Raw genomic sequence first — 252786 nt, forward strand, 5'->3', positions numbered from 1 at the left:
GGAATGATGCTAAAGCTGAAACTCCAGTAACTTTGGCCACCTGATGCGAAGAGCTGACTCATTGGAAAAGACTCTGATGCTGGGAGGGATTGGGGGCAGGAGGAGAAGGGGACGACAGAGGATGAGATGGCTGGATGGCATCACGGACTCGATGGACGTGAGTTTGAGTGAACTCCAGGAGTTGGTGATGGATAGGGAGGCCTGGCGTGCTGCGATTCATGGGGTCACGAAGAGTCGGACACGACTGAGCAACTGAACTGAACAATGAAAAGTACCTCCTTCCCTGAGGTTTCTGTAGACAGCTTATGGACGGATGGGGTATACTGTGCATTTATACAAAAGGGGATCTATTCTATTCTTGCTTTTTCTTTCAGCTGAGTTCCTTGGCATTCACCTCATTCCAGAACGCTCAGCTCTGTCTGGTCTGTTTTTAAGGGGGTACATAAGACACTTTCATATTTTGTAGTTGTGTGTTAGTCACTCAGTCAGACTCTTTGTGACCCCATGTACTGTAGCCCACCAGGTCCTCTGTCTCTGAAATTCCCCAGACAAGAATACTGGAGTCGGTTGCCATTTCTTTCTCCGGAGAATCTTCCAGACCCAGGGACTGAGCCAGCATCTCCGGTGCTGCAAGTGGTCTCCTGCATTGCAGACAGATTTTCTACCAGCTGAGCCACCAGGGAAGCTCTGTTTTGTAGGAGTAGAGCTGTTTTTCCCTTGCCCCTCACCAGTGGTAGGCATGTAGGGGGTTCCCACTCTTCCTCAAAGCCTTCCTCATGTGGTCATAGCCACCGTGCTGTGTACATGCCACAGCCTGCGTATCTACAAGTGGACTTGCTGAGTCAGTTGCAATTTTAATTTCAACAGATACTACCAAATTGCTAGGGGCCTCTCAGATCACCTCTCACATTCCCTGGAGAAAGAAATGGTACCCCACTCCAGTATTCTTGCCTGGAAAATCCCATGGACAGAGGAGCCTGGTAGGCTATACTCCATAGGGTAGCAAAGAGTGGGACACGACTGAGTGACTTCAGTTTCTCAGATCTCAGGACCTAGTTGGCTTTAGGCTTTGCCGGAGGCAAAGGAGTGCCTGGGGACATGAGCAGTGACTGAGGAATGAAGCAGCCATGCTGCCCTCATTCACCAGGCAGGTGAGGATCCAGGAAGCAGGCTACTAAAAATGAAGTTCGTTGGTTTATTCATCAACAGATAGACATCAGGTGTGTGCTGAGTGGCACGCATTGTTCTGGGCACCACCGAGCAAGACATACAAGATCCAAGATGTTTATTTTTTGTAATTTCTTTAAGCACAATGTAGGGACATGAGACCAAGAGTTATGGAATGCTGGAGCTTTCCTACCTGCTGATAAGATATTGAAAGGGAACCTTGGACTGCCTGGTCACCATCTAACTCACTCCTGCCACTCCAGCAAGGCCTGCCTTCTCCACGAAGCCAGATACCATCCTCCTGTACTTTCTGCCGGGCTACCTTCACTCTGCACATTCTCACTGCTTGTTGTTCCAGCTTGAACTTCTATGTTGAAACATCATCTCTTTTGCTAGGGAGGCACGAAAGACGTGGCCCTTTGAAACTGCCTGACTAGGCTCCACCACTCACTGGCGTGTGAACTTGCATGGGCCAGTTCCCCTCTCTGAGCTCCAATTCCCTCATTTATAAAAGAAGAATATCTGCTAAATAGAGAGGTTTTTAAGAATTAAATTAAATGGTGAGGTGCTTAGCAGGAAGTCTCAGTAAAAGTGAACTGAATTTCTGGGCAATTCTTTTGCATCTGCAAAACCATGGCACATGGCAAGGCCTGGTACTCCGGTGTGACGGAACAGGGGTCCGTGGAGGATGGAGAAAGATGAATGAAATCCGGTGCATGAATGCTTAATCATGTCCAACTCTTTGCAACCATGTGGACTATAGCCCGCCAGGCTCCTTTGTCCACAGGATTTTCCAGGCAAGAGTACTGAGTGGGCTGCCATTTCCTCCTCCAGGGGATCTTCCTAACCCAGGGATCAAACCCATGACTCTTGTGTCTCCTGCATTGGCAGGTGGACCCTTTACCACTGAGCCACCTGGGAAGTCCAAAATCCAGTGAAATCCAGTGAAAGGTGACTAATAACCTCTGAAAACCCTAAGCCCCAAGAACACTGACCTATCTCTCAGTTCCTCCTACACCCGTGTTCTCTGTTTCGGTTCTCAGTGGTTGCCATCTTTCTCCATCTGGGAGAGATGCCTCAAACCTCATCCCCACTTCCTGGCCTGGTTAACTGACACATTCTCAGACCTCAACCGAAAGGGCCCTTCTTCTAGGAGCCCTTTCCTGTCCTGAGCCCAGGCCAGTCCCCCGTTCTCATAGTCATTCTTACTTAATCTGGCCACACCTAGCACACACTATGGTCATTGTTCAAGATCCCCTTTCCCAAAAAGAGAATCAACCTTTGGGGCACAGGGCTGTTTCTGCCGGGCTTAACAGCGGGCCCCCAGTAGGGTTACAGGTATCTGAACTGGTGAATGAATGGCTATGAATGAAATCATCAGGGCTTCAACTACAGATAAATCCAAATAACCACAAACCCCAGCCAAACCACCTTTACTCAGCACTTGCCCCATTCTGTTCCGTCATGTGGGTGAGAGTTACAGGCCCATGTCTGAAGGCCAGCTGCCAACTATCTGGCAACTTTGGTGAAGCAAGAAGGAACTTCTTCTCAGCCTGGCAGAATTTCCATGTGCGGCAGCAGACAGTACAGGAGAGCACCTCAGAGCCGTGGGAGAAGTAAAAAGGCAAAGACCAAAAATTAGACCTTGTTTTTGGGACTGGTCTGCCAGTTGTAGAGTCGCTGACTTTCTCTTTTAGAAACACACTGCTTGAAACGTGGTCGTGGCCTGAACACACTGATCGATTCAGGCTGGACGTCAGACAGACTTGGGTTCAAGTCTTAGGTGTGGCCGCTCATTAGAGCTCTCTGAAAAAAGTGTTTCCACAAGCAAGCCCCACAGGAAGTCCTATTGCTCCTGGCTCCACTTCATTGACTCTAGATCCTGGAGTCATGTCTCTCAGCTATAGGATATGCATGCGAGAGCTTGGGACCAAACACGCCAGCATCCCTGTCAGCAGTGTGCAGACAGGTAGACCAGTCATATGCTATCTGTCAGGAAACTGGGTCAAAACCAGAAGAGATACTTTGAATTTTCATCATAAGGCTGCCAGTCACGCACGGGGTCAGGGATGTCTCGATACCGTGGGTTAAAAGGCAAGTGCACAGACAGGTACAAAGGGAACAAGGTGGGCCAGGGCCTGAAAAGGGAGGACTGGCATCTGGTTGGGAAGGGGAGGGGAGGGAAAGGCAACTGAAGGTGACCTGGCTTTTAACTAGAAATTTCAGCTGTCCCGTCTTCATAATTTTAAAAACCCTGTAAGACATGGTAGACAACCCAATCGTGATCTCAGAACCACCAGCCTAGTTTCTCTTCTATTCTTATCTTCAACAGCTGTCATCTGTTATTTTTTTTTTTTAAAAAAGGAATTGTCTGCCCCGACTCTCCAAGCCCATTCATCCTCATCTCCACAGACATGGCCTTGAATTCACACTTGACCCAGAAGCCAGTGTAATTTGACATTTCTTAAAAGCCAAAGAAGACAGATGTTGACATGATTCGGCAGCATTCTCTCCCTGAATTACTGACCAAATCTTTCAGTAAACAATGTGCTTCTCCTGCTCCTAAAGATCTGCCCACAAGATACCTCTTTTTATTGGGCTTCATCTTTCTGAGCTTCAGAGATAATGCCTTTTATTCCCCAGTTGAAGGTTTGTGGCAACTCTGTGTCGGGCAAGTCCATTGGCACCATTGTTCCAATAGCATTTGCTCACTTCGTGTCTCTGTGTCACACTTTGCTGATTCTCATAGGATTTCAAACTTTTTTGTTATTACGATATTTGTTACGGTGATCATCTCTGATGTTACTGTTGTTTTGGGGTGTTAAGAACCAGGCCCATATAAGATGGCAAAATTAATAAATGTGTGTCTTGATGGTTCCACTGAACAGGTGTTCCCTATTTCTGTCTCTTTCTTTGGACTTTTCTATTCCCCAAGACACAATATTGAAATTAGGCAGGTAAATAACCCTACAGTGGCCTCTTAAGTATTCACATGAAAGGAGAAGTTGCATGTCTATCATTTTAAGTCAAAACCCAGGAATGATTAAGATTAGTGAGGAAGATGTGTTGAAAGCCAAGACAGCCCGAAAGGTAGGCCTCTTGTGCCAGTTTTCAAGTTGTGAATGCAAAGAAAAAGTTCTTAAAATGAAAAGTGCTATTTCAATGAACACATGAATTGATAAGAAAACAAAGCAGCCTTACTGCTAATTGGAGAATGTTGCTTCTTTTTTTTTTTAATCAAAGCAGCCTTACTGCTAATTGGAGAATGTTGCTTTTTTTTTTTAAATTGACTATGTGGCTTTCAGGATCTTAGTTCCCCGACCAGGGATCAAACTCGGGTCCCCCCTGCAGTGGAAGTGCAGAGTCCAAACCACTAAACCACCAGGGAATTCCCTGGAGAAAGTTGGGAGTGGTCTGGATAGATCAGCCACATCCCCTTAAGCCAAAACCTAATCCAGAGCAAGGCCTTAACTCTATAATTCTGTGAAGGATGACAGAGGTGAGGAAGCTGCAGAAGAAAACTTCGAAGCTAGTGGAGATTGGTTCATGCGGTTTAAGGAAGGAAGCCATCTCCATGATATATGAATTGATGTAGAAGTTGTAGCCAATTATGTAGAAGATATGGCTAAGGTAACGGGTGACGGTGGCTACACTAACCAGACACTCAGTGTGGACAGAACAGCCTTTTGCTGGAGGAAGATGCCACCTCAGACTTTCATAGCCAGAGAGGCCAGTGCCTGGCTTCAGATCTTCCAAAGGACGGCTTCTCTCATTAGGGGTTCATGCAGCTGGTGACCTGAAGTTGAAGCCAGAGTTCACTGACCATTCTAGAAATCCTAGGACCCCTAAGAACTGTGTTACATCTACTCAGCCTGTGCTCCGTAAGTGGGCCGCAAAGTCTGGACAACAGCACATTTGTTTACAACACGGTTTACTGAATATTTTAAACCCACTGTTCAGGCGTGCTACCCAAGAAGAAAAAGATGTCTTTCAAAATATTACTGCTCATTGATAATTCACATGGTCACTAGCTGGCATGGAGGAAGCTACTGTTAGTATTCGTAGCAGAGAGTTCACCAAATAACTACAGGTTGGTTATTTCTTAGCCTCCCTAGCAGGTTGGCTCCTGGGACTGACACGCATAAATGAGCTGAAAACAACTGTTACATATTATTTCAGGACCAAAGCATAGAGCTGCCTGTTTGCTAACTTTTTTCCTCCCTTGTCTCAGGGATCATGGAAACCATGTGCTAAAATGATAGAGCCACGAAGTGGAAGTAATCTCGATCACTGGTCACCATATGGAGGACAGCTGCCTGGTCCCCCAACCTGTATCAGTTATAAAAAATAAATCTTTGTTGTATTAAGCCATCGAGACTTCAGAGAACATCCAATCCATACCATTAAGAGCTATTATTAGACTTATAATCAAGGATGAAAAGCAAATTTTAGAAAATTTTAGAAAATACTTGAGTGCCTCCAATGTCCCAGGAATCATGTGGTACATTCAGTAATTCTGCTGTTAAGTGGTTGTCAGCTGGGTGGTTTTGGCCCCCAGGGGACATCTGACAATGTCTGGAGGTATGTTTGGTCATTGTACTGAAGGGGTACTACAGGTCAAGGACACTGCTGAACACCCCAATAGTTAAGTGTACTAAAAGTAACTCTCCCACAGCCGAGATCTTCTGAGATAGTCGCTATTAACCACCCGCATATAACCACCAGTCATACGCTCTGCGTATGGAAATACAGGCGTGTTTAGCTTTTCATGCTCAATGAGAACCACACACTGTTCCGCATGTGTCTTGAGGTTCACTCGACATCAAAACCAACATATCTGCCTGTTTTTGAGGTTGAAGAACCTACTAGATGCTAATCTCTCAAGTCACACCTCCAAAGGGAAATTTATTTTTGGTCACACTTCACAGCTGGCACGTGGGACCTTAGTCCCCTGACCAGGAATCAAAGCCACACCACCTGCATCAGAAGTGTGGGATCTTAACCGCTGGACCACCAAGTAAGTTCCCAAAAGGAAATTTTTAAAAATGTTACTCCTGGCCCCTCCCCCAGAGACCAGTTCCACTGCCTGGGAGGGGCCGCCACACCATATTTGCTGGGTACAGTCAAGGTTGACAACCAAGATTGCCAAACAGTCTCTTGGCCTCCAGACCCCATGGGGCTCTCTCCACCCGGAACATGTCCAATCTCCCTCCTTCTGTCCCCTCACTCACAAGCATTTAAACCTGCCATCACCTTCCTCAAACCATCAGCCACTGGAAACCCCTTTCCTCTCTCCCTTTACAGTCAAGTGTTTTTCTGCTCACTTTACATTCAGTTCTTCAGTCTCTTTAGGTTCCTGTCCCTCAGTTCACGCACCAAGCTCTGTTCGTGTCTGATCTTGTGAGCCTAAAATATACCCCTTTTGCTTGCTATGTTAGTGACATTCAGCTGGTTAACTGGAAGGTTAAGAGTCAAGCAGTCAGGTAAATACAACCCTACAGATTCAGAGTGAAGACACTGGTGGACACCAAGTTGAAGATACTGGGTCTTAACTAGTGAACACACGACGTTCCTCCTTGGTAGTCCTCCAGTTTGGGAAATCTGTATCTGCAGTTAGGTAGAGGCTTAGAGTTGCTCTCCTTAACCATACCAGGAGTAAAGCCCTAACAGATCCAGGTACCGTTTGGGACACATTAGTTAGGGTGGAGACACTTATCAGATGTCAAAGCAAAGCATCAAATAAGCAATCTGAGAATTCTGAGTTCAGAGGAGGTAAGTTGGAGATATAAATTTGGGTCTTCGATACAGATGATATTAAAGCCATGGAATGTAGATGGTCTCAACAAGGAAATGGGTGTAGAGACATCCAAGAGCAAGACTTCAGGAAAATGGGAGGAATCAGCAAGAGACTGGAAAGCAAGGCATCACACTGCTGCAAAACGGAGGCAGAGAAAATGGCTCGAGAAGGACCGTGTCCCGTGACAATCAAGGTCAGGCAGGCAGAGGAGGGGGCCCCGGTCTGGTCAGCACTGCTCACCTGACAAGCAGTCACTGGAATGCTTGAACACTAAAAAATAGGAAAGCTCATACAGAAAGTTCTTATGAGGAACTCTATGAAAACGGACCAACGACTGGAGACGGAAGTGCCCAGAGAACAAACCATCCGGAGTAAACAAAAATAACACAGTTCTAAAAGGTCATCTAATTCTCCTGTAGCTTCAGGATTGTTTCCACCTACCAGAAATTATCTTGCCCATCAAAGACTATCAGCTTATAGTGGGGTGGTGGTGGTGGTGTAGTCACTAAGTTGTGTCCGACTATTGTGACTGTAGCCCACCAAGCTCCTCTGTCCAGGGGATTCTCCAGGCAAGAATACTGGACTGGGTTGCCATTAGCATCTCCATTACAGTGGGTTGGGGGCATTTAATTCTTGAGTGCTAGTGTGAAGTTACCTTAGGTTCCACACTAAGCATTTAGCCCACCTGTAAGGAAATATAAGGCTGCCCCAGGAAAGGGGGCTTTTAAGAAAAAGCAAACTTCAGACTTACTAGTTGATTGCTATTTTTCAAAACAGCTGCTGGATGAAATCACCAGTGATTTCCTTCCTGCTAAGGTGCATACCATGAATATTTTCTCAGTATGCACGCAACTGTGTGTGTGATACATGTACTAATCTAACTTCCTTAGTGAAATTCCGCAGAACATCTGGGTCAAAGCACATTTTGCATTATCAAAGAGGATGCAGCTGAGAGGAGGAAAACGCACGACAGTCTTTACTTTTAAATGATTAGCAGTACAGTATCAATACACAAGTAGTAACGTGTAACAAGTTGGTGAATTCTACCATCTAGTAAGTGTGAATAAGAAACTAAGAGCAGCCCAACACTAGGACCCACTGTTCTAACCCTTAGTTGGAAAGGACTATTTTAAGGCTGGCTGCTGTTTCACATGGGTTACAAATAACTATTTACTACTTTTTCATAGATAAAGCCCCTGACCTTCAAGAAAGATTTTGGGAAAAAAATGTTTTAATCCCTTTCTTTCTTAAGAAAATTGGGTTTTAAAAAACTATCTAAGAAAGAAAAAGTCAATGTTGATAATATGCTGCTTGAGTGAAAAGGCATAGAAAACAGACAACATATATCCATTAAATTTCTAAGAAATATGAGGTAAAAAGATACATATCTTTGGATAAGCTCCAAGCCTGTACAAAGAATCTACGTTGGCGATTCTGCAAAAAGTGAAGGGACCTACTATATAATATACAGAAATAATTTAATGCCTTTTCATAAGATATAACTCAAGCCTTGCTAAATGAAGCCTCATGTTCCATGAAGGCATTCAAAACGCCAATCCACGGAATAGGCACTTTTCTTCTGCCTCTATCCATTTATGCGGTAGTTCTCATGGATTTCTGGACGGATGTCGCACACAAAGGCCAACAGGTTATCCAAGACTTCATCCCTGTTCTGCCGGAAGAAGGTCTGAAGGATGGTCATCTTCTCCTGGGTGTCCTTCTCTACTTCAGTGCTGCAGCTACCATGGGATCCCAGAGCCTGGATTCAGGGAATGACAACAGAGGGAACATCAGGATGAACATTTAATAAGCAGCTTTCTGACTTTTAATAAGCAGCTTTCTGACAACCCAGACAGCGTACTAAAAAACAGAGATATTAATTTGCCAACAAAGGTCCATCTAGTCAAACCTATGGTTTTTCCAACAGTCACCTATAGACTTGAGAGTTGGACTATAAAGAAAGCTGAGCACCAAAGAATTGATGCTTTTGAACTGTGGTATTGGAGAAGACTCTTGAGAGTCCCTTGGACTGCAAGGAGATCCAACCAGTCCTTCCTAAAGGAGATCAGTCCTGGGTGTTCATTGGAAGGACTGATGTTGAAGCTGAAACTCCAATACTTTGGCCACTTGATGTGAAGAACTGACTCACTGGAAAAGACCCTGATGCTGGCAAAGACTGAAGGTGGGAAGGGAAGGGGACAACAGAGGATGAGACGGTTGGATGGCATCACCGACTCAATGGACGAGTTTGAGCAAGCTCTGGGAGTTGCTGACGGACAGAGAAGCCTGGCATGCTGCAGTTCATGGGGTCGCAAAGAGTCGGACACGACTGAGCAACTGAACTGACTGACTTCAGACTTTTGAAGAAACCCAGTTTCATCATGAATATAAATAATCAGCAGCAGGAAATGTAACATTGTGACCAAAGAGCATGTGAGAAGTCAGCATTCCCAGAAGTCAGCGTTCCCACGATTTGTGGGAGCAGAAGCTGATACAGTCACTTGGGTGGCTGACTTTTCAACATTGAACAAAAGGTAAACAAACTGCACAGCACTTCCATTCCTGGGAAATTATCCCAGAGAGGGACACAGCCACATCTCTCTAGAGTCTAATGTGCAGCCTTAACCAGAGACTGGAATGAACCTGAAGACCCAACAACTGAGGCCTGGTGGTTAGTAGTATCTCCTAGTGCAGTTTTAAAACGGAGAGATATGTGGTATTTAAAAAAAAACAAAACAAAACAAAAACTCTTAAAAAGTAACACTCAGTTCAGTTCAGTCACTCAGTTGTGTCCAATTCTTTGCGACCCCATGAACCGCACCAAGTCAGGCCTCCCTGTCCATCACCAACTCCCGCAGTCCACCCAAATTCATGTCCATTGAGTCGGTGATGCCATCTCATCCTCTGTCGTCCCCTTCTCCTGCCCTCAATCTTTCCCAGCATCAGGGTCTTTTCCAATGAGTCAGCTCTTCGCATCAGGTGGCCAAAGTACTGGGAGTTTCAGCTTCAGCGTCAGTCCTTCCAATGAACACCCAGGACTGATCTCCTTTAGGATGGACTGGTTGGACCTCCCTGCAGTCCAAGGGACTCTCAAGAGTCTTCTGCAACACCACAGTTCAAAAGCATCAATTCTTCCAGTGCTCAGCTTTCTTTACAGTCCAACTCTCACACCCATACATTACTACTGGAAAAACCATAGCCTTGACTGGATGAACCTTTGTTGACAAAGTAATGTCTCTGTTTTTTAACACCAGGGAGATGCAATTTAGGAGGAATATACAGCTTTACTCTGACTAGTTAATGTTTTAGCACTTCAGCAGTGGATTCACCAGTATTATGAACACATGCCATCTGTTCATTTAAATATAAACATTCTAGAAGAATACACAAGAAACTATTAACAGTGGTTATCTCTGAGGACTGCAGGTCTGAGTGAGAGGGGAACTATCCTCTCACTGTTGCTGTTTTATTGCTTGAAATTTTGGTGCACAGATGTTTTATCTCTTCAGTTTCTATTTACAATTTCACACAGTGATATATAAACTTTCATTTACTGTCTTCTCATTGTTAACTGTTGCAGCTACTTTATCAGAATGTGACCCATCAGGTTCTTAAGGCATCACTTTTTTTGTGCCTGACCCTTTCTAACACCTAAGCTGCTGTCACCTCATTACATATGTTAATAATTATATTCCTTCACTCAAAAAGGTTCAAGTGAACAGGCAGAGAGTCAAACCTAGGGCTCTTCATACTATCACTGTTCATATTGTAGGAATATCTTGGAGCATTTCTTAATGGTTGGCTCAGCTGCTTACCCATATTTTAAACGTCCATAATCCTTTCTTGGGGTGGGGGGGGGAGTCGGAAAAATCCACTACCTCTATTCTATTCTAGAGTATGTCAACTATACGGCAAGCCCCAGAAGTCGCAAAAGTGAAGCAGTTACAATGGAATACCGCTAGAAAAACTCAGATCTCATGCATGAGACCATCTATATAAGCAATGGCAGCATCAATGCAAAAATAGGACAAGATGGCCACCCTTATTTCTACACTGTCTTGTGGGCAGTCTGACAATTTACACCACCAATTCATGAGTAAGAGACCCAGACCCATTTTAAGTTTCAACAGCAGTCAGTGCCCAGTGCCAAGATGAACGAAACTTTGGCTACTTACTGAGAGAGAGGCATGACCCTTTAATCACTGGAGTTGGACCTGGGAGGATGTGTACCTGGATCTAGTAGGCCACAATGTAGAACTTGAGAATGAAGCCCATAAAGGCAGAGATGGAAGTAGCCCTGAAGGCATTATTTAAGCTCATAGCTCAAAACGGACTCAGTCTTTACCTGGGTTTCCAATCATGTAGGTTGACAAATCCCACTTTGCTTAAACCAGCTTGAGCTGCTTTCTATTACCTGTATCCAGAAGTCCAAATGGAGGTTTTTTCCCCTCTATAAAGCCTCTTCCATCCTTTACCTTTTCCCGAATTTCCTCTGCTTCCTCTGTGCTTTCTGTGATCTGTTTTTGTACCATTATTATATACATCACATGCATCGTGGTCTACCCTCTACTGGTAAGTTACTGTCTATACTAAACTAAAGCAGGGCTCCATAGAATTCATGTTTATGACCACTGCAGTCCTCTTCAGTTGTCTATTTGCGTGACTTGTGTTTTATTACTGAGTGTCCCTGACCACCAGACTGTAAGCTAAGGACCATGTCTATTTCTGTTCACAGCTGATCCTCTGCATCTGGCACACATTCACCGTTTAAAGATATTTAATATTATCTATATTTAATATATATTAAATCACATATATCTCCATAAAGTTATCTATATTTAATATCTAATTATAGCTATTAAAATTTCATTATTTATCTAAGTGAAGACTAGAATTCAAATGTTAAAAACTAATCATCCTGAGGGATTCAGCCTAAGCATCCAATAACCCAGTTTTCAAATTTTTACCAGAATCAGAATCACTGAGCTATGCTGACTATTTTGGGAGCCTGAGAGGAAGGAAGCCTCAGGAAACTAAGGCAATAATGAAAATTCACTGGACTCACCGCAGCTTCCTTGGCCTTGAACTCCTTCTCCCTCTGCAGGCGGTACTGTTCAATTTCAGCCTGGGCTTCTTCTTTGGCCTGCTTCAGCCTCCGGTTCTTTCCTGTTTTCAAAGGAAGTGGTTAAGAGACAAGCAGAAGAGGAAGCAGAGACTGAGATGGTAAATTCTAACCATAAACAGTGACAAAAGTTTGATGATACAGTCTCAACAGACACGTGGAGGGAAGAGGGAGAAAGGGAATTGAGAGCTAACCAATAGTACAGGTTCCTACCTCCTGTACTTGACTAGACTGTACTTCACTGGGAAGTGACTCGATAAAAAGGACCACCTTCTATACTAACAGACTGTAAAAATTATGCGAAACACTTTGGAATGTGTCAGAATATTTTCTCAACCTCAACTACTAAGAATCAACATAAAATGGGCGACATAAGCCATCTGGGGAATTCTCTCCCTGAGAAGTAAAACACTTAAGTATGCTGCTGATTCTAATCGGAGCTCAGCTAGCTTACCGAGGTGGCTAACATGCTCCCAGAGGATATCAACGTAAACTGTAACTAATGAAACGGATGATGTAATATTGGAAACTAATATCCATGCCTGTGCACAAGGAAATAAGGAAACTGGTTCTGAGAAGAAATTCTTCTCAGATGTGGAGCACTGGACCTAAGACTGTACAAGCATGTTAAGTGAGGAAACACAGAAGCTCTGGTTTCTGGAAGAGCATAGTTTTTATGAAAATGGACCTCAAGATCAGTAAGTTTCTCTGTCCAAATTTCTCAGATACACAAATTGGGGGGTGGGGTGGGAGGTCCTAGGCAATCAATCTGAACACTTATTTAATTCAGAGTGAAAGACATTCTGCATCTTAAAAGCAAGCTGTTGGGAGGGCAGCCTAAGAGGGAGGGAATATATGTATACTTCTAGCTGACTCATGCTGTTGTACAGCAGAAACCAACACAACACTGTAAAACAATTATCCTCCAATTAAAATTTTAAAAAGAATTAAAAAATAAAAGAAAACTTATAATTCATTGCATATCAACTGCCCAAATCCCACACAGTCCATGTAGATGAATGAAACTGAATTTAACCGTCCACCTCCTGATCTTGCCTGGGAAATCCCATGGACAGAGGGGCCTAGCAGGCTGCAGTCCGTGGGGTTGCAAAGAGTCAAACACCACTTGGAGACTAAACAACAATAGCAACAACTCCTGATTAACAACAGAATTTTGGACTGGTGATAACCCCAGGACATTAATACTAAAGGAGGCTAGTCTAAAACAACGAAAAGGAGTATTTCCCTAGGTATGTATTTTCTCCAGTACTATTTACGGCCCACCACTTAGGGTCTGCTCCAGCTGACCTCTACCCCAGTACTCCACATGCCATCCTCATCAGCTATACATTCAAGGCCAACAAAGCCAAGATTATTTCCCGAACCAACAAATTTTAACTTGGCCTGAATATTGCACAGTAGCCCCACATTTTCACAATACCACTTGCAATCACTCCCAGCTCCCATGGCTCCCCGAGTTAATTACTTAAGGTTAACCATTCTCTTGCTACTGTTGTTCAGGCACTCAGTCTCATCTGACTCTTTGCAACTCCATGGACTGCAGCACACCAGTCCTTCACCATCTCCTGGAGTTTGCTCAAATTTGTGTTCATTGGATCAATGATGCCATCTATCATCTCATCCTCTGTCCTCTCGTTCTCCTCCTGCCTTCAAGCTTTCCTGGCATCAGGGTCTTTTCCAATGAGTCAGTTCTTCACATCAGGTGGCCCAAGTATTGGAGCTTCAGCATCAGTCTTTCCAATGAGTAACAGGGTTAATTTCCTCTACGATTGACTGGTTTGATCTTCATGCTGTCCAAGCGACTCTCAAGAGTCTTCTCCAGCACCACAGTTCAAAGGCATCAATTTTTCGGCATTCAGCCTTCTTTATGGTCCAACTCTCACATCCATACATGACTACTGGAAAAAACCAGTAGACATGACTAGACAAACTGACTAAACTGACTAGACAAAGTAATCTCTGCTTTTTAATACACTGTCTAGGTTTCTCATTGCTTTTCCTCCAAGGAGCAAGTGTCTTTTACTTTCATGAAAGCAGTCACTGACCACAGTGATTCTGGAGCCCAAGAAAATAAAAAGTCTGTCACTGTTTCCATCGTTTTCCCATCTATTTGCCATGAAGAGATGGATCTGGAATCCGCGATCCTAGTTTTTTGAATGCTGAGTTTTAAGTGAGCTTTTTCACTCTCCTCTTTCACCTTCATCAAGAGGCTCTTTAATTCCTGTTCACTTTCTGCCATAAGGGTGGTGCCATCTGCATATCTGAGGTTACTGATATTTCTCCCAGCAATCTTGATTCCAGCTTGTGATTCATCCAGCCCAGCATTTCACGTGATGTACTCACATGTAATTTAAATAAGCAGGGTGACAATATACAGCCTCAATGTATCCCTTTCCCAATTTTGAACCAGTCTGTTGTCCCATGTCCAGTTCTAACTGTTGAAGATCCAGTTTTCCCTACAGCCAGTCCCTCCCATCAGGAAGCTTGCACAAGCCTCTTATCCTCATCCATCAGAGGGCAGACAGAATGAAAACCACAATCACAGAAAACCATTCTCTGCCTGTCAGCAAACATCTTCAAAATTCAATTCTGACTTGCTTCTCAGAAAACCAAAAAGTATTTGAGCAGGAAATAATTTCTTTTAAGTCCATTTGTTTGTTTGTTTGTTTTTGAGGGCCTTACATGTACAGGCCAGCATTGCTGTTTCACTCCAATGACACAATGATTTCATGAAAAATTGGGCTGGACCACTGTACTGCATCATGTACTGTCTCTTTCCAATTCCTAACTGGGCGTGTCAACCATGACTACAGATCAAGAAAGGCAATAACTTTTTCAAATTGTAGGTCTTAATAATTCTATTCCTAACTACTGCAAATCCTGAGATATATATTAGACATAAATTTAAATCCTTCAAAACAAATTCTTTCCATCATTATGTAACAGCTACCGGAGATATACAAGTCCCTGCACCAGGTCTGACAGGAAAAAGGAAGGTGTAAATCACAACCCCTACCTCCAAAGCACTCGATCATTTTTAACCATATGCCAAGTAACTGTTCCTGCACTTTCCCCAAATATTCTCACACATTTCCCAACAGATACAACTTCTGTTGCTGATGATCCATCATAAGACACACTCTGAGAAGTCATTCTGGAAATACTCATCAAGAGTATGATGAGAATACTCCATGAGGAACACAGAACTTTCCAGTAACCAGAGCAAGAACAGAAAATTTCTTCCTATCTCCAGCCCCCCTCAAAAAAAGCTATTTCAATAAAATACAAAGTGTCATATGACCCCTAACTGAGAAAGTACCAGAGCCAGGCTTGAGTACAAAGAGTGTAAATCTTATGATTGGAAAAAAAAAAGAAAGAAAATCAAGAGAATACTGAAATTACCAGTTTTTGGTATTTTTACCCCAGCTATGTTGTGTCCCAGGGTATGGTCATATCATTTTTCTCTGGGTCCCAACTTTCCCTGGGTAAAATAGGAATAGAAACATCTATCTCACCATATAGGAAACTGAATAAATAAAGTTTAATTAGACACAGTTCCTGTTCTCCAGGAGCTTATACTAGTAAGTGGGCCATATGAAGAAACAGGTTACTGCACTGTGAGGACAGAAATAGGCACTTGGGGAGGAGGTCTAACCTAGTCTGAGGGGTAAAGACCAAGTTAGGGCAAGTTTCCTGGAATAACTATTACCTAAATTTTAAGATCTGAAGGAAGACTATGTGTGTGAGAATAAGGAGAGTAAAGTAGGAAAAGGCTTTTCCAATCAGGAACCAACTGTGCAAAGGCTTGAAGGTGATATAAACCAACGTGTCTTTGGGCAATACCTAAGAGATTAGAGAAAACAGAGCCTGATTCAAAAGCACCTCCTACACCCTCTTAAGGAATTTAGGCTTTATTCTGCAGACACTAAAGGTCTGGTGACTACAGGAGGAAATCAGAGTGGCAACTGAGATATATGACTCTGACTACACTGAGAAGAATGAACTGGAGAGGAGGAAGTCTCCCACTCAACAATTAGATTCGATCCTCCTATTAAGTTCTTTAGTAACTTCTCATTTCTCAACTCTAGCCCTCCTCTCACCCTCAATTAATCTACCCAATAGCTGCTTCTTTCACTGGGGCTTTGAAAACTTCAATAAGAAACCACAAATGAACGGCGTACTGCGTTTGGCACGTATTAAGGAATTAACGAACTAGGCTGCTACGGGCATCTCAGAAAACTTGGCGTCCTGGACTAAGATGCTGGCTGCAGGGATGGAGACAAGTGAACAATAACGCCTTGCCAAGTGACTAAACATGGCGAATGAGGGAGGGTCTGAGACGTGGCGAAGAGGACCGTTTCCAGGCTGGGTAACACGGTAAACGATGGAGACAATAACTTCCGTTTGGACAGTCCATTTTATTCGCCTCTCAGGCCCTAAGAAGGTCGTCCATCTATTACTGATTCCACACCCTATCTATTAGCCCACATCGCAGCTCTCAGGCGACCTCCAAGACTTCCAGAGGCTCGGATCCGGAGAGCTGCGAGTCACACAAGCATCCCCGACTGTAACCATCCCCCTCCCCCGTCTGGTCCACAGTTTTTCGGTCCTAACCCACCTACCACCCCTCGCGGCCTAGCCGCAATCCCTGGACTCGCGCCACGCTGGGCTGCCTCAATCCCAAACTCACGCTTGCGGGCCTCGGACACCTTCTCGGCGGCCCGTTTCTCCGCCTGGAGCAGCTGCTGGATGCCCTGCGACTGACTGGCCATGGCTATGGCGACGGCGCCAGCGGCGGCGACTCCGAGGCGGCAGACAGCGGCCTACCTCAGCCAAATCGCCCCCTCGGGTCAGCTGATCCAGACGCGCACGATCTGCGCTTGCGCCTGTAGCCCCGCCCACCGTCACGTGACCTCCGTCACGCCGCGTCAGCTGACTGCGCTGCGGGCCCTGCGACTCGGGGCGGGGCAAGAGGCGGGGAGGAGGCGGGAGAGTGGAGCGGCTTGACTGGGCCTGCGCAGCATCTGTCTTCCTGTCTCAAGAGCAAGTTTCGGCCTGGCATTTGTCTGGTTCTATCTTTGTGGTGGTTCTGTCACGTCGTTATTGCAGTAATCTCCCCCTTCCCTTTACAATAAACTTACATTGAGATCCAGAGAGGAAGGGCCAGGTCAAATCACTTTCTCTTATTCTGCACACTGCTCTACTCCGCGTTTCTGAAACTTTCCTTGGCCCTCAGAATGTATTAGGAAGCAGGTTAAACTTCTTACCCGGGATCTTGGGTTGGAATCTGATTTGGGATAGGGAGACTTGAGGGTCAAGTGTGCCACTAATCCGTGTGGTTTGAGGAGAGATGCGTTCCCTCTCCGAAGCTGAGTTCAGGAAAGGATTGGAGCGTTTTCTGTAAATATTTGATGAAGGCGTGCTGCAAACCGAGACCACGTTTGTACTGAGGCTACTGAGGAGAGCGAGACACAAGGTGCCTGGTGGAGTTTCCAGATGATGGACAAAAACAGAGTAGGTCAACTAAATAGAAAATTACAAAGTGTGGTAAAGTAATGAACAACATAGGTTGTTCTGAGAAGGAGTAAGGAGAGGGAGTTAATGAGGTGTCTGAAGATGCTTCCAAAGAAGTGACATTTAAAATGAGATCAGAAGAATGAGAAGCTAGCCAGGAAAGAAGAGTGGGGATGGTGCGGGTGGAGGGTGATTAAAGAAAAAGACCCACATATGTGGATTTGCAGGGAACGACAAAGACATCTCCCACCACAAATAGGGAGATAGGAAGCCAGGAGTTGAGTTTATGATATGACAGTGTCCTAAATGCTTGACAACTCCTTATGGTAAATTAGAAGTAGTGTTATTAACCCCATTTTGTTGTTGACCAACCTGCAGTTCAGGGAGGTTAAGTAAATTGCCCAAAGGCAAACCCCTGTTAACTGTCAGGTAGGGTGTTTGAGGGTTATCCCAGATGCCACTAACGGTAAAGAATCTGCCTGCCATTGCAGGAGCTGTAAGAGATGTGGTTCAATTCTTGGGTGGAGAAGATCCCTTGCAGAAGGAAATGGTAACCCATTCCAGTATTCTTGCCGATAAAATCCCATGGAAAAAGTAATCTGGTGGGCTACAGTCTATGGGGTCTCAAAGACTCAGACATGACTGAGGACAAGGGTGTTTGAATCTACCAGGTCTACCGAGTGGAACATCTGACCCATTGTGCCCTTCTATGAGAATGTTATGGGCTGTAGCAAAGACCAGGTGATGCACCAAGAACATAAGACTTATGTCAAAACTTTTAGATAAAAGTATCTCTCTACTTCAAAGGAGCTGAATTCCTACCTCATAACAGTTTCATGTGATAAATTTCAGTTCAGTCACTCAGTTGTGTCTGACTCTTTGAGACTCCATGGACTGCAGAACACCAGGCTTCCCTGTCCATCACCAACTCCCAGAGCCTACACAAACTCATGTCCATGAAGTCGATGATGCCATCAAACCATCTCATCCTCTGTCATCCCCTTCTCCTCCTGCCTTCAGTCTTTCCCAGCATCAGGGTCTTTTCCAATGAGTCAGTTCTTTGCATCAGGTGGCCAAAGTATTGGAGCTTCAGCTTCAGCATCAGTCCTTCCAATGAATATTCAGGACTGATCTCCTTTCAGTTCAGACGCTCAGTTGTATCCAGCTCTTTGCAACCCCATGAATTGCAGCACGCCAGGCCTCCCTGTCCATCATCAACTCCTGGAGTTCAATCAGACTCACGTCCATCGAGTCAGTGATGCCATCCAGCCATCTCATCCTCTGTCGTCCCCTTCTCCTCCTGCCCCCAATCCCTCCCAGAATCAGAGTCTTTTCCAATGAGTCAACTCTTCGCATGAGGTGGCCAGAGTACTGGAGTTTCAGCTTTAGCATCATTCCTTCCAAAGAAATCCCAGGGCTGATCTCCTTCAGAATGGACTGGTTGGATCTCCTTGCAGTCCAAGGGACTTTCAAGAGTCTTCTTCAACACCACGGTTCAAAAGCATCAATTCTTCAGCGCTCAGCTATGTTCACAGTCCAACTCTCACATCCATACATGACCACTGGAAAACCATAGCCTTGACTAGACAGACCTTTGTTCGCAAAGTAATGTCTCTGCTTTTCAATATGCTGTCTAGGTTGGTCATAGCTTTTCTTCCAAGGAGTAAGCGTCTTTTAATTTCATGGCTGCAGTCACCATCTCCAGTGATTTTGGAGCCCCGAAAAACAAAGTCTGACACTGTTTCCACTGTTTCCCCATCTATTTCCCATGAAGTGATGGGACCAGATGCCATGATCTTTGTTTTCTGAATGTTGAGCTTTAAGCCAACTTTTTCACTCTCCTCTTTCACTTTCATCAAGAGTCTTTTTAGTTCCTCTTCACTTTCTGCCATAAGGGTGGTGTCATCTGCATATCTGAGGTTATTGATATTTCTCCCAGCAATCTTGATTCCAGCTTGTGCTTCTTCCAGCCCAGCGTGTCTCATGATGTACTCTGCATAGAAGTTAAATAATCAGGGTGATAATATACAGCTTTGACATACTCCTTTTCCTATTTGGAACCAGTCTGTTGTTCCATGTCCAGTTCTAACTGTTGCTTCCTGACCTGCATACAGATTTCCCAAGAGGCAGGTCAGGTGGTCTGGTATTCCCAACTCTTTCAGAATTTTCCACAGTTCATTGTGGTCCACACAGGCAAAGGTGGACTGGTTTGATCTCCTTGCAGTCCAAGGGACTCTCAAGAGTCTTCTCCAACACCACAGTTCAAAATTTAAAAAATAAAAAACTAAAATTAAAAAAAATAAATAAATAAACAGAGGCTTAAGATCAATGAAAAAAATAAAGACTGAAGAACAAAAAAAAAAAAAAAAAGCATCAGTTCTTCAGTTCTCAGCTTTCTTTATGGTCCAACTCTCACATCCATACATGACTACTGGAAAAAACATAGCTTTGACTAGACGGACATTTGTTGGCAAAGTAATGTCTCTGCTTTTTAATATGCTGTCTAGGTTGGTCATAGCTTTTCTTCCAAGGAGCGAGCATCTTTTAATTTCATGACTGCAATCACCATCTGCAGTGATTTTGGAGCAGTGATAAGTTTAGAAGGGTAGAATTAAAAGAGCTGGAGATATATATCAGTCAGTTCAGTCGCTCAGTCCTGTGTATATATGTGTGTGTATATATATAATCTCCCAAACAATAATGCAGAAAGGCTCATGCACTCTAATGTTTATAGCAGCATTATTTACCATTGCCACATGTGGAAACAACCTAAATGCCCACCACCAGATAAATGGATAAAGAAGATGTCTTTTATGTATGCAAGGAAATACTACTCAGCCATAAAAAAGAATGAAATCTTGCTATTGGCAGTAACTTGGGTGGACTTGGAAAGCATGGTGCTTTAGTGAAATAAATCATAGGGGAAAAGACAAATCTTGTATGGCATTGTATGTGCAATCTAGAATATACAACAAACTAGTAAAAATAACAAAAGAGAAAGAAAAAGACTCTCAGATATAGAGAAAAGACTGGGGGGTAAGGTAGGGGTAGGGAATGAAGAGGCACAAACTACAATGTATAAAATAAATAATTATAAGGATATATTATACAACATAGGGAATATAGCTAATGCTTTATAATAACTATAAATCTAGTCTAACCTTTAAAAATTGTTGAATCACTCTGTTGTATAACTGAAACATATAATATTGTATGTGAACTGTATCTCAATTAAAAATTAAAATAAATATAAATAAGAGATATTAGTAGCCCCAAAGTGGAAACGAGTCCAGTGCCCATCATCTGATGAGTGGATAACAGAATGTGTCCTTTCTTGACAATGAGTATTATTTGGTCATTAAAGGGAATGTGGTAATTGTACATGGTTTAGGATGAGTGGACCTTGGTAACCTCATGCTAAGTGATAGAAACTAGACACAAAATACCGCATATTGTAAGTTCCACTTATATGAAATATTCAAATTAGACAAATCTATAGAGATAGTGAGTAGTTTGTGGTGTGTTGCAGACACAGAAAATTTCCTCTAACCTTTCAAGTTCTTCTGAGAATTAAATTGACATGAGAGAAATTAACAGGAGAAAATCAAACAAAGCTTAATACACATAAAATAGAGAGATACAAAGAGACAGTAATTCACCAAAGTGTTTGAAATCTCACCTTAAACACTATCTTCAGCTGAAAACAATAGAGGATATTACTGGTAGGGGTTTGGGGCTTTCAAGGAGGAAGGCAATTAACATAAGATGGAAGAGCAAATGTTTGGTGAATAAATGTTTGCTGGGCCATGCAGGGTCAATGGGACTTAGAGTGGACTCCAGTCTCTAAGAATCTCCCCATCACACTTAGCCCATATTCTTTGCAGACATCTCTGGGGATAGCTCTACTACCGTAAGAGGCCTTCTGTCTAAATTCTTCAGGCAGTTAAGGGAAAGGTCAGCGTTTCCTCCTGTGTCTTTTTTGGGCCTTGACTATTTTCAGTTCAAAATAGTCTGCATGCTAAAGAGACATTTTGGGGTGGCAAGTTTTGCCTCCCTACATTACCACCCTTGAAGCCTCTTTTAAGAAGTTTCACAGTCCAGGACTTCACTAGCAGTCCAGTGGTTAAGGATCTGTGCTTCCACTGCAGGGAGCGTAGGTTCAGTCCCAGGTCTGGGAACTAAGACCCCGCATGCCGTGTGGTGTGGCAAAAAAAGAAAAGTTTCGCAGTCCAGAAGCTGAGTTGGTAGAGACTGTTCCATCTCACTAAGCCAGTTCCTTTAGTCTTGACACTAAGTCAGTGCAGTTAAGTTCATTTCATGAGGCCGTGATGCAGGAGGGTAATCAAAGTTAGGTTTATAAAGTGTAAGCAGTACATTTCTAGGGAGACAAAAGAAAAATAAAGATAAATGATTGGAGCAAATTATAAACCTATTGTCTTAGTCCTGAGAAATGCCAGTCAAGAAGACTTCTAGATGTCAGGGTCTAAGCATCTTTTGCAGTTTAAAATCTCTCTTATGATGTCATCAGCTGTTCTGGTAAACTGAGTGTCTCATGCAGTAACAGGCACGAAGGTCGTCTAAATATGAGCTGATGGATATGATTATAAGTTTATCACTTTTTGTTTGAAATATTTTTCTCCCTACCTAATCTCCTAGAATTTGGAAACTCTTGCTTGTTCCTTGGAAGAAAAGCTATGACCAACCTAGACAGCTTATTAAAAAGCAGAGACATTACTTTGCCAACAAAGGTCCCTCTAGTCAAAGCTATGTTTTTTCCAGTAGTCATGTATGGATGTGAGAGTTGGACTATAAAGAAAGCTGAGCACTGAAGAATTGATGCTTTTGAACTGTAGTGTTGGAGAAGATTCTTGAGAGTCCCTTGGACTGCAAGGAGATCCAACCAGCCCATCCTAAAGGAGATCAGTCCTGAATATTCATTGGAAGGACTGATGCTGAAGCTGAAACTCCAGTACTTTCGCCACCTGATGCGAAGAACTGACTCATTGGAAAAGACCCTGATGCTGGGAAAGGTTGACGGCGGGAGGAGAAGGGGACAACAGAGGATGAGATGCTTTGATAGCATCATCGACTCGATGGATATGAGTTTGAATAAACTCTGGGAGTTGTTGATGGACAGGAAAGCCTGGCATGCTGCAGTCCATGGGATCACAAAGAGTCAAACACAACTGAATGACTGAACTGAACTGAGGGAATATTCTTATTTTCAGGTGATATTGTTACTTGCATAAATTCACTAAGAATCTGTTCTTAGAATACAATTGCAAACATTGGTTATATTACCAGGGCTTTGCCTGGAATGTCATATTTGAGATAGACATGCATAGACTCATATATGATCAGACAGCTTAATGGAAAGAATCCCTTAACGTTCCTCTCAGCTTTTAATTGTCTTGTTAATAAATTTAATATTTTTTTACTAGCCTCTGTAAGACCCATGAGAGGAAGCAAAGATATCAATCGGACTCCATCCAAGGCTTCCCAAACTGCTATTGTTGTTATGCTTAAAGTTAGCTGTTATATTGTATCAACCTTTAAATTTGATTTTTTTACAGGTACCAATGAGACAGCTTTTTATGGTGAGAGCTGTCTAAAAACCTTGCCAGTGTTTCAATTTAAAGGATCCATCTTCTGGCCATTGACAAGTCATATCTTAAGAGCAACACAGTTAAGCTGCAAGAGGCATCTGCATAAGAGAAGGCAAAGGATGCTATCTTCACAAGGTCCAGAAAGGTCCAACAACAGTTTTAAAAGTGAAGACCTGTATTGCATCACTAATAAAGCAACAAAGGTTCAGATGACAGAGGCCCCTTAGGGGCTGGGGCCCCTTATGACAAACTTCCCTGAGAGATGGCACAGCTTGACAAAGGGACTGCTAGGAATCCCAGTCTATTTGACTGGCTGCCAAACACACACCAGTGTGTGTGCCTTCCAGATGGCAGAGACCAGAGAGAATCTTCCAACGGGTTTGCAAGCCAAGCTCTCAAAACACAGAGCAAGGCAAAAGGAAAACCTAATCAGACCAATGGGTTTCCTCCTTTTATAACAAAGAACACAAAAGACAGACACAAAGAGAAACAGGGATCATCTCTGAGAAGAAAAGAAGAAACAAGCTGAGAGCACTCCATCGAATTTCAAGAGTTGCTGAGTCCAAGGAACCCTACAAATATTTCCACCTGATAACCTGATTTTAGGAAAGAGGAAAACTCTTGCCATTCTTGTTTCCAACAGATCCTAATGGCAGCGATCCAGGAGACTGACAGACTCGGTAAGGATTCTCACCTTCTGCCATGTTTTGTCAGCTTTCCCAGGATCTCTTCACTGCAGCAGCTTTGGGGCGAATCGTGTCCAGTCGCTAAAGCTGCATCCCATCCTCACTGCCAACTGTTAAGGAGGAAGAAAATTTCCTCTCCCCTTCTAGATTCTTATGGCTGGTCTAAGAATGCAATTACCATGAGATAAATTAGCAGGAGAAAATCAAGCAAAACTTAATAACATGTGTGCATGAAGAGACCCAGGAACACTAACTCACCAAAATAGCTGAAACTCTCACCTTAAATACCATCTTCAGCTGAAGCAAAAGACAATGTTGTGGGTAGAGGTTCGGGACTTCAAAGGGGGAGGAAGGCAATTGACACAGAGATAGAAAAGCAAACGTTTGGTAAAAAAAAAAAAAAAAAAAAAAGTGTTTGCTGGGCCATGAAAGGTCAGTGGGACACAGAGTGGACTCTGGTCTTTTAAGAATTTCTCCCGATACCTATCCATATTCTTTGTAGGCCCTCTCTTTAGATTCTTCAAGCAGTTAGGAGGAAGGTCAAAATTTCTTCCTAAGTCTTTTAGGTCTTGATTATTTTCAGTTCAGAAGAATCTGCCTGCTAAAGAGACATTTTGGGGTGGCAAGTTTTGCTCCCCTACAGTGACTAACGGAGCTGGGAGAAGACGGAATTAAGAGTGCTGACTGCCGTGGGTTTTCTTTTGGGGATGATGGAAATGTTCTGAAATTAGGTGGGGTGGCGGTTGCATACTCTTGTGAATATACTTAAAACACCAAAGTGTATATTTTAAAAGGGCAAATGGTACAGTATGTGAATTATGTCACAATAAAGTTGTTATGAAAAAAGATGGTAGATGTGAAAATTTATACAGTTTCTAGTCTATAGAAAGTGCCAGAAAAAACAGAAGCTGTTGTTTTTAGCTGGCTAGGGGTAATTGTTTGAATTACAAATCCAGTTCTCCACTTAACAAAAGCCTTCACATGGGGGTTTCTCAAACAGCCAGCTTCCTCAAAGCATCTAAATATCTACAAATTCCAGAATTTTTTTTTCCCCTCACAGCATTTCAAAAGTTTATTGTGTAAAAAGAGAAACAGCAGACAATCTGTCTTCTGAAGTGTTCAGCTGGGTTTGGATTTTTCTGGTTATCTGAGTGGGTGTTTGTTGTCAGAACTTGGGTACTCTGAGGAGATGTCCCTCAGTAACGAGGAAATGAACAATTTCCCTCCAAAGGGAGGCTTCCAGTCTTGAGCCAGCAGGCCAGAGCAAAGATTAGCAAAGTCATCTGAAGGGTACAGCGTGGGTCCCAGGCCTTGCTTCCCTGATGAGGGAATGTGATAGCCAGCCGAGGAGAAAAATGTGCCCATTCTGAGCTTGAGGAGGATTTACATCCTGCTACTGTGTGAAAGTTGTGTAAGTCTGAATTATGCCGAATTGGTTCACAATGCTTTTCAGGTCTACTGTATCCTTCTACTTCTCTGAACATTCATCCTATTAATTTCTGAGAGTCTGATATTGAAACTCCAACTAAAAATCTTAATTTAACTACATAAAACAAATTATTGTAAAATATAGTGGAACTATATGGACCTTTGTTCTATATTTCCCAAGTCTCCTGTAAATGTGTTGTCATACTTTCACAACTTAAAAAATAAAAACAAAAGTTTAAAAAGAAAAAAGAATGTGCCTATTCTGAGGTGGAGTTGTTCAGACACAAGCCTGAAGCAAGGTGAAGGAATCATACCGAACTTTCCAGGCCCTGGGTCAACAATAACTAAGGGAAATAGGGTCCTTCAATGGTTGGTCTAAGGAAACTGACCAAGGTTCAAACTCCAGCCCTGTCATTTACTTGCTGGGTGATCATCAGTAAAATTATCAAACTTCTGTGAGCTCAGTTTGTTCGTATGACATTAATAATAGTATAATAGGATTATAATGAGGATTCAATTAGTTAATAAATATAATTAGTTTAGCAGGTACTCACTGCTCATAAGAATGTAGCTATCTGTTCTGATTATACATGGAAGCATGGAAGATACAGTTGTTTAATACTTTTTACATATTCTAGAAAAAGCTGGCTTAAAATTCAACATTCCAAAAAAACTAAGATCATGGCATCCAGAGCCATCATTTCATGGCAAATAGAAGGGGAAAAGTGAAAACAGTGACAGATTTTATTTTCTTGGGTTCCAAAATCACTGTAAATGATAACTTCAGCCACAAAATAAAATAAGCTTACTCCTTGGAAGAGAAGTTATGACAAACCTAGACAGCATATTAAAAAGCAGTGACATCACTTTGCCAAGAAAGGTCCATATAGTCAAAGCTATGGTTTTTCCAGTAATCATGTACAGATGTGAGAGTTGGACCATAAAGAAGGCTGAGTGCCAAATAATTGGTGCTTTTGAACTGTGGTGTTGGAAAAGACTCTTGAGAGTCCCTTGGACTACAAGGAGATCCAACCAGTCCATCCTAAAGGAAATCAGTCCTGAATATTCATGGGAAGGACTGATGCTGAAGCTGAAACTCCAATACTTTGGCCACCTGATGCAAAGAACTGACTCATTGGAAAAGACCTTGATGCTAGGAAAGACTGAAGGCAGGAGGAGAAGGGGATGACAGGATGAGATGGTTGGATGGCATCATTAACTCAATGGACATGATTTGGAGCAAACTCAGGAAGATGATAAAGAGCAGGGAAGCCTGCCACATTGCAGTCCATGGGTTCATAAAGAGTCAGACACGACTTAGTGACTGAACAACAGCAACATATTTAGAAGACATTCAAATGAAGGTAAGTAGTTTCAAATTGATTGTTAAACTTCTTGTAGTTGAGGATTTTTAACAAAGAAACCTGATCTGACTATCGAGGCGGTATATAGCCTCCTTGAGGTGTCAGTGCTAGCCTGTGGTTGAAGGCAGGGGATGTTAGCTTTGGAGGAAAAGGGCACAACTTGAGCCAGAAGAGCTCTACAGCAAGAGAGAGCATCGAATATTCCAGAAAGAGCAGCAAGGCTGGAGTGTCCGGGGTGGGGGTGTCGGGTAGCGGGTCTATAGTGAGGCCAGATCGGTGGGGCCTGGAGGCGTTAAGGGCTTGACCTTCATCTTAAAAGCTTTTCTTCCAAGGAGCAAGAGTCTTTTAATTTCATGGCTGCAGACACCATCTGCAGTGATTTGGATAAACACTTCCTAATCAGCTGGTTGAGACTTCTGATTGCAGAACAATTCCAACTCTACATCACGCCACCTATGACTTACCTACTTCTTCCTATAAAAGTCTAAGGTAAAGCCACTCTGCCAAGGTGATCTTCCTGACCCAGAGATCGAACCTGTGTCACCTGTATTGCCAGGTGGATGCAAACTACTATATACAGAATGAATGAACAACAAGGTCCTACTGTACAGCATGGGCTTCCGTAGTGGCTCAGACAGTAAAGAATTCAATTGCAATGCAGGAGACTTGGGTTCAATCCCTGGGTCAGGAAGATCCCCTGGAGAAGGAAATGGCACCCCACTCCAGTATTCTTGCCTGGAGAATCCCATGGACAGAGGATACTGGCAGTCCATGGGGTTGCAAAGAGCCAGACACGAATGAGCAACTAACACACTGTAGAGCACAGAGAACTAGATTCAATATCCTGCGGTTAAACCATAATGGAAAGAATATAAAAATAGAATGCATATAGTATATAACTGAGTCATTTGCTGTAACAGCAGAGATTGGCACGATAGTGTCAATTACAATAAAAGTATATTATTGTCTCTGTTATCTTAGCCTCAGTTTTCCCTTCTGTAAAATGAAAACAACAGTGCTACCCTGCAGGAATTCGAGAGGAATGGGCTCATGCGTGAAATGTTATGAAATCTGCTATTATTACAGATTATGTTGGAAAAACAGTTTGGTCTTCTCAAAGGAGTGGGAGGCATTGTCTATGAGAAGCATCTAAATCACACTCAGTGTCTGCCACCCTCTTTGTTCTCTTCTGAACCAGGTGTCCAGGGGCAGAGCCTTGCAGAAAGGTCACCATGCTTTTGCTTCTGTGTCCCTGCCACTCTGGTGTGGCAGAAGCTCTTGCTGTCCTTCCCAATTCCCTGGGGTCTTTTTTTTTTTTTCTTAAATTTTTGGCCATACCCTATGGCTTGCGGGACCTTAGTTCCTCTACCAGGTATCAAAGTCACACCCCTGCATTGGAAGGTAAAAACTTAACCACTGGACTACCAGGGAAGTGCCCCTGTAGCCTTTTAATGGACTCCAGCACATTTCCAGCTGCCAGTATCTGCTTTTCTCAGCCTAAAGGCTTCCCCCACCCTCCAGAATTGAGGAAGGTTGTTCTTTCCAGGTACAGATCTAGCTGAAAATGACAGCGGCACTCCCAAGAAGCAGCCCTCAACAGGTGACTCAGAGAGCTCGTGTATAAATACCTCTGTTCCCCCCGATTTCAGGTGAGGAAAACCTGAGGCGTATATTTTGTGCTGGGTTTTTCTCGGGGAATTTACTCTACTCTTTCCTGGTTTAATAACACGCCACCCTTTTCTTGGGTCACTTCTGTACTCTCCTACCACTCTGCCCTGCACCTTCGACATAAACTCTTGTGCTTAAGTGCATGCTTCAGGGTCTGCGTCCCAGAGAACCTGCACTCACCACCAGGCTCAACTGGTTAGACAAGGATTGAACCTTGATCTAAGACAGTCACCCTTGGAGGGCCAGAACGCCACTCTGCGTAATTATGATTAAGTGAAGCAAGCTGATTCTTTTTCTCACGGAGCAGAGAAGAAAGAAACTAAAGTAGGAAAAAGGAGAACAGCAAAAATGGGCTGAATCCTGGCGCCCTCTCTGATGTGCTTCCTTGGGCATGTGTGAGTGTCTGTGAGGTTTTGTTTGTTTATTTTTTTTTTATTTTTTTTTTTTGCACCATGTGGCTTGCAGGATCTCAGTTCCCCGACCAGATATTGAACTGTAGTCCACGGCAGTGAAAGCCCAGAATCCTAACCAAAGGCCACCAGGAAACTCCTTCTGTGCGGTTTTATAACAGCTTACACCAGTGAGTGAATCTAAACACAGTTTTTAAAAGTTCAATTTGCAGAGTCTTCAGGGCCAGATAGACTTGAGTTCAGATCAGGTCTGTGTGTTGTTGTTTAGCTGCCAAGTCGTGTCCAACTCTTTGTGACCCCGTGAATTGCAGCAGACCAGGCTTCTCTGTCTCTCACCATCTCCCAGAGTTTGCCCAAGTTCATGTCCAGTGAATTGGTGATGCCATCCAACCATCTGAGGTCTGTGTGGTCTTTAGCAAATATAGCTTGGGGCCTCTGAGTCTCCATTTCCTCCATTCTAAATGGGAAAAGATAAGCCACCTCATAGGAATTTTTTTTTTCCTCATAGGAATTTTAAGGATGAAATAAAGAAATATATGTTAGGCAACCTGGGACGTAGTTTGTGATCAGCAAACGTAGCTCCGTCCCATACCTGAGGTCGTCTACAGGTACTGGCATCTACAAATAGATCCTGTCTTTTGGTCACCATGGAGACCTAGACAAGCTCATAAATTTCCTCTAATGAAGCTGAGATATTTTCATTTTCCCTTGCTGTGCTAGTCTGTGTCTTGCATAGATTAAAAACTCCCAGAGGAGTCACATTTTAGAGTATGTGGTCTGACCATTTGTAATCCACATCATCTACGCTAATATGGGCAAAAATAAACAGGAAAAATCAATAAGGTTCAATTCAATCTTCCCTGAGCCCTAAGGTGCCTCTCTATATTGGGCAGCTTAGGGACCAGCTTAGGGAACTGAGAGGGGAAGACTGAGAACAGCTGTTGGTTGACTTTGGGAGGTCAAGAGTAGCCTCCAGTCAGTTGGTGTAATTTCTCAAATTACAAGTAAGTAATTTGAGGTCTTACCAAGTAAGACCTCCTGCTTCACTGACTCTCACTCCACCTTCACTTCGGGTTTGTAATTCATTTTGATTCCTCCTGAGGACCTGATCTTACCAGGTCCTAAGCTAAGCATGAGAGTCTCAGATAACAATCTGGACCAGGATCTGCCCGGAGGAACTTAACCGTCAGCAACCTCCTTTTCCTTCTTTGTGAAATGAAGGCATTAGAGGAAGTGATTTTTAAAATCCCTTCTATGTTGAAATGGTATGCTTTTTCAGAATGAGAGGTTAACTCTAGGAGCAAACCCTGAGAAGAAAGGCTTTGCTTGGAGATAAAGATAAGGATGGGAGATGATTGAAATGTCATGAATTTTTGCAAACACTTCACAGTGTTACCAAAACATGAACCCAGCATCTTTCGTTCCATGGATCTAAAAGGATTATGATGTAACTGGGGACCTGCCATGTGGATAAGCTCTTGAGATTCAGGCTGTCTGGACCAGACATCTATAGTCACTTCTGCTTTAACACTTGTTTTGAAGGTGGAATTTGTCAGAGAACCACTTGAGGATAATGCAAATTTTTATTTCATCCACAAGAATCTTTAGGTGAAAGCAGAAAACTGCCACCTTCTGACCTAAATTCGTAGTGAGAAATAAAAAACAAATCTGGACTGAAGCAAGGAGAGACTTCATTTGAACAGTTAATTGCAAGGAGAGGAAGGGGCAAGGCACAGCTGTAGTATGGAGGAACATCCACCATGAGGTCTGCAGTTTAGGCAAGAAGTTTTCTTCAGTGTGTGTTAGTCACTCAGTTGTGTCCAAATCACTGTGACCCCTGGACTCCCGCCAGGCTCCTCTGTCCATGGGATTCTCCAGGCAAGAATACTAGAATGGGTTGCCATTTCCTTTTCCAGGGATCGAACCCAGGTCTCCTGCATTGCAGGCAGATTCTTTACCATCTGAGCCATCAGGGAAGCCCCTCTATGGAGCAAAGTAATCAAGGCCAGAAGGAACTGGCCGTGGAGAGAAGGATGAAACAGACAGAGTAACTTGGAGAATGTCAGCAGACTCTCAGGAGGTTGCTAAGGAGGGCTGGATGCTGGTTCAGGTCCACGGTGGGCCAAGTTCAGGGGCCTCAGGGAAGGAGAGAGCCTTAAACCAAAGTTTGGCTGACAAGAATTCTGTTCTGATTGTTAAGTTGCTTGAATCATGTTCGACTCTTTGTAACCCTATGGAATGTAGCCCGCCAGGCTGCTCTGTCCATGAAATTCTCCAGGCAAGAATGCTGGAGTCAGTTGCCATTTCCTCCTCCAGGGGATCTTCCTGACCCAGAAATCTGACTTACTTCTCTTATGTCTCCTGCATTGGCAGGCGGGTTCTTACCACTAGCACCACCTGGGAAGCCCTTTGTTCTGATTGGGACAACACAATTCAGCTACTCCTTTACAAGGCCAGGAATGGGAATTTGGAGGGTCTGTGTATGGCTTTGTCTCGGGTTAATAAGGATGGTCATCCAGAACCTTATCTCATTTATGCAAGAAGAATGGCTTTAGGCGTGTTTCCGGAACACAGAAAGGTAAGGGGGGTTCTTTAGCCATCGCTGTTTTCCAGGATGATAAGACTCCAGTTAAACTCAGCATTGTCACTAGACATATGCAAACACGCGCGCGTGCGCACACACACACACACACACAGACAGACAGCCACGGCTTCCTCGGGTCTCTACATGCGTTACGGGGCACACCTACCCCCATCTGATGTCATGACTATCTCATAGATTTCAGATAACCCTCTCCCACCACACCACACAACCCTCCCTGACTTCCACAAGCAAACTTCAGTTCTCTCAAGGAAAGATGCCACATTTATCCTGGTAGTTATATGTTTCTTAGCTTCCCGGGTGGCTCAGTGGTAAAGAATCCGCCTGCCAATGCAGGAAATGCAGGTTCAGTCTCTGGGTTGGGGAGATCCCCTGAAGGAGGAAAGGGCAACCCACTCCAGTATTCTTGCTTGGGAAATCCTATGGATGGAGGAGCCTGGTGGGCTATAGTTCATGGGTTGAAAAGGGTCAGACATGACCTACTGCTGAACATACATGTCTGTGTTTCTTAACCGTTTAATATGTTCAAGAATATGGCACTATCTTTATTAGGTTCCTACCTTAAAAAAAAACCGCGTCCCTGAAAATATTTTCCAGGGTTGTGCCCTTAGCCATTTCCCCCATTACAAGCCCTGTGGTTTCTAATTGCGTGGTTGACATAGCACAGTGATTCTCGGGAGCTCATAATATAATCATGGGATAGCAGAGCTGACTGTACTCTCTGTATTGCTGAGACAATGAGGAGCCTCTTTGGAGAGAAAGTACGTGAGCAATGGCCCAGCACCAGCCCAGGATCACCGGTCTCTGTGGCGTGTATTCTGCATGTCTGTGCTCCGTGTCTAGCACAGGGCGGCGTGTCCAGCACAGGGCTACCCAGCAGAGGCAGGAAGCAGGGCTTGGATCCAGAGCTTGCTCTGCCTGCCAAACACTCGTGGCTCTGTCTGCTCAGAGGGAGCTCCTGTACTTGCACAGGAAAGAGGAGGAGAGGAGTTTTAATTGCATTTGAAATTGGAGTGAGTTAATTAAATGAACAATATTGTATCTTACACCCCAAAATGAGATTCTACTAATAACCTAAAAAGTCCTTCCAAAGTCTCCTAGAAAAAGACACTGTATTGAATACTCATAGCCCAAGGCCCTTGGCCAGGAGCTCTGATTGCCCCGGGCCCCACCCAGGCTGCTCTGAGGGCTCAAAGGATCCAACATGCCTGCACTTTCAGAGTCTGGTGTGCCATGCAGAGCTTTGACTCACAGTGAAAATACTGGGTTGGCTAAAATGTTCTTTTAGTTTTTGTCCATAGGTTGTTACAGAAAAGCCCAAATGAGCTTTTTGGCCAACCCAATAAAATGAAGAGTTCCAAAGAATAGCAAGAAGAGATAAGAAAGCCTTCCTCAAAGACTAGAGATCTCTTCAAGAAAATTGGAGTTACCAAGGAAACATTTCATGCAAAGACGGGCTCGACAGAGGACAGAAATGGTATGGGCCTAACAGAAGCAGAAGATATTAAGAAGAGATGGCAAGAATACACAGAAGAACTGTACAAAAAAGATCTTCACAACCAAGATAATCACGATGGTGTGATTACTCACTTAGAGCCAGACATCTTGGAATGTGAGGTCAAGTGGGCCTTAGGAAGCATCACTACGAACAAAGCTAGTGGAGGTGATGGAATTCCAGTTGAGCTATTTCAAATCCTGAAAGATGATGCTGTGAAAGTGCTGCACTCAATATGCCAGCAAATTTGGAAAACTCAGCAGTGGCCACAGGACCGGAAAAGGTCAGTTTTCATTCCAATCCCAAAGAAAGGCAATGCCAAAGAATGCTCAATCTACCACACAATTGCACGCATCTTACATGCTAGTAAAGTAATGCTCAAAATTCTCTAAGCCAGACTTCAGCAATATGTGAACCGTGAACTTCCAGATGTTCAAGCTGGTTTTAGAAAAGGCAGAGGAACCAGAGATCAAATTGCCAACATCTTCTGGATCATGGAAAAGCAAGAGAGTTCCAGAAAAACATCTATTTCTTCTTTATTGACTATGCCAAAGCCTTTGACTGTGTGGATGACAATAAACTGTGGAAAATTCTGAAAGAGATGGGAATATCAGACCACCTAACCTGCCTCTTGAGAAACCTATATGCAGGTCAGGAAGCAACAGTTCGAACTGGACATGGAACAACAGACTGTTTCCAAATAGGAAATGGAGTATGTCAAGGCTGTATATTGTCACCCTGCTTATTTAACTTATATGCAGAGTACATCATAAGAAATGCTGGGCTGGAAGAAACACAAGCTGGAATCAAGATTGCTGGGAGAAATATCAATTACCTCAGATATGCAGATGCTGGTGCTCCTGCTGCTAAGTCACTTCAGTCGTGTCTGCCTCTGTGCGACCCCATAGACGGCAGCCCACTAGGCTCCTCTGTCCCTGGGATTCTCCAGGCAAGAATACTGGAGTGGGTTACCATTTCCTTCTCCAACGCATGAAAGTGAAAAGTGAAAGTGAAGTCGCTTAGTCTTGCTCGACTCTTAGCGACCCCATGGACTGTAGCCTATCTGACTCTTCTGTCCATGGGATTTTCCAGGCAAGAGTACTGGAGTGGGTTGCCATTGCCTTCTCCCTATGCAGATGACACCACCCTTATGGCAGAAAATGAAGAGGAACTAAAAGCCTCTTCATGAAAGTGAGAGTGGAGAGTGAAAAAGTTGGCTTAAAGCTCAACATTCAGAAAATGAAGATCATGGCATCTGGTCCCATCATTTCACGGGAAATAGATGGGGAAACAGTGGAAACAGTGTCAGACTTTATTTTTAGGCACTCCAAAATCACTGCAGATGGTGACTGCAGCCATGAAATTAAAAGATGCTTACTCCTTAGAAGGAAAGTTATGACCAACCTAGACAGCATATTGTAAAGCAGAGACATTACTTTGCCAACAAAGGTCTGTCTAGTCAAGACTATGGTTTTTCCAGTGGTTATGTATGGATGTGAGAGTTGGACTATGAACAAAGCTGAGTGCCGAAGAATTGATGCTTTTGAACCATGGTGTTAGAGAAGACTCTTGAGAGTCCCTTGGTCTGCAAGAAGATTCAACCAGTCCATTCTTTTTAGAGATCAGTCCTGGGTGTTCTTTGGAAGGAATGATGCTAAAGCTGAAACTCCAGTACTTTGGTCAACTCATGCGAAGAGCTGACTCATTGGAAAAGACTCTGATGCTGGGAGGGATTGGGGGCAGGAGGAGAAGGGGATGACAGAGGATGAGATGGCTGGATGGCATCACCGACTCAATGAACATGAGTTTGAGTGAACTCCGGGAGTTGGTGATGGACAGGGAGGCCTGGCGTGCTGTGATTCATGGGGTCACAAAGAGTCGGACACGACTGAGCAACTGAAATGAACTGAACTGAACTGAATAAAATGAAAGGTTCTCACCAAAACGGTATAATGGGACCACTACTCAGTAGAAGCTTCCCCCTGATAGCTCAGTGGATAAAGAATCCTCCTGCAAAGCAGGAGACACAGAAGATGTGGGTTTGATTCCTGAGTTGGGAAGATCCCCTGAAGGAGGAAGAGGCTACCCACTCCAGTGTTCTTGCCTGGAGAATTTGATGGATGGAGAAGCATGGCAGACTACAGTCCAAAGGGTAGCAAAGAGTCAGAGATGACTGAGCAACTGAAGATCAAAACCAAAGCTCAATAGGAAAAGGGCAGGGGAAGAAGAGGTAGGTGCTAGCAGAAGCATCGACCAGAGAATGGAAGCTAGTTCTGTACTAAGGTAGCCACACATCCCAGTGTACTCAGGACAGTCTTGGTTAATGTGCCCCGTGCCCCCTTTATTTTCAAAAAGACCTGCTCACCCTATTTATATTCTAAAAGTTGAGACTCCTTATAAATATTTGGTTAAATAACCTGTGGTATAATAAAAATATGCATTTGGTCTCTGTTCCTGATTCCTGACACCGTGATGCTAGGTTCTAAAACGCTTGGAATTTCCTAAGATATAGGAATGTCTTTTATTATTTGTAATGAGCTTATGAGCTCACGCTCATGAGGTTCCTCTTGGTGGGCCCTTAGATGACTTAGGATGGAGACTAGTTCTCAGAGGAACGAATCCTGTGACTACAGGACTGGAATTTTCAGTCTCACTTCATTTCAGGGGAAGGGAGAGGGGCTGCCAGTTGAGTTCAATCACCAATGGACAACGATTTATCAATCATGCCTACACAGTGAAACATCCATTAAAACCTAAAATAGGGGGTTTGGGGGATCTTCTCAGTTGGTGAACATATCTATGTGCTAAGAGAGTGGCTCATCCCATCTCCATGGGGAGAGAGGCAACTGCACTCTGGACTCTTCTCCTCTCTTATCCACCTTTTCATCTGGCACTAGTCATTTCAACCTCATCCAAAAAACGAGAAAGAAGAAGCAATCCTTTTTGACTTGACCCAAAGCTGCCACCTGCTTCGAGTCTTCCTTAATCCGCTCTTTCACCTCCAACTAGAGTAGATCACTTCCTTCTCTGAGCCCTGGTGGTTGACCAGGTTCATACGCCTACTGAAGACCCCGATTGTTCGCTTGCATCAGGAATGTTTTCTGTTAAAACTCATCCAGTCGTACCTTAAATTAAGTACACACTGATTATCTCACTTCATAAGAAGACTCAGAGTCTGAGGATCCAGGTCTGAGGCCAGTCAGAGGTGCAATGAGATCCTTCAGGAGCCCAGTCTTTTTTTACCTTTTTGTTCCTCCTTCATAAACTGTTAGTTTTTTTTCTTCATTTTCACTCTTGTCATCTTGAAGTCACAAGATGGTCATAGCAATTAGGCAGAAATCCTCATACCAACCTCCCAAAGCAATTTTAAAAAATTCTATGTGTATTCTTTTAATGAAAATTAGTTGATTTACAATGTACAGAAATGTGGATCAGTTTTATACACACACACACACGTCTCTTTGACCAGTACTGGGGCCAGGAATACTCACATAGAGGGATGGGGTTGCCAGGGCTGCCTAAGACAAGCCATGACTCTTCCTAGGGCTGGAAGAGGGATCTCTGCCCTTACAACATCCCAGGGGAAGGGATGGAGGGTGGAGAATGGAGAATGGCTTCTGGGCTTTGAAGCCAGCCAACTCTGACCATCTGTTTCCCCTTGACCATCACTTCCTCAGTGTCTCTGCGTCTCCGATACCTGGGCCCTTCTTGCAAACACTGCAAGGGACAGCCCTCCTCTCCCCCAGTCCCAGGAATGCTCAAAGTCCCTCCAGGGAGCTGGAGAGCACTTGATATGTGTTTTATGAATAAGTGACCAAAAAAAAAAAAAGAAGAAAAGATTTGGTTTTATGAAGAGAAGGGAGGGAGAATTTGGAAGAAATGTGTTCCATAGACTTACTGAACATTAGAGTCTGTAGATAAGGAATTCTTTGCCAGAGCCCATGACTGAGTGTCTGGGATTCCATGAATCCCTAAAACTCTAGGGAATGTTTGAATAAATATGTATATGAATCTTGGGTACGGAGTGTTCTGTGGTTTGTATTGCATCTTGAAAGTTCCTGAAACCCCCCCCCCCCCCCCCCAAAGGCTTAGAAGCTCCACTGCGAATGGCCTGAAACAACTCTTCAATTACCAGAGGGCAAACCAGAAGCTAGAGTCCTATGGTGAATTATAACCTAATCGATCAAGTGCCCAGGGCACTGGATTCCTAGGACGTATCTCTGGATGATCACCTTCTCCATCTGTTCTATTTTTAGGAAGCCAGAGCAAAGGTGTCATTATTCTACCTCCCAGCCAGCCTGGAATGTCTGCCCTGCTGACTCACTAACATCCTCCTCTGAACAATGGTCTGTGGGCTCCATTACTCATGCTTGCTGACACACTGGCCTGGAAAGAGCCGATTCTAAGTGGTTGTGTGGCTTTATGGAGTACTAGGGGTAGCAGCTTAAGGAAGGAGGAGGGATGGAGGTAGAGTGGCATATCCACCATATAGAGCCACCCCAGGCTGGAAGAGGAAAGTTTACTTATAGATGCTGGTGAGATGCCTGTTAAACTCCAAGCAGCTTCTGCAGAGCCCAAAGCTTATTCTTGGGAGTGAGGAGCTGAGAGAAGCCCCTCTCCTCCCCTGCCTCAGTGGGCAGCTTCAGCTGCTGAGTCTGCTCTGGAGGCTGAGTGTGCTAATCAGAGGATAGCATGTCTGTGTGCTCAGTTGCTCAGTGGTGTCCAACTCTTTGCGACTCCATGGACTGTAAGCTGCCAGGTTCCTCTGTCCATGGGATTTTCCTGGCAAGAACACTGGAGTGGGTTGCCATTTCTTCCTCCAGGGGATCTTCCAGACCCAGGGATCGAACCCGCGTCTCCTGCATCTCCTGCATTGGCAGGTGGATTCCTTAACCTCTGAAACACCTGGGAAGCCCAATCAGGGGATATCACCCCATCCATAATTCAGTGTGGGAAACCGGGCCCAGCAGAGCTTTCTATGCTCAGCTTCCCTGGTTTGTACCCTGGTTAATCCGTAGACTTGCTGTGTGATCTTGGGAAATTCAATTGGCCTTTCTGGTTCTTATTTGGAAGTTACAGGGTTGCACTATATCAATGGTCTCTACTATTGCTCCCAACAGCATTTGATCTCACAAAAGTTACTCTGGGAGGGTTCCCATGAGGGACCTTAAAGGCTGGAAGAAGAGGCCCCCCAGAACGGAAACAGATGGACGCTGGCCTCTGGACATCTCATACCTACGATTCTGCATCAAGGCTGCCCTTTCGAATCAGATACCCTGGTAAATATCAGGATAGCTCCCAGACCTACTGGCTCAGAATCTCGCAGGGAATGGGGACTGGAACAGGCAGTTTCAGAAAGCTCCCCAGGAAATTCTGAAGCAGCAGGTGTTGGAGATCCAAGATCTGAGCCAACCCATCATGTTGCTTAATATTTGTTTGTGTGTGTGTGTGTGTGTGTGTGTGTGGGCTTAGTCGCTCAGTTGTGTTGGACTCTTTGTGACCGTTTGGACTGCAGCCCATCAGACTCTTCAGTCCATGGTGTTTTTCGGGCAAGAATACTGGATTTCTTTATTATTGGCTACACCAGGTCTTAGTTGCAGCATGTGGGATCTCCCATCTTTGTTCAGGCATGCAAATTCTTAGTTGTGGCACATGGGATCCTAGTTCCCTGATCAGGGATCGAACCTGGGCCCTCTGCATTGGGACCATGGAGTCTTAGCCACTGGGCTACCAGGGAAGTCCCCCATTGCACTGCTAACTACTTCCTTCCCAGCTGCTGTACTGCCCACGTGGGAGACACCAATTTCAGGAGGCAGCCCCCATTTCAAAGGGAAAGAAAAAGCCTTCTGAAGCCAGGAATCTCTGAAAATAATAGGGTCCAGACCTCAGCGAATCTGAGGGCAGCGAATCTGAGGGCAGCGAATCTCGGGCAGCCAGCTGCTCAGCTGGGTGGGGCTGGGGGCATTCTGCTCACACACATCTGTTGCACTGCCAGTCTCCTCTGAGAAACATCACTTTCAGAGCCACGAGTCTACTAAGATCCTAAGTGGAAATGTCAGTATCATTCAGCTGGTGACAGACACAATACCAAGAACAGTGTACTTATCATCGCTGGAGAAAAACACTGAATGGGTTTTTGAATAACCACCAAATGGCTCACAGAGTGCATGGGAATTCATTATCAGACTTGGCCCCGCTCCTCTCCGATGTGCCCTTGGCACCATTGGTTTCTGAAATTTGCATTCCTAGATGGAAGATGGGGATGTAGATAGCCGGTGGCTGAGATGGGGTAGGGAAGGGAAGCATTCAGACATGTGCCTGGTGGTGGTTGCCTAGGGAAAACACCGATAGTGGCTGGAATTCTTTAGTTACAATGACAGATTCTATGTGGTTTAAGAAAAAAAGGAAACTTATTACCATCTACGGAAGAGCCCAGAGTTATATCTGATTCAGTGTCATAAGGAACCTTTCTTTAGCTTCTGGTTCTGCTTTCATCTTATGGGGGCTTCAGTCCTGGCCAGATCTTCCCATTGTGGTAGCAGAGGTGGTCCCCAATGGCTCCAGGCCACCAGCTTAGCCACAGCAGGGAAAGAATTCCTCTTTGTCTGAAAGCTGCAGCCAAAGTCTGAGGGTAGGCTTTCATTGGCAGGGGTGTCATCTGGATTCCCAGAGCAGAGCAAAGCACAGCAGCCAGGCCTGGAGGCAAAAGGCAAGGTCAGCAACCCCCACCCCACAAACCATGTGAACTGACAGGATGACAATGGCATTTAAGGGAAAACTAGGGTGCTGCTGTTGGAAGAAGGGGGACCAGATGCTGGGGAGGAACCCAGGAGCTCTTCCTAGTCGCCACGTGCACGCTAAACCCGTTCAGTCCTGTCCCCACAGCAGGAATGAAAAGTGCTTGCCCTGCCTATGTCGTACTCGCTTCTACCATAGGTTTCTCTAGGTGATTATTTCTTTACCTGCTCATATGCTTAAAGGGTACAGTTAGGATCCTTATCATCTGGACACTAGCATCTTAAAGCCTACTATATAGTAGGTGCTTAATAAATCTGAGTGGAATGATGTAACTAGCACAGAAGTGGGATTAGAGAATCCTGAGTTTGGGTCTTGATTTCTGTCCCTAACTTGTATGTTAAATGAGCAATGCCTTCTTCCCTTTGGGCCTCTTTCTAATATACTAGATGAGGGGTCTGCAAACTTTGTCCATTGAGGGCCAGACAGTAAATACTTTAGGCTTCTAGAGCCATGGGTCTCTGTCACAAATACTCAGCTCTGCAGCAGCAGCATGAAAGGGGACAGAAAATCTGTGAACCAAGTGGGCATTGCTGTGTTTCAGTAACATTTTATACAAAAACAAGTGATGCCACAAGGTAGCTAGAATAGTCAAATTCATAGAGTCAGAAACTACACTGATAGATGCCAGGGGCTGGGGTGGGGGGCGTGGAATGTGGGGGATGAGGAGTTAGTATTTAATGGGGACCGAGTTTCAGTTTAGGAAGGTGAAGAATTCAGGAGATGGATGAAGGTGAGAGCTGCAGGACAATGTGAATGTACTTTGTACCACTGACCTGTACAGTTAACTACGGTTAAAACAGTCTGTCTTATGTGATTTTTACCATAATAAAAAAAAATTTTTTAATGCACGATGGCCCAAATTTGGCAGTGTAGCCAGTGTTTGCCGCTCCTCTAGTGGACGGCCATTCCCTTTATCTATTGCTGTGTGACAGGTCACTCTCAGAACTGTAGCAGCCTAAAACCACAGGAAGAAGTTATTTTGCTTGTGAATATGCAATTTAAGAGACCTGTCATATTTGGCTTATCTCTGCTTCATCCAGGCAATGTCAGTGGGGGAAGCATAACTGAAATGGAATGATCTGCTTTCAAGATATTTCACTCACCTGGTGGGCAAGCTGGTGCTCACCATCAGCTGGGAACTCATCTGGGGCTGCCAGCAAGAGGCTTGATCCTTTTTTCCCCCAGTTTTATTGACATATAATTGACATAGAGCCTTGCATAAATTTAAGGTGTAGAGCATAATGGTTGACTTATAGATGTCCTACAGAGAAGGAAATGGCAACCCACTCCAGTATTCTTGCCTGGGAAATACCATGGACAGAGGAGCCTGGGGGACTACAGTCCATGGGGTCTCAAAGAGTCAGACATAGAGACTTAACAAAAAAACAACATAGATATCATGAAATGATTACTGCAATAAGATTAATTATTATAACATCTGTCATCTCACACAGATATCTTTTTTGAAAAGAGAAAAGAAGAGGAAAGAAAATGATGCGTCTTCATGTGGACTTTTGCACAGGGCTGCTTGTGCTTCCCCGCAGTATGGGAGGCAGCTGTGTTCTAAGAGCATGTATTCCAACAGGTGAGAAGTGGAAACTGCCAGTGTCTCAAGATCTGAGTCTAAAAATCGGGACAAGGCAACATCCACCCTCTGCTATTATTGGTCAAGCAGTCACAGAGCCCGCTCAGATTCAAGCAGAGGAGACAAAGTTTCCACCTCGCAATAGCAAATGTCAAAGAATTTGCAGCCACATACAGCCTATCGCAATGACCTCCAAGGGCTCTGCTAGTTCAGATGTCTCCTGGTTCAAAGACTCAACAGTCTGGCCTTGGATTCCAGGAGCAATTGTCTAATTCCTTAAACTGACCCTGTAAGAGAGCCTCAGGTAACCTGTATCTGAATCCCTCAGATCCCTCGACCTTTATAGTGTCCTACAATTTCTCCCTTTCTCTGTGCCCACCATCACCACGTAGAGCAGCCTGAATGTCACAGTGGCCTCTGACCCAGTCTCTTGGCTCCCATTCTATCCACATATGCTTCCGAAGTCACCCTCCGAAACAGCTCTCTAACGCTCCCTAGGCAAAACCGTCAGTGACTGCCCGCTGCCAAGTTGGCTCCACTTTCTTTCTGACTTTGTTTTTGTTTTCTTTTTCTTTCTGACTTTGGAATACTTCTTTCAGGCTGAAAAGGAATGTCGTCTGTCTGAAATGTTTAATTATCTCTCCTATCTCTCTTACAATGAAATGTAACCAAGGCATTTAGGGCCAGCCTCCAAAAGCCCCTTGATGCTTTTCCTAATTCTTAGACTCTCAGTTCAGTTCCGTTCAGTCGCTCAGTCATGTCCGACTCTTTGTGACCCCATGGACTGCAGCCCGCCAGGCCTCCCTGTCCATCACCAACTCCCAGAGTTTACTCAAAGTCATGTCCATTGAGTCAGTGATGCCATCCAACCAGCTCATCCTCTGTCGTCCCTTTCTCTTCCTGCCTTCAATCTTTCCCAGCATCAGGGTCTTTTCAAATGACTCAGTTCTTAGCATCAAGTGGCTTAGACCCCAATTGTATGGCTTTTATTACCTGGTGGGAAGCTTAGATGTTCTCCTATGCGCTTTTCTTATCCCTGGACTATATACAGGGACCATAATTTTATTTTTTATTTTATTATTGGAGTATCATTGTGTTACAATGTTGTGTTCGTTTCTGCTGTGAACAAAGTGAATCAGCTGTGTGTATACATATACCCCTTCCCTCTTGACCTCCCTTCCTGCCCCCACATCCCACCCCTCTGGGTCATCGCAGAGCACGAAGCTGAGCTCCCTGTGGTATACAGCAGCTTCCCACTAGCTACTGACTTTGCACACGACAGTGTATGTGGCAGTGCCACTCTCCCAGTTCATCCCAGCTGCCCTTTCCCACTCTGCGTCCACGTGTCCGTTCTCTATGTCCACATCTCTATTCCTGCCTTCAGGGGCCATAACTTATGGTCCCACCATGGCTTGGTCTCTTGGCTTCCAAGAGAGTGCTTGGAAAGAGCCTGGTGAATAGAAACCAACAGAAATATGAACTTCTGCCTCCTCCTCACCCCTCTGTCTTGCTTCCACAGTATGAGCAATCCTAGGAACTAAGACTGCAACTTCCCTGGCTTAGGAGTCTTCCTCTTGTGTCTCTTGATTGTGATTCCAGGCTATTAGCAAAAGCAGCTAATCTTTCCAGGAAAGGCTTATGCATGTAAACAGGGTCCAACTTCAGCTTATCCCAGAGGAAATTGAGGAATTGCCCGCCCCATTAGAAATCAAGTTTCCTTCTTGACTTGGTTTGTTTCCCCAGATAACTGGATTTTTGCTTCTAGTCTGTGCCTTAGCATTTATACATAACTCTGACCTGGTCCCTTCCCAGCCCAGAACACTTCAGTGGCAACCCGTGTTCCTTGGAATCACATTTAAGCTTCTCGTCCTGATGTCCAGGGAACTTCATAATCTGGCTCTTGCATACTTGTCCAGCTCCATTGCTGTCAAGTCTGTCTCCATAAACAAGCATTCCCGTATCCCATTGTATCATGTCACTCTGAAGCACTTGAAATCTCTGAAAAGATCAGACCTCTTCAATGCCTTGGGCCCTTTGTCCGTGCTCTTTCCTCTTCCAGGAATGTCCTCTTTGCTGTATCTAATTGAGTCTCGGCTCTAATGTCACCACCTCCATGAAGCCTTCCCTCATTTCCTTCCTCCTCTCCCAACTGGGTTAGCATGCCCTTACACTGCTCCTGTGGACCTTAGTGCTTCTCTTGGCCACAGCAACCATTATACTGGGCTGATGGCACTTAAACAAAAATGTCTGTCCCCCTCTAGACTATGGTCTTTCAGAGGGCAGAGATTTGAGCTTTTTTTCTCTTATAATACCAATGCCTGGCACAGAAAATGTTTATTGGATGGATAAATGGCTTGCTCATTACTTTGTAGACAATTTTGAAAAGCAGAATAATAAATCTTAAAAGTCAAATAACACACTGGGGAAAAACAGTTGTTTTATATATGATAAATAGTTAATATATCTATATTACAAAGATCTTTTATGAACCAATAAGGAAAACTTAACCTCCAAAGAGCATGAGGCTAAAAACATGAACATAAAATAAACACAAATGGCCAATAAACATTTGGGGGAAAAAAAGTCCAATAAAGCCTTACACATTAAGCGCTATACCGTTTTCATGTTTCATATTGGTAAATGTGAAAAATGGCAATACTTGGTTTTAATGAGGTTGAAAGAAAAGGAAGACTCTCTTCCACTGCTGGCAGAATATTCCCAAGCTCTTTTTTTTTTCTTTTTTTTAATGTACCATGTGTTTAGTCGTGTCTGACTCTTTGCAGCCCCATGGACTGTAGCCTGCCAGGCTCCTCTGTCCATGGAATTTTCCAGGCAAGAATATTAGAGTGGGTTAATAAAGTCTTTATTAAATTTGTTACAATATAGCTTCTGTTTTATGTTGTAGTTTTTTGGGCTTGGAGGCGTGTGGGGTCTTAGTTGCTTGCCCAGGGATCAAACCCATATCCCCTGCATTGGGAGGAGAAGTCTTCATCACTGAACTGCCAGCGAAGTCCCTCCTGAGCTCGTATTTTGACAATATGTTCTAAAACTCTTCTAAATGTGCAGGCTCTGTTAACCAACTATTCCACTTCTAGAATTTTTATTCCAAGGAATTAAACAGTAAGACACACACATCTTCACATAGAGCTCCCATTAGTTTCTCATGACTTTTTGACTGATCTCTCTACCTCTAAGAACAGACCAATACTACAGTCATGGGGCTGATAGTGTCTAACCACTAATTTAGGGACAAGAGCAGAAAAATCCTCTAGTTGGGTAGTGGTTTGATTATTGGTTACTAGCCAGTGGGAAGCCTTTAGTAAGTTCTGTAATAAGACTGATCAGGATTTATGCAGGGTCCACAAATTCATCACCTGCTGTTCTTGTTGAAAGACGTCCAATGATTACTTGAAAGATCAGTTTGGGAGGGGAATTCTGGGCTTGGCAACTGGAAAGGAAAGTATTTATTGAGCACCTTCTGTGTGCCAAGAAGTTACTTCTATGATCTCATTTTATCTCTTGATGGGTAGCCAGCATTATCTCTAGTTTACTCATGGGAAAAAAAAATACAGTGTAAGGAGGAAAATAACAATACGTACCAGGTATGCCCCACTCTAAAACCCATTGATTTTCCACTGGAGCATGGTAGATGAGCTCTTTATGACTTAGCACTCGAATGTGCCACTGGTTGTGTAAGCAAAGAAGGCTAAACACACTCATTCTGGTTGTTCTTCATTAAACTGCATTGAGTGAAATATTGTACAACACCCACATTCAGTAGCCTCGGATCTTTTCTTGGGTACATAATAACAACCTATCATTCAATTGGAAGGAAAATAATCTGATTCTGAGCAGGACAGAGTGGAATGGGCTCCTGAATGGATTCTCACTCAGGGCAATTTCCTTTCAGTGACTACTCAATCAGGCTACCCAGACATGTTGGAATGATTGACTTGGAACAGAGTGCCCTGTCCTGGCAGCATGGAAGTTCCTCTGAAATGATCCTTTTTTTTTTTTTTTTACACATGCCATAAAATCAGCAGATAAAGGCTGATGCATTTGCATCACATCATAAGAAAAGAATGATTATCTTGATAATGCCTCTGTGCCTTCCCCAGAGCCACATGCATTGGTGTCTAGGGCCTGGACTGGGCTCTATGAAACAGGTTGGGCAGCAGCAGGAAAGACCAAAAGCACATCAGACCACTTAGAAGTGACTCACTAGGTCTTGTTTGTTTTATTGTTGTTATTGTTTGGGGGAGATTGGTTCAGTTCTCAAACTTTAAAAAAATATATGTATTTTTAAAAACGTCTATTTACTTTATCTTTGATTGCACTGAGTCTTTGTTGCTGCACATGGACTTTTTTCTGGCTGTGGCTTCTCGTTGCAGTGGCTTCCCTTGCTGTGGAGCACAGGCTCTAGGGCGAAGGCTTCAGCAGTCGTGGCTCATGGGCTCAGTAATCTCAGCTCGCCGGCTCTGGAGCACTAGCTCAGTAGTTGTGGCACATGGCTTAGTTGCTCGGTAGCACATGGGATCTTTCCAAATCAGGGACTGAACCCATGTCCCCTGCATTGGCAGGCAGATTCTTATCCACTGTACCACCAGGGAAGTCCTCCAGTTTTTTTTAGAAATTGGATTTGGTTTGTTAGAGGTTCAACAAACACATGCAATTCATTTGGTTTTTATTTGTTTAGATTTGTTTTTAAGTTCAAATACCTGCTTTGAAGGTAAGGTGAAATATAAAATCATACAGGGATATGAACACAGCAATATGGCCAAGGAGTATAACTTTGCTGCTGCTAAGTCGCTTCAGTCGTGTCTGACTCCATGCGACCCCACAGACAGCAGCCCACCAGGCTCCTCCATCCCTGGAATTCTCCTGGCAAGAACACTGGAGTGGGTTGCCATTTTCTTCTCCAAGTATAACTTTAACCATCCATAATAAAATTTAAATTGTACACTCATATCAGCTGCCTCATTTTATCCTCTTGTATTCTTGTCTATCATCATTCTACAGATGGGGAGTTTATCGTAAAAAGTAGTTAACTGACTTGTGGTTTGTCCAATATCATATCCAGTGGTTCTCAGTCTTCTTGAGTGAGAAGATTCCTTTGAATACCAGAGTTTGGAGCAGGTCACTTGGCAGGACTTTAAGACATACTAAGATAAAGCGGTGGGGAGGGTGTGGTCTTCCCAGGCGGTACTAGTTTTAAAGAACACCCCTGCCAATGCAGGAGACATAAGAGACACGGGTTTGATCCCTGCATTGGGAAGATCCCCTGGAGGAGGGCATGGCAACCCACTCCAGTATTCTTGCCTGGCGAATCCCCATGGAGAGAGAAGCCTGGTGTGCTGCAGTCCACAGGACTCGTCATCGCACGGAGTAGGACACGAATGCAGCGACTTAGCACGCACACACGCAAGATGAAGGGAGCAGTAATCGTGGCACAATGGCAGCCAGAGTCAGAGAACGTTTTAAAGCATCATTAAGGGAGGCAGGTACCACACTGTATTCTGAAAGGAATCATACCCGAAGCTAGTCCCCTCACCAAGTAAACGTCTTTAGCGCTCTGACCCCACCCCTCACATATTCTAGTCCAACACAGTAGTCGTTGTTTACACGTGACTACTGAGCATCTGAAATGTGGTCGTTCTGAACTGAGATGCACTGTCATTGAAAAATACACATATGATTTGAAAATTTAGTATGAAAGAGAGAATGTAAAATATGTCAAAATTAATTTTTTCTATTGACTCCATGTTAAGATAACAATCTGGGTATATACATTGGGTTAAATGTATCACTAAAATTAATTTCATCTGTTTGTCTTCATGTCTTTTAATGTGGCCACTAGAAAAGATAAAATTATGTATGCAGTTAGCATTATCTTTCCATTGGACCAAGCTGCTCTGGAGACCAAGTTTCCTCACGTTCCAGAAAATGTACAGCACCGCGTCAGAGCTGGCTTGATGTTGCTTCTTACTTTTTAACAGGACAGGGCAAGGAACATAGTTCCTGAAAGTGGTACCTGATTCAAGACAGATCCTGGTCAAGGGAAGTGGTCAGAATCTTTACCTGCCAAAGAGGTACGGCCATGAATCAATAGCATAGACCCAGGATATATCATCCCAACCTCTTTCCAGTTTGAAAATCATTCTTTACCTGATGAACTTTCCTCCCCGCCCCCCCCCCCCCACCCCACCCCCCTTTTAGGGGAATTTGCATTGTTTCCAATTTTGCCCACAGAATGCAAGCTTAATTACACATTTTACATGACGACATTTGTAGTTCATAAAATTCAGATGTACATAAGATGTGTCCTTGGAGGGGTGAGGCTTGCCCTGCTCTGCCCTGCCTATCGTAACCACTCAACATTACATCCAACAGACAATACGCAATGGTATCTTTTCTTAGTTATTACAAATATTTTTAATGTAATGATTAAAGCTTTGCATTACACATGCAGAGACAGTCTGGTGTTGAGAAATGCTGAATTAGTCAGGAACAGGGAAGAGGATAGAAGACAGGCAGACATTTTTCTTTAACCCCTAATCTCATATATAAACAGTACTGGTGTTTTAAGTGTGAGCTTAGCACCCTTGTTATTCAGAGACCACCAGCTAAGGAGGGGACCTCAGAAGTTTTCGGGACTGGACCCATTCTGTGCAGGGGCTCCTTAGTGTAATTCTGGATAGGAGCCGTTCACTGGAAATCCCCACTTGGAACAGAAAGCTCTCTCCCATTCCAAGAGCTTCTCCGGTGACTTGGCAAGTAAAGAATCCGCCTTCCAATGCAGGAGACACAAGAGACACGGGTTTGGTCCTTGGATTGAGAAGATCCCCTTGAGAAGGAAACAGCAACCCACTCCGGTAGTCTTGCCTGGAAAATTCCCATGGACAGAGGAGGCGGGCAGTCCATGGGGCCACAAAGAGTCGGACACGACTGAGCGCGTGCGCGGGCATGCACTGCAGGAACCAGGTGATTAGAGGTCTTCCTTTTACTGTTTGGTTTTGTTTCTTTTTGTTCTTAACACTGACTATATAAGTTGAAGCTTATACTGAAAAACGTGGCCGGATGTTCACTCTGCCCTGACCTAAATAAGATCTAGGATTTAAAGCAAACTCCCTCCCATAACAAGGATGACTTTCAGGGCAAGCTTAGCTACTTATGTTTTTCTATGCCTTGTAACCAATTTTACCATCCGTTGCCTCATTTTAGAAAAAAAGAAAAGGGGAGTGAGAAAACAGAGCTTACTGAGCTGTTGTAAAGACACAAGAGAGGAGAAAGGATTCTCTTGATGCTAAGTGCTGCATACATGCTGGTCTATTTGTCTCGATTCAGAGTGCCTGTTTCTTTAAAACAGGCAGGGGCGGCTTTCCAAGTGCCCAGCAAGCTCTTGCTTTCACAAAGATGCATTGGCAATTACTCAGAGTCTGTTCTCTTCTAGGCATTTACAAATTGATTTGTTCCCATGTTTTCAGGTGGAGAAAGTAAGCAGCTGAGTAATGATCCACGGGTGAGGACTAGGAGTCCATGGGGGGGCTTTGTATCTGCAGGAAGAGGCATAGAGTGAGGAGGAGGCGACCCAGAGTCTCAGGAGAGCACAGAGGCTGTGTGTATGGTGTCTATAGACGTCAAACACCAGAAACAGAGGATGGGACACAGAGAGCACTTGATTTGGACTAAAACAGACAGGGGGCTAACTTCCAGATCTGTCAGTTACCAGCTGTGTGACCCTGGAGAAGTCATATCATTTCTGAGTCTTACTCTTTCATCTATAAAATGGGAATAATATTATCTACCTTGAGGTATAAAGTAGTGTTTAAGTGTTTAGCATCTGGAGCCAGACTGCAATTCATTAGCTGTATGGCCTTTGTAAACCTGTTTTGTAAAATAGATTTATGAAGGCATGATTGACATAAAATAAACTGCATATGTTCAAAGCATGCAATTTTACAAGTTGCAACACAGGTGAACACGTGTGAAACCATCACCACCACCAAGATAGTGAACATATCCTCCACCTCTGGATGTTCCCTTCTGCCCTACCCACCCTCCCAGTTGTCCTCATTCCCAGAAAACCACTGACCTGATTTCTGTCACAATAGATTGACGTGCATTTTCTCTGTTTCCTTTTGGATAGTTTCTACTGCTAGTCTTTAAGTTCACTAATTTGGGGTCAGGTTTAATTGATTTTTCTCCCTATTTTACTGCTTGTGCATGTGTGCGTGCTAAGTCACTTCAGTCGTGTCCGACTCTTTGAGACCCTATCAAGAGACCCGACTCTTGAGACTGTAGCCCACCAGGCTCCACTGTCCATGGGATTCTCCAGGCAAGAATACTGGAGTGGGTTGCCCTGCTCTCCTTCAGAGGATCCTCCCGACCCAGGGATCGAACTCCCGTTTCTTACGTCTCCTGCATTTGCAGATAGGTTATTTACCACTACCTCCACCTGGGTAGCCCACCTAGTCACTTTTTACTGAATGCCAGACATTGTAAATTTTACCATGCTGTATACTGGACATTGTTTTATTAAACAAGCGAATTTGAATCGTGACCATTTTAATTTAGTACACTTGAAATCAGAAATCCAAAAGTGCATAACTTTTAAACTTTGTACACATTTAGCCCATCCACTTAGCATTTTATCTGGCCAGGTCACAGTTACTTACTGCTAAAAAATATTTTGAGCTGTTTTTCTGAGATGTGGTTCAGTTACTTGGCAGCAGTTTCATGCTTTCGTGGCTTTACTCTGTATTTTATTAAGCATGACCAGAGAAATATTTAGTCTAGTGTTAATTTTCTTGACTAATGAGGCAATCCCCCTTTTAGGCTTCTTGCTGATGCTTCACGTATTATGAGAGGTTTCCGCTCTGGCTGCTCCCAATGCTGTGTGCACACTCAGTAACATTCCCTCTAGTTCTTTCGGGTTACTCTTCCCTCGGTCTTGGTGATTTGCACACACACAGGCGTGTGTCAGTAAGCGGAATACTTGTGAGTGACCCTGTGCCGACAGCCAGAGCTCTCTCTGTCAGCTCTCTTCCCTCTGGTACTCTGCCCTGCAAGCGCAAGCCACCTTGACTTTCTCAAACTCCCAGGTCTGCATCCTCAACTCAAGGAGCCTACTGGGCTTGACCTGACTCTCCCATCAGCACTGTAGACTGGGAACTTTCTCCAGGTAGAAAGCTGGAGGGTGGGTGAGACACTTCATTCGTTTCCCATCTCTCAGGGATCACTGTCCTTTGCTGAAAATGAAAGTATTAGTTGCTCAGTTGTGTCTAATTCTGCGAGCCCATGGACTGTAGCCTGCCAGACTCCTCTGTCCATGGAATTTTCCAGGCAAGAACATTGGAGTGGAAAGCCATTCCCTTCTCCAGGGGGGTCTTCCTGACCCAGGAATCAATCCAGAGTCTCCTGCACTGCAGGTGGATTCTTTACCGTCTGAGCCACCAGGGAGGCCCCTTTACTGAGAGTGTTGTTTGGTTTCTCAGTTATTCAAGGAGGAAAGTACATCTGATACCTGTTTCTCCAGTTTGGCCAGAAGCAGAAGCCAGGAAAATTTTTTAAAACTCTCTAAGACTCCATTTCCTTACCTATAAAATGCAAATGAAAATAGTGGCGATGTCACAGAGCTTTGCAACATTTAATTGTTGCAACAATTAAATGCTTTAACACTTGAATCTAACACCTGGTAATTGCTCAATAAGTGGAAGTTATCATTTTTGTTTTAATTGTTATTGCTGTCATACTATTATTGTTATTATTATCTATGGATGCGTTTCTGGGATCTGTAAACCTCCTGAATTTTCAGTTCCAAACACAGTCCCTGACACTTCCGAGGTATTAAATATTTGTACCTTTGCTGCTCTATCCCAGACCTCTGCAGTAGATAGCTACTGAGCCTCCTACTTTGGAGCAGGCCAAGAATGACCTTTGAGATCTTTAACAGCCATCATTTCTATGCCTCAGAGATCTAATTGATATTCTCATGGAGCAAATTAGCATTTGCAGCAAACATATTTCACTCCAGATTTATTATGCCCCCTAAGTTAATGTAACAAGGGTATTCAGAAGAGCAAACCAGGGTTTAATTCATATGAGTCTGGAGGTCAGTCTCTGAGTTAGTGAGAGGAATTCAGGGCAGGAAAGAAAAAGCTTATTCTGATCCTTCCCAGGCTAGTCGTATGGGCAAATAAGATAGAGAACTCAGCTCTTTAAAAAAGGAGATGAGACTCTGTGCTCCTAATGCAGGGGGCCTGGGTTCAATCCCTGATCAGGGAATTATATCCCACATTCTGCAATGAAGATGGAAGATCCCACATGCCACAACTAAGACCCAGCACAGCTAAATAAATATTTAAAACAAAGGAAAAAAAGAGAGAAACCTATTTGGGATATGCAGTGGAAATGAAGTAAATAGTGGCTCAGCTCTTCAATCTCCTTAATTTCCAGCTCCTAACCTTCAGACATCTTCCGTCAGTGTTGATGCGGGTGCTGTCAAATGCAATATTTATAACTCGTTATGGACCAGACATCTGCCTGCATCCTTCAGGAGGCCTGAGGAAAGCCAGTTTTGAGGCAAGACACAAATGAGTCACCTGAACAAGTAGGATGTATTCTATGACAGCCTCAGACAGCCCTCAGTTCAGTCTTCTGTAAGACTCCTCCCACCTGGTTCAGTCATCTGAATAGGGTCTGTTCCCCACTGTCTCATCCTGCCCTAGTGGTACAGAGACTTATGCTTCAAGGGCTTATAATGCCCCACACAATTTCTTTAGAAGCAGGAGCCCTTGTCTTGCTTTATATTGTTTAAGAAAAGTCATTTTGTCATTAAGAACTAAAATTCTTATGCTCTAATCAGCAGTGACCACTAGTACAATGGTTTTGCATAATGGTATCTGCGGTTCGTTAATAAAAAGTCATTTTCCCTATTTTCATCTCTGAAAGCAAGATAATCAGAAACAGAATTTTCACAATTATCTGTAAAAAGGGGTTAAGTATGGTTCTGAGGGCTGTTTTAGGGTTGATAGGGTACAAAAGAATCCATGATATTCAGGGAGCATGTCTGTACTTAAACTTGGGCCATCACTGGGAACCTGCATTGATACCTTTACTCAACAGTTAGAAAGAAAAGGTCTAAGATAACCTCATAGTCTCAGATGGCTGTAGTTCAATAGGAATATAAAACAGGGACGAAAATTATTGAAACTCATTGTAGAAAATACTTCATGTTAAAAAGTTGGATGGCATAGTGGTTAAGATTTTGAACTTTAGAGTCAGGCTTGTTTTGACCTTGACTGACTGTGTGTCTTGGGCAAGTCATTTGATTATCTGAGGCATTTTATTCCTCATTTGTTTCCTGTTTTTTAAAATGGAGAGAGAGCAGTTGTGTGACTCAAACAAGGTAAGTAACGTACTTAGTACATCACTCCAAGTCAGCTATTACTATTCATTGTTTTTTTTTTTTCCTTTCCAGTCCAGAGGAAAGGATCTTAGATGGTTCCCCATAAGCAGTAGCAGCTATTTGGTGGTTCCCTGGACCTGGGAGAAAGTAGAAGCTGTAGCATTCTACTTCTGCTCCCTGTTGGCGCAAGCTTTCAAAAAACTCAAATATTTCTGCTCCCTGTTGGCCCAAGGTTTCAAAAAACCTCAAATATTTCTGCTCATCATTGGCCCAAGGGTTCAAAAAAAACTCAAATTATTTTAAAATATTTTAAGAATAATTTTATTTCCTTTATTTTTGGCTGCACCAGGTCTTTGTTGCTGCACTGGGTCTTCATCGCTACACGTGGGCTTTCATTGCAGCGAGTGGGGGCTACTCTTTGCTCCAGTTTTTAGACTTCTCATCGTGGTGGCTTCTCTTGGTTGTGGAGCGCAGGCTCTAGGCACTCGGGCCTAGTTGCCCTGCGGCATGTGGACTCTTCCCAGGCCAGGGGTCGAACCTGTGTCCCCTGCATTGGCAGGCAGATTCTCATCCACTGAGCCACCAGGGAAGTCTTCCTCCACTGCTTTTCTTTAGTCTGTGTTCCTTGACAATCATATAAACCCCAGGAGTTTGAATTCCCACCCAAGATGCTAAGATTTTGCATTTCTGGACGATGCAGTTTGTCTCAGACAAATTATTCCCCTCTCTATGGTTGCAAACTTGTTTATAAGTGGCATCATCCTCTCAGGGATTGATGCCAAAAGCCTTGTTGACATCCTTGATATTTCCTTTTCCTCCTTTCCTTTACCTGGCATCATCTGCCATTCTGCCCATCCCCTCCTTCCGATCTTGTACAGTCAAGTCTTATCTGCTGTTTCCTGAATTCAACACAGCCATGACCCCTTGCAGATCACTGTCAGCTTTCACCTGATGGGCTGCAGCAGAGCCGCTCCACATCCCCCCCTGCCCCCTGCTCCACCTCCATCCTGAGCCCCCTGCTTCTGCCTTGTCCACTGTCAACTCAATCTCTACTCTGCAGAGAGGATGATTGACATCCGGCTACAACCAGGTTCTGGCATGTTCTGGTCCAAGAGATGTAAGCAGAAGTCTATGGAGTGGTGTTTCTAGGGAAGCCGTGATTTTCTTGATTAAAAAGGGATGGCTTCAAGAGGTACACATCACCTTTTTCTCTTCCCTGTTTTTGTCTGACACACAGATTGATGACTGGAGAAGGAGGAATCATCTTGATACCAGGGGGATGAATGTTATAAATCAATTTAGTGAAGCAGGAAGCTACAAAAAGCCTGTTTTTCTTGATGACTTCCTGGAGCAGGAGTGGTAACCTAGGACTGTCAAACTCCAGACTTCCATTCCTACACAAGGAAGATAAATCTCTATTAGGTTAAGTAATTGAATCTTGGTTTCTGTTACTGAAGTTAGATTCAGTCTTAACTGATAGACTCTCCCATCAACTACAGAAGCAGTTTGTAAACTTCAGTAAGTGTCCAAACCAGTGCGGTTCTTGACACAAATTCACAGTGGGGACTTCACCCAATGGACTCTCTCCTAAGTAGATCTGCAGTGGGGCCTTGGGACCAGTATTATATAAAAGCACCCCAGACGCTCCCAGGAGCTCCTATTATAGATATTCCGTGTAAGAGAATTAGAGAAATACCAAATTCTAAAAATTACGATTGGTTAAGGTGAAAGGTGAAAGATGAAGTCGCTCAGTCGTGTCCGACTCTTTGTAACCCCGCGGACTGTAGCCTACCAGGCTCTTCCGTCCATGGGATTCTCCAGGCAAGAATACTGGAGTGGGTTGCCATGTCCTTCTCCATATGATTGGTTAAGGAAACATGCAAATTCTGAATTTATGAGGGATTTTGTGAGTTGGCCTCTGCCACTTCTCCAGTGCCATCTCTGGCCACTCACTACCTGTTGCTTACCATTCGGTGACTTGACTTGTGCTGTTTCCATTTCTATGAAGCTCTTCCCACCTTTCTGGACCTGGATCCTTCCCAGCCCCCAAGATGCAGCTCAGTCATGCTCTCACCCTGGAAACCCTTCCATGAACCCTCAGGCTGTGCTTGTTGTCAGTCATTGAGGAGCCCTTGAAAAGTTCTGGATGGAGATAAAGTTCTGGATCCGTTCCCACTTCTTTGGTTTGAACAGAGGTGGGAGGATGGGGAAGAAGATTTGGGAAGAATTTTTAAATTTTTTGGTTTTAGTTTCAGTTCTCTTTTTATGGGCTTCCCTGGTGGCTCAGATGGGAAAGAATCTGCCTGCAATGCAGGAGACCTGGGTTCAGTCTCTGGGTTGGGAAGATCTCCTGGAGAAGGGAATGGCTACCCCCTCCAGTACTCTTGCCTGGAGAATTCCGTGGACAGAGGAGCCTGGCAGGCTATAGTCCATAGAGTCGCATAGAGTCGGACATGACTGAGCAACTAACCCTTTTACTTTCCTCCTTTTATAACAATTTCTAGAGTTTGGGATCTGAGGCCAGAGCTGAAAGTCCACCGCAGAACTTGACTAATTTTAGTGGGCTGTTTTCCCTTTTCACTTTTCATTTACATTTCAAGAGTTAGCACCAACACCAGGCATAATAGAAACAATCAAATAGGCCCCATGGAAACCAGGAACATCTAATTAAATCTCTACATTTTCAGGTCTAGCTCTCAAGGGATGAAAATAACATTGTCTAGTTGGATATTTTATGGAGTTCATTCAGTCATTCAACCAAGCGTTTATTCACTTATTCACTTCCTGGCTCTACACTGGCAAGATTCTCTTGGTTACAAGTAAAAGAAACACAACTCAAGCTGTCTTCAGCCAGAGAAAAGGAATTCATTGGCTCACGTACCTGGAAAGTCCAAGAGTTCAACTGGCTTCCCACACTTATGTCCCCAAGTGTCTGTCTTCTTCCTCCTCTTTCTCTCCTTTCCTTTTCACCTTCTCCCACCTCTCATCTTCCCCTCTAGCCAGGTCCTCTCCTTAGAGCAAGTAAAAGAGGCTCCAGGAGCCATAAGTAAACATCTTAGCAGCTTAGTAATCCAGGGAAGAGACTGTCTGTTGCTCACCCCAGCTGAAAAATCCCAAGGAAAACTCCGATGTGGTTCCTGTTACATGTGCTTGCCTAAAACCAATTTATGTAGCCGGAAGTTTGGAACAGTCTGATTAGTTTGGCCTGGGACACAGGGCCATGTTGGAGAGTAGGAGTGGTCAAGTTCAGCCCCATCTAATCTCGAGGAATGTGTACAGTATATTGAAGAGACATAGCAAACAGATCCTACCATTTAACCCTTCCACGCATCCATCCATCCATCTACCCTTCCATCCAGCTATCCATCATCTGTCCACTTTTCTATCTAACAAGCATTTAGTTAAAGCTTTTTCTATGCTTGGCACTGTACAGGCACTCATGTATAGATCACCTATCATATAGCTAAAAGGCAGGATCAGGGCTTGGTCCGAACTAGGTACTGAATATGTGTTTGAGTGAATTAATAGATGACCCTGTCTTAAGTCTGGGTCAATAGAACAATGAGGATGTCCCTGACAAAAAGTGAGAGTGTGGATAGGAAAAGGGGTTCTAGAGTGAAGGGGCTGTGCTGGGCAGATGTCTCGAGTGTCTCATGTTGCCCCAGAGCTGTTGGTGCCACCACTGACCCCCTGGCAGCAAGATAGCCAAGTAAAGATGGGAATTATCTGCCGCTTAGCACTGCCAGCCTCACAGGCTGGGGACTCAGGCAATTATTCTGAGCTATCAGATGAATAAATATTTAGGAATGAGAGTCACCAGGGAGATGTGATGGGATTTAAACAGTGATGCTGGGCTGCTTTGGCGGGGCCTAGTAATGAGCAGGATGGAGAAATTGGGAGAACAAGAGGCCAGCATCCAGGACACTAAGCAGCCAGTGACAGCATTCCTTGTTCCCTTCCCCTCCCTCAGGGGAATCTCCCAGGGAAAGGAAGGATACCCTAACCCGCTCTCTTTGGGGCTGTTATGTCCGCAGCATTTGGATCATGTCACTGGGCCCTCTGTGCTTCCACCAGTGATGGGAAATGCCCTGATCTTTGCTGTAAAAATGTCCACTCCCCCCCCCCACCCTCATGCTTGCCACTTAGCTTTAAATAGACACTAGCTCCATGCAGTCCACACACTGAGTCACGTAGGAGCTCAGAGGTGGTTGAAGGACAGGATTTTTATGAGCATTCTCAACTTATAGTGCATTCATTCATTTCCTCAACTGTTAATTCACTCATAAATGATCTCCTTCTTTCATTCATTCATTCATTCAACAAACATAGGCAAGCCACATGGTTAATTACCTGCCCAGATCCCTTCTTGCTGTTTCTGTGCCCATTCCCTCTCCTTAGTTGTGCATTCTCTTCCAACAGCAAACATCTGTGGCTCTTTTGGGGAATTTACATCCTGGAAAGCCCCAGAGTGATTTTACCAATGATTGTGGAGTGCAGGATTCAGAAAGTCCCAGACTGCTGGCCTCTAACCAGGAAAAGTGAAAGCGGCTCAATCGCGACTATATGGATAGTCGTGTCCACTATACAGTCCATGGAATTCTCCAGGTCAGAATACTGGAGTGGGTAGCCTTCCCCTTCTCCAGGGGATCTTTCCAACCCAGAGATCGAATCCAGATCTCCCACAGTGCAGGTGGATTCTTTACCAGCTGAGCCACAAGGGAAACCTCTAATCAAGAAAACAGGTACAATTTACACTCTAGGGTCCCCCAAAGGATCAGGCTGAAGCTGCCCTCTGAGGGATTTTGTCTGAAGTTGTATTTGGGCCCAGAGGGCTGGGACTAGGGTGAAGCAAGTGAGGCAATGGGGTGCAAAATTTACGAGGACATTTATTCCCAGGTTCATGCACAAACCTCCGTGTGTTTGGCACCCTGGGGGCCTCACTAGGCTCCCCCAGCCCTGCAGCCTGCTTGCTGGCCTTCCTCCTCTTTCCTATCTCCTTCCCCTACTCTTTTACGGGGTTCTCCTGGCAGTTCTTCCAGAACTACCCACGTGCCCACAAATCTTCATCTCAAGGTCTGTTTATGGGAGATCTGATCGATGTCAACTGAGTAAGTGCCTCTTGTTGGAAACTGTCATGTGAACACAGAAAGGATTAAGACATATCCTCTACCTTTTAAGAGCTTACAGTCTGGTGGGACTACATAGGTCTGGGCCCTCTGTCTGCAAATAACCATGCTCCCTCTGGGTGTAGTTCGGGCAACAGAGCGGCTACCCAAGTGCTCAACTGACCCGCCCCAACTGCCTTGTTCCTCAAAGCTACCCAAGACTGCCACTTTGAGGAGAATCCACAACACATGGAAAATTAAGAGGAGTTTTAAAAATAATTGGCTTTGCAGACATTACTTTGCCGACAAAGGGATGTCTAGTCAATGCTATGATTTTCCCAGTAGTCATGTATGAATGCGAGAGTTGGACTATAAAGAAAGCTGAGCACCAAAGTGTTGACGCTTCTGAACTGTGGTTTGGAGGAGACTCTTGAGAGTCCCTTGAACGGCAAGGAGATCCAACCAGTCCATCCTAAAGGAGATCAGTCCTGAATATTCATTGGAAGGACTGATGCTGAAGCTGAAACTTCAATACTTTGGCCACCTGATGTGAATAACTGACTCATTGGAAAAGACCCTGATGCTGGAAAAGTTTGAAGACAGGAGGAAAAGGGGGTGACAGAGGATGAGCTGGTTTGATGGCATCATCAACTTGATAGACATGAGTTTGAGCAAGCTCCGGGAGTTAGTGATGGACAGGGAGGCCTAGGGTACTGCAGTTCATAGGGTCACACAGAGATGGACTCGACTGAACCACAGAACTGAACAGTTAATTGCGGAAGACACCATGGATTTGCATGCCGTAAAGACAAAGGGATTTGTTCTTAATTACCTTACAGTATTTGCATCTGAGGTTTAGTACAATCCCACCTGCAGGAAAGACATTTGTCCCTTGTCACCTCGGGGCCTCACTGTAGGTGAGGTATGAGGCCAGGGTGCTCTGAAGCGTTCCGAAAAGAAATCATGGAGCCTATAAAGGGATTTTGCACTTGGAGTATGTCCCAGAGACCTGCTCCCACAGCACACACATGTGTTAAACAGATTCCCCCTAAATCCATGTCTACCTGGAACTTCAGAATGTGACTTTACATGGAAATAGTTCCTTTAAAAAAATTATTTATGGCTGCGTGGTTCTTCATTGCTTTGTGTGGGCTTTTTTGAACTGCAGTGAGCAGTGGCTGCTCTTGGTTGCAACATGCAAGCTCTTCGTTGCGGTGGCTTCTCTCGTGGAGCAGGGGCTCCAGGCACGCAGGCTTCAGTAGTGGACATGTAGTCTGAGCAAGAAATACACACACACGTTTGTGCTGTGACCCAACAAGTTTACTGAGGTTAGTGTTTTGGATGGGGCACAATCTAACTTATCTTGATTAATACAGAAGCCATTAAGTCTCATTGTCTTCCAGCTGGAACTATATCCAGAGGATTGTTGCACCGTGCTGATGGTCAGAGAGCTGCACCCAGAGCAAGACACATCCCCTAGCTGCTTTACAAATACTCCAGAGTCCGGATAGATCTTTCTGTGTTTCACACTGGGTGAAAAAGAAAAACCTGTGACTTACGTATTAATATTTTAATTGTATAAATAAAATAGTTTCATAGTTCTATAAAAAGTTTTATAGATAGGAAAAAGACAAACCTCTTTGTAGAAAAACGACCTAAGGTATACATGAAAAAATGCTCAATTTTACCAGTAATTAAAAAACAGCAACCCAACACATAATTTTGTATGTGATGAAGGAGAAATAAATTAGATAAATTAGGATTAATATACACACACTACTGTATATAAAATAGGTAACCAACAAGGACTTATTGCCTGGCACAGGGAACTATACTGAATATCTTAGAAAAGAGTCTGAGAGGCTCATTTGTATGTGTGTACAGGTATGTGCGTGTCTGTTTAATCGAATCCGTTTGCTGTACACTTGAAACAAATGCAGCATTGTAAATTCACTATACTTCAATTAAAAAAAAGAAATCATGTAAAATGAAAAACCAGAAGGTCTTAACCCCTAGTATTCAGAATGTGATCTTATTTGGAAATAAGGTCTTTGCAGTTGTAGGCCGTTAAGGTCACAATGGTGCAGGGAGGTTCCTAATCCAATATGATGGGTGTCCTTACAATAAGACGGCCATGTGAAGACAGAGACAGAGGGAGAAAGCCCCTTGATGAGGAGGGCAGAGACTGGAGTTAGGCAGTAAAGTCAAGGAACACCAGAGATTACCAGCAAACCAGCAGAAGCTAGGAAAAGCAGGAAGGATTCCCCTGCAGTTTTCAGAAGGAGCGTGGTCCTGCCAACACCTTGATTTTGGACATTAGCCTCCAGAACCAGAAGACAATAAGCTTCTGGTATTTTCAGTCACATGGTTTGTGGTAAGAACAACCCTAGGAGACTAAGAAAACCACTTTTCACTTTTCACACTGGAGGAGAGTAAGGTCCCCAGGGTTTAGTAGACTGTTCCCGAGGGGCGAGGAATAGGCACTCTTATGCACTGCTGATGGGAGACTGTGCTTGGACAGGTTTTTTGATGAATAAATTGATAAAGTGTATCAATTTAACAGCCTTAAAATACACATATAATTTTTGATCCAGCAGGTATATTTCTACAAATTTATCTGGAGAACTAAGAAAATAAAAAGATGATTACAGCTACACTGATAATAGGGGAAGTTATAAAATAATCTATATGTACAAAATAAGTGATTACTTAAATAAATCATAGTATATTCTATGCATTCATTAATATAAAATAATATAATATACTGCCCCAGAAAAGGATTTATAACATTGTAGGAATGCTAGAGAAATTTAAATGATGAAGTACGTATATAGGATGATACTGTTTTTTGTAGGGAAAGACATATATATTTACACATATACATGTGCAAAGAAAAATGTCTTCAGGGTTTAGTAAAGTACTTGGCAGTTAGTGGGCGTGTGTGCTAAGTCACTTCAGTCGTGTCCGACTCTGTGCGACCCTATGGACTACAGCCTGCCAGCTTCCTCTGTCCACAGGATTCTCCAGGTGAGAATACTGGACTGGCTTACCCCTTCCTTCTCCAGGGGATCTTCCCAACCCAGGGATTGAACCCACATCTCTTACACGCCCTGCATTGGCAGGTGGGTTCTTTATCACTAGCGCCACCTGGGAAGCCCATGGCAATTAGTAGATACCCAATAACCACTTACTGAATAAATTAATGAATCATGAATAAGAGTTATAAACTAAAAAAAAAGGGTTATAAACTAAAATGTTGACACTAGTTTTCTGTAGGTGGTGAAACTATGGGTGATCTTTTTCTTAAATGCACTTTTATTGTTTTTAAATTATACCTATTCTCTCATTTTTACATAATAAGCATGTGTTACATCTATACTAAGAGAAAAAGAAAGAAAAAAAAACAAACCCTTGGGTGTCTATTTCCATTCTGCTATCAATTTAATTTTTAAAATCATAACTTCCCTCTTCCCCTCACCCTGCCTCTGGCCCCAGCAAGAAGTGAGGGTTGGTTCGATGACCTCCACGCCCTTTCGGTGGTCTGGTGAAGGAGTCGGGTGTGAAAGGCTCTGTAGAACAGGGAACAGGAATGCAACAGAACTGGGAACAGAAAGATCCCTCAGGAGCTCAGTAAAAGCACGTGGGTGAGGGAACTTCTGATTGTAAATCCTGCTGGGGCCTCACAGACCACTATCAGAGGCACGTCAGAGCTGCCCAAACACTGTCAGCTTAACTGGGCCTGAAGTCACATCACACCTGAATCCTGGTTTGTAAAAAGCCAGCAGAGAAACCAAACAAACAAGAATAGCAAAAAGGAACTAAAAGTTAAACCAATAGAGGTTAGCTTCAGTTCAGTTCAGTTCAGTTCAGTCGCTCAGTCATGTCCGACTCTTTGCGACCCCATGAATCGCAGCACGCCAGGCCTCCCTGTCCATCACCATCTCCCGGAGTTCACTCAGACTCATGTGCCTCGAGTCAGTGATGCCATCCAGCCATCTCATCCTCTGTCGTCCCCTTCTCCTCCTGCCCCCAATCCCTCCCAGCATCAGAGTCTTTTCCAATGAGTCAACTCTTTGCATGAGGTGGCCAAAGTACTGGAGTTTCAGCTTGAGCATCATTCCTTCCAAAGAAATCCCAGGGCTGATCTCCTTCAGAATGGACTGGTTGGATCTCCTTGCAGTCCAAGGGACTCTCAAGAGTCTTCTCCAACACCACAGTTCAAAAGCATCAATTCTTCGGCGCTCAGCCTTCTTCACAGTCCAACTCTCACATCCATACGTGACCACAGGAAAAACCATAGCCTTGACTAGACCGACCTTAGTTGGCAAAGTAATGTCTCTGCTTTTGAATAGGCTATCTAGGTTGGTCATAACTTTTCTTCCAAGGAGTAAGCGTCTTTTAATTTCATGGCTGCAGTCACCATCTCCAGTGATTCTGGAGCCCAATAAAATAAAGTCTGACACTGTTTCCCCATCTATTTCCCATGAAGTGATGGGACCAGATGCCACGATCTTCGTTTTCTGAATGTTGAGCTTTAAGCCAACTTTTTCACTCTCCTCTTTCACTTTCATCAAGAGGCTTTTTAGTTCCTCTTCACTTTCTGCCATAAGGGTGGTGTCATCTGCATATCTGAGGTGATTGATATTTCTCCCGGCAATCTTGATTCCAGCTTGTGTTTCTTCCAGTCCAGTGTTTCTCATGATGTACTTACTCTGCATAGAAGTTAAATAAGCAGGGTGACAAGATACAGCCTTGACTTACTCCTTTTCCTATTTGGAACCAGTCTGTTGTTCCATGTCCATTTCTAACTGTTGCTTCCTGACCTGCATACAGATTTCTCAAGAGGCAGGTCAGGTGGTCTGGTATTCCCATCTCTTTTAGAAGAACCCAAAGACTGACTCCCGAGAGCTATAAATCTCTCTAAGGCTTACTGCAGCCACTATGGGGGGGAAAAAAAAAAAAACCCTAGTAGTTCTTCAAATGGTTAAACATGGAGCTTCCATAACACCCAGGAGCTCTACTCCTAAAAGATAAAAGAAATGAAAATGTATATTCACACAAAACCCTGTACCTGAATGTTCCAAACAGCACCATTCATAATAGCCAAAAGGTGGAAACAATCCAAATGTACCTCAATGGATGCGTGGATAAACAAAACATAGTCTGTCCATACAATGGAAACTTGCTCTGTGATGACCTAGGGCAGTGGGATGGGGTGGGGGTGGGAGGGAGTTTCAAGAGAGGGGGATAGATGTATACTTAGGGCAGAAACCAACACAACTTTGTAAAACAATTATCCTGTAATTAAAAAATAAAGTAAATATATAAAATGGATAACCAACAAGGACCTACTGTATAATAGAGCACAGGGAACTCTGCTCAATGTTATTTGGCAGCCTGGATAGGAGGGGTGTTTTGGGGAGAATGGATACAAGGATATATACGGCTGAGTCACTTTGCTTCCCTCCTGAAATTATCACAATATGGTTAAATTGACTATACCCCACTATAAAATAAAAAGTTTTAAACAAAATTTTAAAAAGGAATGCAGTACTACTATATGCTGTCACATGGAGGAGCCCTGAAAACTTTGTGCTAAGTGAGAGAAGCCAGTCACAAAGCGCTCCATATTGTTTGGTGGTTTTTATATGAAATGTCTAGAATAAGCACATCTCGAGAGAAAGTAGATCGGTGGTTGCCTAGGGATCAGGGGGATAGTGGACCAGAAGGTCTGGGGACCAAAGGGTATGGAGTTTCCTTTTTAGGGTGGTTGGATATGTTCTAAAACTGATTGTGGTGATGTTTTCACAATTCTAGGACTATATTCTAAACTGTTGAATTGTTTAAATGGGTATATTGTATGGCACATGAATAATACTTTAATAAAGCTGTTGCTAAAGTAAGAAAGAAAAAGAATAAAACCTCTAAGGCTGCCTTTCCCCAAATTAGTTCAGTTCAGTTCAGTTGCTCAGTCACGTCCGATTTTTTGGGACCCCATGAGCTGCAGCACGCCAGGCCTCCCTGTCCAACACCAACTCCCAGAGCCCACCCAGACTCATGTCCATTGAGTCAGTGATGCCATCCAACCATCTCATCCTCTGTCGTCCCCTTCTCCTCCTGCCCTCAATCTTTCCCAACATCAGGGTCTTTTCAAATGAGTCAGCTCTTCGCATCAGGTAGCCAAAGTCCTGGAGTTTTGGCTTCAACATCAGTCCTTCCAATGAACACCCAGGACTGATCTCTTTTAGAATGAACTGGTTGGATCTCCTTGCAGTCCAACCAAGGGACTCTCAAGAGTCTTCCCCAAACTAGTTTATCAGTTTATCCTTTAGGCAAGTGTGATGGCAGCTCCCATTTCTTAAGGGCACCCCTATAACAGGCAAGCGTGTTGATCATGCATGGAGCTGGAGGGCAAGAGACATGTTGCCCAGTTACTCCTTTTGCCCCAGCCAACAGTCAGCAGGTATGTGAGCAAAGCCACCCTAGTTCTTCCAGCAGCCAATCCTGCTAATGACGGAGCCCAGCAGAGATCAGGTATGCTGAACCAGACCAGAAGAACTGCCCAGCTGACCCACAGAGGTATGAGCTAAATAAATGCTGTCTAAGGGTAGTTTGTTATGCAGCAGAAACTGACACGCTTTTCATACAAAAGTTCGAGATCCTTCGGAGAATGTATCAAGCTGTGCAGCTGCTGGGTTACAGCTTGGGCATGTCTTCAAGCCTATTAGAGACTGCCAAGTAGTTTTCCACAGTAGCTGTGCCAATTTACACTCCCACCAGCCCTGTAGGTGGTACCTCTTGTACCATCCCCTTGTTAATACTCAGTAATGTCAGATATTTTGATTTTTGCCAATCTGATAGGTGTGAAATAATGTCTTATTGTTTTAATCTGCAATTTCCTGCTCACAAATGAGCTGGAACGTCTTCCCTGACATTTATTGGTTGGATGGGGTTTCTACATTTTTCCACCTGCTATGGAAAAGATCCCCACTCATTCCTTAAGACACATGAAGTAAGGCTTCAATTCCGGAGTACCCTCTCCAAGCAACTCTCTTCCACTCCCTTCTCCCTTAAGCTTCAGCTCAGGCACTCTCTCTAAGAAGCCTTTCCTGACTTCCAGCCCCTCCATTGGATCAGGCTCTTCTGTGCCAGGCTCGGCTCCTTCTCTCTGAGCACCCACCTCACTGCAGTGTAACTACCTCCCCTCCTTCAGCAGAGGTCAGGGAACCAGGGAATCAGTGTTCTCTCCAGGACCTGCCCTCTCAGCTCAGCGCGGAGCCCTGGGTGGGCTCTGTCCCAAACAGCTCTCCATGGGGAGGGCTCAAACAGGCAAATTTGAATGAACCTCACAAACCCTGAGACCATATCTTAACCTTTGTTTGTTGTCTTGATGGTTTAAAGAGGGGTTGCAAGTTCATCACCTCACTTTGACTTAGCAATACTAATATTGCTAAATAAATTAATTGTTCTTATGTTTGTGGCATTTAATGAAGACTAGCCGTGTGAGGGGCACTGGGCTTAGCATATTACACTCATTATATGACTGAATTCTCAGAGACCACATGAAGAAGACAGGTACAATGTTTATCCCATTTTATAGGCCCAGAAAATGAGGCTCTCAGAGGTCGCTGAATCTGGATTTAATCCAAGGTCAGTCTGACTCTACAGCCTGTGTTTTGCTTAGTCGTAGAGCCATATTGCATCATGAACCTGAGATCAAGAAGCACAAAAAAGTTATCCCTGGAAACCTTCCATGAGTTTCCAAAGCTCACCCTTCATTGTCCCCTCATCCCGTTTAAGCTGAGGGAGGTGGGATTGATCATCCTTAGTTTACTCCCACTGTGAAAACTGAAGTGATTCAGTCACTTGCCCCTGGTTGCACGGTGAAGTGATGGGGAAGCTAGGACTCAAGATGGGCATCCCGGATCTGGATCTTCAGTGCTTGGGACCTGTCCACCACTACATCTTTGCAAAGGGTCCCGGTGAAGACCCAGGTGAGGGTCCAGGCACCACAGCACTGGAATCACCCGGGAGCCTGTGAGAAGCTTAGAACGCCAGGTCCCATCTCGGATCTCCATCTGAGGTCTACATTGTAACAGGTGCCTGGGAGATTCCCGCGTGTGTGTGTGAGAAGCCCTGCCCAACCAGGCTGCTTGAATTTGAGTCCCTCTGCCACCTGTCTGAGGGAAGGACCCTGAGCAAGTCATCATACTCTTTCAACTTCGGAGGCCCATCCCTAAAACGGGGAGAGTCAAATACTGTAACACTTGAAACACAGCTACTTTAAACAATTGTGATTAACCACGGGCATCCGTCTCCCAGATCTGCTGTAACAGATGACCGCAGTGACAATGACAGATGAGTGGCTTAAGAGGACATCGATGTATTCTTTCCCAGGCTGGAGGCCAGAAGCCCCAGATCAAGCCGTTGACTGGGTGGGCTCCTGCTAGATGCTCTGAGAGAGGATCCATTCCATCCTGTCTCCCAGCTCTGGTGGCTGCTGGTGACCCGCGGTGTTCTTGGCTGCTGGCAGCTTACATTCAGCCTCTGCTTTAGTCCCCATTGGGCCTCCTTTTGTGTCCCTGTGTGTCAAGTCTCCCTCTTTTCTCTCTTATTAGGACACCAGTCATTAGATTTAGGGCTCACCTTCAGGTTGATCTCATCTCAGGATTTTTGGAGAAGGCAATGGCACCCCACTCCAGTGTTCTTGCCTGGAAAATCTCAGGGACAGCAGAGCCTGGTGGGCTGCCGTCTATGGGGTCGCACAGAGTCAGACACGACTGAAGCGACTTAGCAGCAGCAGCCGGATCTTTAACTTTGTGTGTTAGTCACTCAGTCATGTCTGACTCTCTGCAGCCCCATGGACTGTAGCCCACCAGGTACCTCTGTCCGTGGGATTTTCCAGGCAAGAGTATTGGAGTGGGTTGTCATCTCCTTCTCTAGGGAATCTTCCTGACCCAGGGCTTAAACTTGCGTCTTTTGTGTCTCCTGCTTTGGCAGCTGGATTCTTACACTGGAAAGTGAAAGTGAAGTCGCTTAGTCATGTCCAGCTCTTTGCGACCCCAGGGATTGTAACCTATAAGGCTCCTTCGACCATGAGATTCTCCAGGCAAGAATGCTGGAGTGGGTTACCATTTCCTTCAAAGACCCTTATTCCAAATAAGGTCGTATTCTGAAGTTCTGGGTACACATAAATTTGTGGATGGGGGGACACCATTCAACCCACCGCAACTTGTTATGTGTAGATGAATTGCCAAAATAGTCCCAGTTGTTCCCGTCCCTGGATCCGCGCCCCTTGCAACATAGACAGGCCTTGTGACTTGCTTTGCCACAGAATGTGGTAGACATGTGCTTCTGTTCTCTCCCTCTTGGATTGCTGTCTCCAACATAAGAGTCAGGTCAAGTTAGCTGACTGGAGGATGAGCAGTCCACATTGCGGAGAGAAGAGGCATCTTGGCTGGGGTCAGTACAGCCAGCCAGACCCTAGCTGATGGGCCAGCTGGCCAGAGATGTGTATGCGAGCCTAGCCAAAAGCAGGCAAGCAGGCTGAGATCAGCAGAACCACTCAGCCGAGGCCCCATGAGTGTTTATTACTGCATGCCACTGAAACTCTGTGGCTGTTTGTTATGCAATATTATCGCGGCAATTGATAATTGTTACATGACATATAAATTTTACAAGGAAAACAGTATAACAGCAAGTTTCAGCCCAGTAGTTGTAATCTCAATAGATGATTCAAACCTCCCTACTATGCAAATTTCAGGAGAACAAAGACTTTCTCTATTTTATTTCCACCACATTCCCTCTTCTTAGAATAATGCATGGTACTTAGCATTCCTTACATGGATGGACAAAATCCAGGCTCTGTCTCTTGAAGGTTTAGATTCCTGGCCTCAGTTTTCTTGTCCTTAAACAGGGATAATGCAGAAAGATGGGATAGCTGACTTGAGTTTTAAATGAAGAAAGCAACATAATGTACCGATACGGAGTAAGCTCCAAAGAGAAGGAAGCATTATTTGGAATGCATGCGTGCATGTGTGTGTGCTCAGTTGCTCAGCTGTGTCTGACTCTTTGTGACTCCATGGACTGTGTCCCGCCAGACTCCTCTGTCCATGGAATTCTCCAGGCAAGAATACTGGAGTGGGTTGCTATTTCCTACTCCAGGGGATGTTTCTGACCCAAGGATAAAACTCGAGTCTCCTTTGTCTCCTGCATTGGCAGGCAATTTCTTTACCACTGAGCCACCCAGGAAGCCCATTATTTGGAACAGGGAAGTCTTAATCTTTGGGGGTCACGGACCGCAGAATTTAGAGAAACAAAACATTAATACCCACACGCAGAAAAATATGTGCACAGTTCCAAGGATTTAACAGATGCACTGAAGCACCAGCCCGAGGTTAACAGCCCATAGTTTAGAAGTATTTATAAATTATTTGGCTTCCCTGGTGTCTCAGCTGGTAAAGAATCTGCCTGCAATGCGGAAGACCTGAGTTCCATCCCTGGGTTGGGAAGATCACCTGGAGAAGGGAAAGGCTACCCACTCCAGTATTCTGACCTAGAGAATTCCATGGACTGTATAGTTCATGGGGGTCACAAAGAGTCAGACATGACTGAGTGACTTTCAGAAATTATCGGTTGTCTTTTTTATTATGTCCACTATCAGTTCAGTTCAGTTGCTCAGTCATGTCTAACTCTTTGCGATGCCGTGAACAGCAGCATGCCAGGTCTCCCTGTCCATCACCAACTCCTGGAGTCTACCCAAATCCATGTCCATCGAGTCAATGATGCCATCCAACCATCTCATCCTCTGTCATCCCCTTCTCCTGCCCTCAATCTTTCCCAGCATCAGGGTCTTTTCCAATGAGTCAGCTCTTTACATCAGGTGGCCAAAGTATTGCAGTTTCAGCTTCAACATCAGTCCTTCCAATGAACACCCAGGACTGATCTCCTTTAGGATGGACTGGTTGGATCTCCTTGCAGTCCAAGGGACCCTCAAGAGTCTTCTCCAACACCACAGTTCAAAAGCATCAATTCTTCGGCACTCAGCTTTCTCCACAGTCCAACTCTCACATCCATATATGACTACTGGAAAAACCATAGCCTTGACTAGACGGACCTTTGTTGGCAAAGTAATGTCTCTGCTTTTTAATATGCTATCTAGGTTGGTCATAATTTTCCTTCCAAGGAGTACCTAATAAATACTCCATAAGGAGGTGTTGCTGAATGAGTTAGTTTTAAAAATTGATCAACTCTCCTGAAATTTTTTAGTCAATGACCATCTCAGCCCGTGAGAAGGTCTTCCAGGCCCATCACCTGTAAGGAAGGAGGAATGACCTTGGCTTACTCTGACAAGCAAAATCAATAGCACAGAGCCTTCTCAATGAGACCAGCAGAGCCACCCCGAGCCACAGTCTCTCTAGGCCACCCTGCCCAACCTCCTTACAATTCAGTAAAAAACTCCTTCCCTCCAACTCCCAAATCAGGACAAAGTGATTCTGAGATGTAACTGCAATCTCCTGCTACACTGCCTTTTAATTAGGCATCAAAAAGCCCTGGAGATCATACTGCTCCCTTGTAATGGTGTGTTCCAGAAAATGACTGCCATCAAGTTAAATTAAAGAAAGGTTATTCAACTGATCCGTTAGGCATATCTCAGTGGTGGTGGGATAGCATCACGGACTGTCTGGCTATTACTGTTATTTACAGAGGGAGGCATGAACACACATCCTTCTGAAAGATTATTGATGAGACTAATTCTCATGGAATAGTTAGGAGAGGCTGAGAAATCATGCCTGAAATTGGAAGATAAGGGTTTTCACCAATCAGAGGTAGAGGAAGAAGTAGCTAACATGAGTTAAGAATATACTCTTGTGTGCTGAAATGTGTACCCCCAAATTCATACACTGATGTCTTAACCCCAGGAGGTAACTAACGTAACTTCAGAACATGACTATATTTGGAGACAAGGTCATTGTAGAAGTGAATAAGTTAAGAGGGGATCTTTAGGGTAATCCTGAATCTAATATGCTTTGTGTCCTTGCAAGAAGAGGAAATCAACCTTGAATATTCATTGGAAGGACTGATGCTAAAGCTGAAGCTCCAATACTTTGGCCACCTGATGCGAAGCGCCGACTCACTGGAAAAGACGATGCTGATAAAGACTGAAGGCAAAAGGAGAAGAGGGTGGCAGAGGGTGAAACAATTATGGTTAGATAGCATACCAACTCAATGGACACAAATCTGAGCAAACTCCGGGAGATAGCGAAGGACAGGGGAGCCTGGAGTGCTGCAGTTCATGAAGTCGCAAAGAATCTGACATGGCTTCGCAACTGAACAACAAGAAGAGGAAATCTGAATAGAGACACGCTGATAGACATAGAGGGACGACAATGTGAAGATACAGGGAGAAAATAGCTGTCTACAAGCGACAGAGAGAGACCACAGAAGAAGCAACGCTGCTGACATCTTGATTTCAGACATCTAACCTCTAAAATTGTAGGAAAAGAAAGTTCTGCTGTTTAAGCTGCTCAGCCTGTGGCATTCTGTTATGGCAGCCCCAGCAAACTAATACACGTCTCATACAGCAGATGAGTGCCCGACAAATATGATTACATTGAATCCTCATTGCATTCTTTACTATCTGCATTGAATGGACAAGGAAACAGACCAGAGAGGTTAGTCACTTGCTCAAGATCTTCTCAGCAGGCGAGTGGCAGAACCAGGATTTGAATCCAGCCCAGTCCGACTTTGCTGCCTGCCACCCACTGCTGCATAAAATTTTGAGATGGGGAGACAAGGCAGGCACTAGCCTGCATGAATTTTAAAAGTCCCTTCCAAGGTAAACAGTCTATGGTTTGGTGCGCAGACATATTTTTAGCCAGCTCCACTGTCTATCATACTCTTGAAAGAGTGCCACCTTCGCTGAGAATTCTTTATGAAATACAAGTGCTGCTATAAATCTTCGAGAGCTGTTGGAGAAGATATGGGATGCTCCTCTAGGAAGAATCAGAATCTGCACCTGCAAATTGATGGCTCTCTATTGCTTTCAGGATATTGTCAAAATCGCCACACTTAGCCTTCCCTGTTTGTCATGATTCGCCTCTGCCCACCCTGTCTCCAGCCAAATCTCTGGCCACATGCTTGCTGAACCCAGCTATACAGAACTTCCTTGTCGTTTCCTGAACAGTCTGCGCTCTTTCCTGTCTCCGTGTCTTTTTTCATGCTGTTCCTTCTTAGAGTGTCCTTCCCAGGATGCCTACCTGGTGACCCCTTACTCATTCTCCCAGTGTCGCCCGTCACGTCTCCCCTCTTTCAGGAAGCCTTCTTGACTTCACCTGGAAGAATCAGGGCTTCTCCTCTGGGCACTTGCTACACTTTACCCATTTTCTTTGTGACAGACACCTGCTAAGGTGACTCCCACAGTGAGTTACACCCTTTCACATTCCTCACCCCATCGCTATGCTCGGAAACAGTGACTGGCTTCTAACCAACAATATATGGCGAAAGTGACAGGGAATCATTCCCCTGATTAGGTTACCTTTTATGACAAAGATAACGGTTTGGCAGTCCTAAGATCACCTGCCACTGTAAAAGCCTCGATTTTAGTCTAGACTCTATCCTAGCCTTAGTGGGCTAGAGACAGAGATTTCTCTGCTAGCTTTGCAGATGTCAGCTGCCCTAGTGGGCCACATGGCAAAGGAACTGTGACTGATATCTAGAATCAGAGCGCAATCCCCAGCCAACAGTTAGCAAAAAGGTGGGGCCTTTTCAGTTGCACGGTCACAAAAAATAAACTCTGTCATCAGCTGAGTGAGTTTGGAAGTGGCTCCTTCCCTAATCAAGACTTCGAATGAGAACGCAACCCTGACAACACCTTGGTTGCGGTCTTTCGAGATCCTGAGCAGAGGAACCAGCTAAACCAGACTCCTGATCCGTGGAAACTGTGAGATAATAAATGTGTATTGTTTAAACTCCCAAGTTTGTTATAATTTGTTACATGTTGCTGATCCTAAGTCACTTCAGTCGTGTCCGACTCTGTATGACGCCATAGACGGCAGCCCACCAGGCTTCTCTGTCCCTGAGATTCTCCAGGCAAGAATACTGGAGTGGGCTGCCATTTCCTTCTCCAGTGCATGCATGCATGCTAAGTCACTTCAGTCGAGCAATAGATAATAGCTAATACTCTATTATCACACATGGCCAGTGTTGTTCTTTATGTATTATTCGCAAGTAGATGGGAGCCATGAAAGCAAGGATTAGAGCTCAGCTCTTTCAGCCCTACACAGTGCTTGGCACATAGTAGGTACCTGATATATGTTTGTTGAATGAATGAATAAGTGTGATCTTTAAGGATCCACTTTATTTTTAAAACATCACTATAATTCTGGGATGTTGGAATTCCATGTACTGTTACCTTCATAGAAGGTCAATAAGAATATCAAATTTCCAAAAAAACAAAGAAGAATGCAGAGAGGAAGCATTCTTCTGTAACAGTTACAGATTCTCTGACACAATGTGCCAAGCAGTTGGGTGCACTGGGCCCTGTAAATGTAATAATGATGTCTGTCGAGTGTCTTTGAAGATGGTCAAAGTCAAAGGCAAAAATCACAGAACTTGCTGAAAGGCAGCTAAGACCATTAGCTGCTATTTGAAACCTGGAGGCAAGGTGACATTATGAGCCTCAAATCAGTCAGAGGAAGAGTCATCAGTCAGTCATGGAGACAGAATTCTAAACCTAAATCTGCTCAGATCCTCCAGAAAACTCTTCAAGTCTCCCCCTTGTCCTTGTTTTCCCCTCCCTTTCTCTTCTTCTGCCCTAGAAAGAAAACCACAATTCTTAGAACTAGAAAAGCCTGCTGATCCCTGCCTACAAGCTCCTCATTGTGCAGATGGAAAGACTGAGGCACGGAGAGAAAGGATTTGATCAACAAGGTACAGAGGGTCCTAAGAATAGTGTTCTGTTTCAGAATTCCCAGAAGACTGAGAAGTTAGAAACACAGGAAGCAAAAAGTTTCCTTGAGGAACAGGGAGGAACTGAGGCAGTTAACCAGAAATTCAAAGCACCTAGCTTTCAAAAAACAAAAAGCTTTAGGAGATCAATACAGATAAGGCAAGCTAAGGAGTTACTTTCTCAAAGCAACTCTTTTAGCAGCCCCAAACTGCCCTGGTCCCAGGCACCAAGCTATCTGCTTTACATGCATTATCTCCACCAGCCTTCCAACTATTCCTTTTTTTCTTTTTAAGCTGTTTTTATGGCTCTTTCTTTATTTTTTAATAAATGAAGAAACTGAGGCTCCTAGAGGTGGCGTGATTCCTCCAGGGTTGCATAAGCAGGAATAACTGAACTCAGTCTGTCTGCAGGACTGAGCCTTCTCTGTAATGCCAACAGAAGCTACAGAGAAGGGGCTGCCAGCTGGGGAATCTGGTGGGGCCCTCATGCCAGGGCTCATCACGCTCCTCCTCCAGCCACCTAATAGTACATTTAGTGCACGAAACACAGCAGCTCTCGACTGTCTCCTCCAGGAGGGCAGGAACCATGGTGATCTTGTTCCTACTGGATCTCCCAGAACAGTTCCCTGGGAGAACAGAGGACGAGCCAAGAACAGTTTCTTGAATGATGAATGAATGGACAGAGTGAAGGCATGAACTGGATGCTCCAGTTAACACGAGATGTGTACATAGCAAGGATGTTTTTGCTGGGGGCTCCTCCAATCTGAACCAAGCTGATGTTTGGAGTGAGTGTCCCTGTGTTAACCAATATATAATCCTCTGATTAAAGAAGCTCTTCCAGACCTCATAGCAATCGGATTACACACAGCACTCCTGATGAGGTCACTTCCACTGTTCTGTCTCTTTCCAGCCGACAGATCAGCTCCCTGCCGTTTATTATTGCCATCACAGTTCTCTGTTTCCCCAAAGCTGTGTGAGAAAAGTGAGTCTCAATTTCATCTGCCTTAATACGAAGTACAGTGAGAGTAGGTAGTGGGCTAGCATGGTGGGTGGCTAACTGCACAGACCTTGGGGAAACCACTTCATAGCTCAGACACTCAGTTTTCCTCATCTGTTAAGTGGGGACAATAATATTATCCGTTTCACAGAATCCGTCGTGAGGATTGAAAGAAATGCTTGTAAAGGGCTTAACTCTCTGGAAGCACTCAGTAAATTTTCCTTTTAGTTACAAATGAGAAAGCCTGGGACAGACGGCTCTAGCTGCCACTGGGACTGTGGACAAGACAATGACCTTCTCTGACTTTAGTCGTCCTATCTGTAACCAACGGCGGCAGAGGGAGAGAGCTAAGGATGCATTCAACAGTAATTACTGAGCACCTCCCACGTGCTTGTCCTTTAGCTGAGCACTGCACACAGAGGTAAAGGAGCTTTGGTCCTATTCTTGAGAGCCTCCTGTGAGGTAAGAGCTTTAACCAAGATGCATGCCAAGCCTTGTGGGAGTCTCTATCATATGCCAGGCAGGGTGGAAAGTACTTTGCATACCTGAGTTCCATCGATATTCATTATAACACTGATGGCTGTGTCACTGACCCCATTTTACAGGAAAGGGCACCCAGGTGCAAAAGCCCTCCAATGACTTGCCCAAGGTCACACAGGTAACAAATATCAGAGATGAGCTTTGAACCTGGAGATCAGCTTTGTGCTCTAATGCCTTTCCAGCACAAGCATCCCATGATTCTCTGTTACCATGAGACAGACTCTGGAGATTATATCCAGGCTAAGATAAAGACTTATATCTCTTTTCTTTTCCTGATGCTTTTGTTCTTTCTCTGTTTCTCACCTCTCTCTTATCTCCTGGCACTTCCACCAACATTGTCTGTATTATCTACCAGTCACAGAGGTGAGTCTGTCCCTTTTCTCTGCTGATTCCACACTCACTGCAGGGAAGAGACAGGCTGTGGTCTTGGAGCAGAACTCATAACTTGGGTTGCTACTCTCCTTTTCTTACGGATCCCAGAGCTGGGAGAGGCTCCCTAGGACACCCTGAACTGAATGGCTTTGAATATCCTCCTTCTGTGTCCAGGCTGAGAGCCCCGGGGGTCCCCCAAACCTCTCCATCTCCATCTGTCTGAATGATACTTTTTAAAAATATTTATTTATTTATTTATGTTTGGCTGTATTGGGTCTTTGTTGCTTTGCACGGGCTTTCTCTAGATGCGGCAGGCAAGCAGGGGTTACTTTGCATCCTGGTGCCCAGAATTCTCATCGCATAGCTTCTCCTGTTGCAGAGCGCTGGCTCTAGAATGCAGGCTCAGTAGTTGTGGCAGAGGTTTAGTTGCTCCGGGGCGCGTGGAATCCTCCCGAACCAGAGATTGAACCCATGTCCCCTGCATTGGCAGGTGGATTCTTATTTGCTGCGCCACCAGGGAAGTCTTCTCAAGGATATCTTTTCATCAACTCCCCACTTATTCTTTCCACCACAAAATGTCAGCTTACCAACCAAGAATCATTATTACGTGCCTTATTTTTAACTTCTGACATTCCCAGCCCTACTTTCAAGAAGATGCGGTCTTTATGCCATTCCCATTGGGGGCCTTTTAGCATCTTTGAACCAAACAGGTGACAGGCTGCATGGCACAGTGATTGAGTAAGAACCCTAGAGCCAAATAGCCTGGGTTCAAATCCCAACTCTTTCATTAGCTACCTCTGTAACCTTGGGGATAGCTATGTCCCTATGTCTCAGTTTTCTGTCTGTTTTACAAGGATGATGGCGGTATGTTTTGTTTTTTACAGAATAATTGGGAGATTCAGTGAGTTAAAATGTTTACAAGCGTTTAAAACAGTGTCTGGCACTCAATAAACATTTGCTCTATTTTTTATATGTCCCTTGGGAAATGCATCTCAAATGAAATTAATCTCTACTGACTTCTAAGGATATATTCCAGTAGATAAGAGGGAAGGCGGGGGGAAGCGCCAAATGACTGTAAAATAGAAAAAGAATTTTAAAAATTGCTATTGAGAAGAGGAGAAACTGACAATGTCAGGCCTCCCTATGCACTACGTCCTGTTTTCACTTACCGCACAGGATGTGGTATTTACAGCTGCCCTCAGGAGAGACAGGGAAGGGTTAGAAACTTCATTTTGCAATTGATCAGGGAAGCCATTTGCCATGGGTCACTCAACTAGCAAAGGGACATCATGAAGTTGAAATCACGTTTTCTGCCCAATATTTAGGGTGCAATTGAATATGTTGTCTCTCGGTTAAAACAAACACATGAGAAATAAACAACCAAAAATTCAGTTCCGCACAAACAACTTCTCAGTTGAAGACAATTCAGCCTTCTTCCCTCTGCCTTTTCAACCACACCAGTGTGTCCGAGTTTCCAGGAACATCCCCAGGAGAAGGCCAGTGATTTGCCAGAGTTGGGGAATGACAGTGGACTATACAAAAAGGTGCTTTGGTGAAGACAGCCAAAGGACACCTGCAGCGGATACCGGAAAATTTTATTTTCCTTCTGAAGAGGGCAGTATGCAACCAAGGCCAGGTCTGCTCAAGTACTCAGGATTTCCTTCCAGGTCTTCAAGGCCGGAGGCTGGGCAGCCCTCAGGAGCCCAGGCATCTTGGGTTTCCAAGAGCTTATTTTTGAACGACAAACACATCTTCAGACATGAAATAGGATTCTTGAGGTTTGAACACAGTTACACACTGCCTTGTATCCGAGAGTACACAGTACAAACTGATACGAAGGAGGTTTTGCAAGATGGATGGAAGAAGACCCAGTGAATTCTTTTTCCATGTCCTTGAACTTGTCTGCCCCCACCCCCAAATCAGCCTCTATGACGAAGCAATAGCCCAGCATCCCAGATGGGTTTCTGATGTTTGCAGAAGGTGTTGCTTTTCCTACTCAAACGTGTGTGCAACGGTAGTTTGTGCTGCCTAAAGCAAAATACCTTCTTGCAAATATCCTTTGCACAGAAATAAAATGTTGGGAATGGGGATCTTAGCTCCTGGGATGCATTTATCAAGCCAATCACAGTAATTATAATTAGAACACAAACTAAGTGAAAGCCTAGCATGAAATACATTTGCAGAGAACCTGAACTGCATACAATTAAGCCCTGCTTGGTGGCATTTTGAGGTTTGCCATTAATATATTTTAGGGATGAGCGACATTGATTTTTTAAAAAATATCTTTGGCTAGTTACATCAAAGTCTTCAATGAGAAAGAAGAAAGCACATCATGAACTGCTCTAACAGAGCTGTCAGATGGATGTCCAAGGTAGCTTAACTGGCTGTTTAAGACACCCTGTTCGGCTTCCCTGCTGGCTTGGTGGTAAAGAATCTGCCTGCCAATGCAGGGGATATGGGCTCAATCCCTAGAGAAGATCCCACATGCCGCAGAGCAATTAAACCTGTGTGCCACAACTACTAAGTCAGAACTCTAGAACCCATGAGCGGAAACTACTGAAGACCGCACGCCGAGAGCCTGTGATCTGCAGCGAGAGAAACCGCTGCACTGACAAGACTGCGCGCCGCAACTGGAGGGTACCCCCTGCCCTCCGCAGCCGAAGGAGGACTCGCGCAGCAGCAAAGACCCAGCGCAGCCAGACACAAAGAAACACAGAAATCTTTCAACAGAAACCCTTGCACATACGGTCTCTGGGTGTTAATTTAATCGAGGCCTGTTCTAAGGAAATAAAGAAGAGAATTGGCAATTTGAAAGGAATAATGTATAAAGAAAGCTGAACGCCAAAGAATTGACACTTTTGAACTGTGGTGTTGGAGAAGACTCTTGAGAGTCCCTTGGACTGCAAGGAGATCCAACCAGTCCATCCTAAAAGAGATCAGTCCTGGGTGTTCATTGGAAGGACTGATGCTGAAACTCCAATACTTTGGACACCTGATGTGAACTGACTCATTGGAAAAGACCCTGATGCTGGGAAAGATTGAAGGCGAGAGGAGAAGGGGACAACAGAGGATGAGATTGTTGGGTGACATCACCAACTCGATGGACATGAGTTTGAGTAAGCTCTGGGAGTCAGTGATGGACAGGGAACCCTGGCATGCTGCAATCCATGGGGCTGCAAAGAGTCGGACATGACTGAGCGACTGAACTGAACTGAACTGAATATAGCTTCAGTTCCTAGCCTTGGTTTCGCAAATGCACTAAACCTACAGGGCTGAAAAATCCCTCCATGGTTCCCCGTGGTCCAGAAAAGAAAATCCGTTCCCTTCATTCAGGTGTCAGCTCTTTGACTGATTAAGTCCTGGCCATTTTCTTTTCCCTAAACCTGGGCTCTCTCAGCCATTGCAACAACTTATCATTCTGATTTTTAACTTTATTTATTTATGTGGGCTTTCTCCCCTGCTAGACGATAACCTCCTTGAGGTAAAAGATTTCATCTTTTTAACTGGAGTCTCCAGCACTCAGCACAAGAGTCAGGACAGAATGAGTGCCCTTAGATTATATTTGAGGGAGGGGGTACCTTGGAGAATCTTCCCATTTGTCTTGGGATGGAAAGGAACAGAATAGTTTTTCCCCAACACTCTTCAGACACATTTTTAAAAGTGTTTGAGATAATTGTAGATTCACACGCAGTTGTAAGGAATAATACACAGACGTCTCATGTGCCCTTCCCCTAGTTTCCCCTAATGCTGACAAGATCACATCTCTGATCTTGACATTGATACAATCCACCAACCTTATTTGGAACTTTTAATATTTTGTATAAAACTTTAATATTTTGTATTTTAAACTTTTACACTTTTATATTTCATATGCCATGTGTGTGTGTCCTGTCCACTTTAGATTTGTGAAAACGTTTTTCCTACCTACTGAATATAGGGCAGGGTTCCAGTCTGATCTAGCCTTGCACTGGAGTTGGACCCCACAGATACCGAATATGCTTGAATAGACAGATCTCTTGCATACAGTAGGTGCTCAACAATCGTCCGTATAAACACATGAACTTGAATGTTAGTGCGTGCAAGAAGGGACCGCAAGGTTTTAAGGTAGAAAACTGAGCCTGAGGCATTAACATTTTAGGGGCAAGACGTTGGTTATTTTCCCCTCCCCCCCGAGTTGTGAATTAGCTTACTGGCCAGTTGCTCCAAAGCGATCCCGATGAGCATGCCTCGATCGTGGAAGAGAACAGTTTTTGAGGTGCACTCCTCCCTCCCGGCCACCTGCTGGGGAAGTGGGGGTAACTCTCATCAACACTGGAGCTCCTCCCACCCCTAACCCCCACTTTCACCCCTTTCTTCCCTGGGGCTAGACTGTTTCACCCCGTCTCCAGGCAACCGCCAGGCGCGAGGCGGGACGTCATTTCCTGAAGTGCCCGCGCGGAGGTGGGGGGGGTAGAGAGGGGGAGGGGCAAGAGGCGGGGCCTAGACTGGGCTGGCGACGGCGACAGCGACGGCTTCGGAACTCACTGGAAGATCGGCCCCGGGCGGCTCAACAGTTCTCAAAGTCTGGGCTCGCGGCCGCGCGGCTCCGTCTGCGCGCGGGCGGTGCAGGGGCGCAGGGGACCCCGGGCTGTTTGCATCCCGGGGCTGCCTTGGACATGCCTCGCACCCCCTGCCGGACGTCCGCGCGGCTCCACCGGCTGCGGTCCTGCGGACTCAGCGTCTAGAGCGCCCCCACCCCAGTTTATGACTTCGGGGTCCCCCAGCCCGAGAGGAGCAGGCGTCGCGGCTGGGGGAGCCCCGGGTATGGTGTGACGGGGCGGTCGGCTTTGCTGCGCCCCTCCTCCCGGCTCTGGCCACTCGTGGTCTCTGTGCCCCTCAGAATGTAGCTGCTCTGTCCTCGTCCCCTCGGACTCCAGCCGCAGTCTCCGCGACCTCCGGGCTCCAGCCGCCAACTCCTTGTCCCTGGGGACCCCGCCGCCGTCTCCGCCCTGCCGGGACTCCAGCCGCTGTCTCCGCGTCCTCTGGACTCCAGTTTCGCGACCCCTTCGGTCTTCGCGCGCCCAGGAATCTAGCATTGGTCTCCGCGATCCCGCCCCAGGATTAAGGCACCGTTTTCGTGCCCTCCAAACCTAGACTCCAGCCTTCTCCAGGTCTTCCCGGATCCAGCCCCTGTCTCGGCATCCCCCCGGCGCCCGCCCCCCCACCCCGCCATCCCCAGCCCGCCATCCCCAGCTCCCAGACCCAGACTCCAGCCGCGATCTCCGCGCTCCCGGGATCCAGCTGTCGCGCCAGTGCCGGCGAGTGCCGCGGCTGTCCCACCGCGCGCCCCGATTCCGCCCGGGCCTTGGCGGGGAGATGAACGCGCAGCTGGACGGCCTGTCGGTGGGCTCGTCCTCCACCGGCTCGCTGGGCTCGGCGGCCGGGGCGGGCGGCGGCGGGGGCGCGGGGCTGCGACTGCTGTCTGCCAACGTGCGCCAGCTGCACCAGGCGCTGACCGCGCTGCTGAGCGAGGCGGAGCGGGAGCAGTTCACGCACTGCCTGAACGCCTACCACGCGCGCCGCAACGTCTTCGACCTGGTGCGCACCCTGCGCGTGCTGCTGGACAGCCCGGTCAAGCGGCGCCTGCTGCCGATGCTGCGGCTGGTCATCCCGCGCTCCGACCAGCTGCTCTTCGACCAGTATACGGCGGAGGGCCTCTACCTGCCCGCCACCACCCCCTACAGGCAACCCGTCTGGGGCGGCCCCGACGGCGCGGGGCCCGGGGAGGTGCGCCTGGTGAGCCTGCGGCGCGCCAAGGCCCACGAGGGCTTGGGCTTCAGCATCCGCGGGGGCTCGGAGCATGGCGTGGGCATCTATGTGTCGCTGGTGGAGCCGGGCTCCCTGGCCGAGAAGGAGGGGCTGAGAGTCGGGGACCAGATTCTGCGTGTCAACGACAAATCCCTGGCCCGAGTGACCCACGCTGAAGCTGTCAAGGTAGGGCTCTGACTTGGGGTTGACTTTGGGGCAGAGTGGCGAAGCACCTCATATTAGTAGTAACTCCATGCTGTGTGTCCTTAGCCAAATATCTTGACCTTTCTGGGCCCCGTTTTTCTTAAAAGTGTTTCCTTAAAACACGAACATCTAGGTTTTTTGAGCAAATAGATACCAGGCACTTGGGACATAGTGATGGGCGAAAAGGCATGGACCCTGCCTTCATGGGGCATAAAGGCTAGTGTGCGGGAGACAGGCATTATCAAACGCTCCTGCAAAGGTATGATTCCCACAAAGTGGGAAAAGGCTTCTTATGAGCATTAGAAGAGGGACTGTGTCTGCTTGGCATATGGTTAGTAATCAGTGGGCGAGCTCCCCTTCAGCTGTTGTTATTCTCATTATTCTGGAGGCTTTTGCTCCTGAAAGTTTTGTTAACTCCAGAGTAGTCCAAGGAGGCTGTGCTGATGACCCACAGAGGTCTGGCCTGACCTTGCTACTTATGGACCAGGCTGTGTATCCTGGGACAGGTCCCTCAGAACCTCTGGTTCTCCATTTGGACCATAAGTGTCCCTAACCTTGATGGGAAGGGGGTGTTTGCCTGAATGTCAAGAATAAATCTCCCACCCCCTTGAGAGTAGTCGTGCTTTTTGTGTCTGTTGAGAAAAATAACCTCATGACAACTAACTCTTAGGAATTTAACATGCTCTTTAAAGGAATGTATGCGTTTGCTAATCTCATGCCCAGGGCTATTGAAAATCAGTAAGAGATGGGACGGTGTTTGGTTTATGTGTGGATTCAGCGATGCTTTGCAGGTGCATGCCCTGCGCGTGCGCACACACACACGCACACACACACGCCACCTCTGTGTCAAGAAGTGAAGAGTTTTGGGGGAAAGGAACAGTGACACAGTTTGCTTCTGCAAGGAAAATGCTTCCCAGGGGATTGGGCAGGCTTCTGACCCAGCTTCTCACCACCCATCCCTCACCCCAGCCTCTGGTCCCCTCCATGCAAGTGTTTGGACTCCAGCTCAGGGACCGCAGGCTCTTGGGAAACACTCAGGCAGCAGAGGTCCCTGGGCTGTTTCCCGTGTCTGTTAGTGACCTGTGACCAAGTGCCTCTAGAGCTCATTTCCTGACTGTTCACCTGGGGCACAACCATCCTCTGACCTTGGCTTCGCTCTGCTTCCTAACCTGTCTGCCCCTCAGGGAGGCCCCTGAGGATTTTAGAAACTTCCCTGCTGCTCCCAGAAAACAGGCTGATGAGTTCACACTGCTTGAGGGTGCAGAGGATGAAGCTCCCTCTGGGTTTCCAGTCAAACATCCTCCTGTCTCCTCCTCACCCCTCAACAGTTCATCTGTTTCCATTATCTGACATTCCACGTATTTTTAAAAAAGAAATAGCCCATTAGCCTTTGATCCTGAAAGGTCTGGAGTTCCCAGATGACAAATTTTTACTTGAAAGATGTTTGATCCAAATGGTCATTTATAAACGTGGATTCAATTTTAGTGGCAATTTAAAAGGACTTGGGTAGCTTAATTGTCAGGAGGTGATAGACTTGGGAAAGGCCTCAGGAAACCTGGGCATTAAAAACACCAAGCACCCCTTCAGTTCCCACCCCAGACTCAGCCACGCCTCTGAGGCTGGAGACGCTCCAGAGTTTCCATTCTGCCCTCCCCATCTGTCGATGGCGCCCTGCATCTTCTCCCCGAACCTCCCTCCACTACACCAAGGTGCTGCTGCCCCCGGGCACCAGGCCTTCGCTTGTGTGTTTATTCTTGTTGCCTCCAGAGTCAGACCTAAACTCACTGGGCATAGCTTTTGAAGCTCCAGAACTCTCCTTGCCGGAGGGAGGGCTTGATCGGAGCAGAACAGCCCTTGGACAGGTGGGAGCCAGTGGGAGCCAGGCAGTTCCGTGTCCCTGTCACTTTTCCTGCCCAGGCTGGGGGAACACCATCCTCTCGGATGACCCGCTTCCTCCCGGCCAACGCCAGACGTGTGACCTGCCTGGAACACGCCCCTTTGGACCCTTCAGAAGCAACAGGCAAATGAGCAGCTCTGTGTCACCTTAACTCCAGGGACGAGAGGGGGACGGACTTTCCATGGGTGGAATTTAAAACGGAGGAGGCGGAACCTCATCTCCGAGGCCTGGGAGCCCTAGGCATGCAGGATGGGCGGGTGGGTTTCAGGGACAGTTTAGAACACGTGCAGCTATTGACAAATTTTTACAAAATTCAGGGTGCCGAGTCCCCTTAACTGAAAGTCCAAAGAGGCCCCAGCTTCTCCATTAGGTATAAACTGCCCTTAACCAGGATTTCTGCACTGCCAGCCTCTCTTTAAAAGCTATGGTGTAAGGATTTTTAACTTCGGGTTTTATTCAAATGGCATCAGTGTTTCTGCTTATATCCTTTTCCTGTTCCAGGATACCAGGTTGCCTTTAGTAGGAGACATGTTTTCCTTTTTCCTCTTCAATTGTATTCATTTATTTTTTGCTTCCTCCCACAGTTTTATTGAAGTGTAACTAACTGGCAAGTAAAAACTGTATATATTTAAGGTGTGTTGCTGCATGCTAAGGTGCTTCTGTCGTGTCCGACTCTTTGCGACCCTATGGACTATAGCCTGCCCGGCTCCTCTGTCCATGGGAGAGAATACTGAAGTGCAAGAATTCTTGTCCAGGCAAGAATACTGAAGTGGGTTATTTAAGATATACAATGGACTATGGGATATTTGACCTTTATATCGCAAAATGATGACCACAATTAAGCTAATTCACATATCCATCACTTTACATGTTATTTTATTTCTGTGGTAAGAACACTTAAGATGTAAACACTTAGAAAATCTTAAGAATACAATTTAGAATTATTATTAATAAATATGGTCACCTTGCTGTGCATTAGATCCCTAGAAGCTACTCATAACTGGAAGTTTCTACCAATATCTCCCCTTTTCCACCAACCCTAAACCCTGGTAACCACCATCCTCCTCTCTGCTTTTGTGAGCTGAACGTTTTTATATTCCATTTATAATTGAAATCATACAATATTTTTCTGTGTCTGGCTTATTTTACTTAGTACAGTGTCCTCCAGGTTCATCTGTGTTGTCACAAATGGCAAGATTTCCTTTTTTAGTAGCTGAATAATATTCCACTGTATGTAAATATATGCCACTTTTCCCTTCTCTGTTCACTGTCAATAGACACTTGGCTATTGAGGCAATATGGCTTCAGTCTTAAAATCTTTATTTTTCTTCTCCAGGTAGAAAGGGGGAAAAGATCCTCTGAGCTTCTCAAAGGAGAGATTGCACGTGTGCAAGCGCGCGCACACCTGTATGTGTGTGTGTGTGTCAAAAGAAAATTAAATTTTAGAAATCAGGTTACTTAATAGTTTATGAATCAGAGTGGGTCACCTCCTCTCAGTGAACAGAGGAGATTGAATATACAAAGGTTCTTCCACTTCTCTGTCTGACAAATCAAGTATCCATCGTTACAGCAAATTTAAGGAGGACTTTATCCTCTGTCTCCCGAAGCTCCCAGCCCTCTCTTGAAGCCTGTTTGCTAAATCAGCAGTGACAGGCGCAGATAAGGCAAGCCACTTACTATTTGCAATTATGTTGAAACGTTGGATTTTTGAAAAGTCTGTCTTGAACGAACAGGAGCCAAGCCAATACTAACAAAAAAGAAGACCTTTCAAAGATTTTCAGCCAAAAATGCTTGATAAATTGGCCAAGAAGTCCCCAGACCAAGGATGCTGTATTGGACTCTGGTGCACATTTGCTGTGTGACCTTGGGCCAGTCACGGACCCTCTCTGGGTCCCAGGTGGGTGAGCCAGGGACTGCCCAAGGTCCCTTCCAGCTCAGACAATCTGTGCTTTGCTTCATATGTACTACCCAGAAGGTATTTATATGTCTAATTCGGTGGGGGTTTCTGTGCTCTTTTGGAATTGCTTTTGTTTAAGGCAGAGTAAAGGAAGTTGGCTAAGGATTGGGAGACAAGAATCTTGGCACTCTTGGGTAGCCTGCTACGAAATCAAAAAACTGGTGGGTTACACTGTGCTGATAGGAACTTGACCGCTCCCCTCAGCCCAGACACACTAGCCCTTGTGACTTTGCAGGGTACGTGAGACAGTGACAATAGGATTGTGGCACGCACAGCACCACCCTGGGAGTAGTCAAGATCAAGTTCACTTGCCTGCTTGGCTTGCTTTCTGAGTCCCTGATTCATCGGGAAGTAGAAAGGGAGAGCTATCTATGTGTTACTGGGATGTGTGTATGAATGCCTGTGTTTCCTCTTGATAAAAATTAAACAGCTTCATTACAGTCTCTGAATTTCCACCCCCCACCACCGCTGGGTACATCCAAGGAGCATATTAGAATTTGAAATATTCCAGAAGTTTAAAGCAGGGGCTGGCCCTTTCATTTATTTAGAGTTATCACACCCTCCCTTCCTTTGCATAATAACCCAGGGAGAATCTGCCCATAATAATATGTTATTGTATTTGGTCCAGCACATTCTAAACGACACATTCGTCATTTTCACATTGTACACGGTTAGCTGAAGCCATGACAAATTATTACCGCTTCCAACTTGGTGTCTGAAACGCAGCTCCTCCTTCCCTATCTCATTCCTGTCTTTCAGTTTGGAAAACCCTGGCTGATATGTTCATGGGGACACGCAGACTTCCCTTTGGCCCTGTATTCATTCTTGGGTCCTCTGAGTCCTGCCAGCCATAACATGTTGAAAGCTCACTATTAATAAAACCTTTATTGAATAGATGTTTGCTTGCTGGATCCAGAGTGTGATGCAGTACCTTGAGAGAGTCCATTTCTTTAATTTAACCTTGTGTATTTATTTGGCTCAAGTAGATCCTGAAGGTTTTAAAAAATGATGGTGCCTTTCAACTGGTTATTTACTGTTCAAATCAAAGAAACATTTTGCAAGGTAGAAGAGAACACCTTTTTTTTTTTTTCAGAATTGTTATTTTTATAGTATACAATTCCTGCCTCCTGACTTAAGCCGGACAGGAAAGAGATATAGGAATCACTCCAGCGCTAGCTTCTTGTTTCTCTGTCACCCCACCCCCTCCCGACCAACGGCAATGTTTATTACCTGCCACAGATTCATCATGTGGATGGATCTGCAAAGATAAGTATGATCCTTTAACCCTCAACCAACTGGATTCTGTCCGTGTTGTTGCCTCCCACCTCCGCCTGCCTCCAGCCGCACGGCACACAGCCTGTATGCACCTGTCAAGCGCACGCAGCCCCTCGCCTGCCTGTCTGCTCGCGCTCACCGCACACATGCTTCTCCGAGTCGTAATCCCCCCGCTGTCCTTCAGAGGGCTTTGCACTGAAGCAGTCATCCATGGGGATTAGGCTCCAACTGGCTTTCCTGCAAGGTTCTTTGATGACCTGGAAGGACAGCGTCTGGTCTCCACCGTTTAGGGACTCCAGACCAGAGGCTCTGCTGGGAAGAATGGCATTTCATGACTAGAGGTAGCTGGAGGCTGCAATACAGATCTTTCAAAGCCAATTCTTTTTCTCTGTTTCTTTAAAAACCCTCAACCAAGAATCTGATGTTAACGTAGAGCTCACGAGGACTTCTAATTGCGCTCCCCCAAGGTGGGGGTCACCTTTTGAAGATTCCTGGGCTGCAGATGTTGCCATTTTACTTTTCCAGCAGGGCGGATGGAAAGGGTGCAAGGAGCAGGAAACAGACTCTGCATTCCGCTCTCGTGCACTCCTGGCGTCACTGCAGGAGGCACCCCCATGGGGCCGGTGCACTTGTATTTTAGCCTTGCATCACCGGAACACTGTTGGGAAGAGAAGAGGCTTAGTGTGTGCCGCTGCTGTCTGCTTCACGCTTTCTCCCTCCCAGGGGAGGCAGGGAAGTCAGGAGGCTGGTGCTCAAGGAGGTAAAATTGGCTAGCCTGGAGTCACCAATGGGATCAGGACTTCAGTGGCCCTTTTGCCTTACCTCCCTACCCTGGAACTCAGCCCTAGGGTTAAACAGCCATCCGCATAGAAGGCAGTGCCAGCCCCCTGCTGGAAGGCAGGCAAAAGGCACATTTTGTGCCTGACGTTCAGGGGCCTTTCAAAGGCTTCACTCGACCAAGTGGGGGGCCTGACGCTCACACATCCAGAGAAAGCAGCGTGTTTTAGTCCTGGCTTCAGGCACAGGCGTTTGTCCACAGCTGCTCTGAACAGCGCTCGCTGCACCCGGGCCACTGGCTGGTACTTGGAAATCAGAGATGAATGTATGCAGCCTGTACCCCCAGGGAGTCATGAGGGAGACTTGGAGCTACTCATGGACACAGGACACCAAGTGTTTTAAGAGCTGTGATACCGGCCTGCCTCTGCCTCCCTGCCACCCTCTCCAAAGGGATCTCCCGCTCCCACACTCGCCCGCATCCATCCTCGTAACCGGCTTTACTTTCCTTCAGCACACTTGTCACTACTAGAAGGACATTTTAGCTGTTTATCATCTGCCTTCCCCACTGTGAGTAAGCTCTGTGAGAAATGGGATCTGCATTGCTCACTCACATACCCCAATACCTCCACGGCGACTGGCACACAGTAGGTGTTTTAATACATAAATAAATATTCGCCGAATGAATGGAATGCTCTTACTACTAATGCCGTGCTGGAGAGTTCAGGATGCCTTAGTTCTTGAGTGTAATAGCTTAAGGAAGTCTAGGGGTTGCAGCATAGTGGGTGCTGAATAGAAAACTCAAGGAAAGCCATCGACTCTAGTGTGTCGTGTGCCAGGAAGTTGGCTGTGTGGCTGCGGGCAGGTCATGTGACTCTCTGAACCTCGGCTTTGCAACTGTGAAATGGGCATCGCTGCCACAAAAGAGCTGGACACACCTTAGCCACTAAACAACAGCAATCTCCCACCTGCCTCCTTCCCAGGGCTGTAGGGATCAAATGACTGAACAAGTGTGAAAACATTGGTAAGTAGGAAACTGTTTCAATGAAAAGTCTTAAAAAAAGTGTAGTCTGACTGGGTGGGCAATACCTTTTCCCACCAAGTCTACCCTATGAGACCCCTTTGGTTATTTCATGTGTCACTGTGCTCTTAATTTTAAAATCACATTCCCAAAAGTGGGTTATTTCCCCAGCCTGACGGTGTGAGCTTCCAAAATAGAACCATTTATGCATTCTGAAGCAATCAATGAACCAATTTCGGGTGAGATGTATCTTCTGTATCTTCTGGTTTTTGTTATTAAAAAAAAAAAAGAGAAACACCGTTCTGGCAGGTTTCAAGAAACCTCAGCATTTTACGTGAAGGGCAAGTTTCTCTTAATCACATGTGTGTTTCAAAGCTGCTTTATCTGAGAATGCATAATTTCTTTTTTTTTTTTTTTTCCCCTTCTTCTTCTTTTCCAGTCCCAGCCCCTTTGCCTCCTTTCCCCTTTGAGAATTTGTGTTCCTGCTGCTAAATTGGCTGTGGCTTTGCTTCAGCTGGCAGCCAGTTTCACAGTTATTTTTTCTCTCTACCTGAGTTTTCATAATATCAGCATCCTCTCAAATGCAAAGCAAATACATCAGCCTCCCATAAACAGGTCCCAAGGTGTCGTCTTTATAGGACTTAAAAGATGCAGGCTGCAGGGAAGAAGAGAGTACCATGACATCGAATGGTGTTTTCAAACACCCAGGAGTTGGGGCCTTAGAAGAGGTGATTCACAAATTAACAAGCCCCCATTGTTTAGTTGCTAATTCGTGTCTGACTTTTTTGTGACCCCATAGACTGTAGCCCCACCAGGCTCTTCTGTCCAAGGAATTCTCCAAGCAAGTATCCTGGAGTGAGTTGCCATTTCCTTCTCCAGGGGAGCTTCCCGGGCCAGGGATCGAACCCACATCTTTTGCATTGGCGGACAGATTCTTTACCACTGAGCCAGCAGGGAAGCCCAGCAAGCCCCCCAGGCAATTCTTAACCACTCTGAAGTTTGGAAAGCCTGTCTTCTTTTGGATTCCATCCCTCCTCCCCTCTCCACACCCACTTATCCACGTAAAAATTTGATCAAAGACGTGGATCCACCCTGTCCCCATCTTTAACTATTTCAGAGCACAATCCCAGATGCACACGGTCAGCTGATAAATTGGAAAATCAAGGGAAGGGAGGTCTGTACCCAAGAGGCAGCTTTTGGAGATGGACCTGGGTTCATCTGAGAGTGTACTTGGCTGTGACCTTGGGCAGCTAACTCCCTTTGCCTCTCTGTGACTCAGAGTCCCCCACCGGTGAGCTCGTTTCACTGTCCATGCTCATGAACAGGTTACTGACGCTGTTGCACATCAAAAGTTTGAGAAATAAGGCCATGGAGGTCCCACTGCAAGAAGTGAAATGAAAAATGTTATTGACTGAATTTGCTTGGCTTTGACAGTTTTTTGTTGTGCCTGTTTTTTTTTTTAAAAAAAAAAGCAAAAATATATTTGGCAGAAAATATTGGAACTTGAGGCTCTCATGTTCCATTATAACTGTTTGAATTGCAGGGTCATTTACTAAATGTAATCAATGTTCCCACGTAGACAGAGTTTCTTTTAAAATGTAATTGCTCCTATCTGGATGTCAGCATCTGCGTTTTCATGTTGCAGCAGTCATCAGGCCCAGGGGTTGAGTGGAATTGTATGTCTCAACTTCCCTTTAAAATGTGGGGAGGCAAGATAGATGCGTGGCCTAGAGGCCAGTGTGTGCAGCCCCCCGGTCAGCTGCGTCCCCAACCTTGTTCTCCAGCATCCTTCCCTGATGGGCTCCCCAGGGGTCTTGATGAGGCGGTAGAGAAGATAGAGGTGTTTGCAGAACCCATTTAAGCAGTTAATACAGGTGAAAGTGGTAATTTGACAACATGGGCAGCCACTCTTAAAAGAAACAAACAAAAAAAAAACCCCTCTGCAGTTTATTTGAACCACTTCTGAAATGATGTTCTAGGCTTCACTAAGAGGTTTCTGATTAATAAGAGAATCCAGCTATCAGAAGCTTTGCTCAGAAGTCCCTGGGGATGGGTTTTCCTTCTTCCATTCTGTCCTCCTGGCCCCAGATAGAGGGCATGGGGTCCTTTGGTGTGTCTGGACCCAGCATCATCTCTATCCTTTCCTTCTTCTCTCTTCTGCCTCCTTCCTCTTTCTTCTTGGGTTTCCCAGCCCTCTCCCAGATTTTTTCCCCCAACTCTCCTGATCCCTCTCCCCCTTCCAAGAATTCCTCCAAATCCTGAGATTTTTTAAGTCAACAGGGCATGTCAGAATGTTCAGGTCACCCACAAATTCCTTCCTCTTTCCCTCCAAATGTCTGTCTCTTCACCCATCTTCTACCTGTGTCGTCTCTGAACAGGATCTCTTCCTCCCTTTCGTGTGTTTATTTTCACTTATTTTTTCAGCTCTTCTGTAGTATTAAGAGCAACTTGTATCTGCCCTGGAAGCTCTGACTTATCTCTCAGCCTCTGATGGCACCTCTCTGCTGTTGTTCATTCGCTCAGTCGTGTCCGACTCTGCGACCTCGTGGGCTGCAGCACGCCAGGCTTCCCTCTCCTTCACCATCTCCACGAGATTGCTCAAACTCGTGTCCACCAAGTCGGTGATGCCATCCAACCATCTCACCCTGTCATCTCCTTCTCCTCCTGCCCTCAATCTTTCCCAGCCTCAAGGTCTTTTCCAGTGAGTCGGCTCTTCGCATCAGGTGGCTTCAGCATCAGCCCTTCCAATGAATATTCAGGGTTGGTTTCCTTTAGGAGGGACTAATCTGATCTCCTTGCAGTCTCAGGAGTCTTCTCCAACACCACAGTTCGAAACCTTCTCCATGATCCCTGTCGGGGATTGCGCCCGCCCGTGGCGAGTTACACCCTCCCGTCCTGACCTCTCTCCAGCAGGTCTCAGGCCGCTCCCCCAAACCCCTATCATCACTGCCAATGGCAGAGGCCTCCCTGCTGTCTGCCTGTCTGTCTCCCATCGTGCTCACCTACTCGCCAGTCCATTCCGTGTCCAGGAGGCAGAGTGAACTTTAGAAACTGGGGTCTGATGCCACCGTGCTCTGCCTACGCCTCACAGTGGAGCTGGGAACCTGTGGGGCAGAGGCTGAGCTCCTGACCCTGACGTTCGGGCTGCTCATGATCTGATCCTTTTTTACCCACAGACAGTCCTTTTCCCCAGCTGTGCCAGAGTGTAGTCCACACTTGGTCAGACAAGCAGCAAGGCTCCGTTTCTCTCCACCCATGGTCCTTCAGCCCCTGTGCCCCCCCATAGCAGACCTGCTACCCACAGGCAGCTACTCCACCTACAGGAAACCTTCTCTTCTCCCCTCTGCTTCCTCCAGGTAGTGGCCTCCTTTTCTCTCATCATTACACAGAGTATGTATTTCCTAGCGTTGCTCTGTGAACAATAATAACCTTTGTATATATATAATTCATTGACCATCACGACAGCCTTATTAATACATACCACGTTTTTCACTTGCTTTTGCAAAACTGCCGCGAATGTGTCACTTGCCTGTTGTCACCAAGATGGAAAGTGGCAGAGCCAGGATTTAAAGCCAGGTTTTGTCAACTTGAGGGACTGTGACCATCACCCCAACACCAGAGAGAGGGAGCATCCTACTGTGCTTGAATCTGGGTTCTGGAGTCAGACATTCTGGGTTCCAAGCTCAACTCGGCCACTTTGGACCTGTAGGGTCTTGAACAAACTTCTTAACCTTTCTGATTTTCAAACTCCTCTTCCATAAAATTGTGATGGAAAGAGTAGTCAAATGGAAGACAAGTTACTAAGCTTCTGTGTTCCTTCTCTGTTCAATTTCCTCCATATTGATGGCCTTACAGGTAATGTATTGAAGTACTGTGCATATCTTTTCATTCGAACACTGATTGATTACCCACTGTGTTAGGGTCTGTTTTCCTGCCAAAGGATCTACTTGGTATAAAATACGTAACACAAGATGCTTACAAGCTGGCAATACTGAGCACACTAATACCTATGGCCACACGGAGGGTCTTCTGTGTGGCTCCAGGAACTCTGCCAGGGCTTCGCATACTGACTTTTCACACAGCCCCCAGGGATAGGAAACAGCGTCTGGAATAGGAAGTGACTGGCCGCCTGCATACAGATGGGGGTTGGCAGGCCTAAGATTTGAACCCAGGTCTTTCTGCCTCCAAAGCATTGCTCACAGCCACTGCCCTCGACAGCTTCTATTAACAACTGAGAAGCGGGGTGCATGAGCCGTAGTGCTGGTCAGAGCTGGGTCAGTAAATGTACGTCTTTCCCCCAGTTTTTTCCACTTAGCAAGAAAAGCCACAAGGAGCCAGACAACCCAGGCTGTGGCCGACTTACCCCTTCCCAGGAAGTCTCTATGCGTGTCGTTTTCTAGACGGCAGGTACGGAGGTGGCACGTCCACGCTGCTTCTTCTCCTTGTCCCCTCTCTTTTCCCTCTCACTATACCCTGGCCTTTGTCAGGATTTTATTTTGTGCATTGTCTGGAAATTCCTTAAATAGATAACTGTGACCTCAACTCCACCCCCATTAAGATAAACCCGTAACTTATGAAATCATCTCACTGACTGGTGGAGGCTTGACTCTGTCTTGCTGTCTGCCCTCTGGACAGGATGAGGACAGAGTCTGCCGGGCCTTGTGTAGAAGACGGGGGGCTGTCAGCCCCATCGCAGACTGGGCAAATCAAAGGCCATTTTCTTTAGCTCATAGGAAACATGAGGAGCAGAGGAGTCTGTTTGAGCTTTTAAAATACCAACGTGTATGTGTGTGCACAAGTGTGTGTGTTTTAATGACCTAAGAGAGATAGGTTCCATTTAGAAAACTTAGAAACCCAGAAAAACACAAAGGAAGAAACCCCAAATCTTGATAATCCCCCCTTAAACCTATGGACAATTGATTCCTGTCTCTCCAGTCCCCTGTGTGTCTGTGCCTGTAAATTTGCCCTGGGAACCTCCTAGAAAACTGCCATTCTGAACATAGTCATGAAGCCTGCCTCTTTCACCAGACAATGTATCACAACTGTTTTTTTCCCCACTTTGATAAATATTTCTTCAAAATGATTTTTAATGCTTGCATAATATATCACAACAAAGAGAGACATGATTAATTTAACCGATTTCTTCTTGTTGGACTGTTTTTTTTAAAAAAGCATTATCTTTATTTCTGCTTTAAACATCCTTGTACATTAATATTGAAGCACATCTCTAATAATTCTTTGGACTGTCTTTCTAGAGGTGGCGTTGGCTCCAGGAATAGGCAGATTTTTCAGGCTTGGTAACTGTTGCCAGAGTGCTCTTGGGGAAGTTTGTTTTTTTACAGTCCCTGCTCCAACATTAGCAGTGGACTAATCTCATGATGCCTCATTTTTCCCCAGCCTTGCCAACACTGGATATCATATTCCTTTTCCATTTTTGCCAATCTGATAGACAAAATGTATCCTACTCTAATTTATATAATTTAAATAGTGAATTTGAACCCCGTTGCATATTTAGTGTTTGAATAGCTGTTTATACATATATAGGGGTTTCCAAAGTGGTTCAGTGGTAAAGAATCTGCCTGCCAATGCAGGAGATGTGGGTTCCATCCTTGGGTCGGGAAGATCCCCTTGAGAAGGAAACAGCAACCCACTCCAGTATTCTTGCCTGAAAAATTTTGTGGACAGAGGAGCCTGGTGGGCTACAGGCTGTGGAGTCGCAAAGAGTCCAATGCTACTGAGCCACTGAACATGCACACACGTACATATAAGTGGCATATAGAATATACCATATATTAAATACAGATATACATAGATAATTGCTGTTTGTTTAGTTGCTAAGTCTCGTTGAACTCTTTGTGACCCCATGGACTCTAGTCTGCCAGGCTCCTCTGTCCGTGGGATTTCCCAGGCAAGAATATTGGAGTAGTTTGCCATTTCCTCCTCCAAGGGAGTATTCCAGACCCAGAGATTGAAACTGCATCTCCTGTACTGGCAGGAGGATTCTTGACCACTCCCCATCTCTGTATCCACTTGTACACTGAGAAAATGATATTGACAGAAACTAATTTTCCTGATGGATGGATGTGCTATGGACATTGATTCTGGACAACGAACAGTCCATTGCAAACCCATCGAGGTGCATCTCATGATTATATCTATGACTCCTAGAAACTTGTTAGTTCTTCCTTAAAGGAAAAAAAGAAAAGAATATAGAGACAAAATTTAAGAGAACATTTGTAAAGCAGTTTACTTAAATTATAAGAGACTAAAAGCCAGGCTTAGTGGATAATTGAAGAATTGCATTAAAAAGGAATCAATATCTTTCTGGAATCGGCTCTGTCCTCATCTTATGAGATGTTTTGCAAAGGGAGGGTCACTCTGTCACTGTCTTCTTGTATATTTCTCATGGCATTATCCCCAAGGACAGCACTTCTTTCCCTCTCTTTGATCCTCCATGTTTTCCCTTTTTGCCCAGCCTTGGCTCACTCAGACATTTAGGAGCAAAGACGCTGGAGAGCAGGGGCTTTGAAATGTCAGGTGCCCGTTCCAGCCTTTGGGATCCTGGCATTCTCAGCACTGGAGCAAAGATTTGCTTCTGTATCTTCACACTGGAGCCTTTGGAGAAGGTCAAACTTATAAAGAAAAGAGAAGGAGGGGGATGCACAGTTGATTTTGGAAAATCTACTTAGGTTCCAAGGCAAATCTAAACATCATAAGAAAACTGCAAAGGGGGAAAGAAGATGGCAACTAGTGGTCAGTTCTCTACCACCTCCCCTGGCCTGTATCTCTACGCAGTCACATTTTTCCAATGGTTTAATTACCTTCCTCCTTTCATGTTTGCTTCCTACGTGTGTTGTCATGGTGCCTCCTGACCTTTATGTGGAGCTGCGTTTCTGGGAGGTAGTTTGGTTGGGCTCACACAGCTGCTCTGCAGTTCAGTTGATCTTCCCTGGGTGCAGCAGCTCAAGGTGGTGAAGTGGCCTCAAAGAGCTAGAACGGATGGGCCATGTCAGGGCTCATCTTGGTCTCGATCTAGGCCCCAGTGGGCATGCAGATGTTAGGTACGTGACAATGAAGCTGCCCTTCTTGGAGACAGAGTGAATTCTCACCACACTGCCACCCGATTGATGTTTACATTCCGTAAGAATTTAGGCTGACGATGTTTGGACTTCTGCTTGTAAATGACGTGCATTCTTAGACCAAAGTCAGCAGCAGCAAAGGATTTCTGAGAAGTGGAGGGAGATAGAGAGGTAGGATGAGAAAGCCCAGTTACTGCCCAAGCGTCTGTGAAAAGTGTCTCTGCTTCCAACTGCGTGTGGAGGAGATCTAATCGTCGAGATGGCCTTTAGCATTCATTAATCCGCTCAGCAGTTGTTTTATTGAGCACCTCCTATGTGACTGGTGTGATTGAACATCCTCTTTATTTATTTTAAACTTTTTATTTTGTGTTGGGGTACAGCCAGTTAACAACGTTGTGATGGTTTCAAGTGAACAGCGAAGGGACTCAGCCACACATATACACGTATCCATTCTCCTCCAAACTCCCTGTTTATTTATTTTTAAAAATCGAGAGAATCTATTATCTTCATGAAGGAATAATAGAAGATGAATTTCCAGGATTGAGACTGGGGATGCAAGAAGTAGAAGTGAGCAAAGAAATGGTTAACACTTTCTTTTAACTCTTTGTATCCCATTTGTGTGCACGTGTGCACTGAGTCACGTCTGACACTATGAGACTCCATGGACTGTCGTCCGCCAGGCTCCTCTGTCCTGGGGATGTTCCAGGCAAGAATACTGGAGTGGGGTCCATTCCCTTCTCCAGGGGACCTTCCTGACCCAGGGATCGAAACTGCATCTCCTACATTGGCAGGAGGGTTCTTTACTGCTGAGCCACGTGGGAAGCCATCTATCCCATTTACTTATTTGTTAATATATTTGTAATTAATATTACGTCCTATTTCAAAAATAACTGAGTGAATTAACCTAAAAAGCATATCGTGAAAGAGGCAGAGAGACCAGAAACAATATTGGAAAGTGTACTGTGTGTGTGTATGTTAACACACATAGGCATGTGCAAGGTGTTGCCCTTATAGGATTGATATTACATATTCAAATGGAATTCAGAGCTCCCTAGTAACCAAAGCAAAAAGAGAAATTAATACATTCTTTCAGATTCTATAGAAAACTCACTGGTACCTCAGCAGAGGTAAAAATTCCTCATTGGCACTCAATTTCAAGAGGTCAATTTCAGGACGAAAGCAATTTTAGTTGCATTTTTCAGTGTGTCTCATTTTCCGTGGGATCACCCACAGTCTCCTATCTTTACATATTTACTGATACATCTTGTCGCTGATACATTTGGTCACATCTATGACCTAACCAGAATCTGCTGTTTTCTCTGTTGTGAAAGATGTTGATAAAATAATCTCTTATATGTAAGTTGAGTATGTTGAGGTAGGGCTTCCCCTGTGGCTCAGCATAAAGAATCTGCCTGAAGTACAAGAGATGCAAGAGACTCGGATTCAATCCCTGGGTCAGGAAGATCCCTTGGAGGAGGGCTTGGCAACCCACTCCAGTATTCTTGCCTGGAGAATCCCATGGACAGAAGAGTCTGGTGGGCTATAGTCCATAAGGTCGTAAAAAGTCAGACATGACTGAAGCGAGGGAGCATGCATGCACGTTGAGATATGAACATTCAGGGACAGGGAGCAGCACATGTAAGCAGCTTGGAGCTCTTGATACTATAAAAAGGCCAGGTGGCAGGGCAGGAGAGGAGGCCGGCTGGGCAGCAGGGTTGACTGTGCAGGCTGGAGAGGCACTGTGATGGTTTGGGGCAGGGCAGGGACAGGGCCCACTTCATTTTAAAAGGATGTCCAGATTGCCCTGCAGAGACTAATTTTGGAGGCTGGGAGAGGAGGCTGGAAAGCTGTTGCAGTTAGTGGTCCCTGTAAGAGGTGATAATTAACACAGATAAAACGTGGTGCAGAGGAAGGAGTTCTGAAGACAGAGTGTTAATTAGGGCTTTACCTTCTCATGACATTAAAATATGCCACAGAGAGAGAGCCCACAAGCCAGTTTCCACCCTCCCTCCAAGTGGGGCTGAGTGGGGAGGGTCTTTCCAGTGTCTGTGACTGCACCTGGGACCAGCTCAGGGTTCAAGAGGCCAAGGTGTCTCATTTACTTGCAGCCTGTAAGTCCAAGCCCCCTTTTCAGGCCCTTTCCTTGTCCATCTTCTGTGGCTTTGACATACGGTTGGCCTTGTGTTATCTGACCTTACTTTAAATATATATATATATTTATCTGGCTGTGCTAGGTCTTAATTGCAGCAAGCAGAATCTTTTAGTTGTGGAATATGGGATCTACTTCCCTGACCAGGGATCGAACCTGGGTCCCCTGCACTGGGAGCCTATAGTCTTAACCACTGGACCACCAGGGAAGTCCCTGTCTGAACCCTCTTGAACTACTGGTAAAAGATACATGAGTTTGAAGAATCCGAGATTCAAGTTCAAGCCTTGCCTTTCTTCCTCTTTCTGACCTTGCATAAGACACTTGACCACCCAGACATCTTTCTTCCTAGGTGCAGTGGGAAGAATAAAACGCATAGTCATCACTGTAATTTTGCTGTGATCAATAATGTTAACCATCGTTTATGGACACTTGCTATGTACCATGCCCAGTGCAAGAAGCCTTGTGTCCGTTATCTCGTCTGTCCTCCTTTTGTCCACTCAACGCCGTGATGGTAGGCATGAATAACCCCACTTAACAAGTAAGAGGGCTTCCCTGGTGGCTCAGCAGTGAAAGAATTTGCCTGCAATGCCAGAGATGCGTGAAGGAGATGTGTGTTCGCAATGGCACCCCACTCCAGTACTCTTGCCTGGAAAATCCCATGGATGGAGGAGCCTGGTAGGCTGCAGTCCATGGGGTCGCTGAGGGTCGGACATGACTGAGCGACTTCACTTTCAATTTTCACTTTCATGCATTGAAGAAGGAAATGGCACCCCACTCCAGTGTTCTTGCCTGGAGAATCCCAGGGACGGGGGAGCCTGGGGGGCTGCTGTCTATGGGGTCGCACAGAGTCGGACACGACTGAAGTGACTTAGCAGTAGCAGTAGCAGTAGCAGCAGTGTTCGAACCCTGGGTCAGGAAGGCGCCCTGGAGAAGGAAATGGCAACCCACTCCAGTGTTCTTGCCTGGAGAATCCCATGGACGGAGGAGCCCAGCTACAGAACGTGGGGTCACAAAAGAGTTGGACATGACTTAGTGACTAAGCAGCCACAGCAAAACAGGTGAGAACGGTGCAGCCTGGAGGGCTTAAGGAACTTGCCTGGAGTCCCGTAGCCAGGACCACGTGGTCCTCTGTCTGGGAATAGTTCTCTAGTGAGTACATCTATTACTTTAAAACTCTTGAGGGGTCTTCCCCCAAGCCACCTTTTAATTTTGGTGTTTGGCAATACAATCAATACTTCATCTCTAGAAGAAATTGGAAGATAGAGCAAAGATTTGCATACCCTAGCAGATTTCTGGATCCTGTGGAAGAAGGCATGTAGGAGGCTGGATCCCTGCACCAGAGTGAACTCTGCTTCGGGAAAAAACCACTGGAGAGCTCTCACTCAGTCCCATCCGCAGTGCCCATAGATGGCCAGGGGATGGAGGTTGGTGGCGGGGTGGCGGCGAATTCATGCCTTTTACAGACTCAGGTGTCATAGTGCTGCCCCCTGCAGGTAATTAGAGGAACTACACAGAGAGGGACAGGTTTGCATATGGAAAAACACAGTCTCTGGGATTCCACTTTTCTTTGGTGTAGAAAATTGGATGCAAGTATAAATATGTTATCGCAGCATTGTTCGTGCTGGAAAAACTGAGAAGCAACTAAATTTCCAGCAATAGGGGAGCTGGAATTCAGTAGTGGTGCATCTCAGCCAGGGAATCCCGTGTATTATGGGAAGAGATGATCTTTTTAAGGAAAGATCCTCAAAACATGTTTTTTTAGCTGAAAAAAAGATGTCAATGAGATGTTAAGCATGAGTCAACCTATGCAGACCTCAGACGACAACAGTTTTGTATGTGAACATCCATGCGTTTGTAAAATAGACAGAACAAACCGAGAAGGACAGACACCAGACTGTTGCTGCGGTTGCCATGGATATGCGGGTTGCGACTTCTACTCTGGGTTCTCCATAGCAATAACAACACCTAACCCTTCTGTACCTCTTACCTATCTTCCAGACACTAAACACTTTATGCATGTTAACGAATTTAATCCTCACCACTGCCCTGTGAGATAATACTACTATTATCCCATCTCATGCCTGGGAAACTGGGACACAGGCTGGCTAAGTAACTTGCCTGGGGTTGCCGTTGGTGAATAGCAGAGCCAGGAACGGAATCCTTGAAGTCTTGCTTCAGAGCTGTGGCTCTAAACCACTACCCCTTCTGCTTCTCTGAATTCCATGTGTGTCTGAGACATGTATGCTCACATAAGTGTGAACAAGCATGCGATGGTGATCCAGGGCACCTGGGCCCCAGGCCAGTGCACTGCTCTTTCTGTGGCCTCTTACAACAAATTCCTGGGGCTGCCTAGCATCTTGAAAGCCCAATGGATATCTTGAATGAATGAGCAAGTGAATGAAATGAATGAATGGGTAGTGAGTGGAGGAGAAGGAGCAGGGAGAGGGGATAGAGAAAACAGAACAACCAGTGTGCCTCAAGGAGCTTCTCTTGCCATCTTAGAGACAGAATGTATGAAGGTGATTCAGAAGCTATGGCATAGATGGCAACAAAAACATACAAGTGTGCCGCTGCTCTCGGAAAAGGGAGCTCAGTCACTGTCTAAGAGGGCTTCCTGGAGGTGCTGAGAAAGGGGCTGAGTGTCAAAGTCAGGGCTGATATGAGGAAGTATCGATCAAAAGAGAGGACGTTTCTGAAGAGGAGGAAAGTTGGGAGGGAGAGGCTAGAGTTGCTCCGGTGTTTGTGTCCACGCAGATGAGAGTTTTAGAGGTTGCTAGGGCTTCTGTTTAGAGAAGGAGCTGGCAGGCCCAGGAAAGGAATTCACATGCCTTTAGTACCAACTCTGTGCCGAGTACCAGATTGTTGTTCCTCAGTCGCTCAGTACTGTCCCACTCTTTGCAACCCAGTGGACTATAGCCTGCCAGGGTCCTCTGTCCAGGGGATTTCTCAGGCAAAAGTAATGGAGCGGGTTGCCATTTCCTCCTCCAGGGGATCTTCCCAACCCAGGGATCGAACCCTTGTCTCCTGAATTGCCAGGCGGATTCTTTACTGCCGTGCCGCTATATGTACTGTATAGGTAGTTTATACTATCTTGATAATCCTTAAAACAGTGACATTTTGAATGCAGGCACAGGTACAGAGAGGTTAAGTCATTTGCTCTGTGTCACACAGTCAGTCAACAGCAGAGCCAGGATGGGAGCCCAGAGACTCTGAACCCAAAACGCAGCTAGGCAAGGTGGAATCAGGAAGAGCAGGCCAGCACGATCCTTCCTTCTCTTCCCCGTCAGTAACCTGGGTCTTAGACCAGCCCTCCCTCCTGAGTTTCTGTTCTGAGTGATCTGTTCCCCAGAGGAGAAGACCTTGCCCTGAAATAAGCTGGATGACTCACCATTATGTGTCCTCACTCAAGACTTTTCTGGAAGGCTTTCATACCTGTCTCTCCAGACAGTAGTCTAATGGTCTTGTGACCTTGTGCTTGCACTTTGGTGCATGGTTTTAAACACGGGAACATGTGTGCACCTGCTGTGTTAACACAACCCCTCCCCACCCCCCAGTCCCTTCATACTGTAACTACCTCCAGTCTATTTCTCAGTCTTCTGCTGAGCAGAGAATTCTGTCGCCTGGTCTGTGATTTTGGGGTGTTAGAGTCCGCTTTGAAGAGCTGAGTGAGGCAGATTTGCCTCCTGAGAGCATTAATCCAACTAGCCAGTTATTAAATTTGAAGACATCCACATATAATTTACATCCCCTCAATCATAGCACGCTGCCTGCGTCATCATCTGGTGATGGGTAATATCTCAGCCGTGCCATCTGCCTGGGCAGATCGAGATTCCTCTGTGATGTGACCTGGTGGCATGCTGGCAAACCCCCTGGTGGAGTTTCACCAGTAAACCTGTGATAGCAAGCAGGGGAGCAGGGGGCTGTGATGACAGCTCTTGCTTGCAGGGGACTCTCCCCAGATCTCATGGGATTTGTTAAGCCTTAGCTCATTGAATTCTTAGGTACGAGGCACTGTGCTAATGGGCTTCTTCTACCTAGAGAGTGGGGAAAGGAGATCTTCGTTTTCCAGGAGGAAAGCAGATGAACAGAGAAGGTTGGTCACTTGCGTGAAGTGGCACAGCTTATAAGCATTTGATTCAGGAAACTGGCTCATTCTGCAGGCTGCTGCAGCGGGAGGGGTATGGTCGCCAGCAGGCACTGGCACACTGCTTTTAGGCAGCTTTTGGATGTTGTCTACCACACATAGGCAGCTGCCCATGAAGAACAAAGACACATGGTTGCAGTCCCATTGGAGGCTGTCTCCCCAGCCGTCCGGTCCCTTTGAAGGTCCCTCTGCTGCTGTGATAGTGCTGAGTTGGGGTGCATATCCTGCCACACCTGAGATGCTTCATCTGCCCTTCTGGTGTTTTCTAAACCCTTTTGGTCCCTCCCAATTGATATGGAACCTCAGAGCCCCGAGGTTCAAGATCTGGTTCAAGGACCTGGTAGCAACCTCATTTTTCCTAAATATAGCAATGAACCAGAGGACATTCAAATTTAACTTGGGGCAGGGCCTTAGCAATCAGGGATTCCCTTCTGCTCACTGCTGCTGCTAAGTCACTTCGGTTGTGCCTGACTCTTTGCGATCGCATGGACTGTAGTCCGCCCGGCACTCTGTCCACGGGAGTCTCCAGGTAAGAATACTGGAGTGGGTTGCCATGCCCTCCTCCAGGGGATCTCCTTACCCAGGGATGGAACCCGCGTCTCTTATGTCTCTTGCATTGGCAGGTGGGTTCTTTACCACTAGCACCATCTAGGAACCCGCTCATTGCCAGCTGGCAAACCGAGGCCAGCAAGAGAAGGGCACAGCCCTTGACCACCCAGCAGAACACAATGGAGATATGCCTGAGTGTCTGTTTCACAACCAGAGTCCTTTCTAGTTTGCCTTGCTGTATAAGGCTGCTTGCTACTGAGGCTTGCCTGTGAGAGAAGCCACCAGTTCTGTGAAATGAATGGCCTGGGCACCTAACCGGGAACGAGAACCACATTATCCTCCAGATGGCCTGAGCCTCAGGGGTCAAGGTGGCAATGGTGAGTGAGTGAGACAGGCAGGTGGAAGGGCTTTCAGGGCGAGAAAGCGCCAGCCAACTCTCTTTAGGAATTAATCCTTCCATTCAGTCGGTTCATTTGCTCAGTTGTGTCCCACCTCTTTGCGACCCCATGGACTGCAGCATGCCAGGCTTCCCTGTCCTTCACCAGCTCCCGGAGTTTTCTCAGACTCATGTCCATCAAGTCAGTGATGCCATCCAACCATCTTATCCCCTGTTGTCCCCTTCGCCTCCTGCCAGGGACACCTTTTAAAAATAAGCAAATTGTTGTTTCTAAAAAAAAAGAGAGAGAGAGAGAAGCAGAAACTGCACTCCTAGACCTTCCCCTCCTCCCCACCTTCCCTGCCTGACACACACAGTTAAGTCAAAGTGCCATGGATGGAGCCCTCCTCACTGCATTCTAATGGCCCCAGCACCAGGACCGTGTTCCCAGAGCCTGTTTAGGTGTGGAAAGTGCTGTCTCAGGAATCCTGTTTTTCTGCAGTTTTGCCAGAAAAATAAGGCAGCAGTCTATGATGATATTCAAGCTCTCCAAGACCCAGTGAAAGCCCGCATTTACCCCCTGCCCCTAAAGAGCCAATATCAGAGGTTCTGGAATGGTCCAGGCTGGAGTGGCCTTCAGATTTTCTGGTCCCACAGGCTGGTGATGGGGAGACCGAGGTGCACAGAGGAAGCCACTTGCCCAGGGCTGGTTTCCTGTGTCTGGGCTGTGCCTCTGTGTCCCTTCCCATCTCGGGTTGCCAGGGTCCCCTTCTGCAGTGCGCTGGGGGCCGGCGGTGCATGGGAGACTCGGTGACCTGTCAGGCCCTCTCTGGCGCCAGCCTTCCCTCTTGTTCTCATCAAAGGCATTAACCTCCTCTCCATTCTCAAGGTTGCTGCTCGCCTATTTATAGAACTGACCAAGAAAACGCCACTATTGCCAGTGATACAGAATACAAATTGTGCACTGGGCGTTGATTTTCATTCTTTCAGACACCTTCTTTTTTTTTTTTTTCCAACTCCTTGGATAATGCTTTTCTATACCTGGTTTGCCTTCTCAATGCGGAGTCACTACTAGGAGAGGGAAGCGGGCTCTGCCACATGCTGACGCCCCCACTGTGTGCAGAAGCCCACCCTCTAGGTGTTCCATTTTACCCACAGGATTCTGAGAGGTGGGCATTGTCTGCGTGCCCCCCACCGCCCCGCCCACCAACGTGTGCTGCTTTGAGAGCAGAAGCAGCCAGCCTCAGTGACCCTGGACTCACAAGTGTCAGAGGCGACTTAAATCCAGTTCTGTCCAAATCCACAAGGTCCCGTTCTTTCCACTTGCCTTCCCCTGTCCCAAATTCCAGCTCAGGCTTCCAGATCTGATGAGGAAGGTGGCTGCACGGTGATGCCTGTGCATGTTATGGTTCCTTCGGAGGCCAAAAATCTGCTTTCTCACCCAGCCAGGGCAAGCAGGTTTTTCTGAGGACCTACTCTGGGCCTGGGCTTCACTACTGGCTCTGCGGATAAAGAATCCACGTGTAATGCGGGTGTTGCAGGAGATGCGAGTTCGATCCCTGGATCAGGAAGATCCCTTGAGGAGGACATGGCAACCCACTCCAGTATTCTTGCCTGGAGAATCCCATGGACAGGGGAGCCTGGGGGGCTACAGTCCACAGAGTCACAAAGAGTCAGACACGGCTGAAGCGGCTTCACAGGCAGGCGCACACTCTGGGCCCAGCAAAGCCTTGTCTCTCTTCAGGCCGCAGGTGCCCAGGTGCCCTGAAGATACACTCACATTGCTCTCTCCAGGCCCGGCACATGGTAGGCTCTTGGCCAGCCCTTGTGGAATGCGTGAGGGCTCAGACTCACCGTCTGTCCCAGGGAGGAAGCAGAGAAGAGGCAAGCCCTTCGAAGCAGTGTCAGAGCTGCAGCAGCGCCTTCGTGGAGGAGGGAGCCAGGGGCGGGGCAGAGGGGTCAAGAAGACCCCTCAAAGGCCACAGCGGCTTCCGTGGATGCTGTGTGCTAAATTCCAGCAAAAGCTTGCTTGGTCTCAGGCTTCCTCCATCCTGCGTCTTAAACTTCACAGAGATTTTATTTTTCCAATTGTTCTGTCAGGGGAGTCCCGAGGAATGGGAAAAGAACACTGTAAATCTTTCTTTGCTCATCTTCTCAGAAATCTTTTTTACAAGCAGGATTTTGGAGAGCTGCCATCTGCTCGTTATCCCTCTGCCCGGGGACTGGCATTTAACTGTGGGATCGAGGGGCCCTCCCAGCCCGACCTTCCTCCTCTGGAAGAGGTTCAGGTGTCAGAGTGTCCAGGCCTGTGGTCCAGTGTCCTTGTCCTGAAACTCTACCCAAGCAGGGCTCTCCACTGCCTCTGAAAGCCCCGCCCTTGACCCCTTTAGTCCATGGAAAGAACTGGGGGTCAGTACTACACAGTGCTCTGCAGGTTCAGAGAGTTAAGTGCCGCCCCCCCCTTTTATGCATATTGCTATTTTCTGATATTGAAAGCACTACGCCTTCCTTCTGGAACATTTGGAAGATATAGAAAAACAGGAAGAACAAAACAACCACCCATAATCCTGCCCCCCAGAGAGAAGGCCTGCTGGCATCTTGGCGCATTATTACCCCTCGGTTTCAATTTCTTTCCCCTGTGTAATTTTTCTCTTAACATAACTGAGATCACACTGTGAGACAGGATTTATATCCTCTGACCCCACTTAACATTAAAATCTATTACATTAAGATGCTTTGTAATGATTGTAAAATCTATCACATTAAAATTCTTTGTAATGATTGTAAATGTGATTTTAATGGCAGTATGAACTTACCCATGTGTAGGTACTATCATTGATACAAAATCCCCGGTTCTGGGGTGTGTTTGCTTGTTAATCCCAGTGCTGAATGACCACCTCCCAGAATAAAGGGCTTCATGTCAGTACAGGTGCATCATGGGAAAGCAGTATGGCTGCTCCCAGGGGGCAGAGTTTGGGTTCACCGCTCCCTGTGGTCCTTCCATCCCCGGCCTAGAAAGTGTCAAGTCACGGTGGTATCTACACTCAACATTAGTTGCTGTGGGAAAGGAATCCCTTACTAGCTGTGTGGGCAGGTCATTTCTCCTCCTTTACATCTCACATGCTAGTAAAGTAATGCTCAAAATTCTCCAAGCCAGGCTTCAGCAATACGTGAACCGTGAGCTCCCTGACGTTCAAGCTGGTTTTAGAAAAGGCAGAGGAACCAGAGATCAAATTGCCAACATCCACTGGATCATCAAAAAAGCAAGAGACTTCCAGAAAAACATCTATTTCTGCTTTATTGACTATGCCAAAGCCTTTGACTGTGTGGATCACAATAAACTGTGGAAAATTCTAAAAAAGATGGGAGTACCAGACCACCTAACCTGCCTCTTGAGAAATCTGTATGCAGGTCAGAAAGCAACAGTACGAACTGGACATGGAACAACAGACTGGCTCCAAATAGGAAAAGGAGTACATCAAGGCTGTATATTGTCACCCTGCTTATTTAACTTCTATGCAGAGTACATCATGAGAAACTCTGGACTGGAAGAAACACAAGCTGGAATCAAGATTGCCGGGAGAAATATCAATAATCTCAGATATGCTGATGACACCACCCTTATGGCAGAAAGTGAAGAGGAGCTAAAAAGCCTCTTGATGAAAGTGAAAATGGAGAGCGAAAAAGTTGGCCTAACCTCAACATTCAGAAAACGAAGATCATGGCATCTTGTCCCATCACTTCATGGGAAATAGATGGGGAAACAGTAGAAACAGTGTCAGACTTTATTTTTTTGGGCTCCAAAATCACTGCAGATGGTGACTGCAGCCATGAAATTAAAAGATGCTTACTCCTTGGAAGAAAAGTTATGAGCAACCTAGATAGTATATTCAAAAGCAGAGACATTACTTTGCCGACTAAGGTCCATCTAGTCAAGGCTATGGTTTTTCCTGTGGTCATGTATGGATGTGAGAGTTGGACTGTGAAGAAGGCTGAGCGCCGAAGAATTGATGCTTTTGAACTGTGGTGTTGAAGATGACTCTTGAGAGTCCCTTGGACTGCAAGGAGATCCAACCGATCCATTCTGAAGGAGATCGACCCTGGGATTTCTTGGAAGGAATGATGCTGAAGCTGAAGCTCCAGTACTTTGGCTACCTCATGCGAAGAGTTGACTCACTGGAAAAGACTCTGATGTTGGGAGGGATTGGGGGCAGGAGGAGAAGGGGACGACAGAGGATGAGATGGCTGGATGGCATCACTGACTCGACGGACGTGAGTCTGAGTGAACTCCGGGAGATGGTGATGGACAGGGAGGCCTGGTGTGCTGCGATTCATGGGGTTGCAAAGAGTCGGACATGACTGAGCGACTGAACTTACTTCAGCTGACTCATGGAATCCCTCCTCACCAAGATTGGATTCCATAAGGATTTCAGGAGATAAAGCATATCAGGTACACAGGAGAATGTCTCATACATACAGGCCTTTTATCATTATTAAGCTACCATTATTGCTGTTGGTCAATCACTAAGTCATGTGTGACTCTTTGCGACTCCATGGACTGTAGCACGCCAGGCTTCCCTGTCCTTCACTGTCTCCCGGAGCTTGCTCAAACTCATGTCCGTGGTGTCGATGATGCCATCCCACCATCTCATCCTCTATTTCCCCTTCTCCTCTTGCCCTCAATCTTTCCTAGAATCAGGGTCTTTTCCAATGAGTCAACTCTTCACATCAGGTGGCCAAAGTATTGGAGCTTCAGCTTCAGCATCAGTCATAATGAACATTCAGGGTTGATTTCCTTTAGGGTTGACTGATTTGATCTCCTCACTGTCCAAGGGACTCTCAAGAGTCTTCTTCAACACCACAGTTTGAAAGCATCAATTCTTCAGCGCTCAGCCTTCTTTATGGTTCAACTCTTACATCCATACATGACTACTGGAAAAACCATAACTCTGACTATATGCACCTTTGTTAGCAAAGTGATGTCTCTGCTTTTGAACACTCTGTCTAGGTTTGTCATAGCTTTTCTTCCAAGGAGCAAGTGTCCTTTAATTTTATGGCTGCAATTACCATCTGCAGTGATTTTGGAGCCCAAGAAAATAAAATCTGCCACTTTTTCCATTTTTTTCCCCTTCTCTTTGCCATGAAGTGATGGCCATTATTAGCAGTACTTTTCTCTCTTAACTCTCTATTGGGGTCGTCGAGGTCTTCCCCAGTTTCCGTAAGGGCTCGCGGGTTCAGCATATGGTTGTGCTAGTGGCTAAGATTTGTTACAGCGAAAGGGTACCCAGCACAGCGAGCGTGGAGAACGGCACCCAGGGCTGAACGGCAGGAAGCCAGGCACGCGCTCCCGCGCCCTCTCCCTACAGTCACGTGGGGTGGGCTTGATCCCGCCGGCACTGAGTCGCAACAACACGTGTGAAAGGTCTTCCAGGGACGCTCTTTAGAGACTCACACCAGGGGATTTTGATGTGGGAGCTGGTCATGTAGGCACCTCTGCCTGTACCCACATTCCAGACCACTACGTTGTTTGCACAAATAGTCCCGGCACGGTGAGCCTCCCATACCAAGTAAGGAATGGTGGGAACATTCAGATTCCATGTTCCCAGAGGTCAGCCCAGCAGGCCTTCAGAAGGACGCAGTTGTAGGCCTGCTCCATTAACTCTTCAGCAAAGATTTGCTGAGAGGTCCTATTTCTTGTGTTTGGACCACTTCAAGGTGAGGGGTGGGGTGGGGTGGGACAGATGTCCTCATTTCCATAGGACAAAACTGAGGGCTGGGAAAGGGAAGAGATGTAGGGGCTGGCTGCCTCCTCCGTGTGCAGGGTCCTAAGAGGAAGCAAGTTCTGAACAATCTCTCACGATCCCCTTTCCTGCTAACAGGTATCTCTCTCTCTCTCTCTAGGCTCTCAAGGGCTCCAAGAAGCTGGTGCTGTCGGTGTACTCAGCGGGGCGCATCCCCGGTGGCTACGTCACCAACCACATCTACACCTGGGTGGACCCCCAGGGCCGCAGCATCTCCCCACCTTCAGGCCTGCCCCAGCCCCACGGCAGCGCCCTGCGGCAGCATGAGGGTGACCGGAGGAGCACCCTGCGCCTCCTGCAAGGCGGGGATGAGAAAAAGGTGAGCCTTCTGGCCATGGCCTCGCGGGGCCTCCTGGAGATGGAGGGCTGGTGGGAATCGGGGTGGGGGAGCTGGCCACTGAGTTGCCATTCTCCTTGCCAAACCCAGAAAAGGGAAACTTCTTAGAGCCTGGAAGAAAGGCCTTGGTTTTGTAGGGGCTCTGGTCTTCATCTGCCTCAATTCCCTTGTTGTTCAGTTGCTCAGTTGTGTCCGACTCTTTGTGACTCCATGGACTGCAGCACGCCAGCTTTCCCCTGTCCTTTACCATCTCCCGCAGTTTGCTCAAATTCATGTCCATTGAGTCAGTGATGCCATCCCACCATCTCATCCTCTGTGTTCCCCTTCTCCTCCTGCCTTCAGTCTTTCCCAGCATCAGGGTCTTTTCTAACGAGTCAGCTCTTCGCATCAAGTGGCCAAAGTATTGGAGTTTCAGCTTCAGCATCAGTCCTTCCAATGTATATTCAGGGTTGATTTCCTTTAGGGTTGACTGGTTTGATTTCCTTGCAGTCCAAGGGACTCTCAAGAGTCCCGCACCACAGTTGGAAAGCATCAGTTCTCCATGGCAGAGTAGAGGGAACCCTCTAGGCTTGGGGGGCTGCTCCGTTCTCCCTCTGCCGTCTTCTGTGATATTGCCCCCTATGGTTGAAGCCTAGTCTTCATGTAGCCCCGAGAGTGGACAGAAGAGGACGATGGAAGTGGAAGAGAGGACGCTCAGATGGTCCGCACTAGCGATGGTTTAACTCCTCAGTGCCCCAGATCCAGGCATGTGGCCACGTGCCACATGCAGCTGCCAGGACTCCAAGCCTCACGGGGCACCTTTTGCAATGTGGGTCTCGGGTTGTAAGGAATGGAAACTGGTCCTGGTCACCTTCTACAAAGTCAGAATTGGCTGGCAGTGTGTGGGCAGGCCCAGAACTGAAGCTGAGGCTCAGGATGCAGCCCCCAGGAAGAAAGGGGTCCCCGTGTTTTCCATTCTCCGCATCCTTTCGCTGAAGATTCGTGTACTGGGGAGGGAGCACCTGATTGGCTGGCAGGAAGGTGCCTTTGATTGACAGAAACACCAGTACTGTGGCTGGTGGGGGATGGGTTGTAGCCCAAAGCTCCATGGGATGCTGTAACCCGAAGAAGAGGGCAGGGGCCTCAATGCCCTCTACAGAACCTTCCTTCCCCAAGACCATGATTGTTTCTTTAATAAAATTGAGAAAGGACTGAGAGATGGTCCCCCGTGATTTTTAAGGTTAATTCGGGTGCTGTTTGCATTGCACCCTTTCGTTGCCCCTGGGACCAAGGAAGTCCTTCCTATAAGCAGCTCTCTGATGTTTGAAGACCTTGGCACAGCTTGGGGCTCTGAGCCAAGCGCCTTCCCTCTGGAGACTCTTTCTTAGCTCTCCTTTCCTGTCGATAAGACCATAACATTTATTTAATGTGTTTTGTGTTCTTTGCTCAAATATCAGTATGCTGGGTCCAGCAGAGGTGGCGGGGGTTTCCGCCAGCAGAGAGGCAGCGGTGTGGCCAGTTAGTGTGCACCACCAGCGCCTGCCTGGGCTTCTTCAAGGGGGCCAAGGCTGGTTGGCCGCAGAAAGGAGCTCGTGCCCGCCTCCCCGCCAGGCACTGTTGTTCTCTGTTGTCCGTCACGAGAAAGCTTCACAGGCTGTGGCACTGAGTCATTTTCAAGGCCAGACTTCCAGGGCTGGGCAGAGAACTTGTTGTATCTTTTTCTCAAGGCTTCGCTCTGGAGCGCATGATCTTAGGGTAGTAATTATGATCAGGGGAGAGCTCGCCATGTGCTGGCTTGTACTTACAGCATCTTCCTGAATCCTTGTGGTTGCTCTATGGGGTAGGTGTCGTTAGCAACATTTTGGAGATGCAGAATCCAAGACTCAGGTGCCGTGGCAACTAGGATCCATTGAGTGAGTCAGCCCATGCTTAGTGAGCACCTGCGGTATACCTGGTGCTGTCATGGGAGATGGGAATGGAGAAATGGACAGGAGACAAGAAGCCCTGCCCTGGGGAAGCTACTGGTGAGTTTGGAGGTCATAGGAGGAATGAGATGATAGTCCAGAAATGGGCATATGTGAACAAGATAATTAAGATGGTGAGGCTTGATGGAAGGAAATAAAATCAGGAAGGGTGATGGAGAGTAATGGGGAGTGAGCCCCTGTTTCAGATGAGGTAGGCTGGGAGGGTCTGTCTGAGGAGGTGACTTCTGAGCTGAGACCGAGAGGAAGATGGAGCTGCTGTGTATCATTCTGAGCGCTGAAAATGCCAGGGGGCTAGGACAGCATGTGCAAAGGCCCTGAGGTGGGAGTAAATGTGGCATCTTCAAGGCTTAGAGAAAAGGACCCTGGCACTGGAATTGAATGGGTGGGAAGGTTGGGAGGATGTGAGGTGCCCTGTGCGTGTCTTGGAATAACTTATATAGGAATGTAGAAGGCAGAAGGGCTTCCCAGGTGGCGCTAGAGGCCAGTGCAGGAGATGCAAGCGTCGTGGGTTTGATCCCTGTGTCAGGAAGATCCCCTGAAGGAGGAAATGGCAACCTACTCCAGTATTCTTATCGGGAGAAGAGGAGCCTGGCAGACTATAGTCCATAGGGTTGCAAAGAGTCGAACACAACTGAAGTGACTGAGAGTGCACGAACGTGTGTGTGCAGAAGGCAGAAGCTGAGACAATCAGGCTCCAGCGGGAACACAGACAGTTCGGAAGGCAGGAAATGCCGTGACCCACACCGGAGAAGCTCCTCCATTGTCCCGTTCCTCTTCCTGCTGGTGCAGTGTGGAGCCCCTGTCTTCCCACTGAGGACGGGCATAGGGGAAATGTCTCCGGAGCCCTCACTTTTGGCTCCTTGGCCCGATTCTCTTCTCTCCAGCGGCCTGGTCCCATCCAGTATTCCAGATAGCCACCCCAGACTCTGGACTTCCCATGCCAAACTTCAAAAAGCCTAACCTCAACCCAAGTGGGGACACACCTCCTAGGCAAATAAGTTCTCAGGGCAACAGTGATAATATCACTGGTAGTGACATTATCCTTGCAAGCCGCTCAACTGTCCACCGAAGCTAGTTCTGATTTTGCAGCCCTTCCTAGTAAGGCTCTTCTCTACACTGGAGTGTGAGAACCAGCCCAGAGGCTGCAGGAAGGAACAGAAGGGAAGAGCACAGGTAACTCCCGCGAGAATCAGGCCTGTCTGCTGTCAAGTCACAGTCACATGCTCAGAGGTGAATAGGGGGGCAGAGTTGTTCATCATTCCAGCTTCCCATTCTGTGTTGACCCCTCGTCTCTATAGTACAGATGTAGTCTCTGTATGAAAACACCTAGGACAGATCTGTTGTGGGGGTTAGACGGGATCATGTTGGCATGACAGGAAGAGTAAGACACTGGATCCAGACTGCTTGGCTTCAAATCCTGACCCCACCACTTGCCAGCTGTGTGACCTTGGAGAAGTTACATAACCTCTCTGAGCCTTAACCTCCTCTTCTATAAAATGGAGACAATGGTAGGGCCTCCTCTCCCCACCACTGCTTCTGTGCTTTGGTGCACTCACCGTGCCTGAATCAGGGCCTGGCACAGTGTACATGCTTCATTTCAGTTCAGTTCAGTCGTTCAGTCGTACTTGACTCTTTGCGACCCCATGAACCGGAGCACTCCAGGCCTCCCTGTCCATCACCAACTCCTGGAGTCCACCCAAACTCATGATGCCATCCAACCACCTCATCCTCAGTTGCCCCCTTCTCCTCCTGCCCTCAGTCTTTCCCAGCATCAGGGTCTTTTCAAATGAGTCAGCTCTTCGCATCAGGTGGCCAAAGTATTGGAGTTTCAGCTTCAACATCAGTTCTTCCAATGAACACCCAAGACTGATCTCCTTTAGGATGGACTGGTTGGATCTCCTTGCAGTCCAAGGGACTCTCAAGAGTCTTCTCCAACACCACAGTTCAAAAGCATCAATTCTTTGGTGCTCAGCTTTCTTTATAGTCCAACTCTCATATCCATACATGACCGCTGGAAAAACCATAGCCTTGACTAGTCAGAAGTATTAATTGCATGAGTGACTGTTTTAAAATGTAGGACTCAAATGTCCCCTACTGCCCACCTCTGACCAGGGTCACTGAGCCAGGGCCCCAATCTGGGCTAAGCAGGAAGATCCTCTGAAGCAGCAGCAGCTCTTCTCTCCCCCAAGCTCATGCCTTCAGCAACTGCAGAGACAAGGTGGGACCCGCCCCTTTGGTTCAGGCTGGGAACCATCTGGGTACGGAAGGAGAGGAGGGTTTGGAACTGGGTCTGAAGTCCGTATAAGGAAAACCTACAGTGCTCCTCCCATGTTTCTCCCTTACCATCACACTCACGGTGCTCTGACACCAGATGTGTGCAGGTTTTTTGCACCAAGTAATTCTCTGAAACACCAGCTGGGTGTCTTATAATTTAACTCAATTCTGACACGCTCTTCCTGGAGACAGTGTCCAGTCGCACAGGTTAAAGAATCAGTCGGACGGAACAGCACCACCCCCCCGCCCCCGCCCCACTCCAGATGCCAGTGGCAAGTTTAGTTTGTCACCCGTGCATCTGACCTATTGGCATAACTCAGAGGCTTCCATGAGCCTGTCTCAGCTTTGATTAATTTGCTAAAATGACTCATGGAACTCAGGTAGATAGTCTACTTACTGTTTACCAGTCTATCGTAAAGGACATGATAAAGATGAACATCCAGACGGAAGGGATGCATAGGGCAGGGTATGTGGGAGGGTTTCAGAGCTTCCACGCCCCTTCCGGATGTACCACACTCCCCATACCTCCACCTGCTCACTGAGCCGGAAGCTCTCTGAACCCCATACAACTGGGATTTTTATGGAGCCTTCATCATATGGGCATGACCAGTTATTAACTCCATTTCCAGTGCTTCTTCCATCTCTGGAGAATGGGGAAGATAGAGTTTCCAGCAGGTAATTGAAGCAGATGGGGGTGGTGTTGAAAATTCCAAGCTTCTGATCATGGCTGGGTCTTTCTGGTGACCAGATGCCTTCCAGACGCCTGGTCAGAGTTGCCTTATGAGAACAGAAGATGCTCCTAGTGGTCTTATCACTTAGGAATCTACAAAGTTTCTGGAGCTTATTGCCAGAAAGGAGGACAAAGACAAAAAATATATATTTCGTAGTATAAATCACAGTATTACCCCTGGTTTCAGAACTCCCTGACTGTGTGACCTTGGATGAGTCACCTGACCTTGGGTGAGTCACTTAAGCTTCCCTAGCCGTGATTTGGGGGTGATCACAGGAGCCACATGGGGCTGTTTCAAGAATCAATAAATCATGTGCACAGAGGATGGTGCCTGGGACACAGTAATTCATGGCAGCAACAACCATCATTTATCCATCACTGCCCACCTGCCAGGTATACCTTTCATATCTTTTTTTGGCTCCCAAATATTTATGGACGTCATCTCCCCGGGCTGTTCACATTGCTTCCTTGGGGTTCTAAGCGGGGTTGGGGGGTGTTGGGAAGAAGGATGGCAGTGCCTGCCCCAGCTAGGCTGTGTGGCTCTCATTTCACTGATGGGGAAACTGAAGATCAGAAAAGCAATGGGCCTTGCCCCAGAGTTACCCAGGAGTAAAGGGCAGAACCAGGATGTGAACTCAGTCCTCTGGGCGGCAATACCGCGAGCTGGTTAAACGGCTGGGCTCTGCCAGCTGCCAGCTCTTTGATCTTGGCCAGGCCATTTCACCTCTCCAGCCTCAGTCTCCTTATCTGGGAACAGGATGACAAGAGAAACCGCAGAGGAGGAAAGAGAGCTAAAGGAGGTAAGGTGTGTGAAGTGCGGAGTAGGGATTTAGGAAAGACGCAGCACATTCAGGAACCAACTGGCTTAATGCGTTATCATTTTTATATTCTTATTATTGGCCTGCATGGTCTCCTTTTCACTGTGCCAGGCTGCCGCTCACATAGTGAGCGCCCCTTCCCTTAGAGGAGTTCTGTTTCCTGCCAAGCGCGGGTGGGGTTGCCAGCAGGTGATTGATGCAGACAGCCTGCTGTGGGCAGGTCTGTTATTACAGTCCTGTGATGAAGACTCTGTCTTATTCCCATGCAAAGGATTTATGGGGAAGTGACTGGCAAGCCGTGGGGTTTGTTTTCATCTTTAGCATTCAAAGGGGGAACACAGCCATCCGTGTGCCCCCGGGTTCCTTTCTGCTCTCTCCCCCACAATCCTCGTGGTCAGTTTGGACTTGAGTCTGTCTTCTCCAGGACCTCCCCCTGACCAGTAGGGGACCGGCTATGTGACCCTGGGCAAGTTCCTTCCCCCCTGATCTCCAGAACAGGGGATTGAAGAATGAAGGGAGGTGACAGATGTAAGGGACGCCTGATGGGTGCAGAGCCCCTGATAACTGTCACATGAATGACTTTTCGGAAAGAGATAGCCAGTTGAAGGGCTTCCCAAACTGACTCCATGACATTCGCCCTCCGCCTCCTGTGAGCAGTCACACTGTGCTCTCTTTGGGTCCCTTACATGCCACTGGGTCTTAACTTATTTTGGGGTGTTTTCTGTCCTTTTGGGGGGTAGGTTTTCAGCTGTTCTGCTTCTCCGGTGGCTCAGACAGTAAAGAATCTGCCTGCAATGCGGGAGACCTGGGTTCGATCCCTGGGTCAGGAAGATCCCCTAGAGAAGGGAATAGCAACCCCCTCCAGTATTCCTGCCTGGAGCATCCCATGGACAGCGGAGCCTGGCAGGGTACAGTCCATGGTGTTCCAAAGAGTCAGACATGACTGAGCAACTAGCACTTTCAACTGTTTGGCCACTTCTTTTTGTAAGTGGCCAAGCACACCAGTCTCCCTCTTGGATCCTGAGGCTTCTGCGCCAGCCTCTTGCCAAACCCCCTCAGCCTCCCCCTCCTCCCCCAGCGCTTCCTGCTCCAGCCACCATGCCTCCCTTCTCCGGTTCTTCGTGAAGGATGTCACTTCTCCAGGAAGCTCCCCTGCCATCCAACCCCCCCCCCCATCTCCAGACAGGGCCATTGCTCCTTCTCTGCACCCACATGGTCCCCAGGTTGCCCCATCCGGCTCTGATCTGGTCTCTCTGCCCCTCAGGACTCGGCGCCCTTGGGGCAGACCTGTGTCTGGGTCATCTCCACATCCCTGGCCTGGCACTGGGTCTGCACTCGGTGGGCACTTCCCGTGTTTGTGAAATGAAGGGCTGCTGAAGCGATTCTGCCGTGGCCTGGAGGATGGGTGGCAGAGCAGGGTACCCCCAGGGAGGCAGGAGACCAGGCCCCTGGCAGGCGGGGCACCCTAGGGGTGGCCTGCCAGGTGGTGGGCCCCAGATCCTGGACTTGGCCTGGATCTTCAGACCAGAGGACAGGAGGTGGGGGAGCTGGGTGGAGGCCTTGGGCCTGACAGGCACTCCTTGACTGAAGGGTGTGAAGTCAAGGGCGGCCAGTGGGGGCCAAGAGAGGCCGTGGCCCCTGTGGTGTAAGGGAAACATGAAAGCCTGGGGTGTCAATACCGGGGGGTCCCTAGAGGTCATTTCCTCAGGGCCTTCCCTTTGCTTCACTTTGCCTGTGACCCAGGAAGGGAGAGAGACTTCCCCACGTTGCTCAGTGAGTCGGGGGCAGAGATGGGGCAGAAACCAGAACGTTCCAGGACACCTTGCAAGCCCGAGTAGGTGTGCCCTTCAGAGTATGGGAGGGGGCTCTTCAGGCCGCCGCCCCCGTGCCCAAAGTTCCCGGTGCCCTCCAGGCCCTCCGACGCTGTCTCCTCTCCCTCCGCAGGTGAACCTGGTGCTGGGGGACGGCCGGTCCCTGGGCCTCACCATCCGCGGGGGAGCGGAATACGGCCTGGGCATTTACATCACCGGCGTGGACCCGGGCTCCGAAGCAGAGAGCAGCGGGCTCAAGGTGAGAGACCCCTGACTCCAGGGAGAGGGGTGGGGCACCATGCTGCAGTCCTGAGAGAGAGGGAGGGAAGGTTCCTATGTGTGGAACTCTGGGCCTCTGATTGCAATGTGACGTCCGGCAGAGCGGTCAGCACCCCGCCCCAAGGACCTGTCCCAGCCAGGAGCCCTCCCCTGGCTCCACGACTCTCCTTCACAGCTCACAGTTCAGGACACCTCACCCCCCTGCTCCCATGCCCCGAGTTCTCCTAGTGATCCTCCCACAGAGCACCCTCCCACATGCTGAGGGCAGCAGGCCAGCCTGAGCTCTTCGAGACTGCTGTTTTGCAAACACCGGTGACGGCCCTGACTTCAGGGTTTATTGCGGCACCTGGAGAGGGAAGAGGAGAGGCAGCTGTGGGCTGGGATGGGGTTGCGTCGGGCAGCTTCAGGGCTGGCATTCAGTCCAGGGCAACCAACAGTTAGCTCTCATCTTGAAGAGGGCCAGCTGCGTGCCCAGCATTCGTCCTTGATGTCACACATATCATCTCCCTGAACCATATCCTGCCCTGTGGGGTGGGATGTTCTTATCCACGTTGTCCAGTTGGGGAAACTGAGGCTGTAGAGGTTAAACAGACTTGTCCAAGGTCATGCAGCTGATGGCGTGCAGAGCAGGGTTTGAGCCCAGCAGCCTTAGCTCCAAAGCCCATGGGCTTAACCACTACACTGTATGCCCCACTGGGGAGGGCCAGGAACTGCCCCAGGGCTTTGGGGGGTGAGGGGGTGGGGGGGGGAGTGGGGATGGGTGGGGGGGGGGTGGTGAGGTGGAGACTGTGTTACACTGGACCCAGACACAGATCCCTTAGATAAACAGCAGCATGCTCTGCGGCTGAATCCTGTGGCCAGGGGTGCTATGGCGGCAGTGACCTTGAGTACGGGTGGCATTTGAGCCAAGTCCGCTGGACGAGATGCTGTGCGTGAAGGGGCTGCACTGCAGGGCTTTCTGGCTGAAGGAGCCATGTGGTTTGACCATGTGTGACCCGATGGGCGACTAGCCACGTGTGAGGCTGGGGAAGAAGGCAGGAGATGAGATTGTGTCTTCGTAACAAAGGGCCTGAGTGCTCCACTGACCCGGGGAAGCTGGTTCTCCATATGGATAAGAAGAAGGGTCACGGTGGGTCCGAGCGGGGGCCAGGAGACTGCCCCCACTCCCTCCACCGTGACGTGGCTCAAGGGGATTCTCTTAGGAAACAACACGATGAGACCAGCTCTGCGTCTGGAGTCCGGGCCCCAGTGTTGCTGCTTTTGTTGTCGTAGCCTGTGACCTTGGAGAATCCCTCCACCTCAATTTCCCTTCCCCTTCCCAGATAATGATAATATACAGCATCTCTTTCTCAGAAAAAAATGAGGAATACACTCGATGGCATTAATGATAAAGGTTAAAATTATTGTGTGTCTGTGTTACAGGCTGAATGTGTTCCTCCCAAAATCATACCTTGAAACTCTAACTCCTGAAGTGATGATAGTAGAAGGTGAGGTCTTTGGAAGGTGATTAGGTTATAAAGGTGTAGCCCCATGGATGGATTTAGACTAGCATTGACATATATACGCTGCTGCTGCTGCTGCTGCTGCTGCTGCTGCTAAGTCCCTTCAGTTGTGTCTGACTCTGTGCGACCCCATAGACGGCAGCCCACCAGGCTCCCCCGTCCCTGGGATTTTCCAGGCAAGAACACTGGAGTGGGTTGCCATTTCCTTCTCCAATGCAGGAAAGTGAAAAGTGAAAGTGAAGCCGCTCAGTCATGTCCAACTCTTAGGGACCCGCATGAACTGCAACCTACCAGGCTTCTCCGTCTATGGGATTTTCCAGGCAAGAATACTGGAGTGAGGTGCCATTGCCTTCTCCCATATATATGCTACCATACCTAAAAAGCAGAGACATTACTTGGCCGACAAAGGTCCGCCTCATCAAAGCTATGGTTTTTCGAGTAGTCGTGTATGGATGTGAGAGTGGGCCATAAAGAAAGCTGAGCACAGAAGAATTGATGCTTTTGAACTGTGGTGTTGGAGAAGACTAAACTGAACCAATGTGTAAAACAGATAGCTGGTGGGAAGCTGCTGTATAGCACAGGAAACTGCTTGGTGCTTTGTGATGACCTAGAGGGGTGGGAAGCAGGTGCGGGGGAAAGAGGTTTAGAGGGAGGCATATATGGATACATATGGTGGATTCATGTTGTTGTGCAACAAAACTAACACAGCAGTAACAAAGCAGTTATTTGTTGCTGTTGTTCAGTAGCTAGCTAAGTCGTGTCTGACTCTTTGTGACCCCGTGGACTGCAGCACGCCAGGCTTCCCTGTCCTTCACCATCTCCCGGAGCTTGCTCAAACTCATGCCCATTGAGTCAGTAATGCCCACCAACCATCTCATCCTCTGTCACCTCCTTCTCCTCCTGCCCTCCGTCTTTCCCAGCATCAGTCAGCTCTTCACATCAGGTGGCCAAACTATTGGAGCTTCAGCTTCAGCATCAGTCCTTCCCATGAATATTCAGGACTGATTTCCTTTAGGATTGACTGGTTTGATCTCCTTGCAGTCCTAGGGACTCTCAAGAGTCTTCTCTAGCACCACTGTTCGAAAGCATCAATTCTTCAGCACTCAGCCTTCTTTATGGTCCGCTTCTCACATCCTTTACGTGACTACCATAGCTTTGATTAAACAGACGTTTGTCAACAAAGTGATGTCTTTGCTTCTGAATATGCCGTCTAGGTTTGTCATAGCTTTTCTTCCGAGGAGCAAGCATCTTTTAGTTTCGTGGTTGCAGTCACCATCTCTGGGCCTTGGTTTCCCAGTCTGGGCCGTAAGCAGTTGAACAGTTGGGCAGGCAGATCTCTGGGACTATCTCTGGCTGGGGAGCACCAGCGGGTGCCCAGGCACAGGACCGTGATCTATTCTCCTTCACCTGCAGGCTCCGGTACCCACAGAGAGATGCCAAAGTAGGTGACCTGCTGGCAGATCCTTTGGCAGGCAGGAAGAAGTAGGCATTAATGCAGGAAGTGGGGATCCCTGGCTGCCCCTCCTTCGCTTCCTTGCGCGTGATCAGCACATATATACTGAGGACTCCTGGATGCCAGACACTGTACTTGCCCTGTGGCTTCTGAGCTGAGAAAGATAGACACAGTCCCTGCCCCCCAAGAGTTGATTTTCTAGTGGGAAGACAAGGGGCAGGGGGAATAAGTTTCACGACTATGTATTTAATTGCAGTAAATACCAAGATGTGATAAATACCAAGATGGCAAAGCACATGGAACTCTCAGTGTCTGGGGGTAGATATCCAGGAAGACTTCCTGGAGAAAGAAACATTTCCGTGGAAATTTGAAAGGAAAAAGATGAATTATGTGAAGGAGAAAGGAGAATTTGGGGCAGAAAGGATACCTAACGCTGAGTCCCTGAAGCGGAAAGAAGTATTCTAGGATGCAAAGGAAGGCTGGTGTTGGCTGAATGCAGAAAGCCAGGTGGGGAGAAGGTGCCAGACCATGCTGAGGAGGCAAATAGCCAGATCACACAGGTCATATAATGCACACAAGACTCTGCAGCCGTAAAAAAATGATGCTCGAGATCTTCAGTTATTACTATGGAAGGATGTCCGCGGTGTGTTATTCAATGGAAAACAGGCTGCCAAACCACGTGTCTATAGGATCTCATGCATATTGTATACATATGCAAAAACATATCCAGAGAACCATCTACAGCAGCACACACCAAGATGTCAATAGTGGTTATCCTGAGGTGATAAGATTATGGATGATTTTCATTTTATTCTTTACATCCTTATACAGTGTCTGAATGGAACAAATGCTACTTTTATAATCATGGAAGCAGCAACAGGAAAATGACTTCCGTTTTGAAACAAGGCAGAAGAAAAATATCCCGTAGAAGTTTTTCAGTTACTTTAGTCTGCTTCTCAGTTGCAGGCAATCAGAAGCTTTATTTGCTCCTAAAATGCCTCCCTTCAGTGAAGGCCCTTCCATCCCCACTGTAGTAAAACATTTTATCAGTATATTCCCTGGCACTATTGGACTTTCCCCTCCCAGGGCCCTCACATATGCTAACACCTGCCTACACTCACTCGAACATCCAGGACTGATTAATTCTGTTTTATTGCCAGTGCATTTTCCATGTAATTAAGCATATTGAAATGGAATAAAGGGGTTTGGCTGTGTGGGTGGTGGAGCCAAGAACAAACTTTATTTGTAAATAGGGCTCCTTGCCACCGTGCGGAGCTTTCCTGGGGCAATAGCTCACCTGGGGCGATAGTGCCTGGCTTCCAGCCGCTCGCTTCACTCCTGAGGGGCCCTGTGAGTCCGGCGAACACTGCTGGGAGGAGAGCTCAGAGGAGGAGGCCCTGCACTTGCCAGCCTTCACCCAGGGAGTGGCCGCCTGGGACTTGGAACTGTCCCACCCTCCCGGCAGGGGTGACTCCTGCCTCGGCATTTACCTTAGGCCTCTCTTATGCCTTTACACCTGCCCCCAGCAAACCCCACCAGAGAAGGGACCATAAAACCTTGTTTGTTCCTTTAAGGACAGCCAGAGTTGACTGGCATTTAATAATAATAAAGCCATTTATTAACCAGTTATTATGAACCAGGCATTGTGCTAAACACTTTAGATGCACGCTTATTTAATCCTCCCAGTAGCCCTTTGGTGGGCATTAATAGACGGCACTTAATAAGTGGGCACTTCATAGATGCGTCGCTGAGGCTCAGAGAGGCGTAGTACCTTGCCTGGGCTCACACAGGGGTCCAGCCCTAGCCCTTCAGGCCCTCTAGAAGCCATATGCTTTGTTCCACCACCTCCACAGGACCCTGCATTGGTCAACTATCAAAAGAATGCAGAAAGAGGGAACAAAGGCCATTTAGTCTTCGTATGAATCACTGAGCTTCTGAAGCCCTGGGTGCTTGTCCCTTATCCTGCCAGGCTCCATGGCCTTCACCCTTGAGGTCATCCCAGGGTGGAAGACCCACCTGGTTTCTACCAACGGGAGCCAGGCTTCCATCCTGGCTGGGGTTTTGGGGGGGGCAGAAACTCTGTTCCCATGAATGCTGCACTCTTGGGGTCACCACTGTGTTGCTTGTGGCCTTGGGGCTGGCCAGGGGGCACCTGCTGCTGATTGGGTGTCTCGGTGACAATGGGGACGGACCACTATTTGCAGCTCTGTCGCGTGTGCTGTGTGTCAGCTGGGTTGGGCTGACCTCTCTGTGGACTGGCTTTTACCAGGGTCTGTTCTGCTGACTAGTCCTCTCTGGCCTGAGCCTGGGATGGCATCCTTCATGGAGCACTCACCCAGGAGCTGGTGATCTCCACGTGTCAGCTCTGGCCTTCACTGCAGCCCTGTGAGATAGGAACTTAGAATCCTATCATAATTTGGGCTTATTTATAATAGCTTCCCAGGTGGCTCATGGGTAAAGAACTCACCTGCCATTGCAGGAGACGCAGGAGACCCGGGTTCGATCCCTGGGTCTGGAAGATCCCCTGGAGGAGGAAATGGCAACCCATTCCAGTGTTCTTGCTTGGAAAATTCCGCAGACAGAGGAGCCTGGCAGGCTACAGTCCATGGGGTCACAGAGAGTCAGACGTGACTGAACGGCTAAGCACATAGACAGTAGTGACTGTCTCTCTTCTGAGATCCCAGCAGCGTGGAGCAGAGACTGCTTGTCCAGACAGTGCCTGGCACACGGTGGATGTCTTGAATGAAGGGGAGAGTGGCTACAGCTGAGGCAGGCCCCAAGCCAGGTCTTTTTGACTCCAAAGCTCCAGTCTTGACCACTGCTTCATGGTGCATCCTGGTCTGAACACAGCACAGCGCTGGACTTCTGTTGAGGAATGACTCCTGCAAAGAGGCGTTAGTAGTTTTTATAACCGCCTGGGATGGACCTGAGCAGTCAGATCCTTTCCTTCAGAGACACGTGCCTTCATGATGAAAAAGCTGAATAGCGCCATGGCCCACAGTGAGGTTTGCTCATCAAAGGTACTGATGGACATTCAGGACCACCTTCAGCTCTTCCCTGATGGAGGGTAGGTGGTGGCAGGAACCCATATATATGCATAGATCTCAGCCTCCAAGCTTCCCATTTCCCACCTGGGGAGACTGAAGACCAGAGGGAGGGGAAGGACTGGCTGAGGATCACAATGAAGGGGATTCAGGTGTCTGAGTCCCCAGCACAGAGCCCTGGACAGAGCCTCTTCTTCATCAGGCAGCGTGACTTTGCCTGCTGACTCTGTCTCCGTGAGTCCCTGAAATAGTCCTGCTGGGAGAGAGTGAGCCTGGCATACTCTCCAAGGATGCATTCTGTGTATTCTCAGTGGGGAAAAGGGTGTGGCTGCTACATAATACTTGTTTAGTAAAGATATTTCAAAAGTATTTTTACTTGTGATTATGACTGATTTTATAGCAGTCCTAATGAAGATGACAAAAATTACCTCTTAACATTTCTAACAATAAGAAAAAACCTTAGATAATAAGGGTGTGTTACAAGCAACGCTCTGCCTGTAAATTTTACAACTTAGATGAATGAACCAATCTCTTGAAAGATATAAATTGCTAACACTCAAGAAAGAAAAATAGATAACCTGAAAATTTTATATGTGTGTCAAAGAAACTGAATTTGTAGTTAAAAACCATCTGAAAAAGGAAAACTCAAGCCCAGATGCTTTCACTAATGATCTCTTGCAAATAGTTAAGGAAGAACTATTACGCAATCTCTCTCTGAAAATAAAAAGTGAGGGAATACTTTCCAGCTCATTTTATGAAACCAGTATAACAGCAAGAACAAACACATTTCAGGAAAAGAAAACTACAGATCACTATTCTTCATGAACTTAGATAGGAAAACCCCCAGCGAAATTTAACAACCCCAACAATCTATTAAAAATGTATATACCGTGGCCAAATGAGTTTTATCCGAGGAACGCAAGGCTAGTTCAACATTTGAAAATTAATGTTACTGAGAAAAACCGTATAATCAGAAAAGGCATTTAACAATATTCAGTACCCACCATGCCCCTGGAGGAGGGCATGGCAACCCACTCCAGTATTCTTGCCTGGAGAATCCCCATGGACAGAGGAGCCTGGTGGGCTACGGTCCATGAGACCACAAAGAGTCGGACACAACTGAGTGACTAAGCACAGCGCAATATCCATTTATGATTTTTTTAAACTCTAATTAAATTAGGAGTCAAAAGGGACTTCCTTAACCTATTGAAGAGCATCTTCACAAAGCAATAGATAACATGTTTAATGGTGGAAACTATACAGTTTCTTCTAAGATTGAAATAAGGCAAAAATATCTTCCCTCACCACTCTTATTCAGTATCCGACTAGAAGCTGTAGTCAGTGCAATAAGTCTATAGAAAGAAAGAAAAGGCATACAAATCTGAAAAGAAGAAATAAAACTCTATTTACAGAGACTGCTCGTCTGCATAGAAAATTCCAAAGAATCTACAAAAAAACTCCGAGAAATAATGAGTTTAGCAAGATGGAGGGACACAAAGTTAGCATACACAATTCAGTTCAGTTCAGTTGCTTAGTCATGTCTGACTCTTTGTGACCCCATGAATTGCAGCACGCCAGGCCTCCCTGTCCATCACCAACTCCCGGAGTTCACTCAAACTCATGTTCATCGAGTCAGTGATGCCATCCAGCCATTGCATCCTCTGTCGTCCCCTTCTCCTCCTGCCCCCAATCCCTCCCAACATCAGAGTCTTTTCCAATGAGTCAACTCTCAGCATGAGGTGGCCAAAGTATTGGAGTTTCAGCTTCAACATCAGTCCTTCCAATGAACACCCAGGATTGATCTCCTTTAGGATGGACTGGTTGGACCTCCTCCTTGCAGTCCAAGGGACTCTCAAGAGTCTTCTCCAACACCACAAATCAGAAGCATCAATTCTTCAGCACTCAGCTTTCTTCACAGTCCAACTCTCACATCCATACACGACCACTGGAAAAACCATAGCCTTGACTAGATGGACCTTTGTTGGCAAAGTAATGTCTCTGCTTTTGAATATGCTATCTAGGTTGGTCATAACTTTCCTTCCAAGGAGTAAGCGTCTTTTAATTTCATGGCTGCAATCACCATCTGCAGTGATTTTGGAGCCCCCCAAAATAAAGTCTGACACTATTTCCACAAGTCATCTGCATTTCAGTATGCTAACAATGAACAACTGAAATTTAGCATCAATTTAAAAAAACACAGTTTTGGGTACAAATAAATAATAAAATATGTACAGTTATTTGTATGCTGAAAACTCCGAAAAAAGACCTAAATAAATGGGTATATACTTTGTTCATGGATACAAAGACTCAGTATTATTATGATGCCAGGTCTCCCTAGTTAGATCTTGACTCAACGCAACCCCAATTCCAATCCCAGCAGGAATGTTTATAGATATTTACACACGGACTGTAAATTTTGTACTGGAAAGGCAAAGAAACTAGAGGAGCTAAAATAATCCTGAAGCCAAAGAGCAGTTGGAGGACTTCATGCCCGATGTCAAGACATACTGTGAAACTACAATAAGCAAGAAGGTGCGGTGCTCGTGAAAGGACGGCCGTGTAGACCGGTGGACCGGAGCAGAGCGTTCAGAAATAAACCCCCCTCTGCATACTGAACCGATGACTGGCAAAAGTGAAAAGGTGATTCAGCGGAGAAAGGAAGGACGGTTCTTTCAACATGGTGCTGGAACAGTCGGACATTTACACGCCAACAAACGAGCCTCAACCTCAACCTCACACCTTCTATGAAAATGAACTCAAAATACATCATAGCCCTAAAGGTAAAATAAAGCCTGCGCTGCTGCTACAGGAATACACAGGAGAAAATCTGTGGGGCCTCGCATTAGGCAAAGAGTTTTTAGATGAGACACCAAAAGCATGGCCCGTAAAAGAAAAAAACTGACAAAATGGGCTTTATGAAAGTTAAAAACGTTGCTCTGCCAGACACACTCTTAAGAGAATGAAAAGACACACCACAGACTTGGAGAAGTCAGTATTTTCTAATTACATTCCTGACAAAGGACTTGCATTGAGAATGTATAAAGAACTTCCAAAATGGGCAGAAGACCTGGGAAATGGTTTTGTATGGAAAGCTGGTTGCATGTAGTGACGGACGCATGAATCTGTGCACTTGTCACAACCCATAGAACTGTACACAGAGTGATGTTGCTATATATAAAATTTTAAAAAACTCAACCTGGTTGTTGGAGGATAGATGGAGTGCAGACTGAGACAAATGAAGACAAATGAATCTAACTGTATTACAAACGATTCCTGTAGCCACCCTGAAAGGGGGTGGAGAAGGAGGAAGCTGACCGAAGTGATTTTGAGAAACATCCTTTCAACTGATACTATAAGGCAAAGACAAGAAGAACTGCCCTCAGACACTGTATTCCAGTTGGCAAATTTCTTTGCCTCGAAGGGGAATGGATTAGGAATTCTGAAACTACTTCATTTGTACAGGTTTAAAAAAATTAGTACATTTTAGATAATGAGAGCCAGGTTGTTACTTTCAAAGAAAGTCACAAGGAAGGAAAGGGTCGCAAATAGAATAAACCCCGTGGTGCTGGACTTATTGGAGATGTCAATTCGGACTCATTCACAAAAAAGAAAAAAAAATCTGTGTATGTATATACACAGATAAATAGATGCAGAAATCAATACAGCTGTGTATGCATGCATGAGTTAATACATGTACATAGAATTCTTTACTCAATCCATTGATGGGGGATGTACCCAATAAAAATGGGTACAGCTAGTACTGAGATCTTAGTTTCTAAATGCTATTCTCCAAATGAAACGAACCAGGGCTCTTTGTAGGAATCACTGATTCCAGGTCTAGGGTAGAGCACCCTGGGGTATCTTTTAGGACCGGAAAATAAAGATGTACTACCCAATCAATCAGTCAATCAGCCTACCATATGTGTACAGAGTCAGCCTGAAAGCACCCATGGCCAAAGGCGAAGTAAATATCCAGGGATCCATACTAACATAATTACGTAAAGAACAGGATAAATCAAACAATGGGGGAGAAGTGACGACTCCTGCTTAAAGACACATTGCCATGAAAAAGCATAGCAGGAATAAAGGAAGAGAAAATCACAGTTAGAGCATTCTATCACGGTGCTGTAGGCAAGGCGCACCAAAGGATGCTAAATAGCAGAAACAGGATGTTTTGCATGATTTCAAAGTACCTCTATCAATGTATTTTGTAATAATAAAGGGGGAAAATATTAAGTTCACAGTGGAGATTCCTGGCAGATATCAAGTTAGCCAAGTGTAATAAGTATTGAGAAAACAATCTTCACTTGTTTCTAATTGTAAATGTAACACTTGCTGGTTGTGAAGGAGTCCGATGATACTCAGGTTCGCAGTGACCCTCCTTCCTCCCCTGCCCCTGCCAGCCCAGGATGTGACAACTGTCAGCAGCTGGCGTGTCCTTCCAGACCCCTTTCTCCCTGACCTGTTGTGCACACAGTGACTTGCGGGCCCTTGTTCGTTTTGTTCCTTTTATGATCCAACCACCAACTTTTTAGAAAAGTGCTTCCTTTCTCAGTTCAAAACCTTTCATCTCTGATTAATAAGATTTGGACTAAGTTGTTGCCACTTCAGAGTGTCATAGAAGGCCCTCCTCAAAAGTCGAAGCACAAAATGTAGCAAAAAAAAAAAATGTGTCTTGGCCATCTCGTGATCATTTTTCACTACTGCGATTTAGTACCTATAGTGTTCTCCTGATGCGGCTAGAGAGAGACAAAACAAGGGAGAAATGACAGAATGCCTCCTGAGCGTGTCCATTTTCTCACCTTGAACGGAGTTTGGAGAGAGACTTGCCGGCTGAGTGGCAGGGAGGGTGGGCAGCTGTGTCCCTCCTCAGGCACCCCAGGGCCCTCAGAGTCTTTCCTGTGGTTAGAGCGCCGTGGGCATTCAGGAGGGCATCATATACTGGTGATCTGGGGGCCAGAATGAGGTGTGTGCGATGCAGAGCCTGAATCTGTGTTCCGTGTGTGCCCTGCATGGAACTCGTGTTGAATGGGGAGGGTGGGAGTGGGCTACAGAGCCCGGTGAAGACTCCTGGTGCCCCAAGTGATGAGCTGGCTGAGCATCGGTGACAGAAATGGTGACAGCGTGCGTCCACTGAGTGATCATTCCAGGCTGGCACCCTGCTAAGTGCTTTTTTAGGTTCCACCTTAACGAATCCCTAAACAATTCTTGACATAGATGCTGTACCATTAATTGAAGATGAGCAAACTGAGGCTCAGAGAGGTCATCACTTGCTCAAGATCACACAGCAAGGAAGTGGTGAAACTGGGTGGGGATTGGCTCTAAGGCCTCCCCCATTAGCCACAAGATTCTAAACCCCTGAGCTTCTGTGATGGAGAAAAACAAGCAGCCTGACGATCCTTGGCGGCCGGGCCCTCAGTCTTCCCTGCTTCTGCTCGGTTCTCTACCGTCAGCACAGTTATGACACCTGCTAGGGGTTTCTGCACACTCTGCTTTTGAATTTGGAGCCTGGAGGGTTCTCCTGGTGTTTCAGAATATGTTAAAGTAAAAGTGTGGTGAAAATAGCAGAAGGTATGGCAGTGTGAGGGTAGTAATGATAATGATAGGGGGAAAATAACCATAGAAGGAAATAAGTTAGGGCAGAGGAGTCGTCTCCTATTTCTGATTGACAGTAATACTCATAGGAATCATGGGCATCCGGGGAGTGCTCCCTCTGTATCAACCAGGGTGCTCAGTGAAGGCTGCTCCTGCTCTGAGTCATTTAATCTCCCAGCACCCTGTGAGGAGGGAGCAGAATCATCCTCATTTTAGAGATGGGCACCCAAGACCCAAAGAGATTAAGCAGTATGCCCAAGGTCACACAGCTAGGTAGGTGGAGGAGCTGGGGCTGAAGACTCAGGTGGCTCTGGAGCTTAGTCACAGAAATCCAGTTCTCATCGCTTCCTCCCCTCACAACTCCTCCTCTGGCCAGCTCCAGTGGCTCTTACGAGACTTAGAAGTTCATCCCCTTGCAAAACGTTTCTCACAACTGGGCATCCTGAGCTCACTGCCCCCTGGAGGTGAGTCATTAGTGTGTTTAGTTGCTCAGTTGTATCTGACTCTTTGCGACCCCATGGACTGCTGTCCACCAGGCTCCTCTGTCCATTGGGTTTTCCAGGCAAGAATACTTGAGTGGGTTGCCATGCCCTCCTCCAGGGGATCTTCCCAACCCAGGGATTGAACCTAGGTCCCCTGCCTTGCAGGTGGATTCTTGACCAACTGAGCCTCCGGGGAAGCCCCACATATATAAACCCAAAGCTGTATATGTGCTGTGAGTGCTCATGTCCACACACTCCCAGTGATATTCCTAAAATCTGCATAATTGCCACAGCACAAAAGCCCTAGTAGTCACTGACCACTCCCAGCCCAGTCCTGTCTGGGAGCCGGGGCGGAGGGAGAGTGGGGAGGGGGGCGGCGAGAATCATCTCGTTCTGTCCTCATCTCAGCCCCACGCAGAGGTATTGCCTGTCACCATCCCCATTTTATGGATGAAGAGACTAAGGCTCAGTGAGTTTAAACTGCTTGCCCCAAAGTGTGTTCTTAGCTGGCAGAGAGTTGGTGGTTCAAATGCAGGGCTCTCCAAGGTCACATGTTCACCTCAGCTGCCAACTGGGTGAATGTCTCCGATTGGTAACGTGGTCTTTAAAATTGTATGTTGAGAAAGGCTTTGTCCATATTTCTGTGCCTCCGCGTTCAGTGCTTTTTCCACTCCCAAGGGCAGCAGATAATCTCCATTGTGTATGCCAGCGCCACCAATTTAGTGTGGTTGCAAAAGCGCTTGTGCTTGTGTGTTAGCAACTGGGCTGTGCCAGAGAGAGGACTTAGCTAAGGCTCTCGCAGTAGCATCTGCTGTGGGCGGAAGCGGGGCCTGGGGCCCGGATGATTGGGCATGTGCCACCTCCACGTGAGAGCGCTGGCCCAGCTCAACTTTTAAGAGGATCTAAATAGGAGTTTATGACTAAAGCTGAACTCCGGCAAGAAAGTATTATTTGGAGAAAGCTCATAATGATGGCTGCCGCTTCTCATACCCACTGTGCCAGGCACTGTGAGTCATTGGCAGGCAGTGTCACATGGTGGTTAAATGCACACATTTTGGAGTCAAAATTACCAGCTGTATCTGCACGGACTCAGTTTCCCCATCTGTAAAACTGGGAAAATAGTACCTTCAGGAACTTGTGAGGATGTAGCCAGAGAATCTCTATAGAGACACTTAATACAGATAAAGGTGTTCACAATGTGCTGGCTTTTAAGAAAAGTCTGTCTGGTTTCAGTATAAGACTGTTTAATGTAAATAGCTTTGATTCTGTATATGGATGAGAAAATGAGAATCAGAAAGCGGGAGTGATTTGCCCCAGCTTGTATGTCCAGAAGGGGACAGCCAAGGTCACGGGCCTGGCTCTCAGCTCTAATGCCCATCCATGGCGTTTCCACTGTGGGGCCTGTTTCCCGGGTGAAGGGGCAATCGGGTGTTGCCCTTCCAGGATGGCATAAGCTCAGGCAGTTCCTTCAGTTCCTCGCTGACCTGCCAGCCCTGGCCCGGCACGGAGCCTGCTTGCGAGGAATCATGGCAGAGCAGCCCCTGGTTGCTGGAGGTCTGGACAGTCCCCCGCTCTTTCAGCAAAGGTTGGGATCACACTTTCACGTCACTGCTGAGCTCCCCCTTAGAAGACTGGCTGTGGCTCCTTCCCAGAGCCCCTCGCTGGAGCAGGGCCTTCTGTATCCCTGGGGGCTGCCCCTCCCTGGGGTGGAGTGGCCACCTCTCTCCCTGCCCAGGAGTCCATGAGCCATGAACTTCTGAACTGGCATCTTGCTTCCCTTCCAAGGACTGTGGGAGAGGAGTTGTGCTTTCCATAGATTCCAGGTTCTCTAAAAATAATTTTTTAAAAATAATGATACCTGTACCGCCACCACCTGTGCCCTGGGTCCTATATTGTCAGGACACAATGAGCTAGTGCTAGAAAGTCCAGTGCCCGGCACAGGAAAAGCCCTCCCCAAATGAAGGCTCTGGTTGTGTGAGTGATCGTCAGTATCCACACCAGTGTGTGTGCTGGTAGACGAGACTGGTCCCTGACGGCATATGAAACTCTCGGTAGCTGGAACCTGCCCTGATGATGAACACCTTTCCGAGAAGCCAGAAGATGGTTTCTTTCCTGAGAATCCCAGCACAGGCTGGGCCCGGTTTAAGCGTCCCCCCAGCCCACCCCTACTTACCCCAACCCCTGCCGGCTGGACCACATTCTCAGGCCTTCGGTGGTTGTTCTCTTAGCCGAGTTTCTGAACTGGCCTCTGAGTGGAGGTTCAGTAAATTGCAAGTGTTCAAGTTGCTTAGTCCTACTGCCTGACTTTTAAAAGGGGCCCCTGCCAGGGTAGTAATTGCTGCCAGGCAGGCTACTGCCAAAAAGAGTAACAGTTTCTACAGGGAGGCCGCTTGGAGCAGGAGCCCAGCTGTCATCTACCCCGGTCACAGGAAAAGGTGATAGCATTCATTCAGGCTCCCACAGCCCTGTGAACCACGCTGTCCATAGGAGGGAGACGGTCAGCAAGGGCTGGCTTTCCTTCTCACCCTTCATCCCAAGTGGCCAAGGGAAGAGCCTGAGACGCTGGGTGGCCACTAACCAGCACAGGGGGTCAGCAGTTGCCCTCTGGCTCCACCTGTGGCCATGCCAAGCGAGGATGCATATTGAGGATGTGTGGGCTTCCCTGGTGACTCAGTGGTAAAGAATCTGCTGCCAATCCAGGAGATGCAGGTTCGCTCCCTGGGTTGGGCAGATCCCCTGGAGAAGGAAACGGCAACCCACTCCAGTATTCTTGCCTGGGAAATCCCATGGACAGAGGAGCCTGGCAGACTACGGTCCATGGGGTCACAAAGAGTCAGACATCACGACTTAGCAGCTAAACGACAATCCAGGATGTGCATGGGTTGCTGGATCGAAGGTCAGCCTATTCTCCCTTTTTGCAGGGGAAACAGTGATCAATGAGCATTGCAGCAGCATTTCCCTGCTGTAGGATAGGACACACACTTTGAGAGAGGTCAGTAAACATGGCTGGGCAGTGCTTCCGGCACTTGACGGTGCATACGAATGGTCAGGGACCTTGTCAAGTGCAGATAACGATTCTGCAAGTGCTATTAATACCATTATTATGGCTGCATAACAACTCCTGAACCGAGACGTATGTAATAGCCCCGGATTCTACTCTGCCTTGCTGTGGGTCCACTAAGTCAAGAAGTGGACCGGGCAAAGCAAGGCGGCTTATCTCGGCTCCATGACCCTTCAGTCTGCAGCTGGAGCTGCTGGGAGGCTCGTTTTGTCTCGTGTCTGGAGGCTGACATTGGCTGCTGGCTGGGGCCATCTTCTCACAGAGCTAGCTCAGGCTTCTTCTAAGCATGGCGGCTTAGAAGGGGATTCTGAAGTCATGGGTCCCAGAGAGAGGCAGGTAGAGCTATATTCTTTCTATGACCCAGTCTCAGGAGGAAAGGGGGACAACAGAGGATGAGATGGTTGGGTGGCATTACTGACTCAATGGACATGAGTTTGAGCAAACTCTAGGAGATAGTGATGGACAGGGAAGCGTGGCAGGCTGCAGTCCCTGGGGGTCACAAAGAGCCAGACACGACTTAGCGATTGAACAACAACAGAAGGCAGGTTCAAGGGAGGGTGAATAGCTTACTTCCTGTTTTCATTTCCTAGGGCTGTGATAGCAAATGATTGTCAACTTTAGTGGCTTCATCAGTGATAACTGAAAGTCGCTCAGTCGTGTCCGACTCTTTGTGTCCCCATGGACTACACAGTCCTTGGAATTCTCCAGGCCAGAATACTGGAGTGGGTAGCTTTTTCCTTCTCCAGGGGAATCTTCCCAACCCAGGGTTCGAACCCAGGTCTCCCGCATTGCAGGCAGATTCTTTTCCAGCTGAGCCACAGGGAAGACCAAGAATACTGGAGTGGGTAGCGTATCCCTTCTCCAGCAGATCTTCCTGACCCAGGAACCGAATCGGGGTCTCCTGCATTGCAGGCGGATTCTTTACCAACTGAACTATGAGGGAAGCCCTGATCGTTTAGTGGCTTAAAACAACTCAAATCAAGGTGTCGACAAGATCATGCTTCTTCTGAAGGCTCTAGGGGCAAATCTCTCCTTGCCTGTGCCAGCTTCTGGCGTCCCTAGCATTCCCTGGCTTGTGGCAGCATTGCTTCAGTGTCTCCCTCCATCCTCACTTGGTCTTCTTCCCTACATGTCTCCATCTCTCTTCTCTTCTATGGATGCCAATGATCGGATTTAAGCTTTGTAATAAGGGTTTTTGTCCTTGGTCCCAGATTTGAGGCTCAGAGAGGTTAAATGACTTGGCCAAGGTCACGCAGCCAGGAAGTGGTAGAGCCAGGACTTGAATCCAGACAGGACTGGTTGAGAATCCTTGCAGTAACCACTGTACCACCCTGCCTGGGCTGGGACCTCTGAAGGGAGCCATCAGCCCAGGGGAGGAGGGTCAGTGTGGCTGCAGAGAGGAAGTCGCTCCCTAAGCTGGGCCTTCACTAGAGATTTGCTGCCCATGTGCGTGTGTGCCTGACCAGGAAGCAGGGACCAAAATACATGTGCTTTCGGCCCTTGTGTAGTCTGGCTGGGGTGTTGGCTGTGGGCAGTTATACCAGGCATAGCAGCGAAGGAACAGAACTTCAGGGCGGGCCGAGCAGAAGCCAGAACACAGAGGCTTGGGCTGGGGGCACAGGTCTGCAGAGGAGAACCTGGGGGCTGATCAAGAGGAGAGGCAGGGCGAGGGGGCCTGGGGTGGCGAAGGATGCCCTGGCTTTTCCCAGACCGCACTGGTGGCTGACAGGCCTAGAGGGACACACAGTCCTTGCACTGATTGCATTAACTCCAGAATCAAGGAGCTGTTTGCTGTCCAGGCAGACAGAGGGAGGCCAAAGCTTTCAGAGGCTGGCGAGTCCAGCGGCCTGGGTGGGACTGTGCACCAGGGCTGTTAACTCACACCGTTTGGGGGACTTTGTTTCTTTTCGTTTTTTCCAGCTATGAAAGTAATAGACTCAATCCATAATATACACTCAAAAGGACTCGGACATCCTACCTTCCAAAGACAACCTTTGTTAACATTGTTTTTTTTTATATATATATAATTCATGTATCATAAAAGTTGCCCTTTTAAAGTGCATAAATCAGTGAAGTATATTCATAAGATTGCACAACTGCCATCACCATCTAATTTCAAAACATGTCCTCACACTCCCCCCACTGGCCACGTTCCTATACCCTTTAAACAGCCATCCCCATTTCTGTCTCTATAGATTTGCCTGTTTGAGACACCTCATATCAGTGGATCGTAGAATATGAGGCCTTGGTATCTGGCTCCTTTCACTCGGCACAATGTTGTAACATGTAGCAGTAAATTCCTCTTTATAGTGCAATATTCTGCTGTGTGGCTATACCATATTTTGTTTGTCCACTTGTGAGTTGATAGACGTGTGGGTCGTCTCCATCTGTTAGCACCTTGATGTAGCTTCTTTCATCCCCTCCTCTGTACACTTTTACACGATTGACATTATACAATATATACTATTTTGCATCCCACATTTTCACTTGTGTTTTTCCACGTAATTAAAAACTTCTCATAAGTGCAGTTTGTAAGAGCTGCATGATAATACTCCGTCTTCTGGCTGAATTATAATTTACCTAACCTTTCCCTCGAAGTCAGGCATTTAGTTGTTTCCAGTTGAAATAATGTTTTAAAAGGAGCATCAGTTGAGAAAAACCTCTGAGGATCCCTCCAGAAGAGCTTAAATCATCTCTCAGCCCATCAGTGCCAGCAAGCTGCTGAGCCCAGTGGGGGACAGGAATGACTTATCCTGAATTACTAAGAGACAACGATTGGACTGGCTGGTATAAAAAACATTCTTCTCCAGGGTGGCACAGTAGATCTGCCAAGGGCCTAGGCCTGTTCTTCCCCAAGCCACCAAATGTCGAGGGAGATGTTAGCGTTATATCATGTCTCCCAGCAAATTTTTACATTTCTTTTTAGAATACTTTTTTGTTAGCCTCAACAATATAGTCTTCACATGCAATCCAGAAGGCACAGGAAATTCCTAAAGAGCTTGAAATTAAAATTGCTTGGAATTCACCACACAGAGGCAGCACCTGTGAACATTTTGGCATATTCCTTCCCAGTCTCTTTAACACACTGGAAGACTCGTGAGATGGGCAATTTCAAAATATCATCTAAAAACCTGAATTTGAAAGTAAAGCATGTTCACTGTAGAAAATGCCGGAAGATCCACACTAAGGGGAAAACTCAAGTGACAGTTGTGGGTCTGTCCTCCCCGAGTGTTATGCTTACAGGTGGCATGCTGTGGTTCTTTCTGGACAGCTGTGATTGCCGCCAGATTTGGGGCCACCTGTGTGGTAGGCAAAGGTCCGTCTAGTCAAGGCTATAGTTTCTCCAGTGGTCATGTATGGATGTGAGAGTTGGACCATAAAGAAGGCTGAGCATCGAAGAATTGATGCTTTTGAACTGTGGTGTTGGAGAAGACTCTTGAGAGTCCCTTGGACTGCAAGAAGATCAAATCAACCAATCCTAAAGGAAATCAGTTCTGAATATTCATTGGAATATTCAGCTGAAGCTGAAGCTCCAATACTTTGGGTACCTGATGCAAAGAGCCAACTCATTAGAAAAGACCCTGATGCTGAGAAAGATGGAAGGCAGGAGGAGAAGCGGGTGACAGAGGAAGAGATGGTTGGATGGTTTGACCGACATGAGCTTGAGCAAGCTCCGGGAGGTGGTGAAGGACAGGGAAGCCTGGCGTGCTACAGTCCATGGGGTCACAAAGAGTCAGACACGACTGAGCGACTGAACAACGTATGGTAGGCAGGATAGTGAGTTCCAAAGAGGTCTACATCCTAATCCCCAGGACCTGTGAATATGTTAGGTTCCATAACAAAGGGGAGTTAAACTTACAGATGGAATTAAGGTTGCTAATCAGCTGACTTTGACGTGGGGAGATTTCTAGATTATCCGGGGGGTGGGGGGGCAGTGTAATCACAAGAGGCCCTAAAAGTGGGGGAGAGAATTACGAGAGAACGAGAAAGATGGCTCTATGAGAAGGATTTGGACCGAAGATACTGGCATTTTGATTGATTTAATTTTACTTTTTGAGTAACAAAAACATCAAAACTTTACCAAAAAAGCATACTCAGAGTATTACCTCTCCCTCACATCCCTTCTGCCCACCCCCGCCCCACCACACCTTGCAAGACAACTAAATGAGCTAGTTTCTGACCTATTTCTGTTTCTTTTTTGAAGAATAAGCAAGGACATGTATACATTCTTTTGCCTTTCTTATAGAGAAGGCAGTGTGCAGTAGATACTCTTTTTCACTTAATTTATAAAATTTTAGTATCCTGGGAATCGCTACATGTCAGTGCGCAGAAATCTTTGTCATTTTCTTATACAGCTGCGTAGGACTCTGTTTCTGTGGCTGTGCTGTGCTTTAATCCACCCGCTGTCCTCTGAGCACTCAGGCTGCTTTCAGCATCTTCCAGTTGCAAACAATGATGCAGTGAGTGCCTGTGCATATGTATTTTATCACTTTGGGAAGTGTATCTTCAGGGTAAATTTCTAGAAGTGAGATTTCTGTGTCAACAGGTAAATACATACATAGTTTGCTCAATATTGCAAAATCGCGTTCACTGTAGAAGTGGACGGAAGCCTTGCTCCCTCCTGAGTTCCCAGCAGACATGTCCAAGCATGACCGACAGGCGCTGTCCAGTTGCTTATTGTTCCAATCTGATAGGCGAGAAAGTGTATCTTGATGTAGCTTAACCTGTGATTTTCTTCTTCTGAGTGAAACTGAACATCTTTTAGTAAGTTTATGGGCCATTTTATGTCTTTTTGTAACATAAAAATGGTTTTGTGGTCGTGTCTTTTATTATTCTTCTGTTGTCAAGATTTGGGATTTTTTCCCCTAAACTTAAGAATTCTTTATATATCAGGACTTGCTAGCCCTTTATCAGTGAAAAATATTACAAATGTTCTCTTTGATTGTCATTTTCTTTCAACACTGCTTACAGAGTATTTTTCCCCTATGTCCAAGTTTTTGATTATCATTTAGTCTGGTTACCAATTCTTCCTTCTGTTCAATCTGAGTTCTCCTTATAAAAATTCTTTTAATATAGAGCAGTTAGTTTATCCATTTTTTCTTTGAATACCTGTAAATACATTTTTTCTTTTTAAATCTCTGATCAATACGTTGGCCCTGAACCGAGTGTCCATCTGATTTATTCTTGTGTGCTGTGTATGACATGGATTCAATCTTACGTCTTTCCAAATGGCTACGTAGTTATCCTAACGCTGTGTATTACAAAGCACGTCTTTACCACAGTGATTTGTGATGGCTTCTCTATCATATACTGCACTTCTCTGTGTGTCCTTGGACTGACTTCTAGTCTGTTCCCCTGTATGTCCGTCTGTTTTCTGATGGATCGGTCCCCCATCGTTCATATAGAGGCTTTAGAACAGGATTTAGTATCTAGGACTTCTCCCTGCAGCAGTTCGATCTCAGGGTTTTCATAACTATTCTTGCAGTTTGATTTTAATTAAAAACTATTATTAAAAAGTTAATAGATTCATTTTAGAGTGATTTTAGGTTAATAAAAAAATCAGGCAGAAAATATAGAGTTCTCATATATCCCTTCTCCCTTCACCCTTTCCACACACAATTTCCTGTTATTATTAACATCTTTCATTAGTGTTCATAAATTGCATTTATTGCATTGATGAGCCACATAATTATTAACTAAAATCCATAGTTTATATTAGGTTTCACCATTGGTTTTGTACATTTTATGAGTTTGGACAAATGTATAATGAAATGTACCCACCATTACAGTATCATATGGGATAGTTTCATCCTCTGCATTCTGCCTGCTCATCCCTCCCTCCTTCGCCAAACCCCTGGCAACCACTGATCTTTTTGCTGTCTCCATAGTTTCACCTCCTCCCGAATGTCATGCAGTTGAAATCATATAATATGTAGTCTTTTCCGATTGGCTTCCTCCACTTAGCAATATACACTGGGGGTTCCTCTATGTGCGATTTTAGTTTTCCACACGGACCTTTGTGTCAGCTTATCTAACAAAAGCCGTTGGTGTTTTTAAGGGGATAATGGTAAATTTTCAAACGAGACAGAATTGACATCTTAATGATGCCGAATCCTTTCCAACAGCAGGGCATCTTTTTTTTCCTATTTGTTGAGTCATTTTGAATGTACAGTTTTCCTCACATATGTGTTGCACATTTCCTGTTAAGTTTCTTCCTAAATATTTTCTCTCTTCTGTCACCATTTTAAATGAGATTTCATCTCCTGATTGGCCACTCTGTGTGTGAAGGCTGTGTTCTTGAACTTGAGAACTCGCTGATTCTTACAGGTCTGTGGAGCAGCCCAAAGCAGATGGGAGAGCTAGCCCAGGCCAGCTTTACCCTGATTTACCAGGAAGCCTCCGACTCCTAACATCTCTCCTCTTCCCATCATCGCAGTTTTCACTCTTCCAAAATGAAGAGCTAGATAGATGTGCACTATTTCCCAGAGTGAAACTCCAGCCAAAAGTAAATTGCGCCTTGTGTTTTTAATTCTTTGCCTTCCTTGTGATTGAAAAAATTGGACATTCTTTCCCCGCTGCAGTGCCCAGAGCTGGCCTGCAGGTACCCAGCCTCCCTACACAGTCTGGCCTTGTCAAACCAGACCTTTACATAAATGGAAAATGTCTCCTGCCCGTCTGCAGAAGCTGGAAGGGGCAAGGGGACTAGCTTGCCTGTTTGTTTATTTGCTTGTCCATTTATTTGATTGTTTGTTCGCAAGTTCACTGATGCTGTCAGGCCTTGGAACGGTGCCTCCCGCGTGCCATGCAAGGGGAATGCAGTACTCTGGTTCGGAGCTCAGTGCTCACAGCCCAGCGTGGGCTCAAACCGCGATGAGGACTGTGGAGCTGCTATTGCAGAAAGTGCTTGGGCAGTGCTGGTTTCCGATGCCTTTGCGTCATCTGAGTTGAAATGTTGCACAGGCAAATATAAGTCTCAGGCTCAGCCTAGCAGTTGGACCGGGTTCAAATCCTGCTCTGGATTCAAATTCTGATGGGTGTCCCTGGACAAGGGACTTCATCACTCTGAGTTTCATGGCCCTGGTTTAGAACAGGCTATATATACCCATGCATGCCTCGAGTGGTGCTTTCTAAGTGCAGAGTCAAATCGTACGAGGTAGCTGGCCTAGGCGAGGTGCTCAGGGGGTTTTGGTAGCTGTTCTTTCTCCTGAGTTTGACCTTTGTCATTGCTCTGATGTGTTTATCTGGAAGCCAGACTCTCCTGTGAGAAGGACTCAGGAGTGACTTCTCTGCCCTTGCTCTGACATGGACTCAGAGTGTGACCTTGGGCATGTCCTTTCCCCTCTCTGGGCCTCAGTTTTTCCATTGATGACCTGGGGTTAGAACAGCCCTTCCCTGAGGACTGCTCTTGTTCTGAAAGGGAAGCCCAGGTGACGCAGTGGTAGAGTCCACTGCCAATGCAGGATACGGAAGGGTTGGAAAATCCCACGGCAGGCTGCAGACCATGAGGTCACAAAGAGCTGGACACAGCTGAGCACAGCGCATTTTACATTTCATTTCGTGTCCTGAAAATAATAAGCAAGGACTGACAATGGATGCACCTGGTGAGAAGGAGGAACCACAAGGAGGTGAGGATGCACCATCTGCCAGTTCCATCCGTGGCGTCTCTGAGGCAGTTCTGACTTGTGAGAGCCCCAACCCTTACCCTGAACCCGAGAGGGTGTGTGCCGAGCTCACCCAAACCCAGCTCTTCCCCCCACCTTGGTTCCTCCAGGAACCTTCTGAGCATTTACCTTAATCTTTTTTATTAAATACAGACAAGGTTTACTGACTTCTGAACTGCTGGAAAAAGCTACTGGTGTCTCATTAAAACTGCATTGCTCACTTGTACCAAAAAAAAGAAAAAGAAAACAAGCCCATTAAAGTTTCATACCTGATATGGAAGACCATTAAAGATTCATAATTGCAATAAAACTCTCCAGTGGAATTTGAATTTTCACTGCGGTGATAGTACAATCAGCAGAGTCCTCACTGGAAGCCACAAAATCCGTTTCAATAAAACCTTGGAAAGGTGGGGAAAAAGGGCCTGAAGTCAGCTTCCTTTCAGGCCCTGGCCCAACGAGGGCTGTGCGTGTCCGAAGAGGGAAGATTCCCACCCACCCAACTCAGCACAGGGGTCAAGTTGTTGGCAGGTCTCTGCCCCAACTCCCTCTGATGCAGGAGCGTAGCCCCGCTGCCATCCTGCCCTGGGTTCTGTGGGCTCATTTGTTCCCTTCACCAAGCATGAACAGAGCACAGACAGTAGGCATGGCAGGATGCCCCGGGGCTGAGGATCATATCAGAGGTGGGTGGGTAGGCTGGCTTTTCTTCAAGGAGGAGCCAGTACTGGTCAGAGCAGAGGCTTGGCAGGCTGGTAGAACATCGGCCAAATGCCAGCTCGTCTCACTTCACTTCCTGACCTCAGTCTCCTCACCTGTAAGATGGGGATATGAGTATGTGCCTCATGGGTGTGGTCAGTCCATGTGAGTGCTGAGACGGAGGGCAGGGCCAGGGAGGGGGCAGGTGGAAAGACAGGTGGTGTGGCTTTAAGAGGCTCCGAGGAGGCAGAATCGCAAGATTTGGTTGGTGAGTGACCAAGGGGTCCCTTAAGGGTTAGCATGGTTTTCAAGAACGCAGCTAACATTTATTGAGCACTTACTGCATCCTGGACACTGTTACTTGCTCTATTCATTCCACGAATATTCACTGGGCACCTTGCACGTGCCAAGGGCTATTTTAGGTGCTGGGGCTACAGCGGAGAGTACATGGACTCATTTTTAACCCTCAGACAATGAGGTAGACACTGATACTTAACCCGTTTTCCAGAGAAGGTAACTGAGTCACTGAGAGGGTAGGGAAATCACCCAAGGTCACACAGCTAGGAAGTGGCAGCTGGAATTAGACCCGGAGGACAAGACTCCTGAATCTGTGTTCAGTAACCGCACAGCAGATGGCATCTCATTTAGACAATGTAACACTCTAGTGAGTGGTGGTCTTATTTTTGTTTTAAGGGAAGAAAGGCTTGGAGATGTAACATTATTTCCCCTCAGATCTCTCAGGGAGTAACAGGGAACTGTTTACCAAGGCTGGCTCACTCCCAAGCCTGACTTGAGCACTTTCTGCTGCTCCAAGAACTGCAGACCCAGGGGAAATGAATTCCTGCTTCCTGGTGGTTGGCTGGCCAAGTTCAGGGAAAATCAGTGTCCTGTCCTTGTTAAAGTCCCTTCCCACTCTCCACGGAGCATCCTAAACACGAACCTGTCACTCGATGGGCTGTGGATGATGGAGGAGTCTTTGCTCTGCCTTAAAATGAAGGGCACTCCCGCGGTCCGCCCTCCGCTCCTCCGTCACTGGTGATGAATAGGACGCCCGTGGTGACAAATAAAATAAAGCCTCCTTTATTCGTTTATCCTTCCACGTCCTCCCCATCGGCGCCCGTCTGCAAGCTGAGCAATATTAGACACTCGATCACACTCTCCCTTCTCTAACGGGTCATGTCCTGACAGCTCTGGGTGGGTGCTGTTTCCTTGGTTAATCAGCCTCAGGGTCTGGGCTTGGCTGTTGCCTCGCTCTGCGTCCCCTAGACAGGTCCCTGTGCTGCCTGTCCAGGCAGTCTCCCCATCTGTAGGGGACCCTGAAGACCTGACAGTCACTGCCTGTCTTTACCTTTTGCCTTGATTACCACCCCACCCCTCCACCCCCCGGCCCCCGGCTGTCTAACTCAGAGCTGGCTTTCATGGGAAGGAGAGGAACATTCCAATGACTGAACATATAGAACTCTTAGCTGGGATTTTTGTTGCCTGGGGCGGCAGTGTGGGGTTGGGCGGGGGGCTGGCTGGAAGGGTGGGCTTTAGGGGAAGCGCTAGGTGAAGACCTTTAAACACTCCACCTGTACTTCACATCGCACAAACCAAAGGAAAAGGGGAAACAAGTGAAAGTAAGCCTGGGAGAATAGGGAGGAGGGGTCTCTGCCATCCCTTCCCCACAAACATCTCCTTGTGTGCCAGACACTGCGCGGGGATAAAAGTGCCTTGGGGTTGAGGGAGAATACAAGAGAGGCTGGGCCCAAATGCTGGCTCGCTGTTCACGTGACAGTGACCTTGAGCCAGCTGACATGTCGACCTGTCCCTGCCGTTTGGAAAGAAAGCAGATGAAAAGCTCTCGAAAGCCTCTCTCATGTCAGGCCCTATGCCAAGGGGTCCCACTTGCTTCTCAGTGACCTGGGGATTACAGGCAGTCTTGTGTGCCTTGTACAGAGCAGGAGAGAGACTCGGAGTGTCCTTGAGCTGGGCAGGGCCACACGGCCACTGAGTCCTGGCTGCCTGGCTTCAGGGCGACGGGTATCTTTCGGCTGCAGCGCGGGGACAAGACTGCGGAGCCTGCTGGCCTGGGGCTGCTGGGGTCAACAGGGAGACGCTGGATTTATTTGAAAGTGGCTGGTGAACTTTAAATGGCATTTAACATGCAGATACCTCTTCTGACACAGGCTCGCAGGCCTTGGGAAGCTTTCCAACAAGTAGGAGGAATGAGAGAGAGCTGGACACAGAAATGGGAGTCACTCAGACCAACTCAGATGCCAAGAAGGGCTGTCTGGAGACAGCCCCATCTAGAGTTTTGGTTTGGTGACCCAGATGGTAAAGAATCCACCTGCAATGTTGGAGACCTGGGTTCGATCCCTGGGTTCGGAAGATCCCCTGGAAGAGGGCAAGGCACCCCACTCCAGTATTCTGGCCTGGAGAATTTCATGGACTATTCTATGGGGTTGCAAAGAGTAAGACACGACTAAGTGACTTTCACTCACTGAAGATAGAAGAGAGGAAGAGATGGGAAGGATAGGCTCATGTACCCCCGTAAAATCAGGGTTTTCAGAGAGTGACTGGAGAAGGCAATGGCAACCCACTCCAGTACTCTAGCCTGGAAGATCCCATGGGCGGAGGAGACTGGTGGGCTGCAGTCCATGGGGTCGCGAAGAGTCGGACATGACTGAGTGACTTCACTTTCACTTTTTTCACTTTTACGCACTGGAGAAGGAAATGGCAACCCACTACAGTGTTCTTGCCTAGAGAATCCCAGGGACAGTGGAGCCTGGTGGGCTGCCACCTATGGGGTCGCACAGAGTCAGACACGACTGAAGCGACTTAGCAGCAGCAGCAGCAGAGAGTGACTCCTGCTTCACGTATGTTCCCCGGTGGGTCGCACATGATCCCCATGCTGACGCACAGACTGGGTAGGGATTTATTCAACAGGCACGTGATTAGCACAGCAGACCTTCGATTTGCCGGCTATTAATTCTTACAAGGAAGCTGGAGTACCTGTCCACTGGTGATTCACAGGACTAAACAAATGACAGGTGCCCGGCCCAGGGCAAGGGAAGGTAACTGAAGTTGGAAACCATAGCACTAAATCGGCTCACCCCCGCCCCCACCAAGAAGCATTGCCTCCAGAGGAGACTGATACCCCCAACCCAGCGCTGCCAGTTTTAGCTAATAAAAACACATGCCACTATGTAAATCTGAGTTCCAGTTAAACAACGAATACTTGATTTAGTGTACTCAAGTCCCATGCAATATCTGGGATATTCCTCACGGTAAAGGGCCAGGTATCTGTTTGTGGAATTGAGTTGTTTGCCCCCGGGGCCTAGACCTGTAGGGAGGGGTTTGCTCACAAAGGATGCTCGCACATATCTCGTCTCTCAGATGTTACTTCCTTTAATTAAACTGCTGAGATGAAATAAAGTGTGTGGGAAAGATTAAAATTGATTCCCTTAGCTTAACAAAAGCCAGAGCTATTGAGAGGGATACTTAAGCAAACAGAGCACTTCAGCAGATGAAGAGTACAGCCTGGCTCCAGCTCAGAGCTGTGGGGAAGGGGGAGCTGGGGGCAGAGGGGAGAGGTGCAGCCGCTACTCAGGGAAATGTGGGGACCCAGAACAGTGGGCTGGAGGGGGCTGGCATCGCAGGTGGCTCCCAGTAAGACCCTAGTGCCTGCCTGCGAAGGTCCTCTTTAACATAGCTTTGCTTCTCAGCATCAGGGAACACCAGCTGGGAGAGAAGCACAGAGCGAAGAGGCAAAACCCACACTTCCTGTGCATAAGCACTTATTGAGCACTTACTGTGTGCCAAGCCTCAAATCAGACATTGGGTCTTCCCTTAAGCTCTTTACAAGGAGACCAACTGAGGCTACCTAAGCTTCCCGTGCGGCACTAGTGGTAAAGAACCCACCAGCAGGAGGTGTAAGAGGCACCGGTTCAATCCCTGGGTTGGGAAGATCCCCTGGAGTAGGAAATGGCAACCCACTGCAGTATTCTTGCCTGGAGAGTTCCATAGACAGAGGAGCCCGGCAGGCTACAGTCCATGGGGTTGCAAAGAGTCGGACACGACCAAAGTGACTCAGGACACACAAGTTCTCAGGGATTTTTCGACTGGGGAGCTCAAAGATATGGAAAGAGAGAAAACTGTGGGTATTGCTGCTGGCATTGAAAACCAACGCTGATGACTATAGAAATTTGGGGGACTGGGCTAGGATTCCCTCTTTCTGTGCAAGAAAACTAAGCGACAAAAGTTTAATGGGTTTTTGTCCTCTGTTCTTAGTAACAGTGGAAAATGTGCTCCTACATGTAATTTGGAAAGTAATTTCCTGAGAAAAATTTAAATAAGCTTCTAATAATAAGCTGGTATAACCCAAACTCCTCTCGAACCTGACCTACAGTTTTACTTTTTTTTCTGCCTTCATAGGAGGTAATAGATCTTCTGAGATTTTGCTATAGATTTATTCCCAAGAAGCAGGGCTGAAATAGTGTGAAATAAAACCCAAAACAATGAATTTTGAAACCAGGCCACTATTTGAAAGCTTTTTTTTTTTTTTTCCTCTCCTAAAGTAACAGAAAAGTACCTTAATAAAATGAATGTGTTCTTTCAATTGACTAAAAAAAAAGAAGTTTTTGGGGGGATTTGCTTGAGTTCATGTGGCATGAAAGTAGCAAAGCCAGAGTGTCTACCCAAGTCTGATGGTCTTTGAAACCTTTAACCATAGGGTTATGCCACCTGCTGGGTTATAGGGGTCATTCAGGTTTCTAAGCCAGGAGGAATAAACAGTAACCCAGTGCCAGGTCTGGGGCCAGTTTAGAAGTTAATGCACGGAGGAGAATGCCAGCCCAGGACCCCAGGAGTGAGCAGGTGGGGGTGCAGGTTAGGGAACTGATGGAGGGGGAGGAAGGTGAGACTTCCTGGAGAGAGAGAGAGAGAGAGAGAGAGAGAGTGTGTGTGTGTGTGTTAGTTGCTCAGTCATGTCCGTCTCTTTGCAACCCCATTAACTGTAGCTTGCCAAGATTCTCGGTCCATGAAATTCTCCAGGCAAGAATACTGGAGTGGCTTGCCACTGGGGGTCTTCCCATCCCAGGGATCAAACCTGGGTCTCCGGTATTGGGGGGACAAAGGCAGAGCTGATGATGAGGGTGGATTTTCAGAGCTGTATGCTGCAGGCAGGGCTAGGGAGGAACAGCAGGATGGGGGCTTTGAGCACGCTGGATTTGAAGCCTGACAGCAGCCCAGTAGCAGATAGCGTTAGGACCTTGGACCCTGACTTGTGTTTCCACCCTGCTGTCCTCTTCGCTAGCCTCTGTAACCACAAACTATTTCTTTAACCTGTCTGAGTCTCTGTCTTTTCTCTGGTCAGATGCAGAGCACATGATCCCCACTTGGCCGAATGTGGAGGATATTAAATAGGGAAAGCTATGTAAAGGGGCAAACAAGGTACTTGGCATGCAGTCAGCATCCGGTCAGAAGTGGCTTGAAATTTGGGGCTTTAGGCTGGTGTCATGTGTTGGCCCCCCCTGAGCTGCAGCAGCAATGGTCCTGGAGCTAGGACTGGGGGGGACTGGTATCTCACTCTTCATTCATTGGATTAATTTTTATTGAATTCCCACTGTGTGCTGGGCCTTGGAGACCAGGTGTGGAGAAGCTGGCGGGAAAACCCACTCATCGCACAAGGTAGAGCCCGCTGAGCAGCATGTGAGCAGGAGAGGTCTGTCTGTCTTGGCTCTGTGTCCCAGCCCAGAGCCTGGCACACAGGAAGTATGCAGGAAGTGTTGGATGGGGTCGTGGAGGCGAAGGGCCTTCTCTGAACACATCAACACTGGAGCAGAGGGGAGACGGAAAGACTGAATTTATAACCACTTTCTATTCTGGAAACTCCCCGGTTGCAGGTGAAGGGTTAAAGAAAAAACAGGAAATTGGGGACCAGGGTTTTGATTCTTAGGCTCATCACCATATCTTTTCTTCTCTTTTTTTTTTTCTCCCCAAATTAGTGTTTAGCTCACCTTTTCCAAGTTCTGCTTTTAAAAATGCTGGAAAACACCCTTAGGGGTGACCATGTGCCATCAGCAGACTGGGATGCAGGGAAGAAGGAAGAGGGGCCAGAAATAATTGGTGTTATAGGGCTGCCCTTCAAGACCACGGTGGGCTGTGACCCTGGGTAGTCCCCTCCGGTCACCCATCAATTAATGTAAAAAAAGCACCAAACCCTCTGAGTTTGAAAGTGCCCCAGCTGACCCTGCAACAGCTTCCTGGACAACCCCTTCTGGTCTTGTCACATAGCTATGTTTATTGGAAGGCTAGTTTTTTCTTCTTCTATTTTTTCATCCTTTCATTAAAAAAATATGTTCTTCCATTACCAAATAAAATCACCTTCTTGTCCTAAACATCCAAGCAATATATTATTCCTTTATCAGTAGGCTAGTTTTCTGATTTACTGATTTCTCTTAAGTAAATTAAAATGATGTTTACACTAAGGCAATGTGAGAATGCATGCTTAAGGTAACAAACTTAATGGTGTAGAAGTGTAAAAGGAAAATTATGGGAACAGTACCTTCACATCTCATCTTCTGCCCAATTCCACCTGCATCCAGGCCTCTGAAATGACTTTTGTTTTCTAGATAAGGAGACCCTCAGGAACTCCACCCATCAAAGCCCTTGTTCGGTTGAGGGAGGTGGCCCTTTCTAGTGATAGGGTCATGGGCTGAGGATCCAGATTGGATGGTTGGTTCTGCCATTGATTTGCTGTATGACCCTCAGGCATTCACATAACCTCTTTGAGTCTCTTGCTGTGTGACCCTCAAGCACCCACATAGCCTGTCTGAGCCTTGGTGACCTCCTTCCTAGGCTACGCAGGAGGAAAATTGCGATCTGGACTCTGAACCCCCTGGCATGAGTCAGTGTCCTGCAGACAGCCCAGGTGACTGTGTTGTGTTGTGTTGTGGGCTTGGCAGGTTGGGGACCAGATTCTGGAGGTGAATGGGCGGAGCTTTCTCAACATCCTGCACGATGAGGCGGTCAGGCTGCTCAAGGCATCCCAGCATCTCATCCTGACCGTGAAGGACGTCGGGAGGCTGCCCCACGCCCGCACCACCGTGGACGAGACCAAGTGGATCGCCAGTTCCCGGATCGGAGACGCTGCCGCCAACTGCACGGGGTGCGGCCGTGCTGCGCTCTCAACTCTGAGCCCCAGGACCCCAGGGCTGTCCCTGAAAGCCAGTAACAGTCCCTTCCACCCCCGCACCATGCTCTGTGCCCGATCTGTGAGGACTGCCCCGGTTCCCTGAGCCTGAAGTCCCACCCCAGGGTCCCTCCTGTTTGCGGGGCCTGACCGGGGGTGCATCCTCTTTGCTCTTCTGGCCTCGGTTTTCCTTGGAGAGCTGGACCGCAGCAGCCAGTTCTCTCACTCTTTACTTGCCATTTAGCAAATCTCATAACTTCCTTTTTGGCCCTTACTTGCTTTGTCTGAAAAGTGGGAATCCTAACTGCGGTCCCCATTCCAGATGTGTCGATTGGGATCCCATGAGAGACTTGTGTGAGAGGGTCTTGGGAGTCATAACGTGAGACAGTTGCCAGGTGGCTGCGTAGCTGCTAATAATGTAAAGTGTCACCTTTGGATTTCCATTTGAAATCTCAGACTGACTGGTGGCCCCAAGCCGAACACACCCAGGGCATCTCTTTCTCCCTTTCTTCATCCCCTCCTTCCTCTCTTCCTTTCACCTTCCCAGTACAGTAATTTTTAAAAATTAGTTACCAACATTTAAAAAGACATCGGGTTTCCCATGGGTGGGGGTGGGGTGGACACCTGGATTTCTGGCTGCTTCTTGAAAATCAGGGATTCTGGAAGCCTGAGACCACATTATTTTCCATGGAAACAGCCTGGAAGAGAGCTGCACCTGCAAGCTGTTTCTTAACATCTCCAGGTGCCCCGTCCTCACCCTCCCTGGGCTGGCCTGACCCCAAGACCACGTGGCACTTACTATTTAGTCTCTCCTCTGTGTCTCACCTGACTTGGCCCTATAGGGCATGAAACAACTCAGCAGACCACCTTGCCTGCTTTTAGAAGTGCCATCCACATGGTTGGTCAGGAGTTCAGAAACTGCCCATCTGTCCAGGGCCTGATACTCCCTTGAGAGGCCCCGGTGAGCACAGCCCATGGTTCTCCCAGTTTCATTCCTCTCGCTGCAAAGCAGCCATCCCCTGGCCCATGCCTGCTTGAACTGCTCAGACACGTGCTTGTCTTTCTTCGTAGGTTTCCCGGGGATCTCACAGCAGAAGGGACCAACAAGGTAGGCTGCTCTCTGTCTGCGGGTATCTTTGGCTTCTTCACTGGTGCCGAGTGGGGAGCTCTGGGCCCAGCAGGGTGGGCAGCCTGCCGACTGCCTGCGTAGCCTCCTTCCCACACTTGTGGGACGATTCCAGGCCACCATGTTCCAGGCAGCACCCTGGACCCCGGAGTTAGCGGCAGGAACTGCACAAATCACGTCCCCTCCCGGGTGGGGGTTACGCCCAGTGGTGGAGAGGCACGTCAAAGCAAAGCAAGCCTGCCTGCGCATCTCACCATCAGAGGCGTTCAGTGCCTTCCAAGAGAGGTGCCGGCCCTAGGAGAGAGAAGGGCAGATGTTTAGGTGCGGGGAGGGCAGAGGGAGAGGGTGAAGGCTCTCCAAGTGGCAACACAGTGTCTGGGCTGTAAGCTGAACATGAAGTGGAGGTTAGTGAGAGCAGAGTCTGGGCAGAAGCCGGAGGGGAGGATGATGTCAGAGGGCACAGCACGTGCCAGGGCCCGGGGGCAGCGCCACACACGCCCTGTTGGTGGGCTCATCAGATCCCATAGGACTTAGTGGGCTGGGGAAGAGGTTTGGCTGCTAAGCCGAAATGATGGGATGCCACTGAAAGTCTTCACCCAGGGGGGCAACATGAGATCTATGTTTTCATGAGGTCACCTCAGCAGCTCTGTACAGGCGACAGGGAGAGGCAGAGGGGACAAGCAGGGAGACCGGGTGGCCTCTTAGACACGGCTGATGGTGTTGGAGGCCATGCTGGGAGGCGTGGTGTGCATGCAGGTCTGAGCCACGTTTCAGAAATCACATTACTATTATCCCCGATGTACCCAGAGAGAGACAGCAACCTAAACAGTAAAACGGGAACCATAGCAATACTGCCTGGCCCTGAATGGTCATGGGGCTCTGATGAGACAACACGTGTAAAAGTGCCACGTGAGCCAGAAAAGCACTTTGCAGCTACACGCAGCCGAGACCCGGTGCCCTGAGAACGTCCAGGAACACCTGCGGCTTTACCCGTGGGCGGAGGCCTCAGAGGGGCCCACCACACCCGTCTGCAGGTAGCTGGCTGGGCTTCCAGAGCAGACCCACACCCCCGGGGCCTCTGCCTCGCTGTCTTTCAGCTGGGGTTTTACAAGGGGCCAGCCGGCTCCCAGGTGACCCTGAGCAGCCTGGGGAACCAGACGCGGGTGCTGCTGGAGGAGCAGGCGCGGCACCTGCTGACCGAGCAGGAGCGTGCCACCATGGCCTACTACCTGGAGGAGTACCGCGGCGGCAGCGTGTCGGTGGAAGCCCTAGTCATGGCCCTGTTCGAGCTGCTCAACACCCACGCCAAGGTGACCCGCGCCTCCTCGGGCAAGGCGGGGCTGGAGGGGCCTGGCTTCAGCTCCCCGGGGGTTCTATATCCTTCCCTGCCTCCTTCTGAACCCAACTCCTTTACTGAGAACCCACAAAGAGTCAGACCCAGCCTGAAGCCTGGGCAGAGACTGGTAACCGAGACAGACCCCACCCCCAGCCCTCACCCCCAAACCCCTCAGACTCTCAAGGGAACAGTCCACATGCCTTGTGTTTGGGGTCCCACTGTAGCAGCTTTTTATGCTGGGTGTGGATTTAGAATCGTCTGGATTGCTCTTAAAAAGCAATGCCCAGGCCACACCCCAGGCTGGATAACTCCACATATTTCACAAGCCTCCAAGTGACCAAACCATGCTACCCTCTTTGAGAACGCTGCTCTAGTGGAGAAGCCTGTTTGAGATTCAAAAGCTGCACCAAGAAGAAGTGATTAAATCCACTGGGAGTGGTTACCTTTGGGAAGACTTAACAGAGGGAAGTCAGTTTGAAAAGAAGGAAGAGGAAGGGACAGGCAAGGGCTTCCTGTTCAGGGACTTGGAGCTGGACATGAAGGGTGAGATGTTAGGGAAGAAGAAGTGAGCAAGGAGCAGGGGTTGATGACGCTGGGCCCGGCATCTAGGGGTTTGGAATTTGTCCTAGGACAGTGGTGAGCCACGGAGGGTTAAGGAGGGGTGGGCAGTGGCCAAGTTTGCACGAAGGTTGTTTGGGGTAGCAGGGGTTTCCCAGGCGGTGCTAGTGGTAAAGAACCCACCTGCCAATGCAGGAGACCCAGGAGATGTGGGTTCGATCCCTGGGTTGAGAAGATCCCCTGGAGGAGGGCGTGGCAACCCACTCCAGTGTTCATGCCTGGAGAATCCCATGGACAGAGGAGCCTGGTGGGCCACAGTCCATTGAGTCAGACACGACTAAAGCGACTTAGCATGCACGCCTGCATTTGGGGTGGCAGAGGGCTGTCGCGCCTGCCGGTGGAGCTCCCTGCTGAGTGCCCGGCTTGTCCCGGCCTCCAGTTCTCGCTCCTCTCTGAGGTGAGAGGCACCATCTCCCCCCAAGACCTGGACCGCTTCGACCATCTGGTGCTGAGACGGGAGATTGAGTCCATGAAGGCGCGGCAGCCCCCGGGTCCTGCAGCCGGGGACACCTACTCCACGGTCTCCTACAGCGACACGGGCTCGTCCACAGGCAGCCACGGCACCTCCACCACCGTCAGCTCGGCCAGGGTGAGCAGCCCCTGCCCCATGCCTCACCTTACAGACAGCAAGGGAGTTAAGGCCCATCTGGGTTCGAATCCAGCCCTGGGGGTCTCTGCTGGGACGGGACTCCTGGCCAGCTCTGGGCCTTCCCTTTCAGAGCCTCGGTTTCTTCACCTGTGAAAACCTCCTGTTTGCTGGGTGCCTCCTGTGTGCTAGGCATGGACTCTCAGACACAATGGAACAAGACGGATTGACCCTGCCTCAGGGGCTCACAGGCTGTGGGATGGGATGCAGGCGGGTGGGCTGGGGAAGAAAGGCAGAAAATGCAGGTAATGAGAAAAATGGGCCTCCTTGGTAGCTCAGACGGTAAAGAATCTCCCTTCAATGTGTAAAACCCAGGTTCAATCCCCTGGAGAAGGGAATAGCAACCCACTCCAATATTCTTGCCTGGAGAGTTCCATGGACAGAGTAGCCTGCTGGGCTGTAGTCCATGGGGTCAAAAAGAGTCGGACACAACTGAGCAACTAACATTTTTCTTAACGAGACAAACAGAACCAGTAGCGGGAGGATCCCATGAGACATCACGCTGGTGGTCTCATTCACGGTAATGGTCGTGGTGACCGGGATCTTCCCTGAGACACCCGCTCCTGATTCTCTGGGGCCCCGGAACCCAGCCTGACTTTCTCCCAGACTCGCCAGCCCCCAGAAAGGCATCTGGGCCACCTCAGGGTGTGGCTGTGCCCCCAGGATGCTCAGAGGCAGATGAACCCTGGGAGGTCTTGGGGAGGAAAGGACAGCGGAAGTGCCTTATTATCCATCGCAGGACCCAGCCAGTTACCGAGACCGGTGCCGTGGGAAAAGTCGGAGCTGGAGGTCAGGAGGGCCGGCTCGGCTCCATCCTCTGCTTCCCTGCCGGTCGGTCATTCAGCACCTCGCTCCTGTGGAAGGGGAGGAGGAGGTCTAGCTCTCTAACCACCGTTACTTCCGACACTGAACTGGGAGCTCTCAGGGGGGGAATCTCTATTAGACAGTGTTGGTTGTCCTGTCGGAGGAGGAGGACATGCAATGATGGCCACCTGCAGATACAGGTGGTCAGCGGGCACAGATGCGCTCACAGCCACCAGGAGACAGCCCCGCAGCATGCCCGCTTTGTGGGCTTCAGCTCCCAATGTAGCTTTTTTTTCCCCTTAAAGCTCTGGGGATCTGAGCTTCTGGGGAAACTTCTATTCCTCTACCTCCTGTCCCTACCATCCTGAGTCACCTTCATCCCCCGAGTCCTCATCCTTCCTGGGGTGGCTAGGAAGCTGCTGCCCATTCCTCCAGGCTCTGGACATGGCTGCAGACCATTTCTGGGGCAGGGAGGAGGCTGTCCCCGACCTGGGGCTGCGTGTTTGGCTCTGATGTGGCACACAGCACACACGGGTGACGAGCTGGCTTCAGGCTGCAGAGCCCTGGCCCGAGGGTTCATTTCTCTCTGCGTCCAGCTCCACTGAGATTGGCTTAAGCATGTCCACGTGGGGCTTCAGGAGCCACAAATCACTGCTCTAAAACTTAGGGAGTTGCATACTGTAATTCTGGGATGATCCCTTTAGAAGCGAGGATGAGAGATCCAGTGGGTGGGATGGGGTGTGTTCTAGCCTGGGAGGTAAGGGGCTTAGGTTTAAGCCCAGCTTCTCTGGGCCTTGGTTTCCCTGTGGGTAGAATGACCTGAGGTCCTTGGTGACTCTGGCCACAGCATCCTGAGGCCCCGAGGGCAGGCCAGGCTTGCCCTGGAGGTGTATCCCCAGGAAGGGTTCAGGGCAGGGGTCCCAGCCCCAGCTCAGCGGCTGGGTCTCTCCTGTACCTGGAAGGCACTGTCCCTGACCATCTGAGGCCCCGCTATGGCAGTTGACCCTGCCTTGTCAAAGACACCTTCCCTCCAGATTGGAACACCCTGGGAAAGGCACAGCTCTTAAAAGCTACAGGATGATTTTGAGCAGGAAGTTTGTAGGACAGATGGAAAGGGTCTCCCAGCTTCTGAAATGTGAATAACTATGAGTCTGAGTAAACTCTGGGAGTTGGTGATGGACAGGGAGGCCTGGCGTGCTGCAGTCCATGGGGTCACAGAGAGTCAGATACAATTGAGCGGCTGAACTGAACTGATGAGTCTGAGGCCTCCTGGAGAGCACAGGTGTGTCAAATCAGGACTGACCAAGGTCAGGACGAGCTCTGGGAGGCGGGTGCTAAGAGAACCATGTACAGGCAGGAGAGGCGATGTGGAAAGGCACCTCCCTCCACAGCGCCTGGCTCTCCCTCCTTGCACTGGGGCAGCAATGCTCCTTTCCCCAGCTTGTTGGGAGAGTAAAGGACAGGCAACCTCCCAGACATGCTGCCCACACTCGGAGGGCAGAGGAAGTGTCTGTTCTTCCCTGTTTCCCAGCCTGGCTGGAGTAACCACCCTGTATCCAGGGCCTTGCAGACACTTGAGGTCTTCTGGAAAGCGCGGGGCTGAGCTTCTGCCATTCCCCTTCCAAACGTCATCCCGCGCTGGGCATCTTCCACACGCACAGCACTGGGCTCCTGTTCACAGGCGCTGAGGTTCTCTGCCAACATGGGGCCTGGGCTTCCCTGGAATCCAGGTCTTCTCTGATGGAGGCTTCCTAACAAGATACTCCTTCAGGCTCTGCCTTTCAACCACAGATGTGACCTTGGACAAGCCACTTCCCTTTGCTTAGCCTCAGTTTTCCCATCTGCCAAGTGGGAATAATGATCCTAGCTTCACCTGCTGGAGACTCCCAGGGTTGCCCCCAGGGGGCAGGCCATCTCCTGACGGCCCTTCTCAAGGACAGTGTTCTTTCTTGGTTTCCTTCTAGGAAGCAGTTAGAATGAAGCCATGCTGACTGTCCCTGTGGGGTCTTCCTCATCCCTCCTTTATTCCTGCCCAAAGCAGTCCACGTGAAGAGAAAAGAAGTTCGGGGAATTTTTGCTTGTTTTGCCGTGTGTGTGTGTGTGTGTGAGTGTGTGTGAGTGTGTGTGTGTGTGTGTGTGTGTGAAGGGGGTTTGCTGTGCCCACTCCATCCCTTATGTTTATTTGATGTATTTTTCTTTTTGCCTTTTGCCCACCCTTCCTCCCTAGGAGCGGCTGCTGTGGCTTATAGACCTGATGGAGGTACCGTCCTTCTTGCCGAGTGGGGCTCTGGGAATCCTTTAGCTGGGGTGGAGGCAGGGGGCTGTGGCCCTTCCCTCACTCCTTTGTGCCAACACCCAGCCCAGCGGGGAGACCAGGTTCTTCTTAGTGTTCTCTGTCTCTCCTATTTGCCCGTCCGTCAGGGCTTTCAGGCTCTGCAGTGGTTCAGATCCCAGCTCTGCCAGTTCCTTGCTGTGTGACCTCAGGAAATGATTGCACCTCCCTGAGCTCAGTTTTATAAACAAGGATGACAGCTCTGTGCTCTGGAGCTGTCAAGAGACCTCTCGGCCTTTGCCTGTGCCATGCAGTCTGTCTGTCTGGAATGTGCTTCCCACTTCATATGGCATGGCTGTCTCTTGTGTGTGCTTCAGCCCTTAGCTCGCATGCCTCTTCTTCCAAGCAGACTTTCCTGATCCTCTCAAGGGGGGTGACTTTGAGTCTCTGGATCCTTCAGCCCCCGGGGCTTCCTGCTCTTATGGCTCCTGTGTCATTATATTTTAATAATATTTACCAGCCTGGTCCGTTACCCCCCTTGACCATGGGCTGCTTGAGGGCACAACTGTGTCTGAAGTCACTGTTGATTCCCTAGTGCTCTGCATGGAGCCTGGTCCACATTAATAATTTGGGCCTTTCTTAATAATAATGGTAGTTGGCATATGTCAGGAGTCTCCATAGCACGGTGATAATGCTTTCCAAGTCTATCTTCTTTGGTCCTCTCGGTAACTAGATGTGGCAAGTACTGCCATGATTTCCATTTTACAGAGAAGAGGACTGAGGCTCAGGGAGAAGTGACTTGCTCAAGGTTACTCAGCTAGTGAACGGTAGAGTGTGGATTCCAACCCAGGCCTGCTTACCCCTGAGCTGGTGCTGTTAACACCGCACTCTGGTTGGGATTCTTCCCTGAAGGAGCTCAACCGGATCCTTGTTAAGCATCATCTGCCTAGCAATCTATCGATCCATCTCTGTTTCTACTCTCTTCCTCCTTATCTCCCTTTTGTTCCGTTAGCAAATTTCGATTGAGTGATTGCTCCAGGGTCTGCACAGTTGCAGTGCTGGGAATACAGTGGTGAGCAACACAGAAATCCTTTCCATTGTGGGATTTAGAGTGGAGCAGGAGTGACAGACTAAACCAGATAAAGAACTGAAGCGCGCAGCGTGCCAAGTGGTAAGAAGAGCTGAGGAGAGAATATGAAACAGGAAAGGGGCGTGGTCAGGAAGTGACACCTGAGTAGGACCTAAAAGAGGGAAGGAAGATGGTCCTGCCCACAGCTGGGGGAAGAGCATTTCTAGTAGAGGGAACAGCAAGTGCAAAGGCTTTGAGGTGGTACCCGGAATGTCTGAGCAAAGTCCACGAAGCCAAACACTGGAGCAGTAAGTGAGGGGAGGGGCAGTGGCGGATTAGTGCTGCGGACTTGGAGTTTGTGTCTGAGTGTGATGGGAGCTGTTGGCAAGTTGGAACAGAGGCCGACATGGTCTGACTGGTCTGCCTTAGTTGTACCTGGATGCCGCTGCTGGTGGAGAGTGGACGAGTGTGGGTTTGAACCGAAAACAGGTTCATTCCCAGGCAGGTGCTGGGGAGCTTGTGCAGCCCGAGTTGCTAAGAGATGTGATAACAGGCTCTACAGGGGCCAGCTCTTCCTGCTGCCTGGTCAACCGTGGCCTCAGTGTCTCTTGGGAACCCCCTCCCTCCAAACACACACAGCAGGTCTCAGGCTAGATGCCCCATGCTGCCTGCATGCGAAGCCACAGGACAGACACCTCCTCCTGGAAGCCCCTCTGTGTGGGAATGCAGGGCACCAGACCCATCCTGGAGGTAGGAGCCCACACCCTTCCTCTGCCCTGTCCCCACCATGCAGTGGTGCCCTCGGGAAAGCCCTTCACCCACCACCGGCCTATCTTCCCATCTGTACAACCCAGGTAGGCTCCCAAAGCTCCTCCAACCCTGAGAGTCCTCTCTGTCGAGAGAGTCTAGAAAATATTCCGGGAGAGGCAGTACAAGGAATGGCTGCCCTGTGTTCCCACTGCTTCCCTATTTTTGAACAAGGGTTGCATCATTCCTCCTAAGGAACCTCTTCCTAAGGGGTCAAAATGACATTCACTTATTCCCTACTACGTGCCCAGCACTACCCCACAAAACCACCATGTATGAGTGAGCTTTTGCTGCAGAGATGCTGAGTAACAAACAACCCCCACGATCTAGATGGACATCAACTCACAACATTTCTTGCTCATGCGCAAAAATTATTTCACCCAGAAAACACACGCATTTTTCATGTCTCCATTAAAATGCCCGCCCCGTTGCTTTAACCTCTTGCTGAATGTTTTCTTCGGCACACAGGGAGAGCTGGTGGGGTCCACCGGCAGGGACCTCAGCTTTCTCCTGTCTGTGTCCCCAGTGCCAGCCCAGGGCCTGGGACAGGGTGGAGGCCAAGGAAATGCGAAGCAGGAACTGGAATGAAACCTCATTCCCTGGTCACTCAGGATCACCGTCTCCCTTTCCAGCCTCCTAAACAGTTACCTCCTCTGTCATAGGAAACTGTCCTCTGCTCTGGTGCTCAGACGGGCAGGGTGGCAGGCGGCTGGCTCTTGTGACCCAGATGCCCCAGACGGATGCCCCAGTTGGAGCCAGTTCCCATTTAGCCCAGAGTCTCTGGGTCGCGCTGCACGGGTTATCCATCCCAGGTTCAACACGGCTCCTTCTGCAGCCGTTTTCCCTCAAACCAGACACAATCGATCAGAGGAAATCAGATGCAGCCTCCCGCTTCAACAAATTGTGTTTAGTTTCCATTTGTCTAATAGATAGTCAGCCCTGGGAGTTTTCTGCCGCCTCCAGACAGTATCATCACCCTCCCATAAAGATGTCGGCCAGGAGAGCTTTGTAAAAGAAGAAAGGGCTGCCTAACATTTCTTGAATTCCTTATCTGGTGCAAGGAGGCCTGAGGCAGAGGGGCTTAAATGAACAGCCTCTGGAATCTCACACACTAGGGTTGGCTCTCCCAACTGGTAGCCGCGTCACCTTGGGCAGGTGACTTAAGCTTTTGAAGCCTCAGCTCCTGCATCTGTACAATTGGCTGATAAGATCAGCCATCTGTGGGTTGCTGTGGAGATCAAGTGAGATCCAGGGTGTGGAATACTCAGAAGTTGGTTCTGTTGATACTCTAAAGGCCAGCAAGGACTTCCCTGGTGGTCCAGGGGCTAAGACACCAAGCTTCCAATGCAGCAGACCTGGGTTTGACTCCTGGTCAAGGAACTAGATCCCACATTGCTGCAACTAAGAGTTTGCGTGCTACAAGTCAGGATCCCACATGCCTCAACTAAGACCCAGCTCAGCGAAAGGAAAGAAGGAAGGAAGGAAGGAAATTAGGGCTGGCAAAGGGCACTGCAGAGGACTGCAGAGGGAAAGGGGTTGAGAGGCCAAGGCCAACCTTGTGCCCACCAGGTAGATGTCATTGAGGTCGGGGCGCAGGGGAACTTGCCCTGCTGAGGGCCTTAACCAGAGCCTTCCTCCTCCTGGATTTGCCCTCCAGGCCCCTCATGTGTCTCGAAAGGGTCTCCCCATCTTGTCAAAGGATGCTTGGGCTGGGGTCACTGCCTCTAAAGGCCATTGCCGTCTCCCCTGCAATAAGACGAGAAGGGGGTATGGGCGTGGCTGTCAGCACTTGGTAGCACCAGCCTCTTCCCCTTGGCCTCCATGCCTTCCTGCTCAGCTGGGGCCAGAGGAGGATGGAGAAGCTCCAGCATGTTTTGGATGCCTCCTGCTGCAGAGACCCCTGTCTGTTAAAGCACCCCTTCCCAGAAAGAGGGAGCAAGTGATGAGAGGTTGACATCCCACCTAGTGCAATCAGCCTCTGGTCCAACCTGGTTGGGTTAGGTCCTCTGCTAGGCAGAGCCCTCCCTAGTGGGGGAGCAGGAAGGAGCCCATCTATGGAGCCCAGTCACTGTTGCTCCTTATTTATACGATATCAACTTTAAAAATATTCACAGCCTAGAAGTTGAAAGTTGTGTTTTATTTGGTGGAGAGAACTGAGGACATAACATCTCAGAAAACTCAAGAGACTGCTCCGAAGAGACAAGGGCCAGAGGAGCCAGGATATATAGGAGTTTTTGCGACAAAAATCAGGTAGTCAGACCCTCAAGAGATTACTGTTCGTTAAAGAAAACCAGGTTATCTCAAGGAATTTGATGCTTTTCTGTATATGGGAAGATGCAAGAGTCTGGGCTCACTGAAACCATTCCTTGGCTATGCACCTCAGCTCTCTGGGGCCAGTATCCTGTATTTTCTCACTCTGAGTTCCCTCGGGGCCCACAGCTCTAATGTGGTGGCTTGGTGGCCACCGCACCCTTTGTTTACTGCTACGGCAGCAATGTTTTCATTCACACAGACATGCTGTCTATAGCCCCTCTCCAGGAAAACTGCCCCGTGCACAGACAGGGACACAGTGAAGCTGGAGTTAGTCTTTTCCCTTGAGTAGAACATCCCATTCCCTTCCGAGAGGCCTCAGCAATGCCCCTTACCTCCCCAGAACCGAAGATTGAGCAGAGGATGTTAGTAACCCTCTGGGTGGGTGCAGCTTTGCCTGGGCCGGTGTGTGAAACAAGGATCCTTCCTCCAAGCCGGTGCATTGAGGTGCATCCTCCCCTCTGTGTGGGGACTGGGGGTGCTGGGAACTGCTTCCAGAAAACAAAACCAAGTCCATGGAGGTCAGAGCCTGCTGGAACGTGGACTGCTCCCCTCGGAGCCTGCGTTTTTCCAGCTACCACCTAGGAGAGATAGACTAAACGCTGCTTTAGGACTGGTGGAGGGGGGTTCACCTTTTCTGTGCCATGGACCCCTCTGGCAGGCTGGCAAAGCCCTGGGGACCTTTCTCAGAGTAACAGTTTTAAATGTTTAAAAAGAAAACATGCAGAATGACAAAGGAAACATCATAAAATGCTGTTTTCAAAGATGGGAAGAAATATTGAAAGGTGTGGTTTTTTCTTAGTATGCCCCATGACAAGGTCTGATGGCACGTCGGTAACAGCGGCAATTATGAGGCCGTGATGAGCATAAATGGGACTTTGCAGCATCTGCAGTGTGATACGAAAGAGCTGTGACAGTGTCCCAGGTGCTGCTGATTCCACAAGGCTGTGTTGCCTCCACTCATAATGGAAGGAGATGCTACATTTCAGTTAGAGGTTAATGAAAATAAAGGATCCAGGGTTTTCCTCCAAGCAAGTTCAGACTCCTTCCTGAAGCCCTGCTTTCCATTTCTGGGCCTGACCTGGAGACTCTGCTTCATGCCCTCTGTCCGCTGAATGACATCCTTTTCTTAAGAGCGTCGGGAGGGAGATGCAAAGGGGTAGAAGGAAGCCTGGGCTGTGCTGGGACGAGGGACACCCTCGTCTCGGGAGGACTTTGTGCACTGGCTTCCCTGGGCCCTTTCTGCTTCTGTGCTTTGGTGGCTGAACATGGTAGCAGCAGTGGGCCAGCTGCTCAAAGACCCCGTGCCGGTTCCCATGGCCTCAGCCTGGTCGGTGAGCGTGGGCTCCCAGCCCTCTGTGAGTGTGGGGATCGGTCCTCTCCCTGCCCTGTCTTCTGCCCTTCCCTCCAGCATCCAGACTTCCACCCAAGCCGGTGCTCAGAGAGGCTGGGGGCTGCTCGATCGATGGGTCTCCACCAGCACAGCCAGCGCCCGGGGTCCACCCCTCGATCCTTTTGGATCCCCAGACCTGTCCCCTTCACTGTCCCCTCCTCTGCCCCCCAAGAATGCCAGGACTCTCTGGCTCCGCCGGCTGCGGTCACTCCTGCCCCCACTGCCCACACCGTGGCTGGGCCGACAAGCTCCTCTTCTCCAGCTCTGGCAGGGCCACCGCCTCTGGCTTTTCCTCCTCTTCCTCCCTTTGGCCTCCCCTTCTTGGTCTTTTCTCCCCGTCTCCTCCCTTCTTTGTCCTCTCTGATGCTCACTCCCCCTTCTGTAGTTTGTCTCTCTCCCATGGCCCTCTTCCGCTCAGCAGCGCCCCCCGCCCCCCCCCCCCGCCCCCACCCCCCACTGCAACCTTCCAGAAGCCGCTGGGACTCCCTGCCTCAATTTTCCAGAGACAGAGAGAGGAGGGCACTCCCAGCCTTGGGCCTCTGGTGCATTCGGCAGGGGTGGGGAGCAGAGGTGTTGGGGAGCCTGTTGTCCAGACTTCAGAGTAAAGAAGCCAGAGGCACAAAGAGCTGAAAATAGCACCTTTATGTAAGAGCCCTCCCCTTGTAATGAGAGGGCGGGGTAGCAGAGCCCAGGAAAGGGGCTGAGTGGGGAGGGGAGAGAGAGGGGAGGAGGGGGCAGGGAGCAGAGAGCCTCCTTCTGCTGGGGGTGGTACCTGGGCCACCCAAGGCCTTTGGGGCCTCTGTCTCCAGAACCATGATTCCATCTGGCAGAGGCCAGCTCGGGTAATGGCCCCTCGTGATTTCATTTCATTTTTGCCCCTCAGTGCCCCCAAACCAGACCCTGGAATATCTAGAACCCTGATTGGGCCAACTCAGACAAAAAAATAAAAATAACGAGTTCTCTCTGAAAGGGAGATTTCTTGAACCGCCACAGATTTGAGGAGGAAGGGGGTGAGGGAGCCACGGCCGCAGGTCCTGAGGGCATCCCGGCTCTTGTGAGAAGTCCTCTGGATGACAGACTCAGACCTTGAATAGGGTTCAGCTTTCTGCTCTGTCCTTGCTGTGTGACCTTGGGCAAGTGGCCTTCCGTCTCTGGGCCTCAGACACCTCAGCTGTAGAACTGATGAAAAAGAGTCCCACCGGGCAGGATTAACTGAGCTGCCAGATCTAAACCCTCAGCTCGTCTCTGGCCTCCGTGGGTGCAGGAGGAGCCTCCCCCGACCACTGAGCAGCTGGGGCTGAGAGGGGGATGGGAAGAAGGCCAAGATGCTCCGGCTGGCTCCTGCGTGAGCTCTGACCTTGATCCTCTTCTCGAAGCCTGTCCCGGAAGCGTTTCTGCTGACGCATCCCCCGGGTTCTTAGCCTGCTGTCTGCAGCTATTTCAGACGCACAAGGAACATGGCTCGGGGACTCGGGGCTCCTGAGCGTCTGGATTCGGCAGATGGAGTCTGGCAAGGCTAGGCTCCAACCCGTCTGCCGTTTGCTCCACTTCAGGCCTTCCTCCCAGGGCTGGACGCCTGTCCACACTCCACCCTCACCCTCCCGCCCGTCCATCCCTGCCTTCCATCTTGGCTCCAGGATGCCATTAATAACAGGGAGTGGCTGAGGTCTGGGGCCAGCGATGGCCTTGTTCTTTCTTGTTTCAGAGAGGGTCCTCCTCCTGGAGTCCCTTGGTTCTTACAGCATCTAATTCTGGGGTCCCGCTAAGGTTGCATGGGCTTTGGGGTCACCCTGATGTGGGTTAGAAACCTAATCTGCTGTAGAATAGTCCTGTTGCCTTGGACAAGTCACTGCTCTCTCTGAGCTTAAGTGTAAAAATTGTGAGCCGGGACAATCAGAGTGCCTACCTTACAGGGTCATAAGGAGAATCAGTGAGACCATGTAAATAAAATGCCCAGCAGGGGTCTAGCATGCAGCAAGGCCTGCCACAGTTTGGAGTTCTCCCATGCCCTTTCTAAGAGAAAGTCACACCCGCCCTGTAGTGCTAGGCGAAGACGTGCTTGTGTTATCAGACTCCGGGTCCTTTCCTTGCTCCCTCCCTTTGGCCCTATCACAATGCCAGCTTCCATCAGTGATTCCGAACAAGAGTTTGTGGGCAGCTCCTGTGTGCATGGCCCTCTGGTGGCTGTTGGGAACACAGGGACCTGCTCATCTTTTATCCCCATGAGCTTTCCTCATAAGTCAAGGCTGCCTGTTAAATGCTTGTTGATCAACTAAATGAATGTTCAAAGCTCCTGATACCAGAACAGGACAGAATCCCATATCTTTGGTCCAACCACGGACTGTCATCTAAGCCCCCAGGGTGTCTGCAGGCTGAGTTTTGGGGGCAGGCAGCAGTAGCTAGCTACATGTCAGGTGATGGAGGCCCCTCTCGTCCTTGCTATAGACACCTCCCAGGTCTCTGACCTCCTCGGGGCCTCCTGCTGAGGCCAAGGCAATGACTGCCCAGTCTTGGGAAGTCATTGCATGTAACCTGCCTGCCTTGCCATTCACCTTCACCCTAGATGGATTATTTGCCCAGGCGGACTGACTCCTGGGAGCACTGGACACATTACGGTTTTGGGAGAGGGGGTGTATTGGAGGACCACTGTTTCCTTCCATCGAAGTGTTCACCTAGGCCAGGGCAGCCATTCAGTTCCTGGGGCAGATTTATAAGATCCAGGGGTTCTAGTGTGACAGTCACTTCCCTTCAGATACTGTGCCAGGCTCTGTTTGAGCACTTTTCAAGTGTTAATGCATCAACTCCAAGAGGGAGGGACTGCAGCTGTTTCCCCACCTTACAGATGAGGACACTGAGGCACAGAGCAATCCAGTGGGCTGTCCACCGTCACTCAGCTATGAGTGGCAGAGCTGGGAGTGATCTCAGAGAAGCCAGAACTGGTGCCTCTGATCAAGGTGGGAAGGAGCAGCTCTCCCCTCCTCAAGGGTGCCCGCTGTCCTTGTATCACCGAGGCCGTCAAGAACACTTCCTGTGAAGTGGTATGTGAGAGATCAGAGTGGGGTGGGCAGGAGATGTCATAATGTTTGCACAAGCTCAGGTTTGCTGGTAAAAGGCAGTTGACCTGGCCTGACACTGCCCCAGAGGCGTCACAAGACCAGATGAGGCGTCCTGGGTGAGAAAGGCTCATGCTTGGGAGGACAGAGCGTCTTGTTGGCCGGTGGGTTCCCATGGTGCCTGCCCAGAATACTCAAGGCTTCAGGAGGCTTATTTGAGACAAGGATCAGTATGGAGTGACCTGGCAGCCTCTGCTCTGGGGGTATGGAGTCAGGGGGCTCCTCCCATCCCCCCACACCTTCACTCTCTTTATACCTTCACTTTCATTCAAACCATCATCGCTGCTCTCCATGACCTACGGTAGCAGCAGGCCTCCTCCCCATAACAGCCAGAGTTATTGATTAATTCATTCACTCATCAATTCATTCACGGATTAATTAATTTGCTCAATAAATATTTATCAAGCAGTCACTATCCTGAATACACTATCCTGAATACAGTAATGACCAGGTGGTCACAAGTCCTGCCTCTGAGGAGTTAACCTAGTAGGAAGACATACAATGAGCAAATCAATAGTACCCCATCAGGTGGTGCTAAATCTTACACAGGAAAATGAAGCAGGGTCAAGGGTTAGACAGAGTTGTGGGGGTGGAGGGGGTGCTGTTTGAAACAGGGCTGGTCGAAGAAAGCCTCACCAAGGCCTAAAACGAGGGAGTGAACCAGGAGCACTAAGCAGGCAGAGCAGCGTTCGAAGACCCTGAGGCAGGAACCATCCCACCCTGCTGCAAGAGTGGCAAGAAAGAGCCCAGAATTCATTGCGCCCAGTGAATGCAGTTTCGAATTTCCTCCACTTAAGATGGAAAGAGCCTGGAGGGTTATGAGCTAGCGTGAGACGTCATCTGACCTGTGTTTCAAGATTACATCCTGGCTGCTGGTAAGGAACAGTGTGATCAGTGCAAAGGAGAAAAATAAAGCAGGGCAGGGGTGAAGGTTGTGATTTTAGGTGGGACAGGGAGGCCTGGCTTGCTGCGATTCATGGGGTCGCAGAGTCAGACATGACTGAGCGACTGAACTGAACTGAACTGAACTGTTGGAGTAGATCTTTTTGTGGAGGTGATATTTGAGTAAGGTCTTGAAGGAGGTGAACAAACAGAGCTCACTTTGCGGATAGTTCTGGGGAAGAATGTTCCAGACAGAAAGAAGAGCCAGTATAAAAACCCTGACATGCCTGCACAGCTCTAGCGTGACTCGAAAGGAAGTGAGCAAAGGGGATCTTCTTCCAAGGCAGACCTGACTACATCTCCATGGCAACCCACTGTCCTCAGGCTTAGGTCTAAGCAGCTCTTGACTGCTGTAGAACCCCTGAAGATTCTCAAGCATCCTCTGTCCTCCCAGCTTTATGCACATCCCTTCCTCTGAAACACCCATCATTCTTTCCTTTGCCCAGCTTTAACCTGTGCTCCTTCCTCCAGGAAGACTTCCTAGATGACCCTTCCTTAGCTGCATTATATAACTGTGTTTCCTCACCCTGTTCAACCTCCTCCTGCCTTATTTGTGTCGACCCTGCTGTCTCTATGGCTTCCCAGGTGGGGCAATGGTAAAGAATCTGCCTGCCAGTGCAGGAGATACAAGAGACTTGAGTTTGATCCCTGAATTGGGACGATCCTCTGGAGTAGGACACAGCAACCCACTCCAGTATTCTTGCCTGGAAAATCCTATGGACAGAGGAAACTGGCGAGTTACAGTCCCTGGGGTCACAAAGAGTCGTGCACGACTGAGCAGCTGAGCACGCACACCATCTCTAAGCTACTGAAGGCAGGGGAGGTGTCTCACTTCTTCTAAGTCCCCAGGCCCTCAGTCAGGAGCACTGAGACTGCTCAGTATTAATCCCTGAACTTGAGACTTGAGCTGGGTGATGGTCAGGGAAGTTTGTTGCCATCCTGAGTCCTGCGGTGTGGAGAGAAGTGACTGCAGAGCCCTCAGGAGCCCCCTCAGGAGTTTAAAGAAGAGCTCTGCTCAACCTCCTGGTGTGGGATGTCTAGCCATGGCCTTACGGCAGCTCAGTGTCACTTGAGGAAGCATTAGGCATCTGGTTAGTTAGGAAAAGAAGGAAGAAAGGAGCATCTTTGCAAAATAAGCGCCACTGAAACCATAACCCTTCCCCCCTCCCCCAGAATACACCATTAAAACCCTTAAAATTAAAACAGAGAGAAGGACTTCCCTGGTGGTCCAGTGGTTAAGAATCCACCTTTCAGTGTAGGGGACATGGGTTCAGTCCCTGTTTGGGGAACTAAAATGCTACATGCCTGCTAGGGAGCAACTAAGCCCGCCAGCCACAACTAGAAGGAAGCCTGGGCACAACAATGAAAGATCCCGCATGCGACAGCTAAGACCCAATGCAGCCAAAATAAACGAGTAACTGATTAATTAAAAAGAGCTAGAGACCTTCCCCATCCGCCCCTCACTTGCCGTTTTCACACCTCCCTGGGGTTCTGTCAGGAACCCTCGGGTTGAGAAGTTGAGCCTGTTGAGCGTGGGCCGAGCTTCAGGGATTGCCAGTCAAGGCCAAAGCCACCCCGCAGCATTTCTACGTAGTTCCGGGGAGGCCTGGAAAGTCTCCAAGAAATTGAACTGCTTGAAATTGATTTCAAAGTGAAAGGCAGGAAAATCATCATTCGTTTTACCATATAAGTTCCCACGGAGTGGGGCTTGTCAGGAAACAAAGAAGCCCCACGAAGGTGTCTTAGGGCCTGCAGAGTTCTGTGTCCTGGAGAGCAAAGTGGTTTTCCCCCTCAATGTGTATTTGCTCACGGGGCTTTCTTCTCTGTTCTAGAACACTCTGGACCTGGAGGAGACCGGGGAGGCCGTCCAGGGCAATGTGAACACCCTCTCAGACGTTTCCCTGGTGAGACCCCCCGCTCTGGGAAGACCTTTTCATTGTATTTTCCCCCTCCTGGGTCTGCCTGAGGCCCCTGGGGGCTGGCTCCCTGGTGAGACCACAGGGAGGGGACTGAAGCCCTCAGCGAAGAGCTCTCAGCGAGTTCCAGGATTTGAGGCAGGGCTGTCAGGCTGTTTGACTGTTTGCTGAGTTGGTGTTACTTTTGATATGTTATCTGAACGTTATCATAGCAAGGACTGAAGCATGAAGTGTGTGACGAGAGCTCTCCTCAAGGAGGCCCTGTGACTGCGCTGGGAAAGCGGGTGAAACGTGATCTCACGCCCATGCGCACTCAGCAGCAGTCCAGAGTCTGCTCTGTGATCTGACTCACGTGGCTTTCGAATGGCCTGGGCTCTGAAGCCAGACTGCCGGGTCCAAATCCCACCCGGTGCCGCTGACTGTGTGACTTTGGGCAACTTTCTCAACTGCTCTGTGCCTCAGCTTCCCCATCTGTAAAATGGGGTGTAATAATAGTGTACCACCCCTAAGCCCGCAACAAGGGGCAAATCAGTTATTCTAAGTAAAACATCGGGAACAGAGCCATGCCAGTGCTGGATGCTGGCACAGGGAGGGGGCGCAGTGATGACAGAGTCTTCCTCTCACCAGGCACCTGCTGGATCTCAGGCCCCTTGCTAGTGCAGCACACGCGCTACTGCTCACCTCCCCACGACTCTGCTGAGTAGGCCGTTTCCTCCACGGCCCCGAGGTGCACTCAGAGAAGTGCTGTGCCCTGCCCAGGGCCACACAGCAGCCTGGCGCACCTCTGTCCACCTTCTACCCATCCTCTCCCATCAGTCCTGTCACATCTCCAGGCTCCAGGAGCCATGCTAATCCCCTAAAGAGAAAAGCCAGAGAGGCCTCTTCTGTTTTCATCTTTGCATCCCGCCTCTAATTAAGTCCCATTCCCTGTGACAAGCCCTGGCCGATGCCAAGAACTTCAGTTCCTGAAGGTAACGATGCCATCCCCAGAGACAAGATCCCGATGCTTATCAGCTGCTCAGACGCTGGGAGAAGTTTTCCACTCGGGTGTTGCATTATTCAGAGCAGCGTGGCCAGGAGCTAATAGAGCAAGGACAGAATTCCAGCCGGGGTCCGGCACACTGGGGCGCTCGGGTCTCCCCTCTAACAGCCGCAATGGGCTCTGACTCCTTCTATTCCTGTTGGGTCTTTTGGCAGGATGATGTCAAGTCCACCTCCAAGGGGCTGCCTAGCTACAAGCCGCCGCCTCCCCCTCCCCCTCTGACCCAAGGCCACGACCACCTCCTCATCCAGCCGAGGAAGCCAGGCAGAGAGGACCTCCAGCCGCCTTCCTCCACGCCTTCCCACTCGGGCATCGTCTTCTCGGCTCCGCGGAACAGGAGCCCGCCCGCGGGTACCGCTCCTGTGCCGGAGGCCCCCACAGCACAGGACTCGCCCTCCTCCCCCATCTACGCCTCCATCTCCCCGGCCAACCCCGGCTCCAATAGGCCGCTGGACACCCACCTGGCCCTGGTCAACCAGCACCCCATCGGCCCCTTCCCGCGGGTCCAGTCACCCCCGCACCTGAAAAGCCCCCCCGCAGAGGCCACGTTGGCTGGCGGTGGCCTTTCCCCACCCTCCCCCTCCAGCCGCCCAGACCAGGCGGGCACGAACCAGCATTTTGTCCTGGTGGAGGTGCACCGCCCGGACAGCGAGCCAGACGTGAATGAAGTGAGGGCGCTGCCCCAAACACGCAGTGAGTACCGCAGGCCCCGGTGGGCTGGGCTCGGGGGCCGCTGCGTCACCTTAGGGGTGTCCCACTGGGGGATTGATCTGCTCATTGACACAGCTCAGGTGAGGCCAGGTGCTCTCCCAGTGGGAGGCCTTCGAACCCAGTCCTCCCCCATTAAAGGTCAGGGGAGCCGGGGAACAGGGCCCCGAGCCCGCCCGGAGGGGCTTTGGAGGCAGAGGCTGGAATGTGAGTCCCAGCTCTGCTGTCACTGGCTGTCTGACTGTGGGCGGGCTGCTGGGCTGTCCCATGGGGGCTGGAACAGTTCTGTAACTGTTGCTTCTGCCAGCTGGCTGTGAGGGTGGGATTCCTCCTCTAGGACCTGGTCACCCTGCACTGACCTACCGGTCTCCCCAAGAAGACGGAGCCTGTTCAGGGCAGGAGTGGCTTTGTGATCTCTGTCCCCCAGAGCTGGTGCCGAGGGACAGGTGGACATTGAAATTGTCACCTCTGGACCCCTGGAGGTCTCCTGGCTCAGGGCTGCAGGGTCAGAGTGCAGGGTCCACCTTCCAGACACCTGGGAGGCCAGCCCAGGGCTGTAGCCCCGGGGTTTTCAGAGGATGTCCAACTGGGGAGGTGGCAGGAAGGGAGAGCTGGTTTCCACCCTGTGAGGCTGAGCCCACCGCGAGGCCTGCGTCCCCTCCCTCCTGGTCGTGAGTTGGGTCCGTTTTGTTGGATTCTGCTGCCATCTCGTGGCTAAGGTGACACGTAGGACCGCCATGGCCAAGGAGGGTGGGTGGCCAGCTAGGTCAGGGGACATTTGCTGAGCGCCTGTGGTATGCCAGTAAGGGACGGACTAGGATGCGGAAGGCGGGGTGCCTGCATTCAGTAGCTCATTGAGGGAAGGCTGCTAAGGCAGAAGGTGGCAGCGGGGGGGGGGGGCGGCGGGGAACCCAAGCTGTCATGTCAGATAGATGGCCCTGGACCTGGCACTGAGCCGCACACGCATGATGATAACGCTGGCAGGTGTGCCGCACTCTCCGTGAGCCAAGGATACTGTTCTTGGGAACGTGCCTGTGTTAGTAACTCACCCAGTTCTCTCAACAGCTCTGTGAGGCTGGTACTGTTATCACCCCCATTTTACAGATGAGAGAGACGGAGACGCAGTGATTGTGGAGCCAGGCAGGCTAGCACAAGCCTGTTCACCCCATGTGTCCTGTCTGTTAGTGTTCATGATAATCCATGGGATAGGCATCATTGCCCCTGGGTTGGAACCAGAACACTGGGGTTCAGAGAGGCTGTGTAACTCACCCAGGATTGCCCAGCTGGTCAGAGGGGATTCAGACCCCACCTGCCAGACCCCAGAGTGTCTCAGACTCAGGGGCCAAGCCGTTACATACCTACAGGAGTGGACTGGGTTTGACTATCGCACCAGAGGGCATGTGCCCACCCCTTAGCTCAGGCTAGGTGGGGTCAGCCAGGGCACAGACCAGGCATGGCAGGCCTTCCTTTTTTTTTTTTTTTTTTTCCCAGACCTTCCTTTTTTTTCCCCCAAGAAGCTTAAAACTCCATTTTTATGTGAAATCTCCTAATTTGAATGTGTTGGTCCATCATTAAATATTGACAACACTAAGAGTTAAAACAAACAAAAAAACCCATATCTGTGGGCTGGATTTGCCTCCTGACTTTTTTTTTTTTTTTTAACCATTTTGCCAGAGGCTGTCAAGGCAGACATCCTGGAATTGGCAGCCTTGGGGCCAGACCCCGTTGGAAGGGCAGGTCTCAATAGGTGGAGGGTGGCAGGAAGTCTCTGCCCAGGGAATCCCCCACCCAGCCTTCTGACTTGCCCCTCAGCTCCTCCGGGAAGCCCTTACTGACCCCAGCTCTACACATCCCTCTCCTCCTGTCCCCACCGCAGCCGCCTCCACGCTCTCCCAGCTCTCAGATAGCGGGCAGACCCTGAGCGAGGACAGTGGCGTGGACGCTGGCGAGGCCGAGGCCAGCGCCCCTGGCCGAGGCAGACAGACGGCGCCCGCCAGGAGCAGGACTGGCAAGGAGACACCTCGGAACGAGAGGCCCGCCGAGGGGGCCACCAAACCTGTAAGTGAGACGGGGGGTGTGCAGAAGGCAGGCGGGGGGAAGTCTGGTTGGGGGTGAACAACAGGAAGTCCCGACCAGGGTTTAGCTTGGCAAGTGACCGCAAGGGAGGTGCTGAGCACCCCTGTCACTGGGCGGATGTGGGTGTCCGGAGAGACCTCTGTATTCAGAGTCTGAAGGCCGCCGCTCTGCCATTGATGCAGACAGGCCAGGTGCTGATGGTTGTTCTCACGGATCATTACGCTCCCTTTCAGTGTAGGGTGGATGTGAGGCAATCAGGCCAGATTCAAGTCCTGAGGCCACCTCTAGCAGCCTTGGGGCAGCTGCTTACCCTCCTGAGCCTCAGAATTAGACAGCTGGGCGCACCAAGCACTGTGCTCAGTGCTAGCACACAGCACGCTCCCAGCAAAGGGCTGCAGTCTGCGTCCTGCTGACCTAGGGGCCTGTCGTAGCCAGGCCAGCCCCCAGGCCAGGCCCACCCCACAAGAAGGCCTGCCGCTACTTTCCTTCCTCATACCTGCAGCCCGGGCTCTTGGAGCCCACGTCCACCCTCATCCGCGTGAAGAAAAGTGCGGCCACCCTGGGCATTGCCATCGAGGGTGGTGCCAACACCCGCCAGCCTCTGCCTAGGATCGTCACAATTCAGGTACGTCCCCAGGGACCTGCTTGACCATCTCTCCCTACCCCAAGGGTCCCTCTCTCAGCCTCCCCAGGGCTTTGCCATGCCCAGAGGCAACCCGGCACCCACAGGCAGCCCCAGGCTCATAGCACTTGGCTCTCGCCGAGCCTCAGTTTTCCTCATCAGGGCCGTGGACACACAGACTATGGCTCCCTGGTTGGCAGTGGGGGGCAGTCCAGGCCAGCCCTGGGGTGTCCCAGGTTACACGTCCTGTGTCTCACTCCTACAGCGAGGCGGCTCAGCCCACAACTGCGGGCAGCTCAAGGTGGGGCACGTGATCCTGGAAGTGAACGGGGTGACGCTTCGGGGCAAGGAGCACCGGGAGGCTGCGCGCATCATCGCGGAGGCCTTCAAGACCAAGGAGCGCGACTACATCGACTTTCTGGTCACCGAGTTCAACGTGCTGCTCTAGGGGCAGAGGCCGGAGGGCCTCCCATCGCTGCCCAGCCCCCGGCCCTGGTCCCTCCTCCCTCCTGGCACTATTGAGCTCCTTCGGGGGCTGGGGCTGCATGGCTAGGATAGCAGGAAGACGTCCCTCCCCCCATTCCATACTGGCCCTTTGGACCAGAACCGGGAGAAGAGAGCTGGGCGAGGCAAACAGAAGGTCAAGTCAGGGTATAATGCAATGCCTGGTATACAGTAGGCGCTCAATACAAGCGTGAAACCTCAGGAAGGAGAGAAAGAAAAGGGAAAGGTGGAGCACCTGTGTCTTCACCTGAAGCCTCCCAGGGCCTGTAACTCTGGGTTGAGTGCTCCCTGGCCAGCTAGGACCTGGCCTATCCCCCGATGCCGGAGTCTTTGTCTGGAATGAAGTCACAGAATTCGTGGACACGGCCCCCAACCCGGGGGGCCTCTTGCGGGACCTTCAGTGCCACAAATAAGCATCGAGCACCCCCATTCACACCCCTGTTCCTCCTAGCTCCTCATCCTCCATGGTATTTATTATTTATTTCCATCCCACACCCCTGGGGATCACAAGACCCCAGCTTCCCACTGCACCCCCAGCCTATCCCAGAGGCCTTGCAGGTGACCAGCGGTGTCAGTGTATTTATATACAGAGCTTATGACTTTAATTTTTCAATAAAGAGATCTGAACAAGGTTAGGATCCAGCGTGCTATGTGGCCTGCCTGTGTGGCTGGGCTTGATGTGGAGAGAGGGTTGGGTGGGACAGATGGAGGCACCCAGGACATCACATCTTCCCTGGCCTCCCGTGGCTCAACCTGGGTCACACAAAGCGTGTTGCAGGGGCACTGGAGCCACACTCATGTCTTGGAACACCTTCCCTGAAGGTTATAGATAACATCTTTAGATCAAAATGCACGGGTATATATAGGTTTTAATAATGCTGTACCCCTGAAACTTATATAAGAATATTTAAATAACACAGGTATGTTATGAGACAGAATGCACAATGTGCATGAATGTTTGAAAACACAGAGAGGGGGCTTCCCTGGTGGTTCAGTGGTAAAGAATCTGCCCGCCAGTGCAGGAAGCAAGGGTTCAATCCCTGGTCTAGGAAGTTGACACATGCCTCAGAGCAACTGAGCCTGTGAGCCACAGCTATCGAGCCTGTGCTCTAGAGCCCAGGAACCACAACTACAGAGCCCTTGCAGCCTACAGCCCATGCTCCACAATAAAAGAAACCACCACAGTGAGAAGCCTGCGCACGGCTCGAAGGGTAGCCACCGCTGGCCGAAACTAGAGAAAAGCCTGAGCAGCAATGAAGACCCAATGCGACCAAAACTAAATAAGTAAATAAAATTACAAACGCGCACGCGCACAGAGGTGGCCTATCTTAGGGCGGATCCCAGAAACTGGCCCTGAGACGAGGATGTGTGTGCAGGTGATTCATTGAAGCAGTGTGCAGGGAGGCTGGTAAAGCAGCGGGTGAATCAGAAGCGAAGGTGAGGAACACAAGCAGGAGGTGATTTCAGGCGGAGTCCTAGGAGGACAGCTGCAGCCTGATCCCACTGGGGACACTGGAGTGTAAGTTCCACTTAGAGTTGTCTCCGCTCAGGGCAAGTGGACAGGGCCTTCAAGTTGTCGCTCTTTAGACAAGGTCTGGGGACAGGGAAGAGGCAGTGACTTCACAGTCGCTTCCTACCTGTGCACACGAGGCTGGTGCAGGAGCCAAGAACAGAGGGTATTAGAAGCAAAAACACATGAAGAGGGCAGAGAGGAGAGGGCCCCACTACCAGCCCCAGTGCCCACTTCCTCCATCCCCAGGCTTTCTCTGCAGAAAGAAGAGTGAAAAGTCCTGCTTTGTCCAGCCATGTCCAGGGATCTTCTAGAAATGGGTTGGGGGCTGTTGATTCTACAGATTTTTACTGGATCTTACTCTTATCTGCTTGTGTCCCCTCCCCAGCTTAAGGAGTCCAGAGGCCAGAGCCCTGGCTTCCACTTGACCTCTGAAGCAGCCAGTATCCCCCAAAACCCCAGCCCTTCCCATGGGACTCTGTATGCCCCTCTCCAATCCTGGTACCCCTGCAAGGAATAACCCTCACCTGGCTGCAAGAGGGCTTTGTCAGGCCCCAGATCTCCTGGCATCAAATTCCACATCCTGTGTGGTCACGGGCAGGTGATTTCACCTTTCCGAACCCAAGTTCCCAGTCTATGGGTGTGGTAGGCTGAGTAACGGCTCCCAGAGGTACCCTGATTCCTGTTATGTGTAAACGTTACTTTCTGTGGCAAAGAGAGATGTGCTTATTTAGGGCATTTAAATGGAGAGGTTATCCTCGATCATCTAGGTGGGCCCCATGTAATTGCAAGGCCCCATGTAATTGCAAGAGGGAGATTTGACATAGGAGAGAAAAAGGTGTGATGACAGAATGCAGTTCGAAGATGGAGGAGAGGACCATGAGCCCAGGAACACAGGTGGCCATTTAGAAACTGAAAAAAAAGGCAAGGAAATGGATTCTCCCCGAGAGCCTGCCCAAGAAACCTGCCCTGCCGACACTCTGACTTTAGTGAGGTGAGACTGATTTTGGACTTATGACCTCTCTTTGGAAGAACAAGTTAGTGTCATTTTAGTTTTTTTTTTTTTTTTTTTGCCAAGCAGCATTGCATTCAGGATCTCACTTCGCTGATCAAACCCACACCCCTTGCAGTGGAAGAATGGAGTCTCAACCACTGGATCTCCAGGGAAGACCTAGTGTTGTCTTAAACCATGAACTGGTGGTAATTTGTTACAACAGCCACAGGAAATAAATACAATGGGGATACTGCTACTCGCTTCCGATGGAGGCTGGGATGCAGTGTGTGGGCTCAGAGTACCAGGCTCAGAGTCTGCCCCAGGGAGATGACTGCAGTCAGAATGATGGTGAAGAAGGAGCCCTCTGACCTTATAAAGCACATCTTTTCTAGGCCCAAGTCCTTGTGGATCTGTTCTGAATCCAGAGGTTTTTGTCTGTTACCTACTTGCAGTATGAATTTCAGGCCAGTCAGTCCTGGGTGTTCATTGGAAGGACTGATGTTAAAGCTGAAACTCCAGTACTTTGGCCACCTCATGCGAAGAGTTGACTCATTGGAAAAGACTCTGATGCTGGGAGGGATTGAGGGCAGGAAGAGAAGGGGACAACAGAGGATGAGATACCTGGATGGCATCACCAACTGGATGGACATGAGTTTGAATAAACTCCAGGAGTTGGTGATGGACAGGGTGGCCTGGCGTGCTGTGATTCATGGGGTCGCAAAGAGTCGGACACGACTGAGTGACTGAACTGAACTGAACTGATTGGCCTGCTCTACGAACTCCAGGATAGGTTGTGACTTCTTGTGTCTTGAACTAGCCATCTCCCCACTCAGTCCAACCCCAGGGGTCTGGGAACTCCTGGCAACTGCTGCCTGAGGTCCCAAATTTGTTCTCTGAAAAAGAACAAGAAAGAGTTTCTGGAACTGTTGGTTCCGAAATTCCTGGGTCTGACTCCGGGACTGTAGGCCATTGGTTGTGAGGGTTCCCCCTCCCTGTGGAATTTTAAGCTTAAAAACATACCTTTGTAAATGGGCTTAGAAAGGCCAAGTTACTTGCTCAAATTTGCATAGCTAGTAAGTGGTAGAGGAAAAATTTGGACCCACAGCTACCTGAGGTTCACCATGTGAAGCTCCAAGATAATAAGCAGATGTCCTATTGCCTTTGAAGGGACCCAAAACAGTGGGCTAAGGCAGCTTGGATATTGGCAGGGTGAGGAGCCAGAGGTCCATCTGGCCACATATATGTCTATGGCCCTAATGTCTTTACTCATAGTGTCAGAGCTGAGGGAAGCAGGTAGGTACAGCTAGACACCTTCAGGATCTGCTGCTAGATGAAGGAGAAGGTAGCAAGCGGGCAAGTTTCTGGTTTGAGACTGGGCCTGCCCAAGCAAGTGCCAGGCCGGCCTTCAAACTACTTGGAGCCCTCTCTGCTTGGGAGAACGCAGGATGAGGGCTGGAGTAGCCCTCTGTGAGGATCCTAAGGACAGAGGGCAAGGCACACCTCAGGCAGCCCAGAGCTCAGAGCCTGACATTTGCACTCAAATCCTATTTCCACCACTTCCTGGCTGTGTGAGCTTGGGTAAATCACTTAACTTCTCTGAGCCTCATATTTCTTCTTCTTTTTTTTCCATTGCCGTATTTGTTAATTTTTAAACGGAATGTTGTGTTAGTTTCAGGTATACAGCAAAGTGCTTCAGTTATGTAAATACACACACACACACACACACACACACACACACACACCATACATATATATATACCCTTTTTCAGATTCTTTCCATTATAGGTTATTACAAGATTTTGAATATAGTTTAGCAGGTCCTTGTTGTTTATCTGTTTTATATACGGTAGTGTGAATCTGTTGCGCTTCCCAGGTTCCACCTACCAATGCAGGAGACATAAGAGACGCAGGTTGGATCCCTGGGTTGGGAGGATCCCCTGGAGGAGGGTATAGCAACCCACTCCAGTATTCTTGCCTGGAAAATCCCACGGACAGAGGAACCTGGCAAGCTATAGTTCATGGGGTCTCAAAGAGTCGGACACAACTGATGCAATTCAGCACTCAGGCAGTGTGTATCTGTTAACCCCAAACTCCTAATTTATCCCTCTCCTGCTTTCCCCTTTGGTAACTTTTGTTTTCAGTGTCCATGAGTCTATTTCTATTTTGTAAATAAGTTCTTTCTTTCATATTACACATATAATTGGTATTGTAATTTTCTCATCTTTAAATTGGAAGTATTTAAAGTCTAAAATAGCTCACAGTTTAAAATATTTAAACTGTGAGCTATTGTAAGTCAAGTCGCTCAGTCGTGTCCAATTCTTTGGGACCCCATGGATTGTAGCCCACCAGGCTCCTCCACCCATGGAATTTTCTAGGCAAATACTGGAGTGGGTTGCCATTTCCTTCTTCAGGGAAACTTCCCAACCTAGGGATCGAACCCCGGTCTCCCACATTGCGGGCAGATGCTTTACCCTCTGAACCACCAGGTAATAACTTGTGAGCTATTGTAAGGAGTAGCTATAATGACAGAGTAAACCTTCAGTGCATAGAAGCTGTTACTACGATTGCCATTAGATATGTGTGTAGGGGGTCACCGAACCTGGGCGACTGGGAGGAGCTTTCCACCAAAAGGAAAGAGAACTGTGCTGTAACTCAGCTGGATACCAGACCTTAGGCAAATCACTTCCTGTCTCGGGGCCTATTACACGCCCTTGCCCCTGTGAAATGTGATTGGTCGAGGAGCCCTTTAAATTATTGTCACTGATTTATTTTTTATAGGCCTGGTGCGATGTTTATTCATTTACTCCCTCAGCAACCCTGTGAGGTGAAAGTTAAGAATCCCGTTTACCTGAAGTTCAGTGGCAGCGAGCGGCAGAACTGGGGCGAGAGCCTAGGCCAGTTTGACACCTTACACTGTCATCCTTTCCGGTGCACTCTCACTGAACAATGGATTATTTCTGTCTCGTTCTCACTGCAGGACCTTAGGCAAGTTCCCATCTCTGCCCAGGCCTGCGTTTGTCTGCTTGTCTAAAAGATAAAGAGTAGAATACACTTGAGGGGTAGCGGTAATACCTACTTACCTTACAGGCAAGGATCAGACACTGGAAGAGTTTACAACCGTGCCTGACACATAAGGGCTCTAGAAAAGTTTATTATCGTTACTGTCGTGTTTATTATTCGCTTCCGCCATCAGAGTTCATGGATACTTCCTCACTGTGGTTCTGTGAAACCCTTTACAAACGTCTTAACTCCAGACGCCTCAGTCTCCCATCTGCGGCTGGGCGGGTTTCAGAAGAACACGCAATCTCCCAGATTTGAGATTTTCAGTCCTGGAGCCTGGAGCCTACGTCCAAACCTCTTGGGGCGGGACATAGACTGCCACCTCTCAGCAATTGGTGGAACATCCAGAAACCCCGCCTCCCGGGGCCGTGCCCGGGTCGTCATAGGCCGGTCTCGAGATTATGCAAAACATCGCCGCTCCGCCCCGCGCCCGGATTGGAGGCCTTTGTTTGCCGCTCAACTCCAGGAAACCACCCGCGCGCCGCGGCAGCCGACAGGTGAGACCCGGGGAGGGGCTCGCGGTGGGTCTAGGGCGGGTCCTGGAAGCTTGCTGGGTCTCAGTTTCTCCACCCGGGGAATGGGGAGGAACAGTGGACAGCGTCGGTGGGCTCCGATCTACAGGGACCGCGCACCTTTCGGCCTCTCCCACGTGGAAACCCCTGCGCTCGGGAAGGAGACCGATCGCCGCTCCGGGAATGGGAGGGAGCTCTGGATGGGCTATGGGGTTCGAGTCCAAACTCCGCCGGCCTCGGTTCCACCCTCTGACCTCAGTTTTCACCTCCGCGCAGTGGGGGCGTTGGCTTTTTCTCTCCCTCTCTCTTCAACTGGGGCTGGTCACAGGGCGGGGAGGGGTCCCGAGGGAATCTGGGGGTGGACCTTGGCTGGGTTTTTGGCTGTGTTTGGGTTGGAGGTGTGGCCCGTGTAGTTGTGGTTACCCGGGAGGTGGGACTTCTCTGTCTGTCCTGGGATTTGTGTGATATTCGCTCACCCGGCAACAACCTGCGCAGCCTGACAACCCCGAGCCGCGCGCCCTCCCCGGACAACTAACGCAAGTTTCTTTTCCTCTTTTTGGCACGGGTAGGGAGGTAGAGCAAGGCCCAGCATGAGGGTGGACCACTGTGACAGTGGTGGGATCTGGAGCGGACTGCAGGCATAAGGCCAGCCTCTCTTGTTACGAAGGTGGGGACACTGAGGCCCAAAGAGGAGCTGAGACTTGCCCAAGGGCGCGCAGCGGGGCAGACGCAGAGCTAGCTTCTCCCCTGTGTGATGGGTCTGGCACAAGCAGAGCCGGAGCCTTCTTACTGCGCCACCTTGGACAAGACTCTTCCCTGCTCCTTTCCCTGGCTTTCTTGAAAGAAATGACATTTTGGCACGGATCATTACCTACATTTGGAAAGTGTCTGCTTCAAAGTTAAGAAAGTTGGAAAGGAACATTGCTGATAATAAGACTGGGCTATTTTGGAGCTGAGAAAAGAAGCTGAGATAGGTTGCAGTGATAAGAGACATTGTTCCTGTCCTCTAGAACGCAAGGAGAAGAAATGACTGAAAGTGAAGCATGAAGGACTGGGGTTAGACACACAGAGGGACTTCCAAAGAGACATTTCCAGGCACCTCCTTTGGAGTTGGTGGATTTTTTTTTGGGCGGGGGGGGGGGGGGGGGAGGCTGTTGGTTTCGTTTTGTCAAGAAACAGAATTGCTACCTATCCATTTGAGGGACCCTAAGTCTGGCTTACTTACCAATAGGGGATGGACCCTATGGTCTTTGGAGGATTATTTATTCTCAGGGGTGGTCTCTGTTCTTCAGAAAGAGGGAGAAGATGCCCATGTGAGGCCTTTAGGAAAAGGCCCAAAGTCCAGAAGTTTGCATTTGAAACATGTGATTTGAGTTGTTTCTTGCAAGGGGGTTTCATCAGCTCCCATCAGTCCACAGAGTCCACCAGAAGTGCCAAGGTTTCCAGAGAGACTGGGAATGGTCCTGGCAATGTGGCTGGCATGCTGAGAGGGTATTTTGGAAAGTGGTGCACACCAAAGACATTTCAGTGTACCCCCATGAAGTAGGAAAGAAAGAGTTTTTTTTTTTTTTTTTTTTTTTTTCCCCAGCATCCGGCTGAGTCACCAGCTGAATTCTAGGCCTTTTTTGTGATTCCTCAGTCTGGGAGGGAGGTGGGACAGATCTAAAGACTGGGAGTTAGAAGACCTTGGATCGAATCCTCAGCCTGCCTTCAGTTCTGAGTGCCTTAGTTTCCCCCTCTGCAAAATGGGAATGGTGATGACATTTTAAGGCTCAAGTGAGGTGGCATCATTGAAAGTTTTGTTCAGGCTACATTCTAAGTTTGGCAATGGGGGACACTGAGGTCCACAGAAAGGAAGGCATAACAACAATAAGACCGTTAATAATATAGAATGCTATCTTCCAGCTGCTGTGCCAAAGGTTTTACTGCATCAAGTAAAGTCTGGGAAGGCAGGAGTTTTTTGCATCTTGTTCCCAGTCACCCTCTCCATGCCTAGTACAGAGCTCTACCACACGGTAGGTACCCTGTATACTGTTGTTGATCAACTAGTGTTTACATTGTTGCCATAAGATGAGTGTTATTGTTTTACATTTTACAAATGAGAAGTTCCAGATTCAGACAGGTTAAGTCACTCACCTGAGCTCACACAGCTCTTCTTCAGGGTTAGTCTGCTGTAATTTGGGGATGTTGCAGGGGTGTGTCATCTGGTGAGAGCTGATTGTATGTATCTCTTCCCAGTGCTGTGTTCAGTGACATTGTGTTGGTAGCATGAAACTGACCACAGTAAGGGCATTTATATTATAGAAATTAGTAAAGGCCACAGTTCAGGGCTTTTCCTTTTCCTTTCTTTCTTTCCTTCCTTCTTTCTTTCTTGACTGAGCCATGGGGCATGTAGGATCTCAGTTCCCTGACCAGGAATCAAACTCAGGCCCCCTGAGGTGGAAGCATGGAGTCCTGGGCACTGGACTGCCGGGGGATTCCCAGCCCCACCCCCACCCCTCCTGCCCTGCTGTTTTTAAAGAGAGCTGCATGTGAAGAGTATTGGGTAATGAAAGGCTGGCCTTTGCATGACAGCCAAAGTTGGCCAAGGCCTGCTCCCCACTACTCTTCCCCTGAAGTGTAGAATTTTGGAATGTGACTTTTATGAGATGAGGCTGCTAGTCTGTGATGTGAGTGGTGCAATGCAACAGCCCTCTGACTTGGGAACAGGTTGTTACAAGCCTGAATTCCAAGCCAAAATGTCTAGCCTTTAACCTGAAAGTGACAGCGGCCACCAAAGGCCTTTAAGCAGGGAAAGGCTTGGTCAGAATGATGCTCTAAGAAGCTTTATCCAGCAGCATGTGCTGAAGAGATTGGAGGGTGAGCTGGGGGGCAGGGCAGCTGGGAAGAAGCTCTGGTTGATCAGGGGAGCCAGGAGAAAGCTAACAGGGTACCTGGTTTTCTTTTTTTAAAATCATATTTGTTTATTTTTACATGATTGATGATTATTTTACAATATTGGTTTGATTTCTGCTATACACAACGTGAATTAGCCATAGGGATACATATGTCCCCTCCTTCCTGAACCTTCCTCCCACCTCCCACCCTTTCCCGCCCATCTAGGTTGTTACAGTTTGAGTTTCCTGAGTCATACGGCAGATTTCCATTAGCTATTTATTTTACATATTATGTGCTTCCATGCTACTGTCTCCATTCATCTCACCCTTTTAACAGGGCCCCTGGTTTTCTGAGTGCATGTGCTAAGCCTGGCAAATACTATCCTGTAACTCCACTTCCCAAGCCATGCTTCCTTATAAGCAAGGCCCTGAGGACAGTGTTACCCTCTATCTGTAGATGAGGCTGTGGAATATATGTTTGGAAACATATCTAGGGTCAGAACCACCAGATTTGGACCCAGGCCTCTCAGCCCCCAGACTCTCACATTTTTAATTTCTTGGTCCCTCCTCTATTCCAGCCTGCAGTCCCATCTCAGTCTGATCTTCGTTGCCAAGTGTCAGCCAAACTCCAGCTAGACCGTAGGGAGAGACTGCCTGCCCCCAGAGGTGATCCTGGACCACCTCCCTAGATCCTCACCAGCATTCCTTACATCCTTCACTCCAAGCTGAGCCTCTTGTGGGCATCCAAAGCCAGACTTGGACGCCTAGCTGTGAGTCTTCTTAGAGTCTTGGGACCACAGCCAAGGACCAAGGACCAAGGAGGGACCTCAGGGGTCAGGAGGCTACTTTCAGCCACTCTGCCCTCAAATCAGGGATTCATTTGGAGGGTAACACTTTACTTGTGGGTGCAGATCCAACTCTGCTCCTATTGTGCTATGTGACTTTGGGCAAATTGTATAACCTCTCTGGGTCTTTCCTTGTCTGTCACGTTATGCCTGATTATGAAGTTCCAATGAGACGGCACATGCCGTGTCCCGAGAGGTTTAGACTAAGGCTGAGGCTGGGATTGCTTCCTTTCCTTTTTGTGATCTTCACATAATCCTACATGTTGCATAATGGCTGTGTATTATTTATTCATGAGTAAGCCATGTGAAAAAGCACAAGGGCAGAGTCTAAAAAGAGGAAGAGAGGAGATGTGGGATGGGGGTACCGAAGAATGTCAGAGCTGCGAAGGCCCTGGAAGAGCCCAGCCTTCCCAGCTTTCACAGGCAGGGAAACTGAGCAGGGTCAGGACCAAGGTCACATCAGAATGAAGACCTGCACAGCTGTGCAGCAGGGGCTTGTGTTTGTTTTGCTTTGTTTTTTTACCAAATAGTGAAAGTTCATTTTACTCTTACTTTTAAAATAGCTGTTATTTTTAGAAAATACACATAAGGAAAAGGAGTAAATTTGCCTTAGTTTTCTACCTAGTAATAGTTATTGTACACATTTTGGAGGAATCCTCTTTTTCTTTTCCTGTTTCCCTCCTTCCCTCCACTTCCTCCATATTTTACTGTGTTTTTCTTTAATGGACTCAAATTAGATATTTATTATTTTCTAATTGGCTTGTTCACTTAACATATGACAGTTTTCTGCATTACGTTATATTCTACAATATGACTGTTCCTCGCTGTACAATAGCCCTTTGAGTGGAAATGCCATCATTTATCTTTTTTTTTCCATCATTTATCTTTTTAATGATCCCTTGTTATCGGACACCGAGGTTGTTTCCCACCTTTCCACCTGCTGTAAGATTCAGCTGCAAAGTCATTAAGATCGTAGTGTCTGGTTTCAGACAACTTGATTCAAACCCAGCTTCCTCTCCTGGGACATGGGCATAATAATTCCTGCCTCCTTGGGTTGGTATGAGGATTAAATAATGAGTTTCTAATCCATGGAAGGGCCATTATGCAATAGGTGCACAATAGAATTTTCCTGTTAGCGATGTGTTCCCAGCACATGCACACATTTTTTTGTTGTTGAACTCTTTCCATGGAAGATAAATTTGAGTGAGTGAGTGTGTGAGCATGAGTGTGTTTTCCTCAATATGAGCACACTCTCCTACATAACCTGTGTTTTCTTTGGCTGAGGAAGACCTCCTTAATGATTCAGGGTGCGGACACAGTTTCTAGCTGGGTCAATGATCCCCAGACCAGGTTTGGGGGCCACAAGGAGAAGAATCCCTGGGAGGTAGCAGCATTTCTCTCCACTTGGTCAGAAGGGCTGGCTGCTGCCTTTTGTGAAAAGGACTCAGAGCTTGATCTGTGGCTAATATTAGGAGAGCCAAGCAAGTTAAACTCAGTCCTGCAGGGAGCAGGCCATAAAGCCATTACATAGATATGTCCAAAGTCATTTATTCATGAGTTCTGTGCCACCTAGGTATTGGCCATGGCTTTAGGGTATGTAGTCTGACCAAAGATCCTGTAAAGCCCCATTTTATAGATAAGGAATCTGGAATTCAGAGAAGTTAAGTGACTTGTCTAAGGCCACACAACTTCCAAGAGAGACCCTGGAGGCCTCTGATTATTCACAAAACCCATGTGCCCTGAACCCCTGCTCCTCACAGCCTCCCATCAGCTTAGTGTTTCTGCCTGTGTGGGCAAGTGGAATCAAAGAACCCAGGAGATTTCATGATAGAAGGCCACTCTGATAACCTCAGAGAGAATCCCATTAAGCCTCAAAGATCCAGAGCCAAGAGAGGGAAAAGCTTTTGTCCAGCATCACACAGGCTGAAACTGGGTCTCCGCTTCCCAAGCCATGCTTCCATCAGTTCTGGGTCCACTCCTGAAAGTCTCTCCTGCTTCCTCACCCCTGTGAATTTTAACAATCGGAGCAAATTCAGCAACCTGGGCAGGAAGCAGCGGGTGACCTCAGGGTGGGTTTTCATTTCTTCCCCAGGGAAGGAGAGAGCTCAGGGAGGGACTGAGGATGAAATAACAGGCACAGTTTCCTTCAGGATGGCTGAGAAGCCTGCGGGTCTCCGGTACCCCATGGGCCTCGGGACATCATGTAAAGAAGCAGCTGTCCAGGGCTCATCATATCAGCCAGCAATGCCCGTCTGGATCGTGGGCCATGTCCTGCGCTGTGTCCTGGGAGGCATCCGAAGGCTTGAAGAAAGAGATTCACTTTCCAGCCTGATTAACGTGCCAGGCATTTAGGTGGGGCTTAAGGATGATTGTGGAGGTGGGGAGTAGGGAGTGTGAGTGAGAAATAGCCATCAGGACATTAGAGCATTGTGACCCAGGGGCTGAGGGAACAAATAGCCAGGGCTCCTGGGCTCCTGTGGTGAGAACTGCAGGCAGCCCTCCAGGCTTGCTTCTGATGAAGGTGCTCAAGCCTGGCTGCTGCTGCTGCTAAGTCGCTGGCAGTAGGGGCCAAAGGTTTGTGTTTGCTCCTTTGCTTCTGACCCATCTCTGGGCCTCTGTTTTCCTGATGCATATGATGAAATCATATCCTTGTCCTGCCCATTTCCCAAGGTGTTTCTCAAGCATCTAATGCTATAAAGGATGAGAAAGCACTTTAGAAAACCGAAAGGCTTTATGAGGAACCAGAGCCTCCTTATAAAATCAGAACATTCGCTGGTTATAAGCTCCCCTCCTGATTTTCTGGTGCCTGGATTATTAATGATCTGCACAGTATATACAGTGTGAGCACCAAGCATGGTTGTTAAGACTTGGGTCTTTGCGTGTCTGAATCTCCAGCGGCACTCACCAGCTTTGTGACTGTGGGCAAGTTGTTGTGGCTCTTGGGGCCTCTGTTTATCTGTAAACTGGGGATGTCACGTCAGCCTCACTGGGTGGCTGTGGGGGCCACAAACAAGGCTGGGATGACAGGCTATATTCAGAAAATCAGCCAGCAGGTGTCCGCCGCGCTTCTCCTGCGGGTCAGGGTCTGTGCTGGGCACTTGGATGCAGTGGTGCGCTTCACAGAGCTCCCAGCTGTCAGGCAGACCGCGCTCAGTCACTCCTGACTCTTCACGACTCTATGGACTGTAGCCTGCCAGGCTCCTCTGTCCGTCGGATTTTCCAGGCAAGAATACTGGAGTGGGTTGCCGCTTCCTCCTCCAGAGGATCTTCCTGACCCGGCGTCTCTTATGTCTCCTGCATTGGCAGGCAGATTCTTTACCACCATAGCCACCTGGGAAGCAGACCCAATGTCTAATTCCAATTGGCAAGTCCTCAAAAAGGGCACAAGGTTCTGGGATCAGCAGGGTGACTGCAAGTCACCAGGGAGAAGTGGGGTTGAGTGAAGAGGGGGAGCACTGTACGTTTGTCCCAGGGACACCAAGGAGCCCCCCGTGTTCTATAAGCATGCTGAGGACAGAGAGGCTGGAGTGCAGCCTAGCTGTGGAGTTTCATCTTCTTTCTCACAATAATGGGCAGTTTAGCACAATGTTTTCAGCAGAGAAGGGCTGTGTTTGGACACGTCCGTTTTGCGAAGAGCTCTTGGTACAGTGTTCGGAAGGACCTGGAGAGATCCTTGGGCTTTCCAGGAGATGCTGTTGCAAGAGGCCACGTAGAGATGCAGAGACGGAATGGATTCCAGTGAGATTTAGGAAATAAAATCACTAGGAGTTGATGATGGATTGGTCATTGGGTGTAAGGGAGAAGGAAGTATCCGGCATGATGGTCGGTTCTGGCCTGCGCACTTGAGTCAAAGATGGGGGCCAAGCTGCGAACAGAAGAGTGGGTTCCAAAAGTGAGTGTTCGTTGCCATTCCCTTCTCCTGGGGATCTTCTCGACCCAGGGATCAAACCCAGGTCTCCCACATTGCAGGCAGATTCTCTACCATCTGAGTCACCAAGGAAGCCCAAGGCAGGTGCCAGGGTAACCATATAATGAATGAGCTCAGTTTGGTTAAGTAGGATTCGGCCTGTAGTTGGAGATGATTTGCTGGCAGAGGGCACCACTCAAGCAAAGGCAGGGAGAAGGGCTGGTAAGCCTGGGGGGTCAAGGAGATGGAACAGGGCACACAGGGGCTGTCTCCTTGAGGTTTAGCGCCTGCTTCTAAGTTAGAGGTGGGGGGTTATTTAGGGGCCACAGGGCATGCCTGGAAGCAGCAGCCACCTGGCGCTTTGATGGCAGTTCTGCCTGAATTAATGGCCAGGGAGGGAGAGTGAGTGAGTGACGGGGTGTCAGGGGAGCCCGCCCCTCACACAATGGCCCACATGGTCACCAGAACTGGCAGGGAGGAGCCTTATTAGGATTTGGCTCCGTTCAACCTTTGGCTGAGGCTGCGGGTAGACCCCGCCCCCCAGATGTGAGAAAAAGGCAGGGGAGGGGATGGGGTGATTACTGGGATGAGGGCACCCGGTTCTAGCTTTGCCGGATACAAACTAACCTTGGGAGTATTCATTCATTCCTTCTTCCGTGCTTGTTCCAAGCCCCAGGGCTCTGCACTTTGCAAATGTTACCTCACTGGATCTTAGCAGCAGTCCTGCAGAGCGGCTATTCTTCTTATCCCTGTTTTATAAATGAAGAAACTGAGGCTTGGACAGGTAAAGGCTCAAAGGTCACAGAGTTCTCAAGAAAGAGGTGGGACTGGGACTTGAAGCCAGGTCCGAACTGTCTGTAGAATGCATTTTTCTGTCCTACCTGGGTAGTTTCCAAACCTGGCTGCTCACCAGCACTAATCGGAGGGCTTTTTGGGCAATACAGAGGCCACAGTGTCTTTTTCTTTCTGTTTTCTGAATCAGAATCCCTGCATCCTGGGCAGGGCCAGGGCTGGGAGCCACAGACTGCAGGGGGTGGACACTGAGGCCACCCCTCTCCCCCTTGGCTCACTCTGCTCTGTACACACACTTACTGTTCCTAGGTAAAGCCCCGCTGGTTCCCACCTTGCCCTCTGCACTCGCCCTTCCAGAATACTCTACCTTCAGCCCTTCTTGTGGCTTACGCCTGCCCAGCTTTTCCTTCTGGTCCCCTGTTTGCATGTCACCTTCTCGCAAAGATCCTCCTGGCCATCCCCAAACTCTTTGCCCCAAGACATGACCCTCTGACCCACAGATTGGCTACCAGGACCACACGTTCCAGTCACCTGGGACACTGTAAAATCACTGATGCCCAGAGACTGATGCTGTTACTCTGGGTGAACCTAGGCATCAGTGTTACTGAAAGCAGCCTGGGATATGCATCTTCATCTCATGTCACCCTCTCTGTCTCTCTCCTCGTTTGTTTGCTGTCTGTGCCTCATGGAGCGAGGGCTTGGCCTGTCTTGTGCCCTGCCAGTGAAATTCAGTTTGATCAGCAATCAGCCAGTTCTCTACCTCCATAATGCCTGGAAAATACCCCTCTTAATTACAGGCCCAGCTTGGGATGAGGACGGTAGGTGGGATGGCAGGAATCTTTGCAGCCTCCCTGAGGTGTTGGATCACATATTGGCAGATGGGCCAGAGTATCCCAGCTGGAGCCCAACCTGATCTCTGATTCTGATCTCAGTGAACTTGGGCAAACGCTCGTGCCTGGGGTGTCCTTATCGGCACATGATGAGTTCATCCCACAGGCTGCAAAGGGCTGGAAGGGTGCCAAGCAAGCATCTGGCTCCCATTCCCATCCAATCCCAGCCCAGGCTCCCATTGTACAGATGGGCACTGTGCCCTAGTGAGAGGGCTTCGAGCAAGGTCGTGATCTGGAGAGTAGGGGCTGTAGAGAAAGCTCTTAGAGGGTGAGGCTGCTGGAGGCCTCCTTTCAGGCTCAGCATGCTGTGTGACCTTGGCCAACTCTCTGACCTTCTCTGGGCTTTTTTGTCCCCAGTGTGTACTCTGGTGGAGATGGTCCCAAGCTCTGACATTGGAAGTTTCTTCAAGTCCTTTCCTGAGCGGTGCCAACCCGCAGAGGGCCTGCAAGGGGTTAAGCTCCCTCTGTTCCCTCTTACTCTGCGCACAGACAAACCCCCTCCTTCTGAGAAACACTTGTAGGAAATCAGGCTGGGCGCTTCCTGCCGAGGCAAGGCGGCCTCAGCCACAGCAGGGGCGGGGAGAGGTGGGGAGCGATGCTTGTCTGTGAGCAGCGGCTGGGGCTGGCAGAGCAGCCTGGAGGCGGGCCAGGGTGCCGTGGAGACAGGGGGCTCCCCAGGTTTGGAACAAAGACCTCACATGCAGGTCCCCTGAGCCTGGGCCAGAAGGATGATGGTGGAGCCTGAGAGAGGTGAGGGAGCGGAGGAGGGCGGGGGGGTCAGAGGAGCCGCCTTCCCCTGGATGGGCCAGTCACAGGCTCTCTGGGACAGTCCAGGCATCTGGACCAGCCCAGCCAGGAAGTGGCAGCTGTGGCAGCCGTACTGCTTCTCTGCGGCGGCTTTCGGGAGCCCAGGCCCCAGGGGCAGGGGTGGATTTGGGGGGCATTTCCTCAAGCCTCAGAACCCTGGATCCCAGCCTGAGCGCTGGTTCTGATCTTGGTGAACTGGGGCAAGTGCTGGTCCCTCTCTGTGCCTGGGGAGTTCTTTCTTGTCTGCACATGGCGAGTTCGTCCCATGGGCTGCTAAGGGGCTTCAGACATGATGCATGGGTGGGGAGCAGCCAAGAGGCAGTGGGGGGTGGGGTCCCTTCTGCTGCACAAGGATAAGGAGAGAAGCCAGGGAGAGAGGGGCCCCCAGACCCAGCCCAGCCCTTCAGACTGCTGGAGCAAGAGTCCTCAGCAGCGAGGGGAATCTGTCCTCTTTCTCCTCGGCCTCTACTGCCGCTGGTGGGCAGGGGGCACATGCAGCGTGGAGAGGGGCTGGGGAACTCAGGGAACTAGTTTCTACACAGCTGGCAGGACCGCCCCTTGATAACAGCAGGTCTGTGCCCTGCCGGCTAGCCACGGAGGGCAGCTGAGTACGGGGCTGTGAGCTCAAAAGCCCTGTCTTTTCAGAGAGGCCCAGCCACTTGGTAAAGGGCGGAGGGGGCTCCTTCCCCTTCCTCTCACTGCCTCACTGAGTCTGACGGACTTGGTTTCAGAGTCCCAAGCCCTGGGTTTCGATCGCTGGCCACACTTCCGGGCTGCAAGGTCTTGTGAAAGCTGGCCACCTCCCTCCGGCTCAGTTTCTACATCTGGGAAATGTCAGGGACTGAGTGGGGGTGGTGGGGGGCTTCGGAGAGCTCTGGCTGGACAGTACGGGGCTTTGGAGGGCAGGGTTGGTGGGGGATCAGAGGTGGACTATGCGGCTGAAGTTGGCAGAGGAGAACCTGGGGACGGAGCCGTGAAGGGAAGGGTCTTCAGTTTTGGACTGAGGGGACAGAGAAGCCCCATGGGGGTGGCTGAGCCCCTAGGAAGTGGACAGACACCACAAGGGGCTCACAGACCCTCAGGAGAACCAGGCGAGAGGTGGCGTGGCGGTACGGAATGGTAGGAAAGGAAAGTGAAGTCGCTCAGTCATGCCCGACTCTGCGACCCCATGGACTGTAGCCTACCAGGCTCCCCCATCTACGGGACTTTCCAGGCAAGAGTACTGGAGTGGGTTGCCATTGCCTTCTCCGGGGGACCTTCCCAACCCAGGGATCGAACCCAGGTCTCCCGAGTTGTAGACAGACGCTTTACCGTCTGAGCGGCAGGGAGGAGGTGCACCAAAGACGCAGGGAGTGGCTGGCGCTGCCTCCTGGGGCTAGCTCCCTCAGAGCTGGCAGGGCCCCCCAAAGACAGCCCAGCTCCTGAGGAGACTCGGTGCTCCTGGGGCTCTCTCGAGCTCAGCCTCCCAATCCCACCGCTCCCCCTCGGAAGCCGCCGTGTGCCCTCAGAAGGCCGACTAGAACCAGCCTGCCTTTGGCCCTCAGTCAGGGGCCCCTGCCGTAGCCCTCGCTCAACTTCTGTTCACCCTTTCAGACCTCTGCACCTCTGCCTGCGCCGTTCCCTCTGCCTGTAACACCCTTCCTCATTCTTCTTCCTCCAAATCCTTTGTCTCTCAGGCCCAGCTTCAGGCTTCCTGCAACAATAGCCCTTCTGTGCCCCCCATCTGAGATTTTGGAACGCTTTTACTCACGTCTGTATTCCGCGGGTATGGTGTAGCGCTTGGCACACAGTAGATCACAGGGTTGGTTTTTTTTTTTTTTTTTGACTTTTGATGTGGACCATTTTTAAAGTCTATTGAATTTGTTACAATATTGCTTCTGTTTCCTTTTGTTTTTTTGGCCTCGAGGCACACGGCATCTTAGCTCCCCAATCAGGGTTCCAACCCACACCCTAGAAGGTGAAATAAATCCCAGCCACTGGACAGCCAGGGAAGTCCCAGGGTTTTTTTTTTTTTTTTCTAAGTTAATTTGCACCCACTGGGCACTCAATATATATTAATATATTTGTTACTCTGAAGTAGGATCTCAGGGAGGAGGAGGGGGTTGAGAGTTGTGAGTCTGTGGTCTTCAGAAGCCAACAAGTCAACCAGGAAACTCAAAGTTCTGTTATCACAGCCCCTGCCCCTCAGACCACCCTCATAGGGTGCCACCTCCCGTGGTTGAAAGGCAGTTGGCGTTTTCTCCATCTTGGTGAGAAAACCAAAGCCCAGCTGTTCAAGGTGGAGCAGCTGCACCAAGCCCAGAAGCTTGTCTCTGGACCCCTGCCTGCTTCTGTTTCTTGGTTGTCTAATGAACGACTGTCCTGGCCCAGTGTGAAGTCCGCATGTGAGTAGCACTCGTGTGTGTTTGTTGACTGACTGGCTGACCGACTGGTCCTGGAGCCTGTGGCTTGCGCAAAAGGCAGGGGTGTTGCTCACGAAAGGCTCACAGGTTTGGGGGCCTGGGGAACATGTGCAAAAGTCCAGCCAGTGACCGCAGCTGCCTCTGACAGGCGGTTACCACTGGTCACAGAGAGATTTCTGCCATGACTGAGTCATCCCAGGAGACAGGATGTTCCTCTTTGTGCGCTCGGGGCCCCTGTGATTGGGCGGGCTGCTCTGTGGCACGGCTAGAAAAAAGCCCTTTAAAGCATCAGAAAACCCCACATGCCTCCCCCACCCCCCTTCTTGGCAGAAGTTTCAAAAAGAGAAAAACAACGACTTTTTGCACCTCCTACACCTGCCGTAGCAGCAGCGTCCAGAAGGCCTGCTGCTGCTGCTGCTGCTGCTGCTGCTGCTAAGTTGCTTCAGTCGTTTCCCACTCTGTGTGACCCCGTAGATGGCAGCGCACCAGGCTCCTCTGTCTCTGGGATTCTCCAGGCAAGAATACTAGTCAAGGGCAAAGAATGAGCCTTACCCAAAGAGCTGTTTAAAATGCAGATTCCTGGGCCCTGTCCCAGGCCCTGGAATCCAGCTCTCTTTGGGTCAACCTAGGGCTCTGCATTCTTAGAGGTTTTTTTTTTTTTTTCCCATGAGTTTTTATTACTATTAGGCAAAACAAGTGAATTGTTTTTTTCTTTCTGTCTTTTATTTTTAATTGGAGTATAATTGCTCCACATTGTTATGTTAGTTTCTGCTATACAGCAGCGTGAATCTGCCTCTTGTACGAGCGCTTAGTTCAGTTAGTTATCAGGAATTTCCAAGAGGGTTACCGGGCCCCCCAAGAGAGTATAAGGAGCAAGGATTAGAACTTCCTTTTCAAATATTTGTTTTCTATTAGATCTTTAAAAAATTCAATTATATATATATTTTTTAATGTGTTCATGTGAGAAGTCATGTGGATAATGTTATAAGAAATACATATGTATTAGGTATATGAGCAAATATATATTTAATGGTGAGTGTGTGATTTTAAAAAAAAAATTGGCCCCTCACTGGGCCAAAGTCGATTGTTACAAATTTTTTTTTTAACTTTAATTGGAGGATAACTGCTTTACGATGCTGTGTCGGCTTCTGCCACACAACGACGTGAATCGGCCGTAAGCAGACCCAGGTCCCGTCCTTCCTGAACCTCCCTCCTCGGCCCAGCTCCATCCCACCCCTCGAGGTTGTCCCCGCACCAGGCTGAGCTCCCTGTGCTTCACAGCAGCTCCCCACCGGCGGCCTCGTCGTCTACAGCAATATACGCGAGTCAGTGCCGCTCTCTCAGTCCCGCTCTCTCAGTCCCGCCACCCTCTCCTTCCCCCACTGTGTCCACAGGTGACAGTTGCAATCTTGCTGTCACTAACCAGCCCGGTGGTCTCGGCCACGTCACTATTCCATGCTGAGGTCTAGTTTTCTCATTTGAAAACTAGTTTTCTTTTGACCTCCTTACCTGTTTGGGGTGAGAACAGATTGAGAACAGGCAGTAAAGCATCTTGTCTGGGCTGGCACAGAGAGGGTCCAGCCTGTGTGGTGGGGATCACGCAGAGGCTTACAGGGTGGTCTGGGGGACACTCGAGGAGGAGGGAAGATAATTGGGCCAGGGGAAGAGGGTGAGGACCCCGAGACTAGAGAGGGAACAGTGTTGCTACACCAGCCCTTGAGTAGGCGGCAGCCTTTCTCGGGCTTCGCTGATCCCTGGGGGACTCTGTCTAGAAATTGTTGCTTGCTGGCTTTTCTCAAAGGTAAAAACCAAGGCTCTGACCAGGACCCGATCGCTCATGAGGCTGCAGGAACAAACACAGATAAATTTGTCCTGAGAGGCCTGGAGTTATTCTCATTGTCCCCAGGGTATGGAGGGAAGAGCCAGGACCCGAATTGAAGGTGACGTCTCATGACAACCTTGTCCTGACCTGTGCCTGGCTTCAGGCAAGGCCCCTTCTCGCTCTGGGCCTCAGTTTCCCCATCTGCAGAGTGGGTGGGACCATGCCACTGCTCTGCCAGCCCTGTGTTTCCAGGACTCAGAGGGAGTGTTGGGGGTGTTGGCCATAGCAGGAGGGGGGAGGAGATGGGAGGGAAGAAGAGAAGAGGGAAAAGAAGAGAGGAGAGAAGGCAGGCGGTGAGGAGCCCTTCTCCAGCCATCCTTCCCTTGCCACGGCGCCCTCAGTAGCCAGGCTCTCCTTTCTGGTTCATTCTCCCCAAGCAGCAGGAGTGAAACTTGTAACCACACCTCTGGGTGCTCTCCCAAGTCAGGGATATGCTGCAAATTCCTGAACAGGACCCAAGAGGCCCCCCGGGTCTGGTCATCACGTCTCATGCCCACACTGTCTGTTCTCAGAGCCCCAGCCCCTGCCCACAAATAGCACAGCCATCAGGAAGCCATGTCCATGTGCCCCCTCCTGCCTCCAGGCCTTTGTACTTGATGGTCCTCTGCCTAGAATGCTCTTTTTTATTTTCCAACTGAGATGAAATTCACAACATGAATCTAACCACTTCCCAGTGAACAATTTAGCAACATTTAGTATATTTATAAAATTGTGCAACACCTGCTATCTAGTTCCAAAGCATTTTCATCACCCCAAAAGGACACCTATGTCTGCTAAGCAGTCACTCCCCTCTGCCCTCTGCCCCAGCTAAGAGCACTAGTCTCCTTTCTCTGTGGATTCATCTATTGTGGGTATTCCCTATAGACAGAATCATACAGCTTGTGGCCTTTTGTGTTGGGCTTCTTTCACTGAGCATCTTGTTTTGGAGATTCATCCCTGTAGCGTGTGTGAGGGGTTCATCCCTTTTTGTGGTTGGATGATATGCCTCTGTGTGGATGGACTACAACTCGGTGGTCCATTCATCCATGAATGGACGTCTGGGTTGTTTCTACCTCTTGGCGGTTGCAAGCAGTGCTGCTAGGAAAGTGTGTGTACATGTATTCATTTGAGTACCTGTTTTCAATTATCTGGGGTACCGGAATGCTATTTTCACCATTCCCTCACTCCCAGTCTTGATTCTTACCCGAGCGGGCTCAGGAAGTTTCCCAGAGGACACGCTCTCTACATGGGACCTATATCTTGACCTCCTGGGCCAGCTCTGGGCCCCTGGGATCCCTCCCTGGGCTTCCCCATCACTCTTACTTGGATTTGTAATTGCTGGGTGTTTGTCTGCTACCTCTGGACCCTCAGTTCTCACGTGAGCAGGGCCTGTGCCCCAGCGCCCACGTGGGGACCCTGGCACATGATCACAGCACACAGGGAACCCTGCCGTTTGCTGACCTCTGGGCTCCTTATCCTGTATCTCATGTCATTTTACAAAACTCTTTAGGGAAAGAAGAATTGTTACCCCAGTTTTACTCATGAAGGAATCCAAGGTGGAATGATTGGGTCAGGGTCATGCAGCTTCAAAGGGCTGGAGCCAGGACTGAACCAGGGCTTCTGATTGCAAAGTTCCTGCTGCTGATTCCTGCTCCTGAAGACAGGAGGGGGCTCGAGGACTCATGGTCTCCCTTTGATTATGTCCCCGACAGGCCACAAGCAGGATGGCTGGTGCTGAGACGGGCCAGTGGGGACTCTGGTGCCCATAGGGGCAGCTCCACCTCCTGAAGATGAAGGGGCCCAGGTGAAACACAGGCCAGGCCCAATGGCCAGCTCTGGAACAGAGGTCCACTGGGTCGAGCCGGGCCTGGGGAAGGGGCCCCAGCGGCGGCGCTGGGCCTGGGCTGAAAAGGGAAAGGATGCTGATGAGAGTGGCACACGCAGCTCAGAAGAGGAGGGACCCTTCCCCACCGCGAGCAGCCCCGAGCTCCTGGAGGACTTCCGCCGGGCCCAGCAGTGCCTGCAGCCACTGACATGGGGCCCAGACTCACGGCCTGCTGGTTGCCAGGTTCCCGAATCTGGAGAGTCTGCAGAAGCGGGTGAGGCTGAGTCCCCTACAATGCCACAATGGTACCCCAAACATCCCACCTCCTAGCGGGAGAGAGGTGGGAAGTGAGTGTGGAGTTCAGAAATTTTTTAAATTAAAATCTATGAAGTCTATGCTTAATGTTTTTTTAACTTTTAATTTTATACTAAACTATAGCTGATTAAAAATGTTGTGATGTCTTCAGGTGGACAGCAAAGAGATCAGTCATTCATATGCATGTATGCTTTGTCCCCCAGACTCCCCTCCCATCCAGCTACCACATAACATTGAGCAGAGCTCCCTGCGCTATATAGTAAGACATTGTTGATTATCCACTTTATGAAGCCTATAATTTAAATTTTTTTAAAGATTTAAATTATATAAACAATATTGTCCATTGCAGAAAAAACAAACCAAAATAGAAAAAGACTGAAAATTACTCATTATCCAGAGAGCTGCTCTTTTTCATATGTGTGAAAAAATATATATATATGTGATATGAATATAGAACATTCTACAAGCTATATTGTAGCTTGCTTTTTTGTAACTTAATAGATATGAGCACTTTCCCAGCTTATCAAATATTCTTCCACAAATCATTTCTAATGTCTGCTTAGGAATTCCATGGTGTGGGCATTCTGTCATTTGTTGAGCCAATCCTCTTACTGCTGAGCATTGGGTAATTTCTAGTTTTTTGCTATTACAAATAATGCAGAGATATGGCATTAGACTATCTTTGCACACCTGATTTGATAATAACCTTGATAATTTTAATTGCCTGGTTCAGGGGTTATGCCCATTTTTACAATTTTTTAAAGTCCCAGTTAGCAACGAGAATGTTGGCTTCCCTTGTTTTCTAAACTAACCGTTCTCTTTGCATCAAAAACAACTGAGACTAAATTCCTAGCTTGGCTCAGCAAGTCCTTTCTCCTCTCTGAAGCTTGATTTTCCCCATCTGTGAAATGGGAGTAATAATACCATTGAGCTTGATTACGTTGTGCCTACTGCATTTGAATATGAATGAAACACCCCCGTCTTAGGATTCTGCAATCAGGTGGGCCCTCATGGATGTCAGAGAAGCCATCAGGCCTATAGCAGATCGTGCAGTGACCCCAGGTTCCTCAGGCCAGGTCTTTGTAAAGTGGGATTTGCCCACAGCTACCCACTCGGGAGCCATTTCTGAGCTCTCCTCAGGGAATGGCAAATGGGATCTCTCCCTGAGGTCACGGGGTTGCCCCCTGCTGTGATGTACCAGCTGCTGCCACGTCCTGTATCCTTACTCTGTCCCAGGCGCAGGGCTGGGTAGAGTGCAAACCGTGTCTCCTTCTTTACTCGCCGCCCTCTGCCAGTAGGAGAGACTAGCCTCCAGATAAAGATCGCTACAGAGTTCAACTTCTTATTCATGATGCCCTGTGAGAGATCAGAAAAGCCAGGAATGAATCCACGGCTGCCTGGTTCCAAAGTCCAACCTCTTCATTCCACCGCATGTTCCCCATCAGCAGAGAGTAACTTGCCTTCATAGCTGGGACCTTGCTTCTAAGTCCAGAACTGCTCTGAGCCACTGCATGAGCAAGTTACTTAACCTGCTGTAAACAAAAGAGACTTGCTAAAGGAGATTTTAAGGAGTGGAAAGATATAGAAGTGCCAAGGCTAGAGGAAAGAGCACAGGGGAGCAAAGCGTGACATAAGGATTATGGCAAAGTTGCATCTGCCAGAGCAGAGGGTCTGTGCTTGGTGGTACCCAGACTGTATCTCCTGAAACTCTCGATCTGTGCCAGAGGCTGACATGGGGTCTAGGATAGAGTAAGTGCTCAATAAGCATTGACTTCATGGATGATGGATAGATGGATGGATTGATGGATGTATGGATGGATGGGTGGGTGGATAGGCAGATAGGTGGATAAATAGATGGAAGAGTGGATGATTGGGTGAGTGGTTGATAGGTGAGTGGGTAGTGGATATGTGAATGGATGGATGGATAGGTAGATGAGTGGGTAAATGGATGGGTAATGAATGGATAGGCAGGAGAGTGGATGATGGATGGATGAGTGGGTGGGTAGGTGGATGGATGGATCATTGGAAGGATGGATGGTTGGATTAATGGATGCTGCTGCTGCTAAGTCACTTCAGTCATGTCTAACTCTGTGCGGCCCCATAGACGGCAGCCCACCAGGCTCCCCCATCCCTGGGACTCTCCAGGCAAGAACACTGGAATGGGTTGCCATTTCCTTCTGGGATCAATGGATGAGTGGGTGACAAATGGATGGGCGGGAGGGTGGGTGAGTAGGATGGATGAATGAATATTTCTTGAGCACCTACTGTATAATAATCCCGACAACTATCCTTTTGGGGGGAGTTTTACAGGCATTATTGTCTTTTATCCCTCCCTTCCTTCTTTCCTTCTTTCTATTCTGTCAACCAATATTGAGCAGTTCCTCTGCAAATACAATAGTAAATAAAAGCAGAGGGTATCTTCGTCCTCATGGAGCTTACAGTATAGTGGGGGAAGAAAATATTAATGAAACAATCACATAAATAAATAGAAAGCTGCCACTATAATAAGTATTTCCAAATAGAGGTGTTCAGTCATGTGAAAGCCTGTAAAAGGGAGATTTTGGCCTAAGTTAGGAAGGTTAGAGAAGACTGCCTTGATGAGGTCAAGGTTGAGCTAATGTGTGAAGGACAAATAAGAGTTAACTAGGCAAAGAGAGGGTGAGAGGACCCTACCAGAGGGGTCAGCATGTATAGAGGCCCTGTGGCAGGAGAGGATGTGGCATGGCTAGACCAAGGAAAGACTGAGGGGGACCGTGGAAAGATCTGGAACAGGAGAGCTAATGGGGGATGGAGACAGGGACCTTCGGCCCATGTTAAAGGCTCAGCTCTGTCCTGGGAACAACAGGAAGATACTGGTGAATTGTCAGATGGAGGATGAGATGATTAAGTGGCTGCTACAGTGGTCCAGGCAAGACAGGATATCAGCTTGGGCAAAGCTGGTGGTTCTAGACTTTAGGGCAGTAGGTGAGTTTGACAGCACCCTAGGAGGTAACCAGGACAGGAGCAGGTGACAGGTTGGATTGTGGGGTTTAGGGGAAGGGAAATAGCAAAGACACCCTGCAGCTTTCTGCCTTGTGCAGTTGGATGGGGTGATGTTTCTATTTGCTGAGACAGGAAACACTAGAGGGACGACCAGATTTAAGGACTGAGATTGGAGGACCTTTGAGACCACCAGAGGAGGTAGTAGGTAAATATTTGGCCATATGGGGGAATTTACTGGGCTTCTTGCCATCACCTCATATTAAGAAAATGAAAGCCCAGGGGTTGAGATGACCTAGGTAATGGGACTCGGTGAGTCCAGCTCTAGTGTATATAAAGCCATGATGTGTCTTTCCAGAGTCTGAAGAAGAGGATGAGGACAGCCCAGAAAGTTCCAACTTGCCTCTCAGCTGGCTCCCCCAGCAGGATCCTCAACCGGACATGACCAAAGAGGATCCAAGTGAGGTTCTGCAAGGCTCTGAGGTCCAGGAAGCTGGAGAGAGCTCCCCAAGGTTGGGATATGAGACCTTTCTCAGCTCAGGGGACCATGGGGGCACCGGCCCCACTGCTCTGGACTGGGGTCAGCCCACAGGCTGCATGGCTTCTAGCAAACAAGCCAGTGGAGACAAACTTCCAGAACATTCTGAGGTCAACCCAACTGTTGACTTCCGCTCGCCCAGGTCCTGGAGCAGTGGGACTGTGAGCCTCAACCACCCCAGTGACAACCTGGATTCTACCTGGGAAGGAGGGACTGATGTCCCCCAGCCCACTGCCCTGGCAGAAACTTCACCCCAGAGTCCCAGCCACCACCTCCTCAACCCAAACGACAGAACTGAAGGAAGTGTTGCTCTGGCAACGCCCACGGAATTCCAGGGATCCTCAGCACCACCCGCCCAGAGCCTCCCATGTCCTGCAGATAGATGGAGGAGAGAAACCAGCAGCCTCTCCTGCCCTCAGCCTGGGGACCAGTCCTGGAAGCAGACACGGATATCACCTAAGCCACTCCCTTCCCGATTCACAGGCTCCATCAGCCCTCCCAACCCCTCCCCTCGGCCAGCTCGGCAGGACAGACCACCCCCCAGGCCGGGAGCCACTCTGGCTGGCCACTCATCTTCTGATCCCCCCAAGTATGGCCGGGGGCGGCTGAACTACCCGCTCCCTGATTTCTCCAAGGTGGGACCCCGGGTGAAGTTCCCCAAAGATGAGAGCTACCGCCCCCCCAAGGCCAGGAGCCACAGCAGGCTGCCCGAGGGCCCTGCCAAGCCACTGATCTTCAAGTCTCCTGCCGAGATTGTCCGGGAGGTGCTGCTGAGCAGTGGAGATGTCTCTCCTGGAAAGAACCCACCTCCTACCCACCCCATCACCAGGGTGCCCCAAGAATTTCAGACACCTGAGCAAGCCACCAAGCTTGTCCATCAGCTCCAGGTAAGCCTGACTCACTTCCACCCCAAGGCACCTGCTGGTGTGGGTTGGAGGCTGGATAGGATGGGGGGCTTCTGGGGGATCTGGGGGGCCCATCCATGAGCACCTTGCTTGTGATGGGAGTGTTGCACCCCCAGCGATGAAGATACTCCCAAGCCTGTTGTTAAAAAAAAAAAAAGCAGTTTTTGCACTCATGCTATAAGGATAGGCTGTGTTTGTTTTCAAGTCCTGCTAAGAAAAATTCAAAACATACAAGAGATAAAATAGCAGGATGAACCCCCATAGCCCGATCACACAGCCATATCTACCTTTTTCATCAATGGCCTCACCTCTTCTTCCTCACCCGCTACTCCTGGGGTATTTTGAAGCAAATTTCAGGCATCAAATCATTTAACCCTCAAATATTTTAGTGTGTATGTCTAACAATAAGGAATCTCTCTTAAAGATAACCATTGGCCTACCTAAAACCTAATGCCCATTCCTTCATATTAACCAATGTCCAGTCAATATTCACATCTCCCGCTTTGTCTCATAAATGGCTTATTTATTTCAGTTTGTTTGAATCAGCATCCAAACACAGCTCAGACAGGTATTGGTTGTTGTGCCTTCAAGTCTCTCACCATCACTTTCTGCCTTTTTCGCCTTTTTTTTTTTTTTTTGACGTGGATGGACCATTTTTAAAGTCTTTATTGGGTTTTTTTTTTTTTTTTGGCCGAGGGGTATGTGGGATCTTAACTTCCTAGCCAGTGATCAAACCCAAATCCCCTGCATTTGAAGACAAAAAGTCTTAACCACTGGGCTGCCAGGGTAGTCCCTTCTTTGCATTTTCTGCCAAATCTCTTTCTTCTGTGTAATTTATCTGTTAAAGGAACCAGTTCTGTCCTGTGGAGTCTCCCACATTCTGGGGTTTTATGACACACCCTCTGATATCTTCTCATATGTCTCCTTGTCCTCTCTTTGTCCTGTGTTTTGCCCAGTTAGAACTAGAGGTGTTTCCAGGTTGTAGTCATTTGCTTATTCCCGCCCCACCCCCCCCATCGTAGTTCCATGTGGGTAGGGATTTTTGGCAAGAGCCCGTCATAGGTGGTGCCTTCAGGAGGCGTAAACTGCCTGCTGGTCTCATTTGTGATGTTAATGACTACTGATGGTCATTACCTTGATCCAGGCTTTCACTGAGGCTGACAGAGTGGTAGTACCCTGCTTTTTTTTTTTTTTGCTGGAAATCTTCTATAAAATAAAACTTTCCTTCATCAACTATTTGGTTACCAAGGGCTCATTCACATGGGAAAGACGAGAGAAATGCTGGATTCTGTCCTTCTAATGACCAGTTTTCAGAACAATGTGTCAGTTTCCGGCCTCCTTCAAAGGTGACCAGTGACATTTGTTTTTGCTTTTCCTCTGTAATGACTAGTTTTAAGAAGCACTTCGGTTTTGTTTATGGCAAGTTGTAACTCTGAGTACATGCAACTGTGATTTTCAAGTCTTCTATTTTCCTACCAATGGACCCTTGGATGGTTCATTCAATCAGCCATGCAAAAATATTTACTAAGCACATATTACTTAACTCCTGGGAGTAGAGGCATGGGAAAGACACATGCAGGCAGAGAGTTCAGATAGATAGGCACGTAGCTGAGATCCTCTGTGACCAGCTTATGCATCGCAGTGAGTCGGCCCTGAGGCCATCACCCCTGTCAGGGCTATAGACAGGTTGGTGGATGAGTGGTCCTACAGCCTCTGACCCTCCAGAATTTGGCCATAGGGTCTGTATTGCGTGGGTCTGCTGAACTGCCACTACTGAGCCCTTTCCCTCCGAGGCACCCAGAGGCCCCCTTCGGGAAGTGGGTTCCCAGGGTGGGGGGAATCTCACAGTCAGAGGCCTGGTGCATGACCTCGTTGCCCCCTTTCCCGCAGGAGGACTACCACAAGCTCCTCACCAAGTACGCTGAGGCCGAGAACACCATCGACCAGCTGCGCCTCGGGGCCAAGGTACTGGGCCGGGTAGGGTGGAGGGATGGAGGGGTGGAGGGGTGGAGGCGTGGGCCCAGCCCCCCAAAATGATGCTTTTCCCTAGCCACTGCCTCCTGCCTCCAGAGACCCGGGAGCTATGGGACGCGGTCCTTCCTTGTTCTACCATGGGGTCACTCTGTGACCCTGGGGAGGCAACCTGCCCTCTCCAGGCTGTTGATGAGCTCTGAGTCCTCGAATCCTAGAATCTGGGGATTTCACCAGAAGCTCTCCTTCTAGATAAACTCTGGAGTAAGACCACCTGGGTGCAACTCCTCTCTCCATTACTGACTAGCTCTGTGACCTTAAGGAAGTTACTTGGACTCTCTGAGCCCCAAAGGAGTAGTGCAGAATTTCTGCTCAAACACTGGGGCTGATACTCCCCTTTGCCTTTCTCCTCCCCTGTCTTCTCACCCACAGCCTCTCCCCCCATTCTGAATGTCTAGTGCGGGAGAGGGGAGTGTGAAGGGGGAAACCTGCCCCCCACATCCTGCCCAGTCCTCACTCATCTAGGGGAGGCTGTGAATGCTGCACTTGGGACCTTCCCCTTTTCTGGGGTGAGGCAGGAAGTGGGACTTGTCGCAGTCCCTCCTGGCTTCCTGCTTCCGACTACCGGCCTCTTGCCTCATCAAGCAGCAGTGGAGGAGGGGCGGGAGCTGGGGTGCAGAGATGCAGACCCTCCCTCTTACTTGCCTCCTCTCTCAGGGCCCCTACCCAGGCTGCCCCCATCCTGCTCCGAGACCCTCTCCCTGCCAGGGAGCTGCTTTCCACCATCTAGCAACTCTTCTTCCATGACGTGTTTCCAAGGCTGCCACGTTGAGAAAGCGGAGGGGCTCTGTTCCAGGAGCAAGACTTCCCCGCGTCCCCATATCCTCCTGACACAGGCAGATCCTTTCTATCCTGGCCTCCTTGGGCACAACTGTAAAAGGGGGTTAAACACACTTGCTCCTCGGAAGGAAAGCTATGACCAACCTAGACAGCATATTCAATAGCAGAGATATCATTTTGCCCACAAAGGTCTGTGTAGTCAAAGCTATGGTTTTTCCAGTAGTCATATGTGGATCTGAGAGTTGGACTATAAAGAAAGCTGAGTGCTGAAGAATTGATGCTTTTGAACTGTGGTGTTGGAAAAGACACTTGAGAGTCCCTTGGACTGCTCGGAGATCAAACTGGGCAATCCTAAAGGAAATCAACCCTGAATATATTCATTGGAAGGACTGAAGTTCCAATATTTTGGCCACTTGAGGCAAAGAGCCAACTCATTAGAAAAGACCCTGATGCTGAGGAAGATTGAAGGCAAAAGGAGAAGGGGGCAACAGAGGATAAAATGGTTAGATAGCATCACTGACTCGATGGACATGAATTTGAGCAAACTCCGGAAGATAGAGGACAGGGGAGCCTGGAGTGCTGCAGTCCATGGGGTTGCAAAGAGTTGGACACAACTTAGGGACTGAACAACAGCAGGCCTCCTGGGAGCCATTGGGCTGCCCCCTCCTAACCCCCATGTCTTAAGGCTTCTTTCAGCTCTCTGAGTCAGATTCAGGGGCAGAAGAGAGAGCTGGAGGACTGTTGAGGGGGCTTGATGAGACATCCCTTCTGGAGAAACCACACTGTCATAGGCTCCTAGAAGGTCCAAGGAGAAAGGATCTGATCATCAGGTCCCCTGTCTCACAGACTGGAGAATCAGGACCCCAAAAGGGGCAGAGGTTGCCAAAGGTCAAGGTCAAGAACAGAGGCTGAGAATATCTTCTCCCTCCCTCCTTTCCTACCTTCCTCCTTTACTCTTTGAAAGAAATGAGTCTGGGTTTTGGAAGTACTTTTCTAAGAATTAGAGAATATTAATGGTATTAAAATGAAGGTGTTCATTGGGTGCCCTTATGTGCCAGGCACAGAGTAGGCATGAGCAGGGGGACTCATGAGCAGTGGGATCACAGCCATGTGCACCTCCTGGACATTTCCCCCGACCCAGTGGGGACTCACCATGTGGGGACGCCAGCCTGGCTGGTATCCCAGACCCGAGTGTGTGAAAAGGGAAGGTAGAAGAGGCCAGGAGTGGTGTAGCATTAGCTCACCTGCTTTTGCTTTCTAGAAAAAGTGATTCTTTGGCTTGAGAATTCTCCTTAAGAGAAAGGTGAGTATAGGTCAGCTCAACTCTGCTGGAAGCAGAACAATCCTCTCCCTGCCTTGGGGAACAGTACAGGCAGGACGCACGTCCCAGCATGCTGAGAAGGACGTGGAGCCTGAGTGGGGAGGGGCCTCACTAGGTCCGCAGAGCTTGGGGAGCTGAATTTCCAGCCGGGCCTCTCACTGTGTCCAGAGCTCTGTCCAAGCTCGGGAAACCCCAGGATGGCTTCTTGCTCAGAGCCTTCGCCAAGGAGGCCAGCTCACAGAGAAAAAAGTGTTACTGCCCCTGCAGGCTGAGCTGCTGCTAAGCTGCAGGCTGAGCTGCTGAGAGTCCCTTGGACTGCAATGATATCCAACCAGTCCATCCTAAAGAAAATCAGTCCTGAATATTCATTGGAAGAACTGATGCTGAAGCTGAAACTCCAGTACTTTGGCCACCTGATGCAAAGAACTGACTCATTTGAAAAGACCCTGATGCTGGGAAAGACTGAAGGCAGGAGGAGAAGGGGACGACAGAGGACAAGATGGTTGAATGGCATCACCAACTCAATGGACATGAGTTTGGGTAAACTCCGGAAGCTGGCGATGGACAGGGAGGCTTGGTGTGCTGCAGTCCATGGGGTTGCAAAGAATCAGACACGACTGAGTGACTGAATTGAACTGAACTGAGGTTGAGCTGGCTGGAATGACCTTCCCAGCAGCCAGCTGAGCCACTCACTCTGCTCAGAGCCCCCAGGGGGAGGCCTGGACCCCAGGCCAGGGATGTGACCCTGGAGACCCAGGCCGGGCACAGCAGTTGAGGAGCAGCGACCAGTGGGGACCAGGGGAAGGAGACTGGCATTTGCTGAGCAGTAAAAAGCTGCCAGGCCCCAGGCTAAGCATACTGCCAGGGTCAACTCATTTGATCCTCTTCGCAGGAGGAAACTGAGGCTCGGCCAGTTGGAGTGGTTTGTGCAACCTTTCCACAGCTGGCAAGGGATTAAAAGTGGGGGATTAAACTCTGCCTGATTCCAGAGTAGGCACTGTTTTTCGCCATGCCTGGGTGAGCTCCGCTCAGGCCCTGGCAGGGTATGTGGCAGAGGCATAGGGACAAGGCAGAATGAGGATGTTACAGTGTAAGAACAATAGCAATAAGCGATGCTTACTGACCACTGTCCTAAGTCATCTACCACTGAGGAAACTGAGGCTCCGAGGTTAAGGGATTCACCCAGGATCACTCGCCAAGCAGGTGCCAAAGCTGGGGTTTGAGCCCAGTGTTCTGGCTGCAAAGCCCACTGCAAGTCGACTGTCTTTTTAGGCTTACAAGTTCATGTATTTATTTTTTAAGTTTAACACAGCCAAACTAGATGGTCCTGGTTTCTGCCGCTGAGGTAGCTGACCAGGGAGTCCCAGGGCCTGGCCTTGGGGGCACCACTGGATCTGGTCTCGGGTGGAGGCAGGGACATAGGGCTGATCAGGAGTCACTGCCCAGGGACCAGCTTAGGGTCAGAATTCAGAGGCATGCCCTGGCTCAGCCAGTAAAGAATCCACCTGCAATGCGGGAGACCTGGGTTCTATCCCTGGGTTGGGAAGATCCCCTGGAGAAGGAAAAGGCTACCCACTCCAGTATTCTGGCCTGGAGAATTCCATGGACTATAGTCCATGGCGTCAGAAAAAGTCGGACACGGACACGACTGAGCGAGTTTCACTTCACTTCACTTCCTGCATTCGCTGCCCTGTGGCCACCTCCCTCCAGCTGCTGTCCCCCATCTCAGCTGTAGGAGGGTCTGGAGGGGTTGAGACCGGAAGTTACCCCGGAGAGAATCAGGGGGCATGACGCAAAAGCGTTTTTCCCAAACTGTGTGTCCTGCAAGCCACCTGGTGGAGGTGGGGATGCAAGGATGGGGGAGGGGCTGGGGGAGAGGGAAGGGTGGAGTGGGGAGAGGGGCTGGGGAGGTTTGTGTGTTCTGAGGGTTAGAGGAAATGTTTCCTATTCTCCCCACTCCCTGCCCCTTTCATAAAGCCTATTAGCATTTTAAAGGCTGTGTGAAACCCAGCTGTGCTGAGAATAGTTGGTTGTTTAACCCGCTGCTTCCCACCCTTGCTAGTCCATCCTTCTCTGCTTAACACCCTTGAGGGACCCAGTGCAGCCTCAGGGAGCACCATGGGATGCCCGGGTTTAAACAGAGTGGGGGTGGCCTGGGTTAGGTCCTGCACATGTCATGAGACAGGTTGGGAGGGGCAGGCCTGAAGCAGCTCAGCGATTGCTTACACTCACCCCCAGCTCCCTGCTTCCCTGGGCCTCCACACAGGCCGTTGGTCCCTCTGCGGAAACAGAGGTGCTGAGAACTGCTTGTTCCTGTTGCTCCCCCAGGTTGGGTCTTTGTGGGGCAGCCAGGCCTGAGGCTAGGGGATGGGCAGGGTAGGGCAAGGGGGAGCATGCACCAGGGCCAGGCCTTCCCCAGATTTGGGTCACCTTGGGAGGAGAGGGGTGCTGGGAGACAAGTCCCCCCATGCGGGCCTGAGCAGATGGCCAAGGGGATTATTAAAATCCAGCTTTGTTCTCATCAGAGGCTGGGCCTGAAAGAGGGGGGAGGCAGCAGGGGCCAAGCCACGGCTGGGCCATTGTCCCTCACTTTGGAGGAGATTTCTCTGCCATGGCCAGGACGTGAAGAGCAGCTTAAGCAGGGAGAGGCTGCCTGTCTATAGGCCTGGGAGCCCACCCTGAACTGTCCACTCCTGACCTTAGGGTAGCAGAGGGTAGTAAGATCAGCTGCCTGATGTTGAGGACCAGGAGGGTACTGAGGCACCACAGGAAAGGAGCTTTTTTAGGGACCTGCCTCCATGAGGGCCGCATAAATAACCATGGCAACGATGATGGTGGTGGTGGTGGTGGTGGTGATGATGGTGATGGTAGCAGTTATGCCACTGATGATGACAGATAGGAGGGTAATGGCTGCTGTTCATGGAGCACTCACTTTGGGCACAGACAGGTTAGTCCAATCAGCTGCTCTAGGACTCGAAGCCAGTAGTAGAGCCTCGACGTGAACCCAGGCACTACAGAGCTCATCCACTAAGCCAGGGATCAGCGGACTTCCTGTTTAGAGGGCCAGATAGTGATTATTTTCAGCTCTGTGGTAATGATTCACTTCTGCCATTATAGCATGAAAGCAACCACAGGCAATACATAAGCCAGCACGTTTGGCTGTGCTCACTAAAGCCATGTTCGTTAAAACAAACCATAGCCTGCCAGGCTCTGCTTTAAACCACTATATGGCACTCAGGTCTTTAACCTCAGATGGTCTTCCGTGGCCATCTGCCTGACTCTCTACCTCTCTCCTGCATGCTGGACTGTTACCGTATGAAATCCATCCTCAAAGGATGGAGATCTGCTACAACTGAGCAACGATTCCTTCACTTGTTGGTTTATGCATTCATTGAAACAGCTAAAAATCAATGTAACGGTAATTCTTAGAAACGTTTTTATTAATAAAAATAATAATGATCATATCATTGTAAAATGATTATACTTTACATCTGTTAAATGCTATATTGATTATAATATGATTAGATTATATTATAAATCATAACAAAATTAATAAGATTATTAATATGGAAAACCATAGACTCTGGAGTCAAAGCAGGGTTATAATCCCAGCCCAAGGGTTTTTCAGTTGGAGATTTTGAGTGAGTAACTCAGCCTGAGTCTCAGTTCCCCCTTCTGTGAAATAGGTCTGCAGTCCCTCCCTCTTAGGACTGCCATAAAGACAGAAGGGAAGGATGCATAAGCCCTTGGCCCAGTGTTTGGCCCCCACCCATAGGTTCCGCTGAAAGGCAGTAGTTATTATCCATTTTTATTTATTTATATTTATTTATTTACATCCGTTATCCATCGTTATTGAGCACCTGAGTGATGGCATGAATGAAGGGGATGCCTTCTGGGTGGTTTGCCCCACCCCTGACTGGGCTCTGCCATGCCTCCCCTCCCCGACAGGTGAACCTGTACTCGGACCCGCCCCGGCCCAGCCACAGCATCCACGCGGGGACGATGCCCCAGGGGACCAAGGTCTTGTCCTTCACCATCCCACAGCCCCACTCTGTGAAGTGGTATGTGGGCTCCGCCGAGGGCCCGCAGGCCTCTGAGGCTTCAGGTGAGTCTGGGAGATGTGTCTGGAGGCTCCTCTGGGGTGACTGCTCCTGGGACACTTGGTCCACCCCAGGGTGGCCCTAGCTTCAGGCTGGGAAAGAGAGGGAGGGAAGTGAGGCCCCTCTCTGGGCCCTGTGACTTGAAGAGGTCAGATGGAGTTGTGGAAATGTCTGCTTTGAGCCAGAGCTGCATGGGTGAAGCCCAAGCTCTCTCTACTTAGCAGCTGGATGGTCTTGGACAATTTGTATGACAAAGCGTGTCATCACAGTAGAGCCCACATCAGGCTAGACCCTGCGCCAAGCCTTGCCATGCACGGCCTCAGTTAATCACATCAGCCTGCTGAGGGCCCCACTGGTGTTACCGCACTGACAGTTAAGGCGACCAAGGCTTGGCGAGGTGACGACATGAGGAAGGTCACACCGCTCCAGAGGAGGGCCAGGAATCGAACCTCCATGCTTCTGAGTTGAAGCCCACACTATTGGCTGGGAACCCAGAGGTCCGGCTTGGCCTCCAGCTGTGTGATCCAGGGCAAATTTGCACCTTGTCCTTGCCTATAAATGGGGACAACACTGCCCAGGTCACTTCCTGGGGCCAGCAGAAAGGCGGGGAGACCATGAGAAGGCTGAGCTGTCACTGGAGGATGCAGGTGGTGGCTTTGAAGTTGAGCACCAGTCTCTCAGCCCCAGGAAAGACTGTTCTTGGCCCCAACATGTAGTGACTGTGTATTCCAGGGTTGCCATCAGCTGGAGGAGACCTGAGCCCCTCCTCACCCCCCAGCATGCCCACCCTAGGGTGGCTTCAGGAGGACGCAGGGGGCATTGCCCAGGACCAGCCCTCAGCGGAGCGGGCCCAGGAGCTGGCTTCTCAGGCCAGCCGGTTCCTGACCAAGGTGAGTGGAACCTCAGCTTTGCCCACGGGAGACAGACTTCCCTCGGAGAAAGCAGAGCCTCTACCCGCTTGGGGGCGGGGCTGTGTGTGTGCCAGGCGCTCTCATCACTCCCCTGTAGGAGTTCACTTGGGACTTTCCTGCTGGTCTTAGAGGCCACAAAGCTCCAGCCTCCTCCTTGTCACCCAGTGCTAGGTTTAACTCCCTTTTTGGCTCTGTGTCTCATCAGACTCTGTCTAACTGCTTGGAAGTATCTCCTGGTTCACTCCTGGGGGAGACTTTCAGCTTTTTCAGGATTCTGGAAGGGTTATGGAACCTTTACTTTCCCTTTTCCTCTTTGGATCACCCCACTTCTCCAGTTCTTTTCATCATGGAATCAATTCTCAGTTACTTCTCAAGAGGCCTTTTCATTTTCATCAAAATAATGATGAATTTGTTATTGTTTATAACTATACTCTTGGCCTTTTCCCAAAAGTACTTTAAAGCGGCTTAGAAAATACCCGCATTATAACCACATTCTGAAAACAGAAGCGAGGAAACTGGGGCAAAGGGGAAGTATGTGTAGGAAAAAAAATAAAATGAACTTAGGGAGAAGTGAATAAACAAAGACCCTGAACACTTTATCAGATTCACGTTTGGCTTTGAACTTCCTAGTAGTCAATGCAAAAAGGGAAATGCAATAGTTGTATCACCATGCCCATAAAACAAATTCTTTCAAAGAAACACTACCATTCTCTTTTCTTTCTTTCTTTCTTGGTAACAAGTTTACTGAAATATAATTCACATGACATGCAGTTCAGTCATTTAAAGTTAATGCTTCGTGGCTTTCAGTATTTCATAGTTGTGCTGCCATCAACACGATCGATTCTAGAACATCTTCATCATCCACTAAGAAACTCCATATTCATTAAGCAGTCACTTCCCATTCCCCTTCCCCCAGCCCCAGCCAGCTGCTCATCTGCCTTCTGTCTCTTCGAATGCATGCTAAGTCGCTTCAGTCGTGTCTGACTCTTTTCTAGCTTGCCAGGCTCTTCTCTCCATGGGATTCTCCAGGCAAGAACACTGGAGTGGGTTGCCATGCCCTTCTCCAGGAGATCGTCTCCTTTCAGGGATCAAACCCTTGTCTCCAGCATCTCCTGCATTGGCAGACAGGTTCTTTACCAGGAACACCATCTGGGCTTCCCTTCTGTCTCTTTGAGTTTACCTGTTTTGGACATTTCATATAAGTGGATTTGCGTACCATTTGTCCTTTTGTGTCTGGCTTTTCACTTAGCACAGTCTTTTCAAGGCTCACCCATGTTGTAGCAACATGAACTTTATTCCTCTTTATCCCTGCCATTCTGGGGAGACATTTCTCCTTGTCCTGTGTACTGTAAAGCATCTCAATACTTTTTTTACATTTGATTACATGTCAAAATAATATTTTAGGTTTATAAAATATCTTATTAATTCACCTATGTCTTTTCACATTTTTAGTATGGTGACTGGAACATTTTAAATTACATATGTAGCTTGTGCTATGCTTCAGTTTTATATGTTATATAAGTTATATAATGTAATTATATTAGGAAAAGTTGTATACTTTGGCACTGATCTAGAGCTTTCCTAGAAATCTACAAATTGTCTTTGCCTTTTTTCCCCTAATTAAAATTTTTTTGTAACTGTAATAGATACTCATGGTAAAGATCATCACACAGGGCAAAGAATACATTCAGTGAACTTTTCTTTCCCACTCTTGCCCTTCTGCTTTGTACCAAATGTTTAATGAATGCACATGTGTTTATAGAAATGGTCACATAAGTATATACACTATGTTGTACCTGGATTTTTTTTTAATATCCCAAATTTGTATATTTCTGAGTAGGCAATAAATTCACTTTGTTCGAAGTTCAGAGAATACATATAGTAGAAAACCTTCCTCCTCTCCCTGTCCCCCGACACCATCCAGTTCTCTTCCCCAGAAGCAGTTAATATTTTCGTTTCTTCCATCCTTCTAGAGGTAGTTTATAATATATAAGCAACTGTACTTGCAGTTTTCCTTTTTTATTCTCTCTATGTTTTATAGCAGGTGGTAGCGTACCATACACACTGTCCTGTACCTTGATCTGATGCTGAAAGTAGTTCATGGTGGCATTTGTGCGTGAGAACACACACACGCACGTGCCTGCCTCCTCTGGACGGCTGCATACTATTCCACGGATAGGCATCCGGATTGCTTCCTGTCGCCTCACCCCCACCAGGATGCAGCTAATATCCTGCCTCACAGGTTTCAGGCACATGAGTGAAATAAAATCAAATCCTGGAAGCTCCGCTTAGATTTTCCCCAAGGCTGCCATGGCAAGAGCCGGTGCTGGAGCCTGTTTCTGGCACCTGCCTCTCTGTGCTTGTCAGAAAACCCACGTCCCGAGGCGGGACCCAGCTCCCTATGCCAAAATGTGACTGTGGCTAAGTGCGGGAGTTGGCAGAACTCACCTGAGCCTGGATTAACGGAGCGTGTTTCTTTCCCCTCCAATGCCCAGGTGGAGTCCTTTATAGAGCTGATACACGCAGGATGGCTGACACCCCGGGACCAACTCAAGGTACTGTCCACTTCAGAGGATGCCGCGGAGCTGCTAGACGACTGCTCTGTGTCCCAAAGCACAGCCTCCAAAGCCTTGTTTGCTGCAGGGCAGACCGGGGAATCCCAGACACCGTGTCTCCGTTTTGAACAGACAGCCCCCGCTTAGCTTTCCATGATAATGATCGCTAGAGCACAATAGTCACCACTTACTATGCAGTGGTGGTGGTGTGCCAGGCTCTGTGGCAAGCCCTTGATGTACATTAATTCATTTTATCATCACAAAAACCTGACAAAGCAGTTACAGTCATCACCTCACATAACTGGAGTGAACTGAAACCCAGAGAGGTGACTTGAAGACCACACAGCCAGTAGGCGGTACAGCCCAGACGGAGATCTGTCTGATTCCCAAGTCCAGGGTCATAACCACTGCCCTGCCCAGCTCCCCACTGATTATCCTACCTGTCGACAACCAGAAAAAGCCATTTTCTTTTTAAATTTTCTTTATTATAAAAGTGATTGCTAAAGCTTGAAAACTGGGGATGGGGAGGCGAAGAGACCCCCTAATCTAACCATTATTGGCTTATTTCCTTCTGGACTCCAGTATTTCTAGGTAACCATGGTCACTCATGGAGAAGGCAATGGTACCCCACTCCAGTACTCTTGCCTGGAAAATCCCATGGAAAGAGGTGCCTGGTAGGCTGCAGTCCATGGGGTCGCTAAGAGCCGGACAAGACTGAGTGACTTCACTTTCACTTTTCACTTTCCTGCATTGGAGAAGGAAATGGCAACCCACTCCAGTGTTCTTGCCTGGAGAATCCCAGGGACAGGAGAGCCTAGTGGGCTGCTGTCTCTGGAGTCGCACAGAGTTGGACAGGACTGAAGCGACTTAGCAGCAGCAGCAGCATGATCACTCATAAAATTTAGATTTCTGCTGCATCAGACAGGGTCCCAGGAAGGAGCAGTTGAAGCTCTCAAAGCTGCGGGTGTAGGGATCAGTGAAGGAGCTGTCAGCAGGGTTAGCAGGGATGTGGGCGGCAGCCTCAGGGGGCCCGACAAGGGACAGGGAAGCCCAGGGACTCACACCTGCCTGAAGCTGCTCTCTCCCAGGTCTCTCCCCTCCCACCCTCTGACCTCTAATAGATGCCTCCCCTAGAAAGACCCCAGGGGAAGCCAGCAGGTTGGGAGCCCAGCTGATGCTCAAGGCATAGAGCAGGGTAAGGAGAGGAGCTGAGGGGGAGGACTGGAAGGGGCAGATGCAACACCCTTGGTTTCACAGTTCTCACTGTTATGATATTAGCAGTTACTGTGTTGTCATCTGGGCTTCCCAGGTGGCACTAGTGGTAAAGAACCTGCCCATGCAGGAGAGGTAAGAGACGCGGGTCCACCCCTGGGTGGAGAAGATCCCTGGAGGACGGCAGAGCAGCCCACTCCAGTATCCTTGCCTGGGAAGTCCCACGGACAGCGGAGACTGGCCTGTTACAGTCCACAGGGTTGCGAAGAGCTGGACACGGCTGAAGTGACTCCACAGGCATGCATGTTGCTGTACAGATGTTGCCCACATGCTCCAGTTACAAGATACGTCATGTGGATTGTATGATCCCATTGAGAAGATAGTCAAGGACCTTAAAAATCAAAGTTATTCTTTTTCTTCCCCCCTCTTCTAATTCCTCCATATCCAGGGAAGTTGAGAGCTGTTGGAAGATCAAGCTAGATTGGGGATGAGCCTCTAGGTTGTCCTTGGCCGACCTCTGTCATTAGCATAGAGTGACCGAGAAGAGGATGATAAGAAGTCAGGGATAATGGTCCCACCTCCCATGGTTCTAGCCAAGAGTTAACTAGCATCACGTTTACCATGGGAGCCTCATGCAATGGTTGGGACTATGAGCTCTGGAGCTCGAGGGCCTGGGTTCAAATCCTAACCCTACAACTTGCTCACTCACTGTGTGACCTTCACCAACTGAAGTAACCTCTCTGTGCCTCAGTTTCCTCCCATTTAGATGAAGATGATAAATTACCTCTCTTGTTAGGGTTATGCTGAAGATTAAATGAATAATGCAGCGTCCTTTAGACAAAGCCTCAGTACTCTGTAAATGTCAGTTATCGTTATCAATAGTATGACGGTGATGATAATACATCTGTTGGGTGTATTATCCAACAGGATGTATTGGATTCAGGAGAAGAGTAACTAATATTCCAAAGCCCACAGTTTTGAGAATCAAGTATGATGAACTAAGGCCTCTCAAGAAGTAGGTCTTTATGGCGATACAGCGATAGTATATTTGACACCGTGACCGTCATGGAACATCAGGGTTCTTACGGGTCTACCCAGGGAAGACTGGCACCCTCTGGGGCTCATGCTAAGGCTCTAAGCCTTGCCTCTGTCCTACCAGTCTAAGGGCAGGGAGATCAACCAGGGCAAACAGGTTCCAGAGGCTACCAACCCCAGCCTTCCAGACACTAGGGAGCCCAGAGGTCTCCACAGTCCAGGGTGAGTCCCACAGCCACCCCACGCACCCACGAGCAGCTCATCCACTGTGTCTGCAAGGACAGAGCCCACAGGGCCTGGGCGCTCGAGTCTTACTGGCCTGTCTCATTTCAGGTCTTCCAGCAGCTAGAGGCTGCCCACGCGGCCCTGGAGGAGGACTACCTGAAGGCCTGCAGGGAGCAGCACCTGTCCCAGCAGCTTGTCGGCTCCCAGGGGACACCCAGGAGATTTGATCCTGACAGGTACCTGCTGGGGAGGAAGGCCTGGGAGGACAGATGGGCCAGGCCCCAGGTCCCCACCCGGAGGGGCACGCTTCATCCTTAATTCACACACTTGGGGAGCGGGGAGAAATCCCATCCCAATTAACAGCGTGTCCAGATGGGGGATACTCGGAGGCTGAGATCTGTGTACTTTTAGACTCCCTGCCATGAGAAGTGCCCTTGGAGATAAGAGTGGAATCCCCTCACTGGAGAATGGGGAAACTGAGGCCAGAGGGGAAAGGGATTTACTCAAGGTCTTACACCCAGCTGGTGGCAGAAGGGAACTTGGGCTGAGCCTCCTTATTCCCAGTGGAGTCTACTTTTATCTTGTTTATTTAGAATCTGAGTGATGATGTCAGATGGGCCCTCCAAGGGCATTTCTGGAGTCTCTGCTCTAAAACACAGCCTTCAAGACCCGCTAACGTTTCCTTGTTCCAGGGAGCTGGAGGCAGAGATATTCCAGCTGGGAATTCGCCTGGATGAGCTGAAGGACCTCATGGACCACAACGAGCAGGAGCCTGGGCAAGTCGGGTCAGACTTGGCTTTGGACAGCTCCCCAGCCACGCCCTCCCCCCACCAGCCAACAGACCCGCCCTCTCCTCTGGAACAAACCCGCACATCGGCCATCCAGGCCCTCGGCCCTGAGGTACCTCTTTACCCAACTGTAGTAGACTGTTCCTTCGTTCACTGGTTTCTCCATTAGTAGCTTCATGACATCTGAGAAGTTTGTACCCTATGCCGACACTCAAGACACATGGTGGGAATTCAGTAGAAAACAACCGAAATAACAGGTGGCCTCCACCCTCGTGGGCTCCCCCTGGTGGCTCAGATGGAAATGAGTCTGCCTGCAACTCAGGAGACCCGGGTTCAGTCCCTGGCTTGGGAGGATCCCCTGGAGCAAGGAACAGCTGCCCACCCCAGTATTCTTGCCTGGAGAATTCCATGGACAGAGGAGCCTGGCAGGGTACAGTCCATGGGATAGCAAAGAGTCAGACACAAAGAATCGGACTGAGCAACTAACACTTTCACCCTCATGGAATTTTCTGTAGAGTTCAACTTGTTACTTTAATTTTGATTGGTGCTCTGAAGGAGAATTATGGAGTTCTACACCAAGTAGATAACAGGCTAACATATCTGAGTTCATTAAGGAGTCAGAAAAACTTTCCTTGAGGAAGTCGTGTTTAAATGAAATCTGAAAAGGAGTAGGAATTACTAGGTGCAGAAGAGGAAAAAAAAAATCTGGCAGAAAAAACAGCTTATGCAAAGGCCCTGTAGTTAGAGTATAGACAGTGAGGGGTCCATTGTCTAAGAGATGTGGCTGGAGAGGCAAGTAGGGGCCCTAGGAATTAGGTATGTGGTCACATCAGGTGGATGGTTTTAAACTCTGCTGTTTTTTCAGCAGGGGATGATATAAGAGGGTTTGCAGGTTGGGATTCCCTGGTGGCTCAAATGGTAAAGAATCTGCCTGCAATGCAGGAGACTGTCTGCTCTGCGGGAGATATAAGTTTGATCCCTGGGTCAGCAAGATCATCTGGAGAAGGGAATGGCTACCCATTCCAGTATTCTTGCCTGAAGAACCCCATGCACAGAGAAACCTGGCAGGCTACAGTCCATGGGATCGCAAAAAGTTGGACATGACTGAGAGACTAATACTTTCACCTTCAGAGCTGGGGAGGTGATGGGGCAGGTACAGAGGCATGCATGGACTTGAGAGAGGTTTAGAAGGTGCAATGGACTGGAGTTGGAGTGATGGTGAGAGGAGAGGAGCGAAGGATGACCTCCAGGCTTCTAGCTTGTAGACTCAGGTGGATCTGGAGACTATTCACAGAGATAGCTGCACTAGATAAGAACCATACACGGAAGGGGCTTTGTAGAATTGCCTCTAGCCCACGTCACAGCCCTATGGCAGATGGCCATCTCTAGGGCATTATCTTGAGGGACTCCCCTGCTCCCACAGTGAAGGTGTTTTGAGCGGCTACGTGTTCACACTGGAATGAAAATCTGGGTTCAAATCCTGGCACTGCCCCTTGCTGCTGTATGCCTTTAGGCAAATTGTTTGAGCCTTGAGCACCTGTCTGTAAAATGGGCTGTAATAGCCTGTGTACTGGTGGGATTGTTGCCAAGTGATATGTGTACAGTGCCTGGCGCACAGCACACTCATGGCAGCTGGTTTTGGAGATCAGTGACCCAGTCCCTACTTTCGCACACAGGAAAAGAGTAACAGGCCAGTGAATCTAACCTCTTTCTTGCTCTTCAGCACCCAGGGTGAGCCTGGGATAAGGTAGGTCCTTAAAGAGTGGTCTTAGGTATCTGCTGAATCTCTGCCCCTCCTCCTTTCTGGCCCCAGCCCAACGCCACCAGCATTGGCCCCCACCTATTGCACATGAACTCGGATCTGAGCGCTCCCAGCAATGAGGCAGAGGACGGGCCACTGGGCCTCCCGGCCCCGCTCAGGCACAAGGAGCTGCGGGTGGAGCAGGATTTCCACGGCCTCCTGGAGCGGTGAGTGCCCACGAGGCCCAAGGCCAGGGCGTCTGGCCCTGTGGTGGGATCTTGCTGGCCTTGTGGGTTGAAGTCACGCTCCTCTGTGTTTTTCTGCAGGTACCTCAGTGTGAAGTCCCTTCCAGAAGCCCTGAGGATGAAGGAGGAGGAGGCGGAGGGCCAGGGCCGCACCCTGGGTTTTGACAGGCCAGCTCCAGCTCCAGGAAAAGCAGTGGCCCCGAGGCTCCCCACCAGGCAGCCCCCGGCGGAGGCTGAGAGAAGTCACGGGGTCCCCCTCAAGTAGGTCACTGAGCTTTCCCCGCTGGTCCCACACCAGCTCAGAAACCACAAGAGTAGTGACTGTCCTAGGAGCTAGACAGCCCTTTACAGTTTAGAAACAGCTTTCCTGACCTGTAGCTCAGTGTCTCTACAAACCATGAAATGTACATCATTGACAGCACTTGAAATGATTTAGGGAGGTGTGGGATGAGAACTCTGGTCGGAAAGATGCAGCATTAAATAACATCACTCATTCTCAGTCTCAGAGATTCCATGTACGACAAGGAGAAAGTCTCAGGGCTATAAAGTCTTCAGGGCTTCTCTTGATCGTCCTTTAAAAAGAGAGAAAGAGAGAAAGCCAGCAGGCCTCAGGCCAAGAGCCTTTACTAGGCAACAGGATTTATCTAGACTATGATAATACTGTTTTCATGTTCCTTGTATTTATTTGCAAAGTTCACTTCAGTCTGTAACACAAAATACTGGTCTTCTGTTTGCAATAGTGACATGGTCTTTTTGAGTAGATGGAAGTTGATGGAAATGGCTGGAATAGGAAAGAGGGAAGGCAAATTCCAAAAGCCTGGGAAAGGGTACTCTGGCACCTCTATTTCCGCACGGTTTCTGCCCCGGTGTATGGGGTGGGTTTTGTCAGCATCCTCATTTTACAGTTGAGATAAGTGTGGTTCAGAGAGGGGCGGTACCTTGCCCAGGGCCACACAGCAAGAGGGCGGCAGCACAGGGTGAGGATGCAGGGGTGCCTGACTCCAGAGCTTGTGTCCTGGATTGCATGGCTCCCAGGACAGAGCTGCCCAGCCCATGCCAGGGCTCAGGGGCACCATGCGTCTCCTTCCCCGCCAGGGAGACCGTGGAGCAGATGGCGTCTGTGAAGCCAGCAGATGTCTGTGCATCCGTGACCAGAGACGGGCACCTGCAGGGTCTGGGCAGAGCCGAGGAGGCCCCTCCCGGCCCCAGCAGGCCCCCCCATCCTCAGGGCCCCAAGTCTGCAGCGTCCCACCAGAGCAGCCTGGCCAGCCTCGAGGGAAGTGGCATCTCCGAGCGCCTTCCACCAAAGTCTCTGCACCAGGCCGGCGGGCCCCCGCTGGAGGTACGCGTGGGTGCAGGGCCTCTCCCTGCATCTCCTGGAGCCTCCTGCCTCCAGGCCTTTGCTCAGGATGCCTGCTGCTCCTGCCTCTGCTGTGGCTCCCCGCACCTCCACCCCTCCACCTGGACCTCCTCTTTCCCCTCTGAGACCTGTAGCTCAGGGCCTGTATCTTTCTGAGCCTGCTTAGCACAGCTGAAGGTGGGGGTGGTGTCTTTGACTCCAAGTAGTTTGTGCCATGAGAACGGCGCTTTTTAAACTACGACAGGAATCACAAATCACTGTGGAAATATGACTTATGAGATGGATCCTCCCCTAAAAAAACACATATGGGGATTTCCCAGGGGTTAAGACTTCGCCCTCCAATGCAGGGGGCGCAAGTTCGATCCCTGCTAGGGGAGCTAAGATCCTACATGTTTTGTAGTAAAAAAATTAAAAATAAAAAATAAAAGAGAAGCAATATTGTAAAATTCAATAAAGACCATATGGTCCACATCCAAAAATTAAAATAAACACATACATTTGCATGTGTACACACACGCGCACACACACACACACACACACACACACACACACACACCTATAGTCCTGATGAGCCCATGGTAAGGAATATGTACTCGACCATGAACTCATTGAGGGCAGACACCCGTGTCTCTCTGTTGGTGACCTTTGCCCCTGCGTTAGACGTGGTATGTTGGAGGTATAAGTGGTTGATCAGTTTGTTTTTCCCAATTCATGCTGCTGCTGCTAAGTTGCTTCAGTCGTGTCCCAACTCTTTGCGACCCCATAGACGGCAGCCTACCAGGCTCCCCTGTCCCTGGGATTCTCCAGGCAAGAACACTGAAGTGGGTTGCCATTTCCTTCTCCAATGCATGAAAGTGAAAAGTGAAAATGAAGTTGCTCAGTTGGGTCTGACTCTTAGCGACCCCATGGACCACAGCCTACCAGGCTCCTCCGTCCATGGGATTTTCCAGGCAAGAGTACTGGAGTGAGGTGCCATTGCCTTCTCCGATCCCAATTCATGGGACCCGGGCATTTCTGCAATCAGGTAGAACACGGCATTCCAGGCCCACCCTGGAAGACGTGTGGATTCAAGAATCCCATTCTCACAGTGGGACTGCTTTCTCCTTCTCCCCTTTCTATTTCTCTGTTCAGGAAGTCTGTTACAGTCTCCCACCCAAGGGCCCTGGCTCCCACCCCTCAGGGACACGGGGCGTGCTCAGGGCCCTCTCAGGGCGTGGAGTCCCTGCTGTTGGCCTGGGGCTCATGCCAGGCCCTGAGCACCTCAGGACCCCGCACGCCCAGGGCCTGGCTGTTGGGAGCTGGGCCAGCCTCCCTGTCTGTGAGCCTCTGGAATGTGAGGCCCAGGCCAGCACGGGGGAAGGGTTTCCCAGTGTTCCCCGGGCACATTCCTCAGATTTAAAGGAACACTGTCTCATTCAGGAGCCCTGGATGGCCTCCCCGGAGACAGACAGTGGCTTCGTGGGCTCAGAAACCAGCAGAGTCTCGCCCCTCACTCAGACCCCAGAGCACCGGCTCTCCCAGATCAGGTAATGGGGACCCCATCAGTGTTACCCACTTGGGGTTGGCTGAGAAACAAAGTGCCTGTGAGCTCAGAACAGGGTCTGGGCATTCTCAGAGCCCCACACTTCATCCCCACCAAGGATGGGTTACTGCCTTCATGTTATGGATGGAGGGAAAGTGACTTGCCCAGGGTCACTCCGCCACGTATTGACAGACTGGGAATTTATTGAACAAATGGGTGATGAAACGGTGAATGAATAAGATGTGCCGGGAGGGTGTTGTGACAGAGCAGCCAGGTTGAGTGACAGTCTCCAAAGCCGAAGGTCCCTGAGGCTACCCAGGGCTGCGTGGGAAGGGAAGATTACAAACTTCATTGCTGTGTATATTATCTAAAAACTAAGTTGAGCTTTATGACTTTGTGTATATGAGTAGGCACGTGTACAGCTCTGCAGTTTATAAAGAAAATGTGTGTGTAGTGGAGACACATCCTCAGAAATGCTATACTGCCAGGGCTGCCAAGTCCCAAAGGATAGGATGGTTTAGTATGTGGAGGGGCTCGGAGGTTGTGGCCTCATTCTGTGTGACTCCAATGTGTCTCTCTCTCCATGGGCCCCCAGCACCCCAGGGACGTTAGTCCAGTCCTTCACTCTGCCTGTACCCCGAGATGCAGCCCCCCACCACCAGACCAGGGGTCTTCCCATCCCCAGAAGAACCTCTGAGCCCAGCAGACCCAGAAGCCGAGCCCAGAGGCCCCCGTCTGGCCAAGACAGTCCTCTCCAGCAGAGGGCACCCAGCTTCTGCCTGGAGCGGGCACTGGCGTCTGAGATGGGTGAGTGGATGTATCTGGGTTGGCCAGAACCTGGGGTGGCTGGATCGCATGGGGTAAAAAAGATCAAACCAATAAGAAAATCTGCATTACCCTTTAGGATGCAAAATATCATACAGGTTCATTATAGGAAAATTTGAAAAGGGAACAAAAAACAATAATTAGCTAAAAACCGTCATTGATGACATTTTAGTCTAGAACCTTTGAGCTGTTTTCTATGCCATTGTGTGTGTGTTTATTTGCAAATACTTGAAGTGGGATACTATACATGGATGTTTTATAATCTTTTTTTCTATAAAACGCTGTGTTATGAACACTTTCTGTGTCTATAAAGTCTGTGATTTCTTTTACTTTTTTAAAAAATGCATGTGACCTTTTTATTGAAATAAAACAAGCATACAGGAAGGAACAGAAACTGATGAATTTTCCCAAAGTGACCACAGACAGAAAAACTCCACATGATCAGAACCCCAGCCCCTCCAAGCCCCTCCTGACGCTCCCACCCTTCTCAAAGGCAACCACTGTTCTCAGATTAGCTTTGCCTCTTTTTGAGGTTCCCGTTTAATTTTTTAAAATTTAACTTTAGTTAAAAGTTTAATTAAGTCATGTGCAGTTGTAAGAAATGATAATCATAGAGGCTACATGCCCTTCCCCTAGTTTTCCCCAACAATATCTTGCAAAACCATAGAGCAATGTCACAACCAGACTAACACGGACTCGGTTAAGACACAGAACATTTCCACCATCTCAGGGTCCCTCCTGTTGTCCTTTTATAAACACATCCAACCCCACCTTAACTCCTGGTAACCACCAATTTCTTCTCCATCACTGTAATTTTGTCATTTCAGAATGTCATAGAAATGAAATCGTATATATATAACCTTTCAGGATCGGCTTACTTTTCACTCAGCATGCTTTTCTGGAGATTCACATAGATTATTCCATAAATCAATAGTCTATTCCTTTTTATATTGCTGAGTAGTCTTCCCAGGGTGCACTGTTTTTAATGCACATGCTGAATGAGTGGTTTGTAACTCTGGTCACCCACCCCCGTCGAGAGCCTAAAGTTTTGAATGCTCTGAGAAACATGTGAGCAGGCAAAGCTGTGACTAATTTCAGAGGGAGGTGGAGGCTCCGAGGCTGGTCCTAGGGCAGCCTGGAGATGCGCAGAGTCAGGGTCTATGTGGAGAAGAAGGGAGCTCTTTGCAGGAGGAGAGCCTTGGAGACTCGCATCTGCTGCAAAAGTGGTGGATGGTAGGGGGAATCTAGTCATAAGGGCCTCTGCAGCTTTGCACCCCAAGCTCCCAGCAAAAACCACATCTTCTTCCTGTTTTGAGGGTCATTGGCCTCCACAGGAGCTTCATCTGTGACCTCAGCCGGGCCCCATCTCTTCACGCCCACCATACTTCCACCCACAAAAGTTCACACTTCAAGGGTCCTCTCTGTGTAAACTCACTTTGGTCTCCTTCTGCCTCCCTAGAGGTCCCTGGCTCAGAGTTTAAGGGGCGGAAGCGGATTCCTGAACCGATCCTCCCTAGCGCGACAATCAGCCCACCTCCCACCCCTGCCCCTGTGGCTGCCACTCCACCCCGTGAACCCGCAGAGATCACCTCCACCTTCTTCCTCACCAGGACGGGGCGCGAGTAAGTTGGTTGCTTGGGTGCTGAGGATTCAAGTGCATCAGAGAGACGGGGGGGGGGGGTGATGCCCAAGGGAGGCAGGGGCTCTCTGGGGTCTCATCCAGTGGTGGCTGTGCTGGGACCCAGGCATCCTGCCTCCCAGTGGATCCTGTGGGTCCTCCTTGGTGTAGACGCTGAGGACACTTCTCTAGCCCGTAGGAAATGATCTAGAAGTTCACCTTGCTGGTGCTAGGACCCCTCTCCCTGCCTCCCCGCATTTCCCTTCCAAAATGGGCCTACACTTCCCGGGGTGTGTTTTCTGCAGTTTATGTGTTTATTATATGAACCAAAAAGAGAATGTTTTTTCAATTTTTTCTTTTTAATCCAAGTGCAGTTTTTCTACTAAGAAAGATTTTTCCTCGCTTCGCTAGACAGGACAGGGAAAGGGGACTAGTCCTCTTCCTGCTGTCCTGAGTGGCTTTGGCCCAGGAGTCAGTCACAGGCCTTTGTCAGGTTGGGGGGTTGGTTTCCAGGCCTGCGCTTAGCAAGTGCACTCCTGCCACGCCCTATGACATCAGCAGAGGAACGAGAGGCTTGTTGTTGTTGTTCCGTCACTAAGTCATGTCCAAATCTTCGCGACCCCAAGGACTGCAGCCCACCAGGCTTCCCTGTCCTCCATAGTCTCCCAGAGTTTGCTCAAACTCAGGTCCATTGAGTCAGTGAGAGGCTTATTTACCTACAGTATGTCAACCCCTGGGAATACAGTAGTGGACAAGACAGTCCTTGACCTCGTAAAGCTCACCATCCTGTAAGATGGACCAAGAAACAAGGTTCCATCCCCAGTGTGATAAGTACAGTGATAGCACAGGCCCGAGGGACCGTGGGAGCACAGAGAAGGGGCATCTAGCCCAGTCAGAGGCTTCAGGGAGGGCTTCCTGGAGGAAGTGGTATCTTAACTGAGACCAGAAGGCAGAGAGCTGAAAGAGTATCCCAGCAGAGGGAAGAGCATGTGCAAAGGCCTAGAGGCACCTAATGTTTATTATAGTCAGATCCTCAAGTATAAGGTGGGCCATTAAACAATAAAAGCAGAGAGGAAGACAGGGAGACCTGGGGGAGAGCTTAGAGAACCTTTGACACAGCTGGTGAGAAGTTTGGATGATGTCTTTGCTCAGAGGAGGTGCTCACTGAATATTTATGAATGTGGAAAGTCTCATCTAAGGATAATGAGGGAGGCTTTAAGTAAGGAAGCTGCAGGGTTGGATTTACACTGTGGCAAGAATTCTCTGGCCACGGTGATGGTGGGTGTGGAGGCCAGGGACTGCTGAGAAGGCTACGACACCCCAGAGAGAGGTGTTGGGGCCGTCAGTGAGGGCAGGGAGTGTATTTGAAAGGGGGTAATTAGGCCTTGGGCCAACAGGATTTGGGAGTTGGTTAACTTTCAGGGTGCTCGGGGGAAAAGAAGGGTTCAGAATGAATCAGATTTCTGGCTTGTTAACCAGTTGGATACCGATGCAGAGATGGGAAACTTAGGAGGGGGAGTGAAATTGCAGGGAAAGATGACCTTTAGGTGCCAGCTGGCACTCAGTCACTGAAAGGTTAGGTCAGGAAGGCCAAGATCATGATGGAAACAAGCCGGAGAGGACAAGTGACACCCAAGGGCATGGTCCAAATTCCAGGCCCTCGCCCAGCGGCCTCTGACCTGGACAGGGAGCCAGAGCTGCCCTGGTCTTGCACCACTGCAGGACTGCGGTCCTGCCTTTCAGGGGTTAACGGGTGGCCAGAGTTCTCACTCTCCTGCAGCCGCCACCCTCATGGTTTGCCTTGGAAACCCCAACAAGCGTTTCCCTGGGAATTGCCAAGGGAACCAACTGCCCTTGGACGCCCAGAGTGCCAGGGCATAGGCAGAGAGATGTCTCCACTCCCTCTGGGCACACCCATCTGAGAGCCGATGTCTGCCGCATGTGGCGCCGGGAGCCACCCCACCGTGAGTCCAGGGACCACCAGGCAAGAACTAACCCTGAGGGGAGCCCTCACCCCGGAAGCTGGTCCAAACAGTAGCCAGAGAACCTGGAGGTGGAGGAATCAGCGGGGAGGAATGCCATGCCCAACCCGGACTCTAAAGCCCCGGGTGTAGGGGGTTTGTGTGCCGGGGTGTCTGGGTGGGATTGGCTGCCTCAATGCCAGTGATGCCCTCAGAACAAGACCCTAGAGATTCAGGGACTGATCAAGGAGAAACACAAATAAGATTTGCTCCTAAGATGCCAGGGGCTCATGAGGTTCCTTACCAGTCACAGGCTGGGCTGTGTTTGGGGGCTTCCCTGAGATGCCACTCTGCTCACACCCACTTGTCCTGGATGTGACGATCTTGGCCTTCCTGACCTAACCTTTCAGTGACTGAGTGCCAGCTGGCACCTAAAGGTAACACCACATGTCTCCTTGTCCCCTCTCCACACACACATCTTTCCTCTGCTCCCTCTTGGAGTCTGGAGGCCAGATCAGTGACAGTCCCTGAGCATCTATGAGATGCGAGGCTCTAAGGTGTTGTGAGATGGGGAGGTCTGCTTGGCCGCCAGGCACTCGCCATCTGCTTCCGGAGACAGACAGACAAGCATTTTCTGCCTGGAGCGGAATGCTGGGCTTGAGTAATTTAGGAAAGGTTTAGGGGAACCCTGTAGGGGAGGAGCTAAGCAAGGGCGGGAAGGAAGCAGGCCTGGACAGACAGTCAGGGTCTCTAGAGACAGACGCAGAGGAAGGGGAGGGCAGTCCAGGGCCTGAGGCAGATCCGAACTGAAAGTTTTGTTTTGCTCAGGCCGCACTGTGTGGCCTGTGGGATCTTAGGTCCCTGCCCAGGGGCTGAACCTCTGCCCCCTGCATTGGGAGTGTGGAATCTTAACCAGTGGATTGCCAGGGAAGTCTCAGAATTGAAATTTTAAAGTGCAGCTTTAGCCAATGCCCTCTTTACTCCTCAGAGGATGAGATGGTTAGATGGCATCACTGACTCAACGGACAGGAGTTTGAGCAAGCTCCGAGATGGTAGAGGACAGGGAAGCCTGGCGTGCTACAGTCCATCACGTCACAAAGAGCCGGACACAACTGAGTGACTCTCTCCACTCTGCATCCTCATCTCAATCTTGAAACTTTGTCGCTGGCATTTCAGAATAGCTACTCAGAGGGCCTGCATGCTAGGTTAGGTAAACCTCAAAGAAAGTTCTGCTTTGCTCACCAAATGTGCAGGGACGTGAACTCAGAGAGGTGTCTAGATATGCAGCGAGGAAAGCAGACACTCAAGGGAGTTCAAGATCCATTTCAAGGTCCAGAGTTAGACCGTGTTTGCTGGAAAGGGACAGAGACCCGGCGCCCAGGGAGCGGCTGCTGCCTGTTCACTGTGCACCTGTCCTTCATTCCCGTCTCCACCCCCACCCCAGCCAGGCCATCCGGGACCTGCAGGATGAGGTCTCCCGGCTCCGTCTGAGGCTGGAGGACAGCCTCCACCAGCACCCCCAGGGCCGCCCCACGCGCTCAGCGTCCGGCTGCGCCCGCCCCACCCGGGCCCGGAAGCGGTCAGGAGATTCCTCAGCCGCTTGGAGCTCCCATTACGGCAGGTAGGTGACCCCCACGTTCCTGCCCCTCGGCCTTGGCGGGAGCTGCAGAAGGCAGAGTTAGCTGGTCTCTGGCTGTCCCCTGGCATGTGGACTCGGGCACAATCATCCCCCTCTCTCACTTACTCATTCATTCACACTTAGATTTTTTTTTTTCACCATGTCATATTTGATGCATAAAATAGACTGAACACATGTTTTGCTAATAAAGCATGATACAGTGAATGTCCCTGAACTCATACCCAAGTGAAGAGCTAGGACATTTGCAGGACCCTCACCCTCTCACCCACTCACTCTGCAGCTGTTCACTTGTGATGACTTATAGAATCATCTCTAACTTCTGAGTGTTCCTAGGTTAAGGTTTTCAACAGACACTCTCTCATCACTTCTTCCAACTACACTTTGAAGTAATCGCACCTATTTCCCCATTTGACAGATGAGGAAACTGAGGGTCAGAGAGGCTCAGCGCCATCTTCTGTGGGTCTGACTCCAGAGTCTTTGCTTTTGACTTTCATGTTCTCCTCTTTCCTTATGTTATAAGCATTTCTCTGGGTTGGGCTTCTCCCTGATCATCTTTAAAGGCTGCATAAAACCGCATCCAGTGACATCATCGCTCTCTCTCTTTTGCTAGCAAATCCACGGAGAGGTCGTCTGGTGAGCCCGGGGGTGCAGAGCAAGCTGTTCCCACGGGAAGGCGGCGAGCCAGGTCCTCCTCGGTGCCTCGGGAGGAGCCTCGACTGTCCCTGAGTAAGTGACCACCTGCCAGGACTGATTTTTGGAGTCCACAGTCTGGGCATGTTGGCTCAGGAGTCAGGGGCCACAGCAGCCGCCCTCGAGGAAACCCAGAGAAGGTTTTGGGGCGTCTTTGTTAGGCAGTCGTAGCCCTCTGAAATGCCGCGCGCTTCCAGTGGCAGCCGCGGCATGCCGCGCACCGGCTCTGTGCTGTGGTTTCTGTAAGGGCTTCGAGCGTAGGTGTCATCTTGCTTCGTCTTCACTGCAGGGTGGGTCGCATCATCCACCTTCTGCAGATCAGGGTGCCAAAGCCCAAAAGCACAGGGGACTTCCCTGGAGGAGCATGGCTCTAAAGTCAGCAGCCCCATCACATCCTCCCAGCTGTGTGGTCTTGCCAGCTTGTGTGCCTGCCCTGCGCAGTTCAGGGGCCAGCTAACAGTGCAGGGATCACAGTGTCCGCTCCTGGGGCTGCTGCGGGGGTGCGTGACAGGGAGCGTGCAAAGCGCTCAGTACAGGGTCAGGGGGCCAGGTGTGGCGGCTGTGATTACTAAGGGGCTGGGGGAAGGGGGGCTGTAGGCTTAAAATCCCAGAGCCTGGACTCGTGATCTGCCCAATCCCTTAGCTACGTGTCCCCCATCCCCTCCCCCTCTGATGCCCCTCTTTCCACCCCAGGTTCCGAATCTGAGCCAGCCTCCCCCAGGTTGTTTTCTGAGAGGGGAAGGACCACCGAGAACAGTCCGCAGGCCGCTCGGGATGGAGCAAAAGGAGTGAGCAGCACCGGACGGCCTGACAGGGTCACCTTCCGAGGCCAATACACAGGTGAGCCAGGAGGGGGCGCTGGAGGTGCGCGGGCCCCAGGTGGTCGCTTCCGTTTAGCCGGTGGGCCATTGAAATATTGTCATTTTCTATGAGTTCTGTGATAGAAAAACATCAGGGAGCGTTGTCTCTGTGAATCTGGGTGTGTTTGTGCATTGACTCACTGAGCAAACAGTTTCTGAGACCCCCGCTTTTTCGGGGCCTATGCTGGGTTCGGAGAAAGTCCACTCAGCTTGGTCAATCATGAAGCGGGTTAGGAAGAGCTTGCTGCTTGCAGGGCCTGAGTAACAGTGAACACAGAATCACTTCCTTCCATTAAGGCTGTGATTCCCCAGGGCGCACCCAGCACATAGCTTGTGGTGACACCTAATAGGATTTCAAAGTGCGTTACATTAGATATAACCTAGCTTCCCAGGTGGCTCAGTGGTCAAGAATCTGCCTGCCAATTCAGGAGACATGAGACATGTGGGTTTGATCCCTGGATTGGGAAGATCCCCTGGAGTTCAGTTCAGTTACTTCAGTCGCTCAGTTGTGTCTTACTCTTTGTGACCCCATGGACTGCAGCACACCAGGCCTCCCTGTCCATCACCAACTTCCAGAGTTTACTCAAACTCACGTCCATCGAGTCAGTGATGCCATCCAACCATCTCATCCTTTGTTGTCCCCTTCTCCTGCCTTCAATCTTTCCCAGCATTAGGATCTTTTCAAATGAGTTAGTTCTGCACATCAGGTAGCCAAAGTATTGGAGTTTCAGCTTCAACATCAGTCCTTCCAATGAATATTCAGGACTGATTTCCTTTAGGATGGACTGTTTGGATCTCCTTGCTGTCCAAGGGACTCTCAAGAGTCTTCCAACACCACAGTTCAAAAGCATCAATTCTTCGGCGCTTAGCATTATAGTCCAACTCTCACATCCATACATGACTACTGGAAAAACCACAGCTTTGACTAAATGGATCTTTGTTGGCAAAGTAATGTCTCTGCTTTTTAATATGCTGTCTAGGTTGGTCATAACTTTCCTTCCAAGGAGCAAGCGTCTTTTAATTTCATGGCCGCAGTCCCCATCTGCAGTGATTTTGGAGCCCCCCAGTATAGCCTGTCACTGTTTCCCCATCAATTTGCCATGAAGTGATGGGACCTATTCCCTTGGAGTAGGAAATGGCAATCCATTCCAGTGTTCTTGCTTGAAAAATCCCATGGACAGAGGAGCCTGAGGGGCTACAGTCCCTAGGGTCACAAAGAGTCGGACATGACAGAGCACGCCCACAGGTCAAATATTAAATATGGATATGGTTCCTACTTTCATGAATCTGACTGCACAGCAGAGAAGAGAGTAACAAATAAGCAATTATAGTAAGCATGCAAATTACAGTAAGCAAATTACAGCCTTGGCTCTCACCCATATATCGCTGGGAAGGAGGGCGGTTAACCTCAGATCCAGAAGGCTAAGCGATGCACACAAAGGAGGAAATGAGATACACATCTCCCAACGGAGCAAATAGACACCGAGGCTTAATAGCGTGTCCAGGCGCCCCAGGGCAACACACACGGAGTACAAAGTGGAGACCCTGCACGGCAGAGGACATCATCCCAAAGGTCTTATGTGAGACTCAGGGATGGATAAGGCAGGGAATAGTGGAGCTGAGTGCAGACCCAAAAGTCTGTCCGAGTTTTTGATAACCTTAGTGAAGTGAAGTCGCTCAGTCGTGTCCGACTCTTTGCGACCCCATGGACTGTAAGCTACCAAGCTCCTCTGTCCATGGGATTTTCCAGGCAATAGTGCTGGAGTGGATTTCCATTTCCTTCTCCAGGGGATCTTCCCCACCCAGGGATTAAACCTGGGTCTCCCGCATTGTAGACAGACGCTTTACCATCTGAGCCACCAGGGATAACCTTAAGGACCTGACGTCTGCTGAGTGCGGGGCAGAATACACGGATTCAGCCCCACTCAGTCCTCCAACAAGCCTGTGAAACCCACAGTATGACTCTCCCCATTTCCCAGCCACTTGGAGCACAGAGAAAACACCGCTGACTCTGTGCCCAGGCCATTCTAATCCTAACCAGCAGGTTGGGGTCTGGGGAGAACCACCATGTTCTGCCGTTGCTTATCCCATCTTTCTGCCTGCTTTCCAGTCTTGACTGAGCCTGGGTTTGTTGATTTTTTTTCCGTATGTCAAGAACTAGGCAGTTGGTTCCAATAGGATCTGCAATGAAACAGGACTCTGGAAAGAGCTTACAATAAACGGACAGATAAGTGTGTTCTATCTATATGTGTATACGCACACGCACACTTAAGCATCTACATATTTATGCACACATTGTGTGTGCATGAGAAAAAGGCTGAGAGGGAGACTGTGAAACCATCTGGAGGGAGAGGAGAGAGATTTGTATTCTACATCATCTCCAGTTCTGCATCCATGCATAGCTGATACTGTTCTGGTTTCTTCCCCAGGCCAGGAGTACTATGTTCTGTCCCCCAAGACTGTACCAAGAAGCAGTGTCCCGGTCTCCTGTCCCCACTGCCGACCCCCTAGGACAGAGGATCCAGGTAGGGGGTGGCACCTGGACAAGCAGCCAGGGCTGTAAGGCTGCAGCTTCTTGCCCTTGGCTGGGGGGCAGGGGTGCAGTTGGGCCGGACACAGACTGCCCTGAGCCCAGTGGTGGGTCAAGGTGCAGACGGGAGCAGGACTTTTCTGGACTTCTCAGCTTTCCCAGAGTGCCCTGCCCCCACATCTATCTCTCCAGGTGCTTTGCCTGAAGCCAGTCTCCTTCACCTTGATGTCGAGAAACCATGAAAATGATTCCAGAAGTTCCTAATGCGGGGAGGGATGTGAGCAGCCGGCAGGCTGGCAGCGATGATTATCTTGTCTCCCCTCTGTCTACCTTCCGCCCTCCCCACCCTCTCCCCCAAACCCAAGGGTTTCGGGGAAGAGCAGTGGGAAGAGCAGTAGCCTGAGAACATGGACACCAGGTTCTAGTCCCGGTTCTGCCCCTGACATGCTGTGTGACATCAGACAAGTTCCTTAACTGCTCTGAGCCTTGGGCTCCACATCTATAATGAAAGGTCTGGAGATGGTCTCTGAGGCTCTTTCAAGCAATGACGATGATAATGATAGCACTGTCGTTCATTAAGCCCTGACTTAGCAACATGATGAGGCTTTTACAAGCATTATCCTCACAACCCTATGGAGTAGGTTTTGTCCATTTTACTACCATTCCCATGAGTGCAGACACTGAGGCTCAGAGAGGGCAAGTGACTTGCCGAAGGACACACAGCTCACAAGTGGTAGAGCCAGCTAGTTCAGTGGCTCGTTGGATTCAATCAGTTAATAAATGAAGACTCTGAGCAGAGGGCCTGGTTCATGAGATGCCTCTCACTGTCATGCTTGCCAACAACATTGTTGTTTGAACCCAGGTCTTTGTGACTCTAAAGCCCTGGCTCCTCACCGCTATATTTCTGTGCCTTTGCTAGAGTCCCAGTAGGCCTACTCACTCATTCATTATTCAGCATTTTCTTATACTGGGCTTTGGGCCTTGCCCCTGACAAACTCAGCTAAGCAGACAAAACTGAAGAGTCAGAACAGGGATGGGAGAGCACAGGTGGGGCTGCAGAGCCCATAACTCAGCCCAGGGGGTAGGAGGGCTTCCCAGAGGGAGTGATGCTGAGCTGAGGCCTGAGGAGAGACAGGTGGACCCTGGAATTCCCCCAGATGCGGTGCTGAGGATTTGCACTGGAAGAGAGCCAGAGTGCCCACACTCCTGCTCACTTAGGCTTCCACTGACCCGCCTGGTGCCCGGGGGGCCTTTGTGGCCCAGTCCCTCCTAGAGAATGGGCCTGTGTCACTGCGGAGAATGGCCATAGATACAGGGGCTGCAGACAGGAGAGCCAGGCTTGAGATCAGACAGAGGACCGCTGCTTCCTAGCTCTGAGACAGCAAATTATTCAACCTATTGGAGCCTCAGTTTCTCCATCTGTAAAATGGGCAAGTGATAATTATAGCTAGTCCAGTGGCTCACTGGATTCAATCAGTTAATAAATGAAGACTCTGAGCAGAGGGCCTGGCTCATGAGATGCCTCTCCCTGTCGTGGTCCATCAGTATTGTCGCCCAGTGGAGGCAGCTTGTCTCCTCTGCAGTGGTCCCTGAGAGGAGCTCAGTGCTGCGGGAGGCCTGTGGGGGGGCCTGGTGACTCAGACATCACCCTCTCCTGACCTCCCTGCCTCCTCTTCCAGGTGATGCTGTCAGCAGGGACCCAGTGGGACCGTCTCGTAGTGAGACCTTGCGATGTCCCCTGTGTAGTCAAGTTGGGTCCCTCTCTGAGGGGGATGGCCCAGACTCAGCCACCTCTGGTAGGAATGATGCTCCATCTCTTCCCCCCTGCTCCCCTGGATTTGGGTTTGGGGCCCTGGGAGGGGGTTTACCCAGGATGGCAGCTCGCCCAATCTGGGGTGGAGCAAACTGGATGAGAGCTGGCTTCCCAAAGCGAGGCACTCCCTGCGTGGCTGGCCCGCTGTCTAGCTCCAACGGGGTTGGCGGGGCTGGGGAGCCCTCTGTTCTCTGCCAGATCTTCCCGGGTTGTGAGACTGTGTCTCTGCTGTCTCTCCCTGACAGCGCCAGAAAAGGCCACCACCAGGAGAAATTCACCTTCAACATCCAGCCCCAAGCAGAGGAGCAAGCGAGCAGGGTCGCCGCCCCGGCCGCCTCCTGGACTGTGGTATCTGGCTGCCGCGCCCTCGGCACCAGCCCCTCCTGCCTTTGCCTACATCTCCTCGGTTCCCGTCCTGCCTTATCCATCAGCCACTGTGTAAGAACCTTCCCTTCCAGCCCTCCTTGCCTGTTTGAATCGCTTAATAGCATCCAGCCCTGAGCTGGGTAGCTGAGAACTCAGCACTGAGTACTCCTGTGTTTCTCCCCAACACTTGTATAGTCACTCAACAAACCTTGAATGCTCTCTGGGTACCAGGGAGACTGCTTGACCCTGGGACCTAACAGTGAAGGAGCCTGGCAGAGGGCCTTGCCCTCATGGGGACTTAGAACCGTAATCATCTCCCATTTCCTTGTGGGTCTTCTTAGCAAGCAACTAAGCCCTCACTTTAAAAAAACTAGACTTTATTTTTAGAACAGTTTTAGATTTATAGAGAAAAGAAACAGATAAGACGGAGAGTTCCCATATATACCCCAAACACCGTTTCCTCTAATACTAACATCTTACCTTGATATGGTAACCTTCCCAGGTAGCACAGTGGTAAAGAACCTGCCTGCCAGTGCAGGATATGCAAGAGACTTGGGTCAATCCCCGGGTCAGAAACATCCCCTGGAGAAAGAAATGGAAACCCACTCCAGTATTCTCGCCTGGAAAATTCCATGGACAGAGGAGCTGGTGGGCTCTAGTCCACGGGGTTGCAAAGAGTCGGATACAACTGGGCAACTAACACACACACACCTTGATACGGTCCACGTGCAGTTCAGTTCAGTCGCTCAGCCGTGTCCGACTCTGTGACCCCATGAATCGCAGCACGCCAGGCCTCCCTGTCCATCACCAACTCCCGGAGTTCACTCAGACTCACGTCCTCGAGTCAGTGATGCCATCCAGCCATCTCGTCCTCTGTCGTCCCCTTCTCCTCCTGCCCCCAATCCCTCCCAGCATCAGAGTCTTTTCCAATGAGTCAACTCTTCACATGAGGTGGCCAAAGTACTGGAGTTTCAGCTTTAGCATCATTCCTTCCAAAGAAATCCCAGGGCTGATCTCCTTCAGAATGGACTGGTTGGATCTCCTTGCAGTCAAGGGACTCTCAAGAGTCTTCTCCAACACCACAGTTCAAAAGCATCAATTCTTTGGCGCTCAGCCTTCTTCACAGTCCAACTCTCACATCCATACATGACTACTGGAAAAACCATAGCCTTGACTAGACAGACCTTAGTCGGCAAAGTAATGTCTCTGCTTTTGAATATGCTATCTAGGTTGGTCATAACTTTTCTTCCGAGGAGTAAGCATCTTTTAATTTCATGGCTGCAGTCACTATCTGCAGTTAGTGAACCATTATTAATACATGGTTATTAAATATAATCCACAGTTTATTTAGGCTTCTTTAGTTTTTTCCTGAAGTCCTTTTTCTCTTCCAGGATTCCCCACCCCAACGTACCACGTATATTTAGTTGTTACATCTCCCAGGCTCCTTCTGGCTGAGACAGTTTCTCAGACTTTCCTTGTTCCCAGTGGTCTTGACAGTTCAGAGGCACACCAGTCCGGTCCATGGTAGGATGAGCAATTACTGTTTGCATGTTACATTTGGATGTAACATCAGTTAAGACAAAAGACACAGGAGTCGAGGTGAAAAAGGCTTAGGTTTTAGAATCAGAGCTGCACTGGAATCCTGTCTGCCATTTATTATTGCTGCGGCCTTGGTAAAGCAAGGCTCCTCTCTGAGCCTCAGTTTCCCTCTCTGTTAAACGGGGTCAGAGTCTCGGTCACATACCGTTTGTATGAGGATTAGATGAGGCAGGTGGCAAGAGATGTTTGTGGGGTTTGTAGTGCATGCTGGCACATGCTCTTGGCTGAATAAATGGCAGCTGTGTCAACGCTGCTACCCTTCAATGTTGTTGCCAGTAAGAAGAAAAATGAGGGAAGGTGCTTTCAACAAGACAGGATTGTGCAGAGGATAAAAGCCCAGACCCTGGAATTAGATTTGTCTTCTGCAGACTGTTGTCAGCTAGCTCTATACCAGTTTCCTTCGCTGTAAAATAAGTGGGTCAGGGCGGCCAGTAACCACAGTGCTTCTAATACTACTGAAATTGGCACTGATGACACTACATTTCTCCACCGACCAGTCAAGCAGGACTGAATATGCTCAGTGGTTGCAGCCGGGCAGGCCTTAGAAAGCTGAGTGGGCCTGTGCTGCCACCTGCTGGCCAGCCGCCTTACAACCTCTGAACCGGAGGCTTTCTAGTCTGGCTTTCTAGTTTCTAGCAAATTTTTTGGTTTAGTGGGGTTTTCTGGTTGTTGTTTGTTCTGTTCTGTAGCATCTGCCCTATGGGGAATTCGGGGTAACTTTCAGGTCAGTCTGGCCATCAAATTATCAGAAGGCAGGGGTGTGTGGGAATCCAGTAGTTACACCAGCTCGTCTGTCCCTAAAGGAGAGAACTGGGGTTCAAGAAGCCCATTCATTCATTCGGTTCAGATGATATGTATCAGGATCTACCGGGAGCTAATTAGCTGTGGGTTTAAATCGGGTACTGCCCCAGCCCCCTGATTCTGGGAGAATCCTCAGTAGCTGTTATTTATAGGGCACCAGACATACAGAGCTTTTTACCTGAGTTTTCCTATTGGCTCTACCCTGGGAGGTAGCTAAGTGTGGCTGTTTTCTGGGGGAAATGGAGCCCTTGAAAGTGAAGTAGTTTGTTCATGGTTATGTGGGTGGCCAAGAGGAATGACCAGGATTTGGGGCAGCCTTCTGCATCCCTTAGCTTCTCTGAGCGTGACTTCACTCATCTGTAAAATAAGCATAAAAGTACCTACGAAATAAACAAGATAGTGCTAGTAAAGCACTTATCTCAGAGCCTGGCCTGTGGGTACCAAGGATGAAGATTCCAGCCCAGGGCTAGGCACCGTGTTTAACTGTTTGAGCAACCGTCAAACTGCCTTCCAAACTCGCGGCGCCGTTTCACATTCCCCCCAGCAGTGTATGGCTCCAGTCTCTCACATCCTCTCACAAAACTCACTGGTATCTGTCTGTGTTTGTAGCCAACCCAGTGGATGGGGAGTGTGTTGAAGTAGCATCTCATGTAGTTTTGATTTGCATTTCCCTGATGGCTAATGATATTGAGCATCTTTTCACGTGCTTGTTGGCCATCTGTTTATCTGGTTTGGAGAGACATCTGTTCAGATCCTAGCATAGCCCTTTTGTCACACTGTGCAATAATGCAAATGAGAAAGTGAAGGATCAGGAGTGAGACTGGAGTTTACCGCGTGCCAAGCAACACACCAGCGAATGTCTGCAGCCAAGTCTTCCTAAACCCATTCCTGCTCCATGTAGGCGAAACGCTTCCTTGTCTCCATCTTTCACTTTGTCCCCCTCTACACACTGTATTCCACGTCACAGGTGCCAGCGCTTCTTGCCCAGCACCAGTTTCCTTGAACCCTAAACTTGGGCATCTTTGGATGAATACAGGAGTCACTTCTTGGGGAAATCTGTGCTTCATCTCGCGGCTCCTCCGCCCATTTCCCCCAGGACTTTTAAATAACACCCCACGTTCCCGCAGGACCAGGCTGGGAAGGATGCACTTCCACCTTCTGCTCTGGGTGAGAGGAGCCAGACCATCGCACTCCTGCAGAATCCTAATTATTATTGTCATGCTTCTCTATCACTCCACACCTGACAAATAGGACTCCATGCATTACCTCTCTGGTGAAGGAGGCTTGCTCCAGAACCTGGGGTGGTCCTGGTCTCCCTGAGACCAGGCTTCCAGACGAGAAGCTCCCTGAAGGCAGCAGGCAGGGGTGTTCATTCACCATGGTAACCGCAGGCCCCAGCACTTAGTACTTAGTATAAGGTCAGTACGTATTTGTTCAATGAATGGGTAGGTGGCACTGGCCGCTTTTGAGCACTGTTCTGACTTCATCCCTCCAACACATCCCTTGGCAGGGGATATTTTCCCCATTTTGGAGGTGAAGAAGCCGAGACTCAGAATGTAGGGGCCAAGGGCTGAGCCGGGCCTGAGGCGCCCCAAGGCGTCCCCATGGTCAGGGAACTCACCCATCTCTCCCCGCAGGTACTACGCTCCGCCAGCACCTACCTCAGCACCCCCAGTCCGAGCAGCCGCCGAGTGGCCTCCCGCAGCCTGCTCCCGGCCGGCCCGGGGACCCCGGCACTCCGTCCAGCTGGACCTGAAGGACCTGGAGGAGCTCAACAAGGCCCTGAGCCGGGCGGTCGAGGCTGCCGAGAGCGTCCGCTCCACCACCCAGCACATGAGCCGCTCGCTGTCGGCCGAGCTGCGCCAGGCCCGCGGCCTGCGGGGCTCCTGCCTCTTCTGATGCTTGAGGCTCAGGGACACGCGGCGGGCGGGGCTGGCGGGCGCCCCCGCCCCAGGCCAGAGGGCGCCGAGCCACTCCCAGAGGCCCCGCAGACCCTCACGAGGAAGGCTCCCTCCGCCCCGGGCCCTGCCTTTCAGCCTCCATGCTTCCAGAACGGAAGGAGTGGCAGTGGGTGACTCAAAGAAGTCATTTCCTAGCCCTGACGAGGTTGAGGCTGGGACTGAGGCCACCCACTGCCCAGACACCATCTCTGGGAGGCCCCTGGCCTGCACGCATCCATCTCCAGCTAATAATGTGTATTTTATGTATGATGGACAGGTTTTTTTGTTGTTGTTGTTTTTTCTTTAACTGAGGCATTTTTCTGACCTTGAATCCTTCTTAGGAGGCCAGATAAGAGGGGATGGAGCCAGGGTCTCTGGTGAAAATTTGTCCCCCACCTGTGACCAGCCACTCCAGAGTAGGCATCTCTGAGAAGGATGTGGCCAGGGACCTTCCTCCTGGTGACTGGTGGTCAGTCCATGGGGTACTCTGAGGCCACTGGAATATCTTAGAAGTGCCCAGCCTCCCCGTGCTTTCCCACGGGCTTGCTGCGATGGAGACACCCCACAGGGGGCCCTGGAAAGCTGTCTACCACGGTCTCCCCTCAGTACCTCATGCCGAGACCCCTGGCTCTCCCCTGTGGAAATGGGACCCCTGTGGAACTGGGCCAAAGGCCAGCTTCCTGCCAGCTCCTGGTGTGTGCCCCTGAGGCCAGGCCATCTGCTCCCCGACCCTGTAGCAGCTCAGACCTCAGCTTTTCTGGAATGTGTGTGCATCACTGATATTTGTATATTTGGGGCATTAAAAAAAAATCTATTTTCGTTATGAGAGCAAATAAAGAAGAGTGAATATTAATCTTTAAAACTGTTTTATTTGTATTTTTTGGCCATGCCGCATGGCACATGGGATCTTAGTTCCCTGACCGGGGACTGAACCCACACTCCCTGTAGTGGCAGCACGGGGTCCTAACACTGGCTCACCGTGGAAGTCCCTAGACAGTAATCTCAAGAAGTGGAGGCCAGAGAACAACCCAAACATTCCCAAACCCACCCACATCTGTGATGTATGTCATCCTTGTGGTTTCTAAGGTCACGTTAGGGGGCAAAAGACTCGGCGCTGGGTGGAGCCCTCCCCCGGAGGACAGGTTGGGCGCACATTTCCAGACTCAACCTGCCTGCCTCTTGGCGCCATCTGTTTCTCCAGCTTTACCCGCTCAGAACCATGAAGCTTTCCACTGGAGGGGGCTGCAAGGAGAGGCTGTCTGGCCAAGCCTCTCTTGTGAGACATTGTGAGCAAATAGGTGTCTGGGTGAGCACGAGCCTGGGCTCTCTTTCCAGTGCTCCTTTTAACACCAAACAACAGCTGCTATTGACTGAGCGTCTCCTAGATGCCAATCCTTGAGCTAAGTGTGCCCCCATTTTATTGATGAGGAGACCGAGGTTCTGTCTACCGGAACTTGTGATGGTCTGTCTCCAAAGTCCATGTTCTTTGTAACTGTTTTATTCTCCCCAAACCTGCATGACATTTTCTCCCCGACTCCTGCTTCTTCTTCCCTTGGCCTTTTCTCCAGTCTTTCCCACCTCTCATCTCACTTGCTTCTCTAGAACCCATTTTGATTTCATTTTTCAACTGATCCTTCTCCGGAGAGTTGACAATGGCATCTTGCTGAGATGAAGGATTTCTTATAGGTTCTGAGCCTCCAGGCCTACACTCTCGTGAGACGTGGATGGGAAGGCAGACCCCAAGGTAGGGACCCAGGGCAATGTCTCCAGCCTCAGTGCCCCAGGCACAGCATGGCTGCAGCTTTGGACAAAGGATGCTTGAGTCTTGGAGGTGTGGCTCTTTGCAGGATGCAGGTATGTGAGCCTCAAGACTGGTTTTCAGGAGCGAGGGTTATGGTCCTCTCACTCCAGATGGCTTAGGACCTGTGTACACAGAATACTTGAATTATTCAGTCCAACTTCTCTGCCACCGGCATCATGCTGCTTCTCACGCGCCAATGTATTGCAGAGCCCTTGGGTCTGGAAGGAGAACGGCCTTCTTTTTTTTTAATGTTTATTTATTTATTTATTTGGCTGCACCGGGGCCTTAGTTGCTACATGTGGGATCTTTGTTGCTGCATGTGGGATCAGTTTCCTGACCAGGGATTGAGCCCAGGCCCCCTGCATTGGGAGCATGGAGTCTTAGCCGCTGGACCACCAGGGAAGTTCCAGACACCAGCCTTCCTTGCTCAACTCCTGGCTTCAGACCCTCAGTCCTCTTTACACCTCGAAGTGGGTCTGCCTTGGACATGGCTCCACGGCGAGCGCTCCAATCACATATGTAAGTTGTCTGGATTTGAGAGACCCTCCTTACCCCTAGGTGTCCTTTCTTCCTTCTGGGTGACAGGCGGGCACTCTGGGGATACCTCAAGGAGACACACAGCCCCTCTGGCCTGGCCCCGAGTCCTCTGAGCCTCCTCTATCCGGCCCCTGCCCTGGCCCAGGCACCTGCCTCTTCCAGGATGCTCATGGAAGACTTCGAGCTGGTCTCCCTGCCTCCTGCCTTGCCCCTCCCAACTCACCGCCCCAGATGGCCAGGGTGACATCTATTAATAAAGTAAGGACCCTGGTGCTTGGCACCACACTCCTGAGTCTTCACCACCCTCTGTCTACCTGACCTCCTGCTCACGGTCCTCTGCCTCAATATTCCTTAAACAGATCTTTGGCTTCAGTGGGAACAGCAGGTGCTATCAAGCTCTAATCTTTCTAGAGTGGTTCAGGTGCCCCTTCCAGGTAGCCTTCCCAGACTTCCCCACTAGAAGGAAACTTCCCTGTGCTGGGCTCCCAAGGCACTCAGTGCATATAGCTGTCCATTCTGGCACATGTGCTGGGGACTACAGCAAGGGCTCTTCCAACCAGGGATTGACTCAGGGCGGTTGATCAGCCAGGGCTGACCTCAGTTGACTCAGGCGGGCACATGAATGAATGAATGAATGAATGAACGCGCAAAGGACAACCTGACTACACCAAAACACACTTTATTGATGCAGCCGAGGGAACTGAGTTACAAAGGGTGAGCAGGGGGCTGCGGGTGGGCCCTCACAGCCCCCACGATCCTGGCCCAGTACTAGGACCCTTCTGTCTCCTTCTTCCTTTCCTCCTCGTGCTGCTTCTGCAGCGGCCCACACGCATCCTAGTGGGAGAAGACAGTGCGTGGCCAGGGAAGGGTGGGCTGGGCTGGGCAGAAGGCAGGCCCGACTGAGCTCAGGAGACCGACGGGCCAGGCCTGGCAGCGGGCACGGAGCGGGGGTGAGGGGAGGGGTCGGCCAGAAAGAGACTCTGGGTCTTCAGAGGGGAATGAGCTCTGGACTGTGGCACCAGCCCACGCAGGGCTCCAGCTGGGTGACCTTGGGCAGGTTATTTCCTCTCTCCACATCTCAGCTTATTCACCACTGAAACAGAGGCTCAAACCCTCAACAACTGGTGTGTCTGAGCATTCATGCCCTGTCTGCCCTTCTGTTGATCTCCTGGATTCCTCGCACCGTTTTGAAGATGATGAGAGGGAGGTTCAGGGCGGCCTGGGGCCTGTCCCCCCAGCCAGCAGATGGGGGAGGTAGGCTGCTGGCCTCAGGACCAAATCCGGTGCCTGTATTCATAAGCTCTTTTCCGAGGTTCCCAAAAATGGGGGGTGGTGACTTGTGCTACTGGTGGTCATGGGAAATGACCTTCAGTGGTAGGCAGATGGAGATGTTTTCATTTTAATAATCATGAAAGTATTTCACGTACATCAAAAAAGGGTAGCCAGCTCATCAGCTCTGTGACTTCAGATATTGCACAGGACAAGACCAAGTAAAGCCTTTCATTTAACACAGATTTAAAGGAAAGCATTAAGAGGATACAGAAAATTCTGTTAGAGCAAAAATCAGGACAGCGGTCCTAGACTTGCGGTTGGGGTGGCTCCAAAACCATAAGACCTATTGCCCATCACACAGGCATTAGAGGCCTGGGGTGTGGCAGGCAGCGGCTGTAAATGATCATCCCCTGGATGTGTCTCTTTTCCATTTGCCACAACTTGGCTCTGCTCTTCCCTTCCTGTTAGGTTTTCCAGTCCCCCCCAAGTACTCCAGGCATCCTCTCTGATTTCCCAGTGACTTTTCCCTCCTGGACACTCATCCATCCCCCGGGGGTCCTGCAGGGAAGCCGGTGTTTGATCAGGATGTCCTGTCTCGCTGTGCAGCCTTGACTGACAGCTTCCCTCTCTAGGCCTCTGAGGCTGCCCAAGGTGGGACCACCCTCAGGGTGGGCACTACCCACCTCCTTGCACTCACCTTCTTCTCATCAGTGTATATGATTTCTGATTCCTGGATGTCTATGCACTTGATAACATCTAGGAACTCTTTCTTCTGCTCCTGGGTCACCTCTGGCTTGTCAGCTGCAAGAGGGAGCAAGGGGCCAGGTGGGGATGCGGGAGGCCTGAGTGGGAGGCCAGGGAGGGCTGGGGCTCTGGGGATCTAGCCTGGGGAGTGGTGGTCCTGGGGTGAGGCTTGGGTGGAGTAGGGGTTTGGGACATCTACCGTAGAAGGACACCCCCACGTTCTTTGTGCCATTCCAGGAGGCAGCAAGCATGAAGGTCCTGAAGTGCTTGCTGAGCAGCAGGTCAGCAAAGTGTTCTCTGTCCATCTCTGAAAAAGAGAAGACTCTGGTGAGACCACAGGAAACCACAACGGTTCCCATCTCATGGGCCAGGAACAGGGATGTGCCCAAGGCCACACAGCCAGTCCATGAAGGCCAGGGGTTCCCTGGGGCCTCTGGTCCCTCGCTCCTGCCGTGTGCCAGGCTCCGGACCGAGTGCCCGCCATGTGTACAATCTTAGGAGCCTCACGTGGACCGTGGTTGTCAAGGCCTTTATCTCTCCATTTTACAGATGAGGAAACCAGACTCAGACAGGAGCCTCGGGGCTGCAAAGTGACATCTGTTCAATTCCACCGGCTCCTACTGGGTGCCCTCTTTGCAGTGTTAGTGGGACGTGGGTGAAGCCACTGCCTGCCCCATACAGGCTCCCACCTTTAGCTCACAGAAGATATGAAGTAATTGACAGAGATGTATGACTGGAGCCAGCCTGAGGTTTAGATCCTAGTTCTAATTATAAGCTGTGTGACCTCGGGGAGACTCCTTGACATCTCTGTTTCTCTCTTTCCCCATCTGATCACTATGATGTCCTCCTAGGGCTGTTAGTATGAAGGGGATTAAATGTGAAACATTTCGAACAGTGCCTGGCACACAGCAAGAACTTGAAAATACTGGCAGTTATTACTGATTATTTGCTGTGTGCAGGTGCTAGGACCACAGAGATATAAGAAGTCCTCCAGGGCCCCTCCTTGAGGCTGCACAACCCACCATCTCCCCTCTCCACACAGCAGCCCTCCACCTGAAGGTTGGCTCTCACCCAATTTAGACAAGGTCCCATTCTGACGATAGACGTTTATGTAGCTGCAGTTGTAGACACACTTGTCCGCACTGCAGCAGGATAGAAGCGGGGAGAAAAACAGTAAGATGGTCAAAGAGAAGTGCTCGATCACCCATCGCAGTCAACAAGTCAAATGACAATTAGAGTCAGTGTCCCCTTCCCTTCCCCCCGCAATTCCATCGATGGGAAGGCTGAGGCTGAGGCCAGGAGGAAAGTTGGACTCGCCCAAGGATTTTCTGCAGCTGGGAGTGAAAGCCAGAAGCTGGGGCTGGCAGTGTGGGCTCTCACATGGTCTGGTACTCTCTGACGATCAGCTTGTCCTCCGCGTGCCTGGGCTCAAAGTAAAAGAAAGCCGCCTGGATTGCTCTAGCCGACTCATTGTACTCAGGGTTTCGGAAAGCGGAGCCAATATAAAACCACTTGCCAGAGAGCTGGGGAGAAGCCAGGAATTGGTGATGGAGCCAAATCCTTGATAGTCAGCAGGGATGAGACTTAGCAGATCTCTGCCCCGTTTTTGCAAACAAGAAGACTGGGGCCCCAGATGAGGAGCGATCATACAAGAGCTCACTCAGGGAACTAGGTATCTCCTCAAATGCCCCCCAGCCCCTGGGCAGTCCCTCCCCACCTAGGACAGAGTTGTTCCCTGCTGAGGGACCTTGCAAGGAGACGTCTGAGTTTAGAAGCAGAGAAATGTCTCTGGAGGCTGGTCAGAATTTCAGCCCAGGCTCCAGGAGAGAAAACGGGGGTATCAGGAGGGCAAAGGAAAGCCTAGGGAGGGAAGCAGCTGCCTACGGTGCTCAGGGAGTCGGGCACTTACCCAGTCCATGGTGGTGTTGCTAATGGGTGCCGCTGTCATCAGGTTGGCGCACTTGGGGCTCTGGGCATCCAGCAGGGGAAGGAGGCTCAGGACAGCGAGAGCCCAAAGCAGTGCCATGCTGAGACCAGGAGACACCTGCAGCCAAGCAAGCTGGTGGCTGGAAGACGTCAGTGACTTTTAAAGGAGCTGTGGGCGGGTCCCTAGGACCCAGCTGTGACACAATTCAGCAAACTCTTGTGAAATGTCTTGCACAAATCCTTCCATCCTTCCTGCAAAGCCAGCTGTAGGTAAAGCTTGCAAGCCTGGGTCTAATTTGGGTCCCTAACCTGGAGGAGTTAATGTGTTTAGATAATGATTGAGGGGCCTGTAAACAAAGTCTCCTGTTTCCATTCAATTCCTGTTCTATTAAGCGCCAAGACTCAAAGGCCAGTCAGTCAGTTCAGTCACACAGTCATGTCTGACTCTGCGACCCTATGGACTGCAGCACGCCAGGCCTCCCTGTCCATCACCAACTCCCAGAGTTTACTCAAACTCATGTGCATTGAGTCGAGATGCCATCCAACCATCTCATCCTGTGTCATCCCCTTCTTCTGCCTTCAATCTTTCCCAGCATCAGGGTCTTTTCAAATGAGTCTTCGCATCTGGTGGCCAAAGTATTGGAGTTTCAGCTTCAGCGTCAGTCCTTCCAATGAACACCAGGACTGATCTCCTTTAGGATGGACTGGTTGGATCTCCTTGCAGTCCAAGGGACTCTCAAGAGTCTTCTCCAACACCACTGTTCAAAAGCATCAATTCTTCGGCGCACAGCTTTCTTTATAGTCCAACTCTCTTAAAGGACCCAGCTGTAAATCAAGTGCTGAAGGCAACTTAGAGAGTGCCCAGGAGAGTGTGGTGTATATGGGAATGAGTAGGGGAGGGATTTAGGGGTAGGAGGTGTGGGCAAACATGGGATCAATCTCAAATGAGTGTGGGGACAACTGTGAAACAACAAAGATCCAGAGAGGCCCCAACTCAATCCTGGAGGCAGGGACATTTCCAAAAGAAAGGGACCTCTAAGCTGAATATCTATTTCCAGTACTGAGTGAGTAAGTGAAAGTCACTTAGTCGTACCTAGCTTTTTTCAACTCCATGGACTATACAGTCCATGGAATTCTCCAGGCCAGAATACTGGAGTGGGTAACCATTCCCTTCTCCTGGGGATCTTCCCAACCCACGGATCGAATCCACGTCTCCTGCACTGCAGGCAGATTCTTTACCGTCTGAGCCATCAGGGAAGCAAATGTATTGGGTTGGCCAAAAAGTTCACTCGAGTTTTTCCATAAGATGTTACAAGAGATGAATGAATATTTTGGCCTATCCGATACTGCTTAAACCGCCTCTCAACATCTAAAACAGGAAATGGTCCCTGTGTTTTCTCCACCCCCTGCTGGTTGAGCAGGGAACTTGCCTTTCTTTTTACCCATATGTTCCCAGTCCTGGAACAGTGCCTAGCAAGGAGCAGACACTCAGTATAAACCTTGGAATAAATAATTCCTCTGTTCATTTGCATTTCTATGTGATGAAGTCAAATCTTTATTTGTATAAATAGATTCCAAAAGTATTGTTATGATAGGCTTACAATTTTGTATTCTTATTCATTTCCTATATTTGAATAATTTTTCCTGGGTCAGTATAGTCAGCAGTTGTAATTTGAATGGATGAATAATCTTTCATTCACTTTCTGGATTCTAACTTCCCTAAACATGTCCTTTCTTTACACCTAGAGCATTTTATTTATTTTTTCCCAACTTTATTGAGACGCAATTGCCTATAATGTTTTAGATTGTAATTTTTCCTCTGAAGATATGTCAGAGACCATCTGAATTTCTTTCAAGAGAAAGAAAAGCATATGTCTTTAAAAATACAAGACTAGTGATATTTAAAAGCTTCCCCCAATAAATAAAAATAAATTACCCCAAGACAAACAACTCAGGTATCTGTCAAAAGGAAAATGGAAAAACAAACTGTTATTTTTATACAATGAAATAATACTTAGCAACAAAAAAAGAATGAACTACAGATATATACAACAACGTAAATGAATTTCAAAAACAGGCTGAACGAAAAAAACCAGACTCAGGCTTCCCTGATGGTCCAGTGGTTGGGAGTCCACCTGCCAATTCAGGAAACATAGGTTCAATCCCTGGTCCAGGAAGATTCCACGTGCAGTGGGACAAGTGAGCTCGTGTGCCGCAACTACCGAGCTCACGCTCTAGAGCTTGTATTCTGCAACAGTGAGAAGCCCACGCACCACAGGGAAGAGTAGCCCCTGCTCACTGCAACTAGAGAAAGCCCGTGAACAGCAACGAAGACCCAGTGCAGCCCCCCTCAAAAGAAAGAGCTAGACTGAACAGCTCAGAGACTGGACTTCCCGGGTGGTCCAGTTGCTAAGACTCCATGCTCCTGACGAGGGGCCCGGGTTCCATCCCTGGTCAGGGAACTAGATCCTACATGCCTCAACTACGAGCTCACAGGCCACACAAAATCCCACATGCTGTAATTAAGATCCCAGCTGCTGCAACTAACACTCGGTGCAGTCTAATAAATAAGCATTAAAAAAAAAACCCCAGCACACAGACTGTGTGAGTCCACTTATATGAAGTTCTAGAACAGTCAAAACTAATTATAATGGTAGAAATCAGATCAGTGGTTGCCTTGGCAATTTGCCCAGGGACGCGAGAGAACTTTTTGAAGTAGATGACCATGTTCTATATTTTCATTCTGGTGGTGGTTACACACGTACATTGATATGTACATTTGTGAAACTCTTTGAGCTGGAAATTGAAAACGTGTGAATTTTATTGTATGCTGTGCATGCTAAGTCGCTTCAGTCGTGTTCGATTCTTTGTGACCCCATGGACATAGCCCACTGGGTTCCTCTGTCTATGCGATTCTCCAGGCAAGAATGCTGGAGTGGGTTGTCATGCCCTCCTCCAGGGGATCTTCCCCACCCAGGGATCGAACCCGCGTCTCCAGTGACTCCTGCATTGCAGGGGGTTTCTTTTACCACAGAGCCACTGAGGAAACCCTTATTGTACGCCTAGTATACCTCAATTAAGTTGACTTATATTTAAAAAAAACACTTCACCTCCAAAAGAGAGAAAGCAAAACCACGACAAATCAAAAAGCACTAACAGCGTTTAATGCTGCGCCGATACGGCAGTGCGGAAACAAGTCTCTCCCCCGACGCCCTTGTCGGAACTAGAATTTCCCTTCTTTTTCTGTTTTTATCAGCTCAGTTAGTGTCTTGACCTTGCACTGCTCTACCTGGAGTCTTGCAAACACGATTGGAGCGCTTCAGGAGGGAACAGCGCAGGTACGGGAGAGGGTGATGCAAGAAGGATCGAGACAGCCTGTGTGACTGGAGCCTGTGATGGGGTCAGAGGGATGGAGGCTGATGCTGCCGGTGGCGCTCTTGGTGGGAACCCAAGCTGCAGAGCATGGAACCAGGCCGAGGAGTTTGCAGTGTCCTCTGAGGGCACTGGGGAGAAACAGAAAGATTTTAAGTGAGGTGTGTGCGGAGGGGTAATATCAGATTTGCCCTTTAGAGAGAGCCCACCATCTGCAGTGAGAAGAACAGGGGACGGGAAGGACAAGCACAGGAGAATGGACTTGGCAGAGCAGCTGGGCAGATGCAGTGGTCCAGGTGAGAGATGATGGAAGTGGGCAGTTTCAAGACACTATGTAAGGACATGCTGAATGCCGTGTGGGCACACTGCTACCATCAGACGGGGCTAGTGAGGTTCCTACCTGGAGCCCAGATCTTTCCAGGTCCCCACTTATCACACACACATGGACACACACACACACAAGTTCACGCAACAACACACAAGCACCTCTGTCACTTGGGATCTGCCGCCTGGTACTGGCACAGGGTGACCCATAACCCTAAATGCCTTTTGTCACAGCCAACCATGTTCAGAGCCCAGGGGAACAAGTCTTCCCATCTTGTGCTCTCTCCTTGAAACACCACGTGCTCTTTCCAAACATCCCAAGGTTTTGAGGGTGATGCTACTGCTGACACGGGAGACAGCAGTAGGATTAGGATGGTCTGCGTGGCTGGAGCATGTGATGGGTTCAGAGTGATGGAGGCATCAGCCTCCAATCACTTCAGACCCACTTCCGAGTCCAGGGAAGATTTGAGTGGACTTAGAGGTAGTGAAACCTAGCAGGACCCTGCAAGGCCCTCCCAGGTAAAATAAAAACCCCTCCATTTCTTGGTGATAGAAAGAAAAAAGGCGGGTGTGGTAGGAGGCTTATGTCTCCTAGACCTTCTCTGAGTTCCAAAGAGCAGGCTCAAGCAGTTAATGATTAGGACAACAAGGACACAGGACTCCTAGTCCTCCGGAAGGGATGTAGATAACAATTTGATGTTTATCTTTGAGTTGTTTTGCAGAAACGAAGATCTGTACCCAGGTGGAGGATGGGGACGACATCCTGACCATGAGCACGCAGACACCAGACTCGTTGGAAGCAGAAAGCTGATGATGGAGATTTCTGAAACAACCGCCTGTTACCTCCCCACCAACCAATCAGAAGATTCACAAGCTGATCACGCATCCTACACCTCTCTCCTTTTCACCCTTCCTGCCTCTAAAAACCCTGTGCCCCGGCCAGCTAACCAGATGGACTTGAGACAGGTCTAAGTCTCCATTTTCCGTGTTGGCACCTCGATTAGCTTTCTCTGCTCCAGACTCTGATGTCTCCATTTGACCTCCCTGTGTGTGGGGTGTATGAGCTTGGATCTGACTACAGAAAAAGACAGATTAATTAACTTTCTCATTCCTCCCTCTGTACATAAAGGCCATACTTGCTTACCACATTAGCCCTTGCCTCCCAATAGTAATGAGAAACCACTTTTTTTTTTTTGCAACCTGTGGTTGGAGAGGCCCTCCTAAATTAGAACTAGGTAATATTTGCAACAGTTGCATGTGGTAGCCAAGAAATATTTTGCAAAGTGCAATCATTCATGTTCCTCTTAAATTCATGTATAGGTGGACATAACACAGGAATGATGCTAAAGCTGAAACTCCAGTACTTTGGCCACCTCATGTTAAGTGTTAACTCATTGGAAAAGACTCTGATGCTGGGAGGGGTTGGGGGCAGGAGGAAAAGGGGACGACAGAGGATGAGATGGCTGGATGGCATCACTGACTCGATGGATGTGAGTTTGAGTGAACTCCGGGAGATGGTGATGGACAGGGAGGCCTGGCGTGCTGCGGTTCATGGGGTCACAAAGAGTCAGACATGACTGAGCGACTGATCTGATCTGAACATGTTAGGCATGGATCTGATTCTTGGCATCAGCAGCTCGAGGTTGAATGCTAGCATGGTGAATGATTTATAGCTTTATAAACTTTTGAACAAACCTTAATCCATTGATTAAATTTCCCAAATGTTAATTTTAAAGAGTCAGCTTTATTTGAAAGCTTTTGATGTATGATGTTTAGTTATTTAGAACAGTGGTCTGTGGCCTTCATTTGTTCGTGCGCAGAAATGCTAGGGTCGCCCCCTGTGTGGGCGAAGGGTGAACAGGGAGGGCCAGTAAACGGCACGATGCGGCCTTTCTTTTGCCCAGAGCAATTCAGCTCTGGCCTAACCTGCATGCCTCCTGAAGCAGAACCATAGACAGTGAGTGTGATATACAGAAAGTGCCCTGCGTACGAACCTGCAAGTTGTGAACGTGTGTCCCATCAGCATCAGGCGTGAAATTGCAGCTTGCCCTCCATCTCCTAAGATCCTTCAGCTCTGCCATCTCCCACCTCTTCTCACCCCTCCAGTCGTAACTCTTGGCTGTTCACTCGACGCCAGCCCCTGTATGCCAGCTGCTGTACTGTATTACTGTACTTTTCAAGGTACTGTGCTGTAAGATTAAAAATGTTTCCTTTATTTTTTGTTTGTTTTTTTATGTATTATTTGTGTGAAAAGTAATGTAAACCTACTACAGTACAGTACTATACAGCCAACTGTGTTAGTTGAGTACCTAGGCTCACTTTGTTGGCCTTACGAATATACCAGACTTACAAAGGCACGCTCTGAACAGACCTCATTTGTATGTAGGGGACTGACTGTAATCAGAAACACATGCTTGATCTCTACCTCCATTTCTGGTAACACAGGTCATAACAACTCCTAGGATCTCCAAAGTGATACTTGTCTTTTTGTAGACTAATGAGATGTCCCTTGGCTGGGGGCTCCTGGATACCCTCAGAATGGGGACCGACTTTGAGATTAGAGGGTTGAAAATTTCAGCTCCACCCCCTCATCTCTGAGAAGGGAACGGGTGCTGGAGACGGACTTGGTCACTAATGACGAACAATGATTTAATCAGCCATGCCCAGGTAAGGGTGCTTTCAGTGAAGTCGGAGTTGGGACATGTGGACGTGCTGGGTAGGTGGCCGATCCAAAGAAGGCATGGAAGTCCTGTGCTCTTTCCCACATACCTTGCCCTGGGCATCACTGCTATCTGACTATTCCTGAATTGTATCCTTTTATACTAAACTGGTAATCTAGTAAGTAAATGATCTTCTGAATTCTGTGAGCTGTTCTAATAAATGGTCAAACCCAAAGAAGGGGTTATGGGAGTCTGTGATTTAGAGCTGGTGGGTTGGACGCACAGGGGACAACCTGCACTTGTGATTGCCATTGCAATGGGGACAGTCTTGTGGGTCTGAGCCCTTAACCTGCAGGATTTGATGCTCAGCCTGATTAGTGTTGAAACCAAGTCCCCCTAAATCCAAGTGTCCTTACTGAGTTTATGATGAATCTATCTATCCAAACTTTTATTTCCTTTCTTGTTCAACCCCTGTTTCCCTCATAATAGAAGGGTATCAAAGAAAAGGGGAGATTGAAACTGAGCAGGACCCTGCAAGGTCTTTGCACCTTTCTAAGCCTTTCCTTGAGTTCCAAAGAGCAGGCTTAAACAGTCAATAAGTAGGACAATATAGACGCAGGATTCCTAGTCCCTCCAGAAGGGATTTAGATAGCAATTTGATGGTTATCTTTGAGTTGTTCTGCAGAAACTAAGACCTGTACCCCAGTGGAGGATGGGGACGACATGCTGACCACAAGCATGTAGACCCTAGACTAGTTGAAACCAGAAGGTTGATGATCAAGATTTCTGAAATATCCCCCTGTCACCCCACCACCGCCAAGTCAGAAGAAGGTCCACGAACTGATCTCACATCCTAGGACCCTCTCCCCTAACACTTTCTTTTAAAACCCTTGCTGAACACCATTGGGGAGTTCTAGTCTTTTGAGCATGAGTTGCCCGTTCCTCCCGCTTGGTGCCTGCAATAAATGCTGGACTTTGCTTCACCACAACACAGCGTCAGTAGACTGGCTTTGCTGTGTATATGGCAATTAGACCCAAGTTTGGTTCCATAACAGTATCAGAACGGAACTGAATTGTAGGATACCCAGTTGGTGTCTTGGGCTTCCCAAGTGTACAGTGGTAAAGAACCCACCTGCCAATGCAGGAAACTCAGGGGACATGGGTTCAATCCTTGGGTCAGGAAGATCTCCTGGAGAAGGACATGGCCACCCACCCAGTATTCTTGCCTGGAGAATCCCATGGACAGAGGAGCCTAGTGGGCTACAGTCCATGGCGTTGCAAAGAGTTGGACACGACTGAGTGACTAAGTACACACAGTTGGTGTCTGGAAAGTCAGAGAATTGCTTGGTGTGGGAGAAAATCCACATACTTTGTGGCCAGAAGTATGTGAGCAGAGGAGAGAAAAATGAAAGTTCCCCTTCCAGGGAGTAAGTGGAGTGCATCCCCTGGGAAGGGTTGAGTGGTCCTTACCCTTCTCACCCCCAGGCTGCACCCTGCGGCAGGCGGGGGTGTGTCTCACTCTCCTCCCAAGAGGCCATCCAGGTAGTTTCTCCAAGCACACCCACCACTCATCCTCACACACTACAATTTTCTCCACCTTTTTATTAATACATTTCAAGGGTGGTTTGGAACCTCCATAAACTGAGGTCTTCAGCAGCCCTCCCCAGCCTGCCCTTTCATCTGTCCCTGGCACAATGTCAAGAGAAGTTTGGCAGGAAAGAGATAGAAAAGCAATCAGAGCAGGGTAGGGTGCTGGTCAAGGAGCTGTCCTGGTTTTGTTGTTGTTCAATTGCTAAGTCATGTCTGACTCTTTGTGACCCCATATGACTGCAGCCTGCCAGGTTTTCCCAGCCCTCATTATCTCCTGGAGGTTGCCCAAGTTCATGTCCACTGAATCAGTAATGTCATACAGCCATCTCACCCTCTGTCGCCCACTTCTCCTTCTGCCTTCAATCTTTCCCAGCTTCAGGGCCTTTTCCAGTGAGTGAGTTGTTTGCATCAGGTGGCCAAACTACTGGAGCTTCAGCTTCAGCATCAGTCCTTCCAAAGAGTATTCGGGGTTGATCCTTTGAGATTGACTGGCTTGATCTTGCTGTCCAAGGGATTCTCAAGAGTCTTCTCCAACACACAGTTTGAAAGCATCGTTTCTTTGGCGCTCAGCCTTCTTTATCGTCCAGCTCTCACATTCATACCTGACTACTGAGAAGACCACAGCCTTGACTATATGGACCTTTGTTGGCAAAGTGATGTCTTTGCTTTTAACACACTGTCTAGGTTTGTCATAGCTTTCCTGAGAAGAAGCAACCATCTTCTAATTTCATGGCAGCAGTCACCAACCACAGTGATTTCAGAGCCCAGGAAGAGGAAATCTGTCACTGCTTCCAACTTTTCCCCTTCTATGGGACCAGATGTCCTACTGCTTGCTTACTGTGTGACCTTGGGCAAGTTATCTAACTTCTCTTGTCTCAATTTCCCTAGCTGTAAAGTGGGAATAATAGTAATGACTTCTACTCATTGGGTTGTTCTGTGCATTCAATCTGTTCACATTTAGATGAACTAAATATTAGATGAAACAAACTTGCTTCTAAGGGTTCTCCTATTATAGTAATCATCACCATCTGTTTAATGAGAAGTGGGGTGGTAAGGAAGGAAAGACAGACTCCTGCATTATATAAATATTTCAGCTGATAGCAAGTTACATGCCCCTTCTCAAGATACCAACATGCAAAAATATGTCTCTATCAGATTCACAAAATAGCTCCTCACCCCGCCTTAGATACATGAGAAAAACGAGTGACCTGGGTCAGGAAGATGCCCTGGAGAAGAAACTGGCAATTCACGTCAGTATTCTTGCCTGGAAAATCCCATGGACAGAGGAGCCTGGAGGCTACAGTCCATGGGGTCGCAAAGAGCCACACACAACTTGGTGACTAACATACACTCAGAGGGTTAAGGTGACACGGTGAAAAGGTGAGGCTTCAATAGCCAGGGAAAGGCACCACTCTGAAATGATTCACTTCCTAAGGAAACCACTTTATATGTATTTCTGGCCATTTTATACAAGCCACGGCTGAGCTCTGTGTCTGACAACGAATATGTGATCTTCTGCACAAGCCACCACAAGACTACACCAGCAAAGCAAACAGTCTGAATTGAGAACTTTGTGTCTGGACTAACGAAATACTCCCAAAATATTTGCCTAAGTCCAGATCCTGTTTTGTTATCTTGTGCAACTTATGTAACCTCTTTGGACTTTAGTTCCCTCGTTGGAAGAGCCAGGGCAATAACGGGTATCTCTGAGATGGTGCGTGAGGTGAACACGGGTCACGTTCCACATGGCTCCTGGTTCACAGAAAGTGTGCAAGAAAGTGTAACCACTGTTATTTTGAAAGGTGTTATTAGGGGTTGAACCATATGAAATCTGTGGACTTTGGAGATTAAAAAAAAAGTTGAATATCATTCCATTTCACCTGGCTCATCCAACTATTGTATTAATAGAACAATCACCTGGTCTGCGGTTTGCAAGCAGGGAAAGACATGTCACTCCCTTTTTGCTGGGGAAAAACGGGGGCCCAGAGAGAATGACTTGCCCAGGGCCACGTGACAGTCAGGAAGCTGAGACTGGAATCCACCTGCCAGCCTCCCCCCCTTCTCTCCCATCCCTCTCTCACTTACCCAGCACCAGGTTGCTGGTCATTGTGAAATATGGCAGTCCTTGATTCGCTGGGGACAGAGTGAACGCAGGCCTGGGCTTTCCCCTGGGGCTGTCCTCCTTAGCTGTGTCGGGAAGAGCTGTCTTCTGTCCCTGACACTTTCTACCTGCCCTTGCTGGGAACAAGCTGGCCCCGTTTCAGTGTCTTCCCCGGTCAGGTCACAGAGGCCTCCTGGAAGGGAGCCTGTGCCAAGGGTGCTGAGCAGCGTAGCTTTAGCATAACTCCTCTTCTCTTTTCCCTCTGGCCCTTCTTCCTGCCTTTCTCACCTTTTGAGTCTTCACGGCTGATGACTCTCCGGAACACAGACTAGGTTGCACCCCTCTGACCTGTCCTCTCAGTTCCGTCGGTTGCCCCTGGACAGCTCCGCTTGAGTGCCCCATCACAGCACAGACTCCATCTGGCCAACGCAAACCCTGCTCTCCTGTACAAACCTGTGGCTTGTCCTATTCCCAACCCAATACCCCAGGCTTCCCCTGACCCTCCAGTACCACTTTGAATTACTTTTATGCAAGCGTGCTAAGTCGCTTCAGTTGTGTCTGACTCTCTGCGACCCTATGGACTGTAGCCCTCCAGACTCCTCTGTTCACGGGATTCTCCAGGCAAGAATACTGGAGTCGGTTGCCAAGCACTCCTCCAGGGGATCTTCCCGACCCTGGGATCGAACCTGTGTCTTTTATGTCTCCTGCATGGGCAAGCAGGTTCTTTACCACTAGTGCCACCTGGGACTCCTTGCTACTCCCCAGATACACAGCGCTTCTTTACTTCCAGGCCTTAACTGTTCCCTCTCCTCCCAGTGCCTTTCCAATGTCTGACTAACCTCTATTCATTCTCTCTTAGGCTTAGCCTGTGATGATTCACTTTATGTCAATTTAACTGAATCATGGGGTACCTCTTTGTCAAACAGGAGAGTGTATCTAGGATGTGAAAATCTCCAAGCCCTTCCAGACTGCAAATCCTGGGCTCCATGGATGGAAGTCTTAGAGTCACTGCAGGACAGTGACTCCAGGGGCTCACAGTCTGGGACAGATGCCAGGATGGGGAGGGTAGGGAAGACCCAGCTGTGGACTGATGACCTAGAACCTTACAGCTAGTCTTTAAAACATAAAATCCTGGATATGAGCTCAACTTCTCATGATTTGTTCTGTCTTGTAAATAGAAGGGCAGAAATGTTCTGATTTCTCCAACATCCCAGGAAAGGAGGAACAAGCTAAAGAAAGTACTCTGAACTGAGTCAGGAGATATGGGTTTCAGGTCTGGCAGGTATAAGTATGTCCCAAATACTGAATGGGACGTGTGTGTGTGCATGCGTGTGTGTGTGCTCAGTCACTTAGTTGTGTCTGACTCTTTGGGACCCCATGGACTGTAGCCCGTTAGGCTCCTCTGTTTATGGAATTTTCCAGGCAAGAGTACTGGAACAGGTTGCCATTTCCAACTCCAAGGGATCTTCCTGAGCCAGGGATTGAACTCTTATCTCTTGTGTCTCCTGCATTGGCAGGCGGATTCTTCACCACTACAGCCACCTGGGAAGTCCTGAATGGGACATACTTATGCTAAAAACATACTTACTGTTTATCTGAAATTCAAATGTATCTGTGTGTCCTGTATATTTATTCACTGACTCTAGCTAACTCTATCTGCCAGGTTCTCACTCGCTTCTTCCAAAGCAGGTGCTGCAAGGGCTTCTCTCAAGAATCTCACAGGTAAGAATTGTTCACATTGAAGCACTACTAGCAATCACCAAAAGATGGAAACAACCCACAGGTTATCAATGGATGAATGAATAAACAGAATTTGGTCTATCCACACAAGGAAATACTATGCAGCTGTGAAAAAGAATGAAGTCTTGATCCATGCTATAAGGATGAAACTTGAAAACATTATGGTGCATGAAAGCATTCATTCACAAAAGGTCAGATACCACTAAGATTCCATTTACACAAAATATCCATAGAGGTTTTCCAGGGGCATGCTTCAACAGTACGTGAGCCGTGAACTTCCAGATGTTCAAGCTGGATTTAGAAAAGGCAGAGGAACCAGACATCAAATTGCCAACATCCGCTGGATCATCAAAAAGCAAGAGAGTTCCAGAAAAACATCTACTTCTGCTTTATTGACTATGCCAAAGCCTTTGACTGTGTGGATCACAATAAACAGTGGAAAATTCTGAAAGAGATGGGAATACCAGACCACCTGACCTGCCTCTTGAGAAACCTGTATGCAGGTCAAGATGCAACAGTTAGAACAAGGAGTACAGCAAGGCTGTATATTGTCACCCTGCTTATTTAACTTTATATGCAGAGTACATCATGAGAAATGCTGGGCTGGATGAAGCACAGGATGGAATCAAGACTGCCAGGAGAAATAGCAATAACCTCAGACATGCAGATGACACCACCCTTAGGGCAGAAAGCAACAAAGAACTAAAAAACCTCTTGATGAAAGTGAAAGAGGAGAGTAAAAAAGTTGGCTTAAAACTCAACATTTAGAAAACTAAGATCATGGCATCCAGTCCCATCACTTCATGGAAAATAGGTGGGGAAACAGTGGAAATAGTGAGAGACTTTATTTTTGGGGGCTCCAAAATCACTGCAGATGGTGACTGCAGCCGTGAAATTAAAAAACGCTTGCTCCTTGGAAGAAAAGCTATGACCAATCTAGATAGCATATTAAAAATCAGAGACATTACCGACAAAGGTCTGTCTAGTCAAAGTTATGGTTTTTCCAGTAGTCATGTATGGATGTAAGAGTTGGATTATAAAGAAAGCTGAGCACCAAAGAATTGATGTTTCTGAACTGCAGTGTTGGAGAAGACTCTTGAGAGTCCCTTGGACTGCAAGGAGATCCAACCTGTCCATCCTAAAGGAGATCAGTCCTGAATATTCATTGGAAAGACTGATGCTGAAACTGAAACTCCAATCCTTTGGCCACCTGGTGCGAAGAGCTGACTCATTTGCAAAGACCCTGATGCTGGGAAAGATTGAAGGCAGGAGAAGAAGGGGATGACAGAGGATGAGATGGCTGGATGGCATCACTGACTCAACGGACTTGAGTTTGGGTAAACTCCGGGAGTTGGTGATGGACAGGGAGGTCTGGCATGCTGTAGTCCATGGGAATCGCAAAGTC

At 48.7% G+C, this 252786-nt stretch overlaps 4 protein-coding genes and 2 long non-coding RNA genes across 11 annotated transcripts; 2 read left to right on the plus strand and 4 right to left on the minus strand.

Annotated features, from left to right (window-relative positions):
• Nucleotides 1-7916: 7916 nt before the first annotated feature.
• Nucleotides 7917-16959, minus strand: ATP6V1G1 (ATPase H+ transporting V1 subunit G1). Its single transcript, XM_015092959.3, has 3 exons — nt 16798-16959; nt 12030-12130; nt 7917-8723 (listed from the first exon to the last, which is right to left on the minus strand). The coding sequence occupies exons 1-3, from the start codon at nt 16877-16879 to the stop codon at nt 8550-8552; spliced, it is 357 nt and encodes a 118-aa protein (XP_014948445.1). The 5' UTR covers nt 16880-16959; the 3' UTR covers nt 7917-8549.
• A 208-nt stretch (nt 16960-17167) lies between these two features.
• LOC132659138 (uncharacterized) lies at nt 17168-24259 on the minus strand. Its single transcript, XR_009599105.1, has 3 exons — nt 24172-24259; nt 23922-24075; nt 17168-21999 (listed from the first exon to the last, which is right to left on the minus strand). It is a non-coding gene; the product is annotated as an uncharacterized LOC132659138 (long non-coding RNA).
• A 28432-nt stretch (nt 24260-52691) lies between these two features.
• Nucleotides 52692-78946, minus strand: LOC132659139 (uncharacterized). Its single transcript, XR_009599106.1, has 2 exons — nt 78824-78946; nt 52692-59304 (listed from the first exon to the last, which is right to left on the minus strand). It is a non-coding gene; the product is annotated as an uncharacterized LOC132659139 (long non-coding RNA).
• A 168-nt stretch (nt 78947-79114) lies between these two features.
• WHRN (whirlin) lies at nt 79115-170463 on the plus strand. Of its 3 annotated transcripts, XM_042242825.1 has the most exons (13): nt 79115-80606; nt 107747-107965; nt 115714-115839; nt 146298-146500; nt 147596-147632; nt 148748-148960; nt 149984-150193; nt 153282-153314; nt 164793-164864; nt 166074-166611; nt 168503-168684; nt 169205-169327; nt 169590-170463. In XM_042242825.1, the coding sequence occupies exons 1-13, from the start codon at nt 79989-79991 to the stop codon at nt 169770-169772; spliced, it is 2757 nt and encodes a 918-aa protein (XP_042098759.1). In that variant the 5' UTR covers nt 79115-79988; the 3' UTR covers nt 169773-170463. The 3 variants fall into 3 exon arrangements, with proteins under 3 accessions (XP_042098759.1, XP_027819886.2, XP_042098760.1); XM_027964085.2 differs by lacking the exon at nt 153282-153314; XM_042242826.1 differs by lacking the exon at nt 148748-148960.
• A 5393-nt stretch (nt 170464-175856) lies between these two features.
• On the plus strand, nt 175857-234176 carry AKNA (AT-hook transcription factor). 3 transcript variants are annotated; one of them, XM_012112383.4, is made up of 24 exons: nt 175857-175889; nt 177810-177919; nt 179359-185964; nt 191997-192383; nt 195762-196828; nt 198737-198811; nt 204927-205083; nt 205811-205968; nt 208485-208544; nt 211125-211252; nt 211709-211916; nt 213618-213772; nt 213872-214051; nt 214886-215132; nt 216570-216676; nt 217268-217479; nt 218957-219119; nt 222521-222697; nt 223326-223441; nt 224099-224245; nt 226695-226790; nt 228475-228591; nt 228854-229046; nt 233012-234176. In XM_012112383.4, exons 4-24 carry the CDS (start codon nt 192110-192112, stop codon nt 233271-233273), a joined length of 4299 nt encoding a protein of 1432 aa, XP_011967773.4. In that variant the 5' UTR covers nt 175857-175889; nt 177810-177919; nt 179359-185964; nt 191997-192109; the 3' UTR covers nt 233274-234176. The 3 variants fall into 3 exon arrangements, with proteins under 3 accessions (XP_011967773.4, XP_042098762.1, XP_042098764.1); XM_042242828.1 differs by lacking the exons at nt 177810-177919; nt 179359-185964; XM_042242830.1 differs by lacking the exons at nt 175857-175889; nt 177810-177919; nt 226695-226790 and having other exon boundaries at nt 185842-185964.
• A 2139-nt stretch (nt 234177-236315) lies between these two features.
• Nucleotides 236316-239729, minus strand: ORM1 (orosomucoid 1). 2 transcript variants are annotated; one of them, XM_004003982.5, is made up of 6 exons: nt 239578-239729; nt 239049-239191; nt 238740-238810; nt 237868-237975; nt 237622-237725; nt 236316-236486 (listed from the first exon to the last, which is right to left on the minus strand). In XM_004003982.5, the coding sequence occupies exons 1-6, from the start codon at nt 239692-239694 to the stop codon at nt 236421-236423; spliced, it is 609 nt and encodes a 202-aa protein (XP_004004031.2). In that variant the 5' UTR covers nt 239695-239729; the 3' UTR covers nt 236316-236420. The 2 variants fall into 2 exon arrangements, with proteins under 2 accessions (XP_004004031.2, XP_060264831.1); XM_060408848.1 differs by having other exon boundaries at nt 236316-237725.
• Nucleotides 239730-252786: the final 13057 nt, after the last annotated feature.

This window comes from Ovis aries, chromosome 2 (genome assembly GCF_016772045.2).
Source record: "Ovis aries strain OAR_USU_Benz2616 breed Rambouillet chromosome 2, ARS-UI_Ramb_v3.0, whole genome shotgun sequence".
In the NCBI taxonomy this organism is placed as follows: Eukaryota; Metazoa; Chordata; class Mammalia; order Artiodactyla; family Bovidae; genus Ovis; species Ovis aries.

Excerpts from the sequence above, each read along its gene's own strand:
- ATP6V1G1 (XM_015092959.3), bottom strand. The coding sequence starts at position 16,879 with ATGGCCAGTCAGTCGCAGGGCATCCAGCAGCTGCTCCAGGCGGAGAAA. Across the intron at positions 12,131-16,797 it reads GGTGTCCGAGGCCCGCAAGC|GAAAGAACCGGAGGCTGAAG; the intron begins GTGAGTTTGGGA and ends CTTTGAAAACAG. Across the intron at positions 8,724-12,029 it reads TCAAGGCCAAGGAAGCTGCG|GCTCTGGGATCCCATGGTAG; the intron begins GTGAGTCCAGTG and ends CCCTGAATCCAG.
- WHRN (XM_042242825.1), top strand. The coding sequence starts at position 79,989 with ATGAACGCGCAGCTGGACGGCCTGTCGGTGGGCTCGTCCTCCACCGGC. Across the intron at positions 107,966-115,713 it reads AAGGCGGGGATGAGAAAAAG|GTGAACCTGGTGCTGGGGGA; the intron begins GTGAGCCTTCTG and ends CTCCCTCCGCAG. Across the intron at positions 169,328-169,589 it reads CTAGGATCGTCACAATTCAG|CGAGGCGGCTCAGCCCACAA; the intron begins GTACGTCCCCAG and ends TCACTCCTACAG.
- AKNA (XM_012112383.4), top strand. The coding sequence starts at position 192,110 with ATGGCCAGCTCTGGAACAGAGGTCCACTGGGTCGAGCCGGGCCTGGGG. Across the intron at positions 208,545-211,124 it reads CACCCCGGGACCAACTCAAG|GTCTTCCAGCAGCTAGAGGC; the intron begins GTACTGTCCACT and ends GTCTCATTTCAG. Across the intron at positions 226,791-228,474 it reads CCCTAGGACAGAGGATCCAG|GTGATGCTGTCAGCAGGGAC; the intron begins GTAGGGGGTGGC and ends CTCCTCTTCCAG.
- ORM1 (XM_060408848.1), bottom strand. The coding sequence starts at position 239,694 with ATGGCACTGCTTTGGGCTCTCGCTGTCCTGAGCCTCCTTCCCCTGCTG. Across the intron at positions 238,811-239,048 it reads GTCAGAGAGTACCAGACCAT|TGCGGACAAGTGTGTCTACA; the intron begins GTGAGAGCCCAC and ends ATCCTGCTGCAG. Across the intron at positions 237,726-237,867 it reads CGTGGGGGTGTCCTTCTACG|CTGACAAGCCAGAGGTGACC; the intron begins GTAGATGTCCCA and ends TCCCTCTTGCAG.